Consider the following 239,295-nt stretch of genomic DNA (forward strand, 5'->3'; position numbering starts at 1 on the left):
ACGTGAGGTGGGAGGGCAGGAAGAGTATGAGTTTGATTTCAGACACGCTGAATTTGAATTTTGAAGGTTTCCTGAAATCAGTTGGGAATAGGGAAATATTCTCTTTGAATGACAAAGTTTTAAAAAAATATATCAAAGAAGCCAGAGACTGAACACTGTTCTGTTACTTGATTGATCTGTAGAAAGAGTGAACTTTCCCTCCAATAAGACAAGCTACTTTCAGCAGAGGGATTTCCAAAAATAGCACCTCCTCACTTTCTGGTAAAACTATTCCTCATTTTGTATAGCTTTATCTTAATATTTTTCGTCTAATAATGAACCCAGATCCTCCTTTTTAAGTGTCTGCAATATTGCTGACATATTTACCCTACTTAAAATATCCTTTTCTTCAAAAAAGAATTCCCTTGCTGGTTTTGCTCATCCTGTCATTGTAAGCAGCGGACACTGATGACCCGAACTGTCCCTCGGAGCTTCAGTCTTTGCTGTGGACCAATTCCTCCATTCTTTTAATAACTTTGGTTCCTCTTTGCACTCTGCTGGCCTTTTCTCTACGTACTTGTGGTAGAAAGCAGCCCCAGCAAAGCACAGTTTTCTGGGTGTGGCTCCATTGTACTTCCCTCATCTGGGCAGCCATGGCTCTCGCTGGCTTTTTCGGGTTCTCCGGCACCGGCTGGTTTGTGACCCTCTCCTGCAGGGACCTCTTCAATTCCTGCCACCAACCAAGGCCACTTTCAGTACCTCTGCCACAGCTGATAGAGTTACATTTTCCAAATCAGATGGCAGTCTTAAAACATCCAAACTCACCCTATTAGGATGGCTATCATAATTTTGAAAAGGAAAATAACAAGTGCAGTTGAGGATGTGGAGAAACTGGAACACTCATACATTTCTGGTAGAAATGCACAATGGTACAGCTGCTGTGGAAAGCAGTGTGGTGGTTCCTCAAAAAGTTAAAAATAGAATTACCATATGATCCAGCAATTCCACTTTTGGGTACAGAACCGAAAGAATTGAAAGCACGGTCTCAAGGAGATGTGTCTACACGCATGTTCATAGCAACGTTATTCACAATAGCCAAAAGTGAAGCAACCCAAGTATCCATTGATGGATGAATGGATGAACAAAATGTGGTGTATCCCTACAGTGGAATATTACTCAGCCTCAAAGAGGAAGGAAATTCTGACATATGCTGTAAGCTGGATGAACCTTGAGGACATTATACCAAGTGAAAGGAGCCAGTCACAGAAAGACAGATACTGCATGATTCCACCTAGATGAGGTAACTAGAGTAGCCAAATTTATAAAAATAGAAAGTAGAATAATTAGTTGCCGGGGACCAGGGAAGGGGAAATGGAGAGCTGCTGTTTAATGGGTATAGAGTTTCAGTTTTGCAAGAAGAAAAGAGTTCTGGAGATTGGTTGCACAACAGTGTGAATGTACTTACCGCTACAGAACTGTGCACTTAAAAACGGTAAATTTGATGTGATGTGTATATTACCACAATCAAACGTTCTTTGAAAAATTAAAAAAGACGAGAAGCAGTGGAGCCAGGATCCAAATCTAGGTCACCTGATGACAGTGCTGGCTCTCAACACCAGGCTATGCTAGTCCTGTAGGTTACGGGACCCATGCGCCTTGGAAGGCCGATTATCTGTCACTCACTCTTACCAGGGCACGCCCTTTGGAGGTCTCTTCCCCAACCCAAGCAGCTTATCAATGGATTCCCTATATGGACATTCAGAGCACCTCCCCCTGCCCAGCCCCTGCCCAGAGGTGTTCTAGTAAATCCATTTCTCTATCTCCATTTGTCCTTTCATGATTGTTGTCCCAGCAGCCAGCTGGCTGGGCCACCCTCAATTAACTTAACAAAAGCAGCACCTCCTCTGATGGGTGTCAGAGTTGGAGCCTTGCGAGTGGAGGACACACAGCCCTGGTACCCACCCCACGGACCTCACTCATCTTTATTATTTGTGTGCTCATTTGGCTCCCTCAAGCCAGGATAAGTTCCTCCGAGATTTTCATCCATATCTGAGGGACCCTTGTTCCAGGCCTGTGCTCACAAAAGCGTTTCTTCATGGGCCTAGGATGTTCTGTTCATTCTTTTACCTTATGCATTCCTTGAAGGTAGGACCTTGTCTCATACTTCCCACAACACTGTCACCATGTTATACACATAATAGGCATTCACAAAAGAACAACATAGATATTTTCAAACTTGACAAAAATGGAGAAAATAGTATAATGAATGCCTGTGCAATCACCACTCTGCATCAACATTTTGTTACCTAGTAAGCATTTCAGAAATACGTAATGAGATAACAGCAGTAAATGGATACAGTTCAAAAACTGAGAACTTTAAATTAGACGTAAGGAAGAAATTCTTGGCAGGTACACTCAGTTTCTTAATAGGTGACACTGTGGCATGCACTATTTCTAGGCCAGATTTTACCATTCTGAGATCATTTATATCTAATTCTGCCTAATGATAATCTAGAGACGGGCTAAATTACCTCTTAATGTATTTTCCTGTTGTGTCAGTCCGAGTGCAGCAGTGTCTTTGTTTATAAGCAACAGAAACTGAGTGTGGTTACCTTAAACCAAATAATCTATTAGAAGGATTTGGAGAAGCGCAGAGAATCTAAGGAAAAATAGAACAACCTGGTAAAGACCAGCAAGCAGGGCAACCCCAGGGCTCCAAGAGCAGGAGCCGGTTGACGATCTCTTCAGGGTGCTGCTGCTGTTGAGAGGAATCAGCCACAACCATTCTCCGCCCTTGTTACCCCATCACCATTCAAATTCCCAAGAGAGAATGTCAGTTGCTCTAGCCTGGGTCATGTACATGTTCAGCTCATCACTATGACTCTGATTTGGCCAGGCCAGTCTGGTCCCCCAAAGAAGAATCTTGTATATTATCAAAAGAAAAACAAGGGATAACAAGGATGAGCAGAGTCCACCCCAAAGACCCACAATTCTTCTCCTAGGCAGCATCTTCTAGCTTAGTGTCTTGTGAACTTAATTTGTCTTATGTAGTTTCAGATGTGGCTTTAATTTAAGTAGTTTTTACTAATCCCTAAAACACTGTCACCCTCTGTGCTGGCACCTCTCTGTCCACCCAGACCTTTTGGAGAATGGACAGTGCACAGAAGAGTAAAAATCTCCCCTATCCATTTTTACCGCAATTTCGGTTTACTTCACTTTACGTAATCGATAAATGTTTGGACTCCGTATGTAAGTAACTTTCTTTTGGCAAATCAAGTTATATTTTCCTACTAACTTATTTAGAACATCAAAGTTTTGTCATCTTTGTGTCTGACTGTTCTTTAGTGAGTGGTCATCATGACAACGGGATTCTCTTCTGGGTAAGTGATGCTCTGTTCAGAGACTCCCCTGTGTGAGAGCCTAATGTGAACACCCAGCAAGGAAAAGTTCTGTAACGTGAAGCATTCTTCTCACACATTTTCCCAAGAACAATAATTGTTTGAGCTTCGTGCATTTTTTAAAGAACACTTATAAATAGATATTTTAGGGAAAGAAGGTAGAAGAAACAGAATTAGAAGAGTAACTATAAAATGTTTTCATTTTCCTTTTCTGTCATTACCACATTTGATTTTAGTCCCTCAGGCTTCAGAACTTAGATGGTCTTTAAGCCAAACATCTGTGGACTGGATTATGGCTGGACTCCGATTATGATAAGCATGCATTTATCTCATCAATTAAAATTGGGCTTATCCCAGAGAAGATTCTGGGTTGTTGGTAGAATCTATTCTTCAGAATCCCCTCCTGTTGTTTCTTCTCCTTTTTACCCCTTTTTTGGTTTGCTTATAGATATTTGCTTTCAAAGTTCTTCAAATCTTCTGGTTGTAGTCATTCTTAGTGAACATTTGCTGTATTCTCCTGGCTTCAGGCAAGGCCCCTTCAACTCACTCTGATCTTTCATCACTTTATTCAACACTCACTATGCTTGGTGTTTCCAAGATGGTCTAGAGTCCACCCATCGTGCAAAGGAGAATACACCAAGACGCACAGCCTTATAGCCTCAGTGCCATGAAGGGTGAGAATATTATGCCGTTGGAGAGAAAGACAGATTCTGGGGGGCTGGGGTACAGAGTTCCTTGTCCACCTGAGAATCTCTAGACAAACGGATAATTTTCATCAACAAATTACTTTACTCTTTACAACACTTTCCATGAGCTAGCTTCTCCCGTTGTGCCACCCACACCTTGGCTGATAGAACCCAGTTCCTTTGGCCAATGAGTGCATTCAGGAACACCGGCCTGGGCCACTCCAGACCAGTGCTAGAAAGAGGACAGGAGCCACATTTGTAATTTAAATTTTTCTGATGGCTGCCTTTAAAAAGTAAAAAGAAAAAGCAATTGAAATTAATCAATTTTAATCTAACCAAATATATAAAAATATTTCAACATGTGATTAATATAAAAGATTAATACTGAGGTATTTTACAGTCTTTTTCTCCTCGGTTTTATTGAGATATAACTGGCATATAACACCATATAAGTTTAAGATGTACATCATAGTGATATGATGTATGTATATATTGTGAAATTTTATAGTCTATTTTGTTCAAAGTATTCAAAATCTGGTGTGCATTTTGTACTTAGAACACATCTCAATTTGGACACTAAGTTTTTATTGGAAATAACTGATCTGCATTTAAATTTCATAAAATTGACAGTCAAAAAACAGCTTCACATACAACATATTTAAAAGTTTTCCAATCACTGAACCAAGTATTAGTTATACGTTTTAAACATAAATTAATTAAAATGAAATAATTTAAAATGTAGTTCCTTAGTTGCACTAGCCACATTTCAAGTGCTAGTTTTTGGACGATGCGGTTCTTAACCCTTGTTGCTCAAGGTGTGGTCTGGGGACCAGCAGCAGCAGCATCCCGTGGGACCTTGTTAGAGATGTAGCTCCACTCTCGATCTGGGAAGCCAGTGTCCCAGGATTCAAATGCACAGCAAACCTCAGAAAGGTTGCTCTAGGATAGTGGTCAGTAGACTTTTCCCGTAATGAGCCATATAGTAAATATTTAGGCTTTGTGGGCCACAGACAGTCTCTGTTGCATATTCCTATTTGATTTTTTTCCCCCACAAACCCTTAAAAATGTAAAAATCATTCTTAGTTCACGGACCATACAAAAACAGGCTGCCAACCACATTTGATCGACAGGCTACAGTTTGTTAATCCCTGTCTAGAACACAATTTCTAAAAGAACAAAAGAATCTGCAGCCCTTTCTAGCGGACCAGTTACCTGGCATATTCTCATTGTAACAAACGAATACAATTCCAAAGATACCATGAATTTTACAGGGCAAATTAGCCATTACCTATGCAAGTGTAAAATACATGCCCTCTGACCCACACATTCCACTTCTAGACATCTAATCTACAGAAACGTACAATTATACACACACACACAGACACACACAGAATATAGCAATTACATATGTTCATGGATATTCATTGCAGCATTATTTCTAAAAGTCAAATATTAGAAATAATGTAAATTTCCATCACTAAATGTTCTAAATAAGATATGATGCTTCTTTACCACAAAACACTGTAAAGATGTTAAAAGAAATGAAGTAGATCTGTAGAAAATGACATGGAAGTATGGCCAGGATATATCACTAATTGAAAAAAGAGAAAGCTACAGAGCAGCATGTTCTCATTTTAAAAATTGAAAACATACGTGTGCAAACGTTCATTTCCCCCCCAACGCGAGCCAGATTAGCTCAGTGATTGCCCCGTGGAGTAAGAGCTGGATAAAGAGGCAGAAGGGACAGCGAACTCTCACTTTTTGCTTTACACATTTCTGTATATTCTGTATATTAGTATTTTGATAGGCATTAGTACCATTTCTGTAATAAAAAGAATGTAAAAGGTGGTTTTGATTTGTGGGTATATGACATTAAAATTTAAGTAATTAAAGATTAAAGTTTACTCTTTGCTGTTGCTCCCTATTTGTAGTAAGCATATTGAGCATATAACCAAAAAATTAACCACGTGAGTCATTTCCATTTTTAGTAACGTGGATCAGAATCCCAGAGAGGAGGGAAGTAAATTGAGATGAAACCAACATTCTGCAGTTCTGTTCTCCTTGAAGTATTTCCTAATTCAAAATAGTATGGAGATGAGATGCTAAACAGAAAGCAGTGGCTACAAAGCTGTGAAACCAAGCAGAACTTTTGGCAAATTTTAGACTTTCACTTAAAATCCAGGAAGGGCTACCTTCAATGATAGATAAACTGAAAATAGACACCCCTCTCAAAAAACTGAACACACTCATTTGCAACAACATGGAAGGACCTGGAGGGTATTATGCTAAACAAAATAAGCCAGACTGAGAAAGACAAACACCATATGACTTCACTCATATGTGGAAGATAAACCTACGCACGGACAAAAGGAACAGTTCAGTGGTTACCAGGGGAAGGGAGGTGGCGGGAGGGCACAGGGGGTGAAGGGGAGCACTTATATGGTGACGGAGAAGAAATGATGTACAACTGAAATTTCACAATGAACTCAATAAAAAAAACCTGAACACAGACTTGGACCCCTTTTAATCCCAAACTACATTAAGGTAATTAGCGCTTACTCTGCTTGCCTGCCAGAAGCAAAACTAAGTCTTCTTTGAAGGAAGATAACTTCACACAGAGTCAAGTTATCTACATAATTTGTTATAAATAATAACTTGTATTCAGTCCAAGATTACCAGGATGTCAGGAGATAGTAGGAAATGATTGAACCCAAGAGAAAAAATGGATAATAGAAGCAGACCCTCAAGAGAGTCATATAATGTGATTAACAGAAATGGACTTTAAAATAACTGATTGAGGTCTTAGCTAGAACAATAAGGCAAGAAAACGAAATTAAAGATTATAGAAAATAAAACATAAAACTCTCATTATTCCTAGACAGCATGATGTTATATGTAGGAAATCCAAAAGAATCCACAGATAAACTATTAGAAGTCATATGTGAATTTAGAGAAGGTTATTAGAGCAAGTTCAATACAAAAAAATCAATTGCATTGCTGCATACCAGCAACAAATACATTTAAAAGTTACATATTATAGCATAAAAACATCAAGCTGCCTACAAATAAATGTAATGAAAGAATCCAAGTGCTGGAATTCTGCAGTAGAAACTATAACACATTATCTTGAGAAAAATTGAAGAAGGTCTAAATATATGAAAAGACATCCAGTGTTCATGGATATTGGAAGTCTCAGCATAACAAATATGTTAATTCTCTCTCATATTAATCTATAGATTCAATGCCATCCCAATTAAAATCTCAGAACATTGTTGCTTTCTTTTTTTTTACTGAAATTGATAAGCTGATTCTAAAATTATATGGAAATGTGAAGGGCCAAGAGTAGCCAAGGTAATTTTGAGAAAGAACAAAGCTAAGGACTTCCATTGTCCGACATTAAAACCTGTTATAAAGCTAGTAATTAAGACATTGTGGCATGGGCACAAGGACAGAAAAACTGACTGGTGGAAAAGTATAAAGAATGCAGAAACAGCCACACATGCCATCAACTGATTATGACAAAGGATACATGGTAGTGCATTGAGGAAAGAAAGGATTATCTTTTCAATAAATGGCATTGGGTCAACTGGATCAATTGGGTCAATTGGAAAAAATATACCTTTACTTCTTTTTTTTTTTAAAGATTGGCACTGGAGCTAACAACTGTTGCCAATCTTCTTTTTTTCCTGCTTTTTTCCCCAAATCCCCCCAGGACATAGTTGCATATTTTCGGTTGTGAGTCCTTCTAGTTGTGGCATGTGGGACGCCGCCTCAGTGTGGCCCAGTGAGTGGTGCCATGTCCGCACCCAGGATCCAAACTGGCGAAACCCTCGGCCACCGAACCTGAGTGCGCAAACTTAACCACTCGGCCACGGGGCTGGCCCCTATATCTTTACTTCTATCTCACCAACACAAAAATCAAATTCAGGCGGATTGGATTTATAAATGCAAAATGTAAAACAATAAAGCTTTTAAAGGAAAATCAAAAGGATATCCTCATGACCTTGAAGTAGACATGGGCATAAGCAGTAACTATAAGAGAAAAAAATTGAGAAAGTTGATTACACTAAAATTTGACACTTCTGTTCATCGAAAACAATATTGGGAAAGTGATACACAAAAGTGGAGAAAAATATGTGCGATATATAAAGTAACAGACTCATGTGCAGACTGTGTGACAGTCTCCTCTAAACCAATACGGAAAAAACAGACAATTCAATAGAAAAATGAGCAAAATACCCAAAAAGACGCTCACAAAAGATACCCAAATAGTCAGTAAACATACGAAAAGATTCCCAACTTCATCAGCCATTGTTAAAACGCACACTAAACCCACAATGAGATATACCACATACCAACCAAAATGGCTAAAATGAAAATGGTGGAAAATATTAAGTGTTAGTAAAGATGGGGAACAACCCGCACTTTCCTTCACTGCTGGTGGGAGTATAAATTATGACAACTACTTTGAGAAAATAGTTTGGCAATATCTGCTATAGCTGAACATATGCATACCTATGACCTAGCAATTCTACTCCAAGCTATATGCCCATCAGAAATGCCCACAAGTGTCCACCTCAAGATAGGTACTAAATATTCCGTAACAGTGCTATTTGTAACAGCCCCAAAATGGAAACTACCAAATGCCCATCAACCACTGAATGGATAAATAAATGAAATACTATACAGTGATAATAATGAATGATCTCTAACCAGACAAGCAATATGGACAAACTTCATAAAAATAATATTGCGCAAAAGAAGTCGGACACAAAAGAGGACATATGTGGTAGGTAGAGTCTAAGAGAGACCTCAATCATTTCTGCCTCCTGGTATTCATGCCCTAGTTTAAGACCCTCCTCTTGAATATAGACTGGATCTAGCCACTCACTTCTAGTGAAATAAATATGACAAAAGTAACAAAGTGTAACTTTTGAGATTTGGTTGCAAAATGGCTCTGGCTTCTGTCTTGCATGCATCCTCTCTCTCCCTCATTTTCTCACTGTGAAGAAAGCCTGTTGCAATATTGTGAGTTGTCTAATGGAGAGGCCCAGGTGGCAAGGAACCGAGGGAGGCCTCAGTGCAACGACCTGCAAGGATTTGAATCCTATTAACAATCTGCCCCTGAATATTGATCTTCCCCCAGTTGAGCCTTCAAATGTGGCCATGGTCATAGCTGACAGCCTAACTGCAAATTTCTGAGACCTTGAGCCAGAGCCACCAAGTTAAGCCATGCGTGAATTCCTGACCCACAGAAACTGTGAAAAAATAAACGTTTGTCGTTTTAAGCTGTGAAATTTTGTGTTAATTTGTTATGCAGAAATAGTAACAAATATGCCATGCGATTCCATTTGACAGGCAAATACAAAAGCAGGCAAAACTAATCTATAGTATTAGAAGTCAGGATAATAGGTTACCCTTAACAAGGGTCAACGACTGGAGGGGAGAACGAGTGGGGTTTCTTGGGCGCTGGTTATGTTTAATTAATTAATTTGGATACCGGATGCATAGGTGGGTTCAGTTTATGAAAATTCACCAAGATGTACACTTAAGATATGTACACTTTTCTGAATGTATGTGTGATGGTTAATTTTATGTGTCAACTTGACTGGGCCACAGGGTACCCAGATATTTGGTTAAACATTATTCTGCGTTCGTCTGTGAGGGTGTTTCTGGGTGAAATTAACACTCTAGTTGGTAGGCTGAGTAAGGCAGGTTGCCCTCCCCAACGTGACCCTCATCCAATCTGTTGAAGGCTTGAGAAGAATAAAAGACTGAACAAAAAAGAATTCTTTCTCTCTGCCTGACTGTCTTCAAGCTGGGACATCAGTCTTCTCCTGCCTTCCTACCGAGATTCAGACTGGAACTATACTATTGACTTTCCCATGTCTGGACTTCTCAGCCTCTATAATTGTGTGAGCCAACTCCTTATGATAAATCCATCTATCATCTCTCTATCTATCTATCATCTATCTGTCTATTATCTATCGATCGATCGATCGATCGATCTATCTATCTATCTATCTACATCCTATTGATTCTGTTTCACTGGAAAACCCTGGCTAATACAGATTTTGGTACTGCGAGTGGTTCTAGAAGAAGAGAATTTTAAGGATGAGTCTTCTGAATTGATTCCGGGGTTTCTGGAATTGGCTCTCTAATCTGATTAGATTTAAAGATCCTAATGCTCTATTTCCAGAAGTAAAGAGAGCACTGATAGTCCCTGGTGTGATCTGGCAATAGAGATACGCACAATATCTCCATTGGCTATTCCTAATCAACCACTTATGAGAGCCAATTCTGAGTGACCGTGTATGGTACTTTCAAACATTTTTGGTAATCTAACTAACATAATGAGGTTGGCTGGTTGCACCAAATGTCACTGGGCAAAGTGGTGAAAGGAAAGGATGAGCTCAGAGATTTGAATTCCCAGATCAAAAGCCACGTAGATGACCTGAAAGCTTCTCCATGAGCCCTGAAGGAGACCCTTAGTTCCTGCAGCTGCAGGGCTGAGATTGTTGAAAATCAAACATAGAGTATCATCTTGAGATGGGCTGAATTACAGCGCGAGTCGAACTTTCAACCCTCACCTATGACCTCAAGGGGAGTTCCCTACAGTCAGCTGACGGGGGACATCCCTGAAGGATGTGGTGAAAGGAAATTTTCCCAGTGGGCAGAACTGTGAGCAGTGCACCTAGCTGTTCCCTCTGTTTGGAAGGAGAATGGCCAGACACGTGATTAAATGCTGATTCAGGAGCTGTGGCTAATGGCCTGCTGGAGGGTCAGGGACCTGGAAGGAAAGTAATTGGAAAATTGGTGATAAGGAAATTGGGGGAAGAGGTATGTGGCTAGACCTCTCTGGATGGGTGAAGATATTTGTATCGCATGTGAATGTTCACCAAAGGGTGACCTCAGCAGAGGAGGATTTTAACAACCAAGTGGATAGAATGACTACTTCTGTGGGTACCAGTCAGCCTGTTTTCCCAGCCACCTCTGTCATCATCCACCGGACTCATGAACAAAGTGGACGTAGTGACAGAGATGTAGCTATGCATGGGCTCAGCGACATGGGATTCCACTCACCAAGGCCAGCTTGGCTACGGACACTGCTGAGCACCCATTCTGCCAACAGCAGAGACCAACACCGAGTCCTCGCTATGGGGCTGCTCCCCGGGGTGATCAGCCAGCTACCCGAGGGCAAGTCGATTACACTGGACTGCTTCCATGACAGAAGGGGCAGGATTTTGTTCCTACTGGAGTAGATACTTACTCTGGGTATGGATTTGCCTTCCCTGCACTCAATGCTTCTGCTGAAACTACCGTCTGTGGACTACCAGAATGCCTTACTCGACGTCATGGTATTCCAGACGGCATTGCCTCTGATCTGGGAGCTCACTTCACAGCAAAGGAAGTGCAGTAACAGACCCGTCCTTGTGGATTTCACCGGTCTTACCATGTTCGCCATCCTGAAGCAGCTGGTTTGACAGAAAGGTGGATAGCTTTTTGAAGACTCAATTACACCACAAGCTGGGTGGTAATACCTTGCAGTGCTGGGCAAGGTTCTCCAGCAGGCATAAATGTTCTAAATCAACATGCAATATCTGGTGCTATTTCCCCTGTAACCAGGATTCGTGGATCCAGGAATCAAGAAGAGGAAATGGGAGCGGCACTACTCACTGTTACCCCTGGTGACCCACCAGCAAAATGTTTGCTTCCTGTTCCTGTGACTTTATGCTCTGCTGGCCTAGAGGTCTTAGTTTCAAAGGGAGGAATGCTTCCACCAGGGAGCACAACAATGAGTCCATTGAACTGGAAGTTAATACTGCCACCTGGCCACTTTGGACTCCTCCTGCCTCTGAATTAACAGACAAAGAAAGGAGTTACTATGCTGGCTGGGGTGATTGATCCTGACTACCAAGGGGAAATTGGCCTGCTACTCCACCATGGCGGTAAGGAAGAGTATGTCTGGAATACAGGAGATCCCTTAGGGCATATTACCCTGACCTGTGATAAACATCAATGGAAAACTACAGCGGCCCAATCCAGGCAGGACTACTCACGGCTCAGACCTTTCAGAAATGAAGATTTGCGTCACCCCACCAGGTAAAGAACCACGACCTGCTGAGGTGTTGCTGAAGGTAAAGGGAATACAAAAAGGATGGTAGAAGGTGGTTCTAAAAACCGGCTGTGACCACATGACCAGTTACAGAAATGAGGACTGTAACTGTCGTGAGTATTTCCCCCCATTTTGTTGTGAATTTGTATGTGTGTATATATATATAGCAAATGTCTTTATTTTCTTCCCTCTCTTATTTCCTTATCATGTGACATAAGATGTACTGACTTTATACCATAGTATTTAAGTATTGTTAATTTTAAATCATGGTATTTGAGTTAAAGAATCTCAAGGAGAAGAGGAAACCTCACTCGAGGACTTTACCTCTCCTCCAGAAGGGGTTAGTGCATTTTTGGTTGTCTGCAGAATAGTTGTATCATGTTAGGTGGAATTAGGACCTTGTTACTGTCTTTATTCGGAGATTAAATATGGTTTAAGGAGATGCTAATGGGTGCCGAGTTGACACGGGGTGGATTTGTGACTGTTCATTTTATGTGTCAACTTGACTGGGCTACAGGGTACCCAGCTATCTGGCTGTGTCTGCGAGGGTGTTTCTGGACGAGCTAACATTTGAATCAAGAGACTGAGTAGAGCTGATGGTCCTCCCCAGTGCGTGGGCCTCATCCAAGCTGCTGAGGCCTAAACAGAGGGAAAGGCTGAGTAGGAAAGAATGCTTTCTCTGTGCCTGACTGTCTTCAAGCTGGGACGTCAGTTTTCTCCTGCCTTCAGACTCAGTCTTGGACTAGAACTTACACCATGGGCTCTCCTGGGCCTGGAATTCTCAGCCTCCATAATTATGTGAGCTAATTCTTTATAATAAATCAATCTCTCTCTGTCTACCTCTTCCTCTCTCTCTCCCTACATCCTGTTGGTCTGTTTCTATGGAGATCTCTGACTTATTGTAGTCAATATGTTATACTTTAGTAATCAATATCTTTATGAAAATACATGAGTGGAAAATTTCACCAGCGACCAAGATTCATAAAAAAATAATCAAGTGGAAACTCTAGTCTGACAAGGACAATAGCCAAAATTAAGAGCACAAGAGATGGGGTCAACAGTAGAATGACACTGAAGAGAGGTTAGTAACCTGGAAGACAGGTGGGTTTAAAAGCATAATAGAGAGACAATACAGTTAAATGAACTGGGAGACAGGTCCAGATTGAAGTATGCAAAAAGGGAAAACATGCAAAATACAGAAAGTAATGTAAGAGGCATGTTAAAAATGGTTAACATCATATAATTGGGTCCAGAACAAGAGGAAAAGGAGAGTAAATTCCAAACTGGATCTATACAAAGAAAGCCACACCTAGGCACATATAGTAAAGAAGCTAAAAATTTAAGACAAAGAGACATTTTAAAAGTATTTAGAGAAAAAGTACACTGTATCTTCTAAAGGAACAAGAAAATTAACAGCTGAGTTTTTGGTAGAAAGGATAGAAGCCAGAAGAAAATGGCATATCTTTAATGTGCTGAAAGAAAATAATTGCCAACCTAGGGATTCCACATCCAGTGAAAAGATGCTTCAGAAATGAAGGTGGAATGAAAAAAGGTTTAGACAAACAATAACTAGAGAATTAGTTACTTCTACATCACTCTAGAAGAAATGCGAAAAGGAGTTCTTCAAGCATAAGAAAAATAATGCCAGAGTTAAGCATGGAAATTCGGGAAGAACTAAGGAGTAGCAGAAAGAGAAAATGTGTGTGTAAATCTAAGTGAATCCGGGCTGCATAAAACAAAAATAGTAATGACATATGGGTTTTACATACACATGGAATCAAAATACATGACACCAAAGGTGGGAGGGGAGTTTACCAGTGCAGACCGTGAACCAAAGATCTGAGTTCAAGCAATTAAGGGGAAGTTAACCCAAACACTATCAATGTGGGACAGGGGAAGTGAGGTAGGAAGCGAAGGGAACCAAGGAAGTGTGCATAATCCAGTAAATCATCACTGTGGGTAACTGGAGCGTAATCCTGCTTGGAAACTCTGGGACCAGAGGAGAAGGAGCGCCTCAGAGCTAATCCCACCCAAGGGGCAAAGCGGCTGGGATATGCACCCACCGACTCTCGTCAGCAATTGGTCGCCGATGACTCCCAGCAGTTTTCGATTTCCCAGTACTTCCAGGCTGCTCTGCACTCATCAGCCAAAGAAGCCCTCAGGCCAAGCTGAGTCACAGATGCTGGGAGTGGTAAATTGAGCCAACATGCATGGAAATGTAAGTGCCAAGGGGGCCTAAGTGGCGCATAGAAATCGTTTATTTCAGGAAAAAAGGGAGTTCAAAAATTCAAAGTTTATTTTTAATCATCCAGGAAGAAATAAATATGCTAACTTATATTAGACCCTAATAAATAGAAGATGCATATTGTAATCTCCATATTTTAGAGATAAAATAATGTGTATTTGACAAGTTAGTAGAGGGGGAAAACGGATTGATAAAAATGACTTGAATCATCAAAAAGAAGGTAACATAGGATAATGGAATGAATGGAAAACAAATACTAAGATAGATTTTAATCTTGATGTATCACTAATTGCATAAATGTAGAAGAATTAAATATTCCAATTAAAAGACAAAGATTAGCAGATTCAATAATAAAACACAGTCCAACTAAATACTGCTTACAAGAGACACACTTTCAATATAAGGATACAGAAAAGCTGAAAATAAAATGATGGGAAAATACAGACACAGCAAACATCAACCAAAACAGAGTGCAGTTATATTAATATCAGATAAAATAGACATGAAGACAGGAAGCATTAGGAGGGCTAAAGAGGGGTAATGACAAAACAGTCAATCACCAAGAAGACGACAGTTCAAATTTGTATGCGTCTAATAATATAGCCTTGACACTGAACCTCTTGATCTCGAGTTCATGTGTCCGATGTGCAGAAGGCCAATCACTGAGACAGCAGTGCTTAGAGACAGAGAAAGCTTTATTGGAATTGGCCAAAAGCAGAAGGCGGGAGGATAAGTTCTCTCAAATCCACTTAACAAGAGAAGAAAGCAGAGTTTTATAGAGCTAAGGGGCTTGGCAGGAGGAGTTTCAGAGAAACAAAGTAAACAAAGTGACAAAGTACCGGGGGTTATGACTCAACATATGAATTTTAGGAGGATGCAATTCAGCCCACAGCCTGGAGCAATGGGACCTGTCATATCCTGGGAGCGTAAATTGGTACAACTGCTTTGGAAAATGGCTGGGCAACATCTACTAATGCTGAGCAGACACACATCCTGTGACCTACGAATGGTTCCACTTCTAGCTGTATGTGCAACCGAAATGCAGACATGTGCACATCAAAAACCACGTACAAGAATGTTCAAGGAGATATTCATTACCGCCCCAGACTGGAAGCAACCCAAGTATCCACAATGGAGAGACACATTTTGGTATATTCACACAATAGCGTGCTATAGAATAATAAAAATGAACTGTGTACTCCTACTCCCGACCTCGGTACATCTCATGAACATAATGTTGAGTGAAAGGAGCTGGATACAAAGGTGTACATTCTGTACATTCTATCAAATTGCATTTACATCAAGTGCAAAAAGAGGCAAAGCTACTCCACGGTGTTGGAGGAGGAAGTAGGATCCTGACTTGGGGAAGGGAACCACAAGGGGGCTTCTCCTCCTTGATCTGGGTGCTCACCTTGTGCAACCTCATGGAGTTGTGCCCTGAGGATTGGTGCAATTTTCCTCAGTATATCAGTTCATTAAAAACAGGAAAGCACCTCAACCCAGCCTGCTACTAGTCTGCAACTGATTTTAAAAAGCCACCTTTGTCAGCGTAGTACTTAAGTTTGCAGGTTCCTGTTCGGTGCCCCAGGGTTCGCCTGTTCAGATCCAGACGCAGACCTACCCACCACTTGGCAAGCCATGCTGTGGTAGGCGTCCCACACATAAAATAGAGGAAGATGGGCACGGGTGTTAGCTCAAGGCCAGTCTTCCTCAGCAAAGAGAGGAGGCTTGGCAGATGATGTTAGCTCAAGGCTAATCTTCTTCAAAAAACCCCCATCTTTGTCAGGACAATTGCAATGTCCCAGGTGTCTGTCCACACTAGGTAGGTGGCCACGAGGTCGAATCAGCATTATTCTCTCCAGCTGTGGACAGCATTTATAAGTCACCTCCTCAGCAACAGTTTGGAAAATTTCTCCCAAAAGATTAAGACTACACTTCTCATGGTCTAAGGAACATTAAATTGAATATTCTTAGAAAAAGAAGCTTAGATAAAGGCTACTTTTTTTTTTTTTTTTTGGTGAGGAAGATTGGCCCTGAGCTAACATCTGTTGCCAACCTTCCTCTTTTTTGCTTGAGAAAGACTGTCACTGAGCTAACATCTGTGCCAGTCTTCCTCTATTTTATATGTGGGACACCATGGAGTGGTGCATACATCCGCGCCAGGATCCGAACCCTCCAACCCTGGGCCACTAAAGCAGGGCTGTGTGTGAACTTAACCACTACACCACCGTGCTGCCCTGATAAAGGACTGCTTTTTATTATGGAATTGAGAAGAAGGGATTCAGGAGGGAAAACTTGAGTAAATAAGACAAGAATAGAGTCCCCTAAATGTATCCAGGCAGTGTCCTGATCCCAGAGGATCTAAACCTAATTTTCAACACAGATCTCTCTTAAGCGCTTAGTTTCTTTATTCCCAGTGGATTATTTAGCTGAATTTGGGCATTAGGTGTCCCAGAGCCAGCTGAGTTTGCAGTTACCACTCCCCAACCGCTCTCCTCGCTTCTCCCCGGATGCCATGGAGATGGGCAATCAGAAGCGAGCTTTCCCCTGCTCATCCTCATACCCTCGAGCAGAGCTGAGCACTCATAGCAGCAGCTTTGGATTTCTCTAGTTTCCATGAAACAGGAAAAAAAATTGACCTAGCTGGAGAGTGACCCTGGGAACTCTTAAGATTTGGCACCTGTGCACCTCATGTGGTTCTGGGAGAATTCTGTATCAAAAACAGAATTTTTTCCGTGACAGTCTTGGTTTTATGAATAGCCCAGCAATTGCAGGTGGGGATTCCCTCCTGCTCTGGTCTCCTTGGCCCAGGGCCACGACTCTTCTGCACTTCCAGGCTCCGGAGAGCAAAATCCTGGCAGGTCTCAAGGGAGCTTTTGGAAAGAGGTGGGGTGTTTCCCAGCCCTTGTACGAGAGAACATGCCATACTCCCGGGTGTATCCCACTTGCTCTCGTTTGCAAATGGTTTGAATCGATAGGCCCTTTTAAAAAAATAATTCACTAAGTATGTAATTTGGGTGAGTTTTACTTAGATTTCAGATTTAAAAAACATCTCCCTGCAGGAACAAATTTCTTGTTAAGAGGAAGGAACTTAGTTTTTCCTTAGTGCAGGTCTGGCTGCCTCCCTGGGCACATATCCCACGTATAATCCTTGGAAAGAGGGGCAGGCAGGAGCGGGGAGACCTTTCCCGAAAGAATGACTGTGATGATATCTACAATATCACGTCCTCAGAGAAAAACACAAACCTGCAATTTTCAGAGTAATGCAACACCTGCAAAAGCCATTCCAGATCATTCTGTTCTCATGGCACGTTTTGGAGCTTTGATTCTCGACTGGACTCGACAAGCCTTTGCTCCCATATGGCCCTCTCCCCAAGGCCCACTCTGAGCGTCCGATTTAAATGTACTCAGTCTCACACCCAGCCCTCCCTAGACTCCTCCACTTTCCCCACAGCATTTACCACCTTTTAATACCGTCCGCATTTCATCCCTGTTCCCTGCCTATCAGTGGCGGTCTGTCTCCTCCTGCTAGAATGGGACCCCCGGAAGGCAGGGATTTCCTGCTGATTTGTTCCCTGGTGCATTCTAACGGCCTTGCACATAGGGAGTGCTCAGTAAATACTTGTTGACAATTTGAAAATTCAGCACCCTAATTAACCAAGTACCAAGACTTTTAATCTTCTTGCCTCAAATCAAACTAAGAACTTCAATTAAAAATTCTTGCTGTTGTCCAAAAGGTGTTGTTCAACGTATTTTCCAGACACAGAATCAGGTGCACCTGCCTCCTCATAATACCATTTAAAATGAGTCTTAATCTTCTAATATCAAGGTATGAAAATCCTGAAAATTAAAACAAGTTGTGTCTGTAATAAATACATACTCTATGACATAAAGCAAATTTGGGGTTAATCGGAGTTTCTCTGAAGACAAACTCAAAGACACAACACATTTGTCTTTAATCATGGCATGAAGTGTCTGTTTGAGGAACCCCATATGGAAAGGCCATGTCCGATTATAGCTGTTAAACCGTGTATTGGATGCCCGGCAGGTGCCAGACACGTTGCTTACATTACCTCTCATCTTCCCAGCAACTCTTCAAGGTAGGTATTATCAGCCACATCTATAGATGAGGAAACTGAGGCCCAGAAAGGAGAAATAACTGGCCCAACGTCATGCAGATCTCAGGAGAGAACATAGATTTGTTCAGCTCCAGGGTTTATCCCCAGACACTGTGCTAGTTCTCCAGGAAATAGCACAATACAATTTCACATGATATTCACATATGTCATTGGTTTCATATTCTTAGTCAACACATATGTTTTGAGTAATTGTTGTGTTCATAGCACTGTGCCGGCTTCCTTGGAGATCACTGTAAGAACCTTGCCATCTCGCTGGGAGGTGCTCATGAGCCCTGGGCAGACTGTGTGATGTGACAAATGAGTGGGATCCACATGGATGCTGTGGGAGTTAGGAAGGGGGGAGAAGCCCTCATGGGCCAGGCTCCTAGAACCTAATCACAGGGTGCCCCTTTGCCTTCTCAGCCAGACAGGGGCCATTGTTTGGGTTTGGCTGCCCAGCTTCTATCTCTTCTCATAGTGGCATCTCAGTCCTCAAGAGAAGTGACCTTTCCTCCACCATGTGGTCTCAGCAGAGGGGTAACTCCAGGTCGTTGACTCCCGCTTCCCCCCAGCCTCTGGGGAGCTGAAGCGGCAAGTCCTTCCTCTCTTGGATGCTAGTGGGGGGATGCACACTTGGCCAATTGCAGGCCCGCTACCAGGACCTTGGATCTTGAGTGAATGACACAAGGATGGTGGACCATCTGCTGACAGCAACAGCCCTGGTGGGCAGAGGCTGAGCTGAAGCAGCCACATCTCCACTGGGCTGCTCTTGAGATGAGGCAGTGATGCAGTTCCCTGAGAGCAGGTTTGTCTCCCACTAAGCCTGGGAGCCCATGAGAATTTCCCATAAACACCTTTGTAGTTGACACAGTCTAAATTTATTATTCAGTCTTTACTGGAAAAATGTATGTCTCCCTTTCCCCTTTATCCTGAACTTAACATTGATAGATGTAGCTCACGAAAAACATTCTGGGGATGATCATCACTGAATCAGAAGGTGAAATCAGCTTTCAGGAAATTGTTTACCTGCTCTGACTCTTTCTCCACAGGCTGAAGAGTGTCTGATTCTTACTTAATAAAGCCGAGAAATTTCAGTGTTTTCTCCATTCCTTTGAAGTTATCTGAAGCTTGGTCATCACACAAGAAGCCACCAGGAGTCATGGAGTCATGGGAGACCACAGGCCCTTCAGGCTGAGCAGGGCTCGGGCTGAGGCGTCGGGAGGGCGATGGTTTTGCTCTGCGGGATGAGGCAGGGAGAGGCTTCCCTGTATTTTGGCCCAGAGCACAAGATCTTATCTGCAAAAGCACAACACTGTGCCTGGTCCTGAAACCATGAAAGAATTAAGGCTGGGATGACCCATTTACTGGGTGAATGCTGTAAGCTCCAGCTGTTCATTACGTTCCACAGTGCGATGGGTTAATTCACAGAGCATATTTTCAGAGTACGTCTGCCCCTTTAAACTCTCTGCGCCCTTGGTTGCAGTGTGGAACTGTAACTTGAATTCATCAAAGCCAATTATTCCAGTTCCTTTTTTTTTGACTTGGAGTTTTTCATTTTAAGTTGTCATGGGAAAATAACTCTTAATAAATCCCTTTAAGCACAGGGTATTAGGGCAATTACTGACGTTTTAAGAATTATTGAAACATTTTAAAGTTTGTTGACCTACATTCTAAAAGACATAAGCAGTGCTCCCTTCTCCTCCTCCTCCTCCTCCTCTTTCTTCCTCTTCTTCTTTCTTTTTGGAAGGGCTTCAATTAATTTCAAGGACAGACATTGGGCACACAGACTGCTCAAATCGAATTAATTATCTGGCTGTGCCCACAGCAGTCACACCTTCAAAACATTGAGGTTATAGCTAAGCATCTGAGATTCTCCCACACTGAAATAATTGCACACACCCTTCTGGGCCATGACAGATATACGCACGGGGTGAATTGCAAGAAGGGAAGGCGCGCTCCCAGAGGGAAATCAAGTTTTGTTTGTTTGCCAGTGACTCATCAAGTCAGTCACGCATCAATTATTCCATATCTGATGTAAAACATTTAAAATCCTGAGGTAGTACCTTGAAGCAAAAAGACATGAGTTGGGTTAACCAATTGCATTTGTATTTTCGTACCGTAAATGAGATTAGACAATTCCACTCCTGGGAAAAGCGATGGTGGAAAGATCTCAGGGATGGTGTGGCTCAGACATCCGTGGGGGAGCAAACCCAACAAGGCTGGGTGGTGAGTTCCCTTCAGTCTGTGATCAACAGGAAGCTGAAGGCTAGTCACCTTCGGCTGTTGGAGAGATCTATCCATGCCCAGTGGCATTCACTTGGCGTTGACTTAGTGTGTTAGAGTGTGCATCAAAAAATGAGCCCAGAGTTTATGACTCAGATTCGCATTTAGCTTTTAAAAACTGCAGTTTTCCTTTAAAAAACTTTAAAATAGGATAAGAGAAAATATATTTGACCTTGAAACCTCTCTTTGGACAAGCTATTTAGCTTACTTGTAGTAAGGCAAAAGATAGAATGTGACAGCCACACATCAACCATTGTTGAGAGCCAAACCCTTTCTATTTATCCCAGAAAAAGGCACTTTAGGCCAGGTTAAAAAAAAAAACCATAAGCCTTATCAGAGTCACAGGTGAGTTGTGGTATGTAGGTCTGGAGCACAAATACAAAAATAAGTGATAGAACAGGCCATGACATGCCACGTGCACCATCAGATGTGTATTTTCTTTGGCACAGAAGTGTGGAATTCACCACTCCAGGGAAAAAACTGGTTGTCAATCCAAACCCTGGACACCGATACTGGCAGTCAGCTAAGTAAAAACTTTCACGTGTGATTCAAGTGGTTTCTAAAAGGCAAAGAGTAGTCCCCGTGAGACTCAGGTACTGTCACCAATGGTGCACCTTCCAGCCCTGTCTCCTACAGGTATCGACTGTCATCAAGAGAAGCTGCTTTCTTTGGAGGAGGACACCCTATGTGAGGTAAGAGAGGTGAGTGCCTAAAGTAAGGCATATTAACAGAAAAGCTGGACAGAGCAGGCCAGAAGATCAACTTCCGCTTGATTTTCATTGACAATTCAAAGGAAATCAGTGTTTGGACCAGAATGTCTGAGAATAAGTGCAGTACTGTTAATAAGGCCTGGGAATTGTCTAGGACAATTGTCTAGGACTGCTCTTCCATTTTCCAGTGCATGCTGGGCCAGGCAAAACTGAAGCTGACAGTGTGTGCCCCCTACTCAAGGACTCCACCAGTACCCAGCCCTTCTGATGGGGGCCAGGGTAGCAGCTAAGTCCATCTCTGAGTTGTCCCATTAGTTCCAAAATACCCTCAGCCTTCTGCCTTCACCTTTACAGCAATCAGAAAAAGAAATTCACACTAAGGAACAAAGGTTAATTTATGGGAGATCCTCATTATACTAGGATAAATAGTACAAAAAAAAAAAAAAAAGGAATTAGAGTGAATCCACTTAAAACAGGAACCAAAATTTCATAGTATAGTGAAAAAAGATACAACTGAGGCTTTACCTCGAAAATTAAACAAGCATTACAAAAAGATAATTTTATTTTATATTTCAGAAAACTTGAGTCATAATTGCAATTATGCACAATTCTTAAAATGAGCAAAGAATGAATCAGGTGTTGATGGGTGAGGTTCCCATTGTGGTGTGTGATGGCACTCTATGGATTTCCCTTTAGATTGTCACAGTATGATGACAAAGAGGGGCATTTTGTGAATTTTCCCAACAGCCTCCCTTTTCTGTTTAACTCATTCTCTTTCATGTCAGTATCCTTTATCCATTGATTTCCCTTCCTCAGTTGTTAACCTGTCTAAATCTGGCCCCATCCATCTCTGTTAATGGCTTTGCTTATGATACAAGCAGTTGATAGACTGTCACAGACTGTGTGAAATCTGGCCTTTTTTACAATTTCACTTCATGGTAGACCTATTGCATGTGTATTCCACTGCATGGCCAAGCAGAGACTGACCCTCAAAATGGTCATGATGAAAGGTGAGAAGACTCCCTTGTTGGGTCAGGAGATGTGTAAGTGAGGGTTAATTTTAACCACGGCCAATTCATTAACCACGGCCATTCATATATCACGTTATGATTACCTTGAATTCCCCTGTAACTATCAGGCTTCAGATAGAGAAATCTCCTTTTACTTCCCAGAACTGATTGCCCATTTATTCTTTTTCAATAACACAAGCCTTTAAAACTATGAATTTTCTTGGGTAACTAAAGCTTTGGATATAGCCTCAAAATTTAATATATACTATTCTCATAATTACTTTCTAAACACGACTGAAATTAGCGTTTTATTATATCCAAAAGATTTATCATACCCAAAGATTTTTAAAAGATTATTTTTCTTTTGATTTATAAGTTATTTGATTATCTTGTTGATCTTTTGTATTTAACATCTAGTTTTATTGCATTGTGGACAATAGAAGTGTTACTTTTTTGGAATATATTCACATTTCCATTATTGTCTAATGTAATTTTTTTGTGACTGTTCCATGGACATTTGAAAAGGATGTATGTTCTTTAACCAATACAGCATTGATATATTTTATTAAATCACAGTTATACGTTGTTATTCATATCTTTCATGTCTTTTTAAAATAACAGATTTATTGAGATATAATTCACACACCACACAATTCACTGACTTAAGTTATACAATTCATTGTTTCAGTGTTTTTGGATATATTCACTGGGTTGTACAACAAGCACCGTATTCTGATTTAGTCTAACTTATCAAAATCTACGTCAGATTTATAATGACTTAGTTCCAGTGAATATAGAAGTTTTACTCCTAAAAAGCTCTGTTCCACTCCCTCTTTATGCTATTATTGTTATAAATATTATGTCTCTATATGTTAAAAACCCAAGACACCTTGTTATAATCACTGTATTATGTAGTCTCGTGTACTTTAAAGAAATAGAGAAGAACGGGGGCTGGCCCCGTGGCCGAGTGGTTAAGTTCGCGCACTCCGCTGCAGGCGGCCCAGTGTTTCGTTGGTTCGAATCCTGGGCGCGGACATGGCACTGCTCATCAAACCACGCTGAGGCAGCGTCCCATATGCCACAACTAGAAGGACCCACAACGAAGAATATACAACTATGTACTGGGGGGCTTTGGGGAGAAAAAGGAAAAAATAAAATCTTTAAAAAAAAAAAAAGAAATAGAGAAGAATGAAAAGCAAGCATATATTCAGAGTTGTTATATTACCTTCTTGCTACCCTTTCTGGTTCTCTTCATTTATGACTGTAGATTTGGGTTATCATCTTGTATCTTTTCCTTACCCCAACATAACTTTGCTCTCAGCTTTCTTCTACATAATGTTATTGTCAAATATATTTCTATATATTATAGACCCAACATACCATTATATACACACTGTTTTATAAATCAGCTTAGGGTATACAGGATAAAAAACACACAAATATAAACTGTCTATTGCAATTGCTACATAATTATCTTTACTGGTGTTCTTTGAGTGTATGTTTGTGTTTGTGTGTATGTCTGTGTGTATATTTACTATCTGGTGTCACTTGCTTTCTGCCTGAATATTTCTTCTCAAGCGGGTCTGCTATCAACAAATTCTCTCAGGTTATGTCTTTGTGGAAATGTCTTTACTTTGCCTTCATATTTTTTTTTTAGATTTAAAAAAATTTTTTTTTCTTTTTCTCCCCAAAGCCCCCCGGTACATAGTTGTATATTCTTCGTTGTGGGTCCTTCTAGTTGTGGCATGTGGGATGCTGCCTCAGCATAGTTTGATGAGTAGTCTTTGCCTTCATATTTTAAAGATAATTTTCCTGAATATAAGATTCTCATTTGATAATATTTTACTTTCAGCACTTTGAATATACCATCCCACTGCCTTCTGGCCCCCATTGTTTCTGAGGAAAAGTCTGCTGTTAATCTTCCTGCGGATTCCTTATATGTGATGAGTTGTTTTCTTTTGCTGCTTTCTTGATTTTACCTTTGTCTTTATCTTGTAACATTTTCACTATGATGTGTCTGGGTGTGAATCTCTTTGTTTATCATTCTTAGAGTTTGTTGAGCTTCTTGGCTATGTTGATTAATGCTTTTCATCAAATTTGGAAAGTTTCAGCCATTATTTCTTCAAATACTTGTTTTTTTTTTTGCTGAGGAAGACTAGCCCCAAGCTAACATCTGTTGCCAATCCTCCCCTTTCTTTGCTTAAGGAAGATTAGCCCTGAGCTAACATCTGTGCCAATCTTCTTCCACTTTATATGTGGGTCACTGCTTCAGCATGGCTGACAGGTGGCATATGTTCACACCCAGGATCTGAACCTGCAAACCCAGGCCACTGAAGCAGAGTGTGCCAAAGCAGAGTGTGCTGAACTTAACCACTATGCCACAGGGCTGGCCCCTCTTCAAATACTTTCAAAGTTCCTCTCTCTCCTCTATTTCTGCTGATTTCTTTATGTGTATTTTGGTGCATATAATGGGTGTCTCACATTTTTCTGAAGCTCTGTTAATTTTTCTTTTTCTTCTTTATTATTATTTTTTTACCCTCTGTACTTCCAACTGGATAATCTATATTGTTCTTCGATTTCACCGATTTTACTTCTGCCAGCTCAAATCTTCTGTTGAGTCTCTCTAGTAAAGTTTTCATTTTGATTATTTTACTTTTCAACTCCAGAATTTCTATGTGCTGCCATTTAATTAATTTTATCTCTTTACTGATGTTCTCTATTTGATGAGACATTGTTGTCATCCTTTAATTCTTTAAGTACGTTTTTTTTTGGTTCTTCAAACATATTTATAATAGTTCCTTTGAAGTTTTTGTTTGTTATTTCACCACCTGAGCCTGGTCAATTCCCTGTCTTTTTAAGTATTTTTCTGCTTGATATGTCAAAGAATAAGAGGTATATTAAAGTATCTCACTAAAAATGTAGTTTTTTACATTTTTTTCCTTATATTTCTACCTTTTAGCTTTACAAATTTTGATGCCACTACTAGGCAAATACAAGGTTTTTTATATTATGGTGTTATTAAATATTGAGTAGCCATAAATTAATATTTGTAAAATTCGACTTATAAATAATAATGACATAACAAATATCAGACTATGTATGCATCAAATTTAAGAAAAAGAACACTATTACTAATTTTTTCACCTTTTATTTTGAAGAATGAATTTGGAGGATTTATATTAGCAGACATAAAGACATTATTATTATTTTGCCATGTCAGTGTGGTATTAGCACAAGGATAGACAGACAAACCAATGGAACAGAACCGAGTCTGGAAATAAATCCACACACAAATGGACACTTACTTTATGATAAAAGTGATGAATGCAGAGCAGTAGATTTGATTTGTAGGCGCACATATATTAATAGTAACCCTGTGTATGCTATGTATGTTACAAATATCTTCTCCCAGCTTGCAGCTTACTCTTTAACCCTTTAGCTTAAACTTTTTCTTTCTTAGGTCGTACAGAGTTTTTTGGTTTTGTTCTGTTTTTTAATTTGTATGTGGTCAAATTTGTTGATATTTTCTTTTTGGAACTCTACATCTCATGAATTATTTAGGAGAACTTTCCTCAATCCAAGTTTATAAAAAATATTTTCCTCTAATGATTTAAAATGTTTTTTTTTTATACTTAGATCCTTAATTCATCCAGAACTTCTTTTTTATAAGTAGTGTGTGGTAGACAGCTAACAAATAGGCAATTGTCACTTTCTCATTTATTGACTGATTCTTTCTTTTCCTGGTAATTTAAGGGGCCACACTTTTTGTCTTCTAAATTCCCACTTATAACTATCTCTGCTTTGGAGCTTTCTATTCTGTTCCACTGGTCTATTTGTCTAACCTTGGGCCAATATCATACTGTTTAAATAGCTATAACTTAATAGTATATTTTGATTTCTTGTAGGACAAGTATCTCTTCGATATTTTTTCCCAAGCCTGTAGTGAATTCAGAGGGTATCCTTAAGGGTCTTCTGAGTCTAGATGCAATGGTCTAGGGATGCACACACTAAAGCCAGGCAGAGCACTTAGATCAGATTCTAGAGAAATATCTTTGGTGCCAGGCTCCATAGAAACAACCACAAAAATGCACTGGACAGAATTATAATCTCCGGCTTCTACTGGGCCCCATGCTGCTCTGATGTCTCACTTTTCCAGAGTCACTTCTCTTTCCTATTCTTCTTAGTTGCAGTTTCACACTTAAAGCTCTCTGTAAACCACCATCTCTCCATCTATTCCTCCAGGATGAACTTTCCCCCTGTTTTACACAGTAAAACAAACCATAATATGGGAACTCCTCAACTTTCTAATGTCAAACCTACAAGCTTGATCCTAAATCTATCCTTTCCTCTTTCTCTCTTGTTAAAACGGAAGGAGAGCCCTGCCTTCTTTCTCCCAAGTTCTGTTAAGTGAGATCTGGACCCATCCCCTCCCATCTCCTTAGGGAACGGCTCCTCTCTGTTCTCTCTGTGTTTAAACATGCCTGTCCCTGTCACTCTAACATAGACACAGCGCACGCACAGACGCACATTTTCTCTCCAGATTTTCCTGCAGCTATCTTACCATCTCCCTTGTTCAAAGCCACACTTCTAGAAAAAGTTGTCTAAACTCATCATTTCCTCTTCTCCCACTCACTTCTCAGCCTACTGCAAAGGTCATCTGTCACTTCCTTATTGTTAAATCTTTACTAATATTCCTTCCTCTGGTCTTGTTCTCTTTCAATCTGTTTCTCACTGAAGCAGCCAGAATAATCCTTTCAAGATGCAAATTTGGACACATTCTTCCCCTCCTTAAAAAGCTTTCACAGGGCTGGCCCCGTGGCTGAGTGGTTAAGTTCGAGCACTCTGCTGCAGGCGGCCCAGTGTTTCGTTGGTTCGAATCCTGGGTGTGGACATGGCACTGTTCATCAAACCACGCTGAGGCGGCGTCCCACATGCCACAACTAGAAGGACCCACAGTGAAGAATATACAACTATGTACTGGGGGACTTTGGGGAGAAAAAGGAAAAAAATAAAAATCTTTTAAAAAAAAAAAAGCTTTCACGACTTCTTATTGATCTCAAGATAAGATGCAGACTCCTGGACAAGGCATCCGTCTTCAGTCTCCTCAGGCTCCTCAGGAGTCTCCAACCCCAAATTCTGCTCACACCGTGCTCCTCGCCGTCCCTGGCATGCTCGCCGTGCCTTTACCTGCTCTTTGGTTCTGCACCTGGCTAGCTCACACTTTCCTCAGGGCTCCAGCAAGAAGACCAGAAGCCTTTCCTGACGGCCAGTTTAAGCCCAGAGGAAGCACCCTTATTTCGTGTCCCTGCCTCCTGGTACCTATCCCTACACGTGGAGCCCACGTTACACTGTTCATTTCTCTCTGTCTCCAATAGACTGAAAACTCTTGAGAGCAGGGATCATTTCTTAATAACCATCTAACCCCCACATTTGGCAAAGTGCCTAGCACATAGCAGACAGACTACAGATATCTGAAATAAATGAATAAAAAGCTCCTCTACTAACTTGAGAGCTCAGCATCAACTGTGACTTTTTTTTTTTTTAAAGATTTTGTTTTTCCTTTTTCTCCTCAAAGCTCCCCGGTACATAGTTGTGTATTTTAGTTGTGGGTCCTTTCTAGCTGTGGCATGTGGGATGCTGCCTCAGCGTGGTACGATGAGCGGTGCCATGTCCACACCCAGGATCTGAACCAGAGAAACCCTGGGCCGCAGAAGCGGAGCGGTCGAACCCAACCACTCTGCCACGGGGCCGGCCCCTCAGCTGTGACTTTTTTAACCAAAGAAGGCTGTTTATTTACTTCTTGCGGTAAAAAACTCATATCAGAAAATGTACCATCTTAACCATTTTTAAGTGTGCAGTTCAGTCGTGTTAAGTATATTTACGTTGCTGTGAAACGCATCTCCAGAACTTCTTCTCTTGCAGAACTAGAACTCTATATGTATTAAACAACAATTCTCTTTGCTTCTTATCCCCAGCCTCCGGTAACCACCGTTCTACTTCCTATGTCTATTAATTTGCCTACTTTAGAGACCTCATATAATGGAATTGTATAGTATTTGTCCTTTTGTGACTTGCTTATTTCACTTAGCATACTGACTTCAAGGTTCATCCATGTAGCATGTTACAGGATTTCCTTCCTTTGAAGGCTGCACAGTATTCCATTGTGTGTATATACCACATTTTGTTTATCTATTCATTCATTGATGGACATTTGGGTTGATTCTACCCATCAGTGACATTTTCTGATTTTCTATAGTCTATGATCCTACAGATAGTTCTATAGTTCTGATCCTACAATATTCAAATACAATATTCTAGATAATATATGCAAATATATGCTTTCTAGAAATACAAAGGGATTTGTTAAATATAAGCTTTTGCTGCCATGACGTTATTCACATTTTTTCTAATAAAAAATTCTTGTCATTAAAATATATATATTTTAATATATATTTCACTGTATAAATCCACATTAAAAGCAAAAAAATACTTATATAAGATTTGGTATCATTTAATTTATACAGAAGAATGAATCTAATAAGACTGATCTTTATAAAGTCAGTTTTTTAACTTAGAAGTATAAATTATTGAGTCTGAGAATAGAAATCTATTACATGTCTATATTATATAGATCTAAATATACATATTTTGAAGTATGTATATATTTCTTTCAAAGTTAACTGTGTATCTCTTTTTGAAAGAAAGAACACGAGTAATTAATCTTGGTTTTGTTCAAACAACAGACAGCCCAGAGGAGAATGTTTTTAATCAACACCTGAGATCAGGTGGGGTGGATAGAGTTCTGTGCATTAATGGCCAAATTACGCTGGCAATCCATACAAACAGGCATTCAGTTCCTCAAGGGATAAGAAGACAAAACAAAAAAAGGTGACAAAAAAATCCAATAACAGCCCCAGCCATAATCCTGTTACTTTAAGGCAATTACGTATATTAGCATACCTTGTCTTTCAAGCATTGCCTTCATTCCTTCCGGGTGATTTTGAGAATTTGGTTACTACTGGTTGGGGCCCATCCAAATGGACATTTAGAGGCATTCCCTGTCTTTCTCTGCTATCGTAAACAATGATATAATGTACTTCCTTGCATCTTTGCATGCATGTACGATATCTTTTTAGAATAAATAACTGAATTGGAATGGCTAGGTCAAAGGACACACACACTTCCAGGGTTTTTATTGCCAATTGCCAAGGGACCTTCGAGAAAGGTTTTACCAAACTACTTTCCCACTGACTACATATGATGTCCCAATTTCCTTATCTTCTCACTAACGCTATTTATTAATATTCTTTTTGATGATTTATAATCATAGACAAAATATGGTATCTCATTGATTTAATTGCATTTGTTTGATAATAAGATATATTTTTTTCATGTCTCAGGCCATTAATATTTCTTTGTAAAATGCTTGTGATGTCCCTTGCCCTTTTTAATATTGTGGTGTTTATCTTTTGATTATTAATATTTAAGAGTTCCTTGTATGATAAGGATAGCCATACTTTGTTATATGTTGCAGATATTTCACCAATTTCTTATCTGTTATTAATTTTATTTATGGTGTATTTTTATATCCAAAAGCTTTAAATATGTATGTGATCAGCTCTATCCATTGTTTCCTTTGTCTTTTTTGATTCGGAAGTCAAGCTCAAGTAACCGCCACGTGGCAGGTTCCCATCCTGTAGGGGAACAACTCGCTAACCTCTGTGAGGTTAGGGCAGGGGTTCGGTGCTCATCAGGGAAATTTTTCTTACTGTCTTGTGTGCATGGAGAGTCTTGCCTCCTGCTGGCCGTTGCTCCTCTTTGGCCATGATCGCCAGTGGTATCTGCCTAGTAGTGGTGCAGGAGGCTAGTGAGGGATGCCTTCTCTTCACCACAAGGGCTGCTTCCACTCCCAACACCCCAGCAAAAGCTGGGCTGACCATGGAGCAACGACCAAAATTAGGAAATTAACATTGACACGATACCATTAATAAATCTACAGACTCAATTCAGTTTTCTCCAGTTATCCCACAAATGTCCTTTTTCTGGTCCAGAATCCAATGTAGTACCTGGACCACTTTTAGTTGTCGTATCTCCTTAGTCACCTCTAATCTGGGACAATTTCTAAGCTTTTCTTTGTCTTTCATGACCTTAATATTTTTTTAGGAGGATTAACCCTGAGCTAACATCTGCCGCCAACCCTCCCCTTTTTTACTGAGGAAAATTGGCCCTGAGCTAACATCTGTGTCCGTCTTCCTTTACTTTATATCTGGGATGCCTGCCACAGCATGGCTTGATAAACGGCACGTATCATGACCTTAACATTTTTGAAGAGTACTGGCCAGTTATTTCATAGAATGTCCCTCAATTTGAATTTATCTGATATTTTCTCATGATTGGATTGAGGTTACGCATTTTGGCAAGGATGCCACAGGAGCCATGTGCCTTTGTCAGTGCACCATAACAGGGGTCCACGATGTCGATGTGTCTTATTTCTGCTGATGTAAACTTTGATCACTCAAGGTGAGATGGTATTGATGCAGGGTCGGTGAGCCGAGGAGTCGAAAGAAAGATTTCTTAGACTCTCAAGATCTGGCAGTAGTGCTCTTTTATTTAGAGAATAGTGTGGAATAGCATGGGGACAGGACCCACAGGCGGTCAGAGCTCCTGCTGCTGCCCCTGCTGGCATGGGGACAGGACCCATGGGCAGGCAGAGCTGGTGTGTGGGGACAAGACCCACGGGCAGTCAGAGCTCCTGCTGCTGCCCTGCGTTGAGGGTTAGGGCTAATTTTATAAGGCATGGGTAGGTGACTTATTTCTACTGGAAAAAAGAAAAGATGATGTAAAAAGTCATTAAATGATTTCAGTGCAGATGGGGTCTGGTTATTGTGCGGTCATATAACTTTAGATACGAATCTGGCCATATAGATCGGCATGTAGGTGAGGATGCCCTGGGCTTCTCTCCCTGGGGCGGTCCTAATTCATACCATAAAAAAAGTCCACTGGGTCGCATAGTTACATGTAGGCCAGGTCACCTTGGGCTTCTCTAGCTGGGGCAGCCTTAATCCACATCAGTATCTTCCAGGTTTGTCCACTGTAATTCTTTTTCCCATTGTAATTAGTAAGTATCTTGTGGAAAGATACCCTGGAAATATGCAAATATCCTATTTCTCATTTTACTTTTCACTCATTGATTTTAATATTCATTGATGATTCAGGCCTGCAACAATACTGTGGTGTTTGTCTAATGGTGATTTGCTATTTAAATCATCTTTCTACATTTATTAATTGGAATTTGCTGTAAGGAAGAGCTGTTTCTTCATGCCGTTTATTTGTTTATTCAATCATTTATTTATGAACTCATAGATATTTATTTTTTCTGGAGTTATAATCCATTACTATTAGTTATTTTGTTAAATAAATTGTCCCAGATTTGGCCATTGGGAACTCCTTCAAATTAACTCCCATGTTCTTTTGATATGCCCCTATCATTTTTTAAACTTTTCTTTATTTCCTGGCACCACAAGATGTGCCAGATTCTTCTTGTCTTTTCCCTGCGTAACTCTGGAATCAACCACTTCTCCAATGAGCCCTAGTTCCTCTCATTGAAGAAAGATATTTAGAAACTACAATTTGGTGTCTGGGTGGAATCATTGCTACTGGTGTGTCATTGCTTCTAGGTCCTCTCAGTGGACAATATATATATATATTTTTTTCTTTGAGGAAGATTAGCCCTGAGCTGACGTCCGCCAATCCTCCCCTTTTTGCTGAGGAAGACTGGCCCTGAGTTAACATCTGTGCCCATCTTCCTCTACTTTATATGTGGGATGCCTACCACAGCATGGCTTGCCATGTGGTGCCATGTCTGCACCCGGGATCTGAACCAGCAAACCCGAGGCCACTGAAGTGGAACGTGTGCACTTAACCACTGCACCACTGGGCCAGCCCCACCCCCCTTTTTTTTTAAGGTATGCTTTTTGGTGAGGAAGATTGGCCCTGAGCTAACATCTGTTGTCAATCTTCCTTTTTTTCCTCCCCCAAGCCTCACTGCATAGTTGTAAGTCATTCTAGTTCTTTTATGTGGGATGCTGCCACAACATGGCTTGATGAGCCGTGTGTAGGTCTGTGCCCAGGATCTGAATCAGCAACCCCTGGGTCGCTGAAGTGGGGTGGGTGAACTTAATCACTCAGCCATGGGGCCAGCCCCCTATATGTTTTCTCACACACCTGTACACACATCTGTCTGTATTTATTTCTATATCTATCAACCTGTGTATATACTACAATCATGAGTCCATTCTGACAACCTCTGATTCCAGTCCAACCCCACAGGGCTCATGCCAGCCTTCCCCTTGCCTTATTCGTAACTCCTTCCTCCAGCAGTGAGAAATCTGCTCTCACCATCCAAATGTATTTACCTATCTGCTCAGTCCCCAAAAACACATAAAACAATCTCAGAATTGCTAATGCATACCCCTTGGAAAACTTCAGTAACTAGTGCATATTACTTGTGCACAGTTCTTGATTTAGCCTTGTCCAATCAAACTACTATTTTCTAAAGTTACTCAGGTGAGCTCCTTTCCTTGCCACAGTGCAGCTATGTTGTTCATTTATAGGACAGGTAGGCTCCTTGGTCACTGTTTATATTTCATTTTGGGTTTCTCCCACATCCTGGCGGGTGTTAACTCTTTGTTTCTGGGGCGTGTGAACCTTGCTACGGTTCTCAGAGTCAGAGCTACACAAAAAGCTGTACTCACACAGTGCACTTGCCCTCTCTTCCTACTCCTTCTGTCTCAGTCCCATCCACCCCTTGTAGGTAACCAATCTTGTTAGTTTCTGCTTTATTTGCCTGTACTTCTTTTGCATGAATGATCCCCTGCCCAATTTTGATGGTAAATGGATAAATGCAGTGGCCAAGGCCTTAAAAGGTCATGGTAATGAAGGGTATAGATTTCTTAAGGATGAAGGTGTGGGTCAGCCCAATAGGTGAGTTACTTAGACCAGAAGAGGTGCTGGCCAAGGGTGAGGGGAGCCAACAATGGTCATAGGGGAGGCAGGTGATGAGCATCAGTGTAGCCTTGAGGCCAGCTGCAGCAGCAGGGGCTGTAGCCCATCCACTAGCTATTTTCTGGCAAATTTCTCCGGGAAAGGAGACCATCCGGAATCCTGAAGAAGCTGTTCAGAGATGGGATTTACTATAAATAACAAGTGGTGCAAGAGATGGACTTTGTGGGTGCCGTGGCAGACACCCCAGATCCCCCATTCAGGACGGAGACACTCAATGCCCCAGCTGTGTTTCCTAAAGCCTCATAAGGACATGGTCCAGAAGTACGTGTATAAACAGAACCTGCCTTCCTATTAGATAAGAAGAGTATAACAGACAGAACAGTAGCAAAAAGCACAACAGTGTGTACTTGAATGTTAAATTGTATGCTGCTGAGAAGAAAAAGTAAGCTCAGCAAGAACTTGAATAGTCAGCCACAGCCAGGAGTTGAGACTCGGCTTGGGGCTTGAGGAATAGGAGGGATTTGGATGCATGGAAGTGGGAAGAAATGACCCACTGGACGGCACAGCAGAATTAGTGGGCATTTCCCACTGTCCTCGATCATTCTCCACTTTCTTCCCGCTCTCCTCTCTGCCCTGGATGCTCTCTGATCTCACAAGCTGTTCCCGCTGCTGCACCTCTGGTTTCACCTCTGGTTTAGCCAAGATAAGGCTGGGTTTTTTTTTAAAGGAAATGTACTATTTTGGCTTTCAAGCTTGCCCAGGCCTTCCCACTGGCAGATGTCGTCGGGTTTCTCCAACAGTAATAGAACAAATCTCCAAGCTCCATCACCAAGGATCCCTTAGCCAGCTCCTGGGCCCCCACCGGGATGGACTCCTTCACTCACACCTTCTGTCGTGGAAGCCTCTTGAGGACAGGTCCCTCAGCACAGCCTCTACTTCAGCTTCTTCTTCACAGAGTTCACGCCCATGTGCCGAGGGATCGGACTCTTGATGTTTACCAAAACGCAAGTCCTAGTGGCATCAGAGCAGTGCCGCATTCACCCCATTTCCCACTGGGAAATGTCACTGTCTTCCTAAGTCACACAAAAGAGCACATGTCCGTCCAAATCCCAGCTTTTTCCTCAGAAATCTTTGCAAAGAAAAAGAAAACAATAAACCCTATCTTTCTCTTCCAGCCAAAACCCCAACATTTATGCGCATGGATGCTGGTAGCTCCACCCACCAAGCCCGAGAAATCTGAATCCCAGTTTAGGCTCACACAGGAACTGATTATTACTATAGGAATCTAAAAGAAAAATAAAATGAGAACAGAAGAAACAATGACAAAGGCCTAGAAGTGGACACAGATTCCTGACTCTAAGCCAAGGAGCTGTGGCCCACAAGCCCACCCAGCCTGGCTGTGTTTCCTTGGCCTCGTTCTCATCTGTTGGGACCAGCCCTCCGCCTCCCCAACCCCAGTGCCTTGCTCTGAAGGCCTGCCGGCACTTGGGACAGTGCCTGGCACAGAGCAGGGACTCAATAAACACCAGTTGATAGAGAGAGAGGAGAAAGAATGCAGGAATGAGTAAATGGGACAACCACATCCCTCTGTCTGGGGAGGTTCTCATCTTCTCACCTCAGCCTTGCGGCTTCCAGCGGTTGACCTGGCATCTGGACCTTAACGTGAGGAAGGGGCTTCCTCCTTGGCCTAACGATGGCTCCCAGGCTTCCAGATCATCTTGTCTCCCTCCACTTCCTCCTCCCTCTTCCCCACTCTCCTCCCTCCTGGAGGAGCTCCTGTAGGTCTGCTCCCCTCTCGGGCTCCACTTCTCTGGATGTCTTGGTGTGCCCGGCAGAAGCACACTCACCACTAGCGGTTGAGGTAGGAAGAAGTGGGGCTTGAGGCTCTTCTGCTGAGCTCAACATCTTTACCAGTTGGCTGGAAGTCTGGGTTTACTCCGGTTTATTAACGTTTTAAAGTGTCCTGTTTTAAGCTAATGTTAACACTGCAATGTATCTCAAATGCTTTTTTTCTAAATACACTTTACTTTTAGAACAATTTTAGATTTGCAAAATATTAAGAAGATAGTACGGAGATTTCCCATTTACCCTGCACCCAGTTTCCTCTATTATTAACCTCTTACATTAGTATATTTGTTACAATTAATGAACCGATATTGATACATTATCAAACGAGTTAAATAAAGTTCATACTTTATTTGGATTTCCTTAGTTTTTACCCAATGTCCTTTTTCTGTTCCAGGATCCCATCCAGGATGCCACATTACATTTAGTTGTCACATCTCCTTAGGATTCTCCAGACTGTCACATTTCCTCTGACTTCCTTTGTTTTTGATGACCTTGACAGTTTTAAGGAGTACTGGTCAGCTATTTTGTAAAACACCCTTCTATTGGAATTTGTTTGGTGTTTTTCTCATGATTAGACTGGGGTTTTGAGTTCTTGGGAGGAAGATCAAAGAGGTCAAGTGTCATTTTCATCTTATTATAGCAACACAATTTTTGACTATTGATGTTGACTTTGATCACCTGGCTGTAGCAAGGTTTGTCAGGTTTCTCCACTGTGAAGTTCCTCTTTGTTTTTCCCTTTCATGCTCTACTCTTCAGAAGGAAGTCATCATGTGCAGCCCACACTTCAGGAGTGGGGAGTTACGTTCCCGCATCTGAGGGCGGAGTTCATGAAGGCCCTCTTATGATGGGATTAATGCCCTTATAAGAAGAGATACCAGAGAGCTTGCTCTCTCTCTCCCAGCCTGAGCACAAAGAAGAGGTCATGTGAGCACACAGTGACATGGTAGCTGCCTACAAACCAAGAGAAGAGAGCTCAGAATAAAATCTACCTTGCTGGCATCTTGATCTTGGACTTGCCAGCTTCCAAGAACTGTGAGAGAGAAATTTCTGTTGTTTAAGGCACCTAGTCTATGATACTTCACTACGGCAGCCTGAGCTCAGGTACGCCCTCCCCCACCCCATTGTTTTGCTTTTTGAGTACTTCCTCACTTTCTGGTACTGCAAGATGCTGCAGGCTCATTTTGTATATTTTCTGCCTCAATCCTAGAATTAGCCATTTCTCCAAGCCCAGTTTCTTTTATTGGAGAACAGTATTAGAAACTAAGAACTGGGTCCTAGGTAACAAATTCTTTTTGGATGAACAAATTATTTTGTGCCTGCTATGTGCCAGGCACTATGCTATCTTCTTTTCATGTCGATTTACTTAATCCTCATAACAACTCTAGGAGGTATTTACTGTCAACCCTCTCTATAGATGAGGAACAGAGGTTTAGCTGGGTTAAATGCTAGCCAACATCACCCTATTCTCTTTCCAAAGCACATCGTACTGCCATGATGGAGACTGGTGTCGCATATATTGCAAATAAACCAAAAAAACCCCACCTCATTCATCTCCAGTTTTGTGCTTCATAGACACTGGAATAATTTGCATTACAATAATTATGCAACAGGTAATTCGTGCTTATTCCACAGAGTGAAGATACGAGACGCCCTCCTAGGCCCATAAAAGATCCAGATTACCTCTCCTGATGTGCACAGATGTCACAGCCCTTAGGTGCACAGATGACGCATACCCATCATCATTATGTGCACAGACAACAGGCACCTAGCCTCATGTGCACAGATGCATGTAGTTTTCCTCATGTGTGCAGATGATCTATACTATCTTCATGTGCTCACATGGTACCTATCTATTCTTGTGCACACAGATGACAAGTACTATTCTTAAGTGCACAGACGACAGATCTTAACTCAGAGGCTAACAAAATCTGACACATGGAAAAATGCTTTGTAATGGACATTCACAGTATTTGCCAACTGTTGAAGTTTAAACTATGTCAGATTTTTCTCTTTCATGCATAGGACCCACTTATGAAATTTGGAAACGTCCTAAGATAACTAGCATCTTAGCTGTTATGATCCCAAATGGTGCCTCCAAAGGTAAAACTGGAGGTTTAAAATTCCCCCTCAAGGATTGGAATCATATCATATGGGAAAGAACAAATCAGTCAAGCAGAGGGACTAAGGCTCCATCAGAGACCAGTGTGATCTGATGTTTGAAATGGATATTGATGGATTTGTCTCTCAGCACTCTCTTTTCTTCTGGGAACTGCCTCTGCCATTCCCTCCATAACTGCCATATTAGTACTTTGTGATCTGTTCCTGGCCATTTGATCATTCCAGGTATGAACATATAACCCAGCTGGGCCAATCCCAGAGTCCTGGCCTAAGGATTTTTGTAACAGGAACTTATAAAGAGAGTTGGCCTTTCTCTAGTTACCAAAGCTGTGAACATTGAGGCTGTCATTGGCCATGTGAAGAAAGAAGCAATCAGAAAGAATAATGAAACCAATAGGCACGTGCATACACACATACGCACATACTCAGACAGAGACAGACATAAAGACCTTTGAGCATTTGAGTTCTTGGTTCTGATACGGCCTGGGTATTTCATGAAGAGTGTCCTAAAATCTTTGACCACATCCTTCTTTATGCTAAGGCTAGTCAGGGATTGTTTTCAGCTACTTCCAATCAAAAGAGCTCTCACCACGGCAGGATGATTGACAATGACTGTCATATTATTGCTAACATAACACAATAAATATCTACCGAGAGTCAAACCTGTGACAGACATTATCTCAATTCTCAAAATACTATAGACATGGGCCAGATCTTCTGTCAAAGGTGGTTAATTTAGTCTATTAATTTTTCAGAAACTTTCCAAAGACACATTTAAGCTACCTACCTAAGTATTATCGTAAATACTTAAGCTATATTTAAGATAAATATTTAAGTTTGCACAGTAAATGTCTATTGATCTGGCTTTCAAACAACAAGAGATTTCAAATTATTAAGTTTTTCCTCCACCCTACTTTATAGAAACAAATGAAATGATAAGTGTGGCAACTAAAGGAACTATTGTAAAAAACACCTTTGGGGATACACCGTAGGGTCAGGATCAAGACCTTCAATATTATGTATATTTCAGTGCCTGAATCATCAAATCAATATTAAGCACAGCTTGACCTTGTCTGGAAGCTCATTTTGGTCTACTATAATTCTATGGATATAATTTGTTTATAATTCATGCATGAGCATCATGGCTAATACTTTTGCACTCCTACCACGAACCACGCAGGCACTGTTCTAGTGGCCTAACATGTTAACGCCTTTAATCCTCACAGCAATCGTCTTGGGTAGATACAGTTGTTATCCCCATTCATGGATGACACAGAGGTCAAGAAATTTGCCTGAGGTCACACAACCAGTGAGAGGTGAAGCTGTGGACAGAACAGCCTGACCATAGCATTCGTACCTCTTAGGTAACTAAGGTAGTTAATCATAGTAGCTTTCAGGTCACTGGCATATTTGGTTAACAGGCCATTCTACTTCTCAAGTCCCTGGGAGGGGATTTTAATGTAGTACTTGTTTACTAATTCTTCGGATTTGTAGAATATGTACTGGGTATCAGGGAGGCAGAGATCTATGCACGAAGTTTTTCTTTTATTATGATGGCTTGGGTCCCTGTGACTCGCAAGAAAGCAACACAGTGGATCTCCTCCACCTAGAGATAGCCTCTGCCAGGCTCGCCTCATTTTTTTTTTTTAAAGATTTTATTTTTCCTTTTCTCCCCAAAGCCCCCTGGTACATAGTTGTGTATTTTTAGTTGTGCGCCCTTCTAGTTGTGGCACGTGGGATGCCACCTCAGCGTGGCCTGATGAGTGGTGCCATGTCCTCGCGCAGTATTCGAACCAGCGAAACCCTGGGCCGCCGAAGCGGAGCAAGCGAACTTAACCACTTGGCCGACCCTCCTCATTTCTTCACGGTGAGAGCAAGTCAAGAGATGGCTTCCCATCTCTCTTAGGTAAAAATCAGAAAGCTTCTTGGGCCACAAGGCCCTGCCTATCTCATCGGTCTAACTGGGACACTGTGGTTCATTCAGTGACTCCGGCCTTGATTTTCTCCCATCACAAGATCTTTAGATAAGACGTTCCCTCTGACTGGCACATCCACTTCATCTGTGCCACCCAGCCAAACTCTGCTCATCTTTTAGGGCTTCCCTGACCCACACACCCGGTTTCGATTCCTTCTTACAATCTCTCACAGCATCGTGTACTTCTTTCTTGTAGTATCTATGAAAACGGTTATTAAAAAATTGTTAATTACTGAATGTCTGTTTCCCTTGGCTCTAAGTGTAAGCTCACGTGGGCAGGGACTGTGTTTGTTTTGTGCACTGCTGAATCCCCAGCACTTAGCCCACAGCTAGCACACAGTTGGCACCAAATAAATATTTGTAAACTGAGTAGAGGAATGACCAGCTCCTAGCTGAGGAGGAAATAAATACTCTAGTCTCCTTGCCATTGACTACACCTGCTGAGTGTGGCAGGCCTGTCCAGACTTGGCAGAGTGGCTAGCAAACCAGAGGATAAATGAATATATCCACAGGACTTTTTATCTATACAATTTTTAAGTGATTAGAAAACAGTGAGGGTAAAACTATGATTTTGTGAGCAACAAATTACAATCTAATTTTAATAGTGCTAAAATCTTGATCAAAAACATTTCAACTAAGAACACTGAGGGCCAAAGTGAAAGAAACTGGTTTTGATGATATTGCCATTCCACCAAGTGTGCTTCTACGGTCATCGCTGTTCACTTCCAGTTGCAGCCCTTTTTATTTTGATTTTTTTACCGTTTTTTTTTTTTTTTTTTTGCACATGTTTTATCATCTCTTCACTGATTCCTCGAAACAGTCTTATGCGGAGAGTTGGTGCCACGGCCTGGGCGATGAGGAAACGTTTCCTCTTTCATAGACTCTCCTTTTTGGACAAGTTGCTAAAGAGGAAGCAATCAAACCCCCGGGCCGACTCTGTCCTCTGCCCCGCGCGCTGCTTCCTGGTTTGAAAGTGCTTTCAGATCCGCCTGTGAATCGTCGTGGATAAATCAAGCGGGACTGCCATTCAGTTTTGGAGCTCCCACCTCAATCTGTTCACCCGGAAGACGCCGCGCGGGAGGCGACCGTAGAGACGCCGTCCGTTTCGGCACCAGAGCACCGCAGCCTGCTGTGTTCTCCAACGTGACGTCAGCGCTAACGCTACGTCGGGAAAATCTGGCTTCGTTCGTTTTCTTAACAAGTTTGCAGCGGCCTTCCCAGCTGCGAGCTCCAGGCCTTCTCTGCTGGCTCCCTCCGAGGGCGCGGGCCCGTCGGGCGCCCCTCCTCCCGGGAAACTGTCCCCGGGAGGGACGCCGAGGGGGCTCCCCGAGGAGGCGGGGAAACCAAAACAGAAACCGCTGATTCGAAACACCACCTCAGGAAATCGTGCTTTCCGAAGACAGGTGTTGCCTTCAAAGGCTACGGCTCTCCAACGCCTCCAGCGTTCACAGACCCTTCCTCGCGACTGGTCTCGACAGCTGGGTGCCGCCGCCCCGCGCCAACGGCGGAGGAACCCCGGGCAGCGTCGCTGCCGCCACGCCCGCCCACCCCGCCGCGCCACGGTCGACGCCTCCGCCACGTGCCCTCCTCCCGCACCCAGGCCGCTCGCGATTGGCTGGCGGGGCCGTCCGTCGCGAGGGGCGGGCACGACGGCCGCAGGCTGGCCCTCCCATTGGTCGTGGCGGCGGCGGCGGCAGCGTGCGGCCCCCGCGAGGAGGGGAAGCCGGTGGCGGCGGCGGAACGGGCGGAGGCTGCCGGTTTCGTAACCGTCGCTCCTCCTCGCTGACTCGCGGGCTGCGAGGCCTGGGTCGGGTCGGGCCGCGCCGTGCGGGGCCGCTCGGAGTGGAGGCCGCCTGGGGGCGGGCGGGCTGGAGGCGCAGGTAAGGAGGCGGTGGGCTGGCCGGCGAGCTGACGGGGAGTAGGAGGCCGCGGCGGAGCCGGCCGCTTGCGTGTGCTTGGGCCCGGCCCGAGGAGACCCGGCCCGGCCCGAGGCGGCCGGCTCGCCGGGAAGGCCCCGCGCGGCCTGCGGCGTGGGCGGCGGCCCTGCGCGGCGTCTGATGCAACCTGCCGGCAACACTCGGCTGGGCCGCTGAGCTCATCCCTGGCCGCGGCCCAGCGCCTCCCGCCGACCCCCGCGCTCCCCCGGGCGCCCCTCGCTGCGGGCCCGGGCGGGAGGGAGGCCGAGGTGTGCCCTCCGGAAGTCGGCCCTGTGTTCGTGAGCCGGGCGGCTGTGACAGGCCGGGCTCGTGTTGGCCCCTGGGGATGAAGGGTGTTCCCAGAGTAGCAGAAGGGGGACCGTAGCCCACTTTAGCGCAGGTAGCATGTTTCCTGCCCCCAGGGAGCTGCTCGATGCGAGGTGGTCGGGAATTGTGTTCAGCAGGTAATAGAGGCATCAAGTTGCTAGGGAAAGAAGTTGATTTTCAAGTACAGGACTTTACAGAAATAATAGCACGCTTTCTCCTGGGGCTGTGCTGTGAATATCCTGCAGTTCACTGTTGAACATGGGTTAGAGGAGCCTGCGGTCCCCACGGGTGAATAGGAAAGACGGGGGCGAGGGATGCCGCGCTGCCTTAGCACGGTCGGAGGGAGCACGGCAAGAGCCCGCAGAGGTGACTAGATGGAGAGGATGGACGTGCGTGGCTGCGGGGAAGGATAGGCTGTCCTTCAAGTCAGCTTGTGTCTTTCTGTTCTTTGGAAGGTTTAAGTGTGTGGTGTGCCTCTCTTTTGAGGCTCTTGCTGGAATGTGGCATCTTAAAATATGTCACTTTGGGAAAGATTTTAACATTGGTGGGTTGCACAAAAATTAGTAGTTCTTTCTCTGAGCCCACACTCAGTTGAATCCTTGTTTGAAGAGATTGACTTTTAATTCAGAGAGGATGTGCGACTCCGAAAGAAATTATGGAAATAAAATACTATAAGGGCTTGCTTACTAAGAAATTCTGCATCTAAAAGTTCTTGATATTTGAAAGTGAAAATCTGGTCATCTGTTACCACTTGAGTAGTATTTGGGATAAGCTATTCTGAAAGTTGATTCTCTGTTTCTGGAAAAACTGTAAGCAAGGTTAAATAATTACAGGATGCTAGTGAGCTAAAAAAAGTTTTCAATTTCTTGATTCCTGCACTTGGGTGCACTTGGCAGATTCAATCATTTTTTTTTTTTTTTAACTTTTTTTTCTCACCAAAGCCCCAGTCCATAGTTGTATATCCTAGTAGTAAGTTGTAACGTCTTCCAGTTCTTCTATGTGAGGCACTGTCACAGCATGGCAGCTGACAGCCAGATGGTGGGATTCTGCCATGGGGCAGCGAACCCTGGGCCACCAAAGCTGTGAGAGCCCTGAACTTTAACCACTAGACCATCAGAGCTAGCTCTGATAGTCATTTTTTAATACCCCTAAAAAAATAGGCAGAAACAAAACTGCATTTTTCAGATTATCCTTTAAATCCTCAGGAGTACATCATGACTGTCGGCAAGGTTGTCTGATTATGGAGACGTGGTTTCATCCCTAGAGATTTAAACAGCATGTGGTGAGTCCCTGCTAGACACAAATAGTAGGACCTCATGGGGCTGAATTTGGTCTTATGGCCTAAGATTGCCTCACCTGATCACATGGTAAATGCAGGTTTACTGTGTATTCTTGGCAGGGGGTGCTTCTCTGGGTTCTTGTAACTGGTAGGTACATTGGTCTTCTACCTTTTTGGCTTTCCAGCCTTGTCAGTAAAAGGAAAAATTTGAGCATGACTTCCTAATAGATGTATATTTATAAACTGTGTGTGTGTACTATTTTTTTATATGTTGTAAGTCACACCAAAAGTAGATTTAAAATAAGACGTTAGAAAAAGACAAATAAATATAGCTTTTTTTCTCGTACTCCAGCAGACCATTTATGTGCTCCCTGAGAGGATGTACCCTCCTTCATGGATCCCTGTTTTGGGTCATGAAGCCAGCAGTGGAACTAAATAGAAATCCTGCTCATTTGAGTTGACTGCGCTTACCTTGACTTCATTTGTGGTACAGAGTTGTTAGATCCTGGCATACATGCCTAAGAACTGGAAGTTGTTAATTGGAAAACATAACTGGGCTACGTAGAAAATAAAGTTCTAAACTGAAATGAAGCAAAGACCAGAGAAAAATGACGTTCACTGTATGGACTGGCAACTTACACAAATGGAACTGTATTTTTGTTTTTCTGTACACTTTTAAGAAAGACCAAGAACTTTAGGTAGTGAGAAAATATCTTAGTAACAGTCTTGATTGAATTGCGGTTGTTTTAAGAGATTTCAGTGCTAGAGAGTCTCATTTTCGTATAACACATGTATAAAAATAAATATTTTCTCTTAGCTTTTTGAGCCTGTATTCAGCAAATATTTCTTGAATGCTGCTGTATACACCCAGCCCTGCACTAGATGCTGGGCATGTGGAGAAGACAAACGCCTGCCTCTAGGTTAGTTTATAGGGAGGTACACTGTGGAGCTGGTGTTGACAGAAGAAAATTGGACAGAAGCACAAAGAAAAGAGAAAGCACGGACCATTTAGGGAACTGATTGTGGTGCAGTACTGTTGAGGTGTGAAGTGTAAGGGATCAGGGGCTGGAGAGAGGTTAACACCTTGGATTTGATTCTGTATGCCTGAGCCACAGAAGGATTTTCAGCAAGAGGGTGTGACATACTCAAGTTTGAGTGCTCGATTGCTCTGGAGACAGTGTTTGGAGGGAACACTGCTAAACCGGAGGAGCCTAGTGCCCCTGAGAGATGATGTCAGTCTGAGGTACTTCTGTGGCATTGGGATGGAGAGGGATGGTGGATGTGTATTTGGGGAGTGGGTCGAATTGCCAGATACTAATGATTGAACAGATTTGGAGCAGGGGAGAAACATCTATGAATATTTTGGAGTGTAGATCTTCACTGAGGGAATTTGAGTGAAAAATTTATTTTGGGTGGCAGGGGGAAGGATATCTGATTGTACATATGTAAAAAAAAATAAGAGGGTTAGGAAAATTCTTAATGAAATTTGAGAAAAATTTGATTTTGTTTTACTCCTTCTAACATTCTGAGTTTTCAGTGTTACCGATTTGAATGAACATTACTCGAATTAAGAAAGTTGAATTAAAAAAATGTCACCCACTCAATCCTTTCTTAAGATCCGTTGGTAATGTGCAGCCTTAACAACTGTCAGACTTCAGTGTCATCAGAATCACTTGGAGGTCCTGTTAAAACAAGATTGTTTGGCCCTATTCCTAGAGCTCCTCATTCCTAGGTCTGGGCCAGCCTGAGAGTTGGCACTTGCAACAAGTTCCCAAATGATGCTGCTGCTGGTCCAGGGACCACACTTTGAGAACTACTGCTCTTCAGTTTTTCTGCTGCTTCCTGCTTGAATGATTCACATGCAGGGAAACAAGGCGCCGCCCTGCTTCCTGTAGCCTACACTTTGGAATAGTATTTGTCTGCATAGGAGCCAGACTTTCATTTAGGGTTGAATATACAGATTTGAAATAAACTTTTTTGCCCATTCTAGGTGCTGAATAAATGTTTCTGGAAGGAACAAAAGCACAATGACAGTGTAAACTGTACAGTGTGTAAGTTTTGGAGGCAGCTGTTTGCTCAGTGTAAAAACAAAATTGGTAATCTGTTTGGAGTTAAGTCTTTGAGATGACTTAGTTCTTTGACCCCCTTTACATGGTTCACGTTCCTTAATGGATATCTCTTCACGTTTAAGAGCTACTTTCTTGGCTTGTCTTTGGTTGAAGAACTTACTTACTTTTTTTTTTTTTTTAACCTTTTTGTGATCAGGTTTATTATTTCTAAGAGTTTTTGTTATCTCCAAATTTCCTTTTCTTATATTTTTACCAGTTTGATGACTACTCTCTGTTTTTCAAGCCAAAGGGCTCATTCTCAAAACTTCCCCTACTGTGTTCAGCAAGATGAATCAGACTGAGGAAAAAGAGCCCTTCCATATTCCTGTATCTTTGGGTACAAAAACAGGCATGCATATAAGCAAATTTGGAGCCTGTAATAAGAGTTCTTAGTGACTGAAGTTCATGGCATATTGTCACAGTCAGAAGGCATCTCACCATTCTGCATCCCTCATTTGCAGATGAGGAAATGGAGGTCCACAGAAGGGAAGGGGTTTGTCCAAAGTGAAAAAGGGGGAGCCAGAGCCAAGGCAAGAATTGACCTGGTTCCTTTTCTGTGCTTCTTTGGATCATTGTTATCTCTGAGTTGACTGTAGAGATTAGCTTTAAAGACTAAAAACATAATTGGTATATGAAAAATGAAAAAGAAGATAAGATGAACGTGATCCTGATTGTTGAGACAATCCCAGGAGAGGTATTAAATTAAACAAGTTCTTAAAAATTGAGTAGAACATTTATATTCACCAAATAGATGTATAACATCAAATAGATAAGCAGTAGTGTAGACGGCCACTAACACTATTAGTAGTAAGGGTGGCTCAAATTAATACTGAACTGCCACGTTTTAACTGGAAGAAAAAATAGGGAACATAATAAATTATCAAGGGAAATTGTGAAATGTCCATTACTGAAGATAGACTTGGAGTGGATCTCCTTCAGGGTTTGGAAGGAAGCTTTCTGTCTTGCCTTAGTACTGGAGTGAGAACCGATGACCTGCTAGCTCAGGGCTGCCTGTGTGGCTTTGAAACCAATTGAAAGTGGTGATGTATGGACTTTTTAAAAGCATCTAAGAAAAGCAGACCAATGAAGAGTGTTTATACAGAAATACCTGGCTAAAGGTTTGGGTGAAGCTACTGGTGTTTACTGACTGAGCTTTTCCTAAGAAATGTGAGATGTACTCATTTGAGGCGTTTCATAATTCCGGCTCCAGGTTTTTTCCACTGATGTAGTTTTAGCAGTCTTGTGAAAAGAGAACAGAACAGTTTTATGGTTCATAACTCTGCTTTCTAAATTTCCAAGAGTGCTATGACTTCTTGGTGGATGTGGTTCACTCATGGTAGTCAGTTTGTCGTGAAGTGGCCTCATGATGATAGGATAGGTATGCTTTTGACGCATCTTGAGGCAATCGTAGAGACCTAGTTGGATTCCGAGTAATCTGAATATGACTAGCTTCTGAAACCGTGACCTCATTTCTACAGGCGGCCCTGCACGAGCGCTTCGGACTTGGCGTCTGCTCTGAGCTCCCTCGGCAGTGTGAAGTGGGTGCAGGCACTGCAGCTGCTCCGCTCTTGGTCTAGTCTGAGTTCCAGTACTTACACCTCCTTGCATGTATCATTAGAGCTTTTGTTTCTTTCCTTGTGGTTTCAGGTTGACTGTGTTTAGATGTGTTTATTAATCATGTCAAAAAGAAAAAAAAAACATGATTAGAAGCACTGTGGGGCAGGAAAGCAAATTGGGTGTCTCAGAGCTCCTAAATCTGTGATCCAAGAAACTAACTTAGGACATGTCTGTAAACTACTGTCATTTGAGGTCATTAGAAAAGAACAGCAAAAAAAACATTTTTTTCAAAATATCCCATAAAGATAGGCTCTGGGAGAAAAGTCCAGTCCTTGATGACTCACTCCCTGCGTATTGGAATAAGGAACCGTGGGATCATAGTGCAGTATTCCTGAGGAGTGTGGGAGGCCGGGGACTCTGGTCCAACCTGCTAGTTTTGACTTGAACCAACAATTGAAACTTTTTTCTCCTTTCATTGCAGGTGTCTCTTCTGTTATAATTGAACTCAGCTTTTCCATGTTTAACCCAAACATCTCAAATTTCTCTCTGGCATCTTGCCAAGTGCTGTTCCTATCTGCTACCTAATTAGTGGTATTCTTTTGTTTTTCCTCCCCTTTCTGGTAAGAGTCACAGATGGGCAGTACCCTCAGGGATTCAGGTGGGCTGAATGTGGCCTGACGGTGCTTCTGTGCCAACTTAACCTTCTAAATTAAATGATTTTGACTTCTGAAACATTGCAACAGTTGGCAGTTGCTGTAGACTTTTCTCAGCATAATCAATCAATGTTGGCCTGCTCTTAGGTCCATGCAAGTTTAATCTCATTAGATCTTGTCATTTCAAATATGTTAACACAATTTATTTTTTAACTAGGTATATGTGAAGATTTCTTGGCAGTTTAGCGTGGAAACCATTGATCGTCTTGCCCTTCTTTCTACCTGTTCTGTGTTGGCAAGGGAGAGTGCCCAAATGAGCAAGATAGCGCAGCAGAACAGTACTCCGGGAGTGAATGGAATAAGTGTTATTCATACTCAGGCTCATGCCAGCGGCTTACAGCAGGTTCCTCAGCTGGTGCCCGCTGGCCCTGGGGGAGGAGGCAAAGCTGTGCCTCCGAGCAAGCAAAGCAAAAAGAGTTCGCCCATGGATCGAAACAGTGACGAGTACCGTCAACGCAGAGAGAGGAACAACATGGCCGTGAAAAAGAGCCGGTTGAAAAGCAAGCAGAAAGCACAGGATACACTGCAGAGAGTGAATCAGCTTAAAGAAGAGAATGAACGCTTGGAAGCAAAAATTAAATTGCTGACTAAGGAATTAAGTGTACTGAAAGATTTGTTTCTTGAGCATGCACACAACCTCACAGATAATGTGCAACCCAGTAGCACTGAAAATTTGACGACAAATTCTGATAATGCAGGACAGTAGACCCACCCCTTCCAAACAGCTTGTGGCTAACGTCAGAGGTGTGACTGCCTACCCCTCTCATAGCAATGGCTGAATGTTGTCTTGTTCCATTATTTAAGATCCACTGAAGGTTGTTTTCTGGGATCAGCACTGACGCGTTGATTAGCTAAAAATGTTAGACATATAATTTGAGTTTCTGGTTTTAAATGATATGGATTTTTGTGGAGATTAAAAAACAAAATTTTAAGGTATATGGTAAAAAAAATTGCCCTGGACCTTGATGTTCTTAATAAATCCTGACTTCCCAAGACATGCTTCTTTTTCAGGTTGACAAAAGGAATGGCGGAACTGGCAGGTCATGCAGAAAGTTCTTGGTTTTAATGGATCTGGTTAATTGGATTAAGAAAAGATGAATGCCATCTATGTTAATCTGTTTGTGATTTTATTCTAAATTATGTATTAAAAATCCTTAGGGCATTTTTAATCACCAATCACTTTGTAATTTGGAGTGATTTTATGTATAGCATAAACCTTGTTTTAGCATAATTAGTACTGTTTTCCCCAACAAGTACAGGTTTTTGAATAGCGATGTCAGGTTAAGTGAAGAAACCTCGTTGCATTTTAAAGGCACTATGCAGCCAATGGGCTTAAAAAATAGAAGTAACATTTAGGAAGCAAATAGGTTTTTAAAAAATAAAGGTAAAGCATATTAGAATTATGCTTTTGGGATACCTTTGGGATATTGGCTTAGCATTATTTTGTTTTCTAAAAAAAAAATTCCCAAAAAACTGAGTGGATTAGAGAAACTTGTGTATCAAAATTTTAGTTTCTGCAGATGCTAGTAAATTAAGCATTTTTTTAAAATACCGTTTTGACAGCCATGTCAGTAAACAAATGTCTTAACAGTTTGATCACACAAGCAGCTGATGAGGATTTGGAAGAATGCTTCAGCAGGTAGTTTCTCCTGTGTTCAAAGATGTGCAGTGGGGCCATGATTTTTAAAGGCAAAAATTTCTTGTGAAGCATCATTTAGTATTTGATCCTAACCAACTGATGATTAAAAAATGCATCATCAACTCCATGCCATCTCCCAAAATAATAGACTAAAAAAACTTGAAAGTGTAAGGTTTAACCTTTAATTTATTTTACCTAAATACATCTTGTTATATTGTTTTTGTGACATTTCATTTTCTAGTTAGTGGGCTGTTCTTCCAGACTTTTTGTACCACTGCTTTTGTTTATTCATTTCTCTGCTTTTATGTCTCATAAATTATTTTAGAAAGAAAACACTGATAAAACTCAGGATATTGACATTTTTGTTGAGACTAAAAAATGGCAGTCACTAAAGTCGGGAATTCTAAAGTTTGGCTTCTATCAGTTAGTAGTTTTGATTGTCCTTGTTGACTTTTTTTTTTTAGCACAGTTCTAGCTCAGATTTGTTGGCCTTTGTGTGTGGGGTTTTTTTTGTGTGTGTGTCCCTGGGGTGGTGACCAGATACTGAGTCATAGCTGATTAAAAAGTTTGTGTTGCTGTGTATCTCATTTGAACATGATTATTTTGGGCCACACTGCTGTCTCATACTAGGACCTGGGACAGGACATAATTCAAGTTACACCCTTGCATTGGTGGAAGAGTGCTGTCTGTGCTCTTCTCCTGGGCAGAGGAGGATGGCACAGCACCGTCCAACTTAGTAAAGCCATTACTGAGGCCTTGAGCCCCTTCTGCATTTGACAGGAGCCTCAGTGTTGTTCCATGAGAGCTGCTGTCCCAGGAGAGTTAACTCCCTGTAGAGCCAGGAGACAGGATGGGGGTTGCTATTAGGGTCCAAGACAGCTTACTTTGGTTGGAACATCCATCTACTTGGAGAGGTTGTAGATGTTTTGAGTTACTAAGAGATACCCACAGAATCCTCCTGAATCTTTAATAGCTGATTGATGCTATCATTGGAGACGCAGTAGGTCACTTGAATCCTTAAGCACCTGTAATAGGTGTTACAGACATTTTAATCTCTTACTTACTAAAAAATGTCTTTCAGAAATTCATGTCCACATGGAATATGTGATTACCAGTCATCTGATTGACTTAACTATCTTGGAAAAGCAGCTTTAGGGAGATCATCAGGTGTGATCAGTGTTTCAAATTAGAACATGAGATTGGAAGCTTTGGAGAAACTGATCCCAGCTTTCCTCTTAGCCATGCAAATCCAAACTTCGGCCAAACAGGCATTTATGCATAGAGCAGAAATGTTCACCATTGTCTTGACTATCTTACTGACGTGTTTGGGAATGAAAGTTTTTAGTGTGATAGATTTATCAGTACAAGATTGAGGAAATCAAGTATGGGGAATGGGTAAGTTTAGAGCTTTGGGAATTGTAAAGTGACTCGTAACTTTTGTTCTGTAGGTTACCTATGAACCATTAGCATTTGGTCTGCCTCCCGGCGGGTCCAGTGGTTTAGGAATTAGGCTTTAGTGTCCATTTTTCGCTGCAGCTAGGTCTCCCGGCATGGGTGCTTTCTGACAGCCCTGGGCTGTGGGTGAGAGCGCGCGGCCCTTCTGCTCTCCGGCCCCTTTCAGTTATTGGGATGCGAGCTCAGATACTTTGGACATTCTTACTAAGAAGTAGGAAGGTTTTAATAAAATATAACCAGATTTTTGAAATTCAGGTCATGAGTGTGAAATTCTCAAATTTACATAAAAAAGTAGAAGTATGTACAGTTTAATATTTGATATTAAAAGAAAGGGAATTGTAGCAGCTTTTAATGTTTCCCCATTAGAGGGCTTGAAACTTTGTACCTGAACAATCCAGTTAGCACTCAGAGTGCTTTTTGATGCCTTAGAACTAGCGGAAAAAATGTTTTTTTGACAAAAGCTAGGAAGGAGAAAGTCCATTCTACAGCTGTTAGATCTGCCTCTCAGGAAAAAAAGTATTTAACTTGTTCTTTTTGTTCCTGGCTGTCCTCAGTTTGTGAGATTACTCTATTTTTTTAAATATAATTTTATTTCTTTCAATGAATTTGAAATAAAAACAACTTTGGAATAATGACTGTATTTCCTTGTGGGTTTCTTTGTTAGACACTAAGAAAGTAGTCAAATGTTGATGAGCTCTGAAGAGCAGGCATATGCATGCCCTGCTCTCTTTCCTGTTCCCAGCCCAGGGCAGGGGTGAGGGTGTCGGGGAGAGCAGAGGTGCTTGTGTCTGAGTCTAGATTTCCCTCCTGGACAGGAATGTGGTTTTCTCTGACTATAGAGTGCCTCTTTAGTTGTATTTGTTGTCCCCTGGTCTAACCTAAAAATGTCTGTTAGCATAGAGGAAGCAGTTACTCATGTTCCTGCTTAGCCAGCTAGTGCCTCACTCTGTGGCTTCCATTTACAGAGTGGTAGGGAATCAGTTCTTATGCTTTGAAGTAGACAGGGATGTCAAAGGAAGGCCTTTCCCCCAACAGTGCACTTATTAGCATGTACATCATCTTCATGTACGTGATGCCAGAGTGTCTATAGAAATGAATTCTTCTATGATCCTTCAGTTATTTTCATGTCTTGAGAAATAGGTTTCTACTTAGTGCATCTTAATGAAAATTGTAGTACAGTAATTATTTCCGTGGGTAGTATGTCCTATTTCATTTTTATGAATTAGTTGTAATTTAAAACCCAGTAACTTGTCTTGGGGAATTTTACATAGGGATGTTTTGTGAAGGTGTCAGCTCTTTAATAGAAGTGCTTGTAGGCCGACTGCTCTCGCTGCTGTACCTGAAGAGTTCATGTGCATTTTGCGTAAACTCAAGAGGAGAACGCCAGCTCTCAGTGTTCTTTTACCACAGCATCCTGACTCCTCACAGAGCACTCGGCCTGAAAGTTTGCAGAGGCGTTTAGAGCCTGCGGTTGTGGAACTGGACTTGGGAGAGAGCGGGGTGGTTAGTGAGGCAGTCGTATGCTACGCCTTTTAGCAGCCCCAATTACCCAAGTTTCGGCACTCCCTTTGAAGCGGCTCTCAGAGCCAGATGCCTTTTCACATCACCACCACCTCTCAGTTCCGCCTCCTCAGTGTGTCTCTTGAGCCTGTCTGCTTCACCTCCCCACCCGGCCTTATGCAGAGCCGTCATCCTCTCTTGCCTGGACTTGGTCTCCCTGGACCATGGCATGCTCTCCAGAGCCTTCTGTTGTACCCGCTGCACATGGTGAGACCCCGTCTGCTGGTGGTGTGGCTCTGTTTGCCAACTTCATTTCTCTCCAGTCTCTCCCACATTGCTTTCCTTGGGCTGCAGGGCTTTTCCAGGCTCTTTTTACTCCAGGGCCACCTAGGACAGCTCCTTCCATCTGGAATGCCTCCACTCTTGCTTTTCACTTCAACCCTTCCTGTCTCGGCCCCCTGGCTTTCTAGGCAAGGTCAGTCCTGTTACTTTCCTTCATGGCACTTGTCAGTGTTTGCGATGATGTGGGGCTACATGTTCATTTAAAGCGAAGCCCTTCAGAGGAGACTCCAGGCTCTGAGGGCAGGGATCGTGTTTCTCTGCTCCACTGGCACACAGTAGGTGCTCAAGTATTTATTGAATGAATACCTAGACCCTTGCAGGGTTTGGAAAGGCTTTTAGTGCCATACAACTTTGTGGAAGGGTCTCTAATGCATTTCTGAAGCTGTACCACTGCCTGCAGGAGCTGGAGGAGACCAGAGCTGGCTACATCCTCTCCACCATGACTAGGGTGGGCAGCTACTGCCGGCCACCGGAGACCACCTCCAGGGAGCGCCCGTGGACTTCCCCACTCAGCCTAGCCCAGAGCCACATCTCCGTTCCCAGCGTCCCTCTGGGATAAAGGGCATTTAGTCACTGAGGTTTCTCCTTGTTCTTTTCTGTCTACTTGATAATCAAAGATGTTTACGTGAAATGGGCAGTTTTGGTACGTGACGTCTGAAGGAGAGGAAGGAGGAAGATGTCCGATACGCTCCTCTATGTTTTTAATGAACACGACTAAACTGAACCGTCCATTTAGAGTTTCAACCTAACTAGCCGGGCTCGCCTGGGGGAGGGGGAATTGAAACCGTATGTGCCAGAACGTGTCCATCACAGGGAGAGCTGGGGCAGAGAAAGAGTTGGCGAACTCAAACAGACTCAGAAGGACAGTCATCAGTCAAAGTGCTCAATGTTGCAAATAACTTAGGGACTATATCTGTGCACCAGCAGAAACCATGACAAATGGATGGGAGGAATCTAGGAAGCAGTGAGATACACGGTGATTTGGAACTGAGGTGGTTTTGTTTGAATGTGGCCACATCACAAGCGCTTTTGTGTTATTGCCAGAGGAAGAAATCAGTTCGCACTCAACTCTTCAGTGACTTCTCAAAAGGTCTCTAGCTTGGGCTACAAAGGTTTTCTACCCCATTATGGTCTCATCTCTGATGTCTTCTCATTCGCCCTTCACCTTGGCTCAGAAAAACCCTGGATAAGGGCACTGTGAAGAGAAAGCTGGACTGGTGAACAGAATTCTAGAAGCTGGCTGCGGGGGGGGTGGGGGGGCAGTTCTGTGGGACTGTGGAGAACAGGGCAATCAGAGCAAGGACAGGGGTTCTGCCACTGGCAGGGACCAGGCCCCGCTTCTGACCTGAGTGGAATTTGGTCAGTGGGCTTACACTTGGGGGAGACACATGGTCTCAGCACAGCTGAAAGGAACAAGAAAGCTCACCTTTGCCATGCTGCTGCCTTAGATGGCAGTGTCTCTCAGACAGATGCTGGCTTTGCTAGCTTGTCTGCATGAAAAGGAAATCAAGGACAGGGAATCTGTGCAAGTCTCAAGATTTAAATAACTGTACCTTAAGAGCTACGTGATGCTGCCCCTCAGAAATCTCTCTTGGAGGCAGTAACAGTATCAAAAAGGCCTCTTTTTTTTTTTTTTTTTTTTTGCTGAGGAAGATTTGCCCTGAGCTAACGTCTGTCGCAAATCTTCCTCTATTTTGTATGTGGGCCACCAGCACAGCATGGCCACTGACAAGTGGTGTAGGTCTGTGCCTGGGAACCAAACCCAGGCCACCAAAGTGGAGTGTGCCGAACTTAACCACTAGGCCACCAGGGCTGACCCCAAAAAGGCCTCTTCTTTTAACTGTGCAAAGGCTGCCTAAGCACTGGGACCTCTGCAGGGTCCATTTCTGGGGCTAAGCATGCAGTACGCATCTGCAAAGGGATAAAGAACAGAAGAAGCCGTGCACAAAGGCCCATTTTAGGAAATCTTTTATTGTAAATTCCATTCTGCATATTGATTTTTGAGAGAAACAGTGAAACTGCATCTTTCATGAGCAGAAGAATACAAATGACAGCAAGACACATTTTAGTTATTAAAGAAAAGAATAGGATTATTTTCAGTAAGCCTGTTAAAAACCACTGTCATTCAAGCAGAGTGACAGATTAAGGGTGTGATTTTGCAGAAGGTTAGACCCCCGGGAAACAGCACTGTTTGCCGTGATCAAATGTGGAAGCCGGCCTGTGATTTCTGAGCACCATCTCCTGCTGGAGGGCAAATCAGCAGGCTGCCCAGCCAGAAGAGAGGTTGCAAAGCTGGTCCCCGTCACACTGGGCAATCCCGCCTAGCTCTACTGTGGTCCAGAGAAGGGAGTAAAGGCCTTGTCACGGCCTGCCATGCATGCTTCGATTTCCTCCACCGTGCGGGGCACGCAGGTCAGCAGCTCCATGCCACTGTTGGTCACCACGACATCCTCCTCAATGCGGACCTGGGTCAGGTCGACAAGACGCTCATTATTTCTGAGCTGGTGACAGCTCCAGGCTGAGCCCTTGCTGAGTGGGAAGGCCCTTCTGATGAGGGGTCACTACTGCCCCGGAGGGAAAGGGCTGGCTTCAAGGCCTCTGTGGGTGACTGCTGAGACGAAGGCTCCTCCCCTGGGGCCATCTGCTCATGCCACCTGCCCACCCTGTCCTTGCCCCTTGCCAGTGGATGGGAGCCCCTGGAGGGGGCGGGGCTTCTGTTGAGGGGTGAGGCACTTGTCCCAGGACAGACCATGAGAAAGGACAGGGCAGGTCCTTCTCAAGTAAGGAAGTCAAGATTGTCCTCCTCCCACTAGGGCTACCATCCTGGGGCAAAGGGGTGACACACAGCAGTGGGGTGCAGGGGGTGGGTGTTCTGTGAGCAAGGCTGCAGGGCCCCTTGGCACTCACTCCACCGAAACCACGGAAGCGCTGCAGGACGTCACGGTTAAAGAAGCAGGCGCGGGCCGGGTCGGCCAGAGCCTCGTCCAGGAGGTGGTCGATGAAGTAGATGCCCGGCTCCACGGTGAGCACCATGCCTGGCTCCAGGCGCCGAGCGGTGCGCAGGCTCCGAAGGCCTGGCTCATCGATGCGCTCCACGCCCTGTGGGGAGAGGACCGGCAGGCCGCCCAAGGAGGGCATCAGCTCCAACCCAGGGCACTGCCTCAGCGGAGACAGATGGGCACAAGTCACACAGCACGAAGCCCTCCCCCGCTCATGTGGGCCTCCGTCCCGGGAGGGCGGGCTCCAGCCCCAGGGGCCTCACTGGGGCTGCAGGGGCGGCTTTATGACAGTGGGGGGCTCCAGCCCACTCACCCTTGCTGTGCCCTGCATAAGCTCTTTAGATAAGGCCCTCTCCTCTCTGCACAGCCCCCCTGGTTTTGAGTATGCCTGCCCCTTGTTGCCCTCAGAACTGCCCGGACAAGGCCTGTGGACCCCCATGTGCACACACCCAGCGCAAGCTGCCGTGCTGGCCCACAGGGCCACCTGGGGGCTGCTGCCCTCACCCAGGCCTCTCCCGCCAGGAGAACGGCAGAAGCCAAAGCTGGGAAGCCAAAAAAGCTCTTAAGGAGGCTCTGAGCCTCGCGGGCTGCACCTTCTCTTCCAGCAGCTCCAGTGGAAAGCGGCCTGAGAAGTGCTGGGCCCGGCTCCCCCAGGCCAAGTCCCAGGTTTTCCCTGTGGCCTTCCAGGAGGAGGGACAGGTGCTGTCATCAGGACGGGCCTGCCAGCACCAGCTCTCGTGTGTACGTGCACAAATGCACGTGCACCCCATGTGCATGGCCTGGGGGTGGCCCCAGAAGAGCACACGTGGTGGCTCTGCACCCTGCTCACACTCAGGGCCCTCTAGCTGAGCCGGAAGCAATGGCTCTGAGGAGTGAGCGGCAGTGGCAGCTGCTCCCTGCAGTGGCATGCCCCTCCCCCTCAAGAGCATGCCCAGCCCAGACCATCCATGTGGGTGGACATAGCCGAGAGGGCTGCCTGGGCTGTGAGGGCAGGTGGTGCCTAGGACACTTGCAGAAACTACCCTGCCTTCCCCAGGCCCCTGAGGCACCCCTGTGGCCCTTGCCCAAGGCCCGTGAGTGAATGGGCAGAAAGCAAGCTTTCTGGGCAGGCTCTGGGCTATCCCTGGAAGCCCAGCTGTGGAGATGGACCTGTCACTTCTGACTGTTTAGGGGCTAAGAACATCAGACTTCAATTAGTGGTTCATGTAAGGTAACCAGAAACGGGCTGGCTCAGCCTCCATGGCTGGCACCGGGCGGGTAAGGCGGGGACAGTGGGGCACACACAGGAACTGGTGCGCACAGCCCCGACCTGCTGTGAGCCCGACTGGGATGGAGGTGACGAGGGTCATCAAGGCAATGTGACCCCTGCTGGGTCATACTCTGGGCGCAGACACCTGTCTGGTGTGGTACCTGGCTCCACAACACTTTGTGCCTGGAGGGGCTAGGCAGGAGGGTGGGGGATGTGGAAGGAAGGTCCCTGTGCTCAGGGAGAGGTGCTTGTGGGATGGGGCTGGGGCCAGGCTCCTCCCAGAAGCTGCTTGTCAGAGCTGGAGTCCTGGTCTCTGTTCCGGGATGTTCCCGCTCCTGCCATCTGAGGTCTGTGCCTGTCCCTGGATACCCCCCTCCCTGTCCCTTACCTTCTACTATGTGCCTGTCCCCTTCCCTCCGCTCCAGGGTTGTCAAAGCCTGGGGCCTGGTGGAGGTAGAGACCTGGCAAGGTCGTGTCCGCCGTTCCCCCTCCCACACCGAGCTGCTCCACGGTGTGCAGGGTGGGGAGAGTCTGCTCAAGCTTGTACACAGGCTTCCCTCCAGAAAATCTCAGGACCACCACTCAAACTGAGGGTGAGGGGAGAACGGGAGGGACCCGGGGGCGTGGGAGGCTATGCTGGCCGCCACTCCTTCAGAGCATCAGCTCTCGGGACTCTGCCCTATGGGCCCACCCAGAACAGCAGAGCAGGGCTGAGAGGGACGGGGGCTGAGAGCAGACCCCACGAATGAGAGGCCGAGCCCCTGGCCTCTTGGGCCCAGGACTTCAGCCAGCCCAGGTCCACGCCAGCGTCGCCTGGGCAGAGGGCTGGACGGGGCCTCAACTTTTACTGGGCTCTGACCAGAGGAGACCCAGATGTGTCTGTAGGCCTGAAATAAAACAATTGACTTTTATAGGAAAAGCCGTATTTTTTCCACAATGTTTATCTGTCAGAAGAATAGACTGTGAGCACAAAGGGCTGCTTACTGGAAAAGATGAAAACAGTTTGCTGCCAATTTTCTCTGGTGGAAAAAAAGCGCTTTGGCGCTAATGAATACCGAACCGCAGTTAACAATGTCTGGAAGGCCCTGCTCTTGGCTCCCTGCTCAGTGTGATGGAGAGAAATTAGGAAATTAAAACTGATTTTCTTTCTCCAAATTTAACTGTTTACACTTGAGGAAAAAATAATTGAATAATAATACTTCTCTTGAGCAATTTTTTCCCCCCAAAAATCGTTCTTAGTGCTTTCAAAATACCCTGCAGCCAGCAGGCCAAACCTAGTCTTGGCTAAGCGGCTGGAGGGCCCCAGGGCGTGCACTGATTGCATAATCAGCCCCCTGCACAGAGGGCAGCAGGCCAGGGGCAGGGCCTGGCTCACCCCCACCCACCCAAGGCCGGAGAGGCTGCAGCCACCTGCCCAGCAGGGCCTCCGGAAGGCTGTGAGCACCCTCCGGGTGGTCCTTCCAAGGATCAGTGGGCAGGAGGGGGAAGGGGAAGCCTAGTCTGGAGCCACCCACATGAGCCTCCCTCCCCTGCCCAGGGTGCCTAGAGTGCTGGAGACAAGGAGGCCACAGGGCGTGCTGGCCCAGGGCCTGCGGGGCAGAGGGCGCCCAGGGAGGAGGTCTGCTACTGGGCTCCTGGGGGCTGCTGGGCTCAACTAGTCCCAGGAGGGATCAGGGCCAGCTGCCGCTGATGGAGCCGCATCACCCCCATCCGAAGGAAGCCCAAGGCAGGAGGACGTGAAAGGTGCAGGGCCAGCCCCATCACTAAGACCCAGCTTTGGGGCTCCCACTGCTCTGCGGGGACCGCACGCACTGCACGCTGACCATCTACCATTCTTCAGGGCAGGCGCTACACACAGCACACAGCCCAGGGCTCACTGTGCGGAACACACCCATCTCGCTTCTCCTGCCGAGGTGGCCACTGGTGGAGGCAGCTCACCGAGACAGCCCTGCTTGACCAGGGCACTTCGGGTCGGGGGGCATCATGGCAGCAGCCTGGGCCAGCACCAACCAATGGGTGAAGCGGGTAGAGGGGCAGCGGGCCTTGCCGGGACCCCATTCCTCCTTGTGCTGCCGGTCCCCACTACACCCAGCCCCTCCCTGCCCTGGCGAGGGCCAGGCTCAGCAGCAGCTCATGGGCAGGCCACTTGCACTGCCGTGTCCACACTGACCTCGGGGTAGCCTCCCACGTCGTGCACATCGATGCCCAGGAAGTGGCCGAGCCCATGAGGCATGAACACGGCGCCCAGGTGGGCCTGGAGCATGGTGTCGATGCTGCCGCTCAGGACGCCGATGCGCACCAGCTCCTCCAGGTGAATGCGGTCAGCCAGGCGGTGCATGTCCGGCCACCAGACGCCTGTGGCTCAGAAGGAGGCTGCAATGAGCTGTGGAGACTGGCAGCCTGGCCAGGGCTCCCCTGGGCAAAGTTCGGGGACATGCGAAGCCCTCGCAGTGGCTGAGGCTGGAGGGCCTGAGGTGAGGGGTAGGGGTGACATGGCCTGGGGCGGCCCTCCATGCAGGACTTTCCCAGCCCCAGCTCTGGATCTTGAGACCGTTCCTCACTCTCCATCGTGCCCTCAGGGGTAGGCTTCTGTCATCCATGGCCAGGGGCACTCAAATACCTGCTTCCCACAGGGGCCCAGCCCATTCTACTCCTCAGCCCATGCTGTGACCACCCTTGGCCCATGTGTGCTTCTGGGGCCAGGGGAGCCCAGCAAGGTGCCTGAGCATCCGGAGGAGAAAGTGTATGTCCCCAACAGCAGATGTGGGGTGGCCTCAGTGAGCCCCAGACCAAGGCTCAGGTCCGAACGCTGTCTCAGAGCTCCAGGCTGTGGGCCAGGGGGAAGCTGGGACTGTGGGAGGAACACATCCCTGCACATCCCCGAACGGGGCTGAGTCACCCTTGGAGCAGCTGTGGGGAGCAAAGGTTTCTGGAGAGAAGGTGCGCTGGCACAGCCTCATGGGCTGCCTGGCAGGGTCCGCAGCCCCGCCTGCTCCCAGCGCTGGTGACTGTCTCTATGGCAGCCCAGCTGTCCAAGCCCAGGCTGCTAATCACACTCATCTTTGCCCCACATTTCTGGGGCAAAGATCACTGTGGAAAGCAGCCCCAGACACTGAGTTTCGGGGTGCGCAGGCTTTGTGGGGCTCAGTCCTGTCTGGCCTCCTGGAAGGCCCTGGGGGACAGCCTAGGGCTCTCGGAGAGCTACCCTCAAAGAGCAACAGCCATCACTAGGGCATGCCTGCCCTGCCCACTGGGCTCTGTGGAATCCCCAGCTTCAGGCTTGCTCACTGGCACTGGGCTCCCAGCCTAAGCACCAGACAAGGACCTAGGCCGGTGAAGCTCCCTGCCCCAACCCATGAGGGCTGAGTTTGGGGCAAGACGTGCTGGCTGAGGCCAGTGGCTCCAGGACACGCAGGGCCAGGTGGACAGGGTGGGGTCCTGCACCCCTGTGCAGTGCTGTGGCCCCCTCCACGTGGGGAGCAACCCTGGCTCCCAAGGGGCCTCCCCACCATGCCCTGCTCTCCATATCCCCCATCTCTGATGACCACTGCCATAAGACGGGAGCACTGGCAGGGACTCCATACCACGAGGGGCCTCACTGGACCTTGTGCTGGTAAGGGCTGGGCCACCAGGGTCTGGGCTCAGGGCTCTCTGAACTTTTGTGACTGGCAGAGGGCAGACGACGGGCTCAAGGGGTAGAGACGGATGAGAGCCCACCCTGGGACACAGGCCATCATCTCTCTGAGACACTCGCTGTGCACGAGTCTCCCACGCGGGGGCCCCTTCCCTGCCAGACAGAGCCCCACAGTTAAGGTCTTGGGTGGGCTGGAGGCACAGGGCTGATCCAACCTCCTGGATCCTCAGGATCCAGGCTCTGAGCAAGCGGGTGAGGTTGCACCCTGGCCAGTTCATAGGGCACTGGCCAGTCCATGGCCCAAGGCGCAGAGAGGCCGAGTGAAGGACGCCCAGACCTGTCCCAAGAGACAGTGGGCCTCCTTAGAGTCTGGCTCTGTCTGCCTCGGCCCACGAGGTGCTGAGGTGGGGGTGGCATCCTGGGGTCTGGAGTCTGGCAGTGACCACAGCAGCACGGAGGGAGAGGCCAGGCCGCACCCCTGATGGTCTGCATCCTGAAATGGAGACCCCGGCAACTGGAGCCCCGCTCGGCTGCTCACCTGCTGTGTGACCTGAGTAAGGCTTCACCTCCGTGAGCCTCAGATGCCTGTATTGTCACACGGCCACAATGTTGGCCCTAGAAAGCCAGCCAAAGGGGCTCTGGCGTCTACCAGTGGACTGGGTCAGTGTCCCCCCAAAAACTGTCATTAGCCACTATTCTTCCAGCACCGTCAGGCCAACCAGACCCTGGATTCAAACTTCAAGTCCACTGTGTTCCTGGGGCACAAGGCAAGCCTGCCCCGGCCTCAGGGATCGCTCTCCTCTAAGATCCCCCCACCCCACCTGGCCTCCCCAGGCCAGGCCGCCTGTTCCGGAAGGACTCTGCATCAGACTCTGCTGATGGACTGCACTGGGCAGGCCTGTGACTCTTCACCCTCAGCGAGGGGGCGGGGGGCGGAGGGGGTTCCTGTAAGTCGGCCCCTCCCTGGCGAGACCTTCCCCAGCCAGCTGCTCTCTGTGCTGTCGTGATGCTTTTTCCCTGTGCACATTCCCCCTTGTCCTTGTCCACTAGACGGGCCTGCCCACTTGCTTCTCGTCCTCCCACAGAGGAGTGGCTGCCTCCAGGGCACCCCGGGGCCCAGCAGAGTGAGCACCCGGTCAGGGGCGGCGCTCTTCCCTAGGCTCTGCAAACTCAGCTCCGGCAGCCAGCCTGGCCCCAGGGCTGAGGAAGGGCGTCCTGTGTGGTGGCCGACACCCCAACCCCTGCGCAGCCTCATTTCTCTGGGGCAGGGGTCTTTTCTGGTCACCACAAAGGAGCCCCAGGAAACAGCCTGACTACAATCCGGGCTCACTTCCAGCGCGGGGCCTCGGCAGAGGGCGGGAGGCAGGTATAAATCATGCTGCGTGCTGGCAGCTCGGCTCCTCTCCTGTCCTCACGGCCCCTTGTGGGGGCCGGATGCATGGGCCCAGGCGGTCCCCGCGGCGCCTCAAGTCTCCTCGCCCGTGCACCCTCGGGGAAGGCCTTCCACACAGCACTCTTGGCCCGGAGTGGGAGTTTCTGCATGTGTGTGGTTAGCGTTGTGACAGTGATTAAACCTCCAGCAATTTGGCCCCAGTGTCTGGCCCGGATGGTGGTTACGACACCCACAGCCAGGGCAGAGGCCCCTGAAGTGTGTGGAGGTTACTGTCCTTGGGCTAGGCTATGGGGTGGGCATATGCCACAGGGCCCCCCACCGGCCAGGCCCAGACCACGTTGGGGGCAGCCCCTGGCCTGACTGCGGGGCTCCCCTCCCGCGGCAGCCCCAGGCACCTCGGAGCCCACATGACCGGCCAGAAGGCATCGGCGGTCCCCCAAGCCTGCTCACACTGGGGACGCACAGTGGGGATCACGCTGCAGGGACTGGGCGTCACGTGCCCTGCCTCCCTCCCACCTCCAGCAAGCACGTCTGTCTCCTCTTCCCCAAAGCATCTTGACCCCTTGCGGGTCCCCACCTCTCCTGGACCTCGGCCCGGGTTTCTCCCCGGCTCTTGCAATGCCTCATCCCCCACGGCCTCCTGCATAAAGTCAAATACCAGGGTCGTCTCTTTAGCACATGGGTCAGACTGGCCCCACCCTGAGGACAGAGCCCCGAGTTCCTCAGCCTGGCTTTGCTCTGCAGCCTCATCCCTCACCCGCTCCTGGGTCAGTGCCTCAGTGCTGGCACTCCCCTTCCCTTCCACCTGCTGTTCCCTGAGTCGGGACCACGCCTCCAAGGGCCTCACCTTCCCAGACTCACTCCCATCCCTCCCACGGGCCTGTGTTGAGGCTTTCTCCAGGAAGCCCTCCCTGACTGCTCCTTGCTGTACTGCCAGAGCTCCTCCTGCCACAGTGTAGCACTGCACTGCCACAGCTGTGGCTGGACGCAGCCTCTGAGCCCAGAGAGGGAGAGGCCTGTGCCCTGCTCCAGCCTGGTAAACATGTGGCCTTAGCAGGAACCCCAGGCTCCCTCCTGGCATGACCCGAAAGTCGGGTGTGCCCGACCCTGCTCCTCCATGCAGTCAGATTCCAGGGAGGCAGGGTAGCTTCTGGGTCTGCACCCCACCCTTGTGCCCCAGTATGTGTCCAGAGTGGCCCTAGGTCACCAGCTGTCCTTCTGTGCCCACCTGGTCCTCCTCAGGCCACACCTCCTGATGGGCCGGGAGCCTGCTGGGCCTGCTGCTTGGGCCAGCTCCTCAGAGCCTTAGCAGCATCCATCACTGCCTTGAGGCCTCCTGCCCAGAGTGTGACAGCCCTGGGGTCTCTGAGGCCCTGAGCCGAGCCAGCAAGGCAGCAGAGGGCCCCTCGAGCTGCATCCTCACAGACACATCCAAACAAAGAGCTCACTTCATCTGAAGACAATGGCCCTCAGGGGATGATGTGTGCGCCAGGCCCTGGGGGTGCAGGCGGGAAGGTTCAGGGCTGGGGTCCTGGGGCAGGCTTGTGGGCCGCAGGGAGCTGCCTGGCAGGCTGAGCTGGCGCTGGGCTGAGGGCCTCCAGCCCACACCACTGTAGACCCGTCTGCTGCCAAGACCTCTGGGGACCCACTCACCCTGTGGAAGGGCAGGGGGCAGCGTGTGCCTGGGCTGTAGGCGCCTCGATGCTGAGCCGAGCGTGGCTGCCTTGCGCAGTCTCTGCATGGTCCCCCCTGCCTGGCAGACAGCTCTGAGGGAGTAAAGGTCAGGGAGGGCGGGAGCTCGCCCACCATCCTATGGCCAGCAGCAGGGACATGGGCCCTCGCTGTTCTGGCTCCTGCCCCAGAGGTCATCTGCGGTCTGGGTGGCATGCTGTCCCCGTACCTCTGTCTACCAGACCCTGGGTTCTGTGTCATCTTTAAGGAGAAGCCTGAGGGGAGCCCAGCCCCTGCCCGGGAGGGAGGCAGAACCGGCAAGGCATCCCAACCATGAGCCACAGGAGACACGTGGTGGGCCATGCGGGCCACCTGGGGCCGCCCCTGCCAGGCACACCCCTGCCCTCCCCACAGTGCCTCCTCCCCTCAGGAGGACCGGGGCCCATTGGCACACTCTCTGGTGCCCATGTGACACGGTGCTCTGCACAGGGTAGGCTGCCTGCCCTGACAGAAGCCATGGAGAGCTTCGATCCCCCCCAGCCAGAAGCCAGCGCACAGCTGTGGCATCCAGGCCCTTTCCGTGGGGCCAGCATGGGTGGCATTCTTCCATGTGCCACCGCTGCCTGGCCTGGCCCTGTCCACCCTCTGAGGGAGCTCAGTGCTCCTTCCCTGGCTATCTCTGAGTGACAGTGAGGGACGCTCCCCTCTGACCTGAGGACTGGAGGCCAAGGCCTGCCTTCCTCAGACCCTGGGGCCATACCTCAGGATCCAGCATATCCTGACATCCCTCTCTGCTCTGCTCTGGGCGGCTTGCTGTGACCCCGCTGCCTTTATTTACTCTTCCCTGCAAGGTCACAGGAAGCAGCCATGCAGTCTCAGCGGGAGTTTGGCTTGGCCCAGGAGCCGAACCCACAAACCAGGGGCATTTCCGCTAGGACAGGGCATGGGGCTGCCCTGGCCGCGGCCTCCTTGCTGCTATGGGGAGGCGACCTGCCCCCATCTGAGAGCAGCTCTGTGGGCCCAGGAGCCACCCTGTGGGGCCCGCACTGTGTGAGGCACTGAGGGAGGCAGGCTTGGCCCGCGGCCACGATCTCCAAGAATGGGCGGTAGAGGTGGGGGCGTACTGTGGGGCATCTGCTCCATCCCGCACACAAGGGAACTTCGAGGCCCCAGTGCAGACCCAGCCTGTGTCCACTGTGTGCTGGCAGGACCACCCCACACAGTTTGCAAAGACGCTCAGCTGAGCCCGGTCCGGCTGGTCCCGAGGCCTTGTGGCTGCCCCAAGAGGGGCATGGCCAGGCAGCCCCATGGGACCAGGGTGACAGGGTGAATGCTGGGACATGGGGCCCTCGGGACTTGCCTGTGGGCTTGGCCACCTTCTGGGCAGAATTGGGGTTGCTTTGTTGGCCGACTGATCTGGCCAGGACACCAGCTGAGAAGGTGCCACACACACAGGCCCTGCCCGACCCCAGGAGGCTTTCCTGGGGGTGAGCGGCAGGTGGGTTGGCCAGGCCTTGAAGCCTGGAGCTCAGAGGTGAGCAAAGAGCCCCAGAGGACTCAGTGTCCTTCCGAAGCTCCGCCTGCCCAACATCCTGCCAACCTGCTCTCCTCAACCGCCGGCCACGCCTGGGCTCCCTCTGCCTGCCCCGTCGTCTCCAGGGTGGAGTGTGGCTCGGGTGCAAGCAGGCCCACTCCGCCCTCTGAGAGACCTGCCATGGGGCGTGGCTACACAGGGGTCTGGGGGCTCACGGTGGGCTCTGGCCCCTCTTAGCCCTCCCTGGCAGCATGGCTCGGCTCTGACTGGCTCCACTGGGAAGTGGGGCGCTGGCCCCTTCCAGCCCAGGGCCTGGACCTCCTGGACATCTAATTCACACCTGTCTGCACAGGTGAAGAGTCCACCAAAGGGAAAGGGGATGCGATCTGCTCAACCTCCACCATGACTGCAGTACAGGGCGGGGCGTAAGGCGGAGGGCCTCCTTGGGGCCGGGAGCCACAACCCACCCTCCAAGCCAGTGCTGTTCGCTCCGTCTGAAACACTCGTCATTTAGATGACCCATGCCCTCCACAACTGAGCAAAAACTCCTCCTCCGGATGGACGGAGGGCTTAAGGAGAGCAGGAGGCGGCGTGGCAGCCGCTGGAGCAACTGCTGCACCAGGTGGGGTCTCACAGGACAGCGGGTGCAGTCCGGGGTCTAAAGGCCAAAAGGGATAAAGGCCCCTGGTGAGCACTCCCCTCCTCCCACGCCCCCAGCCTGTGGTCTGGCTCCCTCCTTGCACCTCCCCATGGATTTACAAGCACCCATGAATCCACATTCTCACTGTCCCCTTTTCTTTTGCACAAAAGGGGGCCGCTGGCCGCCCCATCGTCACTGTTGTGTCTTTAGCAACAGTCTGTCCTGGAGGTTTCCTGTAGTAACCTTCAAGGAGACTCCTGCTTTTTAAACAATTAGCACAAGACGCTGTCTTCTTCCACAGCCGATAAACCAGGCAGATCCAATCAACGCTGCCACCCCATCAGGAGCTCCACTTCTGGGTTCTCCTTCCTTGTCTTCCTTTTGGGGCACATCTGAGTTCCCTGTCCTGGGACTCATTTGGTCACTAAGCTCTGTTCACGCTAGGCAAGGAGGGTGCGGGGCTGGAGCCTGGCGTGCCCCCAGCATCCCTTCATGGCTCCCTGGCCTCTGGTGGGGGCTCTCAGGGCTGGACAGGGGGCCATCCAGAAAGCCCTGCTCACAGTTCACTTCTCAAAGCGACAGCTGCTGAGGACCCCTGCAAAACAGCCCCTGGCCGGCAGCCACGGCTAACTTATCCCAATGACTCGCCGTGGGGCCACAGGGGCTGTGAGCCAAAGGCCGGGCCGCCAGGTCCTGGGCCCACAGGAGGCCACATCCTGGGGCTTTGAGAGTTCCGGGGCTCAGAACCCTTTCTCCTTTTTCTTTTTTCAAATCAAGACTCCATGGAGGATGCAAATCTGACTGCTGGTCTCCCTGATTTCAGTCTGCACTCCAAGTTCAGCCTTCAAGACATGTCACGCCAGGTCCTCAGACGACCCCAAAGCCTCTGGTCACCATTTCCCAAACCCAGGAGACACACTCGGCCCTGCCAAATGCAGCCGCAGTCACCGGCCCTGAACAAGAGGGTGCCCATGTGCACCAGATGCCCGTGTGCAGAGCTCCCAGAGTGGACTCTGCTTCGGGACAGGGCAGGGGCCATGCTGACATCCCAGGGGCCAGTGTGGGCAGGGGGACATGCAGCTGCAGGAGGTCGGATGGGACGTGGGATGACCCTGGGCTGTGCTGCCCGATTCCCAGCTCTGTCCCTGCCTGGTGGTCAGCCCACCTCCCTAACAGTGACCCTGGGGACCGACACCATCAGGGCATTATGGGCCAGGCGAGTGAGGGAGGGATGGATGTGGGTTGTAGGGGGCAGCACCCACTTCTCAGAGATGCCCTGCCGCCCGGCACCCCACCAGGCGGTCCTCTCCATGGGCCCCGCCCTCACCTGGCTTCATGGCGCTCATGACAGCACGGCAGCTGCGCAGCACCGCCTCGTAGATGGCCTTCTGGTCTGCGGTGAACTTGCCATTGGCGGGAAAGGAGCAGGTGATGTCGGAAGAGAAGCAGTAATACTCACCGCCCATGTCGAACAGGCTGCAGGGAGAGGAGGGCCTGAGGCGGGGGGCGGAAGGGGCAGGAGGGGACACAGCCCCATGCCTCCCTCCCACTCATGGGCGGCCTGCTTGGCCCTGGACACTGCAGGGGGCTGAGCCCAAGCCCCCTTGCATCATGACCAGAGTAGGGAGCACTTTGGGACCCTCCCACCCAGTGTCTCCTCATGGCGCTCGAGCAGCAAAGGAACCTCAGGCCATCCCGGGTGACCTCTGACCCCAGAGCAGTGAAGGCTAGGGAAAGTGGGGCTGACCCTGCACACAGCCCCTGCCCTCTGCGGCCTCCACGTGCCCGGCTGTGGGGACTCACTGAGAGGAGGGAGGGGCGGCAATGTCCCCAGGCCCCCATCCGCCCCCGCATGTGTGTGAGCACTCCGACCCATCAGGGCCGCCTTGCACCCAGCACAGGGAATGGCTGCAGCCCGTGAGGTAATGCTCATGGGAGCCACACAGGGGCCCTGGGATGGATGGACACACCTGCCAGACAGGGAAAGGGGACTGAGCCACACCACCTGCCCCTCGCAGGCACCAGTGTTAGAGCGAAACCCAGTTGATGGCTCTGCTCCAGCTCTGGGGTCCCCTCGGCCACAGGAAAGCATCCCTCTCCCTTGCCCTGCTGGGGTGGGACAGCCATGCTCTGCCAGGCCCTGAGGGCAGGGCAGAGGACAGCTTTATGTCGAGTGGGGCTCTCCTGGGGCCTGGCCAGCTGCAAACCCCTTCGGGGGCCGCCGGGTGCCCCTACAGCCCCAGGTGGCAGAGCAGGGACCAGCAGGCACAGACAGAGAGAGTGGAGAGTGGGGTGACAGAAGAGGCCCGAGCTGGGAGCCATGAGCCTGCAGAGGCAGGATGGTGCTGGGACAGACAGGCAGGCCTGCTGGGTCAGGAGCCCTGCTGAGCCTGCCCTCTGGATACCCAGTGACCGGGCCCCAGGGCAGCGGGGCAGGATGGAGTGGGTGAGCTGTGCTCCCAGGCCCCTGCTGCTTCACGGTGGACCCAGGGCCCTGGCCGACCAAGGGCAGGAAAGGGAGGGCCCTGTGCACCCTCAGCAGTGGGATGGGACTGGATATGTGAGGGACTGCTGGCTCCCACTCGGTCACCCATGCCAACAGGGGACCGAACGAGAAGAGCGGGGCGCACACACTAAGCGCCTCCCCATCCTATCCCACCCAAGCACCCTAGCAGGCTGCTTGCCAGCAGGTACAGAGCAGGGATCTCCGCAGACCCTAGGCCCTTCACAGGGTCATGGCCAAGTCATGGCGGTGATGGTGACAAAACTGACTAAGGGATATGGGTCCAGCCCCCAGGATCCTGCGGCGTCTTCAGGGCCCGGGGACCACAGGGCAAGGGGGAAGGAGGAGGAGACGGGGGCTGCCTTCTGATTGGCTGCCGTCCAGCTCTGCTCACTGCCTGGCTTCACCCTCAGCTCCCCGTGGGGGGCAGTCTATAGCCGCACATGCTGGCAAATCTGAGCCGAGGAAGCCACGCCTTTCACCACAAGGGCCTCTCATTCAAACCCAAACCCTAATGGTAAACACAGCTGCTCAACAAACATTCCAGAAGCTGCCTGTGCGCCTGCCTTTGGGGGCCCCCATCCCGCATGACAGAGTGGGGGACCCTGGCCCTACGAGTGGAACAAGGAGTCAGGCCACGTAGCCTGACCAGAGCACCAGCTACTCCACACAAAGAGAGTTTTAAAGGAAGAACTTGAATGCTCAGGATGGCTGGACGCCTTGCTGGAATCCAAAGTCCCCGGCCGGGCACTTTGTAATCTCTTGTCTTTTTCCGATTGCAAAACACCATAAACAGAGTCGACAGTGCAGAAGGCCCCAGATAACACCTCAGGTGACTCTCAGGGGCGGGGAAGAGCCCCACCAGCAGGGCAGGGGAACTTCGCTTTGGGTCAAAGTCACACACTCTGGGGGACCCTGTCTGAGGCGGGCTGATGGGGGGGCTGGGCCTCACTTGAGGTGACCCGCCCAAGCCCTGCACGGGAGCCGGGAGGACGAAACAGAGAGGCCCGAGCAGGCACACCCAGGCGTCTGCTCCCAGGGCCTCCAGGTGCGACGTGATGTCTGGGCGACAGCTGTCTGTAGGTTTACCCCTGCCCAGAGCACGGCCCCCACGGCTGGCCAGGAGGGTGGGGCACATCTTAGCCCGAAACCGTGGGGAAACCGAGGCTCTCAACGCTGGTCCAGCAAAGCCCTGAGTCGGGGGATCAGCAGCTCAGACCCGGCTAGATCTAGCACTCGGCCTCCAAGGCCTCATTTTTCCACCCTTAGAATGGAGACGCCACCCCTGGTGCAGGTCGGTGTCCTCTTAGGGCCCGCAGTCGTGGGCAGCAGAGCTGCGTGGTGCCTCGGCCCAGTTCACTAGGGGAGCCGAGCTTTCCATCTGGGCTCCTCAGAGGCGACAGAGGAAAAAGGCTTGTGGTTTGTTGATTTAGAACATCCAGGAATGGCCTGAGCAGACAGGACAGAGCCAGGAGCGTGGGGGACAGAGATTCCTGGGGCCACCACATCAGAGGGCGAGCTGTAGCAGCCCCGGGCAGGAAGATCTATGGGACTCTGCTGATCTCAAAGAAAAACAGAAATTGCACTATTTAAAAAACCAGGAAGCCCACAAGAACACACGCAACACTGGAGCCCTCTGGAGCCCTCTGGAGCAGCGAAAACAAGACGCTTCCCCCGGCAGACGAGACGCCTGACCGAGTTCTCCAAACTCTCCTCAAAAACACGCAAAGAACACGGGGTGGTGGGTGCCTGGAGCTCCTTGGCCAGCCTGGCTTTATCGCTCAGATTCCAGAAGACTTCAGCTGTACTTTTTGTTTCAAAGTCATCCGCTTTCTGGAGAAGGAAGTGGACCCCAGCCGGCCAGCTCCATCCTGCCCGGCGACGCTCGGGCACGGGGCTGACGGCTATTTTTGTGTTCTCAGTTCCCTATCTTTCTGCTCTTTTGTTGTTTTTTTAAATCCCCCTCAGAGTTCCTACACGCATCAGTGATTCAGATTCAAGCGATTCTGGAATCCAGGGACGGAAGCCATCCGTTTTATTAATCACCTCCCTCCAACTCCTCTGTGTCCACTTCATCTCTGAACGCAAACTGACAATGGAGCACTCAGTCATGCTTTGGCTCTGCCGAGAATGCAGGGTCCCTCCTCCCCGGCTGCCTGGGGACACCATCAGGGACCCTGCCATCTTTGGCCGGGAGAATGCGTGTGATAATGTAAGACATCTGGGGAGATCTTACACATCTCCAAGCAACATGCTGGCGTCTCGTTCCTCACATGTGTTCCTCTGGTTCTATTCCTGGCTGGGATGAGAGGTTCTGTCTTCCGCTGGCTCCTCACGGGCAGCCTCATGCCCGGGCTACCTGCCACCATTGGCCCGCCCAGACCCTCCTCAGGCCCCCCTCAACTCCCTGGGCCCCACTGCAGGGACCAGCCAGCCCACAGGCGGAAGGCCTACGAGATGGTTGGGCCAGTGATACAAGGCTGGGGAAGAGCGTTGAGGACACGCTCCAGCATTCAGTTGGTAGCTTCATGTTAATCTCCTGAGCTGTGGCCTGGCTCTCAGCTACCTCTCATCCAACCCTGACACTGTACATGCCCATGTGTGTGCACACGCACAGGCCTCTGCACGAGAGCAGGAGCATTTCAGACCCCAACCTGCTGCCGCCCAGTCTGCACCCCAGGCCAGGCTGGGGATCTCTGAGCAGCAGGAAACTCCCGCTTCCCTGCAGACCTCAGTGCAAGGCAGAGCGGAAGGCACACCAGTCCCCTGCCTGTTCCTGTGCCGCAGTGGGCAGCCCCTCCAGACGAGGCACACGGGCTGCCCACCTGCTCCCACCAGACCTGGGGAGCGCCAAGCCCCAGAAGTGAGCAGCAGGGCAAAGGCCACCACTCGGAACCTGGAGGCGCCCTCAGCGCCCCAGGCTGACTCAACAAGCAGACCTCTCCCCGCTGCCTTCTGGACAACCCTGCTCCCCAGCCCAGCCCCACAGCCAGCAAGCCCTGGAGCACACGGTGACAAGAGCTGAGGCCTCCTACGTGTCTGGAAAGAACCGTCGTCACCATTCTACGGATCACGTGTAGAGAAGCAGAGCACCAGTGTGGGCCCAAGTCCCCAGGAAGGACACTACACAGTACCTGGCCTGATGCGTGGTAGGACACGGCCGCTGCCCACCCTAAGGGTTGCCGCCACCACAGCACAGGGGGGCAAGGGCCGGGCGTCAGGGCCACCGCCTCCGCAGGGAGGGAGTGAGTCGGCATCACGCGCACAGCACATGCTTCATTTCACTTGTTTGGTAAGCAGTGAGTGTCCCATGATGTCTGCGAGCACCCGGGCTGTCTGGACCGGTGCTTTTCAAACTGTGGGCTGTGAAGCCAACTGAGTGGGTGCGAGTGAGAGGCATGAATTAAACAGCATGGCCAGAAAGCACGTGGGAACGGTGTCTGGTCACAATCAGGTGTATCTGCACGCACGATACTGTGTTGGGGTGTGGAGGGTGCTTCTGACTGGATGGAACGGTGACGACCACGGCCACTGGTTCAGACAGATGGCTGGCCAGGGCCTGTGCCCTCCTGAGAGTGTTCTTTTGCCCTGAAGACTGGGCATGTCCTTAAGACCATCAGGGCCTCAGGACGGCTGGCTGGTGACAACCGAGTGTTCCTCCGAGGAAACAGCAAGGGGAAGGGGTCTGGGCTGGCCTGGCATTAGGAAGTAGGCCCTGGAGATGACACCAGTTCTCCAAAGCTGACTGAGACATCAGGCACCAGGATGTGTGGGGTGTGAGGTCCCTGCCACAGCCCCTGTGCCAGCTGGGAAGAGCCCCATACTCGCTCTCTGTGAGGCTGCAGTCTGCAGACGCCAGGCAAACACAAGACCCAGCAGCTGCCAGGGGCGGCAGAATCATCCCATCCCGGCTTGTGGGATGCCAAGGGGGCTGCAGGGGCCCCAGGTGACCAGCTAGCACCTCGCAGCCCGCAGGGGTGCAGGCAGGATGCCTATGATGGAGACGCAGGCTGCTGTCCAGGGCATGATGGCTCAGGACGGAGTGGGTGAGGAGGGGGCACCCTTCCCAAGCAGTTTAAACTAATGTCTGGTCCACATCAAACCTGCAGAGTTAACAGGCAAGTAACCCGAGAGAGGGCAGGATGGAGGCAGCTGGTAAAGGTGCTGGGGGCAGGAGGAAGGTGGCCAGTTGGGAACAGAGCCTGCCTTGGCCACAAGCCCTCACAGGACTGTCTCCTCACCTGTGGGCGGACAGGACGGGGCAGCTCGGGGGCAGCCGTGTGGCAAAGGACTCTGATGCTACTTGGCTCGGAGATGTGACAAACAGCAGGAGCGGCAGCCACAGCGCCACTGCCTTCCAGGGCTCCCCAGGAGGCCTTATTTCTCTGGGCAAAGAGAAGTCAGGCTTTGGCCAGCTGTGCCCCTACCTCTGCCGGTCAGCAGGGCAAGGCCTTTGAGAGTGTGGCTTCAGGCAGACCAACATCAGGGAAAGGAGACAGAAGGGGTCCTGTCCCACGACACGCAAGAAGGGGGAGATGACACTGGCTGGCTGCTGAGCAAGGGGCTGGGACAGGCCTCTCCCTGCTGTCCAGGCTGGCGGCCCTCCCATGCTCAGAGGACCACCGCCCATGGGGAAGAGGCCAGGCACACGTCCTGAGACAACGCTGCCCTCTTCTGGCCAGAGCTGGGAGGTCCAGCTTGTCACCAACCAGCCACATCCTGCCTGCAGTTGGGCAATCCAGGCCTGGGCATCCTTAGACTGGTGTTCTAGAAGGTTCTGAGAGGGGCCACAGGGCACCCTACCCTGGGAAACACCCTCCATGCCACTTGATCTGATGCGGGGGAGAGGGAGGCGGCGGCAGGTGAGGAGGGGTATCCCAGTTGTTTTCCCAATCGGAGCCCACTGGAGGCACACCCTGGACCCTCCCAGCCCTGCCACAGGGGTGAGCCTGCCCTGCGCGCCCAGGAGAGGCAAGGAGCGCTACAAGGCTGGCCTCAGATCTGGGAGTCCAGCGCAAGAATGGGCCCGACTCCAGGGGCCCAGCTTCCCAGGGGATTTAAACCTGGATGACGGTGCTCCCCGCTGGCCCCCACTGCCTCCACCCCTCGTGTGCACTCTGTTCCAAAGCCCAGGCTGGTCGTGGGAGGGGAGGGCTCTCTGGGAGGACGACCAGGGCGGGGTCCCAGCCACATCTGGGCTCACACCCACGTGGTGGGGGCTGGTTTGCTGGGAGGGGTCTTGTGGGGCTCCCACCTTGGACGGGCATCCAACAACTTCAGAAATCACCCCTTGGGTGAGCACGCGAAGAGCACTAATTAGCAAGGGCACCACACTTTTGCAACCCTGTTTTAGAAGGTCTGCCTGCTTGCCTTAAAAATGAAAACAAAAAGCAATGAACGGCTTCTCTAGGGCACTGACCTGGTGATGCGGTTCACGGGAACCCCAAGGGACACAGTGGGAAAGGGCTCTGAGGGCCAACAGCAAAGCCCCCGGGGCCCCACCGGAGACCTGGGGGCTCTGAACCAGCCGACGGGAGGGGCCCAGGGATCTGAAGCCACACCAAAGTCTGGTTCTTCACCCTGGGACCCACGAAGGGCAAGCGGGGCAGCATCTAGCCTGAGAGAAACCGGAAGGGGCCGGAGGAGCAGGCATGGCGTGAGGAGTGGTCCTCGAAAGGCTGTTCTCAGCTCCCAGGGGACATGCCTGATGTGGAGGAAAAACCAGCCATCTAACTGATGGGCCCCAATGACAGGGTGATGACCGAGGCTGAGAGTGGCCACAGCCCAGCTCCTGGAAACTCCTGGTACTGAAGGACAGAGGCATGGAGGTGGGCCCGGCCAGTCTCACACTCCACCTGGCACACACCTAGACGACAGTTTTGGGGCTGAAAACACAGAACAGGCAGGCCACATGACTCGAGAGCCCTCTGTGAATAAACTAGGCCTGGCTGTCGTTCTGCTGGTGGCTCCCACCTCTAGTCTGTCATAGAACCAGCTGCCGGAAGGTGAGCCTCAGGCCCTGGAGCACAGGTCAGTGAGGTCCTGCCTGCAGGCTCTGGGGATGGCCACCACGCTGCAGCTCTCCCCCACCGAGGGCCACGCTATGCCAGGCTCCATGCTCTAGCATGTGGTCCTCACTATCTCTGAATCCTCCCCGAGTGAGGGGCTGTACTACCCCCAGTGACTGACACAGAGAGGGAGGCTCAGAAGTGGGCACTCAGTTGGGGGCGGGGGGCAGGGACTTGAACTGGGGACTCTGCACTCATCACACAGCCCCGCTCCTCTGAGGCTCCCCCAGTGTCGGGGCACGTCTGGGACTGCGGGGAGAAGGATGGAAAGGGCGCCCACTCCCCACCGTCTCCAGTACTGACTGCCCTGGACCAGCTCTGGCCCCCAGACAGCCCCATCACTACACGTGAAAATACCTCTGGGGAAATTTCACCCGGCATCAAGGGACGGACTCAGAGTGCATCACGCCAAGCGGGCCTGGGAACCACTGCTCTGGGACATACTCAGCTTCAGGAAAAACTCTGCACTGTGCTCCTATTTTGGTTTCATACCTTATAATAAAGTATCGTGCTTTTATGTTGGGATAACAGAGTGATTTATTATTTACCAAACCCAGTGGGCGCTTGGCAGATCAACTTCAATAAAACAATGGATTATAAATGCCGCCAGCAACCCGGCAGTAGCACTAATCAACAAAACGTGTTGCTCTAAATGCTGCATAATAAATTGACTATAACAAACTCACAATGATTCTACTGGCGACATCTCAAAGTTAGCACCGGAAAAACAAAACCACCCATTTGGGCTTGGTATTAACATCCGTGGGACTCCCTGGATCACTGTCTCTAAAGCTGCACCTGGAGACACATGCGTCACATGCTGCCCAGGAGGCCAAGGCCACAGTAGCCGGGCATGCGGGGGCCTGAAGGACACTGTGCCCTGGTCAGTCACACCCACTCATAGGGGCCACACCAGGAACACAGAGGGTGAGGACCCTCTTTGGGGCAGATAAAGAGGGGAGTGGAGCAGCTGCCACTTCCTCCGGGGTGGGCCGAGCTCATGGAGGAGAAACACTCATGGCCACATGGCCCTGGTGGCAGGGCCCTCTAACTGGCTAGAGCTGCCACTGGACAGCTGGGATCCGCTCGTGTGGCTGGGTCTGTGCCTCTGCCCGGGAACTGGGTTCCCACATTCTGTCCTCCCAGCCCAGCCTGAAAGGGCCGGAGTTAAAGGGATTAGGAGGGGTTACAGGGGTCTAGAGTCCCTGAAGAGGCCAGTTGGACTCTCCTTGGGGCCACCAGCGGCTCAGCCATGGCCCAGAAGGCGGGCCCTCCCATCTCTTTCCTTAGTCTCCAGCTGAGCCAAGTCTGTGCCAGCCAACTTGGTGCCAGACCCCGCAGCTCTGCATCTGGACCTGGTACCCTTCTGGGTCTCAGGGACCTCACCTGCACACGGTGAGGGGGATGAGGCTCCCACCTCGAGGGGTCAGGGGGAGAAGATCTACGTAAACAGACTGCCCTGGTGCCAGGCACAGGGGAGCATTCCGTCAAGGCTGCTGCACGTTCCTTGCCCAGGTGCCCCAGCAACAGGAGGGAAAGGCATCAAGAACCAGGGGGACAGTGAGCATGCCACCCCCTCGCCCCTCGGCTGTGGGTTCATGACCACAGCAGATGTTTGGAGGCTAAGCCAGGGCGGCCCAGTGGGGTTCCGGGTGGCTCTCGGCAGCCCTGCAGGAGCCTGGACTGGCCCTGTCTGACGTCTGGGTAGTGGAGAGAACAGGCAAGTGGGGGGCCGGCCCAGGTCAGTGACACCCACAGTTCACTCCCAAGGCCCGGAGCGGCAAGGCAGGGCCTATGCCCAGTGGGAGCCCTATGCACCAGGGCTCCAGGAGCAGGACCTGTGATTCTGCCAACAAAGGAGTCTGTTGGAGGGCTGGAGGCCGTGGATCTTGACCACGTCTTCTTCACCATGGCTCCCCGAGGAGCTGGGAGCCCGTGAAATGGTGCTCAGAAAGCCCTGCAAACAGCCTCGTGGCTGAAGCACTCCCTCAGCCCTCCTGAACCGATGGTCGCTTATGTCAAGGTGTCCTGTGGCTAAGGCCAGCAGCTCTCAGAGGCTGGGGTGCCCGCCCCTGCCCTGAGACAGAGGGCTGAGTGTGGCGGGTGCTGGGTGCAGAGGACAGCTGGGCAGGGGCTGGGGACAGCTGAGGCCCTCCTCAGAAAGCCTCCCATCCCATGGCCCCACAGGCAGCTGCCTCAAGCCCACAGCCCGGGGTCCCCGCCCCATCTCAGTGCTTCCACAGCCCGGGCGAGGCGGCATTGGGCAGGCCAGCGGCCGGGGCAGAGTTGTCTGGGCCAGAGCGGGCCGGGCTGCCCTGGGTCAGCCCTCCCAGAGTGGGCGGTCAGTCCTGCTTGAGGCTGAGTCCCCTGCCCCCCGCTGCTCACTCCCAGCCTCACTCACCACATGTCTCCGTCCTGGATGGTCCGGTCGTTGGGGGCCCCAGCATGTCCATAGTGCAGCACAGCCGAGTTCTCCCCACTGCAAAGGTCAGGGGTCAACAGCTCACATCACCAGCAGTGCCCTCCCCACGGCAAGACCGCTAGCTGCCACCAAGGTCCAGGGGCAGCTGCACAGGCCTGCAGTGGAGGTGGGGCAGGCGGCCCAGTGGCCCTAGCACCTGCTCAGCTCACAGGGGCACGGCCCACTGCTTCTCCAGCTCAGGCTGCTCAAGCCGGTGCCCTCTCGGCCAGGGATACGGGCCTGATGTGGGCAGGACAGGTAAAGAACAGAAATAGGAAGCGGGGCAGTCAGGGGACGCCCTCCTTTTCTGGTGGCTAAACAGGGCGGGGAGGCCCCTGGGAAGGCCTGGGCGGTGTCAGGGGTGCCATGCAGGCCTGTGGGGCGGGAGACAGGCGCGAGTAGCTCCTCTGCTCGAGTGAGCTTCCCTAGTGAGCGCAGCCTTTAAGAAAAAAAGGACTTTTAAGTCTGTCCAAAGGAAAAAAAAAACAAAAAAACCCCACCTGGGTGTAATATTTATGGCCCCGTTCGGGAGTCTCAGGAATCATAAAAGTAGAAATAATGATTTTTCTCTCTATCCACCAGAGAAGAACATTTCCAAGGACTGAGATGTTCACATGTATTATTCATGTGCTAAGGACGTGCACATCAGCACTGATGCTGTCGCCGTCCTGGCTGAGCAGAGGCCAGAGCCTCCGCCCCAAGGGGCACAGTGTGGGGACACGGGCTGGGGTGAGCCCAGGGGATGGGGGGCCAGGACGTGCTCCTCAAAAACACACATATAATGGCACATGCAGCCACAGAGACGGGCACAGAGCTGTGCAAACCCCAGAGACCACAGCAGTGCACACTTACAGCCACAAGCTGCACCGATATTCATGGATGTTCCCCACACAGCCACAGCCACAGCCACAGCACCACCCACACACCCACACACGGACACACACCCACATACAGACACACAGCCATGGCCTCCTGCACTGACACAGCTCCTTCCACTCCCGCTACACACAGACACTGTCACAGCCTGAGGTCACAGCCTGGTCCCGACTGGGTGTGTGCCTGAGTGGAAGGGGTGAGGAAGGCCAACAGTGGCTGGAAAAGCAGCCACCTGGAGACAGGAAGGGAGGCAGGGCCGTGGCGGGCTGGCTCCCTCCTTCGCCCAGCACAGCCTGGGGCAGGCTGCAGTGACCTCAGCTCCTGGAGCTTAGGAGGGAAGATGGACTTCCAGGTTCAGGGGGGCACTAGTGTGGGTGGGGAGAGAGCAGCTTCATCTAAGTTGGGGGACGGGGGGGTCCCTCACCTTCCCCTAACCTTCTCCCACGATCATCCCCGCGTGGCCCAGGATGCTCACTTACCTGCCGCAGATGCAGGTGTAGGAGCTGTGGCGCATGCCGCCCCGGGAGTAGCAGTAGTGCTCAAAGAGACTGCAGGGGAAGACGACGCATCAGGGAGGGCTCACTGGAGCCCACACGCCCCCAGCCCCCGTGTAAAGCCTCAGCCCAGGCCTTGTCGGAGGCATCTGCAGGAAGGCCTGGGCAAACCAGCGTGGGTCTATGAGGCTTGTAGCCTGGAGCCCAGGGTCAGCCACAGGCCACAGAAGCACAGAGGTCAGTGTGGAGAGGGAGCAAGGCTGAAGAGCTCGCCACCTCCCATGCTGTGGTGCTGCCCAGGCTTCCAGGCCCATCTGGAGGACAGCCCAGGCCCTGTGGGAAGACCGGCTGGGGCAGGGACCACAGTTTCTGCAGGGCTGGAGGGAGTGTCTCCCTGTGACTCCCATGTCCAGTGGCCACAACATACCCCACTGGGAGAGGCTGGACACACAGCCAGGGAGGAACACAAGAGCTCTCCTGGCCCCTGCACTGGACACAGCCGGGGTCCTGGGACTGATCCCGGGGAGGAGCACAGGGAAAAGAGAGCAGGAGCCACTGGGCACTGGCCCGGAGGATGAGGACGAGGGGCAGGCCCTTGAGCAGTCGGAGCAGGTGGATCCCTGCCCTGCCCACCTGCCACCAGGGCAGGGGACCAAGCACAGGGCTGTGCCGCTGTCCCCGTCCTCAGAACACCAAGGCCGCTGTGGGCGTGCTAAGTGGTGATCGAGCCCTGGACGTTCTAGGCCTGTTTTAGAGAACGTCCGTGGAGGAGTCGAATCTTCCAGGCACTGTAAACACAAATCACATATAATTGTTACGACTGGCTATGAAGTTGTCGTTACTCAGGAACGGTTCTGCCATATTCAGCTGGCTTCCAGACTTGCCTTACAAACCTCGCAGGATAACTGGGCATCTGCGGGTGAACTACTTCCTCAACATAAAGCATTTCAGGACCTGCCAGGGATGGGAGAGCCTTGCATGCCCTTCCTCAGCTGACTGTATTCATGGCAGGAGCACTTGAAGCTGCCATCATCTTCCATCCCAGTCCCAGAGGCCATGGGGACGGCAGACCAAGGCACAGCGGGAGGGTGCCATGGCCCCCTGTGCCAAGCGCTGGCAGGCAGCCTCTGAGCACGGCTCTGCACACTTTTGCCCTCTGCCCAGACCCCAGGGCCTGCCACCGGGACTCCGCATGGCGAGCTACGGGGAGGGGAAGATGCCCATGTGCCAAGGAGCCGAGTACTCCCTGAGCTTGGGAGACACAGCCTGGCCAGACAGAAGCTGGCCTCAGGGAGCAGCAGAGGGGATGGGGACGGTGGGCCTCTGCTGGGGCAGGGCACAGGCAGACGGCGGCAGGCGTACTGGGAACGGCCAGGTTCAGAAAGGACGGCAGAGGGACGGCCATACCATCTGTGTGAGCGGATGAACAAACGAGAACCTTCTACAGTAGCCTAGGAAGCAGTGTGGGTGGCGCCCCTTAGCCAGTCTTGGCACCAGGCCCTTCCCCATGTGTGGGTCTGCTCAGAAGAAAGCGCCTGCACTGTGCGCCCCGGCCTTGTTTAAGTAAAAGGCACAGCTTACAGCAGCACCAAACTAGGGAACGGCGGATCTTGCTGTCACCTGCAAACTGCGGCCCGGCCCTGGGTGGTCTGTGCCGGCCATGTGGACAACGCCCCACGCATGGGGTGGGGAAGGTTAGAAAGAGGAGGGGAAAAACACATGCTGAAAACGCCTTGCTTAGAAGGCTCTGAAGTTCTTCCAGTGGGATTTCAACACCTAATTTTGTTCTAAATTAACTTTTCTGATGTGACGTGAGGACAAACTGATGCTTTGGTGGCAATAACAGGTGGATGCAAGGGGACCCTGGTTTTTTGCTCACACGCCTCCGGGGACCCGCCCTCTGGGACTTCGGGCCTGGGCTGTGGACACAGACACCCAAGTTCTGGGGCAAGTGCAGCAGTCCAGGGGGCCAGGGAAAGACCCAAGTCTGACATGTTCTGACTTTCAAGGGGTCGGGGATGAGGAGTCGGGGCACCGAACGGGTGCCACATGCTTGACGTGAGGCTCCGTGACAGCCTGGTGGTCAGAGCTCGCAAGCTCGGGCCGCAAGGGCAGACCGCAGCAGCAGAGCCACCTGGTTCCCACGGGACGGCTCACAGACATCTCACATGGTGGCAAAAGAAGCGCTTAATAAAGACTCCTCTAGACCTTTGCGAAAACAGGGTGCAGTGAGCCAGGCGGGGGGCCAGCTGACTCTAACCCAGGGGCCTAGTGACTGACCAACACAGCGTGTGGCCAGACTCGGCCGTAAGCTACCCATCGGCCCCTCTGGAGCCACGACAAGATGACAGCAGAGGATGCAGCCAGAAACCTTCCCACCTCCACCACTCAGGGCAGAGCTCACACGACGGGAAGGAAAGTGAGGCCAGAAAGAAAAGGGAGCTGTCAGTCTCGGGGACCTGGAGGCCTCGGCTTTCACTGCCATGTGGGGACAGCAACGAGGCCTCAGGCACATGAGAAGTAGGGCACTTGAACTGAGGCCCCGCCCCCACGCACAGCTGGGGCCTGGGCAGGGGAGCGCCCTCAGCAGAAGGGAACCAGAGAAAACCCAGCAGCACCAAAGGAGGCAGTCGGGAAGCTTGCCTGGGCTCTGGGAAAAAATAAAGAACATTCCCTCAGAATTCACAGCACGGGTCTGTCCTCCACAGCGTTCAGGCTTGGCTGTGAACTACCTGGATGGTTCAGAAACCTCCAAGCCAGGAGACTAACAAAAAACCTGGTCCCTGACTGGTGACACCTGGAACACGGGCAGGAGCAGACAGAAACCAAACTGGGCGGCCACACCCTGAACCCAGGCCAGCCAGGATCTGTGCACACACACACATATAGGCACACATATAAGCACATATATGTACCCATATGTACATGTACACATACATAAACGCATCCCCCACACACTGAAGATGAAGTCACAATCCAAAAAGAGACCACAAGAGTTATCAGACACAGCAAGCAGCAGGCTGAGGCCCCCAAGGACTTCTGATAACAGAATCATCAGATAGAGACATTGGTACCTAAAGTACAGTATGAAAACAGAACAGGCAGATTTTACAAAGAACCAAAACAAAACTTTCAGAAACAATGGTCTATCCATGAGAGGACAGCAGACAAGAAGACAGGCAGCAGGGTCAGTGGCCCCAGCGGCCACCTCTGCCTGATCTCTCAGTCAATCTGTGACTCCCACATGCTGCACAAGTGTCCTGCTGGGTCTCGCCCTGCTCCCTCCTTCTCGCCTGGGTGGAGGATGGGGTGGGCAGTGCCCTGACAAGGCATGTGGCCAGCCCCATCACCTCCCCCAGTACAGAGAGGCTTCCTGATGAGCAGTGGGAAGGGCAGGGGTCTGCCCGCATCCCTCCACCAGCCTCACAGACACCCGGCTGCCCCCAGTCCCTGACACTCTCCCCGCATAGCCATTCCTCTGACACCCTCACCTATACATTTCTCCCAGGCAGACACAGGAAGAGAATGCTCTGCATTCAGGCGTAACGAGAACCTTTAAGTAACCTGGGAGTCTGTGCTGTGAATAAGGAGGTGGATGGAGTTATTGCAGCGACAGAGGGACAGGCCCATTTGTCAGAGGCTGGAGATGACTGACAGGGAGGGACAGCGGATTCCGATGTGCAAGATCCACATCTCCAGGGACAGCACTGCTGGTCCTCCCCCAAGGCCGGAAAATCCAGCCCACGGAGGCCTCCTGGGCACACGGCCCAGCTCTTGCCCTCTGAGGTTTATCGTCTGATGAGGAGATAGCCACAGCCCTACAGAAAACGCATTAGCTGTCCAAGATAATGCAGAAGGGCTGCCCTGGGCAGTGAGCGTCGCTGAGATAGCAGCACAAGTGTGAGCATGGCAGATGGTGCCAGCCAGGGAGGTCAGTAGGGGCTGTGGGTGGCACTGGCCACATCATCCCCCTCCCAGGCTGGACCTCGATGCACGCTGGGGTCCCAGGAAGCCGAGCCAGGAACAGGAGTGTGGAAGGGAAGATGGGCAGGGGAGCGGAGGCCACTCGGCTGAGCAGGGGGTCCAGGAGAGTGGGCAGTTAGGACACGGGGCTGGGAAGGTGGGCAGGGACCAAGGCGCTCTCAGATAAACGCAGGGCCCACAACACCGTTACTGCGGTTTCAGCAGGTGCCTCATGACTTCCCCACTCCCTCGGGCCTGTGGGCTCCCACCTGTCCCTTGTCCTGTAGTCCTTGCCCCTGACGCCAAAGCCAAATCCCAGCCCTGCCACTTTCCGGCTCTATGGCCTCATGTTCCTCATCCATGTGCCTCGGTCCCCTCATCTATAAAACGGGATGACACCTCCCACAGGGCTGTTGTGCCACATTAGTAATTTAATATGTACGAAATGCGTAGAACAATGCTTGACAGACAGTGAGCGCTAGGGACTGGACACATTAGCCACCACCACCCTCACTGTTCAGAGGTCTCGAAGGGAAAGCACACAGCAGGCTGCAGGAAAGGAGGCTGGACTTGGAGACACAGCCTCTTGGCTACTCCTTTAAAACCAAACAGAAGCGTGGCATAGACCCACGGCCCAGACACCTGCGCCCACACACTCCAGCGCAGCAGGTTCTCTGAGTGCCCTCCAGCCCGATGCACAGGCCGACAGGCATGTGGCGTCTCCGGGACAGATGTGCACACACAGGCTTCCGTCGATATGGTCCCCACCAGTTGCCTCTGCCCCACTCACGCGCGGATCCAGAAGTCTTGCCTCCTCAGGAAGGGCCAGGGCCTCAGCAGCGTGTACAGAGAGGGACGGAGTGCAAGTGTCTTGTGCCGTTGAGCCCAGTGACTGTGTTCTGAGCAGCTGTCGCAGCACTGGGTCGCTTTCAATTCACACATGTTCTACTTAGTTAATTCCTACTTTATTTTCTGGGTGAAAATGACCAGAAGTATGTAATCAGTGTGATACACCTTTGGAAGGTCTGTCTACTCACTCAAGGAAAATTCTTGATAGTAAGAAAAACGTGGTCCTGCAGAGAGGAGCCCTGAGTCGCCTCGACGCTGAGCGGAGTGTTTTTCACTTTCCCGAAGTGCAGGCAGCAGCTGGGGAGACGCGGAGCCGGCAGGAGGAGGAGGACGTCCTTCACGCGGAACCGGAAGCGCAGACCAAGTTACTGTGAATTCCCAGGGGAAGGCAAGATGCTACTCCACTTGTTTCTTCTGGGGTGACCAGGGTGTCATCAGAACGCACCTGGCAGGAGAGCCCCCTCCACTGTAATCCCTCCCGTGAAGGGGCGGTTCCAGCATCCCGTCCAGGGCTCTGCCCAAGTTCCCGGGAGAGCCCCAGCTCCTGTAACGGAGCTCTCTGTGAGCCTTCTGAGAGGCGGGCACCAGGTCTCAGTGGTGAACTGGGGCACTGCCCTGTCCCTCTCCTGGAAAGACACAGAGCAAGCTAGGGAGCCACTGAGGCTCCGAGCACATTCTAAACCAGCAAGTAGCATTCACACGGTCACCAAGAAGGGACTGATCTAAAGCCTTGGACTAAACCCCAAAATGCATTATTAATAAAACCAGTGCTCACAGCACAGCTTCACAGAACAACCGACACCAGAACGGCACCAGTAGGGACCCAGACCATCCACAATAGCTGCAGTGACTATCTCCACCATCAGCAGCTTCTTTCTGCCTGGTGCTCCCTGAGCCTCCCCAGGCCCCTCTCCTGCTGCCCCTACCCAAGTCTGGACTGAGGGCAACAAGGTCTTCCCACTCAGGACCTCCCGCAGGCCCAGCCAATAGGAAACATCCACAGCTTTTAGCATTTGCATCAATCCTTGCAGGGGGGAATGGTTTTCCTCCTTTGCAGCTGAAGAAACTGCAGCTCAGAGCTAGCTGCGCTGTGGTCAGGGACCCTGTGGAATCTGCGTTGGAGGGTTTCTGACCCCGATGCCTGCAAAGCCTCAGGTCTCTTGGTGGTGGGGAGACTGGAACAGCCGCTGCCCCAGCAGGGCAAGGCTTTGTGTTCTGTAAATAACGCTGGTGGATGACGCGGTGCCGGGCTTCCAGGGCCCCGACCTCACATCTGTGCTTGGGGCCCAAAATAAGCTGAGAACTGGTCTGCCGGGACAAATGGCCCCACCCAATCCCGGGCCAGAGCCTGCTGTCCCAGGACAGTGCCCAGGCGGGCTGGTAAGGAGCAGGAACTGGTGCTCAGGACAGGCCCCCGGTAGGGAGGTCAGGAGGGAGACTCTACCACCTGAGACCAGGGCGGCGGCAGAGACGGCAGTGGGCACGGCAGGAAGGCAAGGGGCACCAGGGAAGCTGTTCACACACTCCCGTTATCAAGGTACGAGGTAATTAGCATTTTAATTGGATAATTGGGAATTCTAAATTGCCTATCTTGTATTAAGCATAACTGAGGACATAACATAACATTCAATTAACAAATATTCCCCTTTATTCTTGCCATGCTTGATTAGGCTGAGTTTTGGAGTTACTCCCTATCAGTTACTGATAAAGCACTCTATCCCTTTAGCTGTCCAAACCCTGGCTGCATCAGACTGCTAAGAAACTTAAGAAATATCCATGTACAATATATTCATACATGAGAGAGATCTTAGGACTTCTCTACACAGAAGAAAAACAATAAAAATCATGCATAATCTTATCCCCCAGAGATAACTTCTATCAAATATTTTGTTGAATATCCTTCTAGGCATTTTTTATGCACAAAGACAGATTTTTAAAAACAATAATTAACTGCAAGCTGTTTCGTAAGTCATCTTTTGATTGAAGTTGGACATACATACATACAGAAAGAGACAGAAATCCTAAGGACCCTGTACAGCAATCTGTCACAAGTGAGCGCCCCTGGGCGCCCAGCACCCGTCAGTCCTCCTCTCGCAGTGGCCTGACTCCAACACTGCAGGTCAGTTTCCCCAATTTTTGAACTTGATGTAAATGGCATCAAACAATAGGAGCTCTTTGTGTCCGGCTTCCTCCCCTGCTCTGTATTACGCCGGTGAGGCCCCCCTGGTGGGGGCAGGATGCCATCTGCTCACTCTCAGTGCTGGCTGTGTTCCACTGGCGGAGTGGACCCCGACGACCTTCCATGCTTCTGTTGGTGGACATTCTGGTTGTTTCCAGATGGTGGCCTCACGAATAGTGCTGCTGTGGACGTTCTTGGATCGTCCTTTGGGGCACATGCGCACGCATCTCCGCTGGGCACACAGCCAGGAGTGGAAAAACTGTGTCCCAGGACTTTGTGTAGCTTCAGCTTTAGCAGATAAAGCCAGTCTTTCCAGGTACTTGCATCAATTTATTCATTGGCTTATAACTTCTTCCATTTCATACCTGTGCACAGGGCCTGACTGAGCTGAAAAGGGTCTGCAAGGACAAATAAGGACAAATGGCCCCACCCAGTCCTGGACGAGGGCCAGGATGTCCCAGAGAAGGTTCTTGCTAAAGCAAGGACATTTTTCCCTGTCAAGAGATACATGTCTACACTATTTTTATTTTTAGTGCTATCACTGTGTCCAGGACCTGACAACTTCTCCCCTCCAACACGGCTCGTCCCCAGTGCAGGGCACCATCTTCTCTCGCCTGGTTGATGGTGACAGTGGTGCAGCTGGCCCCCCGCTTCAGCCCTTGTCCCCCACACAGTGTGCTCCGCAGAGGGGTCCTTTCAAATTCAAGTAGGATCACAGGACTCCTCTGCTCAAACCCAAGCCCAGCTTCCCGTGAGCAGCCTGCCTCCCTCTCATCCCCCATGTCCTCTCATCTTCTCAGTCTGTCTCCTGCTACTCCTGGGACTGCCAGGCAAGCTGCCACCTCAGGGCCACCAGATGAGCCCGCTTCTCTCTGCCTGACTGTCTGTCCCAGAGGTCCACAGCTTGCTCTCTCTTCTTCAGGTCCCTCCTCCAATGTCTCCTTCACAGGGATGCCTGTCCCGAGCCCCCTGGATAAAGAGTACTCCCTTCCCGTCAGCCTTTACCACCATCGACATATTAGCCATCCACCCATCCATCCTCTCGTCTCCCATCACCATCAGGCCAGGATTTTCTCCGCTTCGCTCCCTACAGGCTGCCCAGAGCATAGAGTAGCACGGGCACACAGGAGGTTTTCAGCGCATTTCTCTTGAGTGACTGCATAGGTAAACTCGTTCCGTGGGCAGCACTATAATTCACTTAACCAGCTTCCTGCTGGTAGCTATCTAGGCTGCTTCCACCTCCGTGTTACGGTAGACACCCGTGGCCATACGCCTTTTCACTGTCTTTGGGCTAAATTCCTAGAATTATTGTATATGTGCACATTTTTGAGTCTCAGTGCATGTCTATCAAACAGACCCCAGAAAGCTCAGAAGGATTTTCAGGGTCCTGAGCAGTGCAGCATGGGGCCTGTGTGCCCACTAGACTGCGAATCTGGCAGCAAACCAAAGAAGTATTTTGTTGTCTCACTGATTAACTGGCAAGTTTGAACATGCTTATATGTTTATTTCTTCCCTTCTGAATAGCCTGTTTCTTTTTTAGAAAATGGAATGTTCATCTTTTTCTTATTGATCTTAAAGAGTTTATATATGAAGGACACTAGCCAGTGGTTTTAACCTTCAGCTACGGAGCAAGCAGCTGGCCCATTATGACCCTCTCTAGCACCTTCTTTGCTGGTTCTCCTAAAGAAGCACAGGACACCTGGGGCAGGACCTGCAGACAAGGCAGGACATGACTGGGGCCCGGGTGGTGACAACACACAGGAGGACAAAACCTGGAACCTGCAGCACATGGCTCAAGCGGAAAATTCCAGATCTGTGAATCCAGACCCCTGTGGGGCTGACACTTTTGAGCGAGTGGGAAGGGCCAGCTTTGGAAGACCCTGGAAGAGCTGTGTAAACACAGGCAAAATCTGCCAACTGTTCTCTGGCTTAATCTGGGATCAACGTCTGCTCGCATCTGACCATATCTCACTAGTCCTTGACAACGTCAGCAGTAACACCTTTCTCAGCCCCAAACTGAAAACTCCCTCTTTAGAAATGCACCAGGCTGCCCTAGGAATCATCTAGAGAGGCTCAAACTGCACAAGCAGGAAAGGCAGGAGGGAGACAATTCCTGTTCAACGCGACCCAGAGCTACCTTCCCTTGTGGGAGACGCTGGGGAGAGAAGCCGGTCTGCAGGACAACTTTCTTTGAGCTAGTATTTCCCAAAGCATGACAAGAGTCCAGGAGATGGCATCATGGGGGACGCTGAGGGACGCTGAGAAACATCTTTTATGTACTAGTTATTTAAAGTGTTACCTCCCATTTATGGCAAATTATACTGGGTTTCACTCATGACAGGAATATAAAGCTTTCTTTTAAAATACATTTAAAGTAAAGAAATCAAGAAACTATAAAGCAAATAACACTCCCGGTGGGACAGGCTTTGGCGGGCGTGAGCGTGGCTGGTGAACGACGGAGGCTGGGAGGGTCTGCTCCGAGGCTTCTCTGAGGAAAAGCCTGTTTGAGTTCTGGGCAGGGGCACACGGGGCTGGAAGCTCCCCGTCCCCAGACGGCGTCTGCCGGTCTCTGGAAAACAGCTGGTGGGATGATTCAAACAGAACCCAGGTTCTCGTCTGCGCCCTCACCTGCTCCTGTCCCCAGCTCGGCAGCCTGGGCCACCAAAGGGCCACAAAGGCCAAATGGGGCTCTCTGTCCTTAGCACTTGGGGAACAAAGCCACCTCCAGCAAACCTGGCTGCTGAGGGCCTTGGACAAGCAGCTGCCAAGCTCTGACCACGTCGCTCTGCTCGGCCACCCAGTGCAGGCGAGTAAGGGCTTCTCTTCCGCAGAGTCCCTGGCTGGAGCCTTGCTGGGCAACGTTCCCTTTCTTTTACTTAATAGCTCGTCCTGAGGTCGGGTCATAAAGGAGCCTGGTTGGGGCACGACTGTCTCTCTCAGGTGCCCGGCGGCCCCCCACCCTGCCCAGAGCATTCTTGGAGGCACCACCTGCCACCACTCTCCCAACTCCACAGACTCCCCTCCCACCCCCAGTGGAAGAAACAAAGCATGGAAGCGTCCAGCAAAAGGTGCGCTTCCTGAATACAACCCCTGCAGGGGACGAGGCCCGGAGTGCCCCGAGCAGTCAGGACAGGCCCCCAGCCCCAAGTCACCCCCTCTAGAGAAAGAAAGGGCTTCATTTTCGGAAGCCCTCCAGGGTATTCTGTTTTGTTTCTGCAGAGCCCAGCACTACTTTATTTCCAAACCTCAAACTCTTCTCAGCCTCACAATCCTAAAGTATTTCACAAATGTGTCGTTTCAGATATAACTTTCTGTGCAAAGCATCATTTTAGATCAATGCCTTTCTACAGGGGCCTCTCTCCCCAGCCTGGCCCAGCTCCGGGCAGCACTGTGGCCTTCCCCTTCTCAATCGGTGGGCCACACGCAGTGTGGCCCAGCTCACTTTGCCTCGTCTCCTGAGCCTCGTGTCCACAGTCTCCCTAGATGGCCCTCTGCTCAAGGCTCTGAAGGGAGGAGGGGAAGAGAAGCAGCAGGCACTGTCCCGGCCGGGCCCAGCGCACACACAAACCACTCCGGGTATTTTAGGCACAGGACTGAAAACAGGGAACCAGTACCCCTGGGGTCAGCGGACAGCAGGAGGCCGAGGCCACCTTGAGGCTGGAGGGACCCAGGGGAGCTATGTCACTGCAGCCCAGGACTCCCGGCCACGTGCAGGAAGCGAGAGCAATGGATCCCTCACTAGGTGAGCACTACCCCAGGTACCTATGACACGACGATGCCTCCTCTTTGAGAAAGTTCTCCTGAGCGCCCAGGAGCCACAAAGCCCCGGTCAAACCCAAACCGGCTGTGGAGAGAGGCCCAGACACGGTCCGGCAGGGTCAAGCCGGGGCGGGCCCTTGGTGGAAACAGCCCTTTGCACCGGCGTGTGGCTGTTTCATGGCAGCATATCAGCTGTTTAGGGAGCTGCCGAAGACCCCTCTTCTAATGAGCCTTCCCATCGGCACACATGACTCCAAATATTATTTAGTCACATGTGGCTGAAGGAACAATGGGAGTGCTATTTATCACTTTGAAAGTCTTTATCCACTTAAGATGATAAATGGGGGTTGCACTCATGCTGCCCCTATAGAAAGATCAGCTCTGAAAAGAGGAGGTGCTGCTGGTGGGGATGCTCTCCAAGGGGGCAGGGGCTTGGCCTGCAGCCCATCTCCATGTGTGCTCACACCTGTGCTCCCACAGGCACTCGGCAGAGGACCTCAGCCATAGTTCAGCACGGCGAGGACACGCTCAGGGAGCGATGCCAGCTTCCAGGGCTTCAGCATCCGGGAGGTGGGACAGCCACAGGTGCTCCCCATCTGTCCCAAACCTGCTGCAGGATGTCCACTCTGGGGCCACAGAGGATGAGAAAGGCTATTTAAGAACTAACTCACGGGCTCTGAGCCTTTCTCCTACTGACAGCCCAGAGATGCAGGGCAGGTTCCTAAAAATACTCCTGCAATACCCAGGAATTAAAATTTTTGGTAACTTAAACCTATTTATCAATAGCTAATTTATAAGGTCTAAGTCCTATGATGACAAAGTGATTAAGCTGTTTTTGAACTAATCCATTTTTAATTAAAATGCTACCCTCTCTTGGTTTCTGTAAAGATTCAAAAGAAAGCCTTAACAGATGTCTTGTTTTTAAATACACATTATATAAAGCCAATAATTATAAGAATTCATGCTTTTAATTATATTTTAATTATTCGTTGCTTATTGATGCAAAGTTACATATTCTTTCTTTATGGTACTAACACTGCTAACCAAAGCCAGCAGACAACTAGCAAGAATTCTTTGGGGTGTGAAATCCCATTTCAGAGAGCTTCAGAGCCACGAAAGGGCGTGCAGGACCTCCGCCCTCGTCCTGGCAGACCGATCTAGTCACGGCGCACCGCTGGTTCGGAAGCCCTCTCCTGGCTCCCGGCCTGTGAGGGTCATGCTCCAAGGTGGGAGCGCTGGTTATTTGAGGAGGGTCAGGGTCTCCCTTCTCCTGTCCAGCCTTGAGGCAGAGAAGGCCTCTGATTTCTCCGTTCCGCCGCCCCCCCAAGCCGCACACACTGCCGAGTATCTCATCACAGTGACCGTGTAAGGAACCAAATCACCCACTCAAATTTAGAAGGCTCACAAAACGCAATGAGAGCTTGGAGGATGTGGAGGAGGGCGCACCATGAAGGTGTGATTCCCATCTGCCACACTGGCCACTGCAGGGACCCTGGGCATCCACATATTGCCCAGCACACCCTAAGCTGTCCATTCCAGGCTCCGCCCCCAACACCATCCCAAGCCCACGCACTGCCAGCTCCCCGTCAGGTCCCCTCTTTCCAGGATTACTGCAGACCCTCCTCATTGCTCCCCCCAGTCCACCTGGCTGCCCTGTTAGCCTTTAACCAGGTCCCCTCCTGGCCCACCTGCCCACCCAGGAGGCAGTGGCCGGAAGGGGTTCTGGGCGGCCTCTCCCCCCCTCACCATCGAAAGCCCTTCACGGGGGAAACCCTTCCTCCTCTGACACATACCCCATCATGGCTTTTAGTCCTGCACACGGCTATTCCAGCACCTGCCCTCTGTCCCTATCACTCTCAAAGGGAACTCCCAGAGGCAGGCCCAAGTCACCCTGTAGCAAGGCTGGACACAGTGATGAGCACACAGTAGACCCTTAGTACATCCGAAGAAAGGGTAACGATGGCAAGGATGGTCAGCCTGAACAGGTCTAATGATCATGACAGAACACGCACACATGCACGCGCACATGCACACAGCCTTAACCCCACCCCTCCAGGAGGAGCCCTGGGTGGAGAGCTGGCCCGTGCTCGCCACTCCACATCTTCTTTCTGGGCACAGTTCTCAGTCTCCCTGCAGTTAGGCTGGAACCACGTGACTGACTCTCACCAACAGGAGCACGAGTGGAAGTGACGAGTGCTGCTTCCGGGCAAGGCTTTTAAGAGCAGATGTCAGTCCTCTGTGCTTTCTCTCCCCTCTCAAGGCGGGCAGAGTTGGCCAATGGAAGCAGCCTCAACACTGCTGGAGGAGAGCTATGGGGCCCGGCCTGACTGCAACATGAGCCAGAAATAAACTTGCACTGTGCTGAATACTGAGCCATGGCTTTTTGCTGTCACTGCAGCAAGGGCTATCCTATGCTGATAAAACACACAGGAATGTGGAATACGGTAAAGGTGGAATTTTAAGTCAGTGGTGTAAAGACATTATTCCAAAGACAGTGGTTTGACCAGCCATTTCATGGGGGCAAAATAGCCAGAATTCTTGCTTATTCATCACTCTTAAATGGATTTTAGATAAAGCGTTAAACATAAAAAATAAAACCACGTAGATAAATGGATATGTTATCCTAACCATACCAGTGTTGAAATATTTCAGAATTGTACAGAAAATACTTTTTAAACAAAAATCATAAAGACAGAAGAAAACACATGCAAACAGTTGAACTGCACTGAGATAGTAGAAAACGCCTATGTAATTATATGCCAAAGTGATACACTATACAGGAAAGGATCAATTTGACCATGTCTAAAATTTCTGTATATCAAATTGGGAATAATACTTTGACAAACAGAACAGTAACATGAAGAGCCCTATTATAACATGCCCTTGTAGATCAGTAAGTCAATCACAAACGTCTCAATAGCATACTGTGCCAAACAAAGAAAAGCTATCAAGACAAATGCCCAAGAAACACCCATGAGAGAAGTCTCACCTTGCCAGTCATCCAAGAAGTGCAAATCAAGGTGGGGTGTTACTTTTCCCTTATCAGGATGGTAAAGATGAATATTAATAAAAACAACACAATTAGCTTTGAGGCCCTAGTGGGCACACAGGCACTCATGGGTGTGTGTGTGTGTGTGTGTGCGCGTGTGTGTGTGTCCAGCTCAGTGGCTGAGAGCAGTTTGTAGAGGCCACCTAGCTCCTCCAGGACCCATCTGTCTGCTGTGGGATCTTGGGCCAACTCCTTACGGCCTCCTGGCCCTGAGTGCTATAAAGTGAGGAGGCTGCTGCTCCCCACCTCATGGGATTAAGTGAGAAAATCCCCCAGAAGCACATGGTCCCCAGATATTATGGCGATCCCCAGCTATGAGAGAAGAACTCCTAGTGGGCAGTTGGTTCTGTGCTTCAAAATTTCCCCTAGCAATTCCATTTGCAGGAATTGACCCCAAGGAGATTGATCAGTTAAACACCAAGAGGTGATTAGATAAGGTTGAGCATCACAGTACTGTTCGTGCTGGAAAGTCAGACTCCAGCCGGCTGTCCCCGGAGGAGTGGTTCAGTGGCTACCGCGGAGTCCCACAGGCGCAGTGTGCCCTGGTTCACTGAGGGAAGAGACTTCCACTTCACACAGAAGGAGGAACGAACTCCGCCTGGTGTGATCCCAGCAGATCAAAGTTTGTCTGTCTGCGCCCCTGGAGAGCTCCAGAGCGCGTCTGCTCAAGCAACAGGGGTGAGTGAACCTCTGCATCACACAGTTTTATGTCTTGCTTATAATGCTCTGTACTGACTGAGTTTCCTACCGGCATGTGTAATATATTTTTCATCAGAGAAAGCTGTTTTCATTTTGAAAATATTTTTCGGAAGAAATGAAGTCTACCTGTTAAAGACCAGCTCTCCTGGCCTCACTCTTGCCCCATAGGGCCTCTGTCCGTGTGCCGGGCCGGTGGACACAACCCACAGCCATGATCCAGGATGACTCTGAGAAGCTGCCACAAGGGGTCGCAAGTGCACACTGCCTGCCACCCACAGGGACACCTTGAGAAAGCTTCAGCCTGGCTTGAGGGACCACAATTCAGAACAAACTCTGCAGGTAAGACTGTGCAGGGTGTGAAGAACCCAAGCCACAGGAAAGTCTGCTCAGCAATGCCTCCAAAGCCCACTTATCTTCCTTCTCTGGAATCGGGTTCTGCCCGAGGAGGTCTCCCTCCTGCAGTGGGAGTGGGGGACGTCAGAGACCGGCTGCAACACAGCCCCGCCTGCTTCCTCTGGCTGCCCACACCACGCACGGCCCTCAGTGGACCACCCACCCCCTAGGGAGACACAGACGACTTGGGCTCCCGCTGCAGTGGAGGGGGCCAAAGACAGGACGGGGCAGAGTGTGCAGCTCTGAAGCACTGCGTCTGTCTCTGGTGCTGTCGCTGGGAAGACCCTAGCTCTCCATCCCCCTGGGAACAGCAGGAAGCTTCCTTGCCTGTGGACTGTGCTGTTCCCTGGAAGCGAGCCTGCCACTCCGAACAGATTTGACAAGTATGGGGCAAATCACCCAGAATGCAGAACACCTGGCATTCCCCAAATGCCCGTAGGCAGAAAACCCGGATTCAGCAAACGGCTCGGATCTGAACGGATTTCCATTCGTGGCTTCTAAATCCCCAGTGAAACACACTGCTGCACGGCAAAGGTGGGAAGCTGGGGCTCCCTGCAGGTGCAGCCTGGAGACGGCGGCCCTCATACTGCCCGAGTCACACACACACCTCTTCCACGGGCACCTCGGCCCCCTGAGCTGTGCCGGCCTGCAGCTGTGGCTGGGCAGGCTCTCTGCCTGCAACAGGGTGTTTGGGGTGAACACACTTTAAGGGAACTGTTTCTACCCACCAGTTCTGGGACAGGCGGGTCCCAGGAGCTCTGCAAACACTTGTGTGTGGCCCCCAACCCATTCCAACGCATGTCAATCGGGAGATCCTTCCCGGCCTTCCTTGCCTCGGCCACAGAACAAACTCGACGATGCATCAAACTGTCCGCCTCCCCAGAAACTTCAGTAACTACGGAAGAGGTTTCTTCAAGAAATTTCTGTAGTCTGGCTGCGAGTTCTCGCCTCCTTCAGCATGAGAGCGTGTTTATCCTTCAACTACAGAGCCGGAGCCCGCCCTCCCTGCTAAGGGGGCGTTCCCACTCCACACACACAGGGCACACCAAGGCCCCTGAGACTGTCTGAGAATAATGAGGCCCACTTTGTACCTCCAGGGGACTTAACTAATTTATAAGGCAATTTTAATAATAACTATATATTAATTTTACATTCCCTTTTTACCTATTTCATTGGCTACAAACTGTTAGGAATTAGGTAATATATTACAATAGGCTTCTGGGGACTTTTTATTAACTAATGCCCCATATTTAAAAACCTTCCTGTCAAATGAGAAACATTAAGAAATGCTGTCCCTTTTATAATTGCTTCTAATCGACTCAATGTTCAGGTCCTGGCTTTAACAGACAGCCCGGGCGGTACTTCCCTAAATTGCATTTAACTTTCATTTTCTTTCTCTGACCAGCCAAGAGAATGACTCTGAAAGCGCACACGGTCAGTTAGCGCGTCAGCCTGCAGCTCCCGAGATGCCTGCAAATCTGGAAGGTACAAGGACCACTCCAGACAAGGGACAGGCAGCAGCCTCTGTCCAGACTGTGGTGGCGGCAGCCCTGCTTTACAGGCTTGGTTTGTTTGCTTGGTTCTTGGTAAATTTATCTATTGAAACGTACATACAGTGAAGTGCACACATCTTAGGTGTCGAGACTGATGAAATCTCACGCGCGTACCTCCTAGATCAAGAGACAGAGCATTTCTAGTCCCCTCGTGGGAGCCATCGCCGCCCCCTTCCCTGCGCTCTGCTCCTCCATCCCAAAATTTTGCTCTTGGGGAACTTCACATAGCAGAACGACAGGGGATGTGTCCTCTTGAGTCTGGCTTCTTTGCCTCAACACGGCCCCCGTGAGAGCCGTCCGCCCATGTTCTCCGTGCAGCAATGACCTGCTGGCTCTCCCTCCTTGACGGTACCCGTCGTGTGAACACACCACAGTTCATCCATCTCCACAGGGGGGCTTTGAGTTCCCCAGTTTAGAGTACCCCGAGTCCACGCCCAGTCCACATACAGCACGTTCTCGTATGTGTCTCTGGTGCATCCGCTGGATGACGAGTGGAATTAATGCTCAGCTTTGGCGGATGCTGCCAGGCGTCTTCAAGTGACTGTTCCAGCATCTCTGTTTTCTATGTTTGCTACTTTTTCCCTGGCAGGCAAGAAACTTTCAAGCTCATCCCTTTAAGAAGTGAGGCCTGAACCCGAGCGAGAGGCCTCGAGCCCCTCACCTGGCCTCGGAGCCGCCTGGCCCTCCTGTCTCCCTGGGTCACTGCGGTCAAAGCAGGCAGAAACGGCTTCTCCTAAAGTCAGACCTCTCCCGTGGGACGAGAGCCCATCAGGCCTTCCCTGGGCCCCAGGGCGGGAACACGCGTTTCTGAGAAACAGAGAGCTGCACTGGGCTCTGACGCCCCTCAGAGGTAACTGTCCTTCCAACAAGTAGAGCCCTCTGTAGAAATGGACACCTGATCAGGGAAAGGATGAGCGAGGGGAGTGAAGAACAGACTCCTTCAACCAGGGGAGAAAGCTGCCAGCTGGGGGCGTCCACAAGTGGCTGGGGAGGGTCACGCCCTTTGAGCGGTTGCTGGGCCTCAGGAAGAGGATCAGGAAGGAGCCAGGTGGAGGCGAGGAGGTCCAGTGAGCGACTCTTGAGGTGTAGCCCCCTCTGGCCTCCTCAGACCTGCTCTCCCTGCTCCAGAGAAGGCCTGAGACGGGGCAGTCCGGGCCACACAAACATGGGACAGTTAAGACATCTGAGGACAGCCTGAGGAGGAGGAGCCGAGACAGACCGCAGCTTCCACAGGGAAGGAGCCCCAGGGCACAGGCCCGCCACAGCACAAGGGGCAGGGAAGACCAGAGTGCCGGCCACAGCAGATGCTGATGGACAAGGTGGGACAAAGGAGGCAGCAGAGAGCCTCTGGCACTGGGGGCGGCCAAGTGCGGGCGGTGGAGGTGACAGCTCCCCCGTCACCCGGCTCTTCCAGACAGAGGAGAGAAAAGGCTCAGCCTCCTGAGGCTGCGGGAAACCACCAAGCCGGGGATCCTTTGTTTTCATTTCCAAATTCAAAGGGCCCTCGGCTGAGCCAGCCTCTGATCCCGGCTCAAAGCCACAGGGGAGCCCTAGCGAGCCGACACAGAGGAGCCTCAGCTGTGACAGCCTGGGGGGGCACGGAAAATTGAGGCCCCAGAAGCCAGTTTTAGAAGTTTATGAATAATAAATGCAATTAATGTGATGGAAAACAGAATCTGGAAGCCAAGCTGAGGCCCCAGGGTGGGTGACTCACCAGGTCACCTCGCCTCCCTTGTCACTTCCAGCTGCCAAGGCCCCTCAGAACAGACAGGTGGTCAGGATGTGGGGACATCACCCAGCCACAGCCCAGAAGAAAGAACCATCGGGGCCCAGGCCTGGCCGGGGGACAAAGGGTCCCCAGAGTCCCCCTTGTTCAGTCCCGGGCAGGGCTCACCCTGGTGGTAGGGTCCCCAGCTCCCGAGTATGCTTGTCTGGCCTCAGTTCCCTCCCCTGTGAAATGGGAATGACGATCATACCTGGACTGGATGCTGTCACATCCTACGACCTAATCCGATGACCCTCCACTCTCACTCCCAGCAGCATCCTGGGGGTCACAATCTCTAAGGGCTGGGGCTGGCCCAGTGGCGCAGCGGTTAAGTGCGCACGTTCCACTTCGGCGGCCCAGGGTTCGCTGGTTATGATCCCAGGTGCAGACATGGCACCGCTTGGCAAGCCATGCTGTGGTAGGCGTCCCACATATAAAGTGGAGGAAAATGGCCACAGATGTTAGCTCAGGGCCAGTCTTCCTCAGCAAAAAGAGGAGGATTGGCAGCAGATGTTAGGTCAGGGCTAATCTTCCTCTAAAAAAAATCTCTAAGGGCTGCAGGCAGAGGGCCACCCTGGCCCCTCACACCTTGCTCCCACGGTGTCCCCCTCCTACACTACCCCCACTGAGGGGTTCGTCCAAGTCTGAGGCCAGTTTGCACACTGGTGTCCCCTGCAGGCTCTGGGCAGGTCCTCTGCCTGGTGCCTGGCAATGAACACAGTGGTCCCTCAGTATCTGCGGGGGATTGGTTCCAGGAACACCCTCACATACCAAAATCCACAGACGCTCAAGTGCCTTACATAAAATGGCGCAGCAGAATGAATACAGTGGCCCTCGGTGTCCACGGGTTTCACATTCCTGGGCTCCCTCAATCACCCGGGAGGAGGGTGGAGCAGGTGTGGAGGAAGAGGCTAACTCCAGGAAGCGGTGGGGAGGAAGAAAGGCGGGTGGCAGCTGGGGGAGGAGAGGAAAGCCTGAGGATAAAGGGGCCCAGAGCTCCCTCTGACTCCTCGGCCCCCAGCCTGGTTGCAGGTGCTGCTTCTGGCCTAGGGGAGCAGGCGTGGGGAGGGGCTCAGGTGGGCAGCCTTCCCAGGTGGGTCCCTGGCACCTGCCCTAAGGTTAGTGTGAGCCTTCTTCACTGTCTTCCGCTGGCCCAGGACAGGGCGCTCCTGCCTGACCACGTCGGGCACAGCCGAGGGCTCCAGTCCTCCCAAGGCTGAGGGGACGCCTGCCCCCTCCACCAGGGAGCATCGGGGGCTGCTACAGAGTAAGTCACCTGAGAGACCCTCTCCACTCTTTCTGTAGGGGCCACAAGGGCCCATCAGCAAAGATGGCTGAGGTATTGCCAGGAAGGTCCTCTCACTTTACAAATTGCACTTTTATCAGAAAATCAATGACGCTGCCTCCTCAATCTTCCACACTTGTCTAAAGTAATTAGTCTGCAGGGCAACAGGCCAGAACTACACTAGTATTCCTGGGAGTACCCCCCTGTCCCCACCTGTGTCCCAGGGAGACCCAGGAAGGGAAGCTCTTGGGAGGGATCCATCACACCCAGCTTCCCTAGGGCTCATTCATCAAGTCCATCGGCAGCCCCACTGCACACCTACTACATGCCCATCGTGAAGTGTTACGATCACAGGACGAGCAAGGCAGACTCAGGCCCTCACGCCATGGAGACGAGCGTTACCTGATTAACTGTGACAGTGTGAAGTCAGACAAGGCAGACACCATGGCTGGGAGAGCACAGACAAAGGGATGGGACTCATGGAAGACTTCCTGGAAGAGGGGGTCTGCAGCGGAGGGCAGAGCAAGTGGACATACAGAGGCGGGGAGAAGCAGGGCATGTGATGGAGCAGCAGCAAGGCCGAGGCGGCAGCCAGAGGTCAGGGAGCAGGAGGGAAAGTGAGGCGGGCTGGGGCTCTCCAAGGACGTGGCCGGGAGGCTGGAGAAGGGATCCCGCGCGACTCTGACTCTCAGAACGGCTGTGTCTCCGGTTCCCGGCATAGTCACTCCGAACATTAACTTCTCCGAACAGTCTCCTTTCTTTCTTTCAAGATTCTTTTAAACGACAGCTCGTTTAACTACAATATCAATTGGCCAGCAATTCCACGAACAAATGGTTCTCTGCTTGTCTCTGAGTTCAGCCACCTTTATTTGTCCCCAAGTATTTGGCAGGAACCAGTTACATCAATAAAGGAACGTCAATTTTTAACAGCCACATGAGATGCAAAAGTTTCAGACGGATTTTTCGCCGGCATACAGGGCGCCCGAGGAGCTGTTATTAACAGCCATTAGAGACACATGGGCAGGCCCCTGAGACAGGGTGCCAGATCGAGACGGGATTAAGGAGATGCTGCAGACACCAGACCTCCAAGCATTGTAAATGTCACTGAAATTCCAGACTGTGCTTGAACTCTCTGTTGTCACAGTTGCTCAGGTCACAGTGTGTCTGATGTTTTATAGCAAAATGACAAATATCTTTCTCAACTGCTAAGTGCATAGAGCCCATCGGAATAAATCCATCCCAACTGGCCGTGACAGGGAAGCCGGCGGCAACAGGAGGGCGGGAACCTGAAGGGGGCGGTGGCAGCAGAAGCGACTCGGACAGTGGTTTCCAGACGTGCGCGGCCCTGCAGAGGGGCCTGTTTTCTCGGTGGCCCTCACCACTTCCTGTAGAGTAACCTCACTGCTGGACGGCATGGGGTTCCAAACTCTCGATGACACATGGGGTCTGAAACCCAGTCTCCCCAGCAACCACCACATCACAGCAGATCTGATGAAAGGGGCAGAAGGAAAGCACGCAGGAAGAAGAATGCAGCAAAGGGCCTCATCAGGAAATAGGAGAGAAGAGCATTAAAGCCACGGGTGGTCATCCTGCACGGCTGGAAATAACCCTCCACGGCCTACCAGCTGGCCCACTGCCCAGGCACAAGCCCCAAGGATGTCATGAACCAACAAGACTTCAGAGAGTGTCTGGGAGCCAGGGAGGGATCTCAGAGGGTGGCCCCCGGGGTGCTGGGTTTTGGGCACAGACACTTCGCTGGGCACAGAGTGAACAGAGCCATCTGCTCCCTGGGCCTCGAGAACTATCCTGGAGCAGGGACGCTGCATGCCAACTCTCCCAGGGCCCAGGCTGTGCCCATGCAGCAGAAGAAACAATGCCCGTCTTACAATCCTGCCCCAGCTCGGAGCCGCAACCAACACAGCTGGGCTGCTCCCTCTCTGGGGCCAGACTGGCCTGACTTTGTGGTTGCCAGAAACTGAGACCACAGGGCATCAAGAGAAGAGGAAGTTCCAAGGGCTCCTCTGGCCCTTCAGCCCCACGATGTGCAAGGCCAAGACCTTTGCCTGAGGTATGGCCCCAGGAGAGGATTTCCAAGGTGTGGTGCTGCAACCCAGTCCTGGCCAGGGCCACTGTGCCCTAGCCTTGCCTGACGGTGAGCTCTTCCACTGTCCAGCCAGGCAGGTCAAAACTGGACTGGCCCCTGGGTGACGGAGGTGGGGCGCAGGGTCCTGCCTGCACCAACAGCCCTGCCCCGGCAGGGCAGTCATCCCGGAGGAAGATGTTCTCCCACGCTGGCTGCTCTCCTTGGAGCAGAACTGTGGAGCCTCAACTAATGGCAACATGGGGACCAAGGATTGGTCACTCCCCATTCTTTTACAGGAAGGTAGGAAACAAGAAGAAATCCTCCTTTCTAGCAAAGATGGACCTGTGCTCCAGAACAGGCCAGCAGCACAGCCCCTCCTGGCAATGCAGAAGTGGCTGCTCTTGGAGGTGACCTGGAGGAGAGCTTTGAGGGGCTGCTCAGACTGGTCACGGCCCGAGGAGGGAAAAGCACTGACGTGGCTGGGGCTCCCATAACCTGGCATGTCTCCCATGCACCCCCAGCCCCCAGAGTGCACTGGCAGCACCTGGGTCCTGCGCTTCCTGGCCCCCATCTCCGCTGGGTTGAGCACCAAGGGGTCCCAGCTGTTGGTGGCCACAACTTCCGCCAGGAGTGCGGAGCAGCACCAGACCCTGCAAATCCTCTCCTGGAGGGGCCAAGCCTCAGGCAAAGGGGGGTCCGCACAAAGGCTTTCTCCCCCTGTGCACAAGGGTAGTGGGGGCTAGAGGTTGGCTGGCCCCATGTGGGCTGCCTGGACTGCCCAGCAAGAGTCCCTGAACAGCTGGGTCAATGAGGTGACCCAGCAAGGCCCCCGGGGCCCAGGCCACTGGTTTCAGCCTCCTGGGGGCTCTCTGCAAAGAAGACTCCCAAGCTGAGAGGGATCTAGCCAAGAGAGGACCACTGCAGCTGGTTCCTTAGGTGTCCACATGTCACGCAGCCCAGGACCATCCTCATGAAGGGTGGCTGGTGCCCCTGACTGTCAGCCCGCCTCATGACGCAATCAGATCACAACCTCTCAGGTGCTGCCACCCTCCTTGGGCCTGGATTAATGCCTTTCATAAACTTCCCGGAGCAAATGCCAAACTTTAAAAGAAATGTTCTTAATGATTTTATGCTAGCTTTTCCCCCAGCATAGCAACAGTCCATTTATAAAAATTCTAAATGAAAACTATAAGACATTATTGAAAGAAATCAATAATGAAATGGAAAGATATTCCACACACATGGATTGGAAGAATGAATATAGTTAAAATGTCCATACTATCTAAAGCAATCTACAGATTCAATGTAAGCCCTATCAGAATCCCAACGACATTCTTCACAGACATAGAACAAAGAATCCTAAAATTCACATGGGACAACAAAAGACCCCAAATAGCTAAAGCAATCCTGAGAAAAAAGAACAAAACGGGAGGCATCACAATCCCTGACTTCAAAACATACTACAAAGCTACAGTAATCAAAACAGCATGGTACTGGCACAAAAACAGACACAGAGATCAATGGAACAGAATTGAAAGCTCAGAAACAAAACCACACATCTACACAGCTAGATCTTTGAAAAAGGAGCTAACAACATACAATGGAGAAAAGAAAGTCTCTTCAATAAATGGCGTTGGGAGAACTGGACAACCACATGCAAAAGAATGAAAGCAGACCATTATCTTATGCCATACACAAAAATTAACTCAAAATGGATCAAAGACCTTAAGGTAAGACCTGAAACCATAAAGCTTCTAGAAGAAAATATAGGCAGTACATTCTCTGACACTCTTTGACTTTTCAAAGATCCTTAAAGTAGACCAAGTCTACTGGGGCAAAGGAAATGAAAGAAAAAATAAACAAGTGGGACTTCCTCAGACCAAAGACCTTCTGCAAGGCAAAGGAAACCAGGAACAACACAAAAAGACAACCCACCAACTGGCAGAAAACATTTGTAAATCATACATCCGACAAGGGGTTAATCTCCAAAATATATAAGGAACTCACACAACTCAACAACAGAAAAACACACCAGCTGATCAAAACATGGGCAGAGGATACGAACGGCTATTTTCCCAAAGAAGATATACACGTGGGCCACAGGTACATGAAATGATGTTCAACATCGCTAATCATCAGGGAAATGCAAATCAAAACTACACTAAGATACCACCTTACACCCGTTAGAATGGCTATAATCACCAAGACAAAAAATAACAAATGTAGGAGAGGATGTGGAGAAAAGGGAACCCTCATCCACTGCTGGTGGGAATGCAAACTACTCTAGCCACTATGGAAAACAGTATGGAGACTTCTCAAAAAACTAAAAACAGAAATACCATACAACCCAGCTAACCTACTACTGGGCATTTATCCAAAGAACTTGAAATCAACAACTCAAAGAGACTTAGACACATCTATATTCACTGCAGCATTATTTGCAATAGCCAAGACATGGAAGCAACCCAGGTGCCCATCAACGGATGGTTAGATAAAGATGTGGCATATATACACAATGGAATACTACTCAGCCATAAAAAAAGACAAAATCATCCCATTTGCAACAACATGGATGCACCTTGAGAATATTATGTTAAACGAAATAAGCCAGGTAAAGAAAGACAAACACCATATGATTTCACTCATATGTGGAAGATTAACACATGGACAAAGAGAACAGATCAGTGGTTACCAGTGGCAAGGGGGTTAAGAATGGGAGAAAGCAGTAAAGGGGCACATTTATATGGTGACTGACAAATAATAATGTACAATTGAAATTTCACAATGTTGTAAACTGTTATGACCTTAATAAAATTTTTTTAAAAAGCAAAAAAAAAAAAATTCTAAATGACATCCAGGGGAATCTGTCACAATGTGGGAAATGAACCTTTCCCAGCATGCTCCTCTGTTCTCCCCTCTGCCGCCTCAATTTCCCCAGGCACAGGTGGTCTGGACCCTTCTCCCAGTCTTCCCCACCTCGTTGCATAACAACTCCATCCTCTAGGTACTCAAATTGAAAACCCTGGAGTCACCCTGGATCAGACGGCAAATCCTGCTGGCTCTACCTTCAAAACCAGATGTGGACCAGATTCGGTAACTACTGTGCCTCAGGGTTCACCAGGCCCGGCATGAAACACGCCCAGAACCTGCCTGCCTCTCACCGTGAAGGCTCTGACCAGAGACCAGGCCTGGTCCCCTCTCCCGCTGTGGGGCTCCCTGGCTGCCCTCGCCCCACTGCAGTCTGCTCAGCACGTCACCATCAGACCCAGGCCCTCTGCTGCTCGGCCCCTCGCCTCTCCGACCTCATCCCCCCTCCCCGGCCCTCTCCTCTCCATCTTCTGCCTCTCTGCTGGCCCTTTCCTCTGTGGCCCCAGGGCTCGGCCCCTCAGCTCCTCTCATCTGACTCGACCTCTGCTCCAGGCCTTCGATGCCACTCTACTCAAAACTGCAAACCAGTGCCAGGACTCCCTCTGTTAGCTTTCCTGGTTTTACTTTCTCCGCGGTACTTGTCACCATGGAATACACTGTACACTGACTTATTTATCCTGTCTATCTCCCCTCTGGAGCTTCAGAGACAGGTTTTCCTCGGTTCCATCTCCCTGCTCCTAGAACCACACGTGCACCTGCGGTCACCCAGGAAGTGTCCATAACTCAACGAACTGCACAGGCAGGCTGGGAAAGAGGCGGTGCTCGCTGGCCGGAGGGCAGGCTGGGCCCCAGAGGGCCTGCTTGCCAAGGACAGGCGGAGCATGGGGGTCATGTGTCAGCCTGCTCAGCCAGGAATAGCGAGACGGTGAAGAGGGCCCACCCTCTGAGCGCTCACATCAGAGTCGTCTGCTAAGTCAACCCCGGAAGTAATTCCGCCAGTTCTGGCCGCATCCTCCACACCTGCAAACGATTTTGGAAAATCCTGGTCTTGAAGGGACCATGGGCCTGATTTCTGCAGGTTCATCGAGGCCAGAAAGACGCACTCTGGCTCCCCCAGGCCTCCTGCAGACAGCATCGTGAGCCTGCCTTCAGGAACGCCCTGCCACTTAACCTCCTTCTGGTGAGGCTGTGTGAATGCCTGCCACAAGCGCCTCATTGCGACACCAACACGTGCCCCTTATCTGCCAGCCCAGCGGCACGGACTAATTCCTCGGTAACCACCGGGCCCATCGGGTTCACCAGGGCCTGTGACCACATCCACAGGAAGCGAGGAGGCTGGAAGATCGAACAGCCCCGGGGTGGGGTGGGGGGTGCAACCTTGCTGTGACATGCACAACTTTGGCCCCAGCCAGGCTGGCCACTCCAGGGACCCTGAATCCTCCGTTGGCTGAGCGAGGAGCCCGCCGAATCCTCCTCCAAGACCCGAGAAGGGCTGCCCCAGCTCCTCCTCACTCTTCCACCTGGATGGCAGCCCCACGTCTTTGCCCTGTCCCTCTGCAGATCTGTCCCAGGTCCTGGGGCCTCAGGAGACCGGCAGGCAGAGACTGTGTGCCCCAGGCGGGCAGACTGAGGGTTGTGCTGAGCAAGGGGTATGCACCACACGCACACATAATTGCAAACACACCCCATGTGCCCCCAGGCAAGCTGAGTGAGGGGTGTACTTAACGGGTTTACCCCCTCCCCCCCGAACACACGGCAGGACATGAAATACAGCCATACAGCCAGGTCCTGACCGCATGGGCAGTGCCAGGGGCCTGGGGCTCTCTCCTGGCCAGATTCACAGGCCTCATAAAAGCACAGCCTGAGGGCAGAGCCTCTGTGTCTTAGGCAGGAAATACAACGGTTGGGAGGCAGGAGAGAAAGGAGGAAGCAGTCTGGGAACACAACACAAAGCGGCAGGGGCAGACTCACCCGTAATGGACAGCAATGGCCGTCAGGGGAGGTGTGAGTTGGTCTGCACAGCATGGCCTGACCGACACCCCAGCGGTCAAGGCAGAAGCCTGGAACTCGTCGCCATTCCTCCTCTTCCCTCACCCCCAACACCCAACCCATCAGCGAGTCCTCAGCTCCAGCTCCAACTCATCCTCCAACCCACCGTCCCCTCTACCTCAGCCCGCCTGGCCCCCAGCAGCCTCCTCACCGCCCTCTTGCTGCCACCTGTCCACTCACCACCCAAAGCCACGGCTTCAGCTGGTCCAGTCCCTCCCCAGCTCACAGAAACCTCTGAGGGGTGTCTCATTGAGACCTGGCCCTGCCACCCACTCCTCTCTTACCTGCCGAGCCCCACCCCCTGTGCCCTCTCACCATGTGGCAAGAGCTGCGCGGGCTCCTCGTCCCTTCTCAGCCTCATCGCGAGGAACACGTTGGGCCACGACAGCCCAACTTGGCACCATGTGTAAGTCTCCTGCTTGTTGACATCCCCTCTGGAGCGTCAGCTGTGCAGCTGCCCCTGAGGCCAGCTCCAGCCCTTCAGACAGGAGGCGCTGCTGAGTCGCTGGGGGTGAACCAGCACACAGAACCAGCCCTGCTTTCTCTAGGAAGTAGGGGCACTGTTATGGGCTGAGTTGTGTCCCTTCAAAATTCCTATGTTGAAGCCCTAACCCCAGCACCTTTTTTTTTTTTTTGAGGAAGATTAGCCCCAAGCTAACATCTGCCACCAATCCTCCTCTTTTTGCTGAGGAAGACTGGCCCTGAGCTAACATCTGGGCCCATCTTCCTCTACTTTATATGTGGGACGCCTGCCACAGCATGGCTTGTCAAGTGGTGTCTGCACCTGGGATCCGAACTGGTGAACCCTGGGCCGCTGAAGTGGAACGTGCACACTTAACCGCTGCGCCACCAGGCCAGCCCCCTAACGCCAGTACCTTTGAATGTGGCTGTATTTGGAGACACGGCCTTTAAGGAGGATTAAACTGAGGCTGTTAGGGGGCCCTAAACCAACATGACCAGCAGCCTTATAAGAAGAGGAGACTAGGACACAGAGCCACCAGGGAAGCATGTCCCCAGAGGAAGACCACGTGAGGACACGGTGAGGAGGCGAACTCTGCCAGCCAAGCAGCGAGGCCTCAGAAGAAAGCACACCTGCCCCAACCTGATTTGGGTCTTCGACCTTCCAGGAACGTGAGAAAACGAATGTCTAATGTTTAAGCCCCCCGGCGTGTGGCACTCTGTCACGGAGAGAAGCAGACTCTCAACCAGCCCACCCCTGGGCTGGGGTTCTGGCTCCCCACCCTCCAAGGAAGGGCTGCAGTCCGACCTGTGCAGACTGCAGCCACGTGGAGACTCATTTCTTTCCTCTTCAAAGCATTATAGATTGACGGCCAAGTCTTGCTGTAAATCAAAAGAAAGTCACTACTCATTACCTACTTAGAATTCCCTGAGTTCTTCCCGGGAAACCATTTCTCAGCTGTTTGATCTCTGAGCCACCAGCGCTATCTCCGGGCACGCCACCCATCACGGCAGCCACCAGGCGCTTTTTCCTTCCAGGCTCCTTTCTCAGCACCTAGATGAATTTCCACTTTTCTCCAGTTTCAAGAAGAGCTGCCAAGATAAATGATTCAAAGACTCCAGCTCATGCTGCAAACAGATGGACGGTGTAGGGCCTGTACTGAATAACCCCAGGCTGGGTAAAAGCACAGACCATACTCAGGGGATGGGTCACGCTGGCAGCCGGGCCTCACTCACTCAGGCCCGTGGACACTCTTTCCTGTGTCTTTTCCCCTGTGGGACAGTGACATCTGTCCAGCTTCAGCCAGCACCAGCTGCCCAGGCCATGGTGAAGCCCCTGCTACCCTTCGGTAGAAAGTCTCCAAGGGCCCTGGGGACACAGGACAGCGGCTGTGGCTATGGGAACAAGGAGGTATCCATTTGTAAACTGTGCATCCGGGAGGGACCTCTCTCCCCAGTCCTGCAGCTGGTACCACTTTCCCAAAGGACCCCCACCCCTGAAAGGGCTACTTACAACCCAAGGGGGCAGGGCCACCCCAACCCAGGGTGCTCATCTCCACAGCCACCAGCCTGGGTCCAGGAAGAGCAGTGAGACCCCAGTTCTCTTGCTGGGTGAGCAGCAAGACAAAGTAAAGCAGCAAAAACAAACCCAACCAGGCCTGGATCCTAACACTAGGCATCTGCCATGCGGGGGCTGGACGGGCAGGGGAATCCACCAACCAGCCCCGGTCACCCAGGCTGGAGGGAGGGCTACAGTGCACCTGGCCCTTGCCAGGACACCCAGGAGAGCCACCTGAGCAGGCCACAGCGCTGCTCTTCAAGGTGATGACGTGGGAACAGCCCCACACAGGCCCGGACACAGAAGGGTGGTAACCGCCAGACTCGCCAACAAGGGGATTCCAAGTGCTGTCACAGGCTCAGTCCATTTGGCTGGCATGTGTGTGCCACGCTCGTGGAGGGTGGCCCCAGGGGCAGGCAGAGTCACACGACGCAGGAGCAGAGCGGGAAGAAGAGGTGTGGGCACTGGGGCTCTGATGCTGCAAAACTGGCTTTTCCAACAAAACCGTGGAATTTACATGAACATGGCTGGCTGGGTCTGGGAGCAGCAGGAAGCGTGCTGGGTTCCTGCGGGTGCTGGAGCCAGGAGAAGCCAGCCTTCACACTCCCAAGGCCTGAGGTCACCGTCGCACTCTGCTCAGAGAAGCAGGGGACAGGAGGAGACCTGGGGCACGGCAGTGCTAGGGGTCCGGAAGGAACCCAGGATGCTCCACAGTGCCAGTCCAGACCCCTGGCCTGAGGCTGTCACCGACAGCAGTCACGGCCCGCAGCCATCAGCAGCTTGGCTACCCAGGCATCCTCCTCTCTTCCAAACCTCAAGCACAGGGTGCGGAGTCCTGTGTGCACAAGGGCCCCAAGCTGAGCTGGCAGAGCTGCCGGAGCCCATCTCCTGACCGTCCACCCTGATCCTGCACTTCCTCACCGTGTTCTGGCGCAGCTGTGGAAGGAGGCGGCCGTGGCCAAGACTGCGGCATACTCTCCGATGAGTGCTAGAGGAAGCTCAAAGGCTCACTCTGCCCACGCCACCCAGCCTCCACGCCATGGCCAGGGGAGCCACGGCACAGGGCCAAGCCAGCCTGGCCCAGGGGGCGCTCGTGTGGAACATGAGCGTGGCTTACAGCGGCCCCAGGCCACAGAGCCCGTTGTTGGGCCTTGAAGCGGGAAACCTCTCTCTCTAGTTTCATCATAAATTAACTCCAGGTTGAGAGCAGACATGACTGCTGGCAGAGAGGGAAACGGGCTTTCAGAGTTCCTCGAGTAAACCCTTCATGACATCTACAGCATTCAGAGTTAGGAGGGAAAAACTCCCAGCCCAGAATAATTGCTCCCACAGGGAGCATCTTTCTGCACCAGAATGTAATAGGTCTGGATGAGAATTTTCTGAAAATCGGGCACCAAACCTAGCAGCATAATCACAACTGTCTGCCCACTCTCAGAGCCAAATGGAAACACTGGCTCCGACAGCCTAAGGCCTTACCGGACGCTCCCGAGACACGGAGCTGGTTCTCTGAGCGTCAGAACCAAGCAGGACAGATTCCCTTCCAAGACAGCACCTGGTCCACACGCTCCACCCCACCCTTCCCACCTACCATGGGGCTCCTTCAGGGGGGTGTACGGAGAAGCAGAAAGGCTGTTCCAGAGGGAGGGCCAGGACCAGTGCAGAGGCCGGGAGCACCTGGCCAGTAACTTGTAAAGGAGTGAAGCCAACCAGAGATGTACACACAAAACATGAGAAAGTCTTTTTTTTTTCCTCCATAACTCTCCCATTTTTCTTGAAATACACGACCCTTTTGACTATCTTTTATTTTTCCTTCTTTTGATAGAGACACTGGTATGGTAAATCTTTCTCAAGTGTGAATGAACCAGCGGCATGAGGGTGATGAAAAGGGTCTGCCTCAGTGCTGGGGGGGGGTGACAGGAAGGGGCGGGGCCCGTGCCGTGCACCCCAAAGGCTACTCAGCTACCACTGGGCAGCTGCTCTGTGTGAATTCCAGCCCAAGGTTACTACCTATTTCAATTTCTAGGAAAAGCCAGGAAAGTCTCCTGATTTTTAACTGTTGACTCAAAAGAACAAAAACAAACCAAAAAACCCATTGTGTGGGCCAAACTAAAGCTGCCTATGCACTGGGTCCAGCCCAGAGGCTACTAGTTTACAACCTCTGTGTTTTGCCTTGCTAGCAAATTCCTCCTGGGGAGAAAGAAGTGGGGACACCAGGGGTCCCCCCCAAGACCCTAACCTGACAGAAGTTTCTGGAAGCCCAAAGGGGCTGCAGCCTACTCTCACAGGGCCCCAGAGGGAAGGCAGGCCAGCTAATGGGGTGTGGCCAAAGCCAACTTGGGGCAATGGCCAACTACAGAGATGCCTCCTATTCCCTGCCCCCCAGCCCGACCTGGGTCACACCCCCTCCTCTGCTCCTCGGGGTGGCTCACCTTGCACAGTAAATCTACTGACAATGCAAACTTTCCTCCCCCTTTCTTCTGGGCCTGAGCGATTTCAACAGCACCCCACACCTTGGGGTCAATCAGACAGCTCTTGGTCAGCTGTGAGCAAGGAGCCAGAGCACATCTCCCGGTGGGAAATGGGAGGAACTTAAAGAGTCTCTAGCCATGTTTTCACGGGATCCATAAGGACAGCACATCTGAAGAGCAGGAGCAGACAGGCACAGACAGAGAGGGGCCAGCAGGATGGCTCTCTAAGACAGTGGCTGAGTTATAAAACAGGCATCATTAGCAAGCAGCAGGGTGGAGGGGAGGGGGTTACAGGAAGTGGAGGGGAAGACAAGTCTGAGAACTTTCCACTGATGCAGAAGTGGGAATTATGAAGGAAAACATAAGACCCCTTAGGAGAGATCCAGGGGCCCCATTACAGGAAGAAAGGAATGTAAAAGGCGGCCCTGAGGGGAAGAAAGGTTCCACTGTTCAGATGAAAGAATTGGATCCTAGAACAACACGGGAGCTCTTCAGGGCAACCCCAGGCCTGTCCGCACAGCTTCTGGCCCCACTCTGGCTAATGGGTCACCGCATTAGCTTCTGTGACTGAGAAGACAGCCACTGTGAGATGGGGCAGTGAAATCTGTCAGGGTGACATCAGAAATAATCCCATCACAGGCCTCAGATTACATGACCCAGGGGATAAATGCTTGCCCCTGGGGAGTGACCAGAGGGATAACAGACAGGAAACACAGGGCATGTGACACTCCCGCCTGTCCTCTGGGGCAGACCAGCCTCGCTGGTGGCCAAGCTGTTCCTGACTCCACAGCGCTGCGGCTGACATCACAGACCTGTCACCTGGATCAGTCAGCAGGCTGTGCCTCCTCCCACCTCGTCTGCTCTGTATTAGGTGTGACAGCTGCTGTGCTCTTCCTCTCATTGGCCTAAGTCAGGACACACCTCATCTGGGTCTTGCTGATGAGGATTATTTTGGGCTGGTTACTTTTGAAAGCTGCAGATAGGAAGGAAACTCTGAAGGGTGGAATTTGCTTGCCCTTTGAAGAGAGACAGTTGCATTTGTGAAGGAAGTCCCCATCTGTGGGGGTGTCTCCCTCTCTGCACCAGGAGGAAGGGGAGATGACCTTATCTCTAGAAACTCTTAATGGGGAAGCCAAGGACTTAAGTCTGCATAATAATCTTGCTCTTGTTTACTCTCTGGTAACCTCATGTAACTGATCCCCCCACCACCAACATCCTCCTTTGTCTTTAGCTGAAGATAATATTTAAGGTGGTGGCTTCAGCCATTTACTTAATCTGATCTGATTCTTATCTAAAAGTTATAGGACCACCCAATAAGAAGACCCCACCTGCACTGATATCATTTTAACAACTTTTTTTTACATATTCTTTCCTTTGTCTTGTAAAGAGATAACTCACATACCTATGCCTTAAATTTAGCCCTACCCTCAACCCATGTTGGCAGCTCTTTACTGCCCATGGGTCCTGTCCCCATGCTATTCTCTAAATAAAAGAGCACTACTGCCAGACCTTGAGAGTCCAAGAAATCTTTCTTTCGACTCCTCAACTCACTGAGCCCGCATCATTGCCACTGAGTTGTGGGCCCTTGGCACCTGCCCCTGCTTGCTGGCTGAAGCCTGCTGGCTGAAGGACTGTGAGCCAATGCAAGGCCCAGCTCACTCTTCTCGAGGGGCCACCCTTGCCTGGGCCTCCAGCCCAGCCCACGAGGCTGGCGGGATTCTGACTCCCGAAGTACGGCCAAGCCCAGCACAGCACCCAGACAGACCCTCGGGAGATAGTGTTAACTCTCGAGAATAAGGAAAGAACCCCGTAAGCACCAAGCAGAAAATACAAAGTTCCCAGAAAGGAGAAAGACGATGATTTGCCTGAGACCTCCAGCAACAACCGAGGGAACGGTTTCATAGAACAAAGATTCACTACCCAGCTAAGCCGTCCTTCACGCAGGAGGCCCCAAAAGGCCTCTCCACCGTGCAAGATCAGAGCAAGAAGACCAGAGGAGAGGAAAGGCAGGGCACAAACGGGCCCACACGGGGTCTGCCGAGACGGCACTGGGTCTAAATACCTGCTATTAAATGAGTATAAAAGCACGCAAATGTTGAAACTAACTGACGGAAAGACAAGTCATATAATAAAAAGCTGGAAGATGAGGGGAAAAGAGAAAGTAAAATCATACTAAATTTCTCATTTTTCAAAGTGAGGAACTGATATTAACTTTTTAAGAGATGTAGAGAACGTAGAGAAATACAGGTCACTTTTTTCTTAATTTAAAAGTAATTTGACAACAAAGTGGAATGCATATAAAAGAAAACAGAGGAAACTTCACCAACTTTCCAAGAACTGGAAACATTTAACAGGCAGAACAGCAATCAGAAAGCACCAAATGAGACTCTGGACAAGAGACCAAACATATGGGTCATCGCGACAGATGCCAATGGCTCTCCCCACACCGGAGGCCCTCCATGTGGAACAGGTAAACTGCAACCGATGAGCAAAGTTAAAAATAAAGGCATGGGGGCCAGCCCCATGGCCGAGTGGTTAAGTTTGCACACTCTGCTTCAGCAGCCCAGGGTTTCACTTGTTCGGATCCTGAGCGCGGACATGGCATTGTCTTCAGGCCATGCTGAGGCGGCGTCCCACATAGCACAACCAGAAGGACCTACAACTAGAATGTACAACTGTGTACTGGGGGTCTTTGGGGAGAAGAAGAAGAAAAAGAATTAAAAAAAAGATTGGCAACACATCTTAGCTCAGGGCCAATCTTTAAAATAAAATAAAATGAAGGCGTAAACAGACACATCAGAAAAATGCCAACAAAAGAAAAAATTTAATAGTAATACCAAAATCAGATAAAGTCAGATTCAAGATAAATAGGATTAATTAGGTCAAAAGGGGTTCTTGTAAGCTGCAAAAAGGTAAAAATACATCATAAAGACATAGCAATCATCAACCTGTATGCCTCAAACAGCTCGTCATAGAAATGAGTAAAAGAAAAATCTATCAAGAATCACAACGAGGGGGCCGGCCCCGTGGCGCAGTGGTTAAGTGCGTGCACACTCCGCTTCGGTGGCCTGGGATTCACCAGTTTGGATCCCGGGTGTGGACATGGCACTGCTTGGCACACCATGCTGTGGTAGGCGTCCCACATATAAAGTAGAGGAAGATGGGCACGGATGTTAGCTCAGGGCTAGTCTTCCTCAGCGAAAAGAGGAGGATTGGCAGTTAGCTAGCCAAGGGCTAATCTTCCTCAAAAAAAAAAAAAAAAAAGAATCACAACGAGGAACTCATAAACCATGTCTCGTAACCTGGAGTGAACATACAAAGTAAGGGAGGCAGGAGATGCCTGGAATAAGATGAGAAGCCTGATTTGAGGTGCACCAAAGTGTGTACTCCAAATAGAAGATAAACATGTCCAATAAATGTTTAACGTTTAATTTTATTCCATAAAATATTGACAAAAATATTTCTAAACTGGCCACAAAGAAAAATCTCAAAATTAAGAAAAACAACATTTACAGATACTGCATTTTCTAACTACAATGGTGACAAAACCAGAAACTAATACCAAAAAGTGAACCAAGAAAGCTGACCAACCACATCTATCTGGAAAGTCGAAGAAATGTTCTTAGGTCAAAATCAAATCCATCAAAACTCCCTGGGATACGGTCTAGGATTCAAACTCTATTAGCCAAAATTCACTTATTAAAAGAAGAAAGAATGGAAATAAACTAAGATTTGACTCAAGGAGTTAAAAGACAGATGTCGAAAACAAGGTCAGGAAGGGAGAGGAAAGGAATTAATAGTAAAACAGGGAACCTAGGAGTTAGACAAGCAGTAGAGCTGATAAATACATTTAAACGCTAATTTTGTGAAAAGGCCAATAAAACGTTTCCAATTCTGGCAATACTAATCCATAGAGAAAGAACACAAATCCATGATATTAGGAATGAGAAAGGAAATACAATTACAGCTACAGAGGAGGTATTTTTCAAACTTAAGAGAACAAAACAACTCGGTTCTAAGTTTGAAATTCTTGATGAAAACAAAAACTTTCCAGGAAAATGTACTGCAATGACTCTAAGAAGGATAAAGACAGAATAAAACAACCCCATAGGAAAACCTGAAAAGTTATCAAAGAAATTCTCCCCAAAGAAACAAGAAGTTCTGATACATCAGAAGACTTCTTTATACCTTGAAGGGACAGACAGCCCCTATGCTTTCTAAACTATCCTAGAAAACAGAAAAACGTGGAGAGCTTCCCAAATCACGATCTCAAAAACTCTGATCTCAAAATATGGCTAGAGAGTTGAAAAAAATGTATAGCTCAATCCCCTATTTTGAGTCTCTATAAAATGCTAGTAAAAGAACAAGAAGCCAGGGGCGGGCCCAGTGGTGCAGCGGTTAGGTGCGCACGTTCTGCTTTCGTGGCCCGGGGTTCGCCAGTTCAAATCCCAGTTGCAGACATGGCACCGCTTGGCAAGCCATGCTGTGGTAGGTGTCCTGTATATAAAGTAGAGGAAGATGGGCAAAGATGTTAGCTCAGGGCCAGTCTTGCCCACCGAAAAGAGGAGGATTGGCAGATGTTAGCTCAGGGTTCTCAGGGTTACTCTTCAAAAAAAAAAAAAAAGAATAAGACAGTCATGACAATGCTCACTAGCCATCAGGCCTGGTCCATACACTGTCCATATATTGCTTCATAAAGTCCTCCGCACCATCCTATGAAGTGTGATTATCTTTTTTCAGATGAGGAAACCGAGGCACAGGAAGCGGCAGAACTCGGACTGAAAGGCAGGCACCAGTCTCTAGCAACCATGCTCTACCATTGTAGTATCTGCCGCCTCCCCATTTCAGCCCTGCAGCTTATGACGCAGTAATCCCCCATGACAAAGCAGATGTGTACCAAGGACGCCACACTGCCTCCACACCAGGGGGCTGGTCATAAAACTCATCGAGGGTACACCCAGCACCCAAGCTTGGTATCGAATACCATGCTCCCATAAAAGGAAGCAGGGCTCCGTGGAGAAATGGCTCATTCTAGGACCGGAGCAGGGAACATACAAGAGGAGCCTGGAGCATCTTGCAGTGGCAGAAAGTAAGAGGGTGTTCAAAAAGCAAAGTGATGGGGGGCTGGCCCCGTGGCCGAGTGGTTAAGTTCGCGCGCTCCGCTGCAGGCGGCCCAGTGTTTCGTCGGTTCGAATCCTGGGCGTGGACATGGCACTGCTCATCAAGCCACGCTGAGGCAGCGTCCCACATGCCACAACTAGAAGGACCCACAACGAAGAATATACAACTATGTACTGGGGGGCTTTGGGGAGAAAAAGGAAAAAAATAAAACCTTTAAAAAAAAAGCAAAGTGATGGGGGGGTGGGGGCATGATAGGAGAGGGACACAGGAGCCAAATAAAAGAGTCCCCAGTGGCCAAGGTTAGAATGATATGAGTAACTAACTTAATATTGGATTATAACCCAAAGTATAAAATAAATATCCATGAGTCCATACAGATATAACTAAATAACTGATTGAATAATTAAATAAATGGGGGAAAAGAGACAAACCTCTTGTACAGAATTACACATAATGTAGGAAGATACTCTCTCCTCAGGGACATACAGCAGAACCCCCCACACCTTAAGGGTGGGCAGTGCCTAGGGACTTCCTTCCAAAGGAAAGAGGGCATCAAGAGTAACTTCACAGTGGAGACACCTGACAAACACCACCTCATTAGGTGATCGAGGTCAACATCAGTGATGAGTCAGGTTGACAGCAAGTGCCCCGATAGGATGCGATGAAAGTGGCACTTAACCTCTGTGGCTGTCCTCCCAATAACCCACAACTCCAGTCTAACCATGAGGAGAACACCAGAAAAACTAAAACTGAAGGGCATTCTACAAAACACCTGACCAGTACCCTCAAAACTGTCACGGTCATCAAAAGCAAGGAAAGTCTCAGATACTGTCACAGCCAAGAGGCACTAAGGAGACAGGACAACTATATGTAATGTGGTATCTCGGAACAGAAAAGGAATATTAGGTAGAAGCTAAGGAAATTGAAATAAAGTGTGGACTTTAGATAATAATAATATATCGATACTATTCATGAGTTGTGGCAAACGTACCATAATCACATTAACAATAGGGGAAAATGGGCGCAGGATACATGGGACCTAATATTCCTGTAACTCTTCTGTGATCTAAAACTATTCTAAAATAAAAAGTTTATTAATTGCTTAAAACACACACACACACAAAAGGCCAAAGGAGATGCCAAAAAGACAGCGGATAAAATTCAACATCCTTTCCTGATAAAATCTAGTAAGCCAGGAAGAAAACACTGCTTTCTAAAACTGATGGTAAATATTCATCGGAAATCAACAGTCAGAATCAGGCTCGATGGTGAAACTCTGGGGGCGAACCCAGAAGGATGCCTGCTGGCACTGCCGGGGCTTAACGGGATTCTCCCCCGGCAATTCCCCTGACATTTGAAAAGAAAACACCTATGTCTGTTGGCTTTGTCCTCAAAAGCTCTAATTAGGGATGCATCAACCAGGCTGCACGTCTGCAGGGAGCCTCCCCTCTGGTTCTTCGACTAGCTTTCTGGCTGGATACCAGGCTGGCTTGTGCCCTAAATGTGCCCATTTCTCAGTTACTCTTAGAGGCAAAATGAGCTACCCTTGCTCTAAGCCAGAGTCCCACGGCCTGTCCACGGCCAAGGAGCCAGCTGCACTTGCAGACACCAGGCTCTGCCGAACCTCATGGAGAGAGCCACTCTGCTGCCTCACGTCAGGTGGTGTGGACAGAGCAGGCCGGGTGGGCACACGGGACCTGCGCTCCCAGGTATGGGTGGCCCAGGATGAGGTGCAGCCTGATCTAACTCTGAGAATTGTCCACTCAAGACGGGCCCAGCTCCTGGAAAGGGCTTGGCTCACTGAGGTGTGGCTGGCCAGGTGCAGGACTCAGGGGCTGCCTTCCTGAGGGGTGCACCAAACAGACGGGGGTTTCCTGACCCCTCTCGCGGTAGGCTGTGTGCGGCCTGTCTCCAACAGCCGAGGAAGTGCTGGCAGGAAACCTGCATCAGCCTCACAACACAAGGCAAAGGGCGGGCTTCACCATGCCCCGACCTGGGGTCTCAGCAGGCTTTCAGAACAAGCCAAGCTATAGCCTTGTTCCTCCAGGCAGCTGACGAGGAGGGGACGTGTCTGCCTTGGAGGGTGCAGGGCGCTGCCCATGGAGGAGGGCCCATCACATCTGTTCTTACCCTGGGGCTTGGGTCTCAGAGGCTGCCTGGACCCAGACCTGCCCGAAAAGCCCCAAACAAAACTCCAGCACCTTCCTGGGGCTAGGTGAACCGAAGTGGTCTCACTGACACACAGGCCTGCCTAGGCTGAGACCAGATTAGGTCAGACCACACCCAGGTGACTGGACGCTGGACATCTCCAGAACCTCCAGGAGGGAGGGCAACCAAGGGCCTCTGGGTGACACCCATCACTAATGAAACCTGGATCCTCTGCACGGCCCAAGGGGTCTGGCCAGAGCCCACAGGGCCAAACCTGACCAGTACACCCAGTACACTGAGCAAGAGAGCCCTCGGCAAGACCCAGAGCGAGAGGAGGGTGACATGGGCCCGGGCATCTGAGAGATGGTCCTTCAGTGTCAGTGTGCCAGGAGGGACAGACAGATGAAGAAGAGGGCGCTCCTCTGAGGAGGCTCGGTGGCCTCCAGAGCGGGCAGCCAGCCCCTGCAGATGTGACGGAGAAGCCGTGCCGGGTCAGCCAAGGGCGGGGGACTGAAGGACCAGCTCAGGGGTCAGCTGTGCGGGGCAAGGCCAGGGGACAGAGAAAAGCCCTGGCCTGCCCACCTGCCTGTGCTCTCTGCAGTCACAGTCACCACGGGTGAGGCCTGTAAATAAACTCTCCCACCCTCCAATTCTCCTCACTGGAGTGAAATTTGCTAATCCTCAAAAAAGGGGGGAAAATCCTGGCTTTGCTTAACAAGAACACAGCGAGGGTTCTGCAACCTGCTCCCTGGGGTGGGTTAATTAAAAGACCAACCACCTGACCCAGCACCCCACGGTTTGGATGAAATGTGTGGTGTGGTGTGTATGTGTGTGTGGTCAGGTGTGGGGTGTGTGTGTGGTGTATGTATGGTGCGTGAGTGTGTGTATGTGTGGGGTATGTGTGGTATCTGAGTGGTATGAGCGGTGAAGGTGTTCGTAGAGTGTGTGTATGGTGTGTGCTGGTAGTGTGTGTGTTTCTGGTGTGGGGAGTGAGGGGGGTGTGGGGGGGGGTGGTTGGGGGGAAGGAGACCCCTCCCTCCAGCCCTGGGGAGAAGACCCACCCCCAAACTGGACCCAGGGGGCACAGTGAACACACAGAATTGTGACTCGCTCCTTCTGGCCAAAGGGCAAAGCAACAAGACTTTGAGTACAGAGTGGCACAGCGGTGCAAGTTCTCCAGTAACAAAGGACGGAAAGGAAGCAGGAGACTAGCATTGTGAGCTGCTGCCTGTGACAGAAGAGCACAGGAAAAGCCAGGCCTTGGTGAGGTCTCCAGACAGGGTCGGGGGTGTTTGCCAAGAAGGAGCCCCATCCGGGGAGGAGGACAGCGCCGTGCTGTCCCCTGGCACACCTCACAGACCCTCTGCCTTTCAAATGACTCCCACAAACCCCATAGAAGCTGTCAGGAAAGGGCCCCGAATGCCCCCTTCACAGCTTGAAGAGAAAGAGAGCGTAATTTCAATTAAGGTCCTGGGCTGTCAAAAACATCAAGTTATTAATCTCCGTGTGGCAAATGTGAACCGGGACCTGCTTACACAGCCAATTGAGCATGCTCTAAATTAGTGTTCGCAGGTAATTGATTCGGCTGCCAGCCCCACGCCAGCCGGCTACAAGCCGGTTACGGCACTAACATTAAATAATACGATGCGGTGAAATGGACTGCCTGATTGGGCCTGCATCAGAGGCTGTTAGCGCCCGATTTACCCAAACATTAACGTCTTATTGGTTTAACACAATTTACTACACCTCACTTGTGGAAAATGATTTTCATTTCCTCTGCACTCCACTCACGGCACAGCACAAAGGAGGACGTGTCTTAATAAATGCCATCAGCTCACTTCCTTTTTTCAATGTGCCCTCAAGATTTCATAACAAGCCTTTGATAACAAAACCAAAAAAAGATGAGGCTTAGAACTGGGGGTCCTGGCCAGCATCTCTTGAGTCTGAGCACCAGTGCCTCGGGGGTGGCCCTTCTCTGAGAAAATCAGCCCCGTGTTCTCCCCTCCCCCTGTCCCTGTCCTGCCTCCAGTCCTGACACTCCAGTCCCTGCCCTTCTTGCCCTGCGTCCCTCTGGGGGGCTGCAGCTGGCCATGCTCCCAGGAGAACGTCCGGCAGGTTCTGGCCCAATGGGTTGGTGGCCTGCACAGGTGTCTGGCTGCCCGGGACCTCCCGGACATTTGTGCAGCCTCTGTTAAAGGGCCACAGCCCGTGGGGAGCCACCAGCTGCTCTAGACAAGATTTTATATTCTCTGCCTGGTTAAGAAGAGCATGGTGAAGTTCACAGTGGCACAAAGGTGGTTTCCTTCTCTCTCACATCCGTCCGTTTATCTCACCCACCCACACATATTTCCTGACACCAAGTGTGGGGTGGACACTGGATAAACAAGACGGGGGCTCCAAGAAGATGTCTCCAGGCCCCCGAGGACACAGACCACAAAATGCTGTCCCCGAGCTTCCTAGGGAGGGAGCGAGAGGTGGAGAAGCCATCCCACCTCACCGCTGCAGACGCCCCCAGGGGCTCTGGCCACTACTGGGAGTTGGGGTACCCTCCTCAAATCTGGCCAGGGACCACCCCCCCCAAGATGCAACAATGTCCCAGGACAATCATCTTCCCACCATCTTTGGGGGCAACACCATCTGCCCGGAAAGGTCACCCTACCTACCAGTCCTTCCGGAACACACACTGCCCCATGTTCTCGTCGCCCCTGCCTCAGCTTTTCCCTGGAGCAGTCCCCAACCCCATGCCCAGACTTCGGCCCAGGAAACCCCGTCCCTGCTGGCAGGGACCCATAGTTGCTCAGAAGAGGCAGCAGTGGAGCCAACCTGGGGAAGTGGGTAGAGGGGAGGGGAGCAGGTTGAAGACAAAGGGGAGATCTCAGAGCTCAGGCCGCAAGAGACCCTCCTTCAGACAACAGCAAATGCAACGTGGAGACTCCAAAGGCAAGGAGATCAACTCCAGAGAGGTGGTTTTAGACAACAGGGACTAAATACTGATAACATGAAGAAACTATCGTTAATTTGCTGAGATGCGCTAATGACATGGTGGTTATGTAAAGGAAAAAATTACCTTCATCAACTGAGACACCTACTGACATGAAATGACATGATGTCTGGGACTTGGTTTTAAACATTCCAACAAAACAAAACAAAAAACCCTGATGGGGACCTGGAGATTGATTATACTATCCACCCCTTTTTTTGGATATTTGAAATCTCCCATTAAAAGGAAAAGAAAGATCTGCATTCTTGGGGATGGGGGGCTGGGAGCTGGGGGAATTATTCCAAGGGCCCCGGCCCTGACCCAGAACTTACATGGGCCCGTCCAGGCAGCAGCAGAGTCAGGCTCTGGGACACGGGGCAGGAGGCAGCCTAGGCCCCTCCCAGGAGCCACCTTCGGAGCTGGACTCCCTGCAGCGTGGGTACAAGGCTGCCTGGGTGCAGCGGACAGAAGGGCCGAACACTGGGGCCAGCTCTTCCCGCTCCAATTCCTGCGTTACCTTTGTTTGAGGCATTGGCCGTGGGTCACGATGGGCCGATTCGGTTGGGAACAGGTTTCTGGAGCAGTGGCCATCTGACAGACCACTGCCCGACCCATCTCCCCAGGAGCCCAGCAGAACTGTCCTGTCCCAGAGCCTCAGAACACCAGGGCAGACATGGCGCTGCCACAGGAGGCCGCGGCTGGGCCCTCGGCACGCCACTCCCCAGCCTGCCCAGCCGCCCACCTGCGTCCTGGAGGCAGCACTGCTCCAGGCCCGCTCCGGCGCACGCCTGCAGGCCCTGGTGCCCCTCCTATGGCGCAGGTAAGAGGAGAAATACAGATGGTCCCGAGCAGGACTCCTGTTCGCTTGGACTCTGACCAAGCCACATGACAGTGAACACGAATGCCCACCCCGCCCTCAGCCCGCAACCACACGGCGGGCAGGCCGGTAAGGCTGGGAGCAGCCCGGAGCAGAGCAGGCCCTGAGGGCCCTGGGCGACTTGGGCCTGCAAGGTGGGGAAGGGGCCGCTGTGTCGAGCTCTCACAGGCCCCAGCAGGAAAGGACAGCCAGGAGGGGCAGGTAAGAGGTGACGCCGCACGCACAGCACTTCTGGCTCCCAGTGTGCGGGTTTTCCACGTGAAGCAGTTCTCTCCTCTGTGGACACCAACCGGGCGTCCTACAATTTAATTCTGACGCTAACGGCTGCAGCCAGTGCAGACCCACGGGTTAAGGGCTCAGTCCCACAACACTGTCCCCACTTCAGACACCAATCACAGGGCCTCCCATCAGTCACAAGGTCTGACTGACTGGCTATAAATTGGGGTTTCCCATGATGCCCCCTCGGGTTTGATAATTTGCTAGAACAGCTCACAGAACTCAGGAAAGCACTTTACTTACTCCTACCACTTTATTGTAAAGGATGCAACTCAGGAAGGACCAAATGGAAGAGATGCACGGGGCAAGGCATGGGGCAGAGGGTGCCGAACTTCCACGCCCTCTCCAGGCGCACCCCTCCCAGCACGTGAACCCGGAAGCTTCCATTACACAGGCAGGACTGATTCCACTCTGGGTCAGACCTCAACCTCCAGCCCCTCCCCTCTCCCTGGAGGCCCGGGATGGAACCAACAGTTCCAACCCTATAACCACTGGGGTGGTTCCTGGGCAACCAGCCCCAGCCTCCAAGAGTCCCCGAATTAGCATAAACGCAGGTTTGGTTGAAAGGGGCTTATTACAAATAACAAAAGACACTCCCCGCCCCCCCCCATCCCTGAGGGAATTCCTTGGATTTTGAGAAACTCTCTGCCAGGAACTGGGGGCAGAGACCAAATAGATATTTCTTATTATGTCACAGGGGTAGAAATGACAGCCTCTTCAGTGACCCCTCCCCAGGGGAGCTTCCAGGCGGTGAGGCCGCTCGTGGGAGACCCTGGAATGGGGGCCTCCTGCCCCTGGACATGGGTGGGTGCAAGCCACTGGGGCAGTCTGGCTCTGACCCAAGGGCTTCCTCAAGCCGTGGGCAGCAGCATGCTGAGCCTGGGTCCTGGCGTGGGGCTGAGGAGCCGGCCAGGCCACACCGTCATGGCTGCGTGCCAGGGAAGCACCCGGATGGGTGGCACTGGCTCTTGCAGGCCTAACTGGAGCTAAGCCCAAGCGTGGAGCTCTCCAGAACGCTTTACGAGCCACTTAACCATCCCGAGACCCAGTTGTCCAACCACAGGAGACATAATGGCAGTGTTTACACATAAAATCGGCAAGCTGTTTTACTAGAGGCTTTCAGAGTCACAAGAGCAGCTATTCGGTAAAGTTTCCCGCAAATTGCAGAAACGAAGTCTGAGAGTGGAATGATGGGGCACTAAACCACGCGGAAAAGTAATCAAAGACCATCACCGTCAAACACTCTGCCCAGAGCCAGGGAGCCGGCCAGAAAACCCCCTCCGCCCACGATGCCGAGGCCCCGCTCATAACCCCACTGAGCCTGCACCTGTCTCCGCGGAGCTTCATCTGGGAACGTAAATCACTGTTTCTCACATTTTAATCTGCACCCAGACAAACACGGCAGCTTACCTTTCCATCTCATATTCTTTCATTCCCACTTTTACAGCCTTCATTACCTGGAGGATAGACATTAAGCGAAGACATTTGTATTAAGGAGATAAGTAACAATGCCTTGTAAATAATGTATGGAACTTTTCCAAAAGAATCTCCTCTTTAAAAAAAAAATTGGTATGTGCACACAGTGGTGCAGAAATGTGACAAATTAGAACGTTTTTAAAGCTCCAAGAGCCAGGCAGTTTATTTACACCGCTCTGGAGCACTGGCGCTCAGAAGCCGACCAACACCCAGCAGGGCGGCAGGCCAGGGCGGGGAGACCCAGCAAAGGTGTGTGTGGCGCGTGCTCATGGCTCAGAAGGCTGCGACAACTGTCACTCAAAGGTCTCCTTTAACTTCATAAAACACAGACCAAATGAACTCATACGAGAGATTTTGTGGCCCAAACGACCCTTGTCTGTCTCCTGTCACAAAGCTGTGACCATCACCAAGCAGGCTCCGGGCTCCCCAGACACTCTGGATGCCCTTCAGGAAATGCACCTCCCTACATGGCTCCTCAGGTGAAGTGGACGGTGTGGGGAACACCCACATGGGGACGTTTTCAGAAAACAGACGACAGTGTGAAATGTGCCTGAATCACGGCTATGGACCAAAGATTCTCTGAAAGAAGCGGGGATGGCCGAGTGCCACTAAGCAGAGCTCTGTCCCCCTGAAGCGGCGACTTCTCTCTGGGAAAGTCCCTGAGGGGGGCCTCATAGTGAGGAACTGGGGCACAGCCTCTGCTGCCCCCGCCTGGCCCCATCACCTTGTCTCCAGCCTGATGTGACACTTCCTGCGTGCTGTGACGCTGGAGACAAGCGCCACCACAACCCTGCTCCCTGCTCTCTTGCCCGACCCAGCCAGAACGGCACATCCCACGCACCAGCACCCGGCTTACCTCCCGGTGGGCCTCGCTGGAGACCCTATTGGTGTAGCGCAAGACCTCCAGCTCCATGTCCGTCTTAAAGACCCGGCTTCAGAGATGAGAGAAAGAAAGTGCAAGTCAGTGACTTCCAGCAGGGGCTGGCAGGACCCCCGCAGCGAGACCTCGGGGCCCACCACACTGCCCAGCTTGGGAAGGAGCACAGGGCCAGGGTGGGCCCAGCCAGGTGCCGGTGTCGGGGTGCTGGCAGGGTAGGCCACCGAGCCTCAGGAGTGATAAGCTGCACTCAGCAGGCCCGTCCTGCCCTAATGCGGCCTCAGGTGTGCAGCTGTTTCCAGTCTCAAGATCTAGAAGCCACTCTGGTGCTGGAAGAAGCCAAGATTCTGCAGCCAGACACATCTTGCCTCACTGACACTATTTCCTCATCCTTCGAATGGGGGTACAATCTACATGGTGAGGCTGCTGGACCTGAAGCTTACGTGTGCTGACTCCAGGGCTCTGCGCAGTTGGCTGAAGAGCTCTCCCTTGTCCTCCCTGCCCCCACCTACCTGCCCAGGGACAGCCCAGGAACACCATGTGACTCAGGCCCCTGCCTGAGATGGGGTGGGGGTGGGGCTGGGGGGCGGGGATGGGACAGGACTACAAGGGATGGGAGGGACTGGATGGAGTGGGGAGGTCTGGCCACTTCCAGCCATGAGTGCAGGTATGAATGTGGAAACAGCTGGTCTGCAGAAATGCAGGAGAACAGGAGCAGACAAGAGAGACACAGCAATGAGAGGGGGGTTATGGGGGGCAGGCAGGCACAGCCAAGAGACTTTACTTCCTTTCCAGACTCAGTTGGGCCTCCTGCAACTGGACTCCGGGGGTGCCTGGGGTCCTCACAATAAACTCATGTTAATTTGCCTAAATTTGGTCAGGTTTCTGGTCTTTGTAATCAATCTCATCCCCAAGTAAGACTGACGTAGATAAACTACACAAATATGTTTTCTACCTCTACCTTCCAAACAAGCACCTCCAAGTCACGCATGTTTCAGTGGCAGCCAGGCCCAGTCATGAGGAGTGCAGAGTCCTCAGTGCATCCCTCACGGCCGGCTCTGTTCCCTTCACAGAAGGTGACCCACCTTCACCAAGGCTCCCCCAGGGCCGTCTCCCTTTCTCAAGATGAACACACTCAACCACCCTCGAGACCAGCAAAGCCGGAAGTCTGAGGATGGCAGACAGCGCCTGCCCCTCATGCACAGTGTGCCTCTCGTCCAGCCACTGTCCGTCCTCTGAAGCCTGCCATCCTCAGCAGCTCTCGGCTGAGACAGGCCAAGGACGGCAGGGAAGGCACCGCCACTGCCATCAGAGGCAGCAGACCCTCCGGACTTCACAGCAGCAGCCCGACCCAGCCACTGGCCCACATGGCCTCCACGCTGCCACCTGGCTGGGACGGCCAGCCACCTGTCACCAGGAAGTGAGGAAGGCATCTTGCAGCAGTGACGCCCTCCTAAGACCATAAACCTTCTGGGCAACGTGGAAGACAAACCCCAAGCCCCATGAGACTGTTTCCAAGTGAACGCCCCTTGTTTCTTGAGGCGGCAGACCCCGAAGCCTAAGAACTTGCTCTTTATCATCATAAGGGGGCCTCTGACTCCACAGCAGGGCGCTGGAGCAGTCCTACCTGGGGGACAGAAAGCTTGTTCCTCTGCCCTGGAGGATGAGGGTCAGAGCCAAGGGTGGGACTCATGAGCAGATCAGGCTCCTGAGGTCCAAATCCGCTCAGAGGGTAAGCTACCAGCCCCTGGTGCCTCATTCCCCACTGCGGCCATGCTCAGCACCAGCCCGAGGAACCGGTAAGCAGGGAGTGGGCCCCTCTGTTCTTGAATGTAGTGATGAGCAGGCGGGCGCCAGCCCAGGCTGCACCTACCTTAAGACCTTGGCCTCTCCATCCAGCTTAGATCCCTGGGCCACCCCTCCAGCCACCATTTTAGACTCCTAGGCCCTGTGCCCATCCATCCACATGGGCTTGGCCAAACCGCCATGAGGGACAAACCAGGGCCTGTGCCTGCTGTGTGTGCTCCTGGGCCCCGAGGGCTGTGGGGAAACCCCAAGGCTGGGCAGCCGGAACGACAAGCTCCTAGTCACCAGCCCAGCCCCGGCCTAGGCAGGACCCCAGTTCTGCCATGAGCTGCAGGGGGCTACTCTCAACTTCCCCCTTCCTAAGATCTCCTAGCGCCCCCTCCCCTTCTCAGCAGATAACAAACTCATCTCCTATTCACTGAGGACACAGAGGCCAACAGGTGGGCACAGTCTCGCCTCTTCACCAAATTTCCAAGCCTTCCCCTCCCCCCTCCCTGACTTACAAGGAAAGGGGTGCCATGCCCTCTTCCGATGAGGCTCAGCCCCAACACACACACCTGGGCTCAGATCCCAGCCCAACCTACTCCAGCCCCCGGCCCCTCTTACTGGAAGCTGTGTGAGCACTGGCTTAGCTCCTCCTCCTCCAGCCAAGCTCAACCTCGCACATTTCCAGACAGGAAACCCTAACAGTCCTCGCCTCCAGAGGAGGAAGAAGAGCAGCTTTCCCGTTTTACCTCGAACCTCTTCTCCATCTGCTCCTCTCCCCTCTCCCTTCTCCTCTTCTCCCTTCAGCCCCACCATTCTGCCAGCCGCCTTCTCAGCAACATGTGGAATAATGACCCCAGGCTGCCAAATCCAGGGGCATTCTGTGACCTCTCAGAGGAAGAGGCACAGTGACCCCTGCCCCCTCTGGCATGGCTCACTCACCTGCTCCCCCTCCTTCCTCTCCCTGAAAGGTCCTCCCCTCCCTGCCCCTCAGCTTTGCCCTGCACCTTCTCCCAACACCTCCACCTCTGGCACAGGCCGCCCAGCTGCACTTCCACTTGCAGGTCCCCCAGGCTCTTCTAACTCAGTGGGACAGAAATTCCCACCCGCCCACATGCCCCATCTTAAACCACAGCTCTGCCACTGCCCTGCTGCTTCCACAGAAATGGGCATCCTCCTGGACACCTCCTTCTCGCCTGCCCATCACTCCCACATCCAACCACTAACCAAGGGCTGCGATTCCACCCCCACAACCTCTCTCAGACCCTCTGTCCTCTCCATCCAGACCCTGCTCCCTCCAGCCTGGACAACCTCTCCTGCCTTGTCTGGCCTCCAAATCCCCAGCTCTGTGTGCTCCCCGATATGCTGAAATGCAAAGCTGATCATGCTTTCCCTTGCTTAAAGCCTTTTGGGGGCCTCTAGACGTCCTTGGGATGAAGTTAAAAGTCTACATGGTGATGCATGAGGCTCCCCAGGCCCCACCCTGCCTGTCTCCACCCCCTACCCGCACCCACCCCCACAGCCAACTCCTTTGCCGCCTGGAACTGGCTCCTGCCCTTTCATCCTGCAGCACCAGCTGAAAGGCACCTTTCTCAGCATGGGGGAGGGGCTCCCTCCATCCTCCCTCCCCCTCTCAGGTTAAGTCCCCTCTCCATGGTCCTGGGCAGGCTGTTGGAATCCTCAGTCAGCTATCACACTTGTCATTTTCACTCATGTCTCCTCCTAAGGCCCAGAGCCCTGGAGGGCAGGGTCCTACGCTGGAACAGTGCCCGACCCAGAGCACACACACAGCAACCACGGGTTAGAAATGGCATCGGGGCATTGCACCAATGCTGGAGACCACCTTGCTTCCAACAGGAGAGATAATGGCTCACTCCAGAAAGGAAAGGAGACCTCCTCTACTCCAGCCCGGGGAGTTCACCGGGTCAGCGTTGGATGTGGCTCAGCCTGGCATGGCCTGGGCAGGATGAGGGCACAGCCTCCCCAGGCTTCAGCAGCCCAGACTCCCACTGACTCGTCCCCAGCCACACAGGCAGCCCCAGGAACTGACGCCCAGGGGCCACCTCATGGGCTCTCCACAGGGCCCCCTCCTTGCAGCTAGAGCCCCTCCTTCTGGAGATGCGCTGGGAAGAGCAGGCCATCAGCCCCAGGAGAAAGGAGACTGGAGCCAAACCACACTCTCGTCCCAGCAGAGACGAAAAGCATGCTCAGCCATCGAGGCCCAGACTCAGGCTTTCTTTTCTGATTTGACTTTGGCGAAGATGACAAACTAGGCCTCTAGCTGGTTTACTCAGGACTCACATTTTCAGTCACATTAAAAAAAAAAAAAATCAAACTGAACCAGGGCAAATTATCCAAATTATCCCACAAAGGCCGTTCTCTGACAAAACCGGCCTGGCTGAGCACTGGCCTGGCCCAATTTAACCCAAGCTTTAAAGGCCCTAAAAATAGACGTCTGCCATGTGCTGGCTTACCCAGTTATCCACAGGGTACTCTCTCTGGCCCACGCACCAGGCCTGGCTCAGTTATCTCCATGACACAAGTGCCAGGACCTGTTTCTTAAGATTACTGCAGAAAATAAGAAGACCTCCCAGCATTCTGCACAGTTTCTCCCTGTCTTCAGGAAGAATTCACTGCCCTGAGTCTGATGAGGCTGTTTCCGTCACTCCTGACCACAAAAGGGCAAGGAGAGGAGGATTCTGCTGTGGTCCAGCCTCTGTAGGCCCAGAGGACCCTGGAGGGAGGGATGCTTAGTGTCACATCACCCCAGCCTTGTCTGGCTCGAGGATGTGTGGGGTGGTGGTTAAAAATATGATCTGCAAGGTTTCTATCCCCAGGAGAGGACGAAGGCCGCCTCCTCCATGAAGCATCGGAGGACCAGGGCTCAGGACAGGACAACGCTGATGCCACTTAAGAGGCCCGGGCAGAGGCAGCCCAGGCTCCTCGACCAGCAAGAGGAGGTGCCTGACGTGTGCGTGGGAGACTCAAGCACTGCATGGCCCCATGCAGGGTGCTGGGCTCACGGCCATGCCCACGGGCATCACCACATGGAGGGGCTGCTCACGGAGGAAGGCGGAACCACCAGTGGGGGGGTGGGAGGGCCTCTCTACGCCTGGCCCAGAGTCCCCTGCTACGGGCTGGAAAGGACAAGAACTGGACTAGGGTGAGATTCATTTGTGCAATCTTTTTTTCTTCTCCTTAAATATTCACAGGTCACAAAACTGCCTCTGAGTTATAAACCCAGGATTAAGACATCAATTAACTGAGGTCTGGATGCTCCACTGATTAAAACAGTAGCAAGACAGGATGGAGCATTTCCAAGATCAGTCTCTAAGCATCCAAATCCCACAGCGTTGAGTAAAACCCATCAGAAGGGGCAGGAATTCCACCTCTCCCGGAGACGAATGTGTAAGGGATGGTTCCGTGGGAGCAGGCGGGCAAGAATTCAACACCACAGGACTCCCAGGACCATTCCTTCCACACCCCACAACCCAGGGCTGCACAGGATAAACATCCCAGAACAGGAGGGCAGAAAAGGAGCCAGGTGGAATTATATTTCCCCAGGAGACTCGAATAATAAGTGCTCTTGAAGAAACCAGAGCCATGACGAAATGAGGGCTTGGCTCAGCTGTGCGGGAGCGTGCCTGAGACCTAACGGGCGCCAGTAGACACGGGCCACGTGTGGGGAGCCACAGGAGGGCCCCCTCCACACCCCGGACCAGGGCCTGGCCGCACCCTTCTCTCTGCCCGATGCTCCCACGTCCTGTCTCCCGCCTTCTGACACACAGGAGGTCAAGTTCTCACTCTGCCCTAGGATCCCCACTTTCCCCTTGGCTTTCTATGAACTACAGGTGAAATGCCGATTGATCAGGAGACAAAGACAGCAACCCTAGTGGAATACTGTTCACATGCACACCAAGAATCTAGGTCATCATCTACGTACCTTTTCTAATTTGGGACACATTACTCAGGATGTAGGATGCTGGTGTGCTTCTGCCCCTGACCATCCACACCTCACTACCTCCCGTGCACAGAAACACCAGGAGTAGAAATAGATGTGTTACCCGACTGCCTGATTAACAGATGCAGGACACCTTCGCTTGGTGCAATTAACAGTTCTAAAACCGGCCTATGACTCAATTTCAGAGTCTCACTTAAAACCCAAGAAGGCGCACAGCAATTGCCGACACGCTTGCTCTTGTGTGACGCTTTCAGAGGCACTTAGCTAAAATCCAAAGCATCAAGCTATCAGACAGGACAAAAGCGTCTCCTTTTATTCCTACCCTACCTTCAGATCCATTCAATCATCTGCAGACTGGGAAAGCAGCACCACAAGCCTAAATCACAAAGTGCAACGCCAGCTCTTATTAAGTTTCAACTTTTGACCTCCACATTCAAACCGCAACGCCCAGCACAAGAAAAGAAATTATCGGTTATGATCTCATGTGTGCGGGGAAGAGTATGATTATGGAAGAATTTACAGGAAATCAAAAAGGCACTGTTGAGAGAATGGAAAACAATAAAGCAGTCACAGAAAGGAAATGAATGACACCCAAACCAAAATGAGAAATGAAGCTTGCCTGTGCTCGGAGAGGATGCTCATGCCTCCCAGTCAGACAGGCTCGGGAGGACACCCAAGTCCCCACCCAGATGCTAATAGGGAGCTGGGGTGCCTGTCGGGGGCAGGGCATGTGCTGGAGGAAGCTTAGCTGCTCGGCCCCCAGCACCCAGCCCATGCACCCTGGCCTCACACAAGCCCCGTTTGGGGGCTCCAGCACCCCTGCATGTCCAGTGGCCAGGAGTGAACTGAGAGAAGGCTGACACCCAGGCAGGCCCCCACCCTCCAGGATCCTCCTTGGAGCCACGAGGGGCAGCACAAAATTCACTTCTACTCTGCAGGTGAGAAAACAGGCTCAGCTGTGCAGACTGAATATTTGTCTCCCTCCAAATTGATACGTTGGAATCTAATCCCCAGTGTGCTGGTGTTACGAGGTGGACCTTTGGGAGGTGCTTGGGTCATGAGGGCAGAGCTCTCACGAACAGGACTGGAACTCTTGTAAAAGAGGCCCCAGAGAGCTCCCTGCCCCTTCTGCCAAGTGAGGACACAGCGCGAAGAAATAAAATCCTGTGGTCCAGAAGCCGCCCAGCCTACGGTGATTGGTAGGGCAGCCCGAACGGGCTGAGATGCTCAGTGAATCTCAGGTCCACACTGTGAGTGACTGTTTTACAGATGAAGAAGCTGAGCCTCAGAGAAGTTAAATGACTTCCCAAGGGGCAGGCTGGGGTTGGAATTTGGATAGGGCTGAGTGGATGGCTCTTCCATTACCCCAGGCAACTCCTCTCTATGAGGCCGAGAGAGAGGGGATGAGAAAAGTATTTAGACACAGGCGCCCAAAGCTGCCCCGACGAGTCGTAACATCACGTCAGGGAAAGCTCCCCCGTCTCGTAACTGGGGGACCTGCTGCCATTCCACCCAGAACACTTCCTCCAGTTAGTCCAGCAGGGCGGTGATCAGGGCTCCCACAGGTCTCACCGAGAATGACTGCAGTCACCAGAGGCCAGAACCCACGCGATTAAAACACACCCCCGCGGCAGTAAGGACAATGTGACATTTCTGAAATAGTTCTACTGCCATCAAATGCCAAATAAGTCCTTTTGGCTGCTCAGTTTAATAGAGTTGAGAAGTATTCTTATGAGCGCAGATCCACCTCGCAGCCTTGGAAATGTCACTAGAATTGGAGCGCGCTTGTTCCGAAGTGACAAACTAACGACTTATCCCCTGGGAGACGCCGGGGCGCACACCAGCCATGGTCTCCAGAACATGCGAACCGTAAGCGACCAGGAGGGAACGGCACCTGCAAGGCATACGTGGACGTGGGCCTGTTCCTGAGCATCCAGGATTTATTCTGACAACTAGGAGTACAGACGGGCTAGGCATTTGTTACTTCATAAAAACAAGCAGCAGCAGCTGTGAACTGGAAGGACACAGGCCTCCAGCCTCACAGAGTGTGTGGCCATGCCGGGCACTGGGCCAGGTTGCCCAAAGAGCCAGGCTGGCCGGCCTGCCCACCAGCTACCCTAATGGTCAGTGTCGATGCCTGTCGACAGCCCTCAGGTTATCACCTCTGGCCCAGCCTCTTTGACTGACACCTGCCTCAAACTCAACTTAGCCCAAACAAGTCCCCCAATCTGCCACAGCACCTGCCTCTCCCAGCCGTCCCCATGTTGGTAACACACCACCCAGCTGCTCAGGATAAAAATCCAGAGTCACCTTCAACTCCACCCTCCACTCGGCCATCACAGCGGGTTCCTCCCAGGAGCACCTCCCCTGACTGCCGCTTACTCTCAGTTCTGTCACACCATGCCACCTGGACCCTGCAGCAGCCTAACTGGCAACCTGTTCCCCCTCTTGCTCTACAACTGAGTCTCCAGCCTAAGGCCAACATGGCTTTTAAACACGCAAACCTGATCCTACCATTCTCCTGCTTAAATCCTTCAAAGGTTTCCCATGGTTCCCATTTCTCTCAAGCTGATCCCACGTTGACTTAGCCTGTCTCTCCCATGGCCCTCAGGCGCCGCTTCCCCAGGGTGTGGCGCTACTGCGGCTATACAAAGCCACCACCCTTTCTCTTGTCTCCCCAGCCTCTGAACAAGTGGTCCCTCGGTCTGGATCATTCTCTCTTCTTCCCCACTCTGCGCTTCTTTCAGCCTCACCAGCAGACTCATATTGTCCTTCCAGTCACAGTGTTCCTAAGCTCCAAGCCTACGTGAGTGAGATCTCCCAACCAGACAGGGACACTTCACCAAGTGGCCTTAGGCTCAGAGGTGAGGAGTCCACACACCTCCCAGTCAGGGGATGATGTGGCACAGGCCCTGCCTCACCTCCCTTCTACATTCAGAATAAGTGCAGCAAATAAAAAATGTCCTGGTGGTATCCAAGAGCAACTTGACAGCTCAGGGAAAAAGTAGTGGCCCATTCGAGTTGGGGGGCCACTTCCAGGGTGCACAGAGGCGGTGCCCGACCTGAGAAAGCCGGCTGTGCTCAGGCAGGGGCTGCTCGCATCAGCAAGGGGAGAAAGCAGGCAACAGAAGAACACGCGCAACGTGATGCCCACTAGTCAAGTCCCATGCGTGATTCGTGAAAAACAGGTTTACCCTTCCAGTAATAGGATTATGTATGATGTTTATTTTTACTCTCTTCACTATCCACTTTAACTGAGCTATATGAATTTGGCTTACTCATGGTAGGATTTTTTAAAAGACTCCTAAATAAAGGAAAAGAAAAGAGAAATTTAAGTGATTCATGCCCTTTTGGAAAAACAGACCAACTGACAAACAAAAAACAAACAAAACAGAAGAGGCTGAGAGAAGAGGTTCTGGGGACCACCTTGTCTGAGGGGCTTGCTGAGAAGAAGGGGGCAGGAACAGCAGGATCTCTGACCTCCCTGAGCTGAGCACAATCAACAGCCAAGGGGACCACAGGCCATACTCACCACTCCACAATCTCTGGATGAAGAATGGTGTTGTTGACATTGAACCTAGAGAGAGAAAACAAATCAAGCCCATTAGTTCAATGGTCTCTTATCCCCCAGCAAGAAATACCTAGTCAAGACACGCCAAGAGAGGGGCTTAACCAGAGAATATCCTCAACTTTAGCCTCATGAGTCCCTGGCCCACAGAAGGCCCCCTGTTCACTTCCTGCAGCAGACTTGTCAGCCTGGGCCATGTCCTCTGAGCGCAGTCAGTTGGAGAACAAGCTGCTTGGCTGCAAAACCCCACCTCCACCCTTGCTAGGCAGACAGCAGAGTCTCTTCCATCAAGTGTACCAACATATATATAAGGGGAGTCCCAGAAGAAACGCAGAGAGACAAAGGAGCAGAGGAATACGTGAAAAAACTGGCCGAAAAGTATACCAACTTAATGAAAAAGATTCACCTATACATTCATAAAGCTCAATGAGCTCCGAGTAGGATAAATTCAAAGAGAATCCACATCTAGACATATCATAATCAAACTGTCAAAAGACAAGGAGAAAATCCTGAAAGCAGCAAAAGAAATTCATCAGATACAAGGGATCCTCAATAAGATTAATGGCTGAATTCTCCTCAGAAACTACAGAGGCCAGAAGGCAGTGGGATAATGTATTCAAAGCACTAAAAGAAAAAAATCTGTCAACTGAGATTGTATATCCAGCAAAGCGATGCTTCAAAAATGAAAGAGAAATTAAAACAATCCCAGATAAACAAAAACTGAGAGAATTCATCACAAGAAGACCTATCCTACAATCCTATGAGAAATACTAAAGGGACTCTTTCAGGCTGTAGTGAAAGGACACTGGAGAGTAACTCATATCCACATGAAGAAAAAGGGCACTGGTAAAGGTGACCACATGGGTAACTATGAAGACCGTGTAAATGTATTTTTTGTTTGTAACTCCTTTTTTCCCCCAATCTGACTTGAAAGACACCTGCATAAAGCATTAATTGTAAATCTGTGTTGATCAGCACAAAATGTATAAAGCTGCGATCTGTATATAACAACAGCACAAAGGAGGGGGGGAATAGAGCCACATAGGAGCAAAATCTTTGTATATTATTGAAGTCAAGTTGATACTAATGCAAACTAGATTGTTACAAGTTGAAGAGGTCATCTGTAATCCCCTGGGTAACCACTAAGAAAATGAATAAAGCATATAGAAAATGAAGTGAGGAACAATCAAAACTGCCTGCTACACAAAAAATCAACTAAATACAAAAGAAGGTGGTAATGGAGAAACTGAGGAACTAAAGCACTATAACAAACAAAATGGCGGGAGGAAGTCCTTGCTTATCAGTAATTACTTTAGATGTAAATGGATTAGATTCTCTAATTAAAAGGAAGAGATTAGCACAATGGATGAAAAAAAATATGACCCAACTATATGCTCTAAAGAGACACATTTTAGATTCAAAGTCACAAATAAGTTGAAAGTGAAAAGATGGGGAAAGATATATGATGCAAACAGAAACCAAAAGGGAGCTAGAATAGCTCTCATAACATCAGACAAAATAAAACTTAAGATAAAAAGTTTTACTAAAGACAAAGAAAGACATTTTCTATTGATAAAAGGATCAATTTGGGAAGAAGATAGAATAATCATAAACATAGCACCAAACAACAGAGCCCCAAGATATACAAATCAAAAACTGACAGAATTGGAGAAGAAATGGACAATTCAACAACAATAGTTGGAGACTTCAATACTCCACTTGTAGTAATGGATAGAACAACCAGATGGAAAATCAACAAGGAAACAGAAGGCTCGAACAACACTATAACCAACTAGACCTAACACACATCTCTAGAATACGCCACTCAGCAACAGCAGAACACCCATTTTCTCAAGTGCACATGGAACATTCTCCAGAACAGACCATATGTTAGGCCAAAAACAAGCCCCAATAAATTTAAAAGACTTATAATCTCAGTAAGTATGTCCTCTGACCACTGTGGAATGAAATTAGAAATCAATAACAAAAGAAAAACAGGAAAATTCACAAATATGTGGAAATTAAGTAATGGACCCTTAAATAACCAATGCATCAATGAAGAAATCACAAGGGAAGCTAAAAATACTCTGAGATGAATGGAAACAAAAACACAACATACCAAAACTTAGGATGCAGCTAAAGCAGTGCTTATAGGGAAATTTATAGCTGAAAATGCCTATATTAAAAAAGAAGAAAGCTATTTCAAATCAATGACTTAGCCTCCTACCTTAAGAAACTAGAAAAAGAAAAGCAAACTAAACCCAAGGAAAGTAGAAGGAACAAAATAATAAAGATCAGAACAGAAACAAATGAAACAGACAAGAGAAAAACAATAGAGAAAATCAACAAAATCAAAACTTGGTTCTTTGAAAAGATCAACAAAACTGACAAAGCTTTACCTAGACGAACCAAGAAACAAAGAGCAGGCTCAAATTACTTAAATCAGCAGTGAAAGAGGGGACATTACTACTGACTTAACAGAAACAGAAACAATTGTAAGGGGCTATGACGAACAGCTGTATGGCAACAAATTAGATACGCAAGATGAAATGGACAAATTCCTAAAGACACAAACTACCAAAACTGACACGAGAAATAAAAAATCTGAGCAGACCTATAACAAGTAAAGAGGCTGAATCAGTAATCAAAAACTTCTCACAAAGAAAAGCCCAAGACCAAATGTCTTCAGTGGTTAATTCTACCAAATGTTTAAAGAAGAATTAACACAAATCCTTCATAAACTCTTACAAAAGGTAGAAGAGGAAGGAACACTTTCTAACTCATTCTATGATGTTCCTATTACCCTGATACCTAAAGCAGACAAAGACATCACAAGAAAACTGCAACAAAAATCTCTAATGAACACAGACACAAAACAATCTTCAACAAAATACTAGCAAACAGAATCCATCAACATATAAAAAGGATACACACACCACGACCAAGTGGGATTTATCCCAGGAATATAAAGTTACTTCAACATACAAAAATAATCAATGTAATATACCATATTAATAGAATATAGGACAAAACCATATAGATGTAGAAAAAGCATCTTACAAAACCCAACACCTTTTCATGATAAAAAACTCAATGAACTAGGAGGAGAAGGGAACTTCCTCAACCTGATAAAGGGTATCTACAAAAAACCCATAACTAACGTCATACTAATGGTCAAAGGCTAAGAGCTTTCTCCTAAGATGAGGAACAAGGCAAGGATGTCGTCTCTCTCCACTTCTATTCAACATTGTACTAGAGGGTCTAGCCAGAGCAATCAGCCAAGAAAAAGAAATACAAGGCATCCACATTGGAAGTGAAGAAGCAAAAAAACCAATCTTTGTTTTCAGATGACATGATCTTGTAGAAAATCTGTAAGCAATCCACAGGAAAAAAACTATTAGAGCTGGTAAACAAGTTTAGCAAGTTCACAGGACATATGATCAACATACAAAAATCAATTCCATTTCTATACACTAGCAATAAACAATCCGGAAATAAAATTAAGAAAATTCCATTTACAATAGCATCAAAAAGAATAAAATACTTAGGAATACATTTAACAAAAGAAGTTCAAGAATTATACACTGAAGATTACAAAACATCACCTAAAAAAAAATCAAGAAGATCTACATAAGAGGAAAAATATCCCATGTTCATGGACTAAAAGACAATATTGTTAGGATGAGAATACTCCCCAAATTGATCTACAGATTTTTTTTTAAAGATTTTATTTTTCCTTTTTCTCCCCAAAGCCCCCCAGTACATAGTTGTGTATTCTTCGTTGTGGGTCCTTCTAGTTGTGGCATGCAGGATACCGCCTCAGCATGGCTTGATGAGCGGTGCCATGTCCGCGCCCAGGATCCAAACCAGCGAAACCCTCGGCCGCCGAAACAGAGCACGTGAACTTAACCACTCGGCCATGGGGCCGGCCCCTGATCTACAGATTTAATGCAATTTCTTTCTATCAAAACCCTAGCTGGCTTCTTTACAGAAATTGACAAGTTGATCCCAACATTTATACAGAAATTCAAAGGACTGAGAATAGCCAAAACAATCTTGAAAAAGAGAAACAAAGTTGGAGGACTGACATTATCTACTTTAAAAATTTCGTATACAGCTACAGTCATAAGACAGTGTGGTACTGGCATAAGAGTAAACATATAGATAAATGGAATAAAATTAAGAGTCCAAAAATAAATGCAACATTTATGGTCAATTAACTTTTTTTACTGTGGTAAAATACACATAACACAAAAATTTGCCATTATCTTTTTTTTTTTTTGCTGAGGAAGATACACCCTGAGCTAATATCTATTGCCAATCTTCCTCTTTTTGCTGAGGAAGATTTACTCTGAGCTAATATCTGTTGCCAATCTTCCTCTTTTTGTATGTGAGCTGCTGCGACAGCATGGCCACTGACAGATGAGTGGTGTAGGTCCATGCCTGGGAACTGAACCCAGGTCACCAAAGCGGAGTGTGCAGAACTTAACCACTAGGCAACCAGGGCTGGCCCCATTTTAACCATTTTTAAGCATACAGCTCAGTAGCATTAAGTACATTTACACTGTTGTGCAACCGACAGCATTACCTGTCTCCATAACATTCTATCTCACACTGAAACTCACACCCGTTAAACAATAACTCCCGTTCCTGCCTCTTCTCAGCCACTAGTAACACTGTTCTGTTCTATGCCTCTGTGAATTTTACCACTTTATTTTAGGTGTCACATACAAGTAGAATTATACAATATTTGTCCTTGATCAACTGACTTTTGACAAAGGTGCCAAGAAAATGCAACAGGGAAAAAGATAGTCTTTTCAACAAACGTGCTGAAACAACTGGATATCCACATGGAAAAGAATGGAGTTGGGTCTCCACCTAACACCAAATAGAAAAATTAACTCAAACTAGATCAAAGACCCAAATCTAAGAGCTAAAACTATAAAACTCTTAGAAAACATGAGTGTAAATCTTTATGGCCTTGGAACAAGCGATGATTTCCTAGATAATGACACCTAAAGCACAAGAAACCAAAGAAAAATCGACTGGACTTCATCAAAATTAAAAACTCTTGGCTATCAAAGGATACTTCAAGAAAGTGAAAGGAGCTGAGGGCATAGAATGGAGAAAAGAAAGTCTTTTCAACAAATGGTGCTGGGAAAACTGGAAAGCCACATGTAAAAGAATGAAAATCGACCATTCTTTTTCACCATTCACCAAAATAAACTCAAAATGGATCAAAGACCTAAAGGTGAGACCTGAAACCATAAGCCTTCTAAAAGAAAATGTAGGCAGTACACTCGCTGACATCAGTATTAAAAGAATCTTTTCAGACACCATGTCTTCTCAGACAAGGGAAACAATAGAAAGAATAAACAAATGGGACTTCATCAGACTAAAGAGCTCCTTCAAGGCAAAGGAAAACAGGATTGAAACAAAAAAACAACCCACTAACTGGGAAAAAATATTTGCAAGTCATACATCCAACAAAGGCTTAATATCCATAATATATAAAGAGCTCACACAACTCAACAATAAGAAATCAAACAACCTGATCAAAAAATGGGTAGGAGACATGAACAGACATTTCTCTAAAGAAGATATACGGATGGCCAATAGGCACATGAAAAGATGTTCATCATCACTGATCATCAGGGAAATGCAAATCAAAACTACACTAAGATATCACCTTACACCCATTAGAATGACAAAAATAACTAAAACAAATAGTAACAAATGTTGGAGAGGTTGTGGAGAAAACGGAACCCTCATACACTGCTAGAGGGAATGCAAACTGGTGCAGCCACTGTGGAAAACAGTATGGAGATTCCTCAAAAAATTAAAAATTGAACTACCATACAATCCAGCTATCCCACTACTGGGTATCTATTCAAGAGCTTGAAGTCAGCAATTCCAAAAGTCCCAGGCACCCCAATGTTCATTGCAGCATTATTTACAATAGCCAAGACGTGGAAGCAACCTAAGTGCCCATCAATAGATGATTGGATAAAGAAGATGTGGTACATACATACAATGGAATACTACTCAGCCATAAAAAAGAACAAAATCGTCCCATTTGCAACAACATGGATGGACCTTGAGGGAATTATGTTAAGTGAAATAAGCCAGATAGAGAGGGACAATCTCTGTATGACTCCATGCATATGAGGAATTTAAAAATGTAGACAAAGAGAACAGATTAGTGGCTACCAGGGGAAAGCTGGGGTGGAAGGTGGGCACAAAGGGTGAAGGGGTGCACCTACAACACGAATGACAAACATTAATGTACAAGTGAAATTTCACAAGATTGTAACCTATCATTAACTCAATAAAAATTAGATTAAAAATAAAAAAAGAGGGGGGCCGGCCCGGCGGCACAGTGGTTAAGTTCACACACTCCGCTTCTCAGCCACCTGGAGTTCACTGGTTCAGATCCCGGGTGTGGACACGGCACTGCTTGGCACACCATGCTGTGGTAGGCGTCCCACATATAAAGTAGAGGAACATGGGCACGGATGTTAGCTCAGGGCCAGTCTTCCTCAGCAAAAAGAGGAGAACTGGCAGTAGCTAGCTCAGGGCTAATCTTCCTCAAAAGATAAATAAATAAATAAATAATAAAAAATAAGAAAAACAAAGTGAAAGTGAAAAGACAACTCACAGAATGGAAGAAAACTTCTGCCAACTATACAGGTCTAGTATCCAGACTATATAAAGAACTCACATCACAACAATAAAGACACAAATAACCCAATTTAAAAATGGACAGAGGAGGGGCCAGCCTGGTGGCGCAGCAGTTAAGTTTGCACGCTCTGCTTTGGTGGCCTGGCATTCACTGGTTCAGATCCTAGGTAGACCTACCTAGGCTAGACCTACGCACCACTTATCAAGCCATGCTATGGTGGCATCCCACATATAAAATAGAGGAAGATGGGCACAGATGTTAGCTCAGGGCCAATCTTCCTCAAAAAAAAGAAAATAAACAAGAAAACGATCTGAACAGTCATTTCTCCAAAGGAGATACACAAATGGCAGATAACCACAAGGAAAATGTTCTACATCATCAGCCATCAGGAAAATGCAAATAAAAATCACAAGGAGATACTACTTCACAGCCCTCGGATGGCTATAATAAAAATGACAGAAAAGGGAGCTCCTCTCTACTTGCTAGAAGGGATGTTGCCCGATTCATGAATCATTTAACGAGCCAAGTAGATCCTTAAAAAAAAAAAAGGTAACGACAGGCGTTGGCAAGGATGTGGAGAAACTGGAACCCTCATACTTCGCTGGTGGGAATGTAAACTAGTGCAGCCACTCTGGAAAATAGTTGACAGTTCCTCAAAAAGTTTAACACAGAGTTTCCGTGTGACCCAGAAATTCCATTCCTAGGTGTATACTCAAGGGAACTGAGAGCCTATGTTCACACAAAAACACTGACATCAATGTCCATGGCAGCATTATTCAAACAGCTAAAAGGTGGAAGCAACCCAAGTGCCCATCAACTGATGAATGAACAAACATAGTGTGGCATATATCCAGAGACTGGAATATTTTTCAGCCATAAACATAAGCAAAGTACACATTTATGCTACAACACGGAGGAATTCTGAAAACACGCTAAGTGAACAACGCCAGATAAAAAGACCACACATTGCGTGCTTCCACTTACACCAAACGCTAGAGCGGGCAAATCCAGAAAGACAGAAAGCAGATTATGGTGGCCAGGGCCAGGGCAATGGGAGTGACTGCTGATGGGTACAGGTTTCTTTCTGGGTGATGAAAATATTCTAAAATGGATTGTGATGATGCTTGCACAAATCTGTAAACATACAAAAAACACTTAGCTGTACAGTTTAAGGGGGTCAGTTGCAAGGTATGTGAATTATATCCCAATAAAGCTGTTTTTAAAAACTTATTGAATTATGCACATAATGAATTTTATTATCTGTAAATTTTAGTCCAATAAAGTTGATTTATAAAAATTGACAGCATGAAAAGGAGAAATAGATAAAGCCACAAAAATAGTTTGAGATTCTCACATACCTCTTGTGGTGACAGAACAGGCTAACAGAGAAATCAGGAAAGATGCAGAAGACGCGAACAATACAGTGAACCACCTTGACTCAGTGGACGCAGGCAGAACACTGCAGCCAACAACGGCAGGATCCACGCTGCCTTCAAGTACGCACGAAACACACATAATGATCACAGGCTGGACGTTTCAATAAATTTCAAAGGGTTGAAATACAGAGAATGTTCCCTGATTACACTAGACGTAAACAAGAAATCAGTAACAGAAAGAAAACTATAAAATCCAAAATTGTTTGGAAATTAAGCAACAGACTTCTAAATATCCACTGTTAAAGAAAAAATAATTAAATTAGAAAATAAAAACATGAGGGGCTGGCCCCGTGGCCGAATGGTTAAGTTCGCGCGCTCCGCTGCAGGTGGCCCAGTGTTTTGTTGGTTCGAATCCTGGGCGCGGACATGGCCCTGCTCATCAAACCACGCTGAGGCAGTGTCCCACATGCCACAACTAGAAGGACCCACAACGAAGAATATACAACTATGTACTGGGGGGCTTTGGGGAGAAAAAGGAAAAAAATAAAATCTTTAAAAAAAAAAAGAAAAGAAAAACACGAAATGATCATCACCAGTGAAATGCAGTTAAAGCAATGCTTAGAAGAAAACTTACAGCTCTAAATGTATATAGTAGAAAAGAGCAGCACTGAAAATCAATGATCTAAGCTTCTATCCTCAAAATGCCCCTTTCTTCTTTCTCAAGAACCTAGAGAAAGAATAAATAAAGCCTAGAGAAATTAGAAGGGTATTTAAAAGAGCAGAAATCGATGAAATAGAAAGCAAACATACAATGGAGGAGAATCTACAAAGCCAACAGTTGTTCTTTGATTAGATGAACATAATTGAAAAGGGGACTCCAGGAGACAAAAGGCTCAGGCTGGGCCACGTCCCTGACACTCTTGTGTTACATGTGACCCAGAGCTCAGGTTATCGGTGAGAGAGCTGGGGCAGCACGACACGGCCCAGCATGAAGCACAGGCCTCAGCAGAGAAGCCCCGGCAGCCTTCAACCCTCTGGACTCTAAGCCCTGTGCCGTCTCAGGTCAGGACGTTACACACAGTGCACGAGGCTTGCGACCAACCAGGGACTCTCCATGGTGTTTGGAAACCCCTATCTAATGCACCCCCACTCCTGACTGGAGGAGGGACAGGGAGGGGAGAGAAGACAGAGGCGGCGTTAGCAAGCTGAGCGAACCCCAGATCACCAAAGCTCGCGGGATTCCTAACTAAACAAACGAGACTACTTAATTCAAAGTCAACTGAGATGTTGCAGCATCGAAGATGTACTTGTGAAAAATATCAGAGACCAGACAGCCAACGAGCTTCCGCGTGGGGGACAGGCAGCAGATGACACAAATCAAGATGACAACACAGACTGTCTCTCGTTCCGCCAAATGTCACTTTGACGTTAGGAAATGCAACGGCCTATCTCCTAGGCAGCCGAACACGCCAGTAAACTTTCACTTTACACAATGTACGTATGAATACACACATGCACCCACGCATGCACGAGCAGCAAAATGACCCAGCACACAGACACAGATGAGAAATACACAGACACACACAGGCAGGCACACACTTAGAAAAGAGGCACACACACACAGACGTGTGTACAACAGAACACACTCAGAAACAAAACAGATGCACACAGATGTGTATTCACAGACACACACATACACACAAAAACACAGTCAGACACACATAACTCAGCGACATGTAGACGCACACAGACATACAAACACACCCAGACAGGCATACACTTAGACTAACACACAAAGATCCACAACCAAATATACACACGTACAGAAAGACAAAGACGCACACAAATGCACACTCAGACACAAAAACACTCAGAGAAACACACTCAGACACACACAGAAGCATCCAAAAGACATTCCCCACGTGGACAAGATTTAACTCAAGGTAATGAAATTTGGATATTCCTTGCTTTCACCTCTGTGCTGCTGTTCTCTACAACGAGCGTGTAATAAGTGTATGACAATACAGCCCACCAGAGCCTGTGAGGGTGGGGAGCGTCCTGAAAGCAGAGGATGGTTCCCCGGTGGGCTCCACCTGCGGGCTGGCGGATGAAAGGTGAGTAGTGTGGGCTCACCCATCCCCCGCCCTGCCCCACCCCGCCCCCGGCCTCTTCCCTGCAGGTTCTCACCCACAGAGGGAGGTGAGGCTGGCCCTTCGGGGGGGCTGGGGCAGTTCCTGTCCCTTCAGGAACCCTTGCTCGTGAAGATTCCATGGGCCACAATTAGAAGTTCAACCCTAAATATTAACTTGATACCTAAGTTAACACTAACCAGAAAGCCCTGGTCCCCACACCACAGACTGGCATTCTGTTGTAATCATCAGGTTTTAATAATGTCCCTCTACTTACTGGGTTTAAAAATTCACATCTATGAATATTAATATTTTTGCATTAATAATCCCCAAATTCAGCAATTTCATATTTAACTGCTTATTTAAATGGAATTAATATGTAACCAATTGTCTTCAAATATGCAAGGCAATTTAAGTAAATGCCAAAAGATAAGAAATACGCTTATTCTGAATAACCAGCTGACGTAGAAGATCGACCATATTTCTCTGTCAGAAGTCATGGAACACAGCCCTCTGTACTCCCTGCCCCCCACCCCCCAGGGCCCTGGGCACAGACTCCACCCGCCTTGGAGGGAACTGTCTCAGGCCAGGAAGCTACCCCCATAGGCCACTTGGCCCCCCACAGACCAGCTCTTTCCCTTCATGGTCAGTCTCTCTCTCTCAGGAAAATCTGTTCGACCTCCTCAGATGCTAACAAAGATTTACCGTGTCTGACTTTGGTCCCAGGCTGCAGGAACCAACTGCTCCAGGCAGCGGTGATGCCCACCGCCCGCAGGCAGACGCCTCGCGTCCTCTTTAGGGTGGAGCTAGCCTCATCGCAGCCTCGCTTAGCCCCAGCCCCAGCCCACCCCGGCCAAGCCTCCCCAGGACGTGGCAATGCACACCTGACCCTGTCCTCTGGCCAGAGACCACGGGCAGGCCTGCTGATTCCACACCTTCCCTGCGGGGTGCCTTGCTACAATCCCGCCAAACATGGAGCTGTGGTCACAGCCCAAACTCAACACGAGGCCCAACGCCCTGTCCCCACTTGCGCCCTTCACCCCATCATCATCACACCCATGATTCCCCAGGGAGGGTGAGGCCACAACCCTTGGTGAGCCCAGGGGCCCCAGACCATGGGACATCCCAGTGCATGTCTACCACCCCCACCCGGCCTCTGCCTCCCTGTTCCCTCTGCTCCGGGTCCTTTACTGTCCCCACCATTGTGAGACCTGGCACACTCCCTGCCGTGGGCAGCAGGCGGCCTGGTGCTGCTCTGGGAAGGCTGAGGTCTCCCAGCACCAAACCCACAGCCCCACCAAGGCAACAGACCTGAGGCAGCCACCCCAAGGAACCACACCTGGAGAGGTCACAGGCCAGCTGCCCAGCTGGACAGGGCCTGGAGGCTCTGGCACAGGAGCACAGATGAGGCCACTGTTCTACCACAAGCTGCATCCCCGCCAGGCCAAGGATAAAGGCGGCCTGGGAGGGCCCATCGGGACAAACGCAGAGTCCAAACCTGAACTTCTGCCAACGTGGGTCAGTCATGGATCCAAGACGGGAGGGGTTTCAGAGAAGCTGAAAGTGTCAAAAACACAGATTCCAGGAGGAAGTCGCTTCATTAGGGCAGTGAGAAGCGACCAGTGACGGAAGCAGCTGAGCAGTGGAAAGGAGGATGACAGCAAGATTCATCTTACTTAGGAACCAGGCTCTTACTATCCCCAGCAAACAGCAGGAGACGCTCACAGCAGGCCCGCGAACGAGGTCGCTGAGCCACAACTGCCCTCCAGGACAAGGGCCTCCCCAGCCAGGCACAGAAGGCAGAAGGTGGCAGGGCGGAGGTGCTGGCAGCGGGGTGGGTGGCAGGCAGGGGGCTGAGCTGCACCCAGACCCCAGGAATACAGACATCACTTTCCAAAGGGCAGGGCAGGCAGGGGGCCTGAGGCCAGTGCCTACAGCTTGCAGGGTGGGGGCCCCCAAATGGAGCCACCCCTGAGGGCGGAGCCACCCCTGAGGGCGGAGCCACATGAAGGTGCCACAGGGGATGTCAGGCTCAAGGGAGGTCGGAGGGACGAGCCTCCGGGGGGACAGGAGGGAAGGCAGTACCACAGGCAGGCCCGGGGACCCCGAAGCAGAGACACAGGGGAAGGACACACCTGCAGCACTGCAGCCAAGTCAGCAAACCCAGCCGACACGGGGGCTGGACAGGAATCCCCCAGCTCCTGCCTGGAGGGCAGCTCTTGGGCCAGCCCAGCGGTGAGGGGCCTGGGGAGCACCCCCAAGTCAGTCCCAGTCTGGACTGGACCATGGGCTGGAGGGGGACTAGCCTTGTGCCCGGGGAGAGTGTGCCAAGTTAAGCAGTCCCCGGCTGTCCTAGAAAGCCCCCCAAGGCTGGCCAGGTGGGGTGGGGGTTCAGCCAAGCACAGGATCCTCCGGGCTCCTGGCAGCGGCCCTGGGGACTCAAGAGGCCAGGGTCTGCTGAGTGGGGGGGAGGTCAGTTCACAGAAGGACTCCTCCCAGGGAGTAGGGTGAGGCCTCAGTTTCACCGCCCACTGACAGCGATGACGTCCTGGGGCCCCCACCCCCACCTCTCTCCAGGAAACCTTAGGGAGAGGGCAGCAGAGCTCTGCTCTCAGGGGCCACATCCTGAGCTCCCATCCAGGAAGCACACCCACCATGCCATGGCTGGACCTGTCCCCAGGGTGCTGAGGAGGTCTTCTCTAGAGCAGAGACTTTTGGAGCGGGCAAGCAAAGACCCCACAGCCGAGAAGCCCCACAGCTCACTGACGTCCGGGAATCTTATCATCAGTGATCCTGGAGCCCACCTGGCCCACTGCACAGACGGGGAGACTGAGCCCTAGAGGGGCATCGGAGCTTGACAGAGGTGTGCTTGTGCGCAACTGTTTACTGAGCACCAGCTCCACGCCAGGCTCCAGAGGAGCAGGTCTCGTTTCATCCTCAGACAAGCCCAAGCAGCACTATGCTACAGGTGGGGAGCCGAGGCTCAGAGGGCCATTTCTGCAGAGGTCACAGAACCAGTCAGTGTGGCAGCTCCCTCCTCCCAGCTCAGGGCCCTCCTCATGGGAGGAGGGCCTGGCCATAGAACAGAGACAGTATAGACACTCTGTGGTGATAGTGGAGGCAGGTGAGCAGGGCACCAGAGCGCTGGCACCCACACCTGGCAGTGCTGGGGAGCCCAGGGGAGGCTGGCCCAGGACGGGGAGCAGCGGGCTGGCTGTGCCCCGCCCCACCCCCGCAAAGGAAAGACAGCGGCTCCGTGGCCAGCATTTCAACAAGCGGGGCTGGGCTAATCATTGCCCGCGTGGGAGGCGTCGCCGCTCCGAGAAACTCCCAAGAGGATGGGGGGATTCGTGCAAAGAAAAGCAGCACACCTGACACCCGCTCCCCCTACTCCACCACTCTTACCACTGGGGAACTGATACATATTTATGAGCGCATAATCCTCCCTAATCACCCCTACATCACGCATACCCACAAACTCCCGTGGCTTAGGCTCATACATAATTATAAGACGCTTCCTCTGCCACTGCCTCGGTCCAGCAAAGGACAACAGAGGTCATGGTGTGCAGAGGAACCATGGGGGGAGGGGCTGGGGGCTGCCCTGCTGGCAGACCAGAGGAGCAGATGGCCCCTGCAGCTTCCAGGCCACAGAGACCCCCAGGGCCAGTCGCCAGGCAGCCTAGGGACACAGGCAATGGCTGGCAGGCAGCACTCTCCAGGGGTCAGGGTGTGAGGGGCCAAGGAGGGTGAGGGCCCGCTTTCCCTGGGCCCAACAGCTGCCCTCTGTCTGGAGAGGCCGAGAAGGGGGAACGGGGTTTGGGTCTTGGCCTGGAGCTAAACTGGGGAGTGAGGGCAGGTAAGGGAGCCCGTATCTGGGGCTGGGGCAGCAGGGCACACAGGAGAGCTGCTGCGAGTGGGCTGGGAGAGGTTGGGGCTAGGACTGATAAAAACAAAGAGGACCGAGCTCAGAGCAGGTCTCCAGAGGGACGACAGTGGCCGCCTGTGCGTGCACAATGGTCAGGGCTCCCTGCACACTGGGAGAGGCCTGCACTTTCATTATGGAGCTCGACAGAGAAGTGGCACCTGTTCCTTAACGCAAAGGTTGAAGAGAATTTAGGCAATTTATTTTCCAAACATTTCCTCGAAATGCCCAATCTAACTCCTTTTCAGCGTCCTCCTGTTTGTGTATGTCGTGTTTAGTGTGCAGACTGGGCAAGGCCTGTTGGTGAAGATGTCAGCAGGTGGAGGATGGAGAAAGACAGTCCCCGGGGCCCCAGGACTCACTTGCTGATGCCCTCGAAGGAGGCCTCCCTGCAGATACTGCCACTGTCGGTGTTGACGCCGCGCTGGGGAGAGAGTGGGAGGTGAGGGCACAGATGAGTGACATGGGGCCACAAGGCGTCCCCATGGCCTGCATGGGAGGGCCTGCCTCCTCCAGCCAGGCTCAGGACCGGGGAAGAATCAGGAGCCCCCACCCCAGCCAGGCCAACGCATCCCTTCCTGCCTTTCAGGTAACTTGAAGCTGGGCCCCAGCACAAAAGCAGGCCCTCCTCTCCCGTCGCAGCTTGAAAAGCAGGGAGAGCAAGGCCTCCGGCCTCAGAGCACTCTGCGGACATCAGCTCAGGCTGCCCGCGCACAGGCAGCCCCACCCTGTGCTCTCCCTGGCTGGCCCATCTCTCACGCACACGTGCACACCTCCCCGCTGACGGTGTCCTGAAGAGCACCGTCAAACCCAGCCCTTCCAGGGCGCAGAAGGACCCGGCTCGGGCAGGAGGGGCCTTTCCTGGTGACACCAGGACCCTGTGTTACACTCTTCTCCTTTCCCTAGTTGTAAGGAGACTGCAAGTGGAACTCGGATAGGAATGGGGACAAAGCAAGGGATTCAGAGAAAAATGTGCCATCCCCAGAGAGGCAGGGCATTTTAAATTGGCCTTTCTTCCTCCGGAATGTGAGGTCGATGTCTAATTGTATCCCCCAAACAAAACACACGGGACCATCTGTGACCACAATCATCTAACATAACCTTCCTGTTCAGCCATCAAAACAGCAGAGAGGAAGAGAGAGGCCACGTGAAGTGCCAAAAAAAAAATAACCAAGAAAAACTATTTCTGTAAAAATCGATTAGCAAAGAAGAGAAGGGTGACTTTGGGAGGGAAGACGCTTGTAAATGCTTCACATTGGAAGCCCCCAAGGCCACTGAAGGTCAAGAAAGCAGGCTTCTTCTCCAAGCTTTTCACAGCCCGAGGGCCTACCAAGCGCCCCGCCTGCCCCAGGCTGCGGCAGGCCCTGGTCACTCAGTGCCCCAGCTTCAAAATCCGACGCCACACAGCCCAGCAAGCTCCCGGGCAGAAGCCAAGGGTGTGCTTTTCAAATCCTATTAACAATGGAGGAGACACAGGGTAAAAGCAAATTGATAACTGACACTCTACATTCACAAATGCCATGAGCTCAGCCTGACATGAATACATCCCCCAGGTTTTAACCCTTGGGGTGGGTGTGGTGTCTTGTCCACTGTGGCACCAGGACAGGACACAGCTCATCCCAGAGAGACTGGAGAATCCAGGACATGGTCCTGGACACGTTCAGACTGAGAAGGTGTCACTGCTTATCACCAATGACCGCTCCTCTCGGTCTCTCAATCCTCCCTATGGGGCGACCTCTGCAGGGGCAGGCAGCTCCCTAAAAGCCCTCCCCACACCCAAACATGCCCAGGTCCCTGGACACCAGCCACTTACCAAGGTGAGGAGGACAGAGGGGCTCTGCGATGTCAGGACACTGGCAATCTGAAAGGTCGGAGAGAAAAATCCACTTCAGAGCAAGCATTAAGAAGCGATTATCGAGCGGATCCTTAAAACAGGCAGGGCTGTTGTTGTCCCCATCCTGCATATGGGGAAACTGAGGCTTACAGAGGATAAGGGACTTCTGAAAGCCACACAACTCCCCAGGCTCAGAGAGGGATTCAAACCTGAACCTGGCACCCTCATGAACATGGCCCACCCATGTGGGCATGCTGCCCGGCCTCCAGGCCCCACAAGATCTTGGGATCCGAACAGCCAGACCCGCCCACCCTCCAAGGTCAGTCTGCCTTGTTGTCCCTGCCACGTTCCTACCGAAGACTCATTCCAGCAACCTCTCAGACACAGGCCTCACCAGCCTCCCGTCTCCAGAGCAGACACCTTCCTCCCCGCCTCCATTCACGTCCTAGACTGTGTACAGCTGGCTGTCCCCAATCCCACCCTCAGGCCCCTACCCTACCTCCCCACTCTCCATCCCTCCACAGCGGCCCCCTCAGGCCCCACACCCCCGCATGCTGGCTGCTTCCTCCCCAACCCCTTCACTGAGCGTGCCCTTTGCTCAGGCTCTCACCTCTGCCTGGAACGCCTTCTCCTCATCTTAGCCACTTCAATTCGTACTCGGGATCGAGGCCCTGGCCACCAGGCAAGCTCATCCACTCTCTCCTCTATTGCCCTGCTGACAGCCATCACTCCCTTGGCAAAGTGTCACATGCAGGAACCATGACATCTGCACCAATGGGAGCCAACCACCCTGGTGGCCACACTCCTTCCTCTCCCGGTCCCTACCCCTCCGACCGTCCTGCACCTTGGCTACCGCAGCCCCTACTGCATTTGAGCCCCCTGGGCCAGCGAACAGTCTCCTCTCTGCAGCCCGTGCCCGCCCCCACTGCACCCTAAACTCTTTAACACCCCGACACAGGCGAGAGGGGGGGGATCTGCAGCTGGCTGCGTTAACAGCTTCATCGAGCCATCACCGACATGCTCCACACTGCACAGACTTAAAGTGCACATTTTGATAAGTTTTCACATACATGTACATACATGCTTTTTAATACCGAGAGACTCTCAGAGAAAAACCTGAAAGATATGGAAAACTGTAAAAAGAGAAAATATACCTACGATCCCAACCTGAGGCTTTATCTCTGCAGACAAAAACAGAGATCTGGAACGACATCTGCATCATGTGAAGTTATACACTCTACCTACTTCCTGCCATTAAATATCCTTCAAACATGCCATTTTTACCAGTCACTACCACCAGGATGGTAAACGCCCAATGAACCTTTGACGATGGCCTGTGCCAGTCACTTCAGATGTCATCCCATTTAACTACCCACGAAGTCAGGGCTACAAAGGTCCAGATTTCAGCAGTGAGAAAGCTTCTGGGTTACGCAATTTGCCCAGGTTCACAGCTGAAGAGGAGCAAGGCCCAGAGTGGAACCCATGGCTGTCTCTTTTCAACGATATACAGATACAGCATAACTGATTTATTCATTCCTCTACTGGACACAAATTCTCTCTAGTGACTTAACTATTACAAATAATGCCGTGACGAATGAGCTTATGCAAGTCTTCATTTCCTTATGATAAATTCCTTACGATAAAAATTTATTTTCTTTAAAAAAAGAAAAAACTCTGAAACTGCTGGGTGAAAAACCATATCCTCTGTCACGGTTTTTGATGCTCCTGCCAGACATCCCTCCAGGTGTACTAGCCACCTCCCACCAGCCGTGCCTGAGGCTCCATCTCCCGGACCAGCCGCACTCACTCCGTAACTGCTTTGAGAACCACTGAATTCCTGGGTCTCTGTGTTGCTCGGCTGAGTCCTGGCCACTCCCCCAGGCCCTGGAGTGGGAGGCTCATTAAAAGGAAAGAGACACATGTGCTGGGCCCAGGGAGGTTGTTCCGTGGACGTGAAGGGTCTACATTCATCAGCACAGAACGATCCATCAATTCCGGCGGCCACGAAGAGAGCGCACACACACTCGGGGACTGTATGTGCTACTGTCCTTGGGAGAGGAGAGGATAACAAATGTGCGGGCTGATGGTTTTCTCTCTGCAACGGCTTAGGACGTGCTGGTTAGGAATAATGCAGGAGGAGGCAGCCCTGCCAGTGCTGCTGGACAGGCAGACAGGTGGAGGCCTGACCCAGAGGCAGCCGGGTACCTGCTAGTCCTGGCAGGGCAACATCTTTTATTGATCAGTCGCTTGAGTGGGCCTGGTTACCTCTGCGGCTGCAGACGCTCCCCAGCCTGGCAGCTCCAGCCGCCCTTCCCCACGGAGGCCCGTTAGAACCACATTCTCATCAGCAAACCCTGGTTCTTGCCTCAGAAGTAGAGGGGACATGGTATGGCTGTGTGTGCCCAGCTCAAAATGCAGCCCTGGTGCACAGGACAGCACAGCTCTGTCAACATAGGGCCTTACTTCTACAAAGCGTGGTCACCAGGGACCCATCAGCTCTCACAAACCAGCACCATTAGAAGCCCCTGCCTTGCTTAACGCCACGGCAGCATCGATTTCTCGGGAAGCCTGGCCTCTCTGGCGGGTGGAGGTGGATGGCACACACAGAATTTATCAGTGCCCCATAGACAAAGGTCCTTCCCTGGGGACACCTCAGGCACCCTCATGCCCAGTGCCATGACCAGCCTGCAGACCACTCTTCATGGGTGATGATCCAGAGAAAGAGGCTGGACAACCCTTGACCAGCGCTGTCAGGAGAGCATGCACTACTGCAAGAGCTGGGCTTCACCCTGCAAGCCCCAAAGCTTTTCAAAATGAACTTTTTTTCCTGCATCCTGAAACAAGGGTGTATGCTGGTGGCCAGCAATGTGTTTCAAAATCTGACCTTGTTTCTGAAACTTAAACATCAGGAAAGATCACAAACAATATGGATTTGCAGCTACTCCTGAATAATCAGAGTATCGAGCAACCCTGGGCCAGCAGTCCCACGTAGCGGCTGTCCCTTCAGAGGTTCCATCACAGACCCCACCACTCCCCGATGCCTCTCCACGCCGAGGCTGGGAGGTGGCGGCATCCATCCCTGTGCCACAACGATTTCTCTTACATCCATGCTGCCTGCGTCTGAGCCAGCGACCCCGGCACCTCCAGCATCTGCCCGGTGCCATGAAGGAGAGGAAGTGCATGGAACGTTCTTCACCGGCCAGCTCCCACCTGTAACGAAGACCAGCCTGTGCACTGCGCCTTATTGGCAATGCCTGGAAGCAGCTCTCAAGCTCCTCCCAAGCGCCCCCTTCCCAGGGTAGCCAGCCCCCAGTCTACCTTCTGAGTAGTGAACTCAGGATCACCCACGAGGAGGAGGAAACGAGAGAGCCAGGTTTGCTACATCAGACAGTGGCATCTTACAGGTGATATCTAGTGACCAGCCGTGGCCTGGGTGGGGCCTTCCTGCCTCCTTTCAGAGGAGACACTATCAGCTGCTTCCCGTCTGTGATTTGTCATGATGGGCAAGGCTGCTCGAAGTTCGAGGGGGCCGAGCACCGCAGAACTGGCCTGGGAGCCCTTCCCGTCACCTTCCAAGAGGGAGTAGGCCCCAGGCATCTCCAGCGCCTCCCAGCCCAGGTGTTGTGGTCCAGCAGTCTGTATTTTGGTCAGGCTCCTTCTCGAGCTACAGAAAATCCAAGGCACTTGAGAGCTGGGTCACTCCACAGGGGTGTCCCACAGCACCAGCTCGTATCTGACAGGGCAAGTGCAGAGTGGGAGGGCAGGCCCTCTGGGGCCCAAAGGTTTCGGGGTCGCAGCCCAACTCTGCTACTCCCGGCTGTGGGGCCGTGGATGAGGCCCTTCACCTCTCTGAGCCTCGGCCCTCCTCTGTGACGGGGCGAGAGCTGAGGCCCACCACGGGACAGGGCGGGAGGGATGAGGGGGTCCCTGTGAGCTGTCGATGTCTCTGGAACCCGCAGGTGCCATCCCAGAGGAAAGAACCTATCACACCATCAACAGGAGCCCCCATTTCCAATAAGAACCATGACAAGACTGATTAATGACGATGATGGGGCACAGCAGAAAGCTCCTGAACCCGAAAGAGAGTCTGTCCTCTGAACTCACTGAAGCCTTCGTTTAAGATCCTGCTTCATAAACACAGACTGAGAAGGAGCTCGTCTGTGGGGTTGTCATTTGACACCATCATTACGGGCTTTCTGTTCTGACACTCAAGACCTCCTCTGTTTCACTGCGTGTGGAGGCCAGCTCTCTTTCTCCCTAGAAATCACAGTATAAATAGAGCTGAGTTTCCCCCAGTCACCAAAGCAAAACTGTCAGACTGCAGCTGGGGAGGCTGCAGCACAGAGGTGCTCTGACTCAGTGGGCCAAGTCCTGGTGAGGCGAGCACGTGCCCCAGGGCCCAGCCCAGGCTGCCCCCGCCAGGTTTCACCAAGGAGACCTGGAAGGTCAAGGTCTCAAAGGGTAATAATGTTAGTGCAGTTGATGGAGGCAGGAAGGATACAGCTGCCAGAGGAGACGGTCAGGAACCAAAGGAGAGCTGCGGATGAGCAGGTCCCTCCCTCACTGGGACTCAGAAATACAAGGCACGTGGCAAATGACCTCCCTGGGGCATGCAAATAAACGATCAGACTATTTGAGATCCTATATCCAAACAGATCAATACAGCAGGTCACATGTGTATTAACAGACTGTTTAGATGCTACGAGTCACCCCCAAAGCTTGGTTTTGAAATCACATGACACAAAATAAAGATCCATCCAAAGCCCCCCTCTCCACAATCCAACCAGGTGGGAGGGGCTGCAGAAGCAGGCACCATGGCCCTGTGGATGTGAGCTGCTCTCCTCCACCGCCGCCCTCCCGACTGGGCACCACCACACTGTGACAACCATTCACCCATGCGGTCACCTTCTGCACCAGACTATCCCCCTGGCTCTCAACCAGCTCTGCTGCCCACATATCCCTGGGACCACACATCCCTGGGACCAGACATCCCTGGGACCACACATCCCTGGCAGGCAGGCAGCATGAGAGTAACGTCTGGGAAAAACACCCAGGCCTTAGTGACAAATACAAGACGGCAAACGGCAGAGTACAGACAGGGTACAGCCAGTGTCCACCATGTCCACAACCGGTCCCAAGAGCCAGGGAAGTGGTGTCAGTGGGGACCGGAGTTGGGGGGCAGGTGGTGGGGTGGCATAAGGCCTTGGCAGACGGGTAGGACACAGGCAGTCAGAGAAGCGGGCATGGCATTCCAGGTCAGCAGAAGTGGAGCAGCGCTGCCTGTACACAGGGTGGTGCTGATGCTCGCCTGCCTGGGGCCGGGCTCATGTGTTTATCAAGGTGAGCTGTCTGTCCCCCAGAAAACCAGGGGGACCCCCGACTCCAGGCCGAGACATGCTGGCTCCTCACAGCGATGTGGCTCTGGCCAGGATCCAGGGAAGCTGCCCCTCACCCAGTACTGTCGTCCCCAATGCAGCCTGTGACCCGCCAGGGGAAGGCAGCTGCTGGCCTCCAGCTGGCTGGCTCCTCTGGCCGCTTCCACACTGCACCCTCAGCTCTTAGGGTGCATCCACAGGCAACCCCTGTCTGGGGAAATGTGGCACAGGAGGACCTCATCCAGCTGATCCTGCAAGGCCGGGGCTGAACCTCGAGCAGCAGGCACCAACCTCTTGGTGTTTATGTTCCACCCAGCACTGACCTGCACAGAGCACAGGGATTGTAACAACACCCAGGGACAGAGCAGAGAGGCCGCCTGCGTGCCTGGCAGTGGCTGCAGTGTTGGGGGGCCTTGATCCCCAGGGAGACCACAGGGGTACACAGCTGTGCTCTCAGCTCTCCACAGTGGCAGGCCCTTTCGACTCCTGGATGCGGGACGGATTCAAAACCCCAGGAGGACAGTCACACACCTACCCAGGCCACATGACCCCACCGGGCAACCACGCTAGGAAGTGGACTAAAGCCAGGGGACCTCCACCCACCCCACTCCAAGGGCCTCTCGTAGTCTGGGGCTTTTGTGACAGTGGCATCTGCAGCTGACGAGGGCCTGTTGGGAGGGCCTCCTGACACATGAAGGCCCAGGCAGAGCCTGGGGGGGGGCACTTCAATCAGACCCTTCCAGAGACGCCCTCACCTGTGCAGCTCAGTGGCCACAACCCAGGCACCAGACACTTCCAGCCACTGAATCAGGGGCACTGGCCAGGCAGAGGAGGGGCTTCCCCGGGGAGGTCCAAGGTAAATGTTTCCTGCCTGCTCACTCCCAACAAGGGCACTGCTGGGGGTGCTGGTGGCCAGGCGGTGGCGTCCTATGACGTCCAGCCAAGCTGTGGCAGTGGGAGAAGAGGGAATCCAGAGCAGAGAGGTGACCCGAAGCCCTGAGCTGCTCAGAGAGGAGGAGTCGGCTGCTGCTGACCTCGTCTGTGTACTGGACGTCATCCACGGCATACTTCTCCTTGAAGTGCTCCTTGGAGTGGATCCTCAAAGGAAAGCACAAGGAATGCCAGGGTCAGGATTTGGCCACTGCTTGGCACAGGCTGCCTTTCCACCCATAACCCCAGGCCATGAAGCCCTGGGCCCATCCCTGCCCAGGCTGGCACCTCGTGCCAAGCGGGCCTGGCCAACACAAACTCAGGGGCAAAGGGCACTGGGCCACGGAGAGGGGACCAAACCACACCTGCCTCTCTAGACCTCCCCCAGCTGATCCCGCTCCTCCTCCGAGTTCAAGTTCGCGCCCCTGGCCACCTGCGGCAAGCAGCTGCAGACAAACTTTCTGCCTCCACTGCCAGGGCGAGCCCAGTGGAAAACCAGCCAGCAGGCCCCAACCTTCGGGGCACGAAGCAAGCTGCCTCCCAGGCCCCCTCGGAGCCTCTTCAGAGGAAAGTTTAAAAATTAGCATTTTAAAGAAGTCAATGTCAGTATTACTCACTGCGATGAGAAACACTCGAGCTTACACATCATCCCTGAAAAATGAGCCGGTGAGAAGACAGACACAGGGCGGAGGAGGCTGGGCAGCTCTTGCCCAGCTCACAAAGGGCTGCCCTGGACAGGGGTCCAGCCAGTCCAGCAAGCAACACCCCCCCACCCTCAGCCTCTTGGTCAGCAGAGGAGTCAATGCCACTGCTGGTGACGGAGCTCACAGAGAAGGAGCACTAGCAGCATGGGGGGAGCGTGTTATGAGCCAAGTCTCATGACGCACACACACGCGTCCGCGCCGTCCCACGCCTGGGCATCAGCACGGGGGTTACCCCCATCCTGCCTGTGATCGCACGGTATTCTAGTCACCAAGTGTTAGATCCGAAAGAGGCCTCAGGGGAAAACAGCAGATGGTTTCCAGATTGTGCTTCCCGGCTTCTCAAGGGTGAGCAGATGACAGGGGGTGGGATGCCAAGGACACTGTGACTGGGGAGGCCCAGAGGGGACAGGGGAAGGAGAGTACTTAGGGACTCAGAGATGACCCCCTCGAAGAGTGAGCCCCACGTGCCTTTGAGACACCAAGGAGCAGCATCGCTGCCTAGGACACAGAATCCCAGTCGCCTCTCTGAGTCCTGCACCACCTTCCCTCTCCACCCAACCCAAACAAGCATCCCAGACAGACTGTGGCCGGGAAGCACAGGGCACAGACTGGAGGGATGGGTGGGCCTCGGGGATCAGCAGCAGGGAATGCACAGCCACACGTGGCAAGCCAGCCGAGGAGACGACAGTCTCACTGCACCGGGCTGTTCTGGGCCCTGGAACCCTCTGCTTTATCTCCCTTTCTGTTCCTCTGAAGTGGGCACTGAGTGTCAAGGCCCTGCTATTAATTAAATTTGAACAATCCAGTAGCATTACTTTCCACATCTGAGACTGAACTCAGAAGGTAAATGGCCAAAGTCTGGCGCCTCTATTAGCACCGCTGGAGCAGCCACGGGGAAGGAACTGACAAGAAGCACCTCCCCTGGATGCTGGAGGCCCCAGGCCCGGGGCTCCCCGCACAGAGCTCGCTGACCCTGGGCTACCAGGCGGTGACCCTGTCAGCACTGAGTTGACCCCGTAGCCATGCACAAAAGCACATGCCAGAAAGGTAAGTGGCAGGGCCAGCAGCGTCATCACCACGTCCACGTTCCCTGGCTCCAGTTCCAAGACAGAATCCTGCATCCTTGGCAGGTCCCCAACCCACCTCTGGTCCCCAGTCACTTTATCGCCTCCAGCTGTGAGAGGCATCGAAAGCAGACTCCCAAAAGTTTTGGGAAGTGCCAAGGACATGCCTTCAAGGCCAGCCTCCATGCTCCCTACAGAGGGACATCTCAGCCACTCTGCCCTGGCACTGACCTTTCCACCTCCACTCGTGTTCGAGATCCTAACCCTCCCAGCTCACCCAAGCTACCTTGCCAAGGCATGCCCCAGGAAACGTGTTCCTGCCTGCCCTGCTCAGGAGTATTGGTGGTCAGGCCTCAGCAGAGACCTAGCAGACCTGAGACCTGGGAACGTCTCCGTGTACCCAGCCCGAGGTCAAAGTCTTAACAATGTGGAACCAGAGAGGTGGCGGGAGGAGGGGACACAGGCGACGAGAACACAAGGCAGCTGCCCTGTGGGCAGCCCCAGGGCTCTGCTCTCACCTATCCAGTCCTCGCCTACCAGCCACGAGCCTTTCCACTTCCCACAGGAACCAAGCAGCCACCAGCCAGCCCATGGGAGAGCCTGCTGCTGCCACCTTGATGTCTGGGAGGAAGTGAGTGCAGGTGCCAGCCCCACCAAAGCCCCTTGGCCCTCCTCAACAAGGCCAGATGGCACAGTCTAGCCAGAGTGCACACTGGGCCTCCAGGGCCAAAATCACCCAACTAGCCACAGGCCTAATTCTCAACAGAAATAACCATTTGACAGATAGAACCTGAAAGCTGTGAGCATCTTTTCCGGCACTTTATGTGTCATTCTTTTCTAAAGGGCAGAGAGAATTAAGTTTGAATATTACTTATTTTTCATGTTTTGGGGACTAATTATAGTAAAAATCACTTAAATGTCACCCTAAGGGATAAATGTGCCAGGCTGCCACATCAAACCAGCCATGGGAGGCTCGGCAGCCATGATGTGGTGGGACTGATGGGAGGAGTGGTGAGTCCCCGTGAGCCCAGCAGAGCTGGCCGGAGAGGTCCCTGGGCAGCTTTAACCCACCGAGGACCAGGCCGGTGGCAGCCACGTAGAGGGCGTGCACCCTGCCCTGGCTGGAGTGTGGGGTCCAACAGTCCTGCCAGCTTCCATCATATAGGAGATCCGGATACAAGCATCTGGACCAGGAGAGAGTAGGGCAGCAGGGAAGCGACCCCACATCAGAAACTCTCCCTGCAGATGGAAGGGACAGCTGTGGCAGGAGAGAGGAGGGAACGCCCCACTCCAAGGGGTTCGTATCCTCGAGATCAGGCCAGTGTCCAGGGACCCGCTGGCCTCTGGCCAGGCAGGAGGCCAAGGAGGCTTTCCCAGAGCTGGGGCAGGGCTGACGCAGAGGTACCGACGCCCAGCGAGGCCTCCTGCGGAAGAGATGGGAAATTGATGGCCACGGCGCAGACACAGCAGAGCCCTTGCAAAAATGACATTCCCACGTGCAGCGCTTGCCAGCTAGCTCACCACCTGCACGCATTTAATGAAGAAGTATAGGCCAAATCACAGGCGTCACCAACAACGTCCAGCGGCCGAGGCGGCCTTCGGCCCCCAAACAACGCTGCTGCCTTCACTCTGCTCACGCACGACCCCGCCACTGGCTCTGGAAGGGACATCTGGCCACCACATCCAGGTTCCACAAGCTTGTCAGAGAAAAGCGGATCTCCGCAAAGCAGCGCGGCCCTGACCCGAGACCACACTCGAGACGCGGCCGTGGCACTTCCCAGAGAGCCCAGGAGGGCAGGGCCCAGGGCCAGGGAGGAGCAGAGGTGACCAAGACAGGGCCCGTGAACAGCCAGGCCACGGGCTGCTGGGGTCAGGCTCCCCTACCGCCTAGAGTAAGAGCCAAAGGGCTCCCTCAGCCCTGTCCAGGAAGGCCCGCATCCCATGTCAGTTCTCCCTGAAGACACAGCCACCACGAAGCCTTGGTTCTCATGACCCAGGTGTGTGGACAGGGTCGGGGCAGTGACTGAAAAACTATGCACACACACCACACCACACACACCCCACACAAACATCCGCTCACATACACACACCACATACATACACACCACACACAAATACCACACGAACACCCACACCCCCTACCCCACATACACACCCCAACCCCTACACCATGCACATACCACAGAACAACACACTACCCCCCACAAACGTACCTTCCTTCCTGAACCAAAAAAAACAGTGCTCAGGGCCTCAGGGCTCAGGCCTGGAGAGACTCACTCACAGTCCCCCTGGGCAGCGCCCTCAGCAGGACAGGCCCCCTGCTCCCTACAAACCCCAGGCCGGGCACACTGTCTCACGTTCCAAGCCCGGGGCTCAGCCAGGGATGGAAGTAGAGCTCAGCCAAGCTGCAAAGGTGCCGGGAGGGTCCCCAAACTTGGCCCCCAACTCAGCCCCTACAGGCTAAAGCCATGCAGGATGTGGAATCACAGAGGCAATTTCCCACCTGCTCAGAGGACCCCAGACCCCCGGACAGCCAAAGCTGCCATTGGCTAAGCCTGCTTCTGCTAAAAACAATGGGAAACACTCTCACATTAAAGAAGTTGGACTTTTGTAAGCAGTGACTCCAAATAAAAATGAATTAGAAGCTACCACACTCCTGCCCCAAAAAAGGCCTGGGGTGAGGGACAGGCCAGGCACCAGGCTGCCCACAGGCCCCTTGCATCTGCAGCCCTGACGACAGGACAGGCTGCTCACACAGGAAGCGGCAGATCTGCAGACAGGGGTGCTGTTTCCCTGGGCGACTTCGGATTGCAGCATCCGCCAGATGGATTTTCAAAAGCCATCAGACAGAGACTCAAAAGGAAGCTGAGGAGCCGAAGGTCAAACGTCCAGTCTGGTGGGTGTTGATTGCAAAGGCCAGGTAATCCCAGCCTTGCGCCAGCCCTACTGATTATGAGTGTCTGCAAACAGCCACACACAATCAGATCTGGCCACTCCCCAACTCCAGCCCCAAACAACCAAGCCCTTCACCACTGCCTCTCTCCCCAGGGCTCGGGACACGGGGACTAGCAGGTCGCAGCAGAGCAGAGGAAGGGAAAGGCCTGCGGGGTGGCCAGAGCGGGGGCCAGACCTGCAGGAGAAGAGAGTCTTGCTCTGCTGTGGTACCGGATGCCCCTCGGGACAGGGCTGCTCAGTCTGGCCTGCCCAGCATGCACATGGGGCCTTTCCGACAGGGCAGACCCACTCTGCAGACCTATCTGTACCCTCAGAGATCAGCCAAATCCGTATGTCTGCACCGTCAAGCAGCTGGCCCAGCAAAGCAGGGACAGACAAAAGGAGGACTTTTACCAGCGGTGCTAAATGAAACCCAGCCCTGGCCAAGGTGCAGAAGGTCACCCTTGTATTACTGAAGACGACCCTCCAGGAAAGCCGACCGCGGACAGCCATTCCCTGACCAGTCAGGTCCCAGGCTTTAAACCCTCAAGCTGAGTGCCATTTGGCTCCCCAAATGGTGGCCATGGGGAAACACAGTGAGATTTGCTTAGGTTTTCCTGCTGGACAGTGGAGTCCCTGAGGCAGGCACCGGGCCAGTCCTCCCACAGCCCTGGAGGATGCCCACCCTCCACCCACGGACAGGCACTCCCGACTTTTCACAGGAGTCGGCTCTCCATAAAAAGAAGCGGGGATGCGCTGAGCTCCCGCCTCTCCAGGCAGAACCCCAGGTGAGGTCCCGCACAGCCCCTCCCTGCACCGCCATCCACGCCCACCTCTCAGGGGGCAGCATCTACTGCAGCACTGGCTCTGAGCAGCAAGACATCCCGCACCCCCAGAGCCAGGAGGCAGGGCCATGAGGAGGCTGAGAGGGCAGCCAGGTCGAGCCGTGGGTGCTGCCCAGGCACAGGGGCCCGGCTATTCCCGGAGGTGCCACAGGCAGGCAGGGCTGAAGCTACACCTCTGGGTCCGCTCAGAGCGCAGGAAGCATTCTGGGAGATCCTCTCAAAGGACCAGATCTAAACTCTCACCAGGAAAGCTGTCCCCACGGCTGTTCCAGTTACCAGGGCTGCGTGACAGACCACCCCAACACACAGGGGAGCGAGAAACCATCCAGCGTGTTCCCCGACTCTGAAGGACAGAGCCCTGAGAGGAGGCTTGTCTCTGCTCCACGAGAGCTGGGCCCGGAGTTGCCCACTTTAGTGGGTGGAGCTGGCTGTCCGCCGGGCCTCCGCCCCTCTCCACGTGGCCTCTCCACAGGGGTGAGCTTGGGTTTTCTTGCGGTGTGGCGCTGGGTTCCAGAGCAAATGTGCCGTGAGTGAGAACCACGTGGAAGCTATAGTGCACGTTCCAGTCTAGCCTCAGAAGTCACCCAGTGACCCTGCCATGTTCACACATTGACTCGGGCACCAGGTCTTGACCAGAGCCAAGCAGGGAAAAGATTCTACCTCTGCACCAGGAACGGCCACAAACATTGCTGTGGCCATTTTTGGACATTCCAGTCTGTTTGTCCCCTGCATCCTCACCACCTCATCTCAGTATCACAGGGTAACTGTCCCCACAGTGACCATCACCGCTACTACAGCCCTGGTGGTGCTTCACGAGCAGGATCATCAAGGTTCCATAGACAAGGAATCGGAGGCCCCAAGAATGGCCAGACCCGCTCGCAAGCCCTGTGACCTACACGCAGAGGTCAGGGAAGCTTCCCGCAAGACCAGGCCACGGGACCCACACAGGCCACGGCACCAGGCTGAGCCCATCTCCTCTTCATAAGAGGGTAGCCGTAAGGCTTCAGCCAGGAATAGAGTAAAGGTGGACAGTAAAGGTCACAGCAGGATAGGGAGGCAAGAGTCGGTGGGAACCACCTTCCCAGGAGCACCGTGTCTGCTGGACTGGATCTTCTGCTCTAGCAGGAGGAGGGGCCCTGGACGAACAGACTGAGGAGAGCCCACCCCAGGCCAAACCTGAGGCCAATTCTCAGCAAGCACAAGACACTCTGTGACTGCGTGGGCAAGAGGTCCAGAGCACAGGGAAGACATCGAGCTCGGCTGGCCTCCTCCCCAGGGCCCCTGCCACATGACCTCCCAGGCCTGGGGCAGTGCGGAGCCTTGGGGGCCCTCACCGTGCCCGGCTCAGCTGTGCCCAATGCCCCGCTCCTTCCTCTGGCAAGGAGGCAGCACAGCGTTCCGGTGCCCTCTCTAACTCAGGCGTGGAGGTCGGTGGGAACCCGCTCACAACACAGCAGGAAAAAGTCTGTGCCATCCGCCCCAGGGCCTCTGAGAGGGCCAGAACCTAAGTGGTAGCCCAGCCACCCACGCCAAAGGCCAGCTGGATTGGGCACGTCCACTCCCTCCCCAGGGCCAGGAAAGCACCCTGCCCGCCAGGGGAGCACGGCCCACTACTATTCTGCTGACTGTGCTTGCTCAAAGCCATCCTCACAGCGAAGCCGCAGGCCCTGGGCCCGCGATCCTGCTGAGTGGCCTCAGAGCAGAACTGCTGCCAACCTGGGAGCCTGCGCCCCTCACCCCAGGATGGCAGAGGAGGTACCCGCCAGGCCAACAAAGGAGACGATGCAGTCTGCACCAAAGGGCTGGTGGGGGAGGATGGCGCACAAAGCAGAGGCGGTGCGGGAGGCCCTGCCTGGCCTCGCACAGAGAGCAGTCCCTGCAGCAGCCAGGTGCCTTGTCATTCAAATCAGCCACAGACCCGCCTGCCCACCTGGTAATGAGTGCTTGGGGACACGAGGCAGCAAAGGCTGCAATTTGTACCTCGGCCCAGAATAATCACTCTCCAGGCAGAAACAACACCCCGGAAGGTAGTGAGTATTTAGCAGGTCCTCTTATCACCTTAAGCGTCCCTGGTTAGGTACAGATCTGCCTCAGTGGCTCTGAGAAGGCAGGAAGGGCTCCAGGGAGGGGTGGACGCGGCCGAGGGCCCCAGAACAAGCTCCGGGCCAGCACTTCTCACATGGCACCACCTGGAGCCTCCGCCCCGTCTCACAGGTGAGCCAACTGAGGCAGGACCCACATCTGTGGCCCTGCATAGCTCAGTCCAGGGTGGGCACACCACAGGCATCCAGTACTGCCCTGCACGCTGGTGATGGGCCTCCAAGAAGGGCCCTGGGCTGCCCTCCTTGACCCGAGCCAACCCCCACCACACCCAAGGTGGGGCCACCCTCCATGGATGCCATGCAGGAGTGACAGTCCACTGGGGCCACAGCCTCAGGCATTTTAACAAAGCTGGGCATCCAGGATTTCAAGATCAATAGTATTACCTCCACACAAACGTGACCATGCCTGTGGCTCCAGCTCTGGCACCCCTTCCCAGCCAAGCGGGCAGGGCTCTGGCCCAGAACAGCTGTCAAGGCGCCTGACCACCAACCCTCCCTCCTGGGACTCCTTCCCTCCTTGCCACCCACAGGCTGGCCCTGCACCTGCCCTCCGGCCAGCAGTCAGAAGGCACGGTCACACAGCTTAGACTGTTCCTTACTTTCCCATCCAGGTGGCATGGCTGGCAGGAAGCCTGGGCACAAACAGGATCGACTTTCCAGTGTCAACGTCAATCGCGCCGTAGCAGTTTGGCTCGGTCACGCCGAATGCCCAGTGAAAGAAGGACTCCTGTGGGGGGAGCAAGGACCGTGGTTACCCAGTCAGCAGGACAGAAGCATGAGACACAAGCAGGGAGGTGGGGCAGTGGAGGGAGGTGGGGCAGTGGGCTGAATGCCTTCCTTCCTGTACCCAAGAGAGTCCACTCAGGCCCACTGACCTCACAGACTGACCCCAGTCTCACGCACCCCTCTACCTTAGCACACTTCTCCCCACTCCGACTGCAGGCTGCCCATCTCGTCCTTCCAGGATTTGGCAGGGGGCCTCTGATGATCCCAAGCCCTGCCTGCACCCCCACCTCACTGGCCACCCCCTTAAGGCCCCTGACAGGGCACACTAGGACACGGGTGCCCAGCAGCACTGCAGGTCAGCTCAGCCCTGCCCACACCTCTCTGCCACCCCCACTGCCTGCAGGCAGGCAAGATGCCACCTACACACCCAGGGCGACATTGGCCCGGAAATGGACTCCTCCATTTAGGACTTCTTTCTTCCTTCTCCCATCCCCAGGGCAGCACATGACTTCAGTGTTTAGCAATAAACACTGTGCTAAAATGATGACGTTATAAAGGTATGAAGTGGAGGCAGAGTTCTGCTAAAATTAACCTCGCATGACATCAGTAGGGGAGCCAACAGCTGAATTCAGGAGATCAGTTTTTAATCCACGGAATATGTGAACCTCACGAAGCATCAAGACTGATCAGAAAAAACTTATGTAGACTTCCACGTCTCCAGCAACCAGAAGACTGCAGGCTCGGGGCAGCAAGAACTATGTAGCTGAGAGAAGCATGCCCGCAGGAGGCGCCTTCAGTGAAAGCCCTGAGCCATCGCTCTCAGCATCGGATCTCGGGCCCTCTGTGCCCCGCAGGGTGCACAGTCCAGCTGGGGAGGCCACGCCTTGCCCCCTCCTCTCCACACTCAGCTCCCCCTCACGTGCCCCTGCCCCTCCCTGACCTGGATGCCGGATGGCCATGCCCCCGTGGCTCAGCCTGCCTCCAGGGAGGTTCTGGGTCCCCCTCGTGTCTGGCCCCAGGGCTTGGCAGAGAGAAGAGAAGACTAGACTTGGAGGAGATGGGGTTCTAATTAACTCCAGCACCACCTCCGGCAAGTCATTTCCACTCCGAGCCTCAGTTTCCTCATCTGTAAAGTGGGTACAATGCAGGAGTGACAAGACTGGGGCCAGCTCAGGGTCTCCCTGGCTTTCTGGGGAACTCTTCTCTCAGGTGTCCTCGCTCCTGTTCCCGGGAATTGAGTGATGCCAGCATTCCGCAGCCAAGGCCACCACAGGCAGGCTGGCTTCCTGCAGCTGGGCTGCCCACTACCCCACAGGGTTCCAGAACCACAAGGAGCCCCTGGACCACTTCCCAGGTGAGCAAACCAAGGCGGAGGCCCGGTGAGGCTCATGGGATCAGCACTGGCAAAGCCGGGACGAAGGCCCAGCCTCTGACTCCTGCTCAGAGGAGCCGCCCAGTCACATGCCATCTCCCAGGCCTCTGTAACCCCGTCCTCTTGCTGCAGGCAGAATCTGAACTCAGCCCTCCCCATCTGCACCTCTCCCCGGCCAGGGAGAGCTGCCCAGCCCACCCTCTGCTCACCCACTCCTGTGGACACCATCCTCCCACATGGAACACCCAACCCTAGCTCTACCTGTCAGAATTCACCCTGGCCTTTGGGACCCACACCAAATGTCGCCTCCTCCATGAAGCCTTGCTTGCTTGCTCCCTCAGGAATATCATTGTTCCATACTCAGACCTGAGAGAGCTGAGGCTGGCTGGTGACAGCTCTGCCCCCCAGAGTGTTGGCCCTCTGGGCTTCCAGGCCCCAGTCTGCCTTCAGAGGGCCTCTCCAGAGGGTCCCCTTGGGGACAAAGCTGTTCCACACCCACCAGGCCCAGTGCTGGAGGAGGGTGAACGGGCCCATGAGAGGTCTGGTGCATGCTCGGAGCCAGGGATGGAAGAAGTGGCCAGGCTCACCTGGCGGAAGAGGACGCCGGTGTCGGTGCAGTAGCGCTGGGTCTCTTCCCCGCCCTGCAGCAGCACGACGGAGCGGGCCTGCACGGCCGGGCTCGCCCGCAGGCGCTCGCACAGGCGCTGCCGGTTCAGGGCGAACAGTGCCAGGGGCACCTTCAGGGTTTCGTTCCCCAGCCAGAATGAAGGCCTGCAAAGACACAAGCATACACCGCCACGTGGGCTCTGTTAGCACTGCCAAGCTTGTCCCCGCCCGTGGTCTGAGGCAGCTGGAGGGCTGAGCCTGCCAGGGGACCCCCATTAGCACGTGGCAAGCGGGTCCAAGTTCGACCTGCCGGCGACTCAGAAACAGCCCCTCCCTGAGCCGCCCAAGGACCACACCGTCCCCTGCTGTCCCGGAGCACTAGACCACAAGTGAGGACCATGGATAGCTAGCTCTGTTTAACCAGCGGGCAGGTGAGGCCCCGAGAGGGAAAGCCAGCAATGGTTTCGAGATGCACCCACTCAACTCCCATCCTCAAGGAGCTTACTATCCACGTGAGAAACGTGATCTGGCCCAGAGAGCACTCAGTCCCTGCCATGAGCCAGGGCTGGTTGTTCCTCAGCTGGGACACCCATCTGTCCCCAACACACACACACCCCCCTCAGGGCCCTGAGTGTAAGGCTGAGGGGAGCCTGGCAAGTGTGTGCGGAGTGACTGAGGGGGAACCAAGGCGACATGGCCCCGTGAGCGGCAGCCCGAGGGGTGCTGACCTGGAGGAGAGTAGACAGCAAGGGAGAAGCTGCTGAGACCTTATGGGAGGCGGGGCGGGGCCAGGCCTGGGGGAGCAGGCGAGTGTCTCTCCTCACCCCTACGCTGGCTTCCTTTTCACGGAGGAAACAGCTGATCCTCCCAGCCCCCACACCCCAAACCCGACCTGCCTCTGGACCCTCCAGCCAGTTGCCCCCACCTGGGGCTTCTCCTCTGCCTGCTGTGGCCTGCCCCACCCCCACGCCTATTCAGCATCCATTTTCCCCTCTGCAGGATCATTCTCAGCATCCAGAGGTACAAGAACCTCACTTGCCTTAAACTGAAAAAAAATAAAAACACTTCCCTTGACCCTCCATGCCCTCCGTCAGTCCATTTCCCTCTCCCTTTTGTGGTAAATATCCTCTGAAGAGTCACCCAAGCCCACCGTCCCCATGTCCTGGGGGCCCTCGCTCTCCTCAGTCCACCCCATCAGGCCTTGGCCCACCCCCTCCCGCACTGCTGCCCCTGCCAGCCCACACAACCCCACACTCTTGAATCTGCAGGTAGGTTCCCAGGCCTCAATGGGCCTCTCGGTGCCCAGGACACTACGGGCCACTCTCTCTGCTGAAACCTGGCCCAGCACCAGCCCCTCCAGGCTTCTTTCCATCCTTGGTCTCCCTCTCTCCTCAGCTGACCTCCGTGCTGGAGGCCCTGGGCTAGGTCCTGGGACCTCTTCCCTAACAGCACTGCCTCCCCCAGCACAGCCAAGCCTACCTACTCCCTTGGCTTTAAGAACCATGACACCCACAGGCCCATGATACCCCCCTCCAGATTCACAAATGCCACGGCCACCTGCCACCCCTCCCCAGACGCCCTGCCTCCTCCTGCTCCACCAAACCCACCCCTCCCCAGTCCCCTGTGCCCTCTCAGTGGCGCTGGCATCCTCAATTCCTCTCTCACAGAGCCTGTGGCCTCTCGCTTCAATACACAGCCCGCACCTGACCCCTTCGTCCCCAGTGTGGCTCATCCCCACCTCCTGTCTGGACAACTGCAGGGAACTGGGAACTGGCCACTGCTCTCTCATCCCAGCTTCCCCCACTGCCTGCCAGGCACCCACCCAGAGGGACCCTTTATAAAAGCGAATCTGAGAAGGCACTGCCCCCTGCTCTACCCCTCCGACTTTCTAGTGCTCTCGAACAAAGTGCAGACTTACCTGACAGCTACCAGGCGCTGAGGGATCCAGCCCCTGACCCACCCCAAGAATGCACTGGCATTCTCCCTCTTCCCTAAGTCCCGAGAACGCTCCCACTCAGGAGCTTTGCTGCTGCTGTTCCCTGTGGGGAACGTTCTTCTCCCAGTGCCTGCACTGCTCCCGTTCTTGCTTTATCCAGGCCTCTGCAGAAATGCCCCCTTCCCAGAAGCTCTTCCAATACCCCCATCCTAACCTTAACCCCCTGTCCCTTCATTCCTCTCTATAGCACGCATCACTGTCTAACAGCACGTACTTCCTTGCTATCTCCCCAGGTAAAATGAAGCTCCAGTAACCAGAGCCCTTGCCTCCTTCCCGGCACTTAAAAGAGGGCGGAATGAGTGATTAGGTGCCGAATGAACACTAAACGGAGGAAGGGAGGGCAGTCCCAGCAGGTGGGCTGGGCTGGGGTAGGAGGGCGGGTGGGGCAGGCCCAGGGAGAAGAGGAGGAGTGAGGCAGGATCTCTTGGGCCAGGGGGAGCGAGTGGGCATGGAGACTGAGGAGGGTAGGGACAGCTCAGAGCTGGCACATGAGAAAGGGCCCTACCTGGACGGCGGTGACAGGTGGGCAGGTAGACCCTTCCCCCACCGCATGCGGCCATGAAGAGGCCTCAGGACCTCCTGCACTCACCTGGCCCTGGGACACTCAGAGGCAGGGACACACAAGCAGGTGACACCTCCTGCACCTTTTGGCTCCAATGCCACCTGCTCTGGATGGTCCTCCTGGCTTCCCCCTTAAACCTGCAGCTCTATCCCCACTCTGCCCAGGGCTGGCCTACAAGGACTCCATTGGCATGTTCCCCATGTTCCCTGCCTCTGGCCTCCAGCGGGGTTTAGCTTTAGCCACTGGACGGAGGGGAGGGAGGAGCAGGAGGAGGACCAAGAATCCATTCCCCAGCTCCTTCCGTGTGCGAACCTGGAGCTACGATGGCTGGTAGTCCCTCCACCTGGGGCCATGGCACAGCCCTGGCTGGTTCCCGACCAGCTGCTCCTCTCCCCTCCCAGGCTCCTGTTCCCTGCCCCTAGCTCTGTAAACCGACTCTGCATTAAACTCTCTTCAGTCACCCCTCTGCGTGAACAACGGGCTCAGGCATTCCCCTTCTAACACAAACGCAGCGCGTTTGCTGGGGCTCACTGGCAAGGTCCGCCTCCGCCCGCTGGACTGTAACCCCCAAAGACAGAGCCCTGGGTCTGCTCCAGCCACCGCTGCCCAGTGCCTAGCACCCTGCCTGGCACCCTGCAAGTGCTCCATAAACATCTGCTGAGTGAACAACTGTCACAGCATGGGGCCACACAAACAGCTGTGCAGAGGAGAAGTGGCCACATCAGCCCCAGGGGGGCAGGAAGCAGAACCCTCGGGCCCTGGCCTGGACAGGAAGGGTGGAGGGGTCGTGCACACCCCACACATGCTGTCAGAACTGGAAGGCCCACCCGTCCTCCCCAGGCACGGGCCCTCCCTCTCCCTCCCAGGAGAGAGGACACAAGGAGCCAGGGCTTCCTCTAAGCCAGGCCGCTTTCCTGCCATGCTCAGCTGCAAGGATGAAGGGGTAGAGATAACAGCTCGTAAACATGCCCGCATCCCAGCTGGCCACGCTGTCAGGAACTGAAAGTGCAGCCACCAGCACGCCTGCACAGGGTGCCCCACGGCCCCACACACTCTTTCCCCTCACTCAGCAAAGCCCACAGAGGGGGGTGGGCACAGGGGGAAGCTGTCTCTACAGACCCCCCCACGGCCGAGAGAGAACAATTCTGAGGCGCTGCTGCACGTGGGGCCTCAGCCAAAGTTGCCCAGATCCACATGGACTCAACAGCACAACTGGCTGAAAATGCCCACCCTGGGCCCCCAGCCTGCAGGGCCCATCCCTGCCCCCTCATCCCAGCACCATCCTCGCCCTCTGCCTGGCCTCCCTCCTTCAACACACCAAGCGCCAGCTCCACTTGGTCTGCCACCACGCCCCAACCTGGAAGGCTCTCCAAAAGGTTGGGCTTCCTCTTGTCCAGAACCTTCTGAGAGGCCTAAATCCCTCAGGGCACTGAGACCGGGGCTTCCAGACCAAGGGCCACGCTGCTCAGATGAAGATGGGAAACTTGACAAGGCCCCCTCTCCGTGAGCACTCGGCTGCCACTGTGAAGAAAAGCTACAGTCCCACCTAACCCTGCGTGGGCTCAGCCAGAACAGAGACGGGCAGCCCAGCCTGGGGCCCCCACAGGCCGACGTGCTGCGGTCATTCATCACCGCAGAACACCCGGAATCAAGGTTTATAGAGACATGCCCTCTGATTGCTCTTGGCGTAAAAGGCGTAAACCAAACCCTGGGAGAGACTGCTGGGCCCAGAGCCAACGGGGGTGACCTCTCCCTGCAAGTTCAGCAAAAGCAGCTCTAATAAAACACCTGCACTGGCATCTGCGGGCACGTCTGCTAACTAGCACCCAGAATTTCAAAGGCTGAAGGCAGTTCATACCCAAGTGCCAGCGTAAATAAGGTACGCTTTAGTGCAGGCAGCTGAGGCCACAGGCAATGCTTGGGGAAGGCAGCAGGGGCTGGTGGACAATGGCTCCAGGACATCAGAGACTCACAGAACGAGCTCTGGCCCCCACCGGCCAGCCCGCCCCCTGCCAACCGCCAAGGCTGAGTAAGTGGCCAGGGCCACAAACAGAGTGACCAGGAGTGGAGTCAGCCCCCAGGGAAAGGGTGACGCCACTGCCCCCACAACCCATCCCTGTCACCCCAAATCAGAACTGAGCCACCATCTCCTCTGCTCTCAAGTCACCTGCGAGGTTCTCCCCCAAGGCCCGAGGACCCCTGGGGATTCACACAGAGAACTCAGGGTCTCTATCTACTTGGATGGGAAAAAACTGTATCTTTATTTTCTCTAGCTTCTCTTTCAAATTTACATCTTCCTCAATTATTAATGTAAGCAGCTAACTACAGCGGTATCAGCAGTGTGTGTGAATGCGTCCAACAGAAAGCACAGGTATTTCCATACCACATTACTGCTGCCACAGTATCTCAAAATACCACTTCTGCTCAGCACTACTTCAAAATTAAGGTGGTATTAGGCCCGCTGCTCACTTTAATGCTTAATGTGTTAACAAAGAAGCATGTATCACTAAATCACAAATTTATTTTTTAACATTTTCATAGGTGCATTTCAATATAATTGGTTTTTCCTGTAATCGTCTATATTTTATTTCATGCATTTTAAAACATGCTGAGAAGGGTACAAAGGTCTCACCAATGCCCATGGGGTCCATGGCACAGACAAGGACAAGATCCCTGCACTGGCATGTGAAGCCTCTTCTGGATGGGGCCATGCTCCCAGCAAGAGAAGCCAGCCAAGGACCGGCCTGCTTCCTCAGCCACAGCCAGTCCGCTCCCCTGGCTGGAAGGGGCCTCACAGCAGCTGGCCAGCACCTCCCACCCCACTTCCCTCTCTCCTGAGGGTCAGGGGGCTGAGCACACACAGGGACAGAGAGAGGGCTGTGTGGAGTCAGGACCAGGCCCGGAGAAGGCATGGGGCACTCAGTGGCCAGCCTGCCTCCCACAGACCCATCTGTACCGCAGCCCCAGGGTCAGCCTGGCACCTCTGCTCCCAGAGCACAAGGTTCACATGAAGGTGGGGACAGGCTCTGATCCAGAACCCAACTCCTCCAGATACTTTCTCCCCAGGAAAATGCTGACTCCAGCCTGACCTACAGCCCAATAGGTACACACCCAGGGCAGCTCACCTGCTGCTTCTCGCTGAGCAACGGCTCCCTTTAAGCTGTTCACTTAAAGAATTAGACTCCTCTTCATCCTAGTCAGAACTCTGTGTACCCTCCCACCCACAACTCCCTTCCTCAATCATGAAAGCAGGATGGACTGTTGGACTAGCTTAGAGTAAATCACCCTTTTATCCATTCGGCACCATGTCATGAGCACCAATTACATGGAGGCCACAGGCTGGCCCTGGAGATACAAACTGAATGGGTCCATGGGCTCCAAGGATGGCAAGAGGGGAAGCAACCCCACCCCCGACCACGATGGGCAGGTGGGCAGCCATGGCAAGTGTCCTACGGGTGGGAAGAACTGGGATTCTGTAGAGTTCTGAGCAGGAAGTCTCTCCTGGAGGTCACGAGGGAGGGGGAGTGGGAAAGGCTTCTAGGAGGAGGAACCATCTAAACTGGGTCTGCAAGTATGAGAGCGATTAAGTCAGAGGACGAGGGCACTGTGGGGCCAGCAGGTGAGGGGACAAAGCGAAGAGGAGAGAGGAACAAGCCCCGTGGGGAAGCAGATGCAAGCAGGTCCGGGGCAGCAGGGGAGTCTGACCTCTGTCCAAGGAAATCTCAAGGAGAAGGCAGGCTCCCTCCCACCAAGTGCCACGGGAGGCGTGGGGTGACCTCAGAGCAGACCCTCTGGGGGCAGTGGGACCCTCTGTCTCAAACTCGAAGTCCCTGCCCAGGCTGGCAGGACAGAGCAGGATCAACCCTGAAACACTCCCCGAGGAGCATCTCGAGTTTCTAGCTGACTCTGAGATGCCAGCTTAGGGCTTCCCCGGCTTCCGCTGCTTCCCAAACCACACAGAGCAAACTCCGCAGGACTCACGGGCGCCCCTGGCCCAGGCTCTGGGAGGACTCTACAGGCAGCCCATGGCCATGACTTGATGGCGCGGGGCCTCATTACACCCGACACTGATCTGTCCTGTGTGCGGAGCTGGGCACGGAACGTTGCTGGAAATATACCCAATACCTCCTCCCCTTAAAGAAGCTGCTGGGGCTTGACCTCAGGCTCAGTCCAGCAGTGCAGCCCCATACCAGCCTGGGATGGCTCTTGCCAAGGAAGCCCTGTCAAGCTCCCTGCATCTGTCAGGCCTCCCTTCCAACAGCGCACCTCTCCAAGACCACTGTCACTGTGTTTTACCCCTTGCCCACCCCCTGCCACGGCCCAGAGAATCAGCTTTGCTCTAAGACCTCCTTCCAGGATTCAGCCAGCTCCAGGCTCCCCGCAGTCCAGTCACCAGCCTGGCTCCTCTGCACCTGCAGGAGAGTGCAGGCCTCAGGCCAGCATGAAGCCCTGAACCCAAATGCAGCCCCTGGAACTCCCTGTGACCACATGGCCGGCCCAGATACAGGGGGAACAGATCCACGTCCGGGCACTGGCCTGCATCTACTGCTCACCCTGCTCTTTAAGACAGGGTCACAGGCTGGGTTCAAGGAGCAACCTGGGCTCCTTGACACTCATCCAGGACTTTGTACGCACAGTTCTCTGGCTGAGGGGTGCTCGAGGACCCACATAAATGTCATCCGGGGAGTGAAGGCTGTCCACACTCTCCCGTGCTCAGAGCCCCTGCCTCTCCACGGTGCACACCAAGACCGGAGACAGACAGACAACAGAGTCCCATGCGTCCATCTGCCCAGGGGTCCGTGAACATCCAAGAGTAGGCCCAGCCTGCTCCTGGAATACAGCAGGTGCCCAGTCAACGTTTGATTTGTGTGTCCTAAGCTCTCCCAACCTTAGGGGCCAACTGAGGGGGCATTTTCTGTTGCCATTCTCCCCACCTCCCCAAAACACAGATGCATTCAGTCCACCAGGTTCGCCATTCCAGTCTCAGTCCCCAGTCTGGCATCTGGGGCAGTGCCCCTCTTTATCCCTGCCCCTCCCAGCCCCCAGCACCACAGCCCTTCCCCAGGACTGGGCCTCCCCCTGAACTCACACACCCAGGGGAGCCATGGTCTAAAAAGCAGATGTGAGCAGATTAAAACCCTCAGAGGTCCAGTCCCACAGGTTACAGTCTGGAGAAGCCATCTGGGGCACCACACCCTGCAGCACCAGGACGCACTCCAATCTCGTCCCCAGAACAAGCCGAACTCTCAACGTTGATCTCTCAACTTTTGCCCGATGTTCCCTCATCTGGGACACTCTCCCCAACGCTTCACTGAACCCATCTGTCCACACTCCCTCCCACTAAGTCCGCTCACCCATTCTTTCATGCAGCAGCATTTATGCAGCACCTACTGTGTGCAAGACCCCGTACAAGTGAGGCCCAGGAGTGAGGAGGAGAAAGGCATGACCTTTCATTCTAAATGGGAGAAGACAAGAACAAGTAAAAATCAGCTACTCTACAGTTTACCAGCTGGTGACAGGGCTACAAAAAGTACGATAGGTATTAGAGAAGGCTTCTCAAAGGTGCTGACGTCTGGGCCCCGAAGGAAGCGGGGAAGTGGGGAGGGGATTCCAAACCCGTCGCAAACACCACCTCCTCCGGGGAGAGCCGGGTCCCCGGCGCCCCGGCAACGCCCCCTTCCCGTCCGAGGGTCGCGGCCGTGAACGAGCGTGTCGACGCTGGCCCCGCCCGGCCCACACGGAGGGGCCGCCACGCGCGCGGGGACCCGGGCGCCGGAGCAGCGGCGCGGGGAGCTGCGGGCACGGCGCGGCTCCGACTCGGAGCGCGCTGCCGGCGGCCACAGAGCGCGCCGGCGGGGACGCGGCCCGGCGGCGGCGCTGTCACCCACTGTCCAGCCGGGAGGCCCAGGCCCCTCTCCGCGCCGCCAGGCCAGAGCCAGGGCGACGGCGAGGGCGAGGACCAAGGGCGCGAGCAGCACTCACCCGGCGGCCACCGCCATGCTTGCCCTGCTCAGCGTCACGTGAAGCGCGGCGTCAGCTGAGCGCGGCCGGGACCCACCGAGGGGGGCGGGGCCTGGGCGGGGCCGGGGTCCCTTCCCCGCCCCCTCCAGTGCCGCGGACCCGGAGGGGCGGAGCCCCGGAGGGAGGGAAGATCTGTCTGCTCGCCGGGCGCTGGCTGCAGGCAAGGGGCGGGGCCTGGGCGAGGCCTGGGCTGGGGAGCAGAAACCTTTCTAGAACAGAAGGGAGTGACCGGAGGCAGTGGATACCTGGATTCTGGTTCAGCCGCGACGTGGTGTCCCGGCCCGCCTGGGGATGAAGACCATGGGGGAAGGAGACTCTGACCCAGTCCTGGGGTGGGACAGAGGTGACAGCTGTTGCTTAAGAAGGAAAATGACTTGAGCACAGGTCGGGGCAATTGGAGTAACCAAAGCAGTTCAGCGTACAGGAGACGGAATGTGAGAGTGCTCACATTCCCGGAGGTAAGCAAGGGTCAGATCCTGCAAGGCCTTGAATATGGGCCTAGGGAGTTAGTTAGTTAACAACGACAGGTCCAGAGCACTTACTGTGCCCCAATACTTTGCAAACGTAGCTCATGGAATCCTCACAACATCCCTGTGAGGTAGGCTTTGTCCTTAATGCCATTTTACAGATGAGAAAACTGAGGCCCAGAGAGGTAGGTAACTCGCCTGAGCTCACACAGAGGCTGAGCACATGCAGTAACATCCCTGGGTAGTGACCCACACTGGCTCTGTGAAGGAAGGGGGCCCCGGGCTGGGTGCCCCTCCAGTCCTGGGCCACACGAGGGTGTGCATATGTGTATGGACAGGAGGTGGGGTCCAGTGCATGCCCATGGGTCTCCTCACCCCAGCCCCAAGCTATCTGACAGCTGGAAGTCACTTCTGGTTGAAGGGCTTGGGTTGGGGGTGCTTTTTGTTTCTTTGTCAAGACAAGGATGTGGGTCCCCATGGCTGAACTAAGGAGGCGCCAGGGGCTGCAAGAGGGAGACGCAGCTCAGAGCTGGGAAGAGAGCAGGTCCCTTAAATAGGGGGAGGAATCAAGCTGGACCATAAGCAGGGTGCCAGTGTGGAGTCCCAGCAGCATCCCTGGTTTCCTCTTCTGGCAGATGGGAGCTAATGGTGCCCACCTCGTGGGGCTGCTGTAGGATTTCGCCAGCAAACATCCAGGCACCTTTAGCCTGTGGCACAGCCAAAGAGGCCAAAGCGGTGAAGAGGAAGGTGGCACCTCCGGACAGCCCTTCCCACCTCCCTGACCCAGATAAAGCCAAGGAGAGTTGACGGAAGAGGGGTCCCCCATCCTTCCTCCCCCTCCCCCCTGCACACAGCAACTCTCAGAGGTCTCTGTCCTCCGGGCAGGACCCCTGAGAGGGTCTATCTGCCCTCTTGCCAGTTTCCAGGGAGGAGGGCAGAGGCATAAGGCCCTACCTGTCACTGCCAGGCTGAGGGTCCCTGAGAACCTGGCCGGCCCCCCCAACCCCCCCGTTAAGTAGTTGCTCCATCTTTAGCTAAAGAGACTCAATTCCCTAATAAGTGACACTTAAAAAAAGGGTGAGCAGAGTGAGCTTTTCATGCTCCTTTGTGGGAGGAAAACTTGCCCCAAGCTAATCAGCTAATCACAGCTCTCCGCCATTTCTTTTGACATAAACTATGTCAAAATTAGGCCAACTGCCAGCTCTGAGTGTTTATTAATATGAAAAAGAAGTAATTATCCTAAACATCTACAAAATAATAGGGGCAGGGCACCTACCAATTACGTGAGAAGGCCCTGCCCATGACTCCTGCCCACCCAGGCCCTTCTGGACCACGGCCTGCCCTGCCAATTGCGTGAGCCTGGCACAGAGGGCTGCCCTGCCACCCCTCCCCCCTCCCCATCAGAGCTCTACTAGGGTGGACCCAACCCTTCACCCCTCCCCGTCGGCGCTCTGGCAGGGCTGTTCCCCACCCCCACCCTTCCCCATCAGAGCTCTGGGTGGGCTGTGTCCCCCCTAGCCCCACCCCCCCCTTATCAGAGCTCTGGCAGGGGCCCTGGGAGTGGGAGAAGATTGCGTAGTTACTCATGCAGGGCAGACCTGAGCCACTGCTGGGAGCCAGGAGGCAATTGGGGAAGATTGATTTTAGAGAGTTGGAGCGGGAGTGTGTAAATCAGCAAGGGAGAGCACCAGCCAGCACACTCAGGCCTCACTCGGTGTCACCTCTGAGGTCACAGGCCCTTGGCTGAAACAATCTCCCCTGGTAGGGACCTACAGGTGTCTGCTCAGCCCACCCAGCGGCCAGAGCATCCAGAAGTGCCCCGCCCCAGCAAGAGACCCACAAAAGAAACTCCATCCAGGGAAGGCTCCTCCTTGGAGCTACTGTGGTTTCCCTTGTCCCTGTGACACCGTGTCCTGCCAGGGTTCCGTGCTCTGCCCGCCCGCCTCCATCTAGCAACCATGCTCTTGCAGCTCCATGGACACTCTGACAGCTGGCTTCCTGGACATGGCAGGCCCAAAGGTGGCAACCAGCCAGATTCTGACTCATGAGCCACCCTTGGGGCCTTACAGGGGAGTCCCCGGAAAGAGCCATGATGTGGACCCCACGCATCTCTTGCTGCATGCAGAGGACTCTGGTCTGCCCAAGGGCTCTGTGGGACCCCACTGGAGGTGGCCTGGATGCTGGCTCTGCCTCTGGCTACCAAGCTGTTGCCCGTAGTGCCCCTCTGACAGGCCACACTGTGAGGGGTCAGGGGCAGAGGAGGAAGAGGAGGCCTCAGCATTGTCCCCACGGAGCCCCCCGTCTGGGAGGGCCACAGAGCAGGGGTGTGTGCTGCCATTTCCTCCTGTGATGAGCGGGGAGTTACGGCGGGGTTCTGAGCAGGAAAGCGGTAGGGTCCGAGCCCATGTCTCGGAGGGTTGGAGGAGAGAACTGGAAAGAGCCTGCAAGAGGCTCCATGTCACCCGCATGGGGCACCAGCCTCAGGTGGTGAAGGCCCACACCGGTGTCATGCGGGTGTTTTGTGATTGTTTGTTTGCTTTTGCTGAGAATAAAAGACTGGTGCCAAATAGACTGAAGAGAAAGAACAGAGGGGTGTGGGTGTGGGTGTGGGGGGCGGGGGGCGTATTCAACCAGACTGCTTCCCAAGTTGGGAGGAAGGAGCATGGCGGAAATGAAATGCCCAGGAGGCTCCCTCTCCAACTCGGACTGGCAGATGTCAGCCTTCAGCCTTTGCAGTGTCAGCAGTGGCAACCATAGCTCTCCCACTCCTGAGGCCAGCGCCGCCTGTTCCTTCCTCCGGGACCACGCCACAGCTGTCACCACCATCGTCAGCCCCCAGAGGAGCCCCCACATCACGCCATCCTCCTCCTTCCCTTCCTCCCCGGCCCCACCCGCCTGGGTATCCTTCTTCCTGCAGAAAAGAGGCGGGCAGCAGCCGAGAGGCCCTCCCTAGGAAGCCTGTCACCGCCTCAGATGAAGGGGTCCCCGCTGAGTGCTTTGCCGGGGTCTACGAGGCAATTCAAGATGAGAAATGGAACGGTGGCTTCAGAACGGCAAATCATTCCAACGGCACCTTAAACACATCGACGGGAACAAGCTCTTCGTGTGTGTGTGAAAATGGGGAATATATTGTTTTTCACTGTTTGGAAGACTGTTTTCTCATCTTGAAATCACAAGCTGTTTTCTTCCAGAGAGACGTATAAATACATCCAATTGTTGACATTCAATATAGGAAATAAAGTTCTGAAATGGCTTTCTTCTGCGCAGGTGGAGGGGCTGGCCAGGTTGGACAGGTGATAATTACTTTTATTTCTTCCAAGTTGTACCAGTGCGGAGTGGTGGGTCCCTCTACTTTTATTGCTTTTGCCTTTATTGCATTTTTTCCCCCCGTGTTGTGCTGGGCTATTCATTGGTGTAGCTTTATTACCGCATTTCAAGATCTTGATAAAAAGGAATGAAATTCCTAATTTCCAAAGTGTGAGTGCAAAGTCCCAGTGCAGGGGCCTTTGGTTCTGTGGCTTGTGTCCTGGAGAGAAATCTCCCCAGGGGATGGCTGGCCTCTACCCAGCTCCCCGTTACTACCCATCCCTGTCGTTCCTGCTGACCTTCACAACCAGCCCCCTCGTGGGGTCTTGTCAGGGCGTGATTTTAAGGAGGACACTGGGGCCCGCCTGGTGGCGCAGTGGTTAAGGTCGCACATTCTGCTTCTTGGCAGTCCGGGGTTCGCAGGTTCGGATCCCGGGTGCAGACAGGGCACCGCTTGGCAAGGCATGCTGTGGTGGGCATCCCACATACAAAGTAGAGGAAGATGGGCACAGATGTTAGCTCAGGGCCAGTCTTCCTCAGCAAAAAGAGGAGGATTGGCAGTAATTAGCTCAGAGCTAATCTTCCTCAAAAAAATAATAAATAAGGAGGACACTTTCAGCCCTTCATGAAATTACCCACAGACTGTGTCCCTGGCAGCCCCCAACCTGTCTGTGCCACCATCAGAACTGGGGTCACCTGTGACTCCGCCCTCTCCTGACATCTTACCTGTCTGCTCTTCTTCCCCAGTGCCTTGTCTCTCCCCGGCCTCTCCCTTCCTGCGGCCCCCTCACCACTCCCTTAGTGCCTGCCGAGGACCCCCGCCCGCCTGCCTCCCGCCTGTAGTCTCTTCCCATTCTGAGCCCCAATGCTCACGAGGGTTTGTTGGAGGCAACAGCCCCTGAGTTTGGCTGCCTCAGCACAAGAGGGATGTGCTGGAGGGACATCAGGCAGCACATCTGAAGGAGAGGCAGGCTCAGAAAACAGGCAGGAGCCGGCAGGGCCAGTAGCTGAGCGCATAGCCAGGCCACACCACACACTGCTGCCCGGAACCTTGCGACCACCTCTGCCCCTGGGCGTGATCTTGGACTGACATGGCCTCATGGCTTCACTCCCCGCATGGCCAAAGCCATGTGCAGCCAGTTGCAAAGGCCAAGCCTCGTGGCTATCTTGTCCCTTTTGGTTTCTCTGGCGGAGGAGGCAGGGGATCAGGTAACTGGCATCTCACAGAGTCCCATCCTCCAAACACTGGGGGTTGAGATGGTGCACAAACCCCTGTGACACACGGGGCAGGGGGGAGGGGGCAGCCACTCCCCCCACGTGAAACCTTGAAAAGTTTACCTTGAATAAACCATCCTGGATATTGCGAGCAGAAGGTCTAGAAAGCAGTGATTTTCCTGTCAGCACAAGTGTGAGTTTCTCGTTTCACAGCTTTTATTTTCAGTTTACATGAGAGGATACATAATTTTCATTTCTTCGGCTTTAAAGGTCTTCCCCAGCCCTGCCTCCATATCATTGCCAAATAAATGTCCCCGAGCACAAAATGGCCCTTTAGAAATCATGTGGTGGAGAAAGAAGTGCATTCAAAATCAGAAGCCTGGGTCCTCTGACTTCTCCGGTCCTCACCTTCCCCACGTGGAGACGAGACAACCTGTGCCTCCCTGTGGGGCGGGTCCACGGAGCAGAGGAGGCCTTGAACACCAGGGCGCTTGGGCACAGTTTAACACTGTACCATTGTGGCAGACGTCACTTTCCTTATGATGATACTTATTATTAGAGAGCATGTCCACAGTGGTTAGCAATGTGGATGCAGGAACCTAGGTCCCATGCCTGGCTTTGCTGTTTACTCGCTATGTGGCACTTGTAAAGTTACCCAACCTCTCTGAGCCTCCGCTCCCTCGTTGGTAAAGTGGGGGTGCTTGGCCTCAGCTTGGAGGATTGTTGAGGAGATTAGATGGGATGGGCCCATGGGGTACTCTGCACAGCTCCTGCTCATGAGGACTGCCGTCCTTATTTCAGTGGTCCTGTGAGAAGCAGGGACAGCAGGAAAGGACTAGGACACCTATGGCCAAGGCATGAAAGTGGGCAAGATGCCCTTGGAGGTCACTCTCAGCCCTGCCCACCTACAGAGCTACTTTGACACAAAGGGGTGAGTCCAGAACCCCAAGCCCAGGCAGTCAAGTGCTCACCCCCTTTAAGAGGAGGGGCTGGGTCCTGGGGCTCCCTGGCCACCTCGAGCCAGCCTTGGGCATCCTGCATGCTGCTGGCAGTCCAGCCAAACACGGAAATGCTGAAGAGATGCAGGAAAACAGGAGCAAGTAGGGAAGACTCAGAGAGGGGGGTCCTGGCTGCCCCCAGGACCTTGGGCCCAGCCGGGGCTTCAGCTTGCAGGGCTATGCTGGTAAGTGGATTTGCGTGGGAAGAGGATCTACAAGGAGGTTGGTGACAGGGGCTAGGACCATGTAATAGATTGGAAAATTGGCCTCGGATTCTTCTTCTTGCTTAGAAGAGTCCACGCCCTTGCTTAGCGATGCTGCGGCCCCTCCCATCCAGGAGTGGAGTCTATTTCACCAGCCCTTGAATCCGGGGTGGCCATGTGACTCACTTTGGATAATAAGACATTAGCAAAGGCAGAGGCCTTGGAAGATGCTCACCCACCGGGGCTTACTTTCTTGCCGCTCTTGAGAGCCCTGGCACCATGTGAAGATACCTCAGCTAGCCTGCCGGCATGTAAAACACCTGTTGGACAGCCTGCTAACCAGTAGACACACAGATGAGGCTGGCTGTCTGCTGACTGCAGACCCGTGAATGGGTCCAGCACAGACCAGCCGAGCCTGCCTCCAGAATCCTGAGCCGTCTAAATGGCTGTTTTGAGCCATTACATTGGGTGGTTTGTTATGCCAAGTATTCAAAACTGACACAGGACAGAGGGAGGAGAGCCTGGGACGACTGTCCCGGAGAGGAGGCTGGAGCAGATGCCGTAGGGGCTGTCTTCACCAGGAACTCAGGGAAATGCAGGGTCCCAGCAGGACCACTGTGGGGCCCTGGGGAGAAAGTGTGACCTTCACCTCACCTCTGCCTGGAGCACAGCCTGGCTTCAGCTCAGAGAAGGCTGTGGGGACCTTGATTCTTCCTTGGCACCATGTGGTTGCACTGCCCTGGGGACTCTGAGAGGCAGCCCCCCGACATACCTGCACTGCTGGACGAGGCTGGGAGCAGAGGTGCAGAGACATGGTGCCCCCAGTGGGGCTTCCTGGCCAGCAGACTTGAAGCACAGGAAGTGGAAAGAGTCTCTGAGTTTCTGTAAGCATCCCTCTGGGGACACCCAGGAACACCTGGAAGAGACTTTCGAGGAGACTGGAGGGCCCCTGTAACACAGATGCAGCTGAAGCCAATTAAAATCCGAATGATTATGTCAATGGAGCCTCGTGCACACCAAAAGCTGGTGAGTCCATCTTGGCCTGTACTGTTACACCCCAAAGCAAGGCCAACATGGGGTGCACACAGCATGGGATGTGGCCTGGGTGTGGCCCTGGGTGGCCTGGATGGGTAACAGGTGGCAGTCAGCAGGGAGCTCACCACTAGGCAAGCCTTGCTCGGACAGGCCCAAGCTTCCTGGGAGGCCCAGCACAGAGCATGAGGAGAAGACCCCCCCTTCCCAAAGCAAAACACCTTCTCATCGAGTTGAAGACCAGGATCCTGCTGCAGAGACCCCTGCCCAAGTGCAAGGCTCGAACTGTCCCAGCTGAGTACCCACCCACTTCCAGCACGGGCCACTATATCCTGAGCATCTTTTAAAAAGATTAATAGATACTCAAGAAGCCGCCGCTGCTGTGCTCTGTCCAAACAGTAGCACAGTCTCTGAATCAGATGCCAAGTCCACCCGCAGCATGATGAGCTGGCCGGGGTCTCTCCCTTCTCCATCTTTTTTAAACGTTCAGTTCAAACAGTCTTTGGGAAAATCACAGTTTTATTTCCAAACTTCAGACATCAATATTCAGGGCTTGAGGGGGAATTTACTGAAAATCATCTCACAGTGGAAGTGCCAGAGGCAGAAGCTTCTGCACACGTGGCTCCTCAGCATCTCGTCTCAGAACATGAATTCACCTGCAGGACCAGCTGTCTGCCCAGCACGCGGCCTCTCCCAGCTCCCTCCCCGGGGAGGCCGGGCAGCCGGAGCCTCAGCACCAGTGCTGGGTGGGGCTAGGCACCAGGCCTATCTTCACAGGGCTCTAGGAGAAGAATGGACCTAAAGTCTCCTCCGGGCACCACCTCTACTTGAGGAAGGAGGAGGCCAAAGCTGGCCTGAGAAGAGCTCACGGGATCTTCACGGATGTTCCCTGAACTCTGGGCTGCAGAACTGGCTGCACAAAAAAACAATTTTAGCTTTGGATCTGGCACGGAGTGCGGACTTTGTCCTTCTGTCACCAGGGGATGCTTGCTATGTAAAGATGAAGGCCCTTTCTAAGGGGGTCAGAGTCCCCTGGGGAAGGCCCACCCAGCAGAGGGACAACTCCAAGCTCCGTCTGTGTGGTTATTGAGGGCGGGGATGGGGCCCGAGCAGCCCAACGCTCAGAGATCCTGGTTTGGTGTGCTGTGGTGTGGCACGGGCACCCGGGTTTTTGGTTAGCGCTCCAGCTGCCTGTGGTTTGTGGCCAGGTTTGGGGTTCATCGTGTGGTAGCCACTCAAGGCAGCTCACCCTCCCTGGTACCTTCAGTTCACACGTGCTCCTTTGCCAGGCCCTGGCGGCTACCTCTCCAGGTAAGAAGCATGGATGCCATTCCCTGTGAGGCCCACTCCTGCCCTCCCAGCAGCCCAGTCAGGAAAGCTCGCTGGCCTGTCCTGGGGAGCCATGGTACCCACAGGGTCCCAGCCCCTGCTGGCCAGGGAGCCCGTGAGCCCACCACTCCCACCCCAAGATTGGCATCGAGCGAGAGCTCCCTAAGACCAAGTGTTCTAAGGCTGTGGGAAAATAAACTGGAATGGCCACTTTGGAGAGCACTCTGGAAATATCTATTAAAACCAAAAAATTACCGCTAAGCCTTCTGACCTTTAATTGTGGGTCTCATCTACCCTAAAGGAACTCCGCCTCCTGAGCTCCAGGAGATCTAACCCGCATGCTCGTGGCAGCGTTATTTGTGACAGAGAAGACTTGGCAGCAATCTGCATGTTCATTAATAAGTGAACTCTTGTCTGCTCGCGTGCTGTGAGACCAGTTAGAAGGAATGTCCTAGATCTACAGGTATAGACGCGGAGAAACCTCAACAGCACTTTGTTGAGTGAAAAGTTGAAGAACGGTGCATACTGTGTTCTACCATTAATGTTTACAAACCCAGGAAACAATAGACAGTTCTGTGAATTCTCCCTGGACACGTGTTTATGTTGTAAAAGCACTTAAAATGTCTCGAAGAAAATAAACCAGTGTTGTCTGCAGGGAGTGGGGGAGGGTAGCGTGAGAGAGCTAGAAGGGGCCCTGCCTTTGTCTAAGTGTCTAATTTTTCAAAAAGGAGAATATAATCATGCATTTGTGTAATTAAAAATAAATAAAACTACTTTAAAAAAGAAAATCTCTATCTCAGAAATGCTCTGTAGCCTGTGGGGCTCCCTGCAAACTGGGGAGCTTGCTGTAATCTGGGCCCTGGAATCCGTTGGAGCTGCCCCCAGCGGCCCCTGCACGCCCATTCTGGCCCGCCCCCACCCGCCACGTCCCGGCTCCAGAGTTGTACCTCAGACTCTGTTGGGAGGGGAGGTTGGTGGACTTGTGTTTTGAAGGAAAAGGCCTGGTTATTACTGACAAGGATCATAGACAGAGGGCTCCAGGGCACTGCCAAGAGGATAGTTGGGGCCATTGGGTGGTGGGGACCACTGCGGCCCAATCCTAGCTGCCCACCCACATCCACCACCCTGACTGCCCAGCTCCTGACCCCTCCCTCCTAAACTCCACCTGTCTCCACTTCTGACCCCATCTCCCAAACACCACCTCCCAGCCCCAGAGTCCGGGGCTCTGCCAACAGCCACCCCTGACCCCTGACCTCTGACCCCCACCTCCTCACACAAACCACTGCCCACAGTCCCCTGACCCCTGCTCCCCATCTCCTCTCCCCCAACCCAGGGCCTGTGAGCTCCTCCCAGAGAACCCATCCTTCTCCTGCCCTGGTTTCTACAGCGCTGGAGAGATGTGGGAGCCAGTCCTCCGGTGGAGCGGCTGCTGGGGAAAGAGATGCGGTGTTTCAGGCTTTTTCTCCTCCAGGAAGGGAACATCCCCCTCCCCTCCTCAGGATCTGCAAGATGGCGCTCAGCGCCCTCCTCCCTCCTGAGTTCCAGCCTCCTCTGTGGTTTCCATGGATTCAGAGATTGCTCCCAGCACCTGAGCCCTGAGCGAGGGGAGGGAAGCGAAGCGAGGGAAGTGGCCTAGTCGCTGGGCGAGGGGCAGAAGCTGCTCCACAGTAGCCCTCACAGGCCCAGCCACCTGCCCCCTCCTCCCAGAGACCCAGAGGTCGGAGGGGCACCTGGGCTCCCAGGGCGCCCGCTGGGCACTCCAGGAAACACGCTCTGCCCTGAAAGGCCTCAAAGCCAGCTCGTTGAGGGACTGTCATCCCCAGCCAGAAAATGCCAACAGTGACCACAGCAAGAGGGGACACTATCCAAACTAGTTTGTGAGGGTCACACTGTTGGTGAGAAGACCAGGACAGTTTAGGGACGGGACCAAAGACATCACTGGGTCAGTCTTGGTCCTGCTGGGATGCAGAGGGCCCAACCAAGTGCTCACTTGGGTCCCCTGTTTCTGGCGCTCTAGCACTGGCTGCAGAATCTGGGCGACTGGAGAGAAGGTCACAAAAGTCTATGGTGGGGAGTCACTGACCATCGTCCACTTGGGGGTGTCCATCCTGCTCAGTTTAGCCCCTTCGCGAACAGGTGCAGGGCATTCCCCATGCCACCCCATCCCTCCAGGGCCCAGGGGGCACTGTCACTGTGGCTGCCCAGTGCCCCAACACCCTTTCTCTTTTGAGGGCTGCTGGGCATGCAGGCCCCAAGCACGGCCAGGCCAGTGCCCTGCCCAGTGTCCAGCTGAGTCCAAAAAGATTCAAAGTGGCCACAGGAGAGCCGCGGTCAGAGCCAGGGCAGGCAGAGGAGCAGGCTGCAGAAGGAGTGAGACCCACCCAGGTAGTGTGGCCCCACAGGCCCTTCCCCGGCCCAGGCCTCAGCAGGTCCTAATGGCAGACATTTGCTCCAGTCCATTTTTACTGTTTGCAACCGAGAGCCCTGCCTGACACAATGTTCGCCAGTGGGTGGGTGGTCTATACTGGGCGGTTAGATTCTTGGGGACCAGCTGTGATCTCAGGGACCACTGCTACATGAGGCCCCAGGTCCTCTGCCCTGGCTTCCAGTGGAATCTCTTGGTGAGTCTTTAAAAGCTACTAGTGCCTGAGTTTCAGCCCAGACCAACTGAATCAGAATTCCTAGGGATGGAGACAGGACAGGGGGATTTTTTAAAACTCCCTGGTAGATTCTACTGGAAGCCAGGACCAAGACAGCTTCAAGAGAGGGTCCGCCCAGCACTGTTGGCAGGGACAGTGCAGTCAGGGTCCCACAGGAGGGAAGGCAGGGTGGTCCCCAGGCAGGGTCTCCTATCTTCCAACCAGCTTCACCACTGTGTCCCGATTCCTCCACTCTGCGCCTGCCCCCTGAAGGCTGCCCTTGACCCCTGCCCTCTTGTCCCTTCACCATCCACCCCAAATCCTGTCTCCATCTTCGCATTCAGCCCGGATGACTCATGAAACCCAGAAAGGAAGCCACTCACTTGCAACCTTAAAACAACATGCTCGCCTCTGACCCCACTCCTGGTTGCACACCCAGGGAAATGTGAGCATCTGTCCACCAGCAGACATGGGCAGGGCAGCTCACACCTGCACTGTTCACAAGAGCCCCAGCCGGGAGCCACTCAAATGCCCATGGGTGGTAGATGGGGTAAAGAAGGTGGTGTTCTCATACGATGGGATCCACGCTGCGAAGAGGATGAATCTCAGAAACACAATGTTCACTGAAATCAGCCGGACACAGAAGACCACGTGGTTTATGACTCCATTTACTTAAAGTTAAAAAGACACTGGAAAAACTCATCCAAACTGTGGGAAATGAGAATAACGGCGGCCCATGGCGGGCAGTGCCTGGAAGGGGGCACGGGAGAGATTTCTGGGGCTGTTGATGTTGGGTTTAACTCATCCTGGTGGCTCCATGGGTGTATTCAGTTCGTGAAAGTGCACGGAGCTGCACACGTAGGACGTGGGCACTTTTCGGTAGGTGTGCTAAACCAGAATGAAAAGTTGCCATAATTAATCCAGCTGCCCTCAAGGAGGATGGGGAAGATGAGGGAAACATTTGCATTCCTTCTTCCTAAGGAAGGAAAAGAGAAGGAACCAGAACTGTCAGGTTTCCATTTTTAAAGCCAGCTGAACATTCACATCCTGCTGGGACTCTCTCCACAAAGCTGCCTTTTAGCCTGACACCTGCACTGCCAGGGGCTCCAAGGAGGGGGCAGCCCTCTACCTAGGGGCTGGAAGGTGGGGACAGGAGGAGAGCCAGCCCAGCCCACCGCCAGGCTCCTTGTCCCTCCAGATCCACTGGGCACCTTTCAGCTTGGTTGTTCTTGGCTTCTTGGTCCCCTAGGGCGCTGGGGACCACTCCCTCCTTCTTGAAACACTGTCTTGCTTTGTCTCCCAGCTGCCCTCCGTCTCCTGACTTCCTCCTGCCTCTCTGGCCAGTGCTTCTCCAGCTGCTGACACTGGCCCATCCCTCACATAATGGGCCCCCACGGCTCTGTCGCAGACCCTGCATCGTCCAAGTGCTGCCCACCTGCTGGCGGCACCAGGAGCTTACCTCCAAGGTCAGAGTCTCCCCGTGGCTCCACTTCTGTATCGCCGATGGCACCTCTCAGCTCTCATCGTCAAATCACTCTTGACCCCCACCCCCCACTGTTGTTCCCCATCTCAGCAACCATGCAGCCAGCTGTCCACACAGAAATCTGCTGTCCCCTCACCTGGCGTCACAGGTACTTCCCATTGGTCACCAAATGTGGCCAGTTCTTCCCCTAAATATTTCTGGAATCCCTCCTCCCTCCCACGCCCACTGCCCTGGACCAGGCCACCTCTCTCTCACCCTGGGTTATCACTAGAACCTTCCACAAGGCTCTCCCAGCTCCTGCCCAGCGATCCTTTAAATAAGAGATCTGATCTTGTCCTTCCCGGCCACCCACAGCCCTCCAGGGATGCCATGTTACCCTCAGGCTGAAGCACTGAGGTCTTGAGCAGGGCTGCGTCTTAGAATCGTCTGGAGAGCTTTTAGCAATGTTGTATCCGGATCCCACGCCCAGTGCCACCTGAGCCGAGCCTCTGGGCGTGGGGCCCCCAACATGGTACCACTCCACTTGCCTCCCGCTGTCAGCTCAGCGCCATCTTTCCCTGTGGCCCTGGCCCTCCTCCCCCAATTCCACATTCCTTCTGCTTCCAACCCTCACACATCCAATACCCTGCTTCCCCGGCCTCAGACGCTTGTCCTCCCTGCGGCCTGCCTCCACCACCTTCAGGGTCAGCTTTCCCTGCCTCCCTGGTGGCCCAGCCTTCTGCCTGCTTAGGTGTCCTCCTCTGGGTGCCCCCTGCTCCCGCACCCTCCTCCTCAGCCGGCACTTTCCTGGAGGCCTGTGGACTTGTCGTCTTTCCTACCAGGACTGCACTAGGAGGCGGGGCTCGTGTCTGCCTCCGTCTCCTTGACGGAGCAGCTCTTTGACCAAACTCAGGCTCCTCCGAGATCCTCAAGACTAGGTCTTGACCTTGGTCTGTAAGGACTGCAGACTCTCATTACCCTTCTCCTCCAAACACACACACAATGAGAGACTAGGACAGATTCCAGCATGGCTTCTAACAGCTCCAGGCTGCAGCCCTGGGGCAGCCCAGCCCGCCTTAAGTACCTGCCTAGGAAAGCTCAAGGTTGCCAGAAGAATTTCCTGTTTGTTCCAGCCAACACCAGAAGATAGGGCCCTGTCTCCCAGCCTCTGGGGAGGGTAGGAGCTACTTCCAAAAGCCCCAGTGGGCAAACCCGAGGCCTAATCGCGTTGACCGCCCCTGCCTGGTTCTGCAGTTTTTCACATCCCTGACTCTGCTCCGGCCCCTGCTCATTCCCCTCCCCTTGCCTCATTCTCCCTTTAAACTGCCCAGTCGCCGGTGCACGGAGGAGCGGAGCTCAGTCCTACACGAAGTCTCTTTCTCCGGGCGGCCGCAGTGCTTCCTGAACAAGATCCGTCTCCACCACCTTTCACCAGCGTCCGGCTTTCTCTCTCTCTCTCTCTCTCTCTCCCTCCCCCTCTCTCTCTCTCTCTCTCTATCGCCCTCTACCACTCAGGCTGCAGTGAAGGCAGGCCTGAGGCAGCCGCCCCATCCCCACCTCTGCAGGGAGGACCTGAGGCCCCGCTGCACTTGGCCCAGCCCACTGGAGGGAGTGAAGGTCAGAGACTCTGCCCCCAGGTGGGCCCCCCAGGTGTATTGACTTCCTAGGGCCGCTGTGACAAATCACCACGCACCAGGTGGCTTACAGCAACAGAAATTCCTTCTCTCACAGTTTCGGAGGCCAGGAGTCCACAATCAACTGTGGCAGCGCACCTCCAATCTCTGCTTCTGTCTTCACGTGGCCTTCTCCCCGTGCTCTGTCTTCTCCTTTTCCGTCCCTCGTAAGGACACTTGTCACTGGATTTAGAGTGCACTCTAATCCAGGATGATCTCTTCTTGAGATCCTTAACTTAATAACATTTGTGAAGACCCTTAATCCAAATCTAGTCACATTCTGAGGTTCCAAGTGGACATAACCTTTGGGACCCACCCTTCAACCCACCACCCCAGGGCTCAGTAGGCCCCCATCCTTCATTCTGGCACTAATGGATCAGCAGGATGACAGACAGAGCCATGGGGGAGGGGTCGGGGCAGGGAAGGTCTCTGGAGTGTGGATGGCCTGGGATGGAGAACCTGAGCCCCCCACATTCTGGCAGACACACTCTTCCAGCCTCTGTCAACTCCTCCCCAAAGATGGGCACTCAGCTCAGAGTCAGGAGACCAGGGTTCAACCTGGCTCTGCCCCTCGACTTGCTGTGTGACCTCTGGCAAGCAAGTCCCCTCTCTGGGCAGAGATGATCCCCCAGCGCCTCCTGCAGCCCCAGCTCTGGGACCCAGCATGTGCGCTGCAGCACCTCCTGTTCACATCTCAGAGGGCCTGGCATCCCGTGCGTACCCCAGCGTAGGAAGGTATTGAAGGAGTGGCTCAGTGTGCCTGGGGATGGGAAGCCCTTGAAGTCTGCAGATGGTCATGTCCCCACTGTGGCTGTGTGCAAATTGCTTCTTCCTGCATCAGCTGAGTGCCCTGCAGACACTGAAGGATGCCCATGGCCGCCGGGCACAGAGAGGATGCAGGATGTCAGACACCCTGGGGAGTCCAGGTCCTCTGGTAACAAGGGTGGGGCTGTGAGCCCTCTCAGCAAGACCTCCTGAAAAGCCACAAATGGGGTGTGATGTCCATGTCAGTCCATTGAGCGATGAGCCTTCAAAGGAGCCTCTAGGACAGGGATGACCCAGGGAATTCATTCACAAGACACTTGCACTGACCCCAGACAATGCACCGATAAAATAGGTACAATTATTATTCCTATCTTACGAAGAAAATGAGGGTCAGAGAGGCTGGGTAACTTGCCCAGGATCACACAGTTCTTAAATGAGTAGGGCAAGATTTCAACCTGGTTGGTCTGGCTTCAGAGTCACTCTTTACCATTTCATCCTCATCTCTGAAATCAGGCTGTGGCTCAGAGTGAACCAAGGATGGATAAGGAACACATCACACAGGCTCATCAACCACACCAAAGACTCTGCTATTATATTCCCCAAATAGTGTTTCTAACAATGGTTGTATTACGGTTGTGTGGTTATAAGGGATATTCTTCTCTGTTTTTGAAATCTTGGTTAATGTGCTCATATTATCTTTATCATTAAAAAGCTAAGCATTAAGTATTATCTACAAGTTGCTTTTGTCAAGAGTACAGCTAGGATAATTGTCATTCAGAAGAGGTTGCTCAGTGGACAGGCCAACCATTCACAGATTCGCCAAGCCCTGCTTCCCCTGTTTCCACTCAGATCACCAGAGAGCTCCACACCAGCACTGCATTTCTCTGCTTTCACACAGAGCTGTTTTTACCAAACCACATCTTAACACTGTGCCCTCAGTTTCTGCTGAGGATCAATAGATGAAATACACACGTGTAGACTGTCTCTGCATTTCCCATATAACTGCTCTCACGGACACCATCTGCTGTGTTGCTCACATCCCTTGCAAGGATCCAATTGACAAACTCCTGTTAGATTCATAGCTGGGGGAAGCACTCTCTTGAACAACCTGTAAGCTCCTGAAGAGCTCAACTGTGTCTGTTTTTGCCCATGTTGATTTCACAGCGCCCAGTACAGAACTGGGCATTTACTAAGCGCTCAAGTATTATTTGTTGAGTGAGAAAAGAGGAATTTATTGACTTACGCAACTAAGAAGTCCAAAGGGGTGTCTTGCTTCAGGTATAGCTGGATCCAGGGGTCCAAATAGTATCATCAGGAGTCTATCCTCCCTCCTTTGGCTCTACTCTTGTGTTACTGGCTTCATGCTCAGGCAGGCTGACTCCTTGTGGCAGCCAAGACAGCCACAAGTATTTCCAAAGTTACTTCCACATACCGGCTTGTGATCCCAGAGAAAGAGAGTACCTCATGCCCCAAGGTCCTGGGGAGGATTCTCATCAGTTGGCTTGGGTCACGTGCCCATCACCGAACCAACCAGGGTGGCTAAGGGAATGAGGTCCTCTCACTGGCCAGGGCTGGGTCATGTCCCGCCCCTGAAGCAAGGGGGAGGAGTCAGCTGCATCCCACTCCAGGACACAGAGCCTCTTCTGCCCAGCAAGGACAGGCCCTGGTACCGGAAGAGGGTGTGGAGGGAAGCATGCTGAGCAGACAGAAACCGAGGCTGCCCAAGACCCTGCAATGCCCGGACCTGGACTCCGGCTTTTGCCCCCTCTAACCTGCACTTCCCCATCCTCACAAATGGTACAACCACGAGCTGTCCTATTCTTGGAGCCTGAAAGTTACAGATTATTCTTCCTTCTTTTCTTTCCCTCCGCTGGGGATCCATGGAAACTTGAGGCATGTGGCTACTAGGCCCAGCCACCTGGCAGTCCAGCCCCAGCCCAGCAGCTGCTTGACCCCCAGGTCCTTCATAGCCCTCACCACAGCTCAGAGAACTCTGGAGCAGAGAAGTCATTATGCCCATTTTATGGATAAATACACTGAGGTCAAGCTTGGCTAATGATGTCTCTCCTAAGGATACCCAGGAAGCTGGTGGCAGAATCAGGGCACAGTCCAGGTCCCCTGAGACTGGGTTGAGAAATACACCCACTGCTGTACCACCCCATGGCCTGTGGCCCATACACAACAGACCACCAGTACCAAGAAGCCAGGCACCTCCATCCAACAGGCCCCCTACAGTCAGTCAGCAAGGTCCATGGCTTGGGTACACCGGGCTCCCTCAGTGGGGGAGGGGAGGAGGCAAGTCTCCCATGTGGCAGGGACTTGTGGCAACTGCTGGGACGACAGCATTTGAGAACCTCTTGGGAGATTCTGGGCATTGGGTTCTGAGGGTAGCCACCACCACGCCAGGCTGCTGGACACTGGGGCAGCTGCCAGGTGTGTCTGCTCATGGTCCAGGCTCTCTGTGAGTTGTGAATGTACATGGTTGAGGCCTCAAAGACCTCAGACCAGGGCCAGTGGCTGCTCGGGACAAATGTGCCTTTGCTCATGGGCTCCCTGGGACATTTCAATCTCTGACAGAGAAAAGAAGTGCTGCCATTCGGAGGACCCCCCCCCCCCAAGCTCGCGTTGCCTGAGACCCACAAGACCTCTGGGCAGGTGTGAGGTCCAGCTGCAGGCAGGGCTGTCACTCTGCTCCAGGACGGCGCCCCCAGGAGCCGTGCATCCTGGCCCGGCATTCTCGTTTATGTTATCTCATTCCTCCCTCGTTGCAGCTCCGAGAGGAAGGTGCCTTGTCATCTGAGCCAGCTGGGTTCTCCAGGAAGCAGATGCTGGGATAGAGTTAGAGGTGCAACAGGTTTATTGGGGGTAATGACTGAGAAAAATAACAGGAGGAGGGGATGGGGCAGGCAGAGCCTCAGACCCCCATGGAGGTACAACAATGTTTCAGCCAACCTAACGGGGAGCTCCGCATCAAAGACTGCCCCCTAGGGGAGTCCCACGTTGGCCAGGTCCTGGTCCCCCTGCCATGCTCAGTCACCTGCCGAGGGTGCCCGGGAGGAGCCTGGCTTCAGCTCGCAAGCTCCTTGCAGCTCAATGGCAATGCCTGAAGGGTGATGGGAGGCCATCCACGGCGGCCACATGACCATTTCACAGATGCAAATGCCTGTGCCAAGCGAGGTCAATGACTGCCCCAGAGGCACACGGCTGGCAAGTGGCAGAGCGAGGCCAGCGTGGGGCATCCTGGTCCCAGACCTTGCTCTCGTCAAGCCTGGGCGGCACCTGGCTCTCAGTTGCTGAAATGCCATTTTCCACTGTCGGTCAGGACTCGGGGATGCTTTCATCCTTCAGGGAGGACGGCCACTGCAGCTGACCAAGACAATGGCTTGACAGAGTACCAGGTCCCTGCTGGGCCTCGGCCAGAGCTCCTGGCCCTGGGAAATGTGACGGGGACAGCCGGCCAGCACTTCACTCTTCAGGAGTGTCATGAAACTCCTGTTGTGTAATGACACGGTGGCTCCGATTCCAACAGGGACTCATCAGGAAGCTGTAGGGCTCCCTACTCTTTCTAGGCCCCGTGTTGTCCAGGACCATCTGCCTGTCACCACAGTTTCCTCCTCATTCCCACCTGCCTTCGTGCCTGTGACACCACATGAAGAGGCCATTTGGCGGCTGCTTTTCAACCCCTTCCTGATTGTCAGCTTCATTATTGTCCAGAAAAGCTCCCAGTTTGGGTTTTAAGGACTGAGGAAGCCAAAGCTTTCGATGCCACAGTGCATCTTACACAGGGAAATCTGACTCCTCTGAAGAGAAGCTTAGCTGTCCCGGGAACTTGATTCTCCCTGCCCCAGACTCTCTCTGCCCCCCACCCCAGCCCCTGAACCCTCCTCCAACTTGCCGCTTTCAGCCATGGCTGGCCCTCCTCTCCACTGCCCAGTCTGACGCCTCAGAAGTCTGTGCTGACCCCTCTCCGTAGCCCCCTCCCCTGATCCCATGGAACGAGCCAGCAAACTCTGTGGTCCTAGTACCCTGTCTAGGGCACCTCCACCTCAGCGGCTCCACAACTGGTCTGCCTGCTTCAGCTCAGACCCCCGTAAGGCCACTGCCCACTCTGAACCTGGAGGGGCCCACTTACCTTTTACATCAGGTCCCCCCCTGCTCTGGTGGCTCCCTGGCACTCACAGTAACAGCAGATGGGATCACGGTGCTCAACCCTGGCGGCACATTTAAAAATTATGATGCCAGGATGTCAGCCCTGAAATTAGTCTGGAGTGGGGTCCAGGCATTGGAAATTTATAAAGCCCTCCTGGAAGGGCTAGGCTTCATGGGTGTGTGACCAGGACAGTGGCACAGAGCCCTGTGCTTGGGGCTTAATCTCTGCTGCCACCACCTTGAAATTCTTAGTACTTTTTATCTCTGAACTTGTGTTTTGTAAGTGAAGCCCAAAGGGACAATGGAGCATGTGCTGGGGGCCTGGAAGGCCCCACTTCCACCACCTCCCCACATCCCCGGATGGGTTCCCAGATGCCTACTCCATGCTCCTATCCAGCAGCTACTGTTACCCTCCACTCCCTGGAGACCTGAGCACAGGTAATGGGAGGCCGAGGTTGGGCACTGAGTTGCAGGGCAGGGCCCTGGGCGCCTGTGAGAGTCTACATTCACCCCGCATGGTTCCCCATGCTCAAGGGAGGGCAGCATTAAATAACAAATAAAAGAACACCATGACAGGTGGAGGGAGAGACTGTGGAAGAAAGAGAGAAGTTTTCACTGCTCTTTGAACAAGGGGGCCCTGTGTTTTCATCTGGTCCCAGGCCCTGCAATTTTGTAGCCCCACCTCCAGGGGTCGCTGATGGTGCTGGGACTCACCCTCCTGAACCCACACCCAGGGCTTTCTACTGACTGCACCGCCAGCCCTTCCCTGAGGCTTTCTTTAGGAGAAGATGGGGCCACAACCCCCAGCTGCAGGAGCAGGGAGCCAAGGGAGGACCACTGCCCCCACCCCATCTATCAACCTCTCTGAGCTCACGTCCTCTACTTTCCCCTCATTCCCCTCATCAGCCTTGCTCCCATCTTCCGCAGCCCCTTGGAGTTCCCTTTGCTTGGACTCCTCCTTCCAGCCTTTTCCACTGCTGGATCCTTGGGCTCTCACTTCCACTGCGAGCTTTCCCGGGGGCCCCTCCTGAGCTCTGTTGCATTTCCTTCATAGCACATGTCTCTAAGTTCCTTTTCTGTTGATTTGATCTTTTGTCTGTGGGCACTCTGCCCATCCCGACTCCCTGAGGGCAGGGCTCTTTCTGTTTGCTTCACTGATGTGTCCTCAGAATAGTGGTGAACACACAGTAGGAGCCAGGGAAATATTTGGTGAAGGCACGAGCAGTCATCTGGCTTAGCATCTGGACTGGGAGTCTGGGTCAAAGGGAGAGTTCACAAGGTGCTGGGCCAAGACGAAGCTGGACAGACCCCCACTGGGCTGGCCACAGCAGGGTGCGGCGTGGAGCTGGCAGGACACACTGCAAAGTAGCCGTCTAGTTCTGTAACCCACTCTCGGCGAGGCAGTAGTGAGCACCTGGCCCAGAGGGGAAACCACGCTGCCTCAGCTCGAACGATGAGGGAGGAGGCGAGGTGTTGGATACACTCAATTATCACCCCAAACCCTATCATCGCTCATAATCTGCCTGAGATAAATCACAGGCAGGTAATTATTATGTCAGGCCAGGTAGCAGAGAGAAGTTTTAAAGTAGCAATCAAAGAACTTCCCGGTTAATTCAAATCCATCCTAACTCCCTCCAGGGGACAGAGTTCTCTGGCTGTAGAATTGACCAGGCGGAGAGGAATGCGATGGCTCGATGCACAATGGGGACTCCTGGACTTAATGTTTCTCTCGGTCACGTTTCAGAATAGCGTGCCTGTCAGAAGTCCTGAATCAATGGTCACCCCTCCAGACTAAATCATATTGCAGTGACACCCTATTTCCTGGGTGTTGAGCCCAAACTCCCCAGCCTGCTCGCCAGCCCCTGCCTGCCTCTGCTCGGGCCAGGCCTCAGGACCCAGTCTCCCGCTTAGTCCTGCCTCCAGCCTTTGGCCTCTTGTTTTCCCACGCAGCATGCCCTCCCCATCCAGACACCACCAAGGCCCAGCTCAAGCTACCTTGCCTCTGGGCATCCACGCCCCAGGCCCTCCTAAACCCGTCCCTGGATCTGCCTCAGGAGCTCCCGCCTGCTGTCCCTACCCTCGGTTTATCTGTCCCTGCACAGGTGAGCAGCCTGGGCCTGTGGCCAGTTCCAGGGCTCCCCTGGAGCAGGTCTCTCCATTCTCATCCACTTGAACAAAGCAGCCCTCTGGGGCCGGCTCCTCTGCCTGGCAGCACAAATCACTTTGGGTAACTTAAAGCAGAAACGTGGGGGTGGGTTTCCAGGAAGAATGCTGGGCAGGGGCAAGGGCAAGGGGCAGAATATCCAGCTCACTCCGGGCCGAGCAGACCCGCCCCATCCAGGGCAGGCTGGCCTCAGGTGGAACTGGATTCAGCCACTATGTCTGGGCTCTGGGCTCTGGCTGACTCTGGTGGTAACATTCCCGGGATGGTGACAGGGTAGTTGCTCATGGCTGTCCAGGTGCAGGTCCACTAGGACATGGCGGGCACTGCTTCCCAGGTGCTCAAACAAGAGCCCTGGGGTTGGGTCTAATGGAGCCTGACTGTGCGGCCAGAGTCACATGTGCGGCCCAGGAGAGCAGTGCTCTGGTGGGCTTTGGCCCTGGATCACATGCTGGCCCCACAAAGGGTGCAGCTCCGCTCGTGGCATGTAGGCTGAGAACACGGGAGGAATGAGTCCCACAGGTGAACTGGGACCCCAAGAAGAGGGTACTGGCAGCCCCAAATCAACAAACACCATGGAGGTGGCTCTCTGGACCAAAGTGGAGAGCTGAGCCAAATCAGGGTGGACTAACGGCCGGAAGGCTGGAGTTCTGGAGTCTTCCCCTCCCCAGGGCTGGCTTTGAACAGGAGCTCAGCTTTACTCACCTCTGGTTCCCAGGAGAGAAGATGCACTTGGCCAGGCCTGAGTCTCGGGCCTGGGTGCCAGGGCCGGGCTGAGTCCTGGGGCCTTCCCAGAGAGGAGAAAGGGCTTTGAGAGCATGAAGACATTCTGTTGGCAGCAGCTGAAATGTGGATGCTGCCACCATCGCAACCTAGGTCACATTAACTTTTTTTCCAAATTAAAAATTGCGTAGTTTTCCTTCTAATGTCGCTCGTATGTGATGCAATTCCATGAGGATAATTTATCTGAGTGGAAAATTGCCCTTGGAGTGTGTCCTCCTGTGACCTGGAAGCCTGGCATAGCCAAAGCCACCACAGGGATCGGGGTTTGGGGGGGTGGGGTCCGTTTTCTTCCTTCCCTTTGGTGAGGAGGAACCAAATTGTTTGACTTTACCTCAGACACCGGCCAAATCAAAATGTCATTAGTTTAGGGGTCGTGGAGAGTCCACAGAGGGTCCTCTGTTCCCCTCCCGCTGCCCTGAGGCCTCCCCCCGATCCCCAGCCTGAGACCCTCCAGATTAAGTCCAAGCCTGCTTCCCTGGGCATTTCTGCCCAAGCCCCCATCTGCTGAGCCTCGTGTCCTCCCTGTCCAACCTTGAATCTGGCCCTGGCAGGACCTGGGACGCGGTGGTCAGCCCCCCTTCCACACCTGGGCTGCCGTTCCCCTGCCTGGCATGCTCTTCCCGCCCTGTCCACCCTGTACTGGTGGGCCTTAAATCAGGAAACTGGGTCATCTCTGTGGTCAGTGCTGCCACATCCAGGGGCTGGGAGCCCTCAAGAGGGGACACATGGGGACAAGGCCAGGAAAATCTCCTTTGGAGCCCCCAGCACAGAGAGCCCCTCAGAGCAGGAGGGATTGGCTGCCCCCACCCCTAGCCTGGCCCTGGGGCCCCTGAGAAGGAAGAGAGAGTGCCTGAACTGTGAGGCATTCGGAACGGTGGGCACACTGAGGAGGGAGCACCATGCTGCTGAGAGCACTGCAGTGGGAGTCCAGACAGGTGCGCACGTCAGTGGGCTCCTAGGGTCCATCTCTGGGGCCTCGCTGAGCAGCTGGCAGTGAGTCCTTTACCTACGACTTTGAAATGAGGGTACTTCACCAACACAATAAGGCTGGAAATAAAGAAAACGAAAAGCAGCACAGAGATTAGAAAGGAAGAGACAATTCTTGGCAGATAATATGTTTATTTTCACCTAGAAAATCTAAGAGAGTTAACTGCACAACAATTACAGCCACTGAGGGGGCCGGGAAGAGCGGTCTGCAGAAGACACGTCGAAAAAGTCCGGAGCGCCCCACAGGCTGCCTAGAAAATGAAATGACACAAGGGCCGCATTCACAGCATCGATTCCGCTACAAACTACACAAACTTAACATGGAACATGCGAGACTCAGATGAAGAAAACTCTCAATCGTTGAAAGGACGAGAGACGAGCCTGGCGAGAGAGAAGCTCCCTTCCCGGATGGAAGACTTGCTGGTGAGAAGATTCCAGTTCTCTCCAAGTTCATCTGTGTTTGTATTGCAATTCCACTCTAAAAACTCCCCAAAATGTTTTCACTGGAGTTTGAGAGAAAAATGCTCAAGTTCATCAGAAAGGGCAGGTGTGGCCGAGCTGGGGACACTGCGGTCCCCTTGCACCAGACATGCCCCCACCTGCCCCAGCCCTGAAGGAACATGGCTCCCCTTGCACAGCCACGGCGTCACCACCGGCACGGGGAGAATGTGGGCTCTGTGTCCTCAGGCTTTGGTGCTGACCCCTAGGGGTGGCCCAGGGCAGACAGAGTTGCCCTCAGTGAGTTCTGAGTCTGTGGCAGGAAGGTGAGAGTCTCCTGCAGGGAATGGCGGTGGGTCCAGGGGAGGTCCTGTGAGGAGTCTGGACCTGCGAGGGTAGCTGCCTGGTGAGGTCTCCTAGGCTCTGACATGGCTGAGGGTGGCGGGTTGGGCTCTCAGTGCCTTGCAGATACTCGGGGGAGAGAGAGGGGTAGGTCAGGGAGGGAGGACTGAGGGCCTGGCTGCCCCACCTCTGCCCTGACCTCTCCTGTGGCTTCCCGGGACTGGGAGGTGGAGGCTTGGGTCCCCTCTCATCTGTTACTTCTTTTGTTCTGTGACCCTGGACCATCCTGCCCTTGATGTCCCAGTTTCCCCATCTGTCACGTGGGCGTTGGCTGGAGCTCAGGGCCTGGGTCTCTCCAACAGGGCTGACTTTCTTACAGCTGGAAACTGCCCTCGTATAAAGGGGAACTTGCATGTGGGCTGGGTGGGCCAGACCAGAGCTGAAGGCCCCAGAGAGCCTGGGAGAGACGTCCAGAATGGGGCACTTCCAGGCCCTGGAGGTCTCAGGCCACTCATCCTGCTACAGAGGGACAGACAGAAAAATGGGCTGCAGGGAGGGGGTGTGGACCCGTGAGTGGGCCAGTGTCCTCAACCATGTCCAGCTTTCCTGCGGGCCTGGAGACCCCTCTCCCAACAGGCCTGGGACCAGCTGTTAGAGTTGGGGTCTTGCACAGGTGACCCAGGGAGCCTGCCTCTCGCTCCTCCCGGCCTGCAGCCCCCAGCTGGAATCGGGGACATTTTGCCGCAGGATTCACGGCAGAGCTGGGTGGGAGCTGTAGGCTTTTCTGCCTCAGAACTGAGGTTACTCTCAGATTCATGGGAGCCATAAACCTGTGCCCTATTTCTGCTCTAATTGAGGCTATTTGTATTGTGACTAAAATAATCAGAGACAATTTTATTGGTATATTTTTAAAAATAATTACATCCCATATATTTAAGTTATGTAACTGCAGTGACAATCCGATTGGGCTCCCCGGGGCCCCAGCTCAGAGGGCCTATGCGAGAGGACCCACACCCCCCAGCTCCAGCACCCTGCACCTCCCAAGAATTGAGAGCAGAGGTGACGCTGGCAGAAACGGGTCCCTAAGGCCTGAGGCACAGCCAGGGGCCTTCCACGGGGCATACAGTAAAGAAGTGGGGGCCAGCCATGCCAGCCCAGTGACCCCAGTGCACCGTATGGAAGCAGAGAAGAGGGCCTGTCTGGAGCCTGCCCGGACCTTGGTTCAAACTGGCCTTCATAGTGGACATCTTGGTTTTACCACCCAGCAAAGAGTCGTCTGCCTTCTGGTCACCCCATTCTTCTAAGGGGTGACCTTCTTCTCTTTGTCCTCCTGCTTCTGGAAAAGCTGATGACCCACCAGCTCTGGGGTGGGCCAATCAGAGCATCACATTCCCCAGCCATCATGATTGGTTCTGGGCTACGCATGTGACCCACTCAGAGCCAATGAAGTGGCACGTGCTCTTCCCACTGGACTGACTCCTCCTCCAAGAGGGTCTGGATCTGCTGGCGCCATCTTGCCCCCATGCCAGCTGGAGAGTGGTGCCGATGTGCAGAAGAGCCAGGCAGAGAGCCATTGAAGAGAGAAGGTCCTGGGGGCATCATTTGGGCGCCTAGACCTGGAGCTGGGGCTCTCCCCGTATTTTTTGGATACATGAGCCAGTATACCCCATTTTTGCTTAAATCTGTTTGAGCTGGGCTTCTGTCCCTGTGACCAAAAGAGTTCTAATTGATATAACTTCTCTAAAGGGAGAGAGCAATAGCTCCCACCTCCTAGGTTTGTTAGGAGGATGCATGGAGATGAGCTGTGTGCAGCTTAGAGCCCAGCACCGCTGTAACAATGGCTGTTGTCAGGGACATTGTGGAGCGAGGAGGCTTGCTACCAGCATAAGGAGACAGGGAGAGGCTCTGAGGGGATGTTGCAGACAAGGGGGCACCTGGGTGTTGCTAGGAGGCCTGCCCCAAGAAAGCCTTCTCTTTGCTGGACTCAACTATCTTGGTCTTAAATAGCAGCGAGGGCCACACTGTCTACCTGGTGGGAGCGACACCCTCCACTCCTGGGGGTTGTCTGGTGAGTCCACTGCTTGGGGAGGGGCCAAGGGGAGTGCTGGGGCTGGGACATCCAGCTGGGTCTTGGGACTCCTGGCCCTCCTGACTGTATGGTTCAGTGGAGACACGCATTGCGCACACTCATGGGCACACACATGCATGCTCACATGCCCTTGAGGGCTTTCCTTTTCTGCCTGTTCTGGAGCAGAGAAAGCTGGGCAAGTGCCCCTGTGCGGAGCTCTGCAGCACCCACACATCCCCAGCCCTGTGTGGTGTCAGCTGGGGAGACCGCCTGCCCCTGGGCGTTCACATCCTCCCCGGTCCTCAGGGTCCCCAGTCTGACAGGTAGGCAGGATCCAACATCCATTGGTCCTTATGAACATTGCCTCCAACTACCCCGTGGGACATTCTCTCTGCCCAGCCCCAGGAGCCTCACCAAGGACTCTGATTTCAAACATTCTTGTCTGTCATCAGCTCTTACGTGCCACAGAGGGCTTGGAAAATCCAGCCATCCTCACAGGCCCAGGCATGAGGGTGCAGAGGCCACCAGGCCCAGCAGGACATAAAATCCTCACAGTCACAGGGAGACACGCAGACCCAGGGGCGCCTTTGGCACAGCCAAGCCCTTGAGGCTCAGTGTGTGTGTGTGATGGAGGCACCCTCCACCTCTGGGTCTGGGTTACAGGCCTCCCCTTCTTTGGGCCCTGGAGGGCACAGCCTGGCAGTGGGCACATCCTTCGCCTGAGCGATGGCCTCCGGGATTCCCAGCCACCACTCCTTCCTGCAGGGTGCCCCCTCCCCAGTTCCCACAGAGCCATCATCCACACAGGTGGACCCCTGGACCCTTCCCCCCACCATCTACACACCCAGGACAGGCAATGCTCCACCTAAGGCACTGTGTAGGGTCCCCTTGCCCCCTGTTGTCACTGTGGGTACAGAATACAAGTCTACCAAATCTCAGACACCATAGTTGGCTCCTGCCAGTCCATTCCCAGCAGACCTCCCCTCTCCAGGCCAGTGTCACAGAGCTGGCCCCCTCCAGTGCAGCCCCACAGAGGGGGCCCTTGTGTCTCCTGCCCATAACCTGGCCAGCCAGTCTGCTCAGTTCTTCACTGACTCGGGTGTGGCAGGAATCAAGAAAGATGAGCGTGTCCTGTGGGCCTGGACAAGCCAAGAAGACTTCCTGGAGGAAGGCTGACCCTCCCTTGGTCTCTGGACCCGCAGGAGCCTGAGTCAGGGCGGTCAGCAGTCACCTGAGGGTGTGCAGCCTTGGGCAGTGGTCAGGGAGCTGGGCCTGCAGGAGAGGGGAGCCCAAGGTCCTGCCTTTGGGCCTGTGATGGGGGCTCTTCAGGGGGCCCTGGGAGACACTGTCTTTGGCCCCTGCTGGTAGGGGAGTGGCACAGACAAGAGGGAGGGGAGAGAGACAGAGAAAGAGTCCCTCAGAGGTGTCCTGAGAAGCTGCTGTGTAGCCTGGGGTTGTAGAGGTGGAAGGCGAGTCCAGGCGGGGCTCTGGAGGGACAGACTGTGCTGCCACTTGACACTTCATCTGGGCTGCACAGGAGATGAATAGGTCCATCCCAAAAAGGGTCCCAGGAAGACTCTGCTCCAGGAAATCTATGCCGACAGCTCTAAAGGCCCGACCCCATCCCATTCCCACTCCTTGTTCAGAGGAGAGACTGAGGCCCAGAGGTACATGGAGCTGCTCCGGGTTACACTGTGGGCTGTGGTCCAGAACCCAGACCTGGGTCCACCAGAGTGGACACACACTCCAGCACCGGGCTCTCACCGGTGACTGCCCCAAACCATGGCACCTCTCTGTCCCTCAGTTGTCCTCATCTGCATAATAAGTACATTGGGCTGGAAGGTTGCAAAAGCCCCTTCTGGCGTGGATATCCAGAGATTTAGGACCCCTCGCTCCAAGTCTTTTGAAGCCCAGCAGGAGCTCCGGCAGATCCAGACCCCTCCCTTCCTCTGCTCTCACCACTCAGCACCGAGCTGTTTTTAAAAATTAGCTCTGTCAGGTACAAGAGTAATACCTGCCGGCTTGTTAACCTATTTCAAACAGCAAGAAGATACAAGGTGGAAGCTGGAAGTGCCTCCCACCCAGCCCAGCTCCACCAGCTGCCATGGGGCGTGCGCAACTGTGAGCAAACCCTCCGCTGGCTCTCTGAGCCCCTCTTCCTGCAGAATCAAGGACAGTCTGGAGTGGCTGAGCCAGGGACAGCCCTGAGCCCTGGCCCAGTGATCCCACACCCACACCAGCCCCTGCTGGGACCGCCGCCCTGCACCCCCCCCCCCCCCCGCACCAGCCCCCGCACTGAGCCGATGGACCACGGACAGGGTCTCATTATCCCACCCTGTCTGCTCTGGATGCTGCAGAGTGACAGCTGTTCAGTGTTTAATTACTGATGGGCTGCAGCTCTGCCAGCCCATGAATAAAATTACAGTTGTTCTGCAATGCAAATTCCGCAGCGCCAAGTCTGGGGGTCTGTGAGGTGCTTATTTTGATTGGCTGGCTTTTTTAATGAGAAAAGTTTTATTACATTTTAAAGAACATTAGTAATGATGAAACTCACACACCTAAAGATTTATGTAGCCCGGCAAACAAGTAGCAGGGAGAAAGGAGGTTATTTATGACTTCAAATATGCTCCCGCCGTCTGATTGCATTGTTTTAGGGAGCAGGGCGTTTGCAGCTGATAATTGTCTTAATGATAAACGTGGAAACTCAAGAACCAAAATATCTGGTGTCTTTAAAAGGCAAAAGCCTCAGCTAAGATTGGGATGTGTTGACCTTATTTGGGGGAGGGGTAGAGAAAGGGGAGCTTGACCTCCCCAGGGCACACGAGATAATAAATTAGGAACTTTTGGCATTGGCAGAGGTTAGTCCTCTGCGGGTGTCCACCGGGCACAGGTTTGGCCTGTGGAAATGGGGGAAGAGCCATGACATCCTCCTGTTGGAGCCACCCCCTTGGGACTGTTTCTCTTTTCCCTTCAGAGCGAGGCATCTGTGCTGTGTGACTAGAAATCTCATTGAGCCGCTGCCGGATGATAATGCAACATTTCGATGCAATGGTCTGAAGTCCATACAGATTTGAATACAGGACGTCTGATTTGAACTCCCCCTTCCCTTAGGAAAAGGGGTTTTGCTGGGAAGGCGGCGTTTGCTGATTAGTGGGCCCGGGAGGTGGCATCTCCCTCACTAAATTTTCTCTGCAGATCCTTCTGTCTGGGGACACAGCTGAACTCAAGAACAGTATAGCTGAGGGGGAGGCCTAGGTCCTCGTCTCCAAACAGAGAGGAACTGGCTTCAGCTTAGCACCACTGGCATACTTATTCGTTCATTCATTCCACCAACATGTATTTATGAGGGCTTACCATGAGCCAGGCTCTGGGCACGCTCAGACGAGGAGGATATAGGCTGTGCCTCCAAAAGCGGCTTAACGGGGATGGCAGAGACAACTGAGCCCTGCTAAATGACAGTGTGACAAGGACAGTAATGGAGGTACAGACACCCAGCTCGTGGACAGCAGAGGACAGGGTCCCAGCTCTGCCTGGGGGGTCGTGGGTGGAGGGGGCATCCGAGAAGGGGGCCATCCGAGCCAGTCTGGAAGGATGCACTGGAGTTTGGAGCAGACACCCACCCCTCGGAGTCTGTGGGAGGAAAGGGACCCCGAGCGCCTGGAGCACAGGGTCTGATGGGGCGTTTGGGGTGAGGCAGAGCGTCAGGCCAAGGCGCCTGGGTTTGTTTCTGTGGGTGCCCCTGTGGCTCAGAGCTGGGGTCCAGAGTGATTTGGAGGCAGCTCAGAGATCTGCTGGGGGCAGGGAGGGAACATGGAGAGAGGAGGTGGGCACGTGAAAAAGAGAAGTTGGAATTAGTGTTTTCTGCTCCCCTTCTCCTGAAGGTCCCCCAAGCTCGAGTGTCTCCTGTACACTCAGCCAGGGGCCCCATCCTGGAACAAGGAGGCAGAAGAAGACAGGCAGGAATCTCAAACCAGCTTTGGCATGTGATGTGGATCAAGGCTGCCCCAGGGAGAGAAGCCCAAGGCGTCCTGGCCTACATGCCGATCTATGCGACCCAATGGATTTTATGGTGTGGATTAGGGCTGCCCCAGGGAGAGAAGCCCAGGGCATCCTGGCCTATCTGCCGATCTATATGACCCAATACTTATCTAAAGTTATATGACCACACAATGACCAGACCCCACCTGCACTGATACCATTTAATGACTTTTTACATCACCTTTCCTTTGTCTAGTAAAAATAAGTTATGTACCCATGCCTTATAAATTTAGCCCTAACCCTCAACATATTGCAGCCTTTCACTGCCCGTGGGTCCTGTCCCCATGTCTGCAGCCTTTCGCTGCCCGTGGGTCTTGTCCTCATGCCTGCAGCTCTTACTGCCCACAGGTCCTGTTCCCATGCTATTCTCTAAATAAAGGAGCACTACCGCCAGAACGTGAGAGTCCAAGAAATCTTTCTTTCGACTCCTTGACTCACCGAGCCCACGTCAGCATGTGTGTGCATGCAGGCTTATTTCTGTGCACGTGTTTATCTGCATGCATGTGTCCATACATGTTTGCGTGTGCTCCGTGTGTGTGTGCATGCCTGCACACATTGAGTACTGTGTATATGTGTGTCTGCAAAAATGTCTATGGGGTGCTCGTGTCTGTGTGAGAGTGTGTACGCGCGTCAACATGTGTATCTTATGTGTGAGCGTGCATGCTGTGTGAATGTGTGCTCATGCGTGCATTTGAAGATTTGTGTGTATAAGTGTGTGTGTGTGCACGTGCTCACCAGAGGACCCAGGCCTAGACCACACACTGGGTTTTTTAATAAATTCTTACTCTCTGGAATCGACGCAGCCTGACTCCACCACTGGAGCTTCTCAGATGAATGCCGAGTAGGCGCACGCACAGCTCCTACCCTTGGGCGCCTCAGGTTGCTGAGGTCTCCTTGGTGAGGGAAGGATGGGGAAACTGAATAACAGTGCGGCCTCCTGGGACGACCTGGGCCAGGCTCAGGCTCTCTGAGGAGAGAGAAGGCATCCAAGGAGAGCCAGGCGGGTCCCACTCCCTGGGCCCACCTGGGGCCAAAAGGGAGGGGGTGCCCAGCTGGGTCCAGGGGCAGACTCGGAGCCCCACAGACAGGAAAGGTGCCCAAATGTCTGTGTCTACGTATGTGCACATGGGTGTGCATGGTGCACGAGCACACATGTGTAAGTGTGCACATGTACATATCTGTGCTGGAGTGTGCATGTGTGTGCACAGATAGGCACAGTGGTGCCTGTATGTGTGTGCACATGACCTGTGTTTCCAGTTCCGGGAACAGCTGTCTCGGTTGACCACAGAGTTGCCCTAAGTCACATGCGACGAGGGTGGGGATGGGAGAGAAGGCCCAGAGCACCTGTCTGCCCCTGCCCTCCCCAAGTCTGATCCACCAGTGTCAGTGTTGCCCAGGCAACAGACTGTGCTAAGGCTGGAGAGATTGCCCAGTGGATGTGGGCCCTGCCCCAGGCCCTCTGCGCCAGGCCGCAGGGATGGGATTCATTGCCTGTCTTGGGGGCCAGCCCCTTCTTAGTGGCCTGTGGGGTAGCTGCCGGCAGGGCCTATGCTCACAGGCTCATTACTGGGCACGAGGAATCTTTCTTGGGGAGCCCAGTCACTTGGGCTCTGTTTCCTCCTCCCTCCTCAAAGCTGGAGGAGGTAGAGGGGCTGGAAACTGGGGATGGCGGAGGGATCTGGTGATTGAGTGAGCGGAACCTGCCGGTTTGGGGGAAAACAGTCTGACTGAGTGGGCCAAGGAGTGTTGGGGAGGGGAGTAGGTGGCGACTTGAGCAGAGACAGCTCCTCCAGCAGCTGGGCCAGAGGGGAAGGGGGAGGTCACCCAGGGGGCAGGATTAACAGTCGGTCTGTCTCCCAGATGCCCTCTTTACTCAGGAGTAGGGTTGTGCGCCCATTTCACGGGCCAGGAAACCAAAGCTCAGACAGGGTGTGCAGCTGCCTATGGCCACTCAGCAGGCCTGGTTAGAACTGTGGCCTACACCGAGATCACCTAAGCCCATGGTGCCACCTCCCCCAAGCAGCCCTCCTCTCCTGTCACTCCAGCTGGACAGCACTGCCCGCAGGGACCTTGAGGTGCCAAGACCTTCCAGCCGAGAGTCCAGAGGTGGGGGAACATCGTGGTGCAGACACTGGGCATCCACGATGCTGGAAAATGCCCTAGGTTTTCCTTTCGTGTCAGCTCCAGGCCACAGATCCCATCTGCAGAGTTATCTCCATTTGCTAATGGTGCCCGGAGGGGGGAAAATGCCTTATTTTGAAATTTAGGAAAACGCTCTAGTGAGGGGGTGGGTGGAGCTCTGGGCTGTGGGGCTGCATTCCAGGATTCAGAGGCTGTGGCGGAGGAAGGAGGAAGGCAGGCCTGACCCTGGGTCTCAAAGAGAAGCTTAAATTACAGTCAATATGGTTGCAAAGGGTTAAAAAATGAGGTATAAGTTAGTCCCTCCGAAGTCACTATTCTGTGTGTGTTTGTGTATATGTAATATTTATGTGTATATATGTGTGTGCGTGTGTATACATATATATACTTGTATATATGTGTGTATATATATTTGTATATATGTGTGTGTATATATATTTAGATATGTATATAACATGCGCATATATATATTTGTAAAATTTGTTATTCCTTCATGAGTCTGGGGCAAGATTAGTTTCATGGGCTAAAGCTGCACGGCACAGTGGTCTTTTTCCCTGGAAAGCGGTGCTCATCCACGATGCTCTCTAGTGACAGCGTGAATGGGGGTAAGAGGAGGACCCCAGCCTGGGGCTGTCTGTGTTTCAGAGACTGGCGGCACACCTCACTGTAAATGCACAAGCTGATTTCACTCTGACGTAGTAATTTAACCAAGGAGCTCGTGTGGGAACAGAAATAAGAGGGATAATTTTCACTATAATAAATAAGGCCTAAGCATCACGTATTGATTTCTTCTGTGGGCCAGGTGCTGTTGCAATATCCATGGCTTCGTGGATATTGATTGTCTGAGTTAATTCAAGCCCCCAGAACCCGAGGGGGGTGCTGTTATTCTCCCTGTCTTCAGATGAAGAAGCTGAGCCTTCTTTATCTCCAGATGTCCTAGAGACATGTCATCAACCTACTCACAAGAGAAATATTTTGATCCCTTGTTAAAGGTCTACTGGGGAAAATCACTCTCGAAACTCTGTGGCCATTGACACGTGTGGTTAAAACGTATTCAGAGGGGCATGGCTGACACAGTTCAGAATTTAACAGGCATGAGATGCGTAAATGGAGATGGAGTGTGGAAAAGGCCCCAGATGTCCCTCCCTAAAGTGAGAAAAATGCAAAAAAGGAGACAAAAATCAGGGAAGTCCCACTGAAACTCAAGGAAAGCAGCAGCCGTGTTTCAGAAACTTCCAGGAGTCTCTCCCGGGCGCTGGGAGCTGAGAGCAGAGTGAGGCAGCATCTCAACGCAGACCCACAGCCCTCTTTCCCAGATGTGGGAAGAAGTGAAAGGAAGTGTGGTGTCAGGGAAATAAGTAAAGGAGATGCTGGTGGACGTCGCGCCCGTCCTCTCCTCTCCAGGGCGAGGCACGCAGTGAGCGCAGTCATGGGGGCTGGGGGGCGCCCATGATGTCTCGGGGGCCTTCAGAGACCCCGTCTGCAGGGCCGTGAGCTCAGTCTTGGTTGCACCAACAAGCAGCCCTGGGGCGCTGGAAGGTTTCTCTGACCTGGCCATTTTCTGGTGCAGGAGAACTTCTTCCCAAACCATCTAATTTGGAGAGGTGGGCCAGATGCAAGAGTGGGCCGTGCATGAGCATTTCGGCCCCCAGGGACCACCAGCCACAAGCAGGCTGTGCTGGGCCTAGAAAGACTAAATCTCCACACCAGGCAGAATTCTGTGGCCAGGGCTCTCCCCTAACTGTCCCTTCACCACTGCAGTGAGTTCCGTCTGCCCTCGGGGACCCCTGTCCTGAACAAGAAGGACACACCCACTCACACAATGAGACGGAGTGTGCCCCAAGTTGGTGGGCAGACACCTGGGGATGAGAGTGAGTTCACCATACCTACCTGAAGGGGAGGTGACAGAGCAGAAAACCATGTTGTAATAATATCAAGGAAGGAGGAAAAGACCAAATTTTGAAGGTTTATTCCAGGAAACAGATGTAGGTTTCCTTTTTTCCAAAATGAAAATATTGACTCTGAAAACCAGGAGATGAATGATGAGCTGTGGTCAAAGTGGAGCTGAAAGTTGGGCAAACCATGTAAGGACACAGAGAGAACCACAGCAGAATTTGAAAAAGGCATCAGCCACAGAATAAATCCAGACAGGCCCTGTGGGCAGTTGACTCTGTGACATGGAGCGTGAGTTTGAGAGGCTTTTCCAGAAGGCAGCAAAAAAGGACAAGAGAAGTTAGAAGTAATCAGAGAGGGGACAACATTTCTGAAGATAAGATATTGGAAATCCAATAAGGGCAAAGGGTGTTAATGAAGAGTATACACAACAAGCGGAAAAGAAAACACATTCAATGATAAAATCGAGGAAAACTTTGCTGACTGAAGACAGATCTAAATCTGTAGGTTGGAAGAGTTCCCTGTGTACTAGGCAAAACAAATATCAAAAGATAGCTGGTGAAATGATCTAATCTCTTGGATTAATGAAGTGGAAGCATGTGCAAAGACATAAATACAGGCTGGCCCTGGATTTTCCCCCTGCATGCCCATCCCCTTGGGTGGAGCCTTTCCTGCCCCGTCAATGTCCTTCTTTGCTTTCTTGACCACCCCCTGCCCATCCCTGCTCTTAGCCATCGTTGGTCAATCCCAGGTGAGATATACCTGCACTTCTAGCGTCCCTGCCCTCAGGCTGCCCAGCTGCCCCAGGTGGTAGGAGAGTCCTCACGGGCCAGAGGCTGGCAGTGCCTACAAGCTGAGTCTCAGCTGATCAGACCTTCCAAGAACGGAGTCCCTGTCTGCAGGTGGGTTGGATAGATAGAAGAGAGAGATCCATCCTTCTGCAAATTCAGCTCAATCAATGAGACAAGCCCTGAGCAGCAGAAGCCACGCAACTATTGGGTCACCTTGTAGACTAAGGGGTGACCTGCTCTCTTGAGCCAGTGGGCCCACTGGAGCTCGCTAAGACTAAGCCAGATGCCACCTAGCGGGGTTGCCAAGTCCCTGGCCGCCTATCAACCCTATGACCCAGGGAGGGAAACGGCCTGCCAGCTGGTCTCCTCTGCAGCAACTGTCGCCCAGAAGGATGAGAAACATAATTAAAATCTCAGGTGCCTTTTCCCAAGGGTCATTCCAGCTGGAGAGCCTAAATATCATACAGGGTATGAATGTGCTGCGTTTATTATTTTCACCATGGAGACGTCCGAGAAAACTGACCTTTTCAGCTTCAATATAAACAGATTTTCCTGTTGGTCCTTTGACAGCAGCTGCTATCGTGAGCCGGGCTGAAACTTAACACTAAACAGCAAAGAACAGAAAAGGAGGTGCCTTCCCACAGCCTGTGGGGTGGTTGACACCTGCTTGCACTTAGATGCAAAGAAGTGCGTTGGGGTCCTGAGCCCTGCTCGGAGGAGACGCCCGTCACTCGTCTTGAACTGTGATGGCTCAGGCGCCCTCCCAGCATCAGAGGTGCCTGTTATTCATACGCTCGGTTCAAAGGGGGTTGGACTCAGAACAAAGCGACAGTAGCAAGCCATTTTGGAATTCAGCAGGACTGGGTTCTGGCATGCTCAGGACTCAGTGTCCCCTCCCGCAATATGCTCTGGAGCCCCCAGACATCCCACTTTGACTCATCTCCCCTTACACGCAGCCTAGGGCTAGCCATCCTGCTGTTACTTAGCCACACTCCCGGGCAAAACTTTGCAAACTTCCCACCCCACCATTTCTCCAGATCATGATAGCCAATACACTTGCCCTGAAACAAGATGCCTAACAGTAGCAAAACCTGGAGTTCCTGTTAAAAACCAGTGGCTTGACTTCAGGCATTTTCTCCTCCTCATTCCAAGCCTACCACCATGAAAGTGAAGCAATTTTAAAAGGTATAAACCGACAAGGACAAAAACAGATGAGGGAACAGTAGCAGTGAGGGATTTCAATGAATTTTGGAAGGAAGAAAGTAGAGAGATGAGTGCAATCTGACTGAGCAGAGCAGAGAAAGTAACACTGGCATGCCTTGGAGGGTGCTGGTGAGCACGAGTCTACTAACCACAGAACGTCCAGGCTCAGTAGTGGAGGGGCTGGATTCTGGAAGCTGGGTCTGAGACTGGGGGTTTAGAGGGATGAAAAACAGGGGGACTGGGTGATGTCACAGAAGATGGCAGGGTAGGAAGCTATAGGAATCTGTCCTTCTGTCCAAACACCTATTGAGCTGGCAGGAGCTGTCTGAAGCAATCATTTTAGAACTCTGGATTCTGGTTGAACAGTTGCAGTGTCCAGGATAGATCTTGATAAAGAGGCTGGTAAGTTTTGGTAAATTCTCATGTTTTGCATAGTGGCTACCATCCCCCAAACACCAGTCCTTTGGCAGGTAATCATGGGTATGGCAGCCCATGTTCCTGGTGTGGCTTGTGGGTCCTAGGATGGGCAATAAGGACTTTGTCCTTCAAATATCAGAATTGTGTGTTTTGATTGCTGATTGCTGCTTTTGATCACTGAGGGGCTGACACAGAGGCCGGTCATTATTTGAAACCCCATGGGCTGAAGTAGCTTCCCCATCATGAGGGAATTTAAAGAGACAGCACTCCAACTCAGAAATTTAGGGGGATCTTTGTCAGGCGACTGACCACAGAGACAATGGAAGAGAAACTTCAGAGACCACATGCAACAAGGAATATACGCCCTGCAGAAATAGTTTGGGAAAGTCACAAATAGATGGCCCCAGCCCTCAACAAGCAAAAATCAACAATCCCTGAGGAGTGGGAGAATTAGAGTCCTAGAGCTACCACCACATGATACTCAGAATTTCCAGTTCTCAACCAAAAAATTACAAAACATACGAAAAGCAGGAAAGGATGGCCTATTCACAGGAAAAAATAAATTGATAGAAACTATCCCTGAAGGAGACCAGACATAGAAATTACTAGTCAAAGACATTAAATCACCTGTCTTTAATATATTCAATGAGCTAACGGAAACCTTGGACAAAGAACTAAAGGAAATCAGGAAAATGATATCTAAAAAATGAGAATATCAATAAAGAGAAATTATAAAAAGAAACCAAACAGAAATTTTGGGACTAAAAGTATAATAATTGAAATGAAAAACTCACAGAAGGGGTTTAACAGCAGATTTGAGTAGGCAGAAGAAAGGATCAGCAAACCTAAAGATAAGACAATTGAACTGATCTGTTCTCAGAAGCAGAAAGAAAAAAGAATAAAGAAAAATGAACAGAGCCTGAGGGATGTATGAGCCTGCATCAGTATAACCATGTATGCATTATAGGAATCAAAGAAGAGAGAGAGAAAGTGGCAAAAAAAAAAAAAAAAATTTGAAGAAATAATGGTAAAAATTTCCAAAATCTGAAGACTTGATATAAACATCCAAGAAGCTTAATTAACTACAAACAGGATAAACTTAAAGAGATCCACACACGGGGCCGGCCCCATGACCGAGCGGTTAAGTTCACGCATTCCGCTGTGGTGGCCCAGGGTTTTGCCAGTTCAGATCCTGGGTGCAGACATGGCACCACTCATCAGGCCACGTTGAGGCAGCATCCCACATGCCACAACTGGGAGGACCTGCAACTAAGATATACAGCTATGTACTGGGGGGATTTGGGGAGATAAAGCAGAAAAAAAAAAAAAGATTGGCAACAGTTGTTAGCTCAGGTGCCAATCTTAAAAAAAGAAAATACTATTTTAAAAAAAAAAAGAGATCCACACTGAGACATATTATATTCAAATTGCTGAAAGCCAAAGACAAACAGGATTTTGAAAGCAGCAAGAGAGAAGCAACTGGCTACATACAAGTGAGCCTCAATAAAATTAACAGCTGATTTCTCATCAGAAACCATGGAGGCCAAAGGCAGTGGGATGACATATTTAAAGTTCTGAAAGAAAAAAAACTCAACCAAGAATTCTACATCTGGCAAAACTATCCTTAAGAATGGGGGAGAAATTAAGACATTTCCAGATAAACAAAAGCTGAGGGAGATCATTAGCAATAGACCTGCCCTATAAGAAATGCTAAGGGGAGTCTTGCAGGTTGAAATAAAAATACATTAGACAGTAACTCAAAGTCATAGGAAGAAATAACTCTGGTAAAGGTAACTACATAGGTAAATATAAAAGCCAGTATTGAGGTACTTTTGATTTTGCTTGTAACTTCTCCCTTTTTCTATATGATTTAAAAAGCAAATGCTTGAAACAACAATTGCAAATCTATGTTAATGGGCATAAAATGTATAAAAATGTAATCTGTGACAATAGTAATATGAAAGGAAGGGATGGAGATATATAAGAGTAGAATATCTGTATTGAAACTAAGTTGGTATTAAATTAGATTTTTATAAGCTTAAGGTGTTAATTGTAATCCCCAAGGTAGCCACTGAGAGAATAAATTAAAAAATAAATGAAAAGGAAATAAAATGGTATACTATAAAAAATCAACTAGGGGCCGGCCCCTTGGCCGAGTGGTTAAGTTCGTGCACTCTGCTTTGGCGGCCCGGGGTTTCACCGGTTCAAATCCTGGGTGCAGACATGGCACCACTCATCAAGCCATGCTGAGGCAGCATCCCACATGCCACAACTAGAAGAACCCACAACTAAAAATACACAACTTTGTACTGGGGGCTTTGGGAGAAAAAGGAAAAATAAAATCTTTAAAAAAAAAAATCAACTAAATACCAAAAAAGAGGCAGTAATGAGGAAATTGAATAACAAAAAATATGAAGACATACAGAAAACAAATAGATACATATTTGTTTCTATTTACAGAGAGAGAAACAATACACAAAACAAATATATAAAATGGCAGAAAGAAATCCTTTATCAGTAATCACATTAAATGTAAATGGATTAAACTCCTCCTAAAAGACAGAGATTGGCAGATTGGAAAATAAAACCAGATCCATTTATATGCTGTGTACAAGAGACTTACTTTAGATACAGGGACACAAGAATTTGAAAGCAAAAAGGTGGAAAAAGATATTCCACAAAAATACTAACCGAAAGAAAGCTAGAGTAGTTACATTACTGTCAGACAAAATAGATTTTAAATAAAAAACATCAAAAGAGACAAAGAAGGATTAGAGAAAAGATAGATGGATGAATGGATGGATAGATAGATAGATAAAAGATTCAATACAGTAAGAAGATATAACTGCCATAAACATATATGCACCTAACAACAGAGCCCTAAAATACATTAAGCAAAAATTGACAGAATTGAAGGGAGAAATAATTCTATAATAATAGTTGGAGACTTCAATACCCCATTTTCAATAACAGGTATAAAAAGAAGATGGAAGATCAATAAGGAGATAGAGGACTTGAACAACACTATAAGGCAACGAGACCTAACAGCCATATACAGAACACTCCACTCAATAACAGGAGAATACACTTTCTTCTCAAATGCACTTGGGACATTCTCCAAGACAGACCATATCTTAGGTCACAAAACAGGTCTTAACAAATTTTAAAAGATTGAAATCATACAAAGTATCTCTTTTGATTACAGTGGAATGAAACTAGAAATCAATAACAGAAGGAAAACTTCAAAATTTACAAATATGTGGAAATTAAACAACCACTCTTAAATTACCAATAGATCAAAGAAGAAACCAGAAGGGAAATTAAGAAATACCTTGAGACTAATGTAAGTGAAACCACAACACACCAAAACTTATGAAATGCAGCAGAAGCAATGATAAAAGTGAAATTTATAGAATTAAACACGTACATTACAAAAAGAAGAAAGATCTCAAATCAATAACCTAACCGTACATGTTAAGGAACTAGAAAAATAAAAGCAAACTGAACTCAAAGCAAATATAAGGGATGAAATAATAAAGATTAGAAGGAGATAAATAAAACAGAAAACCAAAATTAATAAAACCAAAAGTTGTTTCTTTTAAAAGATTGGTAAAACTTTAGCTAAACTAAGAGAAAAAAGAGAGAAGACTCAATTTGCTAAAATCAGAACTTACAGTGGGAACATTACTACAGACTTTACAGAGGTAAAAAGATTATAAGAGAATACTATGAACAGTTGTACACCAACAAATTGAAAAACCTGGATGAAATGGACAAATACCTAGAAGCACACAGTCTACCAAAACAGACTAAAAAAGAAATGGAAAATCTCAATAGACCCATAACTAGTAAGATTGGATCAGCAATCAAAAATGTCCTAAGAAAGAAAAGCCTAGGACCAGATGTCTTCACTGGTGAATTCTACCAAACATTTAAAGAAGAATTAACACCAATCTTTCCCAAACTCTTCCCAAAAAATTGAAGAGGAGGGAATACTTCCGAACTCACTCTATGAGGCCAGCATTATACTTACACCAAAGCCAGAAAAAGATAGTACAAGAAAAGAAAACTACAGAACAATATCCCTTATGAATATCAACACCAAACTCCTCAACAAAACACTAGCAAACTAAACTCAGCAGCATATTAAAAGGCTTAAATACCATGACCAAGTAGAAGTTGTTCCTGGAATGTAAGGATGGCTGAACATACAAAAAATCAATCAATATAATATACCATGTTAATAGAAGGAAGGGAAAAACACATGGTCATCTTAACTGATGCAGAAAAATCATCTGACAAAATTAAACACCCTTTCATGATCAAAACACTCAACAAACCAGGAATAGAAGAGAACTCCTCAAGTTCATTGTGATGAACAATTCAAAAAATGAAATTAAGAAAACAATTCCATTTACAATAGCACCAAAAAGAATAAAATACTTAGAAATAAATTTAACCAAGGAAGCAAAAGATTTATACACTGAAAACTACAAAACATTGCTAAAAAAATTAAAGGAGATCTGAATAAATAGAAGGACATCACGTGTTCATGGATTGGAAGACTCAATGTTCCTAAGATGACAACACTACCCAGACGGATCTACAGGTCCCGTGAAATCCCTGTCAAGATCCCAATGTTATTTTTTACAGAAATAGGAAAATCCATTCTAAAATTCACGTAGAATATCAAGAAACCTGAACAGCCAAAACAATCTTGCAGAAAAGAAACCAAGTTGGAAGACTCACACTTCCTGATTTCAAAACTTACTCCAAAGCTACAGTACTCAAAACAGTGTGGTACACACGTGAGGAAAGACAGAATAGAATAGAACAGAACAGAATAGAATAGAATAGAATAGAACAGAGTAGAATAGAATAGAATAGAATAGAACAGAATAGAATAGAATAGAATAGAACAGAATAGAATAGAATAGAATAGAATAGAACAGAATAGAACAGAATAGAACAGAACAGAACAGAATAGAATAGAACAGAATAGAATAGAATAGGAGAGCTCAGAAATAAACTCTCACATACACGGTCAATTGATTGTCCACAAAGATGCCAAGATGATTTAATGGGGAAAGGAAGACATTTTCAACAATAGTCTGAAGCAGATGTCATACAAATAACTTGAAAGTAGAATAGCATCAGGCTTTTCAACAATGGTAAAAATTAGAACACAATGGAGCAGTGTTTTAAAATTCTGAGGAAAAATTATTTTCAATGTAAAATTCTATACCCAGCCAAACTATCCATCAAGAATGAGAGTAGAATAAAGACATTTTCAGACCTTCAAATACTAAAAATATTTATTTTCCAAATACCCTTTCTCAGGAAGCTGAAGAACATGGAACTAAAGAGCATATTCCAGCAAAATTAGAAAGAACAAAAGTGGCATCACATGATCCAGCAGTCAGAGGATCCACACAGGAAAAAACTGAAGGCTGCTCCTAAAGTGACAGCTACACAGCAGGTGGGAGAGGCAAGAGGGAGAAGACTGCAGGAGGGAGTCCTCAGGAACAAGACAGAACTAAGCTGTTAGAGCAGAGGCTCCCAGATTTTCTTGGTTCACGGCATCTTTATCTTGGTAATTTTTTCTTGGTGCTCCTAGGCTAAAAGAAATACCTAATAGTTCTCTTTATTAAATATTTAGGTCCAAACAGCTTAATAAATGCTTGCATCCTAACATCTTAGTAGCGTTTGAAAAACTAGTACACATAAATTGAAAGAAAAATATTTAAATTTTCTTTTTTAATAACCACAACTACTTTCTAATGAGATGTGTGTGCCCATTGGACACTGCACAGCTTCTTAAACCTTTGAATCAGATTCTGCACCTCCACTCGCATTTTCCGTTTTACATTGATATTTATGTGTACCTGGTTTTTATCATAGCAACTGCTGAAAGCCAAGCTTTGCAAACTTGTAACATGATTGTAAGGAATGCAGTTCACTCCCACATTGCAACAGTGCACTACCTTGGGCTAGCAGTTTGTGACATCTAACAAACGTTGAGTATCACTGTGTTTCTCTCAAAAATTTAAAATACCACTTGGCACTTCCGTGTGTCCACTACAAAATCTGGAAATTGTTATGCTAGAGTGTATCAAAAAATATTAGTCAACTTGTGTCAGAGACTTGAAACATGACAAAAATTAGTGATAGGTAAACTGAAACGAGGCAAAGAAAAAAGTGAAGCAATTACTAACTCTGGAGAAAAAAAAAACAAAGATGGACAAGGCAGGAGATGAGATGATATTATACTTCTTGACTCAACAATAAACAATACCTGCATAGTCATAATAATGTAAACACTGACTGGAGTTTTAACCAGAAGTGCGATGGGGCTGGGGGAGGAGAAGCAGGGACAATGTGCTGTAGCAGAGCTCGGAGCGCGTTCCCACGGCAGGGTGTGTGTGTGTGCAACGACAGAACGATTGAAGGATGAAGGGCAGTGGTTGTGAATGTGGATTGGGAACACGGAGGCCCGAGGACAGGGGGCAGTCCTTGTCTCCGGGAGCAGGATCGGCACGTAGGGAAGAAGAGCTATTGTTCCTTATTACAAATCTCTTGCTAATATTTGCTTTTATGAACTGTGTGCATGCATTGCTTTGATAACAACACTTAAAAGTTAAACAAAACAATATTAAAACCTAACAAATGTAACCCAGATGCCCCTTATGATCCAGATAATAATTCACATGCAACGGAAAGCCTAATAACTCTCCCGAGATTTCAACAAATCTGAGCCTGAGAAGGGGAGGATGAATTATATTCTCCTGGCGCTTCTGGCTCTGGCTGCTGCTTCTGCTGAATTCTTGTCCTCTGCTCTCCATCATGCCTCTGTGATTTACTCATCACGATCCACCCTCCCCAGCCTCGGAATCAACTAAGAGAATGAGGCCAAGGCCCACATGTTTATGGACCTCTGAAGAGGGGCTGCTTATTCAACCCCTTCCTCCATGTCAGGCCTGGGCTCCCCGGTCCTGGCCCAGTCCACTGACCCCTGTTCCTGTCCTGGAGACAGATGCCTCCAGGAGTCCCAGCTCCTACTCCCACGCTGGCTCCAGGTCCCCATGGTGGCACGTGTGTGCACACACACACGTGTAACAGAGGGTCAGCTGGGCCAGCACAAAGAGCTGCCCCTCTGAGCAGAATGGCAGAGACCCTGGAAGGACCGTCTTTCCTGCACCAGGCTCCACCCTCCCAGAAGAGCAGTGGTTTCCAGCGACAATTTTTTCCTCCGCAACACTTTATTCCCCCAGCACCATCAAGCATGAGAATAGCAGCGGCTGTGCACTGACTGACTCACGGTGGTCCGAGGATGTGATGGTCACAAAGCTCTTTCCTGACAGCTGGCGGTCCCCATGCTCCGCGTGTCTGCTCGCGGGGAGCCATGCAATGTGGCCTGGCTGCCATCCACCTTAGCTGAACACACTGAGATTAACGATCAATGCACTGAGGCGCTGGCTTAAATTCCAGCCGTCCCAAATAACTCGCTCTGTAGCTTCCTGGTAGGCAGCCGGTGGTAGATGTTTTCGGTGTGAGGAGCTGTGCCTCACTCCCCCAGAACAGCTGAGAAAGGACTTTGGATCCCCTTGCAGCCTGTGAAGAGGGTCTCCTTGAAGAAGCTTGTCCTGACCCTGCAGCAGGGTCCTGAGCTCAGGCAGAGCTGGACTTTTACATTTTTCTCCATCTCTCAGGAGCATTTAGCACAGCCCTGGGTGGGCATCTGGAGTCCAATCCCACTTTGTGGGGTGGCCAAGGCCCAGCTTGGTCCTCCTAGCCTCCCTGAGGATACTGTCTACACAAATGTTCCGGAGAGTGATGCCTTGATGCCGACCCTCTGGTTGGCACAGGGTGAAGCTGCAGGTCTCCCCATGGACAGGGCGGCTGTGGGAATGGGGTTCAGTGCTCCTGGCCAGCCCCCAGGTCTTTGGGCTGCATACACCTGTGACCCACATGGAAGCGATCCTCTCCCCTCTGCCCTGGACGGCTGCAAGGAGAGGGCACTGGAGGGTTCCAGGGAAACGTCCCGCTCTGTGCTAAGGACAGACCTCCAGCGCTGGCACTGAAGGGAGCATCCTGGGTAGAGTGCTGCCCGGAGACCCCACCTGTGACCACTAGCCCGGCCTCACTGGCCTCTACCCCAGCCCGAGGGTAGTTGCATAGCCCTTTCCTCAGGACCCCAGAGGACAAAATCCAGGACAATCAAAGGGGACAAAGGTCAGCACCCCCCAGACAGCTAGGGCTCCTTCTTGGGCCTGGTGGGCTTGCTTTCCTCCAGCTGTGGCTCTCCTCCACGGCACGATCATCTTGGGGTCTGTCCTCTGGAAGCCACATTTCTGGGCTTTTGCCTTCTTTAGAATCTGCCTACCTCTCTCTCCCCACCCTGCTCCCGCCTCCCGCCAGGGCAGAGACAGCCTTGTCCACTAGTCAAGCTTCCCTGAATGAAGCCCTGGAGGACACTAAAAACAGTCTTCTCCTGAGGAAGAACCTCAGCCCCCTGCCCCTTCCTCACCAGGACCCCCTTCCGGAAAAGCCAGCCACACCAAGGGGAGCCAGGAGCCACTGAGGACGGAATGCCAAAGTCTCATCACATCCACATCTCAGGTGTTCTCCCTGGAGCGAGTCAGTCTCGCAGCCATCATCAGAACCCGGGACACACTGCTGGGGTCGTGTTCCCCAACCCAACCGAGCAGGACTCCTGTGCTGTGCTCTCCTGAGCTGGTTGCAATGGGGCTGTTCCCTCCACTTCCTGGAAAACCCCCTGCCCCGAGTCCCCAGTCCTCCAAGGAACCCCCTTTGGCTTGAGATCTGGGCTTGAATCCCAAATGCAGCAGCGAGGACTGCCTGAGCAGCCGCCCCTGCACCCCAGCCCAAGAACAGGGCAGTGGGGGAGCACACACTGTCCTGAACTGTTCTGCATCCGTTGAAACCGTCAGTGTCTACAAGGCGGGAATCACTCTCCTTCCAAACTGAGTTGGATCCTCACTGGCCACTGCAGGGCCAGGATCAGTACCAGTGTGAGCAGAGCTCTGTCCTGTGTCCTTAGTCATCCTTCCTGGTTTGGGGTGTAATCCATAATGCTGGGCTCCTGGTGCCTGGCTCGTGACAGGCTCTGGGGGTGCTGGGAGTGGGGCACCCTGTCAGGGTGAGGGCAGGGTCCTGGGGGCGGTTCTGGGAGAACAACGAGGAGCAGGGGGTGCTGAGCTGGCTGACGGCCTCTCCAGCGAGCAGCCTGGCTGCGCCTGATCTGGTGCGCATGCACCCCTCTCCACTAGCACCAGGTGCCTGGACCCTCCACAGAGCTCCTCCTGTGGTTCAGCTGCCCCCAGATCCCTGTCTCTAAAGCTCCCCGAGGACAATTTAAGAATAGTCTGCTCATCCGATAATGAGGCTCGGCCCTTCTGCTCCAGCCCCGGTTGGGGGTGTTCAGGGAGCCGGGCTTTCCAGGGATGCTTAGGCAGGGCCGTGCCGTATCCTGGCAACCAGGCCCAAAGCCAAGGCCTCCTGAGACCCCGGCTCCAGCCCAGCGTCCAGCAGCGTGGGGAACGGCTGTGGTGCAGGGCGGCCTTCACCCTGCCCCCACCTCTGCTGGACCCGAGCTGTGCAGGTCCACACCCCTCCCCGGGTGGTCACACCCTGCCCTGCACTGGCCTGCTTTCTCCACCACTGCCTCTCTGGGCTTGCAGAGCCGTCCTCCGCTGTAAAGGGAGAGGGTGGGGCGGCACTATTCCTCCAGCTCCCTCCCAGGGCCCATGGCTCCCTAGCTGCCCACACACCTCTGCTGCTTCTCCTTCTCTGGACAATTTGTTTAGAAGCAACAGCAGTGGAGGTGACAGGGATTGGGCAGTGGGGCCTGTAGACCTCCAGACACAAACCTCCCTGCCTTGAGGCAGCCCTTCTCTCCAAGCCCGCCAGGCCCAGTCACTCCTGGGTGCCTCTCTCAGCTCTTCTGGTCCAGGAGCTGGAGAGGGAAGCAGCGTGCTCCTGGCCACAGACCCTCCTGCCCTCCAAGGAAACCCTTCTCAAGAGGGTGAAGCTGCCCACGGCCTGCTCAGCCCAGAGAGGCATAGGTCATTCGTTGAAGTCCAGCTCACTCAGGCCCACTGGCTGCTCTATCCAATGCCTCCCCTCCTACAGCAAATCTTTGGGGAGACAGGGCCCAGGCTGGAGTGCCACCCCTCCAGGGTTTCCCCTTTGACCTTTAGTGTTCCCCCTGGCCAGGTGTCTGGGAGCATCTCCTTCTCTGATCTCTCTCCCATAGGCAGATCCGCCAGGGAACACAAGCTCCCCGGAGCCCACGGGTGGGCCCACCCACCCCAGCTCCCCAGGGCTCCAGAGAGGGGATCTCCCTAGGGGTGGCCTCAGGCCTGTTGCTCCCTGGGCTCTCCCTGAGCCCATCTCCTTGGAGAGTCACAGCAGCCAGGAGCCTGCAGACGAGGAGACTGCTCTGTCCCCTGTGGCGTGGACACTGTGGCGCTCCACCCAGATCCCTCTCTAGGGCAGATGCCACCATCCCTCGGCTGCTGGAATATTGCTGCATACTTCACCCAGAATTACCTCCGCAGCCGGAAGCACCTCTCTCCCAAGGTTATGCCCCTCTGGGGTGATCCCGCATGCCCTGTCTGGCTGATGTGGAGTACAAAGGCCCGCTCCTTGCCTCAATTTGGGAGCCAGTCTGAAGGGCTGTCCCAGCACTGCACCTCCCAGTGGGACTAGCTGAAGCCTCAGTTGTAACCCCACAGTGGGATGGCTTCTCTCTCTGCCTGCTTTTCACCTCAGTCTGCTTCCAGGGAGCCGGGCCGAGATGCCTCTGGGCTCTGGGGCCAGCTGGCTGTGGTAAGAGGGCCTTGGCCTTGCCTCTTTTTGGAATTTTCACTGCAAGCTCAGAAAGTCTTGACCTCCAGCTGCCCACAGCATGAGTCTGAGCCCCACAGGCCTCCCCTAGCTCACCACCTCTGCGGTGGACACTATGGATGCTCCTTTGCCACATCTGGACACCTGCGCCCTGATTCTATGAGTTGCACCAGCAACCTCCCAGAGGCCTGCCTGGGGTTACAGGAGCTGCTCTGCCCACAGGCACGAGGGGTCACAAGTGCCTGGGAGATCGTGTCCCTTGGGCAGCCCTGAGTCAATGAGTGACAGGTGTGAGAGTATGAAAGCCCAGCGTCTTTGCCTCAAGGTGGGGACAGCTGGGACTCCGAGATGGCAATCTTGTTTGGTTTCTTCCCTGCCCTGCGCCCCTCCCTTACTGCTTCTCCCTTGGAGCATGTCCTTAATGAACCATGTGGAGTTTCGTGTTCAGGTTTGCTTCTGGGGAGCCCCAGCTAAGACATTCTTCGCTTACAGGAGAAAAAGTGGACTCCAGAGACAACCCACGTGCACACACTCAGGCCCAGGGGCCTTGGATTTTGTAGTTTCCCTGTTTATGTCAGGCCCGGAAGGATTTCTCCCACTCAAGGATCCACCACGCGAAGATCACTCACCCACGTTCTCTTCCATTAGTTCTGAGAGCTTCCGTTGTTATAATTAAATCTTTCATCCACTCCTTGGAATTTATTTTGGTGCATGGTATACAGAAGGAAACCAATTAAATATTTTTCATAAACAGTTAACTAATTATCACGGCACCCCTTATTTATTTTTGAGGCTTTTAAATTAAAAATGAATTAGTACATGAAATAATCTCCAAGATCTTAAGTAAAAAAAAAACAGCAAAGTACAGAACAGTGTGTATAATAAGCTTTTATTTGTTTAAAAAACTGCATACAAGTGCTGCTATATGCATGGAAAGTTCCTCAAAAGGATTTTGGGAAACTGTTCACGGTGGTTGCCTCTGGAGAAAGGGACAGGAAGGAAGACCTACTTTTCATTGATTACCCTTTGACCTGTTTGAATTTTTTATCATGTTCAGTTATGACCTTTTATAGTAAAAAATAGGTTAATTTTAAAAATTCAAGACTCTCTAAGTTGCAAGTAATAAAACACAGCTGAAGCTAACTTGAGCACAAGAAAACGTCTTTAAGGATGCAGGTGGTCACCCGTGGAGTCCAAGGCCAGAAGGGCAGCCAGTGTTGGGAGGCCTGGAACCAGGGATGCAAAGCTAACAGGACTCCACCTCTTGCCTGTCCAACTGTCCCCATTCTAGATGAGAGGACTTCTCTTTCAACACAAAGTGCCTAAACCCCAGCTTCCCTGCCTCCCCCAGCCCCAGGCAGCCACAGGACAGACTCCTCTTCTCAGAGCTCACCTCTTTTTTAACAGCGAGTGAATCACTTGACTACTACTCCATTTGTGCCTGGCTCCCGTGGTGCCACCCATAGGCTGAGTGATAACACACCGCCTGGACAGTGGTAAATTTCATTTAGAAAAGGGAACGTGTTAAGAACCTTCCAGAAGAAAACTATACTCCGCTCAGTTGCCAGAGCAAAGCAGGTACCATTTCTTCCTGCCCAGAAGGAACAAGAGAGTGATGGGACCCTTAGATTCTTGCCTCCACAGTTCTTTGGTGGCTTGCTTCCTGGCCAACAGCCACTCCAGGCTCCACTGGTCATGGTGGGAGTTCCCAACCCAGTGTCCTTCGGGACATTCCAGAGAGGAGCACTGGGGAAGATGCCCCTGAGGGGGCTGGCCGCCTTGATGGTTCACTCCCAGCTACTCTGAGCTCAGAACTGTGAATTTCCTGAGGGACTGAGAATCATAGCCGCTGTTGGCTAGGCTGTCACTGACTAGTTGCCCCGAGGAACTCAGGGGTGAGATTGGAAGCATTTAACTGTTTTTCCAAATTGTTTTTTTTTCCCTTTGTTATGTTAAGGAGATGCAATCACCAACCACCCTAAACCAGCCAAGCCTTACCACAAGAGCTACTTTGCCTATGGTCTTTGCCTTATTTTTACTGCTAAGAGCTCTCCAGGAGCTTAGGCCTCATTACCGTAACCTGCAGTGTATGTGGAAGCATGTTCTCCACTGAGCCTGCGTAAGTGAAGACCCACCTCTTCCTTTTGAATATTCACCCCCATCGGAAATAAAAGGTCCCTGCTTCCCTTTGTTTGGGGACGCCACGACTTTGGAAATGACTCCTTATGGTCTCCTCTTTGCTGCAAATATACTTTACTTTGTGAGACAACTAATTCTGGTGGAGAGTCTGAATTAACTCACCAGGAGGGAACCCACTTTGGTTCTGGTGAAAAGGCTTTCCTTTTTCTGGCGATAAATCTCCTGTGAAAAACCTGAGCCCTCTAACTGTAGAGGCCCCTTACAGCCTTGCTGTCAGTTGGCCCCTAATCCTAGACTCAAGAGCCAAAAAGCATCATCTAATATATAACCCAGTGGGGCGGCTTCTCAGTGTTGGATGAGAGCTCCTCACCATTGACCTCCTCACTCGCATCCTGCCTCAGTCAGCTCATTGTCTTTCAAGGACTATTTACTTATAACTCCACTTCTGGTCCCAAGGTTGAGATCTATTACTATTCTTCTGACTATATCATCCAACTAGAACAGGCTTAAACAAAAACATGGTTTTTTAAAGGCTATGGAACCTGTGAGCAGGAATCCGGCCAGGCCTCAGGAACGCCTGCTACTCAGAGCCTGCACTCCCATTGCCACATGGTTAAAACATGGCCGCCTACCATTCCCGGCTGTATGTTACAGGCTTAGCCACATGAAGGACTGACTTTCTCAGCCTGATTCAAAATTCCTGGCTAGAGGATCTTGACAGTCCTGCCTTGGGTGCCCTTCGCTGCTTCAACTCCTCAGCTGGGATGGAAGGAGGATTGGGCATTGGCGCTGTACAAGATGGCCGCTAGACACCCACCAACATTCTCAAAATAAGGGGCTAGGATTAGAGATTATTTTATAACCTGAGAAGAGTCCTCTGAAAGGTGGACAAAAACCTAATGGTATAGAAGGTTGTTTTTCTATCACAAGAGAAATACATGTAAATTACAGAAAAATCATAAAATTTAAGGAAGCAGGAAACACCCTTGATCCCACCTACTCAGACAATTACTATTAATACCTTGTTGCTGAATTCTCCTCCCGCCTCCTCTCCTTCATCCTTGGATGCATATCCTTCCAGTCTTTTTTCCTCTGTATTTATAATAAATTTTATATAAAGCAGAATATGAAGGCTCAGCCTGCTTTATTAGGGAATCTAAACTCTTTGATCTTTTTACTCTTTTTTGTTGTACTAGAGAGATAGAATGCAAATATTTCATCTCTCCTTCAGGAAGGTTTGCATATTAATCCCCTCCTGCCCTTGAGGAAAGAAAGGTTGCTAAATGATGGGCTTAATGGCTCATCCAATCAGGCCTATTGTGAAAGAATGACAGAAGATGAGGGATTTGTTGGCATTTGAGGAGCAATAAACAATATCCTTCTCTCCCCATCAAGTTTTGAACCAAGGGAAAAATCAAATGCAGTAATCAGACAGACAAAGATGAAATTGTCAGCTGTGGGTTTGATGAGGCTGATGTGGAAGTCACCTGCATCTGCCGCCTCTGCTGGATTTCCATTCACAACCACCACCAACCTCCTGCCCACAGCTGGGACAGTGGTTAGTGACATCCCATGCATACGTGTCTACAAAAATGGATCATGCTGTATTCACTTTGCTCTGAGACTTGCTTTTTCCCCTTATCAACACCCTTTACTTTATGAATCTCCATTAATTGTTTTAACATGGGGACTATTATGAAATATCTTTATTCATATGTTGTTTTTAACCTGTTTGGTGATTTCTTATAATAAATTCCAAGAAGTGGATGGCATTACAATTGTGTATGCATCTTGCTACATTGGTCTCAGAGGATGGTAACAATTCAGAATCTGCCTAACAGTGTATGAAACTTCCTGTTTTCCTGCATGTTCATCGGCATTGGTAATTATCTTTTTTTACTCTTTGCAAACATGAAAGACCAGAAACATAGTGTTTTAACATGTATTTCTGATGATTGCTAAAGTTGAATGTCTTTTAATGTTTCTTGTGCATTTGCAATTCTTTTGGAATTGATTACATTTGTTTTTCAACTTTTTCTTATTGATTATTAAGAGCTCTTTATATGTTGAGAACAATAACCTTCTGCTCATCATAATGTGTTGCAAATCACTTTCCATATACATACTCCAGTTGGATTTTGTTTTCTGGTTTTATGGATGGTGTATGGGAATCCCTTGGAAAATTTTCAGTATATACATGTTAGCTACATTTATTAAGTATTTACTGTATGCCAGGCACTGTTCTAATTGCTTCACATCTATTAACTCATCTAATCCACACAATAATAACTCTATGTGGTGTGTGCTGTTATTGTGCCAATTTCACAGATGCAGAGACAGGCCCAGAGAGGTTAAATAATTTACTGAAGGGCACACAACCAGTCAGTGGGATTCCAGCCCATTGCCTGTCTGCAGAGTCCTCGTTCCAACCGTGACCAGATGCCACATGGATTTACCGTAAACCCTGGAGAGCCTGAAGTGTTTCCTTGGTGTGGCTGGTACATTTATAGTGAGACAGCTCCCCAGGCAGTGCTGGTCTACCCTCAGGATGAGCACCAGCTGGTAGTGGTGCTTTATTTTTTTGTGTTTTGCCTTACAGAAGTATTACGTTTTTATGGAGTCAAATTTGTCCTATTTCTATCTATTTTTCTTTAGTACTGTGTTTCTCAGCCCAAATGTATCAGTTATCCATTGCTGTACAATGCTCCACTCCAGAGCATAGTGGCTTGAAACATTAACCATCTATTATTTTGTATGATTCTCTGGATGGTATTTGGGTGGTTTTATTGCTGGTCTCACCTGGGATTACTCACACAGCTGAAGCTGGCAACTGGTTCTGGCTTTTGGCTGAGGTGCCTCAGACCTCTACCACATGCCCCCTCATCCTGCAAGAAGCTAGACTGGCCTCCTTCATGGCATGGTGGTCGTAGGGCCATGAGAGGGTAAAGGAGAAGCTGTGACGTCTCTTAAGGGGGAGGCTCCAGACCTGGCATCACATCCCCCCCTTGTATGGGCCAAAGCAAGTGTGAGGCAGCCCGGCTTCAAGCGGTGGGGAGCTAGACCCCACCTCCTGATGGAGAACACCACAGCCACATCGCAAAGGGGCACAGGCACAGGAAGACGGGATTCACCGGAGGCCATTATTGCAACAATCGACCACAAGATGTCAAAATCACTCTTCTCCAGTGTCTTTGAGTACTTTTCTTTTTGAGGTAAAATTCACATAACATAAAATTAACCATTAACCATTTTAAAGTGTTCAATTCAGTGGCATTTAGTATATTCACAATGTTGGGAAAACATCATCTCTATCCAGTTCCAAGATATTTTCATCCACCTAAAAGGAAAATCCATATCCACTGAGCAGTCACTCCCGAATCTCCCCATTCTCACTGGCCCTGGAAACCACTGCTTTCTGTCTCCATAGATTTACCTGTTCTGGATGTTTCGTATAAATGGAATCATTCAGCGTACGGCCTTTTGTGACTGGCTTCTTTCGCTCAGCGTAATGTTTCAAGGCTCATCCACGGTGTACCATGTATGGTGCAGCTGGTGGACCTTTGGATTGTTTCTACCTTCTGGCTTTTGTGAATAATGCTGATCTGAGCATCTAGTACTCTTGATTCTTCTCACATTGAAACCTTTCCCACATCCGGGATTCAATTTTGTACATGGTTTGAACTAGGAAATAGACTTCATTTTCTTCCTTTTATCCCAACGACATGTATTTAGAGACCATCCTTCTTACACCAACTTTATCTGCAGCCCTTATCGTGTAACGGTCTGTGTCCTTGGGCAAGTTATTAGTTATTGAGTTATCGAATTAAGTTAAAGAGTTATTGAATCTCTTTGTGCTTTAGTTTTCTCATCTGTAACTTGGGATGGTAACAGCAACCAACCGCGCAGGCTTGTGGTCAGGATTAAAAGAATTAATACACGTAAAGTGCTTAGAATAGGGCCTGGCACGTGGAAGTACTCAGTAAGTGTCTGTTATTATGCTTAGTAATCCACCTTTCTACATACTCAAGGATTCATTTTTGGACTCTTTCCTGTTCTATTTGTCTATTTCTATTTTTAATGAGCATCCCTTTATATTCTGTTTTAGTGTCCAGTAAACCAAGTCTATCTTCATTGTTCTTTTTGAAAAGAGTTATCTGTTCATTTTGGTCATTTGCTTCCAACTGAATTTTATCAGTTTCTTCTCCCTCAATCCTGCTGGGATTTTTATTGGAGTTACATTTATAGATAAATTTAGGGAGAATTGAAATATTTTTATTACCAACTCTTCCTATGCCATAACACATCTCTTCATTTATTAAGCTCTTATTTTATATCCCACAGTACAGTTTTATAGATTTTTCATACAGGTATTACAGATTCTTTTTGGTTTATCCCTGGATATTTTATATTTTTGTTGCTATGGTATATGGGATTTCTTTCCATTATATTTAACCAGTTACTATTTGTATATAGGGAAACTATGGATCTCAGTTCTTTTTTTGTTTTCGATGTTCTAACAGTTTTTCATTTGTTTGGGTTTTTTTTTTAAAAGCATATCATCTTCAAATAATTACCTTTTCTCTTTTTTCCATTATTATAGCTATATTTTTTTCTTGACTTATTGCACAGGCTAAGACCCTCAGGACAATCTTGGATTCCAGGTGTCGCAGGCATGAGAGGGTACTGAGGAGTGGCAGTGGGTGGCGGGGTAGGTGTTCCAGTGGAATAGTGTGAACGGGAGTTAGCAGGAGGAGAATGGGGATGCTTCTAGAGAATGACCTGAGACAGGAGAAGCTAGTCTTAAATTCCAGGGTGAGGACTGTGGGTTTGACTTGGCGAGCAGTGGGCGTGACTGGTGTGGGCACGTGGTGTTTTGGAAGCATGGCTCAGACTGTGGTGGAGGGTAGACCACGGGGAGACGAGACCCAGATAGGGTGACCAGTTCAGTCCCCATGAATCATCGAATGAGAGGTGGTGAGGACAGGAGCTGTGTGGGGGTGTTGGCTGGTGCCCTCTGTGATGAGGGACACCAAGTCTTCCTCTGAGATCAGGGCTAGGCTCTACAACCCTGGGCCCTGTGCAGCATGGGGAGGACTCCCAGGAGCAAAAGTCATGCTTCTCCTAAAGAGGTACAAGTGTGGCAGGACCAAGCTGGCAGCTGACCCTGAGGACAGCCTCCCTGCCCTCTCCTGTCTCACCTTCCTGAAGAACGTCTACACTCTCAGTTACACTTCCAAGTGGAGGCAGGGTTGTGTTGGGTCTGTTTTTGTTTTTGTTATTGGTTGTCAGATGTAACATAAACAGAAAGCCATAAAAACTCAAGATTTCAGGCTTTAAAGGGCTGTGGCCCCAGCCTTCAGTGTAACTCATTTCATCCATGTGTGGTGGTTAACTCACCCTTCTCCTTCTGTGGTCAAGGCCTCCCCACCCCCTCCTCCATTATCTGACCTTCCTTGGCTCAGCCCCGTAAAAGTCCAGGGCCACAGTGGTCATCTCCGGGTCAGTGAGAATGGCTGGACCTCTGGGGTGTGGGATGAGAAGGAGGAGCAGGCCTGGGAGACAGTGACCCATTGTGGGGCCAGCACATCCCCACTCCCCGCAGCATCGCAGGGCAGCCATTCAGACTTCTTCCCTCCCCTCCCTATCCAGTCATCTAGCAGCAGAAGAGCAAGAGGCAGCATGAAGATGAGCCCACATCTGGAGACTCGAGAGAAGCCAGTTCTGTGCCCATAGCAGCAGAGGTGACAAGGAGTGGGCGGGCAGCTCACAGGCAAGAAGAGAAGGAATGGCCCTTGTGGATCACAGAGAGGAGCAGGTTGATGGGGGCCGGTGGGGCCCCGTGAGCCCCCGTGAGGAGTTTGGGTAGTGGGGTGTGTGTTTAAAAATGAGAGTTTGGGGAAACAGGAACACCTCCAAATCCTCGAGGGAAATCAACACCCAGGGGAGGACAAGCCCTGGCAGAGAGCCCTTTGCTCCTCTGACCCAAAACTCCCCCAAGGAGCCTGGGCCCTAGTGGGGAGGAGCCTCTCTGGACCCCATTCTGGAGCCTCACTCTAGTTCTGCTGGGCTTTCTGCTGGCTCTGCCTGTTTCTGGTTGTCTTTATTGGCATAAGCATAAAAGCCATACAAGTGTCCCAAGAATGATGGTGGACAGGGATAGACTCTAATTTTCCGCCCAAGCCCAGCCCTGGATTCCTGACTGGGCACTTTGGTTTGGTAGTTGGTAAAGGGTACCTGGTGGTGATGCAGGCGATGGGCTGCCAGATGGGCAGACTGCTCCACCCACACCTGACAATGCTCCACCCACACCTGACAATGCTCTACCCACACCTGACAATGCTCCACCCACACCTGACAATGCTCTACCCACACCTGATGATGCTCACAGCTTCACCTGTCGGTGCTCATGGCTTCACCTGAGCAGGGCAGAAACCCAGATCTATGACCAGCAATAGAAGGTGCAGAGTTTTCCACAGGAGACCCAGACTCCAAATAGGTGGGAGGCCCCTCACCCTGGCAAATTGCTCATTCTGATTACAGGGATCATGAGCCCTGCTTCAAGGAGGGCTCCGAAGTTACAGCTTCCTCTTTCTGAGACAGACCTTGGCTCGTGGGCAGTGGCCCCACTCCATCTCTGTTTGGCTTGTCCCTCACAATGGGCATGAAGAACAGATCTGAGTCCAGTTTTGGCTTTATTTTTGTGTGCTCGCATTTGCAGAGAGGACAGCCTATTGGAAATCAGCATGGAGGCAGCATTTTAATTAACAGAGCCAGTCTGAAACATTGGGCTGACGCAACTTTGCTCAGTGCTAAGGATGATCACAGTCTAGCGTTGGGAGAAGAAAGCAATGAAGGAAATAGATCAGATGAGGCAATATCGGGAGTTTATGAATCCTGGGCATTTTCTTGTGCCTTCACAGTGATCGCTTTTAAACTGGCTGTCACCCATGCATGAATTATCGCCTCAACCTGGGCGGATGGGGAGACCAGCAAGACATACACTCGCGCACAGGACATGGGCACTGGCCCGGCTCATAATTCTTTCTTATGCTGCAAAAGTGGAGAGCACTGCAATAGCAAAGAGAGATGTGACCCTTGTGATGTCTTCAGAAAAAAAGAAAAAACAACCCTGGGGCAGAGGAGGAAAGAGGAGAGCTAAGAAATAAATAACAAAGCAGGATGCTATTTACATACCCAGGAAGGCCTTTGAGACTGCCTCAGCGCCTTGGATGTCAGTAATAACTTGGTGATGGAAATAAAGAGACTGCGCTGCAAACCCACATCACCCGAGATGGTATCAGCACTGTTTTTCCCTTTGTTTCCAGACAAATTCCAGCACAGCAATGGGCAAGACAGGCCTGTTGAGGGGAACAGGCAGGTGGGGTGGGGGTGAGTCGGGTGGTCCCTACAAAGGCTCAATTATGTCGGCTGTGAAGAGATTAATTAGAACCGAATTTTCTATTGATGTAAAACTGCCTTTTGCACCTGCTGCTGGCATCCTCATTATGGTTTTCTATTACAGGGGATTATATGATGTAGTGAAATAAAGTTTATGCTTCCTGAGCGATACTCTTAAAGTGGGTTTACTGTACTTAAACTGGTGGAGAAGAGGCTTACCTGAGAGAAATATGACTTAATCCATTTCTTCTCCTTTTTTTAAAGAAGGGAATCTCTATTCACTTCTAGAAATTGCCAGGTGAAGACGTTTTAATGTCCCTGGCCGGGTGATGAGCTCTGTGGGGGAGGTCTGGCTGGCCTTGCTGTTTGCCTGACACTTACTAGGATGACGGAGTTGAAGGAATCATCAGCTGCCTGCATCGGAATGAGTCACAGAGAATGACTCTCTGGAATAGGTGGCCCAGAAATCCGAGCGTAGGGAATTGGAGTCCCTGAGATTTCTATGACTTATCCCTTGGGGAGGGGGTGGAGGTGAGCGTGGAGGAGTAGGCAGCATCTGTGGTCTGGGAAGAGAACTGGTAAGCCAACGCCAGGTGTCACATGGACCACCCACTCTTCCCTTCCCAAGTTGAGTTTGGGAGGCGCCGACTAGCAGTGGGACCATCCCTGCCAAGGACGGGCTCAGTACATGTTAAATGGAAAACTGAGGCAGCACCCGCAAGAGCCCTTAATCCTGTCCAGCTGGGATAATGACTAACCCTTCGGTCTCTGTGTCCGAGCTGTTAAATGGGTATAAGGAAGGATGGAGGGCGCTGGGGGAAGCTAAGAATTCTCAGCAATTTTGTGTAAACCAAATTTCATCTAAGTCACCTTAAATGATGCTACCTACCAAGCATGCCCTGAATTTGGTCTTCCGAGGATGAAGGTGGTACCTCATGTTTGTGTGTAGGTGCACCTGGAATCTTTGTGTTCCTGGGGCCCCAGGGAGCTGGAGTTGGGAGCCTGTGTGGGAAGCAGAAGAGGCAGAGGGCCCACACGCACCAGGGCCAGTGGGGGTTCTCTATCCCTGATGTTTTCAGGATGAACTCATCTTGAGCCCCAGGGTCCACAGATGTCCCCACTTCTCCTGAGCGGCCTCCACAGTGATGCTTACCCAGGGAGGAGGAAATGGGGACTGGGCGTTGTCCTTGCTTCCCTGAAGCATCGTCAAACTCTGGTTCAAAATGAAGGTGAAAGGACGATCCAGCCCCTCTCCTGGGCTGGCCAGTCCCTCTCTGGTATTACTCTGGAAGCAGCAAGGCATTCTTTACAGATGTGGTCCACCGAAGAGGTGCCTGCAGCTCCCGAGTCACATTTTCCAGGTGGTGGAATGGGTGATGTCCAAAGATGGGCCAGGAAGTGACCTCAGAGATGCACATATGGCTGACTCGGAAACGGAGGAGCCAGGCCTTTTCATGGTGGGGTCACGGTATGTTTTATATGACCGACAATACCATGCATTTCACCCCAACAAAGCGACGCCTCTGAGTCCAGCCTCTGTCACACATTCATTCAACAAATATTGATGGGGCACCTAGTACCTGCCAGGCACAGCTGGGAAGACAGCAGTGAACACACAGATGTGGTCTCTGGGGGGAGGGGCCACTGGGTCTTTCCAATCAGCCTCGCTGCCGTGTCCTTGAGCTGAGGCTGGAGCCCTAGGGCACTATGTTGGGAAAATATCACGGCCACAACCATTGCCGCTGGGCATGTGGAGAAGGATGAAGTTGCGAACTGGGAAAATTTTTTAAAGAAATACTTCCATTGTAAAATAAAACAGACAGAAACAAATAAGCCAAACAAATGTATGGCTTAAGGAGTTTTTGTAACAACCACCAGCGAGATGAGGGAATAGAGCGGCCCGACGACCCCGGAAGCCTGTCCTGCACCTCCTCTCCATCTCGGCTGCCTTCCTCCCTGCAGACGTGGCCTCAGTCCTGCCTCCTAGAGTAATGTCTTCTCTGTCTGCATTTACAGTGCTATCATCTCAGTGCGCCTCCCTGGACATATGATGTAGTCTTGTGATTTTAAAAAATCTGACCTATCCTTTGAGTCTCTTTTAATCTACAGGTTTTCCCCCTAAATCACTTTCTTTTCTTTACAATTTCTCTCTTGAAGAATCTGAGCCTTTGACCCACAGTTTCCCACCGTCTGGATTCTGCTGATTGATTCTCTCGGTGCAGTTCAAGGTTTTCTTCGGTATTTCCTGCAAATTGGCAGCTGAATCCAGAGGTTGCATCAGAGTCCGGTTGAGTCCCTTTGGCCAGACCACAGGAGGTGTCGCGTTCTTCCGTCCGGAGGATGTGATGTCTGCTGCTTCTCTTTTTGTGAGGTTAACAGCTGTTGCTGCATGATATCCAGCTCTGGTCATTCACTGGGGGTTTCAAGATGGTGATATTCTAGTTCTGTCACTTCTTTTTCATATATTAACTTGAGTTCTTCTATAAAGAGGTGTCCCCACTCATCTACCATTTCGCTACCTAGTGGTACAGTTCACATTTTAAAGGCAGGATCAATGTTTGATACTTTCCCTCTATTTACCAATTTTTGAGAGAATGAATTTGTTCCTTATCTTCTGAAGGCGACAATGTTTTAAGTAGCTTTATGAATTAAAAGTTTAAACATATTTGACAAATTTTAATGCATTACAATGACAGTCTTTAGTGAAGCTCAAATGGTTCCATATTTGGCCACTGGGAGCCTCTTGCAGACGGTTCCATGTCCTTTTGTCATGACCTTTCAGCCTCTGTGCTGTCTGGTAGGACGAGATGTTCCAGGCTCATCTTATACATTTCTTTCTCCAGACTTGGAATCAGCCATTTCTCCAAGAAGTCCTGGTTTCTATTAATGGGGAATCTATCCATTTATCTATCTGCCTTTTTTAAAAAAAACATGAAATGTCAATAAAATGAAAAGACAAGCCATAGAGTGGGAGAAAATATTGTAAAAGACATATCTGACAAATAACTGTTGTGCAAAATATACAAAGAAATAAAAAGAAATGAACTATCAAGCCATGAAAAGACATGAAAGAAATTTAAACGCATATAGCTAAGTGAAGGAAGCCAATTTGAAAAGGCTACATCATATGTCAACTATATGACATTGTGGAAAAGGCAAAACCATGGAGACAGTAAAAGGATCAGCGGTTGCCAGAAGTTCAGGGGAGGAGGGGAGGGGGCAGGAGAAATAGGTGGAGCACTGGGGATTTTAGGCAGTGAAACTATTCTGTGTAATACTATAATGGTGAATATATGTTATTAGACATTCATCAAAATCCATAAAATATATAACATGAAGATTGAATCCTAATGCAGACAATAGACTTTGGCTGATGTTGGCCAACATTAGTTCTTTGATTGTTATAAATGTACCACACTAATGTTGGATGTTGATGGTCGGGGAGGCTGGGGGGAGGGGAGGAGGGAGATGCGAACTCCCTGTACTTTCCACTTAATTTTGCTATAAGCCTTAAACTGCTCTGGAAAAACAAATTTTATTAGTTAAAAATGGACAAAATGCCTCATGAGTATATACTGATTCTCCTAATTTACGTTCAGAATTGTTGGGTGTTTACTTAAACTCTTCTTTCTTATACCTGCATTCCTTTTTCTTGTCCAAGAATCCTAGCTCTCAAGGACATAGGAGATGCCAAGATTAGAATATCCAAGAATTACTCATTTACTTTAGTCCATGTTACACACACAACAGTCTCAGCTGATTGATGCCTCAATCAACATCATTATGGGAAACATTTGTGTTGGAAACACGGTTAGCATTTTTTCCATATGCTTTCCTCATTCTCTTATCCCTCTCGTTTATAAACAGGTTGCTATATCTACATTGTCAGAGGATGCAGCCATTACATGCTATACTCTTTCCTTTTCAATCCTCATTTCCTATAAGCAGCCATATATATTTAATGTTCGCCTCATCATGTTGATGTCTCTCTAGTCACTTCGATTCTCTGAAGCTCGTTCTCTAGTAGATTCCTCAGGAGGGGCTCATGGGAACAACAGTTCCTGAATTTTTGCATGTTGGTAAGCGTTTGTATCCTTTATACTTGAAAGTCAGTTTCATTAGATCGTCAGCTCACATTTATTTGCTTGAGAATCTTAAGCATGGTGTTCCACTTTCCTGTGGCACAAGTGTGGCAGTCAAAACATTGATGATAATCCAATTTTCTATCCCTCACAAATCAGGTGCTATTTTTGCCTAGACACTTAAAGGATTTTTCTTGTTCTTTGAAGTCTCATTATTTTACTAAAATTATGCCTTAGTGTTGGTCATTCTGGGTCAATATTCTCAGGAACATGGTGTGACCTTTCAATACGTGTTTCCAATCTTTTCTTATTTCTGAAAGATTTTCTTAAATTATAGCTTTTAAAATTTGTCCTGTTCTCTGCTTTTGTTATTTCTTCATATTCTCCTGTTCTCTGTATGTTGGATCGTCATTACCCAGCTTTGAGATTTGTCACTTTCTCTTGAATCCTTTGTATCATGTTCATTTCTTTCTGATTTCTAAAAATTTCCATTTTTTCCATCTTCTGTTTCTTCCAAGGCATTATCTGTCGTATTTATTTTTGTATTCTGTCTAGCTTAGTCTTAATTTCTGAATTTTTTTTCTTTTAAACCTAATCTTCCCTGAGTTTGTCATTTCATTTCTGAGTGTCTCTATTTCTGGTTTATGTTGTTTGTCATATCATTTTCTTTATTTCTTTTAGTTTCTTTTTGGAACAGTAGGTTATGACTTTTTATTTGTCTGGTGGACATATCTTTCTGGTGTTCTTTTAATTGTCTGGAGATAGGAGTCTACTTCCTATCCTCTTTTTTCTTAAAACAACTTTGTGTGAGATATGACCTTGATCCTTTTCTGTTGCTCATTCTTGTAAAGGTGAAATTAATTTTCCCGAACTTTTAGGAGGAGGTTAGTTCAAGATAGCTGTTCTAACTTCACAAATCTCCCTGTTTCATTTCATGCAGTTAAGAGACATGGCAGTTTGTTTTTGGAGATTCCGGCTCTTATAAAAATGTCTCCACTTTTATCTGGATCTTCTGCTTCCTTCCTCTCCAGTGTTCCTGCTGTGTTCCATTCTGAGTCCTCTTCCACAGTGTCTCCTCACTGTGGGGCCCTGTCCTGGAAGAAAGACCTGGCTGGTCAGTTTTATGAGTTGCAGGGGGCTGGGCGTCTCCCCCCGCCTTTAAACCTTCTTACCTGATGCTCTTTGCACTTACACACTATCCGTGCACTACATGCCTCCCAGTTTCAGCTACTGTTCAAAACAGGATGGCTGTGCTTTCCAGTGAATACTTATTGGCTATTTTGGGACACTCCTGTTCTCAGGAATGACAAGCACCCTGGCTTTTCCCTTTGCTAGCTTTTGGATGTTTTGGGGGATACCTTGCCCACTAGTTTTATTGTGAATGTTTCCCACAGGTTTTTGGTCTTGCCATCTAGTCGTTCTGTCTATTTTTATTAGGGGGTTCAAGGACATTCAATTACACCCCTAGTGTAGACGCCATCTTCTCAGAAATAGCCCAGGGAGAACTTTTAACATGGACGCTTTGACACCCTTGGGGCATACCATGTGACAACCAAACCAGAGGAGAGAAACTGAGTGTCTTGTGCTGATTATGACATTGTAGCAGACCATGTTGATCCCCTCAGCCCATCTGAGTTCAACCCAGGTGACAGTTCCAACCTTAAGCTCCCGCACGTCTCTTCTCTCTCTAGAGTTTCTCTGGGATCTCCAAAGCTTGTTGGCCTGCCTTGTGCTTCCTGAGGTCATTGTCAAATAAACCACGTGACCCTGAATGCTTGTCTCAGTTCTGCTTTTGGGGGAACACAACCCAAGACAGACACCAAGCCGTGTTCCAGTAGCCTTGCCCGTTTCAAACATCTCTTATGTAGTAAAACCTGCTTATGATTTTCAAAAATGGAATGAAGTTAGCCTAATATTTTCAACAGCCTTTGGTGAGACATCTTTTTACTCTACCCAAAAGGAATGCTTGTCTCTCCTGTCTGCACCCTCTTTACCCCCTCAAAATGCCCTGGTCAATTAGCTGTTTCCCTTAGACCTAGTCTTTCCCATAAGCTAGGCTTGTTTTCCAGAGTTCAGCAATCCTACCTTGTAATTGTAGACTCTACCCTTTTTCTGGGCACGGAAGTGAGAGTCCTTTATTTGTAGGTGACAGAGAATCCTTGGTGTTTAACAAAATATATATTGAATTATTGTCCCCCTGCTTCTTTGCAGCTGTGAGTCTGATGAGTGAGGACAGGCCAGGTGAGAAGAGGTCAGGTCAGACGCCACCTCTTCCATTAAGCTCTCCCTGATCCCTCAGAGAAGACAACTCAGCCACATCTCTCACGCCTCCATTGTAATCTGTCTGCATTCCAGTCTGTCTGTCTGTCTTCCTTCTTGACTGTGAGCTGCTCTCCCCCCTGCCTCCCCTCATCCTGTCGCTAACAGTCCCTCAACACAGGCTTGCCAGGAGTCTATGTCCAAAGGCAGGTGGCCCAGACACCTGTAGAAGGGGCTGGGCTCCACCCTCCAGCCTGCCTCCAGCTGGAGCGTCATCTTAGCACAGCTCTAACCAGGGCTGAGCCGGGCCCATGTCCTGCCCGCCGAATCTTGGGACAAGGCACCAAGGCTGGAACAGGCTCAAAGAGTGGACTCATTTGAGTCCGAGACATCACTGCTAAGAGCAAGCAGACAGGAAGCTCTGTCTGAGGACAGGGATGGAGGACAGAGTGTGACAGGCTCATGCTGGGACCTGAAGGGCTGCCTCCATGCCACAGGGCCCTTTGTGTGGCATCAAAAGAGGACATTTGGGTTGTCTTGTTTTTCTAAAGCTAACTTTAAACACTACTGACAGCAAGATGTCTCCAGCGCGAAAGCCAACAGGGAGGCGACGGCTCACTGTTTCCATAGCTACCGCCAGGACGCCACTGGGCAGTGCTCTGAACTCCAGAGCATCTCAGGCTCTGCCTGCAAGATGAAGTTTCCTGGGCTCTGGGAGAGCTCAGCAATGAAGCTGCAGTTGCTTATGTCAGTTTCTGCTGTAACTGCCTTCTATTTTCAGTGACAGGGCTTAATTTTTCCAGGTATCCCAGGGTTTCCCTGCAGAATCCTCCTGAACCCAGGAATCCTGGGAAGCTGGAGATGTTCCTCCCCCCACAAACCTTTTGCAGGTTGTGTCGTCTGCTTCCAAAGCCTGCTGACCTTGCTGCCTTCTCGGCACTGGGGGAGGGCTTAGCAAGGCTGGGAGGGGAGTTTCCCACGTGTCTGGCTGGCGCTCAGTGACGTGCTGGGGGGTGACAGGAAGTTTTAGCATGACCTGCTTCCAGTTTGGAAAACTGTGGAGGGTCTGTGGAACCAAACCCTCTCAGGCTTTTCCAGTTTCTCCTTCACAGGAAGCCTGCAGGACGAGGGTTCGGGTGCTTCTCTCCAAGGCTCGCTTGGGCGTTTCCTGTTGGGGCATCTTCCCAGCTCAGGGAAGAGAGGAGTGGGCAGCGAGGCTGCGGGTCAGGGGCGTTGCTTGGGTGCTGGACTGGGGAACGGGCATTCCTGATTTGCTACCTGTGGATGTCCCTCTGAGGGGCACGCTGCCTGACTGATGGCTCCTTCTGATCGCGTCTCCTTGGATGCGTCATCCACCAGGCTTTTGTTTTCAGGCTTGGAGGAGAGAGTCATCCCGCCAGGTGTTGTGTGGGCTCCTGGCACGGTGTGAAAATGCCGCGTACTCAGGACCACCTGGAGAAGAAGGCAGTACCTGCCGCTAGGTCCCCATTGCCACTGTGGCCGCCCACGTGGTTTATGGCACGACTTGCCTATGCTGAAAGGGGCTGAGGAAACCTTGAGGCTAACTGACCGCCTTTGGGAGATTTTTAGAGTGTCTGTCCTTGGACAAGCAACCATCACTACCGATCCTGGTGACCCCTTTGCCCTCTAGCTCTGAGGGCGCAGACCTGTGGCTCCTCCAGAAGGTGGTCCTTCCAGCCTGGCTATGAAATTGCCACATATGTGTCCTCTTGGTGTCAATTTCTAAGCTCATCTGCTTATAAACCTCCCCAGTCAGGAAAGTCCGAGGGGTACATCCTTACCCGATGGCATGCTCCCAGTGGCATCTGACAAATATTTCTGGAGTGTTCCTATGTAAATATTTTGTTCAGTTCCAAAGCAATCCTTTCTCTCCTTTCAAAACCTCCAAACTCGAGTCTTAATACTAAGTACTAAATATAGAAGAGCATTCAAGTTTGCATTTGTAAAAGTGCTTGCAGCTATCTCAGGAACTCACGATACTTAAGCCCTACTTTCCCACCATATGATGGAAAGAGCCGGGCTGATTTGAACCCTCGGTCAGGGCGGAGGAGACTTGAAAGGGCGCTCTGGGCTACCGATGCTGGAGGGGAGGTCCTGCCCTCAGAGCGTCCGCTGCCCGCCTCAGACCCCACGTGGCGCCCCATGAAGCTGAGTGACCTGCTGCTCTGGGGAGCGAGTGGCAGGCACCTGACAGGAGGCTGAATCTTGCAGATCTGGGCTAAGCCAGAGGGAGTCCTAGAGCACCAGCGATCTCCCCCAATTAGGGAGCGTTCGAAAAGAAGTACCAGTTATTGATGTCATCCAGTAACTTCCTCATTTTAATAGTTACCTCAGTTAATGACTAACAACATTTAACCAAAAAAGAGGGTCAGCCAAGCGAACTTGATCGGACAGACAGGACCGATTGGAATGAGCTTGGTTCGGATCCGGATGCAGATAGATGCACAGAAACGCTACAGAGGCAGGAGAGGTCAAAGCCCATGGGCTGCACAGGGAGGGAGACGCTCCCCCTACAAGCCTAGTCCTGCCTTCTTTGACTGACAGTCAGAAAGCAAACTTCAGCTCGGCCTTGCATGACACGAATGCTGGATCGGTTTCATCCAAATTAGATAGCATTTACTGAATTGTGACAGACCAATCTTCCAGGATTTTAAACTCTTTACCCCAAAGTAAAAAGAAAAATCTCTACCGTTTATGCTCACGGTCTCTTGGACACCCTCCTGCAGTCAATCCCCCACCTTAAACAGCGTTCTCTTCCCACCAAGGGCAGGCCCCTGGAGGGCAATGGGTCTCAAGGATTCATGGGAACTGAAGGGGTGACCAGCAGCAGAGCAGCCCAATTGCTGATTTTTTTTTAATTAAGAAGCACCATAATGAACTCGAGCTTGGCAAGACCTCAACAGAGAAACTAGGCTGGCTCTGAGCCCACTTTGCATGGAGGGGCTGG

The 239,295-nt window shown here is 51.3% G+C and overlaps 2 protein-coding genes across 3 annotated transcripts; one reads left to right on the forward strand and one right to left on the reverse strand.

Annotated features, from left to right (window-relative positions):
- Positions 1–41,231: 41,231 nt before the first annotated feature.
- Positions 41,232–51,116, forward strand: CEBPG (CCAAT enhancer binding protein gamma). Of its 2 annotated transcripts, XM_070632533.1 has the most exons (3): positions 41,550–41,675; positions 42,939–43,015; positions 47,548–51,116. In XM_070632533.1, exon 3 carries the CDS (start codon positions 47,644–47,646, stop codon positions 48,094–48,096), a length of 453 nt encoding a protein of 150 aa, XP_070488634.1. In that variant the 5' UTR covers positions 41,550–41,675; positions 42,939–43,015; positions 47,548–47,643; the 3' UTR covers positions 48,097–51,116. The 2 variants fall into 2 exon arrangements, with proteins under 2 accessions (XP_070488633.1, XP_070488634.1); XM_070632532.1 differs by lacking the exons at positions 41,550–41,675; positions 42,939–43,015 and adding an exon at positions 41,232–41,370.
- A 3,161-nt stretch (positions 51,117–54,277) lies between these two features.
- PEPD (peptidase D) lies at positions 54,278–173,163 on the reverse strand. The gene is made up of 15 exons (XM_070632531.1): positions 173,044–173,163; positions 164,485–164,668; positions 162,399–162,526; positions 154,255–154,318; positions 147,825–147,872; positions 146,374–146,435; positions 131,867–131,911; positions 122,562–122,637; positions 121,640–121,686; positions 77,834–77,902; positions 76,419–76,496; positions 66,774–66,922; positions 58,745–58,929; positions 55,234–55,425; positions 54,278–54,791 (listed from the first exon to the last, which is right to left on the reverse strand). Exons 1-15 carry the CDS (start codon positions 173,058–173,060, stop codon positions 54,654–54,656), a joined length of 1,482 nt encoding a protein of 493 aa, XP_070488632.1. The 5' UTR covers positions 173,061–173,163; the 3' UTR covers positions 54,278–54,653.
- Positions 173,164–239,295: the final 66,132 nt, after the last annotated feature.

Source organism: Equus przewalskii, chromosome 9 (genome assembly GCF_037783145.1).
Source record: "Equus przewalskii isolate Varuska chromosome 9, EquPr2, whole genome shotgun sequence".
NCBI classification, from domain to species: domain Eukaryota; kingdom Metazoa; phylum Chordata; class Mammalia; order Perissodactyla; family Equidae; genus Equus; species Equus przewalskii.

Excerpts from the sequence above, each read along its gene's own strand:
- PEPD (XM_070632531.1), bottom strand. Across the intron at positions 131,912-146,373 it reads TCCTTCGAGGGCATCAGCAA|GTTCAATGTCAACAACACCA; the intron begins GTGAGTCCTGGG and ends TTCTCTCTCTAG. Across the intron at positions 122,638-131,866 it reads CATCCAGAGATTGTGGAGTG|CCGGGTCTTTAAGACGGACA; the intron begins GTGAGTATGGCC and ends TCATCTCTGAAG.
- CEBPG (XM_070632532.1), top strand. The coding sequence starts at position 47,644 with ATGAGCAAGATAGCGCAGCAGAACAGTACTCCGGGAGTGAATGGAATA.